Below are 283,767 nucleotides of genomic sequence, written 5' to 3'. Positions count from 1 at the left end.
GGACGTCGGGCAGCGGGGAGCAAGCTGTGCATTTATTTTTTCCAGGCCGATGATACCTTTCCTGGCAGGTAGATGCAGCTGCAATGTGGGATGGGTGAGAGGGGTTTTGAAGAGCAGGATGAGCCCATGCCCTGCGAGACCCGAGGGGATCACTGCCTGTGAACCTAGGGCGAAGCTGGAGGTAGAGGAGTGATGCTTTCAGGTTACGCACAAGGATGATGCTGTGTGTGCAGGTTAAATGGATCCCTGTGCTGGCAGCTGAGACTTTTTGCAGGCAAACACCGAGAATGGCACCTTTCTGGTCCCTCAGTGATTCCCAGGGCTTGGTTTTGCTGGCTTTGGCTGTGAAACACAAATTGTACGGCTATCAAAAATGCCCAGCAGTGCATGCATCACCTCTGCTCTGGCATCCCCTGGGGGAAACTTTGCACTTCCAAGGGCAAAATTTGCACTGCCAACTTGATCGATACGTGAGGCAGCCAGGCCAGAAAAATAATATCGGTAGCAGAGAAAAGCAATAAAAATGAGCATGCCTCTGGGAAATGTAGAGAGAGACATTAGCATCCTTCCAAGTTAAACAGCATCCTCGCTGGGTTTGCAGCTGACAGGTTTGCTCTGCTCATAAGACAGACGGCGTTAAGTGCAAGGCATGATTCTGGGTGCAGAAACATCTATTCAGCACAAACATCTTATTCTCCTGCTGTGAGGGGATGCAGAGGATTGTCATCGACTTAATGTCTTGTGGGGCCTGTTTTTCCTAAACTCAGAGGTTCATGAACACAATCTTTGGATGTTCTCCTCCTCCGGGGATCGTAAGTCTTCCCTGAATGTCCAGGCTGGGTTTTTTTGGCTCAGTCCGCACTTACAGACACCGCTGGGATCCATCTGCGGTGCTGGGTGCCAGCTGCCCCCGTTGCTCCCCATCCCGCCGTGATGTGCAGCCAGGAGCGGGGAATTCCCGTCCCTTGCCCCTGCTTCTGGGGTCTGGAATAACCCTCAGCCCAAGATAAATTTAGGGCATCTCAGAGGCCGGGATGAGGAGAGGGATGCTGCCCCATGGCCCTGCCCTGGCCGAGGGCTTGAAGTCTGTGCTGGTTTAACTGCTGGCAGTTTACTTTGTCAGTAAGGTGTTAAGTCCATCCTTTTTGCCGTAGTCAGAGGGCGGTTTGTTCGTATTCATAAAGGCAGAGATAACAGGATTGACTTAAGCAGGTCTTTGACACAGAGCCAACTGAGCACTTAAGTGGGGTTGCTTGAGGGAGGAAGGATGCCCAGCCGTGCTCTGGGCTGCGAGACAGCACAGGCACACATGGGGCTTGGGATTTCTGAATCACTGCTACCTAAAGGCCAAATGAATTTCCCAGATGCACAGGATAAGCTGAAATCCATCCGAGTTTCTTTGTGCTTTATCATATCGGTATCCTTCTCCAAACTCCTCTGTTCCCTCAGCTCCTTCTATAATGGATCTATCGATATATAACCTTCTATAACGGAGGTAACAGGGAGATTTGTCAAGGCAGAAGCGAAAGCTGAGCCTCTCACCCCCCTGGTTTCAAAACCCCCTTTAGTGAGTATGGGGATGAAAGCCACAAGCACCAACCCTCCTCTCAGCAAAGGAGAGATCCTCCCTGTGCAAGACAGCCAGCGAAAAGCCGGGTTGTGCAACTGCTGCTCAGGCATTCGAGGAAAAAAGAATAATATTTAACAGTTCTGGCAAGAACATGCCTAAGCCGGCAAGTGCAGCTCTCCTTGCTCTGGGCCAGGGGAATGAGCTGGGCAGAGCCAGAGGGAAATTCTTTGCATTTTTAGGATTGGGAAGGTGGAATTAAGGTAAAATACTCCTGGATGAGGGCCAGGCTATCTGGACTAGCAAGCTTTCTCTTGCTTTTAAACACCACACTGGAATTGAATTCAGGAATACTTTTGGAGTGGAGTTGGTATCAGCAAAAGCATTGTATTGGAAGTCCAGGGAAAGAAGAAAAAAAAAAAAAGACCCAATTTTGTCTCTGAATGTGCCAGACCTCCAGCTAGCAGAGGTCAGGGCAGTGTTGCTGGGGACTTCGCTCGCTTGCGCGCTGGCCCAGCAACTGGTGTGATGTGGTAGGAAAGATGCCGCTCACCAGGCAGGCCTCGGTATGAGCATAAGGCAGGAAAATCCATCAGTTTGCATTGCCTGAGGCTGCACAGGACGGTTCCTGGCTCCTCCAGTGTGCCCTGGAGCCCTGATGTGCCCCAGACCCAACCCGTGGAGGGGACAGGGATGCAGCCACGGGTCTCGGTCCCTCCAGGTGACAACGTCCAGCTGGTCTCTGCCATAGCAGTGATTTGGTTTATGTTGTGGCTCACATTTGGAGATAAAGTGGAAAAACGTAGGTTCCTAAACAGCACCAGCTTTCAGGACTCAGGGCTGCTCTTCCCTCCTCCTCCTCCCGCCAGCGGTCCCAGACACGCCGTGCGGCACTGCCAGAACTTAAAGCGTGGGAACAACTGTAAGCTGTGCCACTGCCGAGGGAAAACTGGGCACAAAGCAGGCACAGCCACCAGGACCCGCATCAGTTTCTCTTGGAGCTCAGCAAACCCCGAGCTGTGGCCCCACAGCACCAGCCCTGCTTCCCCTGACCCGGGCTGGAGCTTCGGTCCTGGGCTCATCCTTCATCCCGTGCGTGCGGCTGAGCCCCCGGCAAGGAGGAATTATACCCGAGCTTCAAGGAACAAACCAGAAACAAGCCAACAAGGAAGAGCCAATGCAACTGTCAAAGGATGAGCGATTAAAGTGCTATCGCTTCTCGTAGTGTTTATCCATCGGAAACAGCAACTTCACGGCCGAGTTAAGCTCTATCTGTACCGAGACTTTGCATGATGCAATATTTGATGGGTTATTTGATCTGCGGCTCCCGGACGAGCGCTGATTAAAGAAGGGCCCAGCATGGGGCACCCGCTACATACAGTAGCTCCATCTGCTTTGTACAGCAGCGTTGTGCTTTTCCCCTTTCCCTCAGAGAATGGCATTTTTCCCCCCTGGAGGCACTGTTTGATTGCCACAGATTGGAAGCCTTTAAAAGGGACTATCTGTGTGAGTCACAGTTAAAGCCATAAAAGAAAAACCAATAAAACGATCTGAAAAGTGCTGTTTAATGGATTGAGGCAAACTTACTGGAAACAGGATACAGACCGTTTCATCTTTAAATCGTTAGTTCAAATCCAGCTGCATTTGGGAGCAAATGGCATTTATCCCTCATCAATAGCTGTCAGAGAAAAGAAAATTGAGAGGAATTTTACCACCTGAAAGGAGTTGCTGGTTTCTCTATGCTCCCAGCAGCTCCCTGAGCACGTCTGAAAGCCTTACGGGCATCAAGTACTCTTGAAACTCAGTCCTTACAAAGCAGAGCTTTTCCCACCATGAAAATACTTGTCACTGTCCTGAACATAGGTATCCGCTCACATGGCTGCCTTCGCTTAATTTTCTCAGCAAATAAAACATGCATGAGCCGTACCGCGTTCACCCCTCTCGATAGCGATGCTTCTCCGTCACCTCGGTGAAGCGGGAGGCAGAACAAGCACTCATCCGTATCGGCTCCGCGGGCAGCGCCGGCAGCGAGCGTTGGCTCATCGGTATCGGTGGAAACCGTGTCCTGACAGGCTTGTAAAAGTTTTATGATAAGCGCTTTGCAAGGGCTATGAGACATGAAGTAATGGGCTGTGATTAATTCTTTCATCCTGACAGTATCGCTCAGCTCAGGCACCGTCACTCCGTATCTCGTGAGGCTGGGATGATGGCAGAGCCCGGCTGGTTATCTCCCCAGCCGTGCAGGATTTGTACCATCTCTCCGGGAGACGGGACAGTGAGGCAGACCTGATTTTAGGGCTTTCAGGATTAAAAGGGGATGTTCTCCCACACAGTGGTTTCCATCCTTTTTATACCAACGTCTCGCTGCTGGTGCTGTCTCCCAGCCCTGGTGTCCCCGGCCAGCTAAGCCCTCACCGAGTCCGGTGGCACCGAATCAGCGGTGGCTCTCGTTAGCTGCCAGCCACCGTGTCACGCTGCCCCGCTGCAATGACGGCAGAGGGGATGCTGCAGCCGCAGAAGGGTTTGGGGGGCAGAGGGATGAGCAGGGGTGAGTGTTGATTACCAGTGCTCATTGCAGAGGTGGCTTTTCCTGGACTGAATTTTGGGCTGGCATCGTGTTAAATCCCTTTAGCTGTTTGGGTTTGGTTTTTTTCCCTCATTTGGCAAGCAACACAAATTTGGGGACTGTCCCATGGGATTGTTCCCTTTGATATGACCCTGCAGCAGCACTGACTTTTCCACAGGGTGTTCGTCTGCATATGGTGATGGCAGCTGGGCCAGAGCTCCTGTATGTAAAGAAAAAATATGTTTTCAGTTTGATTCAGCCTTTTTGTATTACTATGTTAATGTTAACAAGTCAAATTCAACCTGCTTTCCCGCTCTTTAGGGATAAAAGCTGTCTTTCTGCACAGAGCCCTGAGAACAAAGCGGTTAGGCTGGCCTAAGGCCAGTCTTTGTTAGAGGTGAGTTAATCTATAGATGAGTCTCCTCATATAGCTACACCTCCAGGGGCAAAGTGCTGGTGCAAATCATCCTTGCTCCTCGCCTGGCTGCTTCACCCAGCTGTGGGTCAGAGGAGTTGTGCGATGTGCCAGCAGCCTGTTTGGGCTCGAGCTTGTGCACCAGCCTGATGCTATTCCAGATGTTTCCACAGCTGCACACGTGGTGGGCACATGGCTTGTGCTTCGCCACTGCCGCAAAACAGGTGTGTGACACCAGAGGACACCCGAGCTCTGAACCAGGCGGTACTCCCTGCCGTCCTGCCTCGTGTCTATCAAAATGTTTAACTGTAGCTTTTCTCAATTTATCGGACATTGGCAGCGCTGCACTTAAAACCCGTTTGCCCTGGACAACGGGACGGCGCGTTTTGGATGGTTTCAACTGCAAGACCGACCTCTGAAACCCAAAACCAGCGGGCAGCATTCGGGAAAGCGTTTTCTCGTTAAAACATTCCTACAGTTCAAGCTTTACCTTTCTTCTTTAGCAGCGGCGGCGTGTTGTCGTGGAGCGAGCGGTGACAAAACCCAGCTGTTCCCAGCTATAAACATCTGCCTGGGCCAGCTGTGCAGGCGTTGGTGCACGTGGGCTCCGCCAGATGCTCACGTGGCGCCGCTGCCCAGCTGTGCGCCCGCCCGCTCCAGCTGTGCGCTCCAGCTGTGCGCTCCAGCTGTTTCCCGCCGCGCCCGCAGGGGTTAACGGCCCCGCCCCTCCCTCCGTTGTCAATCTTCAGCCCCGACCCAACCGCGTCCCGCGACACATCGAGGCCCGCGACCAATCAGGGCGTGGTTGTGATTTCCATGGCAGCCGCAGCCGCGCGGCTGAGGGGAGGTGGTGGCGCCGCCGCCGCCGCAGCCGGTCCCGGTCCCGGTCCCGGTCCCGGTCCCGGTCCCGGTCCCGACCCACTGCGATGGTGCCTGAGGGGAGCCGCGGCGGAGGAGGGGCAGCGGTGCTGCTGCTGCGCGGCTCTAGCCCGGCCCTGGCAGCGGCCGCCGCGGCGCGGGGGCGGCGGCAGCAGCAGCGGCGGCAGCGCAGGTGAGGAGCCGCTGCCCGCCGCGCACCTGAGGCGGGAGGCTGCGGCGGGGCGGAGCGGGCCCCGGGCGCCGCCGTTTTCCCCTCCCCGCCCGCGCAGCCCCGCCGGCAGCCGCCGCGCTCCGCCCTGCCCCGCCCGGCGCTGGGGCGGCTCCGGTGCTGCCAGAGCCGTTGCCTTTGTCGGCCGGGCTGGGGGGCGGCCGCGGCCTGAGGCGGCGGTCGGTGGTGGTCGGGAGCGGGGCGGCCGCGCCGGTCCCCGCGCCCCTCAGGCACCGCTGCCGGCAGGGGGAGCCGGGCCGGGCCGGGCCGGGCAGTAGCGTGGCTGGCCGGGGCAGTCGGCTGTGCGGGCATCGGCGGGCGGGAGCGGCTGAGGATGCGCGGCGGGGCCGGCTCGCTGCTTCCCGCCGGTGCCGTGGCGGGGTGCGAGGCGGATCCGAGCCGGGTAAATGGGAAAGTTTTCCGTACGGGCGGGCTGACTTGCTTAAGGAGCTCCCAGCGCTTCTGCCGTCTTTTGTTCAAGCAGCTGAGATGCGTCGGGGGAGGCTGGCGGCGGGTCCTACGCCGCTGTAAATACCCGCGGTAGAGTAGGGGAGGCACGCGGAAATAGTTTTCTAGCGCTGCGTTTCTATCTGCAACCACAACGTGTAATAGTCAGAGTATGTGTAAGCATTTTAGCAGTAGTTTTATAGCAGTAGACCTAATAGGTCTCCTAGCTGGAAGTGGTGTTGCTGGTGGTATTGCTGGAAGAAGCCGTTTGCATATGTTATCGTGAACGCGTTGTGCAAATTTGTGTAGGTCTGTATCTTTTTAGTATTACTAAGCAGTTTGATTCTTTGAAGTACTTTATTGTGTAATGGAGTGCTGAAATCCCTCTTAGGAGGCACAGTACGCATAAAAGCGCACAGAACAGTAGCTCATCTGCTATTAGTGTGCTACTGACTTTTTTCCCCTCTCTTTTTCTTTGTTTTTTTTTTTAAACAAAAATTTAAAAAACTAGAAGCCTACGTGCGTTGCCAATAAAATTGCTTTTGTTGAATTGTTCTCCAGCAGTAACTGTAGTACTTAAATGCTGTGTACTCTTGCATAACTGGGAACACGTTGGTAACTCTTTTTTGACCATTAAATATGCAAATCCAAATAATTTGCTGTATGTATTACACATGTAGGTAAAGCAGAATGTATAGAGTTCTTTGCTTTCATTTGAAGCAGAACATTTTAATTAGCTGTACTTTAATTTTAGAAGCCTTAAATGTTGAAAAATGTGAAAGTATTGAATTTTGAGTGCGTCGGTAACCTTATTAGCTGTTTTGGATCTCATATGTTTTTTTCTCTTGTTAAGAAAGCTTGTAAGTGTTGGTAGATCCAGAGGAAGGACAAATGCTCCTGACTTTTCTTTTTACACACACACACACACACACATGTATTTGTGTGTGTTTCTATGTATCATCTGTCTAGTGGAGGATTATGAAACAAGCTGGCATTTTTGGGGGGGGGGGTTAACTGGTAAAAGGAAAGGGTACAGCTCGCTTCATCTTTTACTTTTTGATTATATGAAGGAAATGCATAAATATGAGCACAACTTTTTTTACTCCTTGTAATGCGATTGTGCTAGAAATTGTGGAATTACTACATAGTTGTATGCAGATTTCCCCAATATGGAAACTTCAGATTCAGCAGTGGTCTATGGTTGTGAAGGTTAATTTGGCCTTTACAATTTTTCAGAGCTTTAGATTAAAAAAAAAAAACCCAACCAAAAAGTGTAGGTTCAAGGGAATGCAAATGTGTGAACAACATTCCTATAGTTCCTACCGTGGTGTTGTCCCAAAACAGAGTTCTTTACTATAAGGGAATGTTGTTCACACATCTGCATTCCCTTATAGTAATTCTGTCCAACTTTGTCCTATCATTCTACTTGTCAAACTGCTCTGCATGAAGGCAGGCCTCACTAGGTCTAGTTGGCTGTCTTTCATCCCAGGTCCTTTCTGCCAGGTGACTTACTGCTTATTTCTTTGTGGAGGTGAATAAAAATTGCTCATTCTATTTTAACCATCCTTTCTTACTGTATAACTAATGGGGGGAGAAATCTAGAGAAAACAGCCGCAGGGCTTGAAAGGCATGATGACTTAAAAAGCCAAAGACGGATTTAGTACTTAAGGCTTCTTGATTTTTATTTCTAGTTTTGCTGAGTATTTTGCTTGGGGTTTGCTTGCTTGTGCTGTACTTTGACATTCCTCTATCAGATTCTGTTACGTGACTGGTAGTAATACATGATATCTGGTCTTTGGGGAAATCGTTAAGGTGATTGTGCAAATGCCGCTTTGAAGGCATAAAAATACTTCCTGAATACTTAAATGATTTTTGGAGCAATCTTCTAAATAAGCCTGTGACGGTTAGGATAGCTTCTGAAGTGGTATACTGTGAATATTTCAGTCATGTTCCTTGGTGTTGTGCTATACCATTATCATGTAACTGTTGGCTTTCCTGTGCAATCTTCCTTGTGGTGAACAAACACGAATGACCAGAAACAAACCAGTTCATTGAAGGAAAGGTTTTATGGAACTCCTTTCTTTAACTTTCATTTAGGAATGCTGAAAGACTAATGTTGCGTGCAAGGGCTTCCTACTTGGACTATTTGCTGAGCTTAATATACAACTTCCTCTAAGAAATATATTGTCTCCAGTTTTCTAAATGTATATTGTTTTGAAGATGATTCTTGAGAATTCTCAGTATCTGCTGCCTTTCCAGTATTTATTTTTACAGAGGAAAAGTGAAGGTGCAAGAAGAGGCAAGGAAGATACTGACATGGTTGACATCTGCTTCTTTAAGTCCTAGCAGCATTTTCATTGCTCCTTCTACAGTCAAGAGCAGAGACTGACAATGGATAACAACAGTTTAGTGTTTTTTCCCATTCAACTTAGCTACCTTGCCACTCTAAATGAACTCCTCTGCAGATGTATACCACAAGCTTTGGGTGTAGTAGTCAGACTGTGGTTGTGCATCTGAAGGTATCTCTGAACTGTGAGAATCTTCTGTTTCTGGAGTCTGTATTTTGGAGTCTACTGTATAAAGCCTTTTGTGGGGGCTCATAGCCCCAGAGACTAAGGGGTTGAGTAGACCCCCTAAGTAGGGAAAGAAAATCATAGGAACATGGTAGGAGGACATGAGGATAAACTGTAAAAAGAGTGTGAGCGGAACGACAACTTTGCAATAGTATGAAGTCTAGCGTGCTTCCCCTCACCTCTATCTTGTGCTTGCCTTCTGGCACAGGTGGGAGGGCACAGCGTTTTGAGAAGGATGCCTATGAAGCCTGATGATCTGTTGACACAGAGCTTGAGTGTGATCTTTCCACCCAGTGAAGTTCTCCAGAAGCATTGAGGTCAAACACTGTGATGAACACTCGGGCAGATGCAGGAACAAGATATACTCCACAAAAATTGAAGCAGTACTACTGTACTTGTTCTTCCTAGAAGGAGATCCAGTTATCGGAATCTGAGCCAGAAGCTCAAGAGATGGAAGCAGAGGACAAGCTAATCACTGAAAAATGCTTTATTTATATGTGGGGTTGTTTGGCTTTGGGGGCTTTTTTTTGGTTGGGTTTTTTGTTTGTTTTTTTGGTCTTTGGTTTTTTTTTTTTGAGATGGGTAATGCCAGTGGTGGTGTCCTGTCAGTTTAGCCTTGAAAAAGCTGCCTGATTGAACATGAGGTGGTCATCACTCTTTCCAGCCTCCAAAGTGAAAGTCTGAGCTCTAGAGCTTACAAGGATTGCTTATTACTGGGTGGTAATGGATCATCTTTGTTCCCCTGGCAGGGAATGCTTTAAACAACAACAAAACCCAAACTGTTCTAACATAAAATACGAATTAATGACTTGCCTCTTGACTAAGCTAAAAATCTTCAACATTTTTTGGATGAACTTCAGGAAAAAGGTCTTGACCTGCTGCTTGTAGGGGGAGGGAAGGAGGGAGAGGGAATTAGTGTGCGCAGAAGACAGAAACAAAGCAGTCATTTTTGCTTTGCTAACATCATCTTGTGGCTGACTCGTAGGCCTGACTTTTGTCGGAATAAAATTCAGTTGCACATGCTTCTGCTTAGCTGCACTTTCTCATACTGAAACTTGTAGATCCTAACTTTTTTTTTTTTTTTGAGTTACACTTGAATTTTTCTAGGAATTTGTTTTACTCTGTCATTTGGAGCTATTGCTGCTAAAGGCCTTCTCTGCTATTGTAGTCATCTTCAACTTCCTCAACTTATGACTGTTGTGTGTGTAAGGTGGTTTTGTTTTGTTTTGGGTGGTTGTTTTCTTAGGGGGTTTTTTGCTTATTTATTTTGGGGTATTTTTATTAAGAGTTGTCTGTGCTTTTAGGTGCAGTAGTACTTTGCTCTTCTCAGGTCATAGTGCATAAAAATGCCACAATTTTTCAAAGCTCTACTTAAATGCTGACAAGGGATTGCTGATTGCCTTGTTGTGATTTTTAAATGCTGTCAATTTAATTACTGTTAACAACAAGAACATTAATGACTTGCAATAATTCCTCAGGTTGACAGATGTGATCCAGAGCGCTTATTCATGTAGAGGAGGGAGAAGGTGGGGTTTATTTGCAAGCTGCTAGAAGGGCAGTGACTTCCATACGTCATGCTTGTCCCAAATTGCTTTATATGTAACTTCAGGCACAGAAGGGAGTTTGCTGGCTTGTAGATTACATCAGTTTGCTGAGAGGTGTGGTTTCTGACTGCTCCCCTGTTGGCTTCCTGACATACAAAGTCCTGGTCTTGCCACAGTTTCTGGCAGTTGCACGCTCTAGGTATTGCTTCCAGGCAAAAAAACAGCTAGTAAAGGAGAGCTTAATAGCTTAATACTAGCTCTTTATGGTCTTGCAGCCTTTGGCATCTTTGAACTTACCAAAAAAAGTTACTGCATCAAATGAAAGTATTTGTGTTTGATTGGTGTTGTGTTTTTGTTGTCACATGGATGGGTTTTTGGTTTTGTAGGTGAGTGGTCAATACTCACAGCAGTTTATGAAACCTACTCGCAGACTGCAACGTTTATTTGCATTCACAGCTGGAATTGTACTGAGAGTGAGTCATCATTCTGCTTTACCCAACCTGTGAATTGAGGATTTCAGCCTTCAGCCAACAGGCTTTCCTCCGATACTGCTTGTTCTTCAGCTTGGTTATGAAAACTGGTGCTGTTTTTTGTTGTTGTTTTGGGGTTTTATTTAAGTGATATTCTAATATAAATGATCAGAGTAAAACAGTTGAAGCACTTGCTCTTGATATGTTTTTTTCTAGCAATCAGCTACCGAACTTTCTGCATTTGGGGCATGTTAGTGTCTTTAAGGAGTAGTTTTTAATTCGGAAATGAAGATTTTTTTTGTGGAGGGTTTGTTTTCTTTTTTTTTTTTTTTTGAGGAAATGAGTTCTGTGGAATTGACTCAAACTGAGTAATATTAGGGATTGCATGAAGTGTAAATATTTGCAGGTTTTGTGTGCTCTGTGGCGAAATACTGTTTCTGTTGTGTTAACTCTTCTCTCAAATGAGTACTGACTTTTAACTAAGTCTTTACTGTATCTAAAGCATTTAAAGAGATTCTCTGTACTATTTGCTAGTTTTAAGCAGAACAGTTTCCCCTTTCCTAATTGAAAGTTAGGTCTGCATGCTGAATCTGTTCAGGAGAGAGACTTTCTGATTTTTGGTGCTATGGAAGTATCAACTGCATCAGGTTTTTTTTCTCTCTTCCTTCTTAAGCACTGTTCAGATGACCTCCACTTAAATTTCTGGGATTTTTTTTGTTTCTTTTAATGTCTAAGGTACAGTTAAAGACAGCTCTTCAGCAGAGAGAGGTATGTAAGTAGAATGAAACTTGTTAGAGAGGATGAATTTCTTGTAAGAGTGGTGTTCTGGCAAGAGAGTGTGGGAGAGCTCTTTGGCCATTTCATATGAAAAGAAGTGAATTAATCCTCAGGTTATATTTCTAGTTTAATTTTGGTAACAAAGACTAAAAGCTGAACTTTGAGTGTAGTATTGTGACAACTGTTGATTGGAATAAGCTTTGTTAGTGTGAAGGGGCAAGACATTTCTCCCACAGCTCAGCCACTGGCTCTTAGATGCACTGCAAGAGAAAAATACTGCTGTGATAGATGCCTGCATAAGGAATTCCCTTCCTCCCTTCTATTGCTCCTGCACTGCTATGGTGCTAAGTGAGAATTGTCCTCTGCCTGTCTGCTGCTGTCTGGTTACACAGCCTCATAAAAAAACCAGGGATTGCAAAGTGCAAGGCACTTGAACACTAAGAGTTGCGGCAGAATCTGCACGGCAGCCTGCCTGCAAGGCCAGCGGTCTGCTGAGGGACAGGTCTGGAGAGTCTTGCTCGGATGGTGACTTGAGAATTTCCGAGTTAATGACTGGATTTGCGTGAAAGAAAAGGTTAAGTGGATAATGTTCTGGAGAGGGTAGAGAGTAGGCATAAGCATGTTCTTCATTCAGGGATGTGCTGTCCTTTGCTGACAGAGATGGAAGAGCTTTGAGGAAGCCAGTCATTTAAGATGTTGGAGGTACCTCAGCACTTGGAGCTCCTCACAATTAAAAGCATCTGTGATTCATACTGTTCACTGAGTTATTTCAGCCCTGAAAAGCAAGCTCTTATTTAAAATTTCAGTTAGAGTACTAATTTCATTTGAATTTTGAGAGGAAGAGTCAGTTTTCAGCCCACCTTATCTGAAAATCCAAAGCTGTTGAACTACAGAATACAGATAGAACAACTGTCTATGCATTAACTGTCACGAACGGAAGAGATAAAGATACAGTGTACAGGTTGGCATGAACAGATCAAGTCATCTGGGCAGCAGAGGAGCAGATTTATCTAAGCCAGTGTTGGATATAACCCACTGGTATTCACTGTAAGACATGGCATATTCTTAGTCTTCTAAGTGTCTATGTTGGAATTCAGCAGACAGATTTTAAAATCTTTTTGTTTCTACCTAAAAGTTCTGTTCAGACTCACATGCATGTCCAGGAATCATCTAATATAGTCTTTTTCTTTTCATCTGTAAAAATTAAAATTACTTTTAAATAATACAATTTTAAGAATCCTAAATGAAAAAAAATTAATGAAAACCCTTGTTTTTCTTTTGTGTATCTTGGGGTTTCAGACTTAATCTCCTCTCATTAGAGCCTGGGGAAATAACTTCTAAAATTTAGGAAAGGGGGATATATAAAACATTTAGTAATAGATGTGTTAGCTGTGCAAATCCTTAATTCTAATACATGTCTAACTTGTTTTCAATTACTGAGTTATACTATCATTGTAGAAAATAGTACCATGCGTATTTGAAAAAAAAAAAGGGGGGGGGGGGAGAGAAAAGTTGTGGCTTTTGGTGTGGTAAAATTCACTTTACTGAAAAATATTGAAAAATTGTTCTGTCACAGAATAATCATCACTGCTTAAATTGTAGATTAAAAAGCGGAATGAAACCCATGTTATTGATACCTCACAAAATAGATGACTGGTTGTCCTTCATTTGCTTCTTTTCCTTTTTTTGTAATAGTTGTAAGGGTTTAAAATAGACTGATTAATTTAAATGTGATATTATAGAACCAGAAGGAAGATTATACTATGACAGAAGTTAATATTTTTTACAGTATATTCTTCCATTCCATGCTATAAATATGAAATTACTGTAATCATAAACTTCATTAATGTGGGTTGCCATGATGCTTTGTAAAGCATAGTTGTCTTACTGTTATTGTCAGTTGACTTTTGATTTGCAACATGGGTTCTTGCCTTAAACCTTTCTGTGTAGTAACCATATATTCAAATTCTTAGCTCTGAAGTGTTACGTTTTATCTTGGAGGGAGAAGACTCTTGCTGTCATACCAGCAAAAATAGAGTTATCTAGATGAAGCAGAAGAGACTAAAAGAAAGAGCAAGCTTACCAGCACTGCTTAAAAGGAATCCAGACTTTCTTATTTGAAGGTAGAATGCAGCATATCCTTTATTCTGGCAGTGCGTTATTACATGACTTAAAATTATGCAAGGCTTTAACTCCCCCCCCAGGCCTGTGGGGTGCTGATTGAGAACAGGATCTATTTTTCTTTCTTCCTAATTACTCAATTTTTCAGTGTTTCAGCTAACATTTCTCTGGAGCTCAAAACACTGCATAAAATGTGGGGGGAGGGTTGGTGGGGTTTTTGTGTTTTTTAATTAACACAATAATAAATGATTATGGTTACGTTGGGTTTGGATGGTTGGTTTTGTTTTTTTTTTTTTTTTTTTGAGAGAAATATCTCTAAGGGCCAAATTTTAGGTAAAGAAAACAATAGAGAAGGAAGTTAGGATGAAATAATTAGTTTTCTTTTGTATATCCTGCTTTGTATTATCTGGATACTGGGATGGATCAAAATTTTTAAGTCAGCATGGGTTGATTCTTTTTTTGTTGTTGTTCTTATTTAAATCAAGACTGATCTTAGTTTTGATCTTAGTCAACTTTAATCCTGGATTGTGTTTGTAGTTTTTAATGACTATATACTTTTTTTAATCAAAGCTTCCCTTGAAGTAAAAATTGAAGTTTCCCTTACTTGCTGCAACCTATTTTTCTTCATTGCTTAAAGACCTTGATCAAAACTTGGACACTGTCAGTGTTGATCTGTAACTGTGAAACATCTTTTACTATCATCTTGCATCCTGTGAAGGAAATAGAGCATTTCAAGCAAAACAGGAGATAATGTAGCTATGTGAAAATGTGACAATGAGCAGGATACTGCTACCGTCTATTCAGCAAGCCGGTTATTCTAATACTTAAATTCTTCTGTGATTTATAACATGATTTGTGTGGGGTGTCTTGTTCATTTGTTTTATCTAGGTGACTCTGGCTCAGAGAGGTGATTGTGATTTTTTTGTTTGTTTGTTTTTTGGTCTTTTTTGCTGTAAAACCTCAAGTAAAGAAGAGTGGTTTCTTAATAACTACTTTTTTAATGTGTAGAGTCCCATATAAATGATGTCTTTGCTTGACTGTAAAGTTTAACAGTAGCTATCCAGTGGTAGAATTCTTTCAAATGTGTTAAAATGTACCAGAGAACTTCTATGTAAATAGTAATTGTAGTCATGAATCTTGTTATGTTTTGTGTTGCCTCTATGGGTAAACAAAAAGGCTTTTTATTATGAGATAATCATGTTTAGACTTTGCATTTACTGGTCTTAATGCAACACCAGGAGATAATAGTTTTATTGAATGCTGTCAGGTATTTCTGTTGTTGATTTATCATAGTAGTTCTTAAAGTTCTAAATTTTTTTAATTTTTTTTTTCCCCCTCGCCAGACCTTAATTTATTTTGGATTAGGTTTCCCATGGCATGTGAACTAGAAGATAATTTGAAATAGAAGGTCTCTTTATTTTGAAGTGACAGTCTTTATCAAAATGGTTGGAAAACTCAAACAGAACTTGCTATTGGCATGTCTGGTGATCAGTTCAGTGACAGTGTTTTATTTGGGCCAACACGCTATGGAGTGTCACCATCGAATAGAAGAACGCAGCCAGCCTGTGAGGATGGAAAATGTGAGAAGCACAGTAAGAACTGCTTCCAGTGTAAATGCAAACAAAACCTTTGCTTACAACAAAGACATGCCTTTAATATTTATTGGAGGAGTACCTCGAAGTGGCACTACCTTAATGCGTGCCATGCTTGATGCCCATCCGGATATTCGATGTGGAGAAGAGACAAGGGTAATCCCGCGAATTCTGGCAGTTAAGCAGATGTGGGCTAGATCAAGCAAAGAGAAGATCCGACTGGATGAAGCTGGAGTCACAGATGAGGTTCTGGACTCAGCCATGCAAGCGTTTTTATTGGAAATCATTGTGAAGCATGGGGAGCCTGCTCCATATTTGTGTAACAAAGATCCTTTTGCTTTAAAATCCTTAACTTATCTTGCTAGAATTTTCCCCAATGCCAAATTTCTTCTAATGGTACGTGATGGTCGTGCATCTGTGCATTCCATGATATCTAGAAAAGTCACAATAGCTGGATTTGACCTTAACAGCTACAGGGACTGCTTGACCAAGTGGAATCGTGCTATAGAAACTATGTATAACCAGTGTATGGAGGTTGGTTTTGAAAGGTGTATGCTGGTACATTACGAACAACTCGTATTGCATCCTGAAAGATGGATGAGAACTCTCTTAAAGTTTCTTCGCATCCCATGGAACCAAGCGGTGCTGCACCATGAAGAAATGATTGGAAAAGCAGGGGGTGTTTCTCTTTCAAAGTGAGTATGAGCGTTCCTCCTTTACTTTGTATTGTTCTAAGAGGTAAAATAGTACATTTTGCATGTAAAAGACCAGTCATAACTTGGTTTCAGTTTTTAAGTAGCTAATGATGTCTCAGGAAGCTGATTTATGATGCATATTACCTGGAAAATAAGAATCATTGTTAACTAATTATTTGCAATCAGAGATTGCTCCTGCTAAACAATTGTCCTGCTAACATATGTGTATGGAGCATATGAATGAACTTTTAATTAATTATCAGTCTAACTTGAATTTGGATGTCTACTATCAGCCTTACTTCTAATATAGCTTTGCTTTTCTCTGTGCCCCAAAATAAAGCTGGACTGTTTTATCTAGACTGGTGTTATTCATCCTAGCAAGATCACCCGTTTGATTTCAGGAACTTAAGTATTGTTGTAAATGCAAGAGTTACATTTGCCAAGAACATACTCTTCCAGGAAACTTGAGAAACTGTTCCAATAAAATAGAAAGCAGAACTGGCGTGCTTTTCTGTTGGCATGTGCTCCTAAAAGGACAAGCATTTTGAATAAAATTAACCTTCTTGTAAGCAAATCTCTCAGTATTCTGTTGTGCCATCTGTGCACCTGATTAGCTACTTTCAGAAACCAAAATCCAGCTCTGCTTAGAAAACCTAGATAGGTATTGTGAATAGAAAAAAAAGAAAAAAAAAAAGTTAGTTAATTCTCCAGTTAAACTACTCTGTTTGGTTTCTTTGCCGCTATTTACAGCTGAACAACTGAAATATGGAAGCTGGCTAGTCTTTACATTGAGGGGGAAAGGTGTGAATGTTTGAATCTCTCTTCTTATTTTTGCTATGGCAGATATGTCTACCAGATTGTCTTGTTTAAGTTTCTAAAATATTGATCAAAAAGCCCTATTCCAGCAGCAAGGCATGCCCAGTTAAATTCCTTGGCTTCTGTTTTGTGAATATTCATCACTGGCCAAGTGCTTCTGAGTAACAGAGGCACCTTGCACAGCAAGCAGCGCGGGCTGCGTAGAACCATGTCAAACTGTTGAATACAGAGTGATTCCATTTTTTTAAAACTACAGTTTTGAGAAATAAAAATTGAGAGATTTTGTTTATTTAATGCTTAGGGAAGTGACTCTGTGGATTTTCTAATGTATTGTAGGGGAATGCGATTTAAAGCAAATCATAGAATTATTAGTCAGCAGCTACAAAGAACTTAAAACTCAGATAATGGTTATACATTTACAATCTGGAGGTTTCGCATCACCATTCCCACTGAAGAAACGCAGCCACCATCACTGTGTTTGCAGAGCTATCAGGAAGGCATCTCAACCCTTTTTTTCTGCGGTATTGTTCGTTAGCAGAATGAAGCCTTCTGATAATGTTAACCTGAAGCAGTGTACTGTCATACGTCTCTGCAAGCTGTATCTGCATGTGAACTTCTCTTCAGTTACCTGTATCGTGTTACTGCTTCTCAGTGACAGCTGAGGGGGGGAGTAAGCTTACTTTTACTGATATAAATAGGTGGTTGTCAAGTTCTGTTAAGTGTCCTGTAAAAATAACTATGCATAATGCCATTTCTAGTAAAATACTACTACCTTACAGGTTCCAGATTAGCTTTTTTAAAAATTAATGGACCTCTATACTATAAAACTTGGTAGCCTTACTGAATTCATACAGTTTCAAGTAATATTTCTTGATAAATCTGGTGGAATGGGATGTGAGGAGTTGAAAATACTTGTTCATGTCTCTAAAAATGAAGAAAATGGATTGTTGAAAGTAAAAAGTGGCTTCATGTTTATTTTTGAATCAAACTTTCAGATTTAAGACAAACGAGTGTGAAAGTGTTCATGTCACCCTCAATTCAATCCATTCACAGAATTTATGCTTTTATTACCTCTCATGAGATGATATGTGAAAGTAATTTATTATTTCAGAAGACTCTGGCAATAGTGGAAAAAGAACGAGTTATTAGTGTTTTGTCTGTGGTGTTTTTTATCTAATCAAATACCCTTGAAATAGGTGGTGACATTTGTTTTTCAGTTGCAAGAGACCTTTATAATTTGATAATGATTTCAGTGACTCAGTCTTTCAAGGGCTGCAGAAAAAACAGTGAATATCAAATTCTCTTAGATGTCTGTTTTATGTATTTATATCATACTAATTGAAATTGTGCAGGTGAATTTGATTTCCTTGTACCAGTTAAAACCTGCTTTTGGCATCCCCGGCTCCTCACTGCCCTCTCGTGTGCAGCAGAGTGCTGTGGACAGGGACAGCTGCCTGTTAGGGGGTTCTTGCCCAGACCACGGGGTAACTGCCCAGAAAAATTACTCTTTAAAAGATGCTCAGTTTACTGAGAACTTCAGAGTCTGCCACAGCTTATCAAATTCTGACAGCTGAACAAAATATACTTTGCATTAGACTTACTTTTCCTTCTACCAAGTGCATTTAGCTTGTTCTCAGCTGCAGCGAAATTCCTTATGGCCTTGGGTGTGCGTGGCTGTTACATTCTGAGTCAGGTTCTAACCAATGTTGTTGTCTTATGACTTAGAATTTCTCTTTGGGCTTACTGAAGAGTGCTATTTACTTTGCAGCGTGAATACTGTCGTCTTTCAGCTGTAACAACAGAGTGGAGCAGTGGAGCTCCATATTCTGATTAGTAGGTTTCTCCCACCTGACTTTCCAAAGGATGGTGCTGAAGATCACTTCAGAGATAATCTAAGGAAATTCAAAATGCTGCTGTCTTGCAACTCTGTCTTCTCGCAGAGCTTTAATTTACCACATGCCTGGTACCAAGTGCTTCAGGCTGTTTCATAATAGTATATTAAAATCAAAACACTTAAATTATATTACAGTTTTTACTGGCAGGAGGAGATCACAGGTACCAAATAATTTGTATTGAAATGTGACATGCATTTAAAAGTTACCAACCCATGGGCCTAGCCTCTGTAGCATAGTAGGGAGAGTATGAAGATCAAGATAAAATTATTTCCCCATTTGTCTGCAAGGTATTAGGTAGGGTATAAAACCTCTGAAGTCAAAGAATGAACTACTGTTATAAATCTGCAAAGGCTGTGATACTGTGTAAAGACTTAAGTAAATGCACAGAGAAACCTGTCTCAGTCATCTTCCACTCACCATTAAGACTTTCAGATCTTTCAGACAGTCTGAGCATCCACTTCAGAGGCATGATGCCTGCTCAGGTCAGGTCCAACATCAGATGCTTGGATGTGTTTTAACTGTTGAAGGGTTTTTGAAAAGAAATCTGACAAGAGTTTGTTGTCTTGAAATATTTTAAAACACTTTAAGAAAGAGATCGTGGTATCACTAAAAGATCTTTATAATGATGTTACTACCTGGTGACAGAAAGCAAATGTTTATATTTTTAACTCATCTGAAATAAAAATTAACTATGTCAAATGAAATCTGTATCAGATGAATGAAGCTCTAGGTCAGTGTAAGGTGTTTTATTTTCAGTTGTATATGGAATTAAATTGTGAGTGCAGGCTGTTTTTCTTCCAGAGATGAGCTAGCCACCCAGTGGCTGGCAGAATTCTTCAGGCAGCGAGCTGATTCCCTTTTTCTCTTATTCCAGACTCAGAAACTCTTATGCAATAGTCTGTTACTAGCAAGATTAGATACTAGACAGTCTGTATTTAAGATTCTGACTTTGTCTGTTCCCCTGGCTGCTTGATTTGAGGAAACTGTTGACTGCTTTACTCTCTTCTCCTGCGTTTGCTTAGTAATCCCTGCTTTTTCTGTGGCTCATGCAGGCCTAGCCTCACTGTTGTTCTATTTTACTTAGTATTTTTGCCCCATATTTTGGTTTTTATCCAGCTGCAAGGAGAAACACTGCAAAGGTTTTAAGGATGTGCACCGCAGCATTTGGAGTAGCGGGAAACTTTCTGTGGTTTGAAGTAATTGCCAACGTGGCTGTTCAAGGAATGTATTATGGCTGGACTACATGCTGTAACTAGTATTGTTAATATAGCTCTGGCATTTGCCTCCTAACTGCAAACAGCTGTGGTCACCACTGATGCAAAGAAATGTCAACCCTTTTATAGCAATTTTTATTAGGCTTATTATGAAAATAGCTGTCTAGGCAAAAGTACTTCAGAATATACTATTTTTAATACATACCTTTCATTTGGTTCTAGTACAGATGTAGGAGTATTTGGGGTTAGTCCTGTGTTCCGTGCTACCAGCTGCTTTCAGAGCTGAAACTGTTCCTGTGGTTTTGCAGTGGAGCCTGGAAGCACTGACCAGGCAGCATTTGCCATATGTGTACATAATCAAATTTGCCAAGACTTGGTATGTTTCCTTGTTTTGCTCTGTCTGGTTTTTTGGGTGTTTCTTTCCTCCTGTCCCCAATCTGTCTTCCCCCATACTCTTCAGATGTTCTTTGGTCTGAAGAATCTTTCCCACGAATTGTATTTTACTTTTCTTTCCACCTTAACTGAAAGGACAGAAAAGCATTGAAACTGAAGACCAAATGTGGTAGAGTACATTTTTGAATTGGTGCCTAGGAGCAGCTAAATGTAGTCCCCTGCTTATCTCTTGCCAGCCATTGATCACCAGGAAATGTTTCATGTTGAGCTTGTGACCAGACTAAAATGACAGTGGGGCAAAACATACACACTTTAAATGTGCTTTTACAACAGAATGAGATATCCATATGTGTACTAATTTAGGTCCTAATTGATATATAGGACCCATTGTTTTGGGGTTCCAATAAGCTATTAGCCAAGCCCATTACCTGGTTCTCACAGTATCACCCTTATTTTAAATGGGCAAATCAATCTGCAGTTTTGGTGAAAGGATTTTGGGCTTGGCTGGCTCTGTCTGAGAGGGAGAGGACTGTAAATCTTATACTTTTCAAACACCTAGTGATAAATTTTTATTGAGGGTCCCAGCCAGCATGGTTCTGTGGACTCCTGACTGTTGTGGTGCTTTGTCCTCTGCCTTGCCACTTTGAACTTCTGAAACTCAACTCTTAACAGCTATTTTCTTGCTAATTTGATGTGAAGTCAGATGCTCATCTTCTAAGAGAAGGATCAAAAAAGCAATGCCCAGACTTTTTAGTTTGCTATACAGACTTGTGATGTCAGGCCAATAGCCTTCAGGAAGGCTGAAATTTGGTTGCAACTCTCTGGTCCCAAAATCCCATTCTGAGTTCTGCCTTCAGTTTGAGCTACTGAATATGGTTGAAGAGAGTAAGGCTGAAGATTCTGGGGGTTGTCTTACAGTTTGTTGTTTGTCAGGTGCTTACTCATCAGCTTCCGCAGCAATCTGTGAAGGCCCTGCTTGCCAAGACAGTTTCCCCATGGGTGACCATTTCCCTGTCTGGTTTGGTCTTTGTTGATTGTGTTTGAAGTTACTGACCTTCCAGCATTGTATGACTAACTTCCTTCCTCTCTCCTGGAAGAATTTTAGCTATGATGACAAGTAAAAAAGAGTAATAAGGTAAAGACTGGTGTTTAGATCAAATTGAGTTAATGACTGGCAGACATGCATGCATAGTTTGTAATTTAAGGCTTTCGTTGCACAGTACAGTGTGCATCTGAATGGGATGCCTCTTGCTATTGATTTAATGTTTGCTGTGCAACAATTTTTCAGCCTCTTCTTTGACTCACGAGGTTAATTAGATAACTGGAATCACACTCGTTCCTCTTGTAAGTTGACTGATGTCAGTCTTGAGAGCAATTTTGTTTTAGTTCAGGCTTTTGGACTCGGAAACTATTGGGAGTATATCAGGAAATTTCCATTTATTTTTCTCAGAAGATGTTTTCTCATATTCTGCCTGCTATATAACTGAAGAATTAGCTGCTTGAGAATTAATTTGAATCTCAGTGTTCTCATTCTTTATCTTGTGTAGCTGAGGTACTGGTGTTATACTTTGTACTGTTACTTTCAAGTATAACAATTTCGTTTTCTGGGTGGTAGAGCTTTTTGAGATCAAAATGCTCTATGATGTAAATAAGGCCTGGGAAGGATGATAGCTGCAAGTGGATGTGACAGCTGTATGCTTAGCATCAGGTTTGAGGCAGGCAGGTATAGCCAGCCAGCAGGAACTACTGATATAGTGGCATACCTTATGGTATTACTTGCAATGCAGATGCAAATATTCCTTTAGGCAACTTGTATATACAGACCTGATTTTTAATCTGTCTTAAAAGAAGGATAAACCTTGACATGCAAAATGCATGTGCAGTCTTTCTGAGTTCAGAAAAAAGTTTTAAATTACTCTGAGTAAAAACTCAGAGTTTTAAATTATTCAGCCTGTTCTGAGTCCTGCTGGCGTGTTTCGGAAATAAACACATAAAGAAGTTGTATGTCTTCTAATGTAAAAGAAGCAAGGAATGTGGGAAAACAAAGTGATACCAGGTTTCTTCCCTTGGAAAAAAACAACAACAAAACCACACAATAAAACTAGAGTGCAAGAATGAAAATTACTTTAGGACTGTTGATTAAATGAGCAACAAATCAACTATTTTCTAAATACAGTACATATGACAGTGCTATGATTATGCACTTGCCTTTAAGAACTGTGTAATGACCAAACACTCAATCAGTAAAAGGAATGGTTATGAAAAATATTATTGCAGTCTATAGCTTTGTCATTTCCATAGGTATCTCTTTTATTTAAAAAAAAAAAAAAAAAGTTTAGTCACAGTATGGGGGGGGATAAATGGCACATGGATTTTAATTTAGAATACAGCCTTCAGGAGCATTTAAGACAAGCAGCAAATGCGGGAATATGCCAGTGGGAAAACAGCTTTACATGTAGGTGTGTGCATACTTTTCAGTTAACAGCTCTTTGGCTTTCACTGCTGTCTTTATGTAAAGAACTTGCTTCAGTTCATTCTGTGTGAAAGCCTAAACCAGAAAGCATGCATGAATGTTGTGCTAGTTATTCTCATTTTAGCCTTATGGAGTAAAACTTCACTTCCCGTCAGCTCTGTAGAAACATGAAATTTTGAGAGGGAAAGAAAAAGGAGGGGAAAAAAAAACCCCCCAAACAAAATAAGCTAAAGGTCTTAATGCTAGTGAAGCAAGTATTGTTTGGAATGCAAAATATAACCTTTCTTTCTCCCTCCACAGGGTTGAAAGATCTACTGACCAAGTAATCAAGCCAGTCAATGTGGAAGCACTGTCAAAGTGGGTTGGGAAGATACCTGCTGATGTTTTGCAAGATATGCCTGTGATTGCACCCATGCTAGCAAAACTGGGCTATGATCCGTATGCCAATCCACCAAATTATGGAAAGCCAGATCAAAAAGTTGTGGAAAACACAAGGAGGGTAAGGCATTTTTGTGTGTTTAATTATTGGCCAAGTGGATGTAAGCTATGAGCAGGAAAGTCTTATGTTTTGGTTTTTTTAAGTCCGTTTCTAATACCTTTTGATACTTAGCAATATGGGGGTTTTGCTGTGGGGGGAAGAAGGAAGGATTCTGTGGGACCTTGAGCACTGAAAGTCTGGCTCCTGCTGTTTGTCTTCAATTTGGTTCGTCTTCCTTTACCCCAACCCCAGGCTTGAGCTGTGTTCTGTGGTATGTGTAGCTGAACCTCTTTAGAATTGTCCAGATAGTTGGGGAACTGGTTAGTAGTGGAAAAAGCTAGCATTCTTGCCTGGGCATCAGACTTGATTGATGAGCTCAGCTTTTTGTATGTGAGGGTTGGCAGAAGCTCTGCCACAATATTACACCCCAAATACTTGGTAGAATTTGAAGTGACCCATGAAAAATGGCCCAAGATGATCAAAATGTCAGATTTTCCAATTCTTTGCTGTCCTTTGTAGAACAAACAAAAGATGGAGGAAGGTCTGGTGCTGATTAACCTAAACTTAAGGATTTTAGTCTGAATTTAATGTTGTTGGAATTTGGGTAGTTAGGCTATACAGCTGTTTATCCCTGGAGGTATCCATTGAAAAGCTCATCACCATTGTTTGAAATAATTAACTCTTCTATTCTTTTGAGAATGTATACTTTATTAAAAGAAGGTGACTTTTGCTGCTGCAGCAATCATTGGAAAAATTGAATTGAACAATTTAAAACAAACTGTCTTCCACTAGCCTTCTGGTATTAAAAAAAACCTGTTTGGTATGCTGATGGGCTAGATACTAATGAAAAAAAGAATCGCTTTTTGTGAAGTCTCTAAACATTTTTGCATTATTTCTTTTCAGAAGTCCTCCCTGGGAAACTTTCATTAAACAGTTGATCAACACATTAAAGGATGGCAGGTTGACTATTTTAATAGTTGTTAGCTCAGCGTTGAGAAGGTAACCCACCTTTTCTGGTAGGGGTAGTGGTTAGCATTTTATAGGTTTCCTGGTAATTACTGTTTTAAAAGGCTCGCAAACTAACTTTTCTGCACTCCATTCAACCCCTTTAAAAAAAGAAAAAAAAAAAAGTGTTCAATACTACTTCACGGACCCTTGAAAACAAAATCCTCGTGCGCCTACCCATACATAGTATAAAACAGTGACTCAGATCCAAATTTGTATTGTAGTGCAATAATTTAAGGTTGGTTATCTCTTACTGATACAATTTAAATAAGTTTTTACAGTATGGTGACCTTTCTGAGGCCTCTACCTGTGCATGGCAAGCTCAAGCTGAGCTGTAAAAATTGTATGTATTTCAGTCGCTTACTGTTGGGTGGCTTCTTGAAATCTATTTCAGTTGAAAATGCAAGACAAATTCAGGTAATAAAAAAAGTCACAAGCATACCTTTAAAAAAACTAAAGCCGAATTTAAAAGGTGCAAGTGTATTGAGGCTTTTTCACAACTTTCCTTTGAAGCATAATTAGTTTTTTTACTACTGTTAAAAACAGCTGTGAAAAACTGGAGGTTACTGTATAATAGCTGATCCAAATATTGGAAGCATATGGAACACTTGTTAATATTTTGACTGCTATTTTAATTTAATAGTTTTACTTGCAGCCCAAGATGGCGTTTTAATTTTGTTATTTATTGTAGTACTCAGTATATCTTTTCCTAGTTATTTGTTCTTTAGCAAAATTACTTTGGAATGTATGGTTTGTATAGATAAAATGAGGGAGATGTCCTGAATTAAGACTAAAATCCAGAAAAGCAAAAGGAATAAAAACGGCTAATCTTCAAAACTTACAATATTCCTTTTGAAAATGGAGAAACATGAGGCTTTCAAAATGTCGTGTACCCCAAGGAGCTATTTAAAACGATGGCTCAAATCAGTGTTTGAGTTTGCATTTGAGCGGCTTGAATTCCTCCCCAGTCACTTTGCTTTGTTTCCTCCCAGCTGGTTCCCAGCAAATCCCTGCTCAGACCACTGGGTCCTCTGTCTTTCTCTGTGACTATGGAAACATTGATGTTCTGACTTCCTAGGGTTTCAAGATTTAAGGTTTTCCAACTCCTAGACCAGTTTGCTGCTTAGGGTACCTAATTCTCAGGGCAGCAAGCTCATCACCCTCTCTAGAAGTGCCAGTCTTCCTAGCCATTGTGCATCTTCCACAGTTAATTGCCAAAATGCTGGCCACTGAGCTTGGCCTTAAACCAAGTAAGTTTTGAAATAACTAATATTCTGGTTGGTGATCAGTGGGAGCTGACTCACTTCTGAAAAATGCTTTGATTTGTTTTCCCCACAGCTTTATTTTGTTTTTATTTGGGGATGGGGGCCAGATATTTCAGAACACTTTAAGGTGTTTGGGGAAAGTAGGGGGCAGGGGAGGAGAGAGAGAGAAGGAACTGTGATGTGTTAGTTTTGCCCATCAGGGATAGCATATGCTGCCCTGCGGGTTTCCCCTTCTCTGCTGTGAACCTATGCTAATTTATATCTTGATGCTGCTGCAGCTTAGAGAAGAGGGCATTTACTAAAATAAATAAATTTCTTGATCTAGATTTTTCCAGCCTTTAGGAACTGGCACTTGGCAAGTTGAGTGTGTTACTGCATGCTCTTAGCTGGTGAATTTGTAAATTACTGTAGCACTACTTTTGTTCTTGCTCTCTTTAAAATTTCATCATCTGGGATAATCTTTCACAGAGTTTTGTACTGGGTATATTGTTGGAGATGAAGCTGTCCAAATAAAATCTTTCTAAAGTTACTCTTCAGTACATAATAAGAATATATATAAATCTTGCACATAACCATTTATTGCTTCACTTTGTGTTTGGAAGATGTTCTATTATATTTGTAGTGTCTGAGAACTTTAAACTGAACACAGAACTTGAATTTTATTTATTGAAAACAGATGGAAGTTTAGACTTCTAAAGCTGAACTGTACTATGTTGGTATAGTAACCCCTTAGGATGACTAACTTGAAATAATGTTGAATTACGTGACACTTGCTACTCTTGCTACTTGTGGTTTCTTAGTCCATTTAAAATGGTGTGACCTAGCACTTCAGATTATTACCTGATCAGAAAGTAACTCCCAAAACACACAAAGTATGTTTAGAGAGGAGACATTGCTTTATTCTGCGCAGGGTGCAAGGTGGAAGGTTTCCACAAATGGACCACACCTACTGAGGTTTTGAGTCTATACTTATACACTACAGTTAAAACATCACGCCTATCTAATGCATATATTCTGCCTAACTATTGCATATTCATTAAGTTGAGCAAGCATGACGTGTTGTTTTCTTGCAATCATCCCAGAGTCTTCTACACCTGCGCGGGGGGTGGGGGTGGGGTGTCTCTGGTGGTCTTTGGTGGTCCTTTGGGGAAGAATATACCCCTTCTCCTTTTGTCCTCCTATGGGCATGTGTCATCTGAGGACACCAGGGTCTTTGCTTCTCTTGCCAACCCCTCATTTCTCAATGCGAAGGAGGATGTATGTCCTTAATTAGCAAGTCCGTGACTCTGAAATGTCCGTTATCCGGTGCCTTGACTGTTACCCAAAGCATCCTCTATTGTAAGCAGAATCTTAAACTAGATAAGCTTTACCTTGAGTATACATAAACAGTCCTTGAATAGCAAACATACCACACTTCCCACGTTTTAGGTTTGTTTGCTTTAAGCTGTCACCGCCTTCTTATTTGTTAATCAGTCTTTTGAAGGCGTGAGACAACAAGATGAAGGAAGTTGCCCCTGTCTGGCAAACAGCAATAGTAAGGGGGAAGGACTGATTTTTTGGTGTGGTTTTGAGGGGGGGAGTTTTTCAGTTTTGTGGGGATTATGTAATGCTGGCTTAAATTGATTGTGGAAGTTGCAACAACAGGGTAGAAGTCCAATACCACTGAAATTACTGGCAGGGGAGATTCTGGCTCCACCTAAAGATGGAACAACACTGTGTCATCTAGTTCATTGCTATCAGATATGTTAAAAAACAAACAAATTAGTTCTTGTTGTTACAGAGAGTTCTTGTTTTGTATGATTAAAAGCGGTTTTATACTGAATATACAAAATAATAAAATCATAAAGATAACTGGAATGAAAATATGAAAATTGGTCAGGATGCAAAACATACTCGTGGCTGCAAAGCCTCTTGAATGCAGACAGGTCAATATTTTATGACTAGAAGTCTGTGTATTGCCCAGTTTTAGACAATAGGTTAAAAAGATTTCAAACTTTAAACTGCACAATGTCTTTGTTCTAAAATGTGCTTAAATGCTGCTTGTAGAACTGCATTTATACTACACTGCACTGAGCAAAATCTATCACTTGGAAAAGACTACAAATTAGGCTTACCAGTGAAAATACTGTTCAGCAATTTCAAAGCTGCTGCTGTTAGTCCCAAAGGGAAGAACCAACAGTGTAAGGGTGCCTAAAACAAGGGCTAGTACTGGAAAAAATGGAATGGCTAGTGTGGTGCAAAATACTAGCTTCCCCTAAGCTTTCTAAGCAGTTAAATCTTATTCTTGTTTTATTTTTTCCTCTTTTCTCCTTTTCTGTCCCCCTGCTGGTGACTCACATATGTATAGGTTTATTCAGTCTGGAAACAAAATGATTCTCACAAGCTAAAGTAGTGCTTGAATTAGAATTCTATGTGCTTGTAGGTAATGCAAGGAAAACAATGCTCTCTGCTAAATTTGGATTTTTCACTTTAATGTTACCTGCCTAGGACACCAAAATGGTTAGGCTGGTTTTCTGTGCTCCTGTAGCACAGCACAAAAATAGTAAGATGCAACCAGTGTTTGTACTTTGTCATCTTAGTTCTGGTTATGTTTTAAGAAGTAACAGAGCATGAAGCTAACTTCATCTCTTCTTAACGTTGGTCTCCAAGTGCTATGTGGTGTTATGAAGTAAGACATCTCTGACAGTGTGCTCTGGTGGAGTACAGATCTAACATGACTATAACAGATTTTTCTGATGTTTTCAATAACAGAGCCATTAACTTTTTGTTTATCTGTTTTATGTTAGGCCTGACAATACTATCTTTTATGATACTTTATCTTGTCTCAGTTAAGGGAATGCAGAGCAGAGAGAACAGGTCTGAATAGTGTTGCACTGTTGAGCAGATCTCTGCATGTGACCTCCTCAAGAGGCAACCTTTAGTTATTCAGTGACTGTGGAATTGTGCTATTTTGTGTTTTTCTTCTAAGTCTGTGGCTGGTCTGTTCATGTTATTATAATGATCGCAAGAGTCCCTTCCTTTTAGATACAGAACTGACTACTCCTCCCCCCCCCCCCCGCCGAGTTTTAACAATTCTACATCCTGAACATAAAGGAAAATAACATCATGTAACTAAAAGGAGTTTTCATCTGCAAATGATGCAGCAAATGCAAATAATTAAGCTGTCTGAACTGGTAGCCCAGTGGTGATTTACAAAAGTAGAATCACTCTATGTTAGAAGAGTGTCTGGTGTGTCCCTACCAATACTGTGAGTTTGTGTAAAAGTGTATGTCAGCAGTTTAACAGAATATACCGAAAGTGGAGAACAGCTCATAACTGCAAGACTCTGACTTATGCCCAGTAGAAACTGGCTTATTGTTATGTTATGATTGGCTAAGTGGCTTCCTCTCACATCTGTAACATATTACATCAGATTTTCTTTGGCACGTACTTCCCACTAAATGAATTTGTATGCTTGGAATACATATTCCAGTCGTTTCTTTCAACTTCTTCATAAAGTTACGTTCCTTGCCCTGGAGAGATCGACACACGGAAGTGTACAGAACTCTATAGAAAAAGCTATGGTTTTCATCATGACTGTTTAAATATGTGTGGTTTCTTCTAATCACATCCGAAAGCTGTTATCTATCTCTGTTTTATGTTCTGTTGATGGTATTTTCTGCAGTAACATCTAGAGGAAAAAACAGAGTTCTATTAACTCCTGTTTCATGCCTGTTTTAAATTGTGAGGAAATGTCTGCTGCTGCTAAAAGTCGAGACGTCCATGACAATCATGATCTCAAGACTTTGTATTTGAGGTTTTAAAGACAGAAACGATCTATGATAAAGGATGCAAAGTATATTTAGACTAATGCATGAGAATAATTATGTGTGCTGTCAAAGATGTGTAATTGTGGAGCTATGCTGTAATGACAGGCTGTTCAAGGCTGTGAATTTCTACTTATACTGGTTAAGCAAAAAGGCATTTGGCTTTGTGGGCATTTTCTCTGATATTTAAAACAAAAATTGGGGGTTTTATTTCATCTGTCGTGTGACCACCAACAGCACAGACTTTCTCAGTGTCCTTTAATGCCCTCTTTAGTGGGTGTTTTTCTTCCAGCATGTGGATTCCTAACTGCATTTTTTTTTTTCTCCAGAGGTGCTGATACCTTTTTTTTTTTTTTTTTTTTTTCTTTTAAAAACCATCTATGCATATACACGATTAGTAAGGCATACAGAGTTATTCACAAACAAAATAGAAAATCGGGTATGGTTGCAAGCTGTGTTTTGGCAGACATTCATAGGCCTGTCTAAAGTCTTGCTCTCTGTGTTGTTCCTACTGGGTAAATATTTACATCTCAGACGTCCCCTTTCTTGGCAGTTTCAACGAAGAGGTGAAGAATTGCATAAGCCTTGTAAGCTGCCTTAAAAGTTAAGGGAAGTCTGAAAGAGCAAGATGATGGTACCTGCATGTACTCTGCAGTAAAGGATTGTTTCTAGAAAGGGGCTCTGTTCTGGTTTCGCCAGTGTTCCTTTTTTCTTTTTTTTTTTTTTTTTATTTGACAATTAAACATCGATAGCCTTGTACTCTGCAACTTTGATGTTTTGAAAAATCTACCAATCCCAAGTATACTTGCAGGCTAACTTTTAGACAAAAAGACCCATTATCTCTGTGTACTGGAACTGACCAAATACAATGTGACTCTTTCTAAACCAGGCTTGAAAGTGGGTGAACAGGAGTGCTTTAATCTTCTATAAAGATGAATTATAGGTTATGCTTCTGAGTTACACTTCTGTTAAGTTTTCCTTGTGTTTTTATAAGGGTTTTTCATTTATAAGGGTTTTCTCAGACAACTGGATGTGAAACTTGTCTTCTGAGCTCTTTTTGCAAATAATATGCATTCAGTTTGGCTATAAGAATGTGTTTGGGGTTTTTTTTTTAATGGAACAGCTTGAATAGTGCCAACACTGAACAACCAACTGACACAGACTTCAGATTCCCCCTCCCCTTGGAAATCCGTTTGGACTTGCAAAATAATTCCCTTAGAAATGGTAAATACCATTTCTGCTCAATTTTACTGAATTCTTGCTTAGACTGGAAATCATTCAAATGTCCAGCTTCTGCCTCTCTGCTGCCACTCTCTGAATAATGTGTTTTAGACTTAGAAATTGGTCAGAAAAGAATTTTGAATCTGAAACCTCTTAATTTTTTTGGCTGCAGATGGAGTCATTGTTTTTAGAATTTCTGGATTGCAGTTAATCCCTGGGTTTTGATTCAAAAGGGACCACTTACTGGTTTTGGAACTACTTTAAACCAGTTTCTATGCAGTCTCAATCTTGACAAAACCAGCATTCTAGATAACATCAGTTCTGAACCAAAATTAGACACACTTCTGTGTTAAACCTAATCTTGGGCCTATCATTGGTTCGATTTGCCTTTGTAAATTGTGGTGTGTAAATTGTGTTATTTCATATGCATATAATATCAAATGCCCCTGAAACATTTTTTTATTTTTCCAGGCTATGACATTAGTGTCATTGTTTTTTCTTAATATTGCTGATGGATGAATACCCTTGACTATCCACTATTAGATGCTTACTAGGAGTAAATGCTGTTCCTACAAAGGACATTACAATGGTAAAGTTTTTAGAGCAGACATACATATACAGATAGATAATATAAAAATTAGACCAAGTCATAACTGCCGGAGAAGGAAAGAAGACGACTTCCAGAGAGACAAATGTGGTTTTGGTCACTCTGGTTCTGAATCAGTCACAACGTGCAATCATCATCAGTGTTAACTGTTTTTAAGAATTCCCAGATAATGACTGTAGTGGTTTGTCAGAAAAGTTGAAGAAGCCTGTCTGTTTCTTCCAACATCAGCACTAGTCTAATAAAAGATACTGTTTTTTCTTGTGAACCCTGTCTAGGTTGTTCTGTAGTGTTTTTTTGATGTTCTCTAGAACATAGCCTGCATTTTAATGGCTTGGTTAAAAGCTGAAAATATTAAATACGCTCCTTCATTTATAAATATTTATAGTATATCCAGGCTCCAGTAAGCCACACATTGAATTTTTGACCAGTGTGGCTTTCATTAAGGTTTCCATGGGAATGACAGTACCCCCTGGCTGAATATAAATGAGAGCTCTGCCTGTGATTTTGAATCAGCCTTTCTACTTTATCTAAAACATGGAATATCGGAAGGAACAGAATTCTGCAATGTATATGTGTAGTAATTCCTACTCTCATGTTGGGAGTTAGTGAAGCTTTGTTGTTTGGGTATGTTTAACCTAGCGATAGAGTGATAAGAACTGCCAGCTCCCAAGTCCACTCCACATGAGTCATATGGTTTAATGCTGCAGGCCTGTTGTGGGGTGAGGCGTCTTACGTGCAGGAAATTTTGAGCTGACTCAGCTGCAGTCCTAGGCCACTGCATTTTATTGACAAAATGAGTACATCTTTATATGCTCATCATCTATTCATAGGGAAGCAGAGAAAAAGGATATTGTTAATAAGCATCCCTTGACTTCCTGAATCTTCTTCCTTTGACACAATTTGCAAACCAGGGAGTGCATCTCTGAGCGAGGCTTTAGAGTAGCCCACTTTACATTTTATGGCTTTATGGACTTCTAAGTAGGTTTGCGGCTTTTGATTTTTATATGATTACAGCTACACAAGACTACAAAGAACTCATGACATTATGGTGTTCGGTCTTTTTGGTTCAGTAGAAAGGATGGTAAAACTCTTCAAGTATAATTCTTTTTGCAAAAAACAAACCAAACCCCAGAATACTTCCCCTCCCCGCCCTTTGGAATGTATTCCAGTTTAATCTCAGAAGCAAACAGCTTTTAAGAAGTATCCTCTAGAAAGAAGACAATACGTTGCCAATTTATTTCCTAATTGGTCAGATAGTGCAAACACTTGTTTGGTGTGGCTGTTGGTATGTTTGAGGATATTTATTGCTCGCTTTTTCTCCAAACGGCGTTCTTTCAGAATTAATATTATGCTCTGAAAGATTGGAAATTGTGGAAAAGACAAACTCACGAAGTCAGGCTGGTAATGAGGCTACAGTTGTTGTAGAAATTCATAATCATAAGAGTTGTGGACTGTAACTTTGTGACAGCCCTACTAATAAGTGGAGCTCTTCTGTACTCATATATGAAGCTATTAAATCTATGTGTCTGTTGGTATAGAATAGACTATTCCAGTTGGAAGGGACCTACAATGATGATCTAGTCCAAATAGGAAAGGATTATCCCACTGATTTTTTTTTTTAATTTTTTTTTTTTTTACATTTCTGTAGATGAAAAGCAAATTAATGAATAAATGGTGTGAAAATAATAAAGGAAAACTTAAGCCTTATCCAACCCTGTGTTCTCCCTCCAGGAGCTGGGGATTTTAGATGTGTGGTTACAGCCTGTGGGGCAAGGAGTTAGGTGTCTGATCTCACACATTATGTTTGCTAAGTGACTCAGGGTCTAACACAGAGTACTTGGGGAAAATTGCTAGTAATGTATCTGTACCTATTATAATGGTATCTGTGTATCTTTGAGGATTAAAGCAAATGTGTAAACTTTTCTGTTACCTGAAAATTATACCAGCTAGATATGTAGAATAAAGGGATAGATAATGTGTAAAATAGAGGAGACGCTGACCCTCCTTGAGTGTTGACCACTTTAACAGTATTGAAACCTAAGTTGTTAGCATTTTCAGACCTTGATTGTAGTTGCATTGTCTTGATGAACTATATCAAAACTAACAGAACTTTCCTTTGGCAGCATAGCAAGATGGGATCAGTTGTTCAGTGTGACACTTGTGTAAATGATATCTATTTTGTGTCACAGTATTCATTATGTACATCAGAAAATGTTATGTGACATTTGTCGAGTTTCTTAACTGTAAAATATAAATGTTTTGAGAACTGAATGTTGTTTGTTGCCTGGCTGGTATATCTGTTCTGACACAGTCCCTGAGATCATGACAGGTAGCTCTTTTGAAAAACTTCAAATGGAGGATCTTTTAATTGTGAATTATAATTAAGCCTAAAGGGAACTTAATTTATTGAAGGTGCTAAAATGTGAAGCAACAGATTTGTTATATATAAACTTCAAAAATACATATTGTAGCAACCCACTCCTGGCGTATTTAATCATCCTGCTAAAAATCTTTTTCTAAAAGTATAGTGAATGGATTACACAGGACTTAATTAATTAATTTGAGCAAGCTTGAAATGTAATATGAGTTACATAGTCTGACCATTTTAGTGCAAACAAGGTCAGAGTGTTAAGTGCAGAGGAAGCCTGGGACTGAGCATACAGCTGTAGAACTACTTCAGATGACCAAGCCTTGTGAATGAAACTTGCTATTACAAATAGATTGTGCTCACTTTAGGTAGATCTGTTTTAGTGTTACTGGATGCTAATAACCCAAAAGAATCCCCCCCTGCCTTAGCATTTCAAACAGTAGTGAATGCTAGCTTTGAGTAGTATATGATTTTTGTTTTTCCAGGTCTATAAAGGTGAATTTCAGCTTCCTGACTTTCTTAAAGAAGTGCCACAGGTAAGGTATTGGATTAGTTTCCTTTTTGTGGGTGTAACGGCAAGTTAGTATGCAACCTGTCTTTATAAATCACTTCTTCCTAAGTTTGATTTTCTGTTTGATTGTAAGAAAATAGGTCACTTGAAATTACAAGACAATAGCTTGTCCATGGGATTGAACCTCCAGTGCTCTTGCACTCAGCATGTGTAATGCCAGTGTTAATATGGTGCTTGTAAACCTGAGCTGACTGAATATTGCTGTGAAACTCAAGGAGAGTTTGACACTCTTTTGTGTAGACCAAACCGCAAAGTTTGTTATTTGTAGAGAAGCTTTATCTTTTGTTGCCTTGCATGGAAAGGTGTAAAGCAAGTATAGTACAGAGAGCAGAGATAAGTAATGAGAGATTTTTAAAAAGAAATACTACTGTATCAGACAAAACAAAAACAGTTCAGCCATGGATAGTGATGGTGTGTTGATTTAATAATCAAGTGAGCTACTGAACTTAAGATTTTACTGAGAATTCATAATCTGGTACCCTTCAAATGCTCTTAATTGTCATCAGCTACCTAAGGGACCTAACCTTTGCAATAGCAGCTGAAAAAGCAAAATCCTTATCATGGAGCTCTCTTAAACTGCAGGATCTCGTGATACCTTCCCCCCAGCTATGTGAATGTGTGGGAGGCATGCTTCCAACCTCATGCCCTTTCCTCATGTAGACATGATGGAACGTTTGGGCTGTAACCACTAGCCCATTCATGGACATAGGAATTCAGTTTGGAAGATGGCATCCCTTGCTGCTGGGTAGCTATTCTGTGTCTCCTGAAGCCAAGAGAAGACAAGATGGACTTGTTCCATGGAGCTGCCTGTTGGAGTGCTCAGTTTCAGTAGCTTGAAGGGCTTCTCTCTGTGTGGGTTTTTTTTTTTTCCTCTTCAATGTGTAGTGAAACTAATTCTCCCTTCTATAGCCTTGCAGATTTAAGGTCTGCTAATCCAGCCATGAAAAATCAGAGCAGACAGTCTAGGCAAGGAGCAAATAATTTGATTCATCTTCATCAGAGAAATAACAAAAATATTTGTATTTTATTGCTTAAATGAAATATTTTATATGAAGTAAGTAGAACATGTAGCAGTCGAGTTTGTTTTCTGGAGTAAGAGCTGCTCAACTAGGTTTATAAAAATATCAATTTTTATAGGCTGTATAACTCATGGCAAATGTCTAAATGCCATCTAAAGTGCTCTCTACACTGTACTTTGATAGAAAAAAACAGGAAGTAGCTCATCACTGTTACTGTCTCAGGATGTGTTCAAGTAAAGCTAAGTAGAAAAATACTTGGTGGTTGGTTTTGGGGGGGGGTTCTTTCTTTTTTTTTTTTTTTTTTTTTTTCCCCTAATTCCTCCTGCATATACAGGAGTATAGCATTGCAGAACTGTGAGAGAAAGCATTTGTAGGGGCACTCTGCCTCTGGAATTGTATATCTCTGCTTGCATTACTTTTATATTTCTATTCAATTTCCCATCCTTAATGATACATACAGTACAGAAGTTTATTTAGCATGTAGGTGTAAATAGCCTATCAAAAGCAAAATAATTTGCAATGTCTTTACTTTTAAAAGAAAAAAACACTAATGGGCACAAGCTTTCTTGACTTTGGATCCCCAATATTAGGAAAGGACTCTTGGATTATGACTTTTGTTAGATGTAGAGACTGAAGAATACACAGGAGAATCTACCACATGCAAACAAAGCATTTTGACTTACTCCGTTCATTCAAACAAAAATTAATAGATTAAAAGGAAAATTGGTTTCTTTTGTTCCAGCCAAAGAAGACAGTAGAAAGGAAGTCTCGTGGCAAGATAAAATGAACATGGATCAGTAAAGTTGAATAGCTATAGTGTCTGTTTCATGTTTTCAGAATGTAACTTTTTGCTGTGGACACCAAATATTTCTGATAAATCTTTGTGTGATCTCTAATGTGGGCTTCGCTCTCTTACTGGATGTTTGCCTGCTCTCACCCTTTGAACAGTTAGTGCTCATGCTTTGCAAGTTGTGCTCAGCTAATAGAAAACGATTAAGAGCCTGGCACCACGCAGCTAAATGTGCTGTTGCTCACAGCATTGTTCACTCCCAACTGCTGGCCAAAATGTCTATGCAGCTTAACGGCAAGACAACTATTTAAATGTGTGCTGCTTGAAAGTTACCGTCGGCAAATTGTATTGAGAAAGTGTGCTGTAGTTATTTCTAATGCTTTCAAATGCAATTATTGTGATTATTTCAAGATTATCTACAACGTTACAGATAAAGTTAGAGCATATATGGCTGCAAGCATAGGGTGTGTCAGAACAGAAGGAGATTAAATATTGCTGATAAGGATTTCTGGAAAATGCAGGGAAATGAGCTATCTTTAAAATTCAGCACACTGTGTATAGATAGCATGTTAGCAAAATCAGTGATCCTTGATCTGCCTAAAGTATCTGTTAGTTAAATTATGCTGTTTGTATTTTCGAATTGTCTTATGATACATCAAAAGAACTTGGTCCACTGTTACTAGTAAATGTCCTCTTTCAATCCATATGATAGGGAGGTTTCAAAATGGGACTCTGCTAAATTTCAGCAGGTGGATTTATACAGTTAGGTTGGTATGATTACAGCATTTGCCAAACTGAGCAGATTTATCCAAAGTAAAGAAAGATCATCTAAAAAGCAAAAATAAGCTGTGTGAAATAGAGAATGTTGCTTAAACTGTAAAAACTGATGCTGGAGTTGACGCTGATAGTGTTCTCCTTTAGTATTATACTAAAGAGAAAATTAACATAATCTAACTAAACAGCTAGATGGTTTTGAGTACAAACATTGGTGCTGATAATTATTTTTTTTCCTCTAATGTAAAATAGCTAATTTCATTTTAATTATTTACTTCACAGACTGAACCTATGGAATAGAAGATACAATGGATATTTCTTGCACAGAAGGTAATAAGAGCATGCAGTCCTGCTCATTTGCTGCTCTTGATTTAGTTAAGGTGATTTTTTTAAACTTATGTAACTCCATGTAAGATTCTGGGTAAGAAAAATACGAAGATATGGATCTTGATTCAGAATCTGTAAAAATCACATTGAGGTAAGTCCTAGTGGCAAGAGCTACAAAAGCATACATAGTTCATGCGCTTTAAGAACCACAACGCAGTTCTACATGGCTCATCACAATTTGCAGTATTTGCTATGCTATAGGATTGTCAGCACTATTTTAGAGCTTGAAACTGAAACAAGTGCATAAAACTATACCACTACTCATCCAGGCATTCTTTAGCAGAGTTTCCTGTTCATTTTAGTATCTGTGTGTCTCTCAGTACTTATGGCATCCTTGCACAACAGATTCGGGTCCCCATTTTAACAAAATAGTAAAATTTTAAAGATGACTCATAATCATCTTTGTCTTTCGTTTTTAAATCAATTGCCCTTTCTAGATGAGGAAACTGCTAAAGATGATTTGTATAATTTGCTTTTAATATGTCCCATAGTCAGTATTTTCAATAAACTGCATTTTAGTTGTTGAATTAACAATGGCAAGATTGTGCAGGGAACTCAGTAAATTCCAGACCACTTAACAAATGAATGGTGCAAGATTTACTGTATTAATCCAGGATTTTTACTTGTCAACCGTGTTATCAAATGTTCTAGCTTGACAACAAAAGGTGTCAAAATGCATCCAGTTTAAATATAGGCAAAAGCAACATGCCACACAAATATACCCAGCGTTGGTATTTATTATGTGGCCATAAACGTAGCACTCTCTATAGCCCTAAATATAGCCAAAAGCATCATACCAATTAGAAATAACAGATATAAAAGTTTTCCAAAGATTAATTGCAGGCCTTCATTCTGAAATCAGTAGAGAAACCATAATCTTTTCATGTAGTCAATGTTAAAATGACTAAAACATCTACTTCCTTTTGCCACTTACCTCTTTGTAGTTTTAAATACATATCTAAAGCTGCTGTCCAGTTTCTGAGAAACCAAATTGTTAACTTCCCAGCAGTAACTACCACTGGTACATTGTAATGAAAGAGACACTTTCAGCATGTAAATGCAGTCCACTTTCACAAGTATTTTGAATTAAGTGGAAATTCAGATATATTTTTTTACATCTGAATATGCTTCAAGAAGTAACTCTGATGATAAACGATGGAAAAGGCAGCCACATTCCTTACAGGAAAGTTTTTAGTGGCTGTGGTTAGTCTTGACAGTGACTTTTCACCTACTGAGATAACATTATGCATTATTTGCAATTACAGAATGTTGTCAAGGATAAAAACAGAGTATTACATTAAAAGCTCAAATATTTTTTTTTCTTTTTCTTTAGAAAAAAGACTGCTGCCTTTTCAGTGGAAATGATCTTATAAGGACTGTCGCAGTGAGATCAGTGAGGTGTACTGCTCATGGCCTGCTTTTTTCAGAATTTTCTCCCCCATTTCTTTCATACTGTTTTTGTTCAAAATTTTGCTGTTGTGAGTGCATGTAAACCTGTTTAAAAAAAAAAAATCACTGATGTTAATGTAGAACCGTATTACATTCGCACAACTATTTTTTTTTAAGGTTTTAAAAAATGCAAAGCAATGCCTGTCTCTGAAATTGTTATTCTGTCTTACTTACAAAACTCCATCTTCAAAGATTTTTTGCTTTTCCTGTAGCAGTTTGGTTTCAAATGTATGAAGCTTTCAAAAGAGTGGTCTGTGCTTGTCCTAAAAGATTTTTGGTGGAACAGTTGTTTGTTTTTATTCACATGTGGAAATTGTTAAATATCTTTTATTTAAAAAAAAGTTGATAAATTACATGTACAATTATAATTCAATGATCTTTTGTATTTTATTTTTCAAAATAAATGCTTTAAATGTGATATTTTTTTTTTTTAATTTAAATTAATGTGTTTGCCTCAGAGTTAAGATTTAAACAATTCAGGATACTGATGTATTACTCAGAAGACATGATCTAATGCCCTGGGCTTGGGTCTCTTAAGGTTTGCAATTGAATGCATTTTGTTTGCTTTTAATAGCTGGGCGATGAGGAAAAAGTAGAGTATCCTACTGACTGAGACCTATAAAAGAGTAATGTGAGATTTGTTTACTGCAGGAAAAAGTAGGTAATTTTAAAAAGTAGGTAATTTTTAGCCTGTTGAATTTGGTCCTCAAAAGCAATTGTGTTCAGACAGGTGCTGCTGGGGTGAAACTGCTTCTGAAAACTTTGCTGTGAAATTTGTATCCTAAAGCTTTGAGCATCTGTCAGTCAACGTAGAACATGATTATTCAAGTAAGGGTTTTTTGGGATGGTTTTTGTGTCTCATTTTCTACTTACCTCAGTGGTTCTTGGCATACTGAAGGCAGCCTCAGCCTTCTCCACCGATTTTAAGAGTAGAGTTCTTGCTAAAATGCTTGTTTCCACAACTTCTGCCTCTTAAGATTTGAAACAGTTTTGGTTTTCCTGTTCCTCTTGTTGTTGCACCTCCATTTTGAGATCGCTAACACGTATTTGTAAAACCAACAGCACATGAACGACGTTTAAGTACCTTCAGCAAATAAGTTAATTTTACAGTTTGGTACAGATTCACCCAGTTTACAGTTGTTTTTGCAAAAGTAAACCCGGAGCACCCCCTAGTGCCAACACCGGGAACTGCTGCCCCTCGCTTTCTCCCTGGAAACTGCTGGCCGCTCTGCCTCTGACACCGGCGGTTCATCACGCCGGAGCCGCCGCTGCCTGGGGCGGCAGGGACCGGCCGGCTGCCCCGGCCCCGGCCGGCTGCGGCGGCTGCCCGCCCCCGGTGGAGGAGGGAGAGCGAGGCGCCGGCACAAGCGTTTCACTAACGGAAGGGTAATTAATTGATGAGTTATGAAGCATTTCCCCTCACAGATGAGCAGAAATGAGGAAAAAAACCCCAAACCAAGACCCAGCCGCGGCTGTGTGAGCGGGGGGGGGGGGGGAAGGCTCCCGCCGCCCCCCGTGTGGGGACAGTCCCGGTCCCCGGCCCCGCCCGCGCGGGACCCGGATGGGCCCTACGTGACGCGGGGGCGCGGCGGCCGCTCTCGCTCCCCCCTCCGGAGCCGCCGCCGCCGCGGGCGGGTGGGCCCGCTCCTCTCCCGGGCGGCGGGGCAGCGGGTGCCGGGGGCGGACGGAGAAGAGGCGGCCGCGCCGCCGTGACGACCCTTGTCCCTCCTTCGGCAGATGTGGCGGCGGGCGGGCGGCGCGGCGCGGCGCCGGGCTGGGCGCGGAAGAGGCGGCGGCAGGTGGTTCCCCCGCGGTCCGGCAGGGGGCATGAGCGCGGCCGGGGGCGCGGCGGCGGCGGAACCGTTAACCGACCACCGGCAGCGCGGGGGGCGCCTGTGAGGTGAGGGGCGGGAAGACACCCCCGCGGCGCCGGGCTGAGGCGCTGCCCTGGCCCGGCCCTGGCCCTGGGAACGGGAGGGTGTCGGTGTAGCGCTGGGAGAACGGCAGTTTGCAGTGATCGCTGAGGCAACGGGGAGCTGCTGCCCTGCCTGGGGCCGCCGCCTCACCGCCGGGTCGGGTCGCGTCGCGGCAGGACCTCGGCCTGGGCTGGTCACACCACAGAAAGTCACCTCCCGCGTCTGCAGGCGCTTTCTGGTGAGCTGCGTTGACGTTTAGGCTGTTGAGAAGGACCTAGTAAGGCGCTAAGCCACAGTTGTAAGTCCTTAATTAATACTTAATTTGCTGGACACCTGGCTTACCCACACGTCTGGCTCAGTATCTGAGCTGGCTTGGGTCTGTGCTGCCCCATCCACAACGGTATGATGCCTCTGCACCTGAAGGTGTTGGAACTGGAAGGCTGCTTCAAACTCATAAAAGCTTGTCTGTGCTGTGAAGCTCTGTGTAAGGCAGCAGTTGCTGCAACCAGTGAGTACAGCCTGAGTAAGTAGCCTTTATCTGCTGGTCATTTGGCAGCCTCCGGTTAGGCCTCCCTGCTGTCCTGTTCCTACCCAAGAAGGTCACTGGTGATGAAGCGTCCCATCATATCTTCCTATACAGTGTGTCTTTGTTCTCTGATGCGAAAGTTAAGTTACAGTATCCCTTCATCGTACTCTGTGTTATCTTTTTGCTAATGACTAGAGATGTTGAGTGTGTCCAGAGTTCTACAGTCAAATGTATAATGCAGTTTACAGCAGCTCAGGGATCCCTGCCCTTTTTCAGGATGTTTCTTTGCTATTCTGACGCAGATTAATTAGAATTAACTGGATGTCGTGTCTTTTCCCGCTTTGTTCACACAACCGTTGATCATACGAGTCTCTTAAGAATGCTATGGAGAGACTACTAAGTCATGTCTCATTCCGTGTCCTCACAAGGGACCCAGTGTCTCTGGAAAAAGGGGGAGCCTTCCTAACACTCTGGTTGGTATCTCCCCAAAACAAGCACGGTCCAATGAGTTAGCTTTGAATAACAGTTTGTGTAGGTCTCCTGTGATGGATTCATACATCAGTACCTTGATGAAAAAGACTTTGACTGTGTAATCATTATGTCGCTTTTTTTATAGGTGTGTAACTTTGCCAACACCAGTGTAACCTCAGAAGGTATTGAAGGGAAAGTTTAAACCGGTACGGAAAAGTTGAGGGAACAGCAGAGCCTCGAAAAGCTTTTTTGAATGTTAGCATCAAGTAAAACTTGATGCAGCTCTAGGGTTGCTATCATTCCCTAGGGAATGAAGCAAAACTTGCCGGTCCGGTTCATTTAGTAAGCTTTCTCTGGTGTGTGTACTGAGACAGTATCTGAGCTGTCGATAACAAAGCTCTGGGAAGTAATCTCTGTCATTTAAATGATAGGTAGCTTGTAAACTGGAAGGAGGTATTTCTGGTAGAGTTGGATGGTGCTGACGTATAGTTCAGTTAAATATTTGATTTAGTAATAATTTTGTTTATTGATGATGTTTTCTCATTAATTATCTGTTGATCTGGACCTAGGCGTATTTGAAAGTGAAATGAATGCATTTACTTAGTTCAATAAACAAAACAAACCCTGCAACTTCAATGAGAGATTTAACAAAGAAATATTTTTGTGCATAGTTAATTATTGTGCATGCTCTAAGTGGCAAGAAGAGAATGTTCAGTTGGATGCATATTGCTCGTGAAATGAAGAGAACTGAAATGCAGAGAACCAGAATGCAGAAGATCGTATGTCAGAAAACTGGCCAGTGATTAGCTTGTTTTTCTTTTAGGAAGACTCCCTGTTCCAGTCAGCATACTGCTGTTTCACTACTCCGTGTCTGTGGATGAACAGGAGGTGAAGCAAACCTAGAGAGGAACTTCACTTACCTTTTAATGAACGTCAGAAAACAGGTTAAACTTGTCAGTGATCAATCGCTTAATTTTACTGCCACTAATCTCATTCTTGAAATCCTGGACTAATTATGGGCTGAGATCTCATATGCTAAACCTCACTCTTTAGGAGATTGTTTTGTGTGAATGTTCCAATGGCAAAGAAGGTTATTACTCATGAGCGTAACATAATTAATGTATGCTCTCTCATGTTTTTTTCCTAAACCTTGGAGTCATGTTGAAGAAGGATTATGGAAGAGGAAGAAGAATTCCTTTTTCTCAAACCTCTAGTTCTGTTGGGAAAGAGGACCTTTTTGGTACAGTGCCAAATGAATGAACTTACCCCCAAAAAATTCTGTGGTCCATGATTCCAATATACTTAATGGAGCTGAATTTTGTTTATTCAGAGTACACTCCATTTATGTGAAATCTATGGGACATTCTTCAAAAATGTAGACAGTTAAAGATCACATTTTTGGTCAGTCTTGAGTTCTTTTGAATAGTCTTAAGAGAACTGGAAATACAGCAGTTAAAGCACTGGTGTCAGGTAACAGCATTGTAAATAATACATTCATAGTAAGTACAGGCTCACACTCAATTTTGACTATGCATCTTACAAATTAAGCTTCTGCAAGCTGTTTCTTGATGATAATTTGTTTACTTCCTTAAAGGAGTTGCTACCAAAATAATCTTTCATTCATATTGTATATGTTCTTTATCTGTGAGGCATAGTTGACTTGTTTTGATAGTTGATGATATCAAAATAAATGTTGTTTCAGGACAAATATTAAAGTTGTTAATAGGGTGTGGACATTGAGAAGCCCTTCCATCCTTATTTATCTGCCTATGCATTGTACTGTGGCGGAAAAACGGTTGTGAAGTGAAAGTCCGTCTTTTCAACTGTAGATATCTTGAGCTGAGACAAACCTCTTAACAAGTTGCAGTTTAAAAAGAAATTTTTGAAACTTCACGGTACCTACTTATCTAGGTTTATTAGGGTGTTAAACAGGTTCTGGAATTCACCTCCAAATTTTGGTGAAAGAAGGCTATGTACACTCCCACAGAATGTGGAGGGTTTGATCTGATTAGCTCTCTAAAGAGTATCTGTTTTGACCAGGAGCATCCCAGTTCTGTCTGGGTTAATTTTGAACTTGCAGCGTTTCCTTTAAGAGCCAAGATCTACAGACAGCCTGATGATGTGCATAATGATTGTACTAGCAGAATTAGTAATGCAGACTAATTAATCATGGATATTAAAATTTTATGTAATTTCTGCTTGTTGATTTTGATTGGAAGCAACCTTTATGAAAGATTTATTTAGTCAATAAATAAAAGTACCAGATGTGTTTGTGCAAATATTCCTTCTCTTTTTATATTTTACAGTGATTTGAGAGAAGGAGCTTGCAGGGTTAGAGAGCTAGGTAAAGCCTCTAGTAGTATAATGTCTTTGTTAGGATGTCGTGATGCCACTGGAGACACCACAGCAATCCTGTAAACAGAGGTAGCTTTTACATAATGCAGTGTAAAGAGAACAGCAGGGTTTGTAGTCTATCCTGTTCTTCTCTTTCAATTATTATTTTTATAATGCAGCTTATTGTTAGTCTGTCCCATCCTCTGGTTGAAGATGGACTGTGAAAGCATCATAGTTGGTGTTGCTATGCATTTTTTTCTGTGCAGGAAAGGAAATTGATAATCAGCAGTAAACGCACAGTATAATATACGGAGTTAAATACATGAGTATCAGATTTGTCTGTTTTCTCTGGTTAGAAAACTCGGTTTTCTCATTGCACAGGAAATGCTAGAACTGAACAGATCGCCTTTACAGTGCCTGTCATTGTGCATAGCAGGATCTGATCCGCTTTTGCAGCTGAAGGTGATAGACTGGGAGCTTGGTTGGGAGCAGGAGTCCGGGTGTTGCACAGCACACACAGCCAATGAGAACATGCATTTCAGGACGTGCTTCTGCAGATGGCCTATTGCGATGGACGGGGTGGAACAGCGGCCACCCAAATTCACCCAGCAAATGACATTTTGCTGCAAAAGCGTGGCGGAGCCAATCACATACTGCACCACACAGCCAATGGACGCCGGTCTCTTACCCAGCCACTGGCAGGGGGCTCTGTGACTGTAGGACCTTGGTACAGCTCTGCAAACTGCATTCCTGCAGAGGCAGCCCTGTCAGAGTTTGTTTCTCAGCGCAGTAGTCATCCTTGCTGTGATTCATTGCCCAGTAATAGCAATGCCATTGTAAATTATCAGTGTAAAGCTGGGGAGTGACGTGCCCTGCCTGCCACGTGATCTGCAGCTGGTAGGGAGAGTGCCTAAGTAATTTGGGTCTTGTTTCCCATTTAGCACTGCCACGGCTGCCTACCCAGCAGACCTGCTTACAAGAGCCAGAGGGATGGTGGTAGTTACGGGGCAGAACAAAGTGAGTGGAAACCCGGATGATGCCATGTCGAGCTCAGATGCAGAGGATGATTTCCAAGAGCCAGCCACTCCTACTGCAACCCAGGCAGGACAAGCACTACCTCTGCTGCCTCAGCAGGTAAGAGCTCTCTGGTACTGCTCGTCTTGATAAGGTCCGGTTATTGCAGCATGTACTGCTTAGGTGCCAAAGAATTCAGGCTTTCTTTGTTGGAGTAGTTATGGATATCCAGTTCAGTTTCCATTAGTAGCTAAATGATTGAATAAAACCAAGTCTCTTGAATTTTACTTCAATAGCTTGGCAGCATTACTCAGAATTGCCATCCATGTTTGCACTTGACAAATGCAACTAAGTGTTTATTCTAGTACCGAGGCATCTTAAGGTGTGATACTAAGATTTTACGCCTGCTGTAAACCTAACGTAAATACAGAATCACTGGTTTTTTCAGTGTATAGTATAGTATAGTAGTGTAAAGGAACCAGTAGAGTAGCAACTGAGTGCAAATCCCAAGGTTGGCCTGAGATTTCCTACCTTTTTGTGGGTGTCTGTGTGTGGGTATCTGTGTGGAGGGGTTTTTGTTTTGTTTTTTCTTTCCCCGGAAGAGCCAAGAGCAGGCTTTCGTGCTTTTAATGAATATCTGGTATTAAAGCTGAGTGATTACTGCTGTTTCAGATTTCCAACTAAAATGAAAACATTCACTGATTATACCCAGAAGCCAGCCAAAGTATTCAAGTTGTTAACCCTTGAACCTCACTGTTTTGTGGCAACATGTCAGGAAAGAAGCATTTGTCAGACCAGGTTATGTCACTGTGGCAAAGACTGTATCATATCTTCTACAAGTTGTAACCCTTTTGGCCTGAACATGTCTGCCAAAGGACTAGAGGCTCATTTCTGATGATGTGATGGATTTTGCAGTTTCCAGAAGTTGTTCCACTAAACGTAGGAGGCATGTATTTTACAACAAGACTGTCAACACTGAGACGTTATGAGGACACAATGTTGGCGGCTATGTTCAGTGGAAGACACTATATTCCAACAGATGCTGAAGGCAGATACTTTATTGACAGAGATGGAACCTACTTTGGGTACGTACAGTGTCCTCAATAGTATACTTTAAAAGTTGTTACTGAAGAAAATTATTTTTAAAGAAAAATAAGTTTTAACTTTTTTTTTTCCTTCTAGTTAAATCACATTTGTGTAAATGTGACTTGCTGGCATCCATGCCTCAAAACATCTCAAGAGAAGGGTATATTGCAATTACAAAACTACTTGTTTTATTCTTAAGGGCTTAAGTTTTAAATTGGGAAAAGAAAAACAAGTAATGTTTTGAATTCGGGCATTGTCTTGTCTAGAGTATCTCCTTTCAAGGCATCAGGGTGTTTTGATGTTTTAAAAAAGTATGTGTTTGGCATTGCTTTTCATAGGAAGCTTTTTTGTACGCCACTTTTTAAATTGGTATTACAATATTTATGATAAAGAGGGAATGGAAGGAACGCATCCAGGTTTCTTAAACAGTTGAAAGTATGATGTTTTAATTGTTTAACAGGATATAATGTAACTGGTAAAAAAGCACAAGCCTCAAGGAATTTTTTTTTTTTAATTATTTTTGCTGGTAGTGCCATATTCATTCACCTTCAGGATTCCTTCTTATGTGTTCAGCTTTTGTTTTATTTTTAATTAAATTAACCATGATCTTACTAATATTCTGTTTGAATTGGTGTGAGATTGCTCGAAAAGGGAAGCAGTATTCCTGGGTTAATATTCATGGGTTCAGGTCTTTGCCCAAAGCACACTTTGCAATTTAACTTGTATTTCTTGTTTCTCCTTTGTAGACATTTCCTTAATCTCTTCAACAGAGAAGGATTGAATTACTTTCAAAGCACATTTGGATTGTACCATAATCTGGGACAGAAATAGATTAAGCCACTATATTTATTGGAAAATAATTGTTTCTTTACATTTGGCAATTTGGAAGTGCCTGCTGCTTTGTTGGAAAATCAATTTGTTTGTGATGTTATCAGTCTGAAATCAAATCAAAATATAGCTGGAACAGAGAGCCAAGTTAGCACATGCTGTATTTGTTGACATTCTAATGAAGATTGCAGTAATGCTTGTTTTATTTGATATGGTCAATAATAGTTTTGTTGGTTAATGCTTTTGAAATTATTTCTTTTCCTGCTAAAATTCTTGTAGCTTAGCAGTGTTTCAGAACTACAAGGAAATGTTCTCTCTCTCTCTCTATTATTACATATACTACAAGTGTATATGGCCCTGATCGTGTGAAGAGAACACCTCGTTTGCAAATGTACCATCCATTCAGCTAGAACCCTGGTTCTGTGCAAGATAAAATGTCCATGCATATGACTCTCCAGGAAAATGGAAAAGATTATTTTGTCACAGACCTAAATTTGAAATACACTGACTACGATCTCTTTCCCATGAAATACTGTGTCCTCTTCTATTTTAAGTGGTTACTCCACCTTCAACTTTTTGTTTAAAATATGGGGGGGTTTTGAGTGACTTTTGACATTAACAAGCAAAATGTGAAATGATGACTTGGAAACTTGAACATGGCAAATGCTTTTAAAAACATATGTTGGAAATATGACTCACTTATTTCAGTTACTGTCTAAGCATAAGGATTTCTATCTTAGTATAATAAACAATGAATATCCAGCATTTCCTCTCCTTTCCCACCTGCAACAGTTTTGGCAGAAACATGTTACTTAATACTATTTTTGCCCTTTTTTTAGAGACATACTTAACTTTCTACGATCTGGTGACCTGCCACCAAGAGAACGAGTGAGGTCAGTTTACAAGGAAGCTCAGTATTATTCCATAGGACCATTGCTAGACAATCTAGAGGATATCCAGCCTCTTAAAGGAGAAAAAGTTAGACAAGCTTTCCTGGGCCTAATGCCATATTACAAAGGTAAATAAACAAAGTAGTATTGACTGTTTCTTCTAGTGTGATTCAAGTAGTATACCTGGTGCTTTCAGGTCTGCTTTCAGCTTTCAAACTAATTCCATTGTATTTGAGAAGTTTATTAGGTACTTTTCATGCTCTTTAGATCTTTGAGATCTCCACGTCAGATTTGTTCCTGCTGCATCCAAGGATGCGGATTTTTATGCTGCCTTAAAAGGGAGCAAGATCTAGGCCATAACATGCAAGGCTTATTAAACGAGAAGGTTTCTCGCCTCTGCATTGGTTCTGTTAGGACCTACAACTGAATAAACTTGGGCGTATAGTAAAGACACTAAGTTCAGAAGATAACTGAAATTGATTTGATTACTATATATCTAGCTACATGCAGCTTCCCATTGCTGCTAATGTTATGTTAGGAATAACTTGTGAAACACTGCAGTAATACATTTCACATGAAATAATTGCATTTGTTTTCTTCTACTAGGTGCTTCGTTGTCATTTTCAACATTTTTTTTTTTTTTAGATCATTTGGAACGGATAATTGAAATAGCAAAGCTTAGAGCTATGCAAAGAAAAGCAAGATTTGCAAAATTGAAGGTCTGTGTCTTCAAAGAAGAGATGCCCATCACTCCCTATGAATGCCCACATTTCAATTCTTTACGTTTTGAAAGGAGTGAAAGTGAGACAAAGCTATTTGAACATCATTGCGAAGTAGATGTATCTTTTGGCCCCTGGGAGGCTGTGGCTGATGTATATGATCTTCTGCACTGTATTGTGACAGACCTGTCTGATAGAGGGATAACTGTGGATCATCAGTGTATTGGTGTGTGTGATAAACACCTGATAAATCACTATTACTGCAAGCGTCCTATCTATGAATTCAAGATTACTTGGTGGTGAGTTATTTTGTCCAGAACGGTGCGGGGGATAAAAGGACTTCTAGATGACAATTGCTTTTAATATTTTTGCAACGTGTCTCTGGAAATGCATTGCTGCTAACATATATTGGAATCAGTCTGCTGAAATGTTGGCTAACGCTTAGCTACTCAGCGAAAGGGAACCTGTTGCAGAGGTTGAAAAACCTCTGAAATCTTGAAAAACCAGCCTGAAACAAGACTGTTGGCTCAGGTACCTTAACGAGGCACAAAACAAAATCACCTCATGGAAATTATGGAGAGGAGCGTCTAACATCTTTTAAAAGGTGCCACCTACTATGTGGCTTTAGTATCATAGTCTGCAAAACGGATATTGCAGATCTCACCTGCATTATTATAAAGCCGGGGTGCTGATAATGCTGACATAACGTGGTTGACTTTTACCCACTTAGAAATGTTTTAGTCACTACTTAAACTTGCCACTTTATAAAATTGAGTAACACCCAGCACAGAGATTCTGGAAATGTACTTTTGATGTAATAGATCATTAAAAAAAAAAAAAAAAAGGAGTATTCCCTATATATTATTAATTCTTGTCACAATTAAGCTATATTTCTTTTTTAATTAAGAATCTGCATTGTGAATTATAATACTATATTTCAATTATTTCCATTGTTATAAAAAGGAATAGCAGATTTGGAATATATTCCTTATGCTTTTAGGAATAATAACTGTTCATGGAAGACTTGTGCCTGTTTTTAGCCTTAGAAATTCTAAATGTTTACAGTACCTACAAAAAAAGAAGCTCTATAGAATCAGGTCATTTACAAAGGCTTTTGGTAAATGAGAAAACCCTATATGTATGTTCCTATTAGCAGAAGTAAGAGGAATATTTAATGTATATTATTTTATTACTGACTGTTTTTACATTCTGTAATATTAAACTTTGTTCTAGAGTTAGAGTGAAATGATGATACTAGACAAGTGCTTCCTTAACCTCACCTTCTTCAATTAAGTCTCATTTTTAAGATTCTTGTTGACCCTTCCTGGTGTAATATCAGGAAAAAAAAATTAAACCTTCATATTAAAATATTTCTCCAATTATAAACCAGTATATCTGGGTAGTAAATTTCTTTGCACACTGAAAGAGGCAGCCATTGCAGAATCGTATTCTTCTCAGAAGGTAATTGTTGCGCTTCTGACATTAGTAACCACATCCCGAACTTGAATTAATCTATGTCCAAAACGGAAAGATAGATTTAAACATCTAAATATATTACTGTTTTGTGAGGTACAGAAAACTCAAGTATTTTTCTAAAAGACCCTGCCTGAAGCGGCCTCAAAATAATCTTAAGGAGAGAGGGAAAGTAAATGTTTGTGTATTGCATTCCACTAATTAGTTAAGCCGAGAGTATTGCTTAATTAAACTTTTGACCAAAACACTTGAGAAATGTGTTAATTACAATGATCAAAATTCTTATTTACCTGAGGTAATCTTTAGAATAATTCTAAGAAATTTATGATCAAATTGTCTTGCAAAAAAGAGACAAATTGTTTGCATTGTCACACTTTTATATATTTAATTTAGGAATTTTTAGTAAATTGTCTCTCTGAGGTGGGGGCCTATAGCTCTAATGATCTGTTTTCAAATGTTTACTTGCAGAGGATTATTGTCAAGTGCTGAGTTTCAAGTCCAGAGCTTAAATTTTGAAATGGAGGGAAGGAGGAAATTATGTGCATTTGGATCTTATTTTGAGTTTGTTTAAATTGTTTTCCTAAACATTGGCCTTTGTGTTACAAGTTATTGTACTTGTGTTTGACAACCCAAAATTAAAAGTCAAACTGAGACTAGTAAAGTTTCCCTAAAATGAGAGGAAGCTTGCATGGTTTCTTTGCTACTCTGCTGGCTTCCCCCCCCCCCCCCCCAGGGAATCTTAAAACTGCAAACCACAATTTCTAATGTAATGGCGTAAGATCTTAAAGCTGAGGCTGACAAAGTTTTGGCTGCTTGTACACTTCAGACATTTAAGTTCAGGATTTTCAGCATCAGTTTATTTAGCAACTACAGTGAGAATTGCAGTTTTACTGTGTTATTTGGTGGGTTTTGCCACTTCCCATATATGTGTTTACATGGGACATAACTCTGGTTTGAATTTCAGCACTACTTGTGGAAATGGACACAGTCTGATTTAATGGTATGTTTTTTGGTTTGGCTTTAAGAATTTTTCCACTGTTATTCTAGAGAAGCTATGATGACAAAATTCGTGTTTTGATCATGTTTGCCATTTCTTAATATGCACACACTGATATTTTATAACTTTTTCCTGTTTATTGCTTAAATAAGTAAGGAAGACTACCTAACCAAAAAGATAAAATCTTGGTCTGTATCAGTTGCATCTTAATTGAAGCTTTCATCCTTCAGATCCTCCAGAAGACATCAAACATTAAGTGCAATATTGAAAAAGAAAACACGGATTTGAGCCAACATGCTTTCATTAAACACGTACATTCTGTCTTGTGATTTGTGCAAGTTAACAATATTGTTATTGACTACACTTGTTCTAAACAGTCTTTGTTTACAATGATTTAGATGATATTGCCTAATATGTATTCATTTTTTGACAGAAACAGAAGAGTTGTGCAGGCGGATGTCAGGGGAGTATAATCTAATAACTGGTTTATATAACATTATTGACTTAATCTTTTCTTGGCGTATAGCGTAATTTTTGAAATTCTGCATTTGCAACAAAAATGTGAGTAGCTGATCTACTAAATCCATGTTTAAGATGATTGATGTTTTTGTATATCATGAATGCTTTATAATTGTCTAATTAAACTAAATGCCTATGTAATATGCTTTTTTTTATTTAGGACTTTTCTTTTTATCTGGCTAGGGCAGAGGTTTGCTAGAATATATTTACCTATTTCTCTGTGCTTCTCCTACTTAGTTTTTTTGCCACTTTATCATCTACATAACTACTTTTCCACCCCCACACTCCCAAATACCCTGTGTTTCCAAGCTGACACCGTAGACAAATTGGCTGTGCAGTGAGCGGTCTCATGTCATCAATATAATGTTGCTATGAATATCATGTTTACAGATCATTAAAAGGACAATGCATGTCAGTCCATTTAGCTCACTCAATTTGAAGGAAAGACATTTTTTTATTTCGTGTTCTGAGACAGGATACATGCCATTTTTTGGTTTTTTTTCCCCTAAATAAGAAGTCTCAAATATTTTCAAAGCACAGGTTGCATATCTGGATTGCAGTGATTACTCTGTTTTTTATGAATACTGGGGGTAATGGTGGGACAGTTGAGGGATAATTATTTAAAATTAGAATTTTTAGCTACTTTTTTTAGGTTGCTGTGTGTCTGAACAAAAACATAACAAGACTCATCTTTTTAACATCCCTTCTATAGGTGCATTGTCTAGTGGTTTTTAACAGGGAGCAAAGGCAGGTCTTACTATCAGGTTTCACATTACGTGACTTGGCCAATTTCACAACACATTAAATGTTTCTGCATCTGTTTTACACTTGTAAAATAGGAAGGATACCTACTCTTCTTTATAAAATACTCAAAAATTACATGAAAAGATACTTATGTGCAGCATCCACTTAATGACTGTTGATTTCAAGAGTTTAAAACAAAACATTAACATAACTTTTCAACTTGGTGCAGGCTTCTTAACTTGAATACTACAGTACTCTACGTGGTAATCTGAAATACTCATTGCTGAACTTCCATCCTCCTTGGAGGAAAGTGAAGGTGCTGGCATCTTTGATCTGGGAAGCCTTTGAGCCTTTGGCAGATTCTCTTTCATCCTCATGATGCATGTTTTCTTCTGAGACTGCTGGATTTTTTTTTTTTTTTTAAAGCTGATTTTTAACCAAAACCTATAATGAGGGATCACTTTCTGCATTTATGAGGGTGTGGGTTCTTTGGTTTGTTTTGGGGGTTTCCAGGTCTTAGTTATCCAAATAGCAAAAGGAGTAAGTTATTGCAGCAGAAAGTTCTGCCTACCCCCCTTTTGATGGAATTTTTTTAAGTTTTAGGAAGTCTGCCTGGGAGACACTTCATGATGTAATATATGCAAATACCTGAATTTGTTAATGTGGATATTTTTGAGGTTTTGTTCTTGTTGTTAAGTCATGTAATACTCTTTCCTGAAACTAGCATGAGAGTTAAGGGTTGAGTTAAACATTGGTTTTCTGATAAGCATGCTTATGCCTTAGATATCGCCTGCCCCCATTTTGTAAAATCACTCATCTTAGAGGTGTTCAGTGTATGAAAAAGTAAAGGCTATTATAGTTACAGGAAAATCAAGAATCTTCCTTGATTCTCAACAATGAGTCCATTAAGAGAATCAGTACTTGCTAATCCAACTGCAGTCTCCATTCTTTTGCTCCGCTTAGATGCCTATGGCTTCAACAGTGAAACAAAGTAGTCACAGGGTTGGGTCTGGCTAACACAAGTCCTTGAAGGCAAAAGTCAAAGACTACTGTCATATGAGAGATGTACTGATTTGCATAAGCACATCATCTGGCCTTCACTGAAGTGATTGTTAAAATTCCAGCAAACTCTGAAGGATGTTGATATTTTAAACTGTTCTAAACGATAGCGTTGTTAAACCCTAATCTGTTTTGAGCCAGATGGTTTCAATGTATGTATTGTGAAAGCAGAGAGGTTGGCCATTTCTTTTATTTATGGTTCTCTGTATATCTGTGTTTTCCTAGTGAAATCTGAAGCTGAGTGAGGTTGCTGATCACTGCCCCCCAGAACTGAATACAGCGTGTTTCAAATGTATCCTGTGCATTGAGCATGTGCTTTTTTTTGCAAATATGAAAGTGGGAGGGAATTAGTTCTGCGGTGTATTTCCCCAGGGACAGTCCTCGCTAGCTCTGAAGGAAGACTTTGGTGAGAACTTGATCCACACTCCCCCACATCTCCATTTGTTAGATGAAGTGTAAGAGGCATAAGGAGATGAGGTGTCTAGCCTGAAAAGTCACAGTGAGATGATGACTCTGACTGGATTCCGCCTTGGTCCTTTCCCCTTTTCTCTAACCTTTAAGATGTATAACTCTATGTGCAGGAAAAGTTTTACTTCTCTCTGCTGCACCCTCAAATTTGTTGGCAAGGTGGATACTTAGTCTGGTTTAGACTTAAGGGATTATTTTAATATTACAATATGGTGACTGACAGTTGCTAAAGAATCAGTGAAAATCTTAGTACTGGCAAAAATACCTGAATAAATGAATCAAAAAACCTTATTTGTAGCATAATCACTTTAATTTCACTCTTCTGCTTTATTTTTCTCTAGAGACTGTTAAGAAGTGTAAACTCTTACTTCTTTTAAGGGCTTATATCTGTTTCATAGTAATTTGTATTCAGGCTAAGTACCTGTATTTTGGGGTTTGAGGCCTTGTTTATTGCTTGCTATGAGCTGAAGGATAAGTGCATGATCTCTCATCTGTTTTGCTTTTTTTCTTAAAAAATAGTTACTGATAGAATTAAAGGTCATGATTTTCTAGCTTCATCTGGCATTTGCAACCCCTGGGAACCTTGCCTCCCAACTTCATTTTCACTGCTCATTCTTGTTTATAGATGACCTGGGACAGGTGGCATGATGAGGAAGATGATGGAAGTGCCAACAGGGAAAGTCTCATGTCAGAACTGATTGTTTGCATTGCAGAGTGTTCTTTCCATTTTATTTCAACTCTTTTGCTGTATGAGGCAGAGGAACATTCATCACCATTCATGTGAGGTCAGGCAGAGGATCCAGTCTGTCTGGAAGCCCAGCTAACCTCACCTGTGTTCATCCATTTTCTGTGTAAGTTCATTGTATTGTAATGTATCAAGTTAAGTGGGTGGGAAAATCCAGTGGCTGTGAATTGCACTGGGAAATACAGTGGTGACAGGTGAGGTGGCGTGGGGTCAGACTACTTGAATTTCAGCATTATTGTTAAGAGAGGTCTGAGGACCTTTATGCCACAGGTCCTTATGCATTGGACCTTTCTTTTTGCATGGCAAAGCAAAGTCATCAAGTTTGGGACGCAGCTGCCTGACAGGTAAGAGAAGACTTCAGAGCAAAGAATGTAGAAAGATGGTCTCTTAACTCATCACAAATGTCTGGGACATGATACTTATTTCACTGTCTTCATTTAATAACTGCTTTACTCTGGACGATTTATAGACCCCACGGGCTTTAAGTAAAAATTGGTATTACTGAACCCTGGAGTTGTATTGATCTCTTTAGTTATTTGTAGGTAAACAATTGTAAACGTTTTCAGGTTGTTCAGGCACAGCAGAGAGGACCCGGGATAGTACTGAGTTTTGTGCTATGGAAACATAATTTAACAAAGAAAAAAAACCTCCAGTCTTTCATTATCTTCCTGCAAATAAGCTAGATTTCAGAGGGTAATTACGTTCTGCTGCTGTCTTCTGTGTATAGTCCTCTAACTGGAAATTGCTTTCCGGAACAGCAGTTCTTACTCGTTTTACTTACACAAGCTTAGTATAAGTTTACCTACACTTTCACTGTGACTTTTATAAATGGATTTTGTTTTGCTGAATTATGAATTGTATGTGTCTATGCATTGTAACCCGTAATGCCTTTGAAAATCCAGCCTGGATGGTAACAATCAGGGTTTGGAATTATCTCCAAATGTGTTTTATTTTAAGTAAGTTGATGTGTGATGTTTAATACTGTGGGTACTGTAGTGTGTTATTTCTTACTACGTTTTGCTTTTCACTTCAGGTAATGTATAGTCTGTTTTTTATTTAAAATACATAAAAGACAAATGTGGATATGAAGTTTGTGTTGTGCAATAAAAGTATATTACACTGAAATTGTTGGAATCTGGCTAATCTGGTCTGCAGCCGCTGCAGTCCCCCTCCTCACATTCCCTGTGATTTGAGTTTGCTTTGCGTGACTGCAAAGGAAGATTAAGACACCAGTCTCCATCCCAGGCTTTGTTTAACAGCACCAGTTCTAACTTGTTCATCATCACTTCCTTAACAGATGGCACTTCTGCAGTGTCTGCAGTCTCCTCGGGGAGACCAACTGGTATCGGATCATTTCAGTTCTACTTCCTTCCCTCCCTACCTACCCGTTCATGTGAAACAGCCCAGAGGAGGTCTGTAGCCATCCCTGCTTGTGCAATGCTCAAAATGAAGTTAAGTTTCTGGATTTGCTTAGCTGGCTATGTTCAGAAGTATTTCCCCCTTGTTTCTGAAGTAACTGAAAGACCCTTTTCCTTGCTGTCCATTTGTCTCGCTGAAGGGATCCCTGTTTTCACAACTGGATGTCTGTGTTGAGCTCTGGGAGGAAAAAAAAAAAAAAGACACCGAAACCACCACGTGACAGCACTGTGTAAATGAGAAGGGAAAGAGAAGTAAGTTTTAAATAGCAGTAGCTATTTCTGCTGCTGTGAGGATGAACGCACGCTCCTGAGCGCTCATGTGAGCTGCCTGATCTGGACGGTGCCTGGGTCTGAGGTAAAGAACAGAGCCACTGCTGGGATGGGTGTAGTGTGTCTGAAGGGAGAGAAAGGGTGCTGGTGTGCTGGAAGGGGCAAAAAATGAGAATCTTCACAGAAAGACACGTAGATACCGGAAAAGACTGGATCTCTTCCTAATTTCCAGCTTCCATGTACCGCAGAGAGCGTGAAACGGCCCTGACGGTGCCCTGCGCGGCCACGCCTGGGGCAGCCCCTTTGCTGCGGCCGCTGCCGGCACAGCTCCCGGCACTCGTCCCTTCCTCTGCCCGCCTTCTGTCTCGCACGGCCTGCCCGGCCTTCCGCCCTTGGGGCCAGCGTGAGCACCCCCCGCAGCACCGAGCAGCCCTCGCCCGTCCTGTCGGGCCTCCGCTTGGCAAATCGGCCCCTCGCTTCCTTCCGGGGAAGGGCCCCGCCCCCCGGAAGTGACGGCACGCCCTTCCGCCGCCGCCGAGGAGGGGAGGAAGCGCCCGGCCGCCGTGAGGGGAGCGGTGCTGAGGGAGGAGCGGAGAGCGGAGCGCGGAGCAGCGCGGAGCGGCGGCTCGTCCCCGCCGCCCGGGGATAAACCGGTGAGCCGCAGCTCTCAACCGCTTCGCTTTCTCGCTGAGGGGCCGCGGGCCTGCCGGGACCCTGTGGGCGGCTCCTCCTCTCGGGGGGCTGCCCGGTGCTTGTGCCGCTGGGCCCGGCTGCGGGAAGGGCTTCCCCCTCGCCCGGCAGCCGCGCAGTGACAGTTTGGTGGCCGTTAGCGTTCCCCCTCCCCGTCGTCTCCGCCGCCGGTCGTTGTAATTCCTTCTAAGTCTCGGTGATCGGGCGTCGGAACCCGCTGAGGGGGGGGTTCGTACGCGGCCCCGGCAGCCCCTCTCCTCACGGGTGGCGGCTGTGCCAGGGGTTCCCCGGGCTCCAGGAGGCGGACTGTAACCGGGCTTAACACACCGAGATACAGAGAAACTTAGTAAACCAGTTCTCTCCTTGCGCAATTCCTAAAACTAAGTTGTTTGTATATTTATTATTATTTTTTAATTCCGTGGGCAAGTTTCAATAGTTAATCGGGGTGAAGGTGTCACTAACTTTGCAAATCCGGCCCCTCAGCCTGTTTTCCTGCTAAGTTCCCTGTGGATCGAGGGGGTTTTGACTCTTTTCTTGTAAGTGTTACCAGTGCTTGGCTTCTTATTGTAAGACTGAGGATCAAAGTCCTTTAAAGTCAAGCCAAATGAAGTTTGGAGTATATTTAAGATGCTGAGCAGCGCATTTGGGGTGATTTTGTGGGTGTTTGTCACTGTATGAGCAGCTTATGTAGCGTTCAGGTCGTTCCCTTGAAGTAGGGAGTGGCTGTGTTTTCAGAGAGGGTGTGAGATACTGAAAGATGAATGACGCACTTGAAGTAACAAAAAGTTTCACTGAGGGGGTGGTTTGACACTATGTTAAATCCTGCTGGCCTGGGCTGCTTTGGTCTGTGGCAGGGGCACCATCGCTTGTGCTGTGGGGTGTTGGATTAACTGAGGGGGTTGTCACAGGCAAAATTCAAATTAGTTTTTTTGGGGGCTGAGTGGGGCCCTGATCTGGCCTAGTGCTGGGAATTAGTGGCAGTGCGCAGTTTTGGAAAAAGGGTGGCATTATGGAGCTTGTGATTTAAATCCATTATTGACGCCACTTGCCATACCTTGTTTGGTCTCATAGTCATGCAACTGTTTCCGAAGTGGTGCTTTGTATTGGCAGTTCCTCATGGCAGTACTCTGGGATGTGTACTGAGCAGCTCTTGGTTTTCCAGTTACCTGAGCCTCCTTTGAGACTAATGACCCATCAGCGTAGAAGGATGTAGTGTTTTCCAGGAACAGTATTTTACTTGGGAATTGGATGTGTTGACCTTCTGGACATGGTTACACAAGTGTTTTGCGGGGGGGAGGATTAGGAAGAGAATTGTAACTGAATGGAATGCTTTGCTGACAAGAAAAAAAAAAAAAACAACACACAACAGAAGGGAAGAATAGGGTATAAAGGCAATTATACCAATTCATGAGATCGCTTGACACGACGATCTATGATTATAAGCTTAAAGATAGTCCATGATTCTGGCGTTTAATTTTATTTTGCAGTCTAGTCTCAGCTCCTTCCTTCCCCTCCTAATGTTTGCTATATAATCCCCAATCATGCTTTTTTTATTTTTCCCCTGATGATGGACTGCTTGTGACCTAAAACTAGACCTAAAAATCGTGCTTCTGAAGTTATATTAAAACACTGTCAGTAACAAGTCAGGTACAAAGTGGATAAGATGTTTTAAATTTTTTTCAGAGGTCCCAGCAAACTCAGTTTTAATCTGTATCCAGGTGAGCATGGCTGACGTTGGCAAAATCACAGAGCGTGTAGAAGCCAATCACTGCTGTTTCTGAGGAGATTTTAGAAGTTTTAGCTAATCCTCTTTTTCATATTCTTACTTGAATTCCCAGTCAAACAGTACAAAGCAGTTTTTAGATGTTTCTTGTGATTTCATTTAAAAGTGCAATTATGAGTCACATGTAGATGGTGAGACATAGTCTGTTAAGTCATGAATACATGCTACTCCTAGCTGAGTGGTCATTGCTACGGGCAGTAGTTAAGAATTTGATGCAGACAAACAAAACTGTAGCTTAAGGTCTGTACTGATGTTGGAGGGGGAAAATGCATCTTCAAGTTGAAGTAAATAGTGAGCTCTGTGGGTAGAGTGTTGAAGCTTCATGGCCATTAGGTTTCAGAGATTTTAAGTAGTGGCTGCAATTTGCCCTGCCAAATTACAGTACCAAACAGTGCGGTTATTTTCAGGTGGCTAATCAGACTGTGTGTCTGTCATCACAGTTAATGACTGTTTCTTTTCTCAGGATCATTAGTTAGCAACCTGCACTGATTATACTAGGAAACAACTGCTATAGCTGCGATTTCTTAATTGCAAGAAAGATGCACATTAAAACCATGAAGACGCATATGATCTATTCTGCAAAGATAGCAACCATGTTTCTTTCCTAATTTGTGTCTAATGGCTTTCCTATTCTCTGTTCATGTGTCTCTTAGATCATATTGCCCCACCCTTTCCTTTAGAGGAAATTAACTCATGCTTAATTACCTTTCTGCTAATTACATGCCTGAATGTTTAGGGTTACACATGAATCATGACTATTTCAACACTTACGTGGCTTTCAAGAATTTTGTGGCATTTGGGTCAGTGGTTGCTCTTTGGAATACATTCATGTTATTTTAAGGACGTTTTTCCATAGGCAAAATTTGTGGTTCTTAGAGATCTTAACCCAATCCCATTCTTCCACCCCCTCAGTTTTGATGCACTTTCTAGTCTACCTTGTAAATTTATTTTCAGTAACTGAAGTTGCATGCAGTTTTGGGTGGGACTTGCTACTCTCTTGATCTGATGTGGAGTATGGTGTACCATTCAGGCACTAGTAAAATGTAAAACAGCAACTGTTACTGTAAGAATTGTGTGTTTGGAGACTTCCCCAGTTGTTCTTCTTTTCCTGCTCTAAAATTCCATACCTGGGGATGGCCATAAATGACCAGACAGTTGCAGTGAGTGATACTGTATGAGACATTGTGAACAGTCTTTGGAGCGCTTTGATATTTTTTAATGAGAAGAATTAATGCAAGTTTTTCATTAAGTGCTATGAAGACTTAAACTTGAAGAGCCAAATCACGTTCGCTTCAGTCCGGTGAAAAGACTGGCGTAGGTTGTTGCTAAGTGTTGTGCCAAGACTTCGACTTCCAGAGTTAGCATGCAGAGTTATTTAGAAACTGTTTTTCATAGCTTGTAATAATTATAAATTGACTTGCAATTACCTCTTACTAAAGGTGTCTATAGATTGATTAAATGAGACCGCTTTCCACTCAGCTTTGATAAGTAAGCTTTTTCACCCAGCTCTTCTATAAAAGGTGACCTAAACAGTCCAGGACTAATAAATATTTTATGAAAAAGTCAGTATCTTGTCATTGTGGCAGTGATGCAATCTGCATTGATAATAAAGGTGTCTGCCTACTCGGTCCCTGGGAAGTAAGGTAGGTACATGTTGGAAAGGAACAAGAAAAACAAGCTGGTGCTATCTGAACTCATGATAAATCTATACTACTTCTAAACCTTATTTCACCCACAGTGCTTTTCCTGAAGCCAAAGCTGTGTCTGCAGTCTTTGGAAACCCTAATGTGTTTTGAAAATTATCTTAGGTTTATTGCTGAAAAGAACTTGTTACGTAAGTGTAGTCTCTTTCATGTGTGTGTTAAATCAGACCGTAGTGACAGATCCTATTTTGATGAAAGGAGCACGTTTTTCATATTGCATAAAAGCTAAGAATACACTTGCTCTTTGGTGTGACTATGATACCTACTTTAATAAGTTTACTATTAATTTTTCTAGCTATTTTGTAATCTGGTCTCTGTGAAAATTAGAATATAGTCTTTTGCTGTTGTTGAGAGGTTTGAGTCCGATATGAAAGGTACAATGTCCTGAAGCAATGATTGCTGCTACTTCAGTCCCCATTACATGATACTGACAAAAATGGCCTAAGGATTTACGGACTTAAAATTGGAAGAGAGTGTGCCGTTTGGAAACTTAGAGCTAGTTTTGTGCTTTATGTAACTGGCCTGCATATCAAGATACCACGTGTGATCATCAGGTGTTGGCAAACTTTTGAGCTCTCTTCTTATCCCATAGTTTTATTTGTGAAATAGCACCGATTATGAGGGTTTTATCCTTAGTCCCATGGGAATGTAATGGAAGATCATCAGACAAAAAAAAAAGTAAAATAGTATCTGATTGCCTAATTCTGTGTCAGTGCAATCTGGTTAGTTCTGCACTGATGTTGGTGAACTTCACTGTCTTTTTATATGAGCAGTCAAGATGCCAGAGATTGGACGTCCAGCCTGATGTACTCAGGACTAGACCCATACAGAAATGTAGGCATCTAATGTGGGATGTAAACAAGTTGTTGCTGCCTGAGCTTTGGTGACTGTTGTAGGTTGTGTTCTGGTGTCTGTAGCTGTTTCCCAGTGGTGTGTAGGGAATTAAGATTATAGATTGCACTCTGCAAATGTTGTCTGAAGACAAGTGCTTTGATGGAATCTCTTCGTAGATTTAGATGTATCCTTATTGCTTCCCATGAGAAACTTGGGCTCCTGAGACCTGAAACTGAAAATCCTTGAAAACTGGAATGTAGGTTTTATTAAGCACCCACATTCAAGGAATACTGTCACGCTTCAGGTCAATGGAAAACATTTCTTAAAAAACCCTTTCCTCTTTCCTCCAGTCTCCCCCACTGCCCCCACTGACCTTAACACTTTGGTTCTTTTTCTTTGATAATACTTGTAACAAAATGCATGTTTCCTGTGTCTTAACTCTTTCTGTGTTTCCTTTAGTTAATCTTCAAAGGCAGATTGAAGTATGTGACTGGGTGAAAGTGGTGTGGCTGTCAGCCAGCAGTATTTTGCAGAAAAGTTGGGTTTTCTGGTTTTGGCTCAGATGTCTGCTTCCCTGACTGTGGTAACCGAAACCCTGTACTGTTTGCGCATACGTTTTCAGTTGCAGCTTTGACAGAGTCACAGAGGAACTGTTGGGCAGACAGCTGGTTTATTCTTCTTAAAAAAAATTATGTGAATTTCCATTTTCTGAAGTAAGAGCTATGGCTTATTGAATATTCTTCTTGGATGACAAACTTGACAGGAAAAATCTAGGGGTGAGAGGAAGGGACGAGAAACCTGTGAGTTGGTATTGCACTTTTAAAAAATTATTTGCTCTAAGTAAATGGGTGCTCAAAATACTAGTGAATAAGAAGAAAAATTTTAGATAAGTTTAGGTACAACAAGAAAAATGTGTTGATAGGAAGATGTATTGGAGAGCTTCAGAATGAATTGCACTAAAGCAAGTAAAAAGCTAATTTTGAATTAAGCCACAGAGGTTGGGGTTTTTTTCACATGCTAGGCATCATAACAGAACTAAATATTCTAAGATGCTTATGAAAAAGCTACAGAAGGAGATCTGATCTGTCATTAGAGACCTTTGAAGTGCAATCTTTCAAATATATCTAACATAATATGTATTGTATGCCTCATCTACCAACAGTACACAAGTATTCATCTGCTCTTGATGTCACTACAGTTTAGAAAAATAAAGCTTGACATCTAGAACAGCATGGAAACATGTAGCCACGGGCAGCTGATGCTGTAGCTTGGAGTTAGTATGCTGTCAGGCTGGGTGGGTACCGGCCTGGGAATGCATGTGGCAGTAAGACAAGGAGCTCTTTGGTGTCCATACAGTCTAGTCCTCTGTTAGCTGTGGTACAAATACGCTGATTGCCAGCAACAGGACAGGTTTCCATGTTGTAATTGTCCAGAATAAATCCACTTTTGCAGCCATGGTGTAACAGGACATGTTAGCAGTGATCGTCTGAGGAACCACACACACGGTGTGTTAGGTGGAGTTTAAAGATCATGATCATAGAAAGGGGTTGGGTGGTTTCCGTTTTTCCATTTCAGAGGAAAATGGGAGGGAAGAAGCTTTTACTTGTAAATGTAACAAAGGGAAAGGGATTTTATAAATTAATAACTAAGTCCAAGAGCCTGTTCTTTTTCTAAACTTTTCAAAGGGGTGCTGCTAATTAACATAGATATTAACCTTTGATGAGGTCTAGTACTGGTACAGAAATGCTTAAAAGAAGATTCTGTATCATGGTGTTTGTGAGGAAATGTGTAAGGAAGTGTCATTTCTGCTTTCCCTGACAATATTTACAGCAGAACTATTTGAAGCACTTATTGAGCAAAGCAATGTATGAATATACTTTAAATTACACGTGTTTGCTCCTGGGAGGGAGACGTGGTGCTTCTTGAAGTTGTTGAGAAGTGTTTTAATTGGGATACAGGAGATGTAAAAAGGATGTTTGGTGCAGTGCACCTCTCCAAATTGTACTAGTTAATTTTATTTATGATCTTCTGGTACTTTATTGTCCTTCTTGATTAGTTTTTTTTTTGTTGTTGTTTTTTTAATGTGAACATATGTTACCTTCCTTACTATTTTTTCCTGACTTCTCAGTGGTCAGGCAGTATGAAAGCTGTTTAGAGTTGCCTACCTCTCCAACTCCAGGAAAACAGCAAATTTGTTCTTTCTTTTGGATTATGTTACTCAGAAGTAAGCTTTGAACAGGTCATGCATTCAGGGCATGAATAAAAATAAGAGGTCTGACCATGCAAAATAAGTGGTGTGACTGTGCAAATGCACTGACTTTATCATTGAATAAAGAATGATGCACCTTTAGCTGGAGTGGGGGGGAGACAAGGGAATAGAGAAAGAAAAAAAAGCATTTTGGATACTCAAAAGTTCCAAGAAAACATTTTTAGGAATGGAAGATCATAAAATACACAGCGATTTAGTTGCTGAAAGTGGACTTGAGATGGATTTTTCATATTCAGTCTATTAAAACTTGAGTTGTTCTGTTCATTAAAATGTAAATGCAGACCTGCAGAAATTGGCTGTGAAACTTTTTTTGTAATGGCTGTATGTGTTTAAAGGGAGTAGAAAGCCTCTGCTTGAAGTGCAGCATGTGATTTCTTCATATTGATTCAAGGTGACCTCTTTTGTCCCTGGATCTGAAACTGTTGTAACTGCAATTGAAAATACTTGGAAGGGGAGAAAGCAGAACAACTTGTTTCCTAGTGGCTTGGCTTTGCAGCTGTTTACAAATCTCTCCCAAAAGAATGCAAGAAAAAAAAAAAAAAAGAATCTTCCTACAAAGAGACCTGTTTTGCTTACTCCAGGGGAAGCTGCTGGACTTTGACACTAAACAGAATTTTATTTTTAGTTCTAATGTACACAAAGAGCTAGCAGGATGCCAAAGGTAATTGTGGCGCTAGTTAAAGCTCTGTGGATACAGAAAGCTAATTTTTGTGTGTCTGTATAGAGATAGTGAAAGTGCACAACTGGCATAGAAACCGCGTATACTGTTAGCTTTCAGAAAGCAAGATGTTGATGTGGGATAGAAGCAAGGTCATGTATTTCATTCTACTCCTTTAGTTTTCAAAAAATACGAGTGTCTGAAGCATGGTGCTTTTGAATAAGAACAACAGACACCTGAATTAATGAAATTGGCCTACAGACTGCAATTGCAAAACTGTTGTAACTTATTCCATTGTAGTGGGTGATAGGATCAGGAATGATCCTTGGGTGATGGAGATCAGTGTAAAATTTCTCTGAAGTTTGTGTTATGAAAATGTTTTTATCTGTTGTGTCTTATAGCTCCCTGTGGTTTACAATAGAAAACATTTAGACTGATCAGCTTTACAATTAATGGCAATATTGAAAATTTTATGCATGGTGGTCTTTTCTAGTACAGGCACCTGCAATAGAGTCTCTAGTCAAAATGCTGCTGCAGCTTCTGTTTTTAGGAAGTGGTCTTTAAACTGGATCAGGAGCAACTGAAGAGTTTCAAGCTTTTGCTTCCCCATTCTTTTCAAAATTGGTCATAAAGGGCATGTGTGATGCTCTGAGAATGGGCTGTGTTTCCAAATACTGCCAACATGCAATTTCCGTCCCAGGCTGTGCAGTTGACAAACATTTGATGTTTAATTTTTGGTCTGCTAGATAGATTGTTAGTCAGCAGATCTGTGTAGCATTACAGTCATCACAAAGACCTTACTTTGAGGAATCAGAAAATGAGGATAGTACAGAAACCAAAAGATTTTTATGAAGGCAATGTACTTATTTTCCTCTGTTAATTTGTCCATATAGGAATGAAGCGCTCTCAAATATTTAAAATCTCATTGTTTTTTTCATTTTGCTTTGCAGAAGCGTATTAATGTCTTTTTAACTGTCAGACATTCTGTAGGAAAGAAAAGAGAGTATTCAGCTGCTGTCTATCTATATAAATGAGAAAATGTGTCTTTATAAATTATGCCATTAAGACACTGATTCCCTTAATATACAGGTCTCTACAATGAAACTATTTTTAGATTATTTTTAGGAGCTCATTACTTCTTTCAAAGATAGAAAAGAAGTTAGTGGAAGGAGCCTTAATACTTACATAGGTAAGATGGAATATTTAATTTGTTCCCCCCTCAGAGAAAATCATATGTGTTTCCTGTTACTTTACTTAAAATAACTTTAGATTAATGGGAAATGTTAAATATTATCAGTCTTTTAAAATGGCTGATCTTATGTAATTCAGCTTGGAACAAATTAGCTGTTACTTCCTATAGTAGAAAACTATTTTTGGTAATGACAGTTGTGCGTATCACATCTGGTTCGCTGGATGACCCAAAGAAGAGTTTTCTGAGACTGTTGAGGGCAAGACCTGCCAGGGGTGAGTAACATTTGCTGGGCAGAAACATGAACAACCAGAGATCCAGATTCCTCAAACACATGAACTTAGGGGTCATCATGAATCTCGGGCAAAAACAAGATTTACTCTGACAGTTACTGACATTCTTCAGTTTAAGAAAATCTCTTTTCATCTTGCTTTCCATACATTGCATCTCAATGTGTGTTCTGTTTTCCTTGTGTGATCTTAAGTAATGTGCTGGAGGGGAGGGCAGGGCAGGGTCTTCAGACTACGGGGCAGCATTGGTTTAAAAATCTTCTGGTTTTCCTGTTAGAGGAAGGAAGTCGTAGGGACACCTTTGGTTACGAATGTGAGAGCAAGAAACCGAATTGCTGAGGTGCTTGCTCAGCTTACGCGGAGCACACTCTGCTGAGGATCGCAGGAAGAAAAAGGGGCTGGATTTGGTGACCAAGACCTGCTTTCCAGTGCCTTGCTGTGGTATTCCTAGTGTCTCTGTATGTCAATATTGGAATCCAAATGTCTGTGTTTTAATATGCAGACCTTAAACTTGCTAATGCAGGGGATCCTGTGCTGCTTTTCTCCTAAAATGAATCCAGCATTTAGAATTAGAACAAAGTAGTTGAAATGCCCTTGGGAGCAAGCTGGCATGCGGGATGGTTTCTGTCAAGCAAGAAAAGGGGAGGGCTGGATCACTGGAAGGCAGGCTCTGCACAGTGGTGGTGTAGGCACGAGAATAAATCTTCTTGTTGTAGTCACTTTATATAAATTCTACAGAGCTGTGCTGCATGCAGAAGCCCAACTTAACTCTGAAGTAACCTGAGTACTGAAGGAAATGGAGATGCACCTCATCCGAGTTAATGTAACCTGCTGGGTTAGCTGTGATACTTGACTGTGCTGTGAAGACATATTCTTTGAGGCCAAAGATAACATTAGCTGAAGTCTCACCAGTGTGATTCTTTGCAGAGACAGTCTTAGCCTGAATACAAACCTATTTACATTTCGTCTCCTACTCAGTTTGCTTCCTTCGTTGGTGATTGTAACTTTCCATATTTCTTTTTTCCTCTGTTGCTTTGTGCCTCTGCAACTGTTAGAACAATGTGCTGGTGAGATCAGAGACTTGTGCCTTTTTCCACATGCGTATGTAGCTGTTTGACTGGTACTGCTGGCTTGCTTTCCAGGCCAGCTGTCTGGTACTGTTTGCAGGTCAAAGCTATGCAAACATATGCTGATGCTGCAGTTGGCTTTTGGGGCTATGGTTATATAACTGTGCCCTTCCTCCTGTGGCCTTTATTTTGTTGCTATGGAACTATTAAATAATTAAAACAGGTGACTTCTTTCTAAAAGGCAAGCCTTCAAAAGAAATTATTTCTAGCAGGCTGTTACCATATTTCTGTCTTTAACCCTTTTCTCTTTAAACAGGAAGAAAATGAACCTGAAATCCGAACGCAGAGGAATTCACGTTGATCAGTCAGAGCTACTGTGCAAGAAGGGATGTGGTTACTATGGCAATCCTGCTTGGCAGGGATTTTGCTCCAAGTGCTGGAGAGAGGAATACCATAAGGCCAGGCAGAAACAGATTCAAGAGGATTGGGAGCTGGCAGAGCGGTAAAGAGCCCTCTTTATTCCTTCCTCTTTTATAGTAGGGTGACTTCACTAAATACTATTCCTGTCTCCTATTTTCTAGTCCTATTTGTTCAGGCTCAGTTTCATCATAAGTTCTCAAATTTGACCTTTCCAGCAAGAAAGGGAAGGAAAATCTTCCTTTTGATGCAAAGATGAATATTTATGACATTCTAATTTAAGAGGTTTCAAAAGAAAGTCTGTGAAGTAATAAATGTAAACATCCCCCCAACCTCTCAACAAATACTTTGACCTAATTTGCATACTGAAATCTGTAATTCTAACTAGCAGTTGGAAGGGTGAAAGTGACAATTTTGATTAAAATACCTCTGCCTCTGGAGACCACAGTTATTGTCTTGAATATAGCCAGCACAACGGCTTTACATTTCAGCTACTGATTAAAAAATTGGGTTTAGTCTTGTCTGTGGTCATTCTTTTAAACTGCAGGGTTGAGCCCGAAAACATCAAAGCTTTAGCTTTAACAATGTAGGTAATTTTTCTAAGCACGTACTTTTCTGCAAAACAGTCTAGCTTTCCTAGTGTGATAAATGCTCGACCCTGAAAATGGGTCTTGGAGGAAATCTATGCTTGAGTGAGAAAATAAGAGCAGCTACAACTGCTTTTTGTTGGATTTGGGTAGAAAGCAAAAGCATTATCTGCTGCCTGAGAAACTGCAAAGCATCCTCTTTTGTACTACAGCTGTCCTTTGTTCACTTCCAGGTATGAGTTACATGACATCCACTCAGAATTAACTGTTTCAGGGTTATGTGAATTCTTAAGATGGAGGAGTATCTAGCTGAGTATTAAGAGTTGATTGGCAGTTGCCTTGAGCTGGCCAAGATGTTTGTTCATGTTGACACTGATTCTCTACATATGCGTACCTTAATGTATTAGTGGAATATGCCCGAACTCTAGGAAAAAGTACAAATGCCTGAGAGACATGTCTGCACTCAAGTTTGGAACCCTTCAGTGAACTTGAGTTACCTAGTGATACGTTAACCAAGGTCACCACGGGCGGGGGGGGGTGGGGGGGTGGAATGGGGAAGTAAAGTCATTAAGTGCACTGTTTACATCAGCCTGCCTGAAGAAGGTGACATCTGTGGAAGCTCTCTGAACTTGAGTTGGGTCCAAATTGATGGTTATAGTTTGGAAGCCCTAAGTTTTCTGGTATCTAACTACCCTAGACACTCTTTATCTTAGACCTTGAAGTTGTTTGTTTGTTTATAATGTTCTCTTTACTGTCTGGCACTGGAGCAGATTAACTGCAAGTCAAGAAGTGCTTGAAACTTTTTCTAGCCTAATCAGAAGGTGCCAGGTAAGCTGTTGGGTACAGTACAGAGGACATGTCATTTTTAAACTCTGCCATAAATTTGGCTTAAACAGTTAATAAAAACTTAAGTGTTATTAGAGCAGATAGTTATGCTGTCAGTCTTATAACATCTATGTACAATAAAGTGGGGCATTTAAGGAATTCTTTAATAAGTAGCTGTTCAGTAGGGAGATGCTAAAGGAACAGATAAGCTGTGATTGTTTGCTGTAGTGAACAGACAGGCTTGTCAGCACAGATAAAACACAATTCTTACCTCAAGAGATTACAAATGCAAGACTATTTATGGTCCATCCTGAGCTGGATGGATGTTTAAAGAAAATTGCTCAACCTTTTAGCATCTTGAAGGGCAATATAATTTAACCTATTTTAATCTTCCTGCATAGGAAGAAAAGTAGCCGTTGAAGGATTAGCATGTTTGCCCTCCCCTACTTTGTACATGTAGATTGAAAGATGGGCTTGGTCTTTGCAAAGCACCCATCAGTGTTTGCAGTGAAGTGGTTTGCCTCATTCCTTCAAGTAAGCATAAGTGTTACCAAGACATAGAAAACAAATTACGACAATAATGATCTATTTCCCAGAATATTTTTGAGATTGTGACAGGGTATTTCACTTGCTCAGCTGTGAGCCATAGTTTTTATCTTTAGTAACATGGTAAAGGATTGCCTGTGGTAATAGGTTGTGAAATTCGGAACACGATGCAGGGAGGAAGGCAACTGAATCGATTATTGGAAGTCCTCCTACAGTCTTTTCCCTCACCTCTACCTTTGTAGAATTCAGGGCTGTGACATGAGGGGAAAGTGACTGTGATTATATTTCAGTCTCCTCTCTTTTGACCTTACTATTTAATCCTCCCTTGCCATCTTCAGCTTTCCTTCACTTTCATTCACCATTGCAGCATGGAAAGAGTGGATATAATGGAATGAAGGGAGATGTGGTAGGAAGTAAGAAAGGAAGATGAGCATAGAGGAGAATTAGCATCATGTCAAATGAGTAATTTATTGCACAGGAAATTAGCTTATTTGTGCTGGTTTTAAGCACTTAAATTAGACATACATTTTTCTAATTCCAGGCTTCAGCGTGAGGAGGAAGAAGCATATGCCAGTAGTCAGAGTACCCAAGGGGCACAGTCACTCACCTTTTCAAAATTTGAAGAAAAGAAAACCAATGAGAAAACGCGAAAGGTCACTACTGTGAAGAAGTTCTTCACTGCTTCTTCCAGAACAGGAGCTAAGAAGGGTAACTTTCTCCTTTGCTTTTAATGGTTCTATACAACATGTTAAGTTAAAAAGTATTTTTGATAATTGTATTGTACTAAAAGGCAGAGTAGTGCTCTGTGCCTTGACCTTAAAAAGTTGGAATAATGATGCTTCTGGAGAGCGATTGCTATATGTGAAGTCTTACTGAAAACACAGAAAAACGTGAGCTTTTGGGTGACGCCGAACAATCTTTTAAATAGAACAGTGCTGTGTTTGTGTTAGCTATACAGGAATTCTTCCACTAAAGTGTAGTATAAATGTATTCCTGGTGGTGGTCTACCACTGCACTGCTGAGTGGAAGTATCTTGTTCATATGATGCACATTCTTGCTAGATTCATGAGTCAACCATAGTATGATTCTGTAGTTTAGGACTTGAAAGGGAACTCTTCCTGAAGAAAGCAGGAGAAAAGGTACTGGCTGTCAGTCACCTCAAACAAACTGATATGTCTAAGTGTGATAGAAATGCTGATATAAAATATCAGATGATGCTGTCATAATGGATCACTTCAGCAGCTTTAACAGAAAAAATGGAATGTGTAAGCAGGGTGCCTTTAAATGAAAATAAATGTGAAAGGAAACTTGTAGTGTTTATGTGTGTGTGGGTTGTGAATATCAAGTTTGTGGTTGGCTGAATGTTTATTCTACAGCATGTGTTACAAGTAAGAATGATTAATGGCACTGATGTCTTTGCATAGCAATAGCTTACATGGGCAAAACCTGGAAAATGCTAGACTGTGGAGGAGGCATTCCAGAAGAAAAAGCAACGTTAATATATCTTAGCCTTATTGACAATGCATTTCCTTAATAAGAAGTTCTAAATATGTCTGGATTTCGCCTTAGAATTTGTTTTGGTCTATGGGCAGTAGCTGGCTAAATGAGGCATTCAGCTATGTATTAAGAACTTTTTTTACTTTCATTCTTCTCACTTTCCATATCTTCTTTTTTTATCCCATTCACCGTCTCTCCTGACATGCTCCCATTCTTGGTGTCTTGCTTGCTTTTGCATTTATTTCAGTGGCTCAAGAGAAAATCGTTAAGCCAGGACAGCTTGGGAGGGAGCGAAATGCTGATAACATTCTCAGGGATTTGAAGGAGATTTTTACTCCCTCCTGGGAACTGGCTTCCCCTACTGAAGGTAATGCAGTACAGCTTGAGCAAGCTGTCTGCTTGATTTTTAGTAAGCTTATTTCTTAGCTGGGCTTGGCAAAATACAAACTAGGGTTGTGCCAGTTATAACTTGTGCTGTTGAATACGAAGATGACAAAAAAAGCAAGTCTAGCATCTTGACGTGAACTTGAATCTTTAAATCAATTCTTTGCTTTTTGGTAAGGAGAGTATAGGAATAAGAGCTCAATGAAGCTTCAGCTTACCTTAGTGTGACATCTGAAGGATTACACAGTTTCAAAAAAATAAGAATTTTGTAAGAAGTAGCTAGATCTTGTGCTGCTTCATATTTTTATCAAAAAATAATTCCGGGTTGCCATTATAAATCTGATTGTAAGTTGAAACTATTTCAGTTTAATAGTTTGCACTCCAAGAACTTTTGCATTCTCAAAACATCTCCAGATGTTTGTTACATTAATCAAGAAGACAATTTCATATCAAGAGAAGACGTACTGGTTTCATTTAAACCAAAAGGACGCCAGAACCCTTGAAGCAAACACCTTTAGGATCTTGTCCTATGCTATTTGTTTGCAATTCTGACGTGTTCTGCTGACTAAAGAAATTTGAAGATGTACCAGTCTTTATTTTGCAAATTATATGAAGATGATGAATGGGTGTGTGTAGTAGAGCTAATGACAACACTATTTTTATATTCTTGGACTCAGATCCATGACCATGGCACAACCATAGTGAATCACTGGAGTGCTAATGTTCTGCTGTAACAACTAGCATTTTTGTAGAATGCCTTGAGAAAGATTTTAATATTAATAGTGTTTGTTCTTTGTAAAGGTGATCCTTTCTTAACTCTTCCCATACTCTTTCTTTTCATTTTGGTGTATCTCCTCTACTAGGTTCTCTTTAACTTGTTCAAATGGAATTTCTTTTCAGCAATCAGCTTCTTTTTAGTTAGACTTAAATCTTTTAAAGTACATGACAAAGCTGAAAATACTTTATTGCTGAAAGTATGTTTGTTCCTGCAGTCCTAAGTAATCAGTGTATGTTGTACAGGTTCATTTTCCTGAAATCAGGATTTCAACACAGAGATTAATGAAGCTGCAACATTTCTGAGTGACTACATGTAGTTCTTGGTGTGACTCATTAAAAAGACAGTTCATTCTAACATTCAATTTTTTTTAATGCCTACATTAACAGTAATGTGCCTCAATTGTCTACATCTCTCTAGTAAATAATAATAATAAAAAAATCTATTCTAGATCCGTGACTAAAAAAATCATATTCATATTCCTTAAGGTCAAATGGTGGAATAAAGTTCATGATTTTTCTGATACAGTGAACTCGGTGTTGAAATAAGTAAATAAATCTTTGGCTGTTCTTTGAAATGAAGTCAGTAATTAATTGTGGAAAAAATACCCTATAATTCTATCCTTTCAAAAGTGGACCTGCTTGCTTTGTTTATTATTGCAAAGCTATGCTCTGTTCTTACTGGTTATGTAATATTAAATGTGACAAATTTGGATCAACATATAGTAATGATTGCTGTTCAGCTTGAGTACTGTACAGGCATTCTACTTTGAATCTTAGGTATAAAGAAGATTGGAGGAAATGCCCTCTGGAAAAAAGTGTTCTTGTGTAACTAGAAAGGAGATTGATTTGCACTCCGTATCTTGATTGCTGCAGCTGCAATTTAAATATTTGCAAAGCCTTTTCCATTCTTATCACTTAAATACAATAGATGTTCTAATGGTATCTGGCCAAATTATTATCCAGAGAAGGTTATGCTGAAGTGTAGAGTCTTGTGCTTTGGTCAAATGATCACTGTTGTTAGTCACTGGATCATACCGCTTTGAATTTACTATAGTGCTGTATCTCTTTAAAAGCAAGTAACGACAAACAAAAAACCCCCAACAATAAGCTATTCCAGTATAAAACATACCAATTTAAATATACTAATCCCATTTATTTCCTTATATTTTGGAGTTCTGCATGTATGCTTATTGAAACAAGGATTTTTTTGTTGTGCGTGTTAGTATTTTCAGGTTGAAAGATGTGTTTGTATCATGTTGACCATGAATATTTTCATGTTTTCTGTCTCTTTGCTGCTTGCTTTTCATCATGTTCATTTACATCATCTCTATTCAATCCTTCATTTTGAACAGTGTTGGCTGGCAAGTTGAAAGGTGGGTGAACTAAACTTGGGTAGTGAAGGTATTGGATCAGTACAATTAACTTGCAACGTATACCCCGGAAAATCAGATGTGTTTGTGTGGAAAAATCCTGTGGTTGCAGCTACATAAACTTGCATCCAGTGCTGTGTGCAGTCTGTGTTCCTACCTCCTTCTTGAGTGCCAAGCAAATTCTTTCTTGAACAGGCGAGGTGCTCCTGCTGTTGCTGAAACACAAATGGCCAAGTTCTCATTTACACTGCAGGTGTGATTCTGTGGCATCTGCTGCCTAGCCAAAGAAGGGCTGCTGCATTTTCACCAACCTCATGCTCCCATTCCTTGTCTTGTGCTGCTGCTGCTGCTCCTATGACCTGGCAGGAAGCCAGCTTGGGGAGCTGGTCAAGCTGAAAAATAACCCCAAAGAAACACTGATTTCTGACTAGGGCTGCCCCGAACTACTACTCCCTGAGCTAGTTCATGAGCCAGTTGAAAGCAAAGGAGCAGGAATGTAAAGGTGAGGGAGAACGGAAAAGGGAGCACTCCATTATCTTAAAGTGCTGCAGAATCCCATCTGGAAGCCTTGATCTAATATGGAGATATCTTACCTGGGAATGAAAATGTAAGAAATCCGAAAGCAAACCCGTGTTATAGTAATTTGCTAATATAAAAAGGCCATTAGTGTAAATCGGTATGTGGCTATAAATGTTTCACTTCAGTGGAATACTCAGTTTCTTAGAGTTCTGTTTAGTAATATCCAGCATTTCACTGGTAAAGCTTGAGAAAGAAATGCTCATTCATCTGCACAGTTGAAAAAACCAACCTGAAATTTTAAGACACATTAAACGCTTCCTGAAGTCATCCATCAGTGTAAAAAAGCTAATCTGATGTGCCTAAATTTTCCCGGCAGAGATCCAAGAAGCCAAGGCTCCCAGCCCTTCTATAAACAGGCAGGCTAGCATCGAGACAGATCGAGTATCCAAGGAATTCATAGAATTTCTCAAGACGTATCACAAGCCTGGACAAGATATCTATAAGCAATGTAAACTATTTTTGGACACAATGAATCATAAAAGGGTAAGTTTTGCATGCCTTTTACGTAAATAAAATGGGGAAATTGGGGAGAGATGGAGAAAATGCTGCACTTTCAGCAGTTTGGTTTTTGTATATTGTATACAGGAGTCTTTAGCTGATATGCTTAGTTAAATGAAGATCTAGTGGCAGTCTTAAATTCTCAATGCCTTGCTTTTTGATATGATATGTGACCAAAGAAACCCTCCTGGTATCTTGGGTATCTTGAGAGAACTTTCCTTTGCAACCCAAATAAATGAGTTCTGAATAAATGCCACATAAGTTAGTCTGTTGAACAATTTTCTAGACAAATATGACTTGTGGAAATTAAAATATATTACATAATGAGTTTTTAGATCTCTTAAGTCTAAAAAGTTATAAAGATAATACAGTATCAACCGACATGTCTCCTTTTCTTTGGGGAAGGGAAACTTGACTATGCTTTTTTTTTTTTTTTTTTAATGTGGAATAAGGGTTACATCTTCATTCTCCATAAAAAAAAAAAGAATGTTCTTGAAATATTAATGTATCTCTAGTGCCACCTATGGTTGAAATGAGTCAGTATTTAGCACAATTTTTTTTTTTTTCCTTCCCCTAACTTTCCTATTTAGTATGTAGTTACTCAAATTATATTTTCACATTGGACTGGAAGTTAAAGGGAGTTCTGATGGAATCTTACATGCCCTCCACTTTGAAAACACCTTGAAGTTTGGTTTGGTTTTTTTTTTTCTCTTTTAGAACTGATTCATTCTGAGCCTAGAGTTCATGAAAATAGTGTGTTGTTATTACTGGTTATAAACACTGAAGGTACTCTCATTTCCTAGTTCCTTGATAGTTTGTGCTAGTCAAAAAGAAGTCTTTCTCAAAACATACAATTTGCTGCTATGTGTAAACCAGGCCTACAATGCAGCACTGCCATTAGAGCTGAGACTTCGTGTTCAAGGTAACTGTCTAGTTTTTGGCCTTAGAGAATTCAGAAACTAAGTTCTCTCTCCATTTTTTTTTTCTTAACGTATGGTTTTATGCTGCCATTTAATGGTGAAAAGTGGCTTGATAGGTAAAGTTAATTTTAACTCTGCAAACCTCTGTTACATTCTTCAGTAGCTCAGTTAGTTAATGCCCAAAAGACAATGTTGTTTCACAAATAACATTGTGAATATATTTCATAGTAACTTTATCATTAGAAGTGTTTACTGTATATTCTTTCAAATTATGATTTATGTTCTTGGTTTTTTGATATACTGTATATCCTTTCTTAAAAAGTTAAGAGACAAAATTGGGAACAAGCATTCTGCTTAATAGTCTACGTTATTTTGTCAACCGTTACTCAGGGATGTGTCTAGGGAAAACGGCATTGCACCTGTCCAATTCCATTGCTAATATACATCTGTTCAGCAAATAAACGTAAGTCTTTCACATGTTAAAGAGCCAGTATGTCTCGGTTTCTCATATTTTAAAATATAATTTAGCCAACATAAACACCTCTGATATATTTGCATTCTCAGACTGTTACTGCATCTGGACACTTTCCTTAAAAAAAAACAAAACATGAGAGGCGTTGCTGCCATTTCTTCCACACATGCACACTTAGAACAGTTTTCTGTTATAGGACTTAAGCATTGAGGAGCAATCTGAATGTGCCCAGGACTTCTATCAAAATGTAGCAGAGAAATTACAGACACGTTGGAAAGGTATCATGTTCCTCTTCCTCGTATCTTACTGCTGAAAAAGTAATGATTTTGAGGATAAAGCCTCTTGCATTTTCAAGTAAAAACGAAACATTCCTAACCAGCTTTCAGAAATGCTGTTAACAAATTCCAGTACCTTAGTTAGAACTATTCCCAGCAGCACCAGTTCTATAAAGCTTTGCTGTGTAAATTATTTGTTTTTACAGGTTTTTCTTAAACTCTCAATTAAATGTGGTTCAGTTGGTTTCATTTCTTGTTTTAAATTCAATACTATTTGTTTAAAACTGAAGTTGAATGCGTAGTCTCTACCCAATTAACCAGCTGCGAGCCTTACATTACACTGTAATGCACAAGCAGCCAGTGAGAGGGGAGTATTTCTGTTGTGGACTGCTTTTATGTGCCTGGTATGTAAGTGGCACAGTTTAAACGTACCCAGGGATTTTTTTAGACATAAACAGAAACAGACGACTTGGAAGACCTCACTGGATTTATTCTCAAAGACTGTATTTTCGAGAAATATTCTTGTAAGCTACAAGCAGCTGAACCTAATTTGGGTGTTGAATGTGCTAAATGAACATGCTTCATTGTGAGCCTATGCATACTTACTTTGGCATGTCACTATGGTGTTGTCACCATTATATTTTTAATTCTGCTGTAGAGAGTGAAAGTACTCCAAATATACCCATTGTTTATTAACTCAGGTTGGATCAAGTCAGTAGTACTGATTTGGCGATATTAGGACCAAACTATATTAAATCTTCAAAGGAGCCACAGAATACTTTATTCACTGTATTGGGCGTGGGATTTGTACCTTTCAGTGCCCCCTGAAAAAGTTGAGAAAGCAATGGATCAGATTGAAAAATATATTATGACTCGACAGTATAAATATGTCTTTTGCCCTGAAACAACTGATGATGAGAAGAAAGATCTTGCTGTCCAAAAGAGAATCAGGTAAGTCTTTAAAAGAAAAATGGCTGAGTAATCCACAGTCCTGTAAATGAGCTCTTAATCAAGCATGTTAAAAATCTTCTGCTATGCACACAAAAATGGCAAGCTTTTTAACCAGAAAGGGTTAAAAGCACTTTATTTAAGAAACAGAAGGAATGAATAGAATGACTAATGAAAGCTACTACACTAGGAGGACTAATTGGTTTGGTTTTGTTAAATTATAGCAAAAAAAGAAAGTATTTTTATGGAAATAAATTACTTCAGTGGAATAAACTAGCTTATGACTGGACTAGTGTCTCATTTACACAAAGCACTCCTTGTGTCTTGAATTCAAGAAGCAGCTGGTTTCAAACACCTGAATGTTACAGGCACAGAACAGTTTAACATTTTTTTTTCTTGTCATAGGGCTTTGCACTGGGTAACTCCACAAATGCTGTGTGTTCCCGTCAATGAAGAAATTCCAGAAGTCTCCGATATGGTTGTAAAAGCAATTACAGGTTTGTGAATTATGAAGTTTATACTTACAGCTTTAAATTTCCTATCTCTTGCTCATAGAGATTATTTTCTGCTATCATCAGAAGGGGGTCCAGGCTTTTAGATTTGCAGTAGTCTTTGTGGTATTGGACTAGGATATCATCTGGGAAGCGGGAACAATTTTTCTATCACAGAAGTGTTTAGGCTTACCTGATCTATTTGAAATACTTGGGCTGAACCAAGAGAAGGTTGAATAAACAGATAGTTTTATGGAATAGCAAGCACCACAGAAAAATGATGCAGTATTAGTATTGTCCAATAAGTGTCCTACTCATTGAGGTGTCTGGTTAATATGGTTTTAATGATCTGAGAACTTTTTTATCTTACAGATATTATTGAAATGGATTCAAAGCGTGTCCCTCGTGATAAATTAGCATGCATCACCAAGTGCAGCAAGCATATATTTAATGCTATTAAAATCACAAAAAACGAACCAGCTTCTGCTGATGACTTTCTTCCAACACTTATATACATTGTTTTGAAGGGAAACCCACCCCGTCTGCAGTCTAACATCCAGTATATAACACGCTTCTGTAATCCAAGCAGGTTAATGACAGGAGAAGACGGCTACTATTTTACCAATCTGGTAAGTGCAGGAATAGCGTTGACATTTTATACAACAAGATTGTCTTTTATTTGGATGTAGGAATTTCCAGTAAAGGCAAACACAGCATAACACAGAAGGAAAATTAAAACTGATCTTCAGAGAGTGGTTGAGGTTACTTAGAGTACAGCCTGCTCTCTTGCTTTATATCTCCTCTCTCTTCCTTTGCTTTCCAAAGCAGACAGTGCTTTGCTTTCTTTATAATATTAAACCCTTTATTTGAACGGTCTGATGCTAAGACTTGGGTATATTTTTATTTTGTAAGGAGTTAATTACTTTCTATTCCTAAAAGCCTGAGTTTGGACTGTGCAGATGTTATGGATGCAAAGTTCCCTATTTAAGCCCATGAGAGTTTATCTCTTCTTGAACGGCCTGCAGAACTAGGCCATTAATGTGTGGAGGTAAACAGGCTTTTTAAAGCTTCTGCAGGAGGTATTTATTGGTGTGCTTGTTCATGTTAGAAGGAATTACGATTATGAACTTGGCTTCTCTGCATTTCATCGTAAAGCAATTCTCAAGGGAAAATATGTAGTTGAATTAGCTACTTGGAATGTTAAAAATTCCTTTCAGTAGGAGGAGAGCATCCACAAGGTAAGATGGGCATTTGACATTCCTTCCTTCAGAAAATGAATAGACAGCATAGCAGATCTCTGCTGATCAGATTATTAAATATCAATATAGTGCTCTTGTCTAGTTGTCATGTTCTTTCTGTTCCTCACCTCCAAAATGCAGTGACCCTGAGGTTTGCAACGGACGTTATCCAGTGAGTCGGTACTGTTCTGCTGAAGTGGTGTCTTCCTGTATTGTTCTCAGAGTTTCTGACTTCCTCAAACTTTGGGGAGAGGAAAGAGGCATATGAACTGTCTGATGTAGTTAGCTTCTGGAAAAGATCTTTAGGAGCAATCTGAGGCATTAAATAAAATAATCAGTTACTGGTCTAACGGCAGGATAAAAAATAGAATGCATACATTCCAATCTGTAGCTTGCAGTGATACTCACTCTCTGTTTTCTTTGTAGTGCTGTGCTGTGGCCTTCATTGAAAAATTGGATGCTCAGTCTTTAAATCTAAGCCAAGAAGATTTTGATCGTTTTATGACTGGTCAGACGTCCCCGAAGAAGCAAGAATCTGACAGTTTTTCACCTGATGTGTGCCTGGGTGTTAAGCAAATGTATAAAAACTTAGACCTCCTGTCTCAGTTGAATGAGAAACAGGAAAGAATTGTCAATGAAGCCAAGAAGCTTGAGAAAGACCTGATAGACTGGACTGATGGAATAACAAAGGAAGTCCAAGATATTGTTGAGAAATATCCATTAGAAATAAAACCAAAAAGTCAAGCCTTAGCAGCTATTGACTCTGAAAATGTGGAGAATGACAAGCTGCCCCCACCACTGCAGCCTCAGGTTTATGCAGGATAATTATCAGTGTTAACTCTGAAAAGCAGCGTTATTCTCACCTAGTACTATCAGCTACTTGGGAAGGGAAGTACATTTAAGGCTAAAAATCAGATGAGCTTAAATCAGTACATTTTTAAAGGTACATTTTTTTTGTTAAGTGTAATGAATTGTATTTATTTTAGTCAAGTAGATTTCTATTAGGCTTTTATGGGTTTTTGAACTGAATTTAAATTTTCTACACAAACCGGTGTAATTTTTAAGCAACACTAGTCCATTGACATTTTTCCTGAAAGCTTCCTTATAGGCATGCACTTACTTGTTTTTAATAATTAGTTTAACTTGAATTCGAGTCCCAGCAGAAACTCAAAAGGTACCAATGTTAGTCTGAATTTATTCTGTAGCTGTAAAGATGAAATATATATTGTAAAATATGTAAAATTGTAAATAGATTTAAAATCTAATGTCTCAACTGTGCATGACATCTTGCGTATGAGTGAAAATGATGTAGAAGTGTTCATTTTAGCACCTTTCAGTTAAATCACATTGCAGTATAAAGGCAAGTACACTGTTAATGTTTCAATAAGCTAGATGGTATAACTGATGAATTACAGTCAGAGAGGATATTGTTGTAATGATTTGAAAACTTGACACTCAATCTGCTCTGTAAAAAAAAAAAAGTGCTATTTAAAATATGACATTTCTTCATGTAAATGTTCTCTCTGCTTTGTCAGTACACCTGATAGCCTTCAGTGGTGCACGTAAGTGCTGATATTACTACTTTTGAAGAGAATGTTGAGCCAGGCTTCAGAAATAGGAAGCAATATTTGTATTAAAAATTGCATAATGTGGAACAAAAAGGGGGAGGGGAAGAGATAGTGCAAGAGTTGCACCAAAAGTGGCTTTCTTTTCTGGCATTGCCTAGTAATTTCCATCAGTGGGCTAGGTCTTGATTGCTTTTTTGACAATCCTGGTAGATAAATAAGTTCATATAATTAGAGGCTGCTTTTTAGAAGAAGCATGAGCCATTGCTCCAAGCAGAAAAGTGCGCTTTATTTTCACAAAACATCAGTCTTCTGATCTTTAGTGACCCTCTTTAGCAAAGGGACTTACCTTGCTAAAGCACTGAACATCAAGGTAAATACGGCTTGATGTCACTAAAAGTTTAGATCGGTGTATTTCGAGTTAAGAATAATAGCACACTCCACAAAAAGTAACCTCTTGAAATATAACTTTTTTATGCCAGTGAAACATTTTCTATATAATTTTAAATATCTTCCAGTAAATCCAGTCTGCCATGACTTGTTTGTGTACCTGAGATATCTAACATAAAGCTAGGTAGCTTGAACTACTTTTAAGCAATGTTAAATTCTTACCATCAAGGAGGAAAGTACCTACCTCTTTATTATGTTCCACTGCTTTAAAAACACTGCTATTTTAAATTTGCTCTGCAATAATTTCAGACCACAACTGTGATTTGTCCCTTTTTGTCAAATGCATTTAGCCTTATGAACTATGCATTCCTAGTGTTTCAGAGATAACCAGTTACCCAAAACTCTACTGCAGAGGTGAAGCAATGAGCTAATTGGATGATCACGAGAAATTAGATTATTTAATGTAACCATGTGTCTCTGAGCCCAAATTGCTTAGGATCTGACCAGTGCTTGCAGTAAATAATACTGTAAAGTCTTTCTTTTCTTTTTAAACACTAGGTGCTAATTCTGATATCCAGGTACACAGGTTTTCCGAGGGGGGGGGGTGGTGGGGCTAAGCAAACTTTGAACTATTGTGTAAATTGCCATGTTTAAATAAAAGTGTGTACATTATGGCCTTGTTAATGAGTTCCTAAAGATCTTGTCACTGGGTTTTCTTATGTTGTTAATGATTAATGTGAATATAATTGTGACTGCTTCTGTGTTTTTGCAGACACAATTCTTAGCCATTCAAGTGCAAGTCTAGGTAACAATGTCCTTTTCTTTGCAGAAAGATCATTGTAGTGATTAAGTACTTAAGAACGACTTGCTGGTGCATTTGTACTAAAGTATCTCTTATTCATATGCCATCTTGTTATCAAGCCACTAAAGTGGGAGTGTTTTCAGCAAACAAATCCTCCGAATCCCAGGTAAGATGGATTTCCATACCCCATCTCAAAGATAGCAAGCAGGAGTGGTTTGCTCCTAGCCATAGTGTAGCCTGGGTAGTAACAACGCTGGGAACAGCTCTCACAGGAACTTGCATTCTAGTGTTTGAGTAACTAGACTGCTTGAAGACCTTGTCAATATTTTATTAGGCAAATGACCCGTCTGTAGGTAAAACAGACAAATAGTTTTGTCTTTCTTAAAAGTAAGGTAGTTCAGTTGCCCTGGTAGTAACTGCAGAGTATCTTTCCGGTGTTTAAAAATTCAGACTGGGCAAGCTGTCATGCACAGGGTGCTGTGAGGTGCTGCTCGCTGAGCTGGGAAGATGCTATGTCAGTTCTGGGCTCAGCATGAGCTGATGAACCCTCTAGTAAGCAGTACCGGATCGGCTTGGTACTGGGCATTGCTGTCGTATAGAGGTGCTCCGGTCCCACAGGCAAGGTTGGGATAAGATACAGTGAGAGACCTCAGTGATGCAAAAAGTTATGAAATGGTATCTATGAACAAGTTTCTTGTGAACCAGAGAGTTTAATTGAAATACTACCTTAAAGTGAATTGGAATACAGGCTGCTGTGCTTTGGTGACAGTCACAGTATCAGAAATTATTTGGTTTTTTTCAACAGCACACTACAAGTTCAGTATTACTGAAAACAAAGACTGTGGAGCTCATTACTAGGAATCGGAACTTACGTTGTAAACTACTTTGCATGTGAAACCCCTATTTATTTTGCTGTAGTAAAAAAGATACTTTACAGGAAGTACTGGTTAATTGAACTGTACACTGTCTTTTAGTTTCATATAACTGAATTACAAAATTAAATTGATTCTTCTACCCAGTTATCATTAATGTTTACAAATTCTCTGGTGTATATTCTCTTGTGGCTAGGTAACTCATGCTTACGGTAGGGAGGCATAGATAGATGCTGATGCATACAGCTAGTGCTGTTTAACAGCAATTTGAAAAAAAGGGTTAAGAGGTTTGGGGGGAGAAGCGGCAGTGTTCCATCTGATAAAGAACTGAACCTTGGAGGTTCAAATGCTATACTGGCTTCAACACAAGACAAAACGGTTTGATACTTCATCTGGGTATCCAGCAGGAGATGAACGTGTCCTTTTCCTTTATCTACAGCCACCATCCTTTTGTCAGAGATGTGTACACCACTAGTGTATATGATTTCTTTTTTTAATTGTCTGAGAGGCTTGCCAAATGTGCATTGGCAATCCTACCTCCTGCCTTCCAAAAGCCTCAGTCAAGAAGAGTCATTAACTAAGGCGAGTAATTCAGTACTGGCCTTAGACCTCTTTGAAGACAGGGTGATTTCTGATCTTTGTGATCTTCAGGAAAATACTGTGGTTTTACCTTTCCAAAGTACCACAACTATTGCAAATACGCTTTGCTTCCAGCTTGTCAAACTGCTGCTGCTGCAGTCAGGGGTAGTTTAGCAGGGTGGAGACCCTGGCTATAAATTGCAGGGTGTTGCAGTTGTCCTTGCTTGGAACAGCAGGGTTACAATGGAGTAACTGGCTAAAACAGCTCGGTAATGCTGGAGGGCTCGGAGTGCTGTTACCTTCTGCTGGATCACAGCCCATTGCCTGGTGTTGCTTCACTGGATGCCACAGAGAAGAGCCTGCTTCTGTCTTTTTTACACCCTCAGGTACTTATGTCCCGGCTGGGAAGGTCCCCCTGAGCCTTCTCTGTTGCGGGCTAAGTCATCCCCGCTCTGGGCTGCAGGCACCCATCCCTCCGTCACCTCCATTGCCCTTTGCTAGAGTCACCCCAGTGCGTTATTCCCCCCCAGGTGCAAGACTTTACCTTCTCCTCTCTTGGACTTCATTATAATTAAAATGTTATTCTTCTGCTTCCTTCCGTTAAATCAACTGCTTTAAGGATTTCATCTTGAACGCTTCTAGGTATCGGCCACTTTTTTTTTTTGTTTGTTTTGGCTAGTTTTCAGTGGGAAAGGGAGGGGAGAGGGGCTAGGAGACGTCGGCAGCACTTTTTTAAGGAGAGCAGGAGCAAGTGCCGGGGCTGCACTAACCTCCCTCCTCCGCCGCGCTCCGGACCGAGAAGACAACGGGGGGAGGCGAGGCGGGGCGGCGCTACGAGGTGAGCCCCGAGCAGCTTCCCAGACCCGCAGCTGCCGCCAACGAGCCCCGTCCCGGTGCGGCGGCCAGCGCGACCGGCCGCCGGTACCGGTGGTGGGGGCTCCGGGGCCGGCAGGGCCCCGCCCGCCGCCCGGCTCCTCCCGCGCGTTGCCGGCGTCGTAGCAATCTTGTCCACCCCGCGCCACCGTCCGCTCGGCCGGCCGGGGTGAGAGGTCGCAGCTGCGTCCCCGGAAGCAGCGGGAGGCGGTGGCGGAGGAGGCGGGTGTCCGGGCAGCGGCGCCGGCAGCGGCCTCCCCCCCCTCCCGCCCCGTCCGGCCCCCTCCCCGTGGCCTCCGTCAGGGCAGGAGGATGGTGCAGAGCCCGCCCGCACGGCAGCCCCGCCGCCTCTGAGCCCCGCCGCTGCCTCCGGGCCTCCACCCGCCCGGCCCGGGGGCCTCTTCCCCCGCCGTGGGGCGCCGGTAAGACGGGGACGGGGGGTGGCTCTGGCTGACGGGGATGCCGGCCGTCGCCAGCCCGGTGGGCCCGGGCGCGGTGGTTGTGTGGGGTCGCCTTCGCCTTCCTCCGCCCCGGGGAGGGAGGGAGGGAGGGAGGGAGGGAGGGGGGGGGGGGGGTCCCGCCGATGGTCGGCGGGGCCACCTCCGGGCCTCGACGCCGAGACCCCGCTGGCGGGTCGGTGGGCAGGAGCGGGGCCTCGGGTTGCTCCGGTGACAGTTGTGTAAGGGTGGAAGCGCCGTCCGGAGCCTCGGCCCCGCTGCCGGGGGCAGAGCGGGTGAGGCGGGCGCTGCCCCCCGCTGCCGCCGGCCTCCGCAGAGCTTCGCTTCCAGATCCGCATGGCGAGGTGACAGGCGGGGGTCATTTGGCTTGGCCGATGTATCGTAGCGTTAGTTTTAGTTAATTTTTTTTTTTTAAAAGAAGGTTGTTAGCTTGAACTTTGCATGGGTGGCATCGTATCAGGAAAAAATAGTACAAAAGAGTGATTCCGGTAGCACTGAAAATATTTCCGTTTCAAAATAGCTTCTGAACAGCGGTTCCTTCGTTGTTTTTTTGCCGTTTGCTGCATATCCATATTTTATCCGCTTTTTTTTTTTAATTTAACTTGTCTAAAGATGTCATGATGTTTTTAACAATAACGTTTCTGGTGCATGTTCTGGTAGAACATGGCTGCTAGATGTCTAACGTTAAATTTAATCCGTATATCACGATCACAGATATGGCCACCCTGGGAAACATTTCTGCCTGACAAGGGAAAGAACAGACTACAGCACGGCTTGCCTTTTTTTTCTTTCCCCTTTCCCTTTGTTTGCTTTTTAAGGGCTTGTCTTCTCTGGGGAAATTTATTTGCATGATTAGCTCTGGTGGTGTAATTATACGGGTAAATTTGCCCTGTTAGATAAACCTTGAGTCTAGATAAGAATTCATTAAGGATTACTCTCCACATCCTCCTCGAGCTCCTGAGAAGTTTTGCAATTGGAAGCGTGTCGTGGAATGAAAACCTGTCGCGGCTGGGCCTATCTTTTCTGGTAAATCATTATTGCGTTTTTTATAAACGGTTGAGTTACGGGAAACGCACACTAACCTCTCTGCTTCTAGGCTGGACGTAGAAAATGGTTCTAGGTTCATCTAGGGAGCCACTGCCACTTCCATGTACCTGCTCTTCCTCTGGTCTCTGGGAGTAAGCCGATGGCTGCAATCCAATTTCTGGTCAGCAGGTGTCCGCAGGACAGGGGATAACTTTTGTAGGCAGACTGAGCAGAGATAATGCTGAATTGTGCCTGCGGGACTGAATGCTCTTTGACCCGCGATTTAGTCCCGTCAAAGAGGATTAAGACCTTGGTAGCTTTGTTACCTCCCGTGATTTGAGGAGTGGCTCAAGGCCGGTGGAATGTGATTCTTCTTTCCCACTTGAAAGACAAGAACTTGAAACGCCGCCTGGTAATACAAAATAGACGCTGGGCTCTGTCGGTGGAGAGGAGCATCCGAGGGCACGAACAAACAGACCTCGGTGTCCTTTGTGCGAGGCGGATGCGCCCGGCAAGGGCCAGGAGACTGGCACGTCCATCACCCCTGGATGGATGGCGGACCACAGGAGTGCAGCTCCCTCCTTAAACACTCCCTGGCAAGTGTTCCCTGCGGGTCTTTTAGCTGTGACTGTCTTTTTTTTTTTTTTTTGTTAAGTAGCATAACATTTTTTTGTAGAAATGAAGCTGTTTTATCAAATGAGCCCTAAACGAAGTATTGATGAAACTTGTCAGTGTCAGAATTTTGTTGCTTTTCCCAAATCTCCCCTTGCCAAAAGCATGTCTGTGTTGGGAGTTTCTTTTTTTTTTTTTTGAGAAGACTGTTCTGACCTGTGAATAAAGCTGGTTCCCAGGACTCGGAACTCCCGGGTTTTGTTTTGGAAGAAAACTTGCGTATGTCCTGGCATGTCGGGTTTTGTTAATTATCTATCTGTAAAATGGAGACTGTACTTACCTACGTGAGATCGGGCTAAGCAAATTAAAGTCCTGTTTCTTCTGACCAGTGGGGGTGAAGTATATAGACACGGTAATATTACTGCCGTATCCTTGATATTTCAGCTATTGCTTAAGTCCCTTATTTCAGTCGGGTTTGCTGCTGTTTCTATTTTCTCTTTCACTAGCGGCCACTGGCTCTTTTCCTGCTTCACTGACACAGCCAGCGTTACCTTCTTTCTACATCCAGAACTCTTATTTTGCCATTCCCACTAAAGCTGCCATTTCCTCAACTTGTCAGTCATTTTCTGCTTGTGATTCAAGCTGTGTATCTGTCTCCTTACAGTTCTCATTACAAGCAACAGTTCTCATTACAAACAGTTTGAAGAGCCTTTCTCTGGCATTTTTCAGTACTTACACTGCTGCATTCTGTACCGCACTCCTTAATGGGTAGCCTTAATGCAGTCAACTATTAACCTTCTTAAATTGGTCACTAAACCAGTTTCTGATTATTCAACTGTTAGTGAGGCTTTTCATACTTCTTGAATAAAGCCCTTCTGTGAACTGCATTTGTTTGGCTGTTGTCAGTGCGGTCTACACAGAATTTGATTTCTCATGGAACTTCGACAGATCCTGTAAAACTGAATCATTTTACTTTTGCCTTCCTCTCCCAGGTTCTCATGCTAAGCAGCAGTAACCAGAATAGCATTTTTTAATACAACTTCAAAGTCCTTGAGTCTAATATTGTGTGTTTTATTGTAGTCCGTATGATTTAGATTATGAGAAGTCATGTTGTAAGTCATGACTTTGACTTGTAAAAGGCTTTAAAAACGCGCAAGCCAGAACTCTTGTGTATGAAAGTGTACAGGCTCACTTGGCAAATGGGGCTGCCTTTTTAAACTTTGGGAGCAAAATGTCTATTTTAAACCAGAGGTTAGGTTTACTTTTATTTTACAGCTGGGTATATTTTAAATTGTGTTTTTCACTTTTAACAAAAGTCAGAATTTGGGGTTCTTTGAACCAGTGAAAAAAGGTTTTCCTCACATTGTTTGTATTTTCCTGGCTTATAACTTTTCTACTCTTTTCTGGTTCTTCATGTTTTTAAAACTCTTAGCATTTCACAACAGTATTTGGAACTTGCTTGCATTTGTCTGTTTCTGCATAAATTTTTCTTTAAGTGGTAAATTAAAATCAACTTTGCTGTCCCAGGAGTATCAGCTGACACACTGTTCAGGTGCTTGTGTTAAAGCCACCACAGACATTTTGAACTACAACTACGTATTTGTTGGGAAGGGCTGTTAAATATCTGGAAACATTGCATACACAGATTGAGTAATATCTGATCCGCATATTTTCCTCTTTTATTTTTTAACTCATCTACTTTTTAGTGTATGTCTTCAGTCTTTAACAAGAGTTCCAGTCAGGAACTTGGCTGTTTGAAATTTAGTAAGAATTCGATCCTTAAAATTTACTATAAGTCTGATCAAATTACTTACCTTCCTTGGCCTTGTTTTATGGGTAGAAGTGAAATGTTTGCTGTTTATGTAGCTCTTGGGGATGTTGAAATGTTTAATTATGCTTTGAAAAGTGTTTTGAGAGGTGAAAAGAAACATTTCATGCAAGTATGAAGCATTTTGCTTCGTTCTGTTCTTGCAAGTCCCCAGGCTGTCAGGCTTTCATTAATAATCTGCTTCCTGGCTGACTCCGTTACCAGAATAACGTGAGGAAAGAATCTCCTTTTCAACAGGTGATGTTCTCGCTCTCGTTCTGTGCTGTGCATACAGTGTCTTCTGTCAGTGCTCTTTGCGTGTGCAAAGGGCCAGGCCATTTTCCTGCCACACTTTCTGCTTCCAGGCTCTAGGAAAACATGTTTTTTTAATCAGTAAACATATTTATAGGATAAAATAACTCAGAAGAATGTGATGAGCCACTGACTGGTTTGAGCCGATTCACTGTTATCTCCCACTTGGGTGCTTTGTCTTGGGGGAGTAGATGTGTTTGTGCACATCTGGCTGCTGATCTTTTGGTTATACGTGGTTGCAGTGGATTGAAGGATCCCAGGTGATGTTTTCATCAACTTTCTTCCTCTGCAAGTCTCGATTACTGCTATTCCTCTACTTTGTGAAGAAGACTGATGGCATTTACTATGAATCTGTTTACTTTGTTTTATTTTGTTAACACTGAAGGACAGGAGAAGGGGAAGAAGATCAGTTGGACAGAAAAAATGCTCTGCTCTGGAGGATTCCCCTCCCTTCATTCCTCCAGGAGTCAGCCCTGCCTGCCCCTCTGCTCCTGACAGAGGTTTTCAGGCTGTTATAATTTCATCCTGCAGGGTCTTGATATGCTTCCTAAAAAGATGAACTGAAACAGCTGCAGATACTGGCACCTCTTTTTTTCCACAGATACCAGTATGGTAAAGTAAGTCTTCCTATAAAATTAGTAGGAAACCCCTCTTTTGCTCCCAACTGCATGTTTTATGATAAAAATATTATGTTGTGAAATTCTAACGAAGATTTAAAGAAAAAAATCTTGATTAGCCTTCCCCAATTCCTGAAAGAAACTGACGGTAAAAGCTCTTTCTAGTTTATGTAGTAGAAATTAATAGTTCGTTTCAGGGCATAAAAGGGCAACTGTCTGGTGAGTTTAGAAGCTTCTGTTTAATTTCAGTTTTTATCCTGATTTCTTTCCTTTAAAAAAAGGAGGGGGAGATGATAATTGCTGCTGCTCTGAGAACCAGCAGGGGCTTTATTTTCAGTTGTAAGATCAGCTGAGGTTACTTTTGCTAGTTCTGTTCGATAGGCTGGTGATACTAGATTAGAGGTATAGACATTCTTATTAATTGATTTTTATAAAGCTTTTACAGACCATCTTGAATATGTTGAACTTTAATAGGCAGCTTCACAGTTAACACAACTGTGATCTATTTTGCTTTACTACTCTAGTGTTTTAGGTGTTAGGCATCAAGTTCAGTTTGAAGAGAAGAAAACCAAATTAAAGATATTTTTGGTACCTGCTACTGTTTACTGTTCTTAAATGAGAGGCACTTTCGTCTGAGATCAACACCATTTCTTTGTTTGCATGTTATTTATGGATGGCTTGCTAGGAAAATCACAGTTTGGTTGATTTGTGTTTATGAGTGTTTTTCTGGCACGCAACATTATTTTCATTCAAGGCGGTTAACCCTGATGTGACCCATTTTGTATCCCCCATTGTACTACTAGTGATGGGGCATGTTTGAAAACATAATTGATTTATAAATAAACTGAACTGCACAGTTAAGATTAAATGCTGTTTTGCGCAATAAGGTGTTCAGGCTTAGAAAACATGTGAGGTCTTAATGGAGTGTTGTTTGGGTTAGCGCTAGCCTGCTGCCCTTCTCTTCCACCCAGAGTTTTCTTCCTTGAGGTATTTCAGTGGTAGTTTTTTATTATTTAAACCCCTCCAAATGTTTTTCTCCTCTAGACTGACTATCTTACATGCACAACAAGAAGGGAAAATATTTGTGAGAAAATTACAGGATTTTAGGCTTCCTAGTGGAAAGATGGTAGTTGACATTATGGCAAGATACACGTAAAAATTGTCAGACATTTACTTTGATGCTTTCAAATTCACGTTTTGGGTTTTTTTTTCCTTTTGGCTACTGCAATTTTACTTTTAATACCTGCTTTAGTACAGCACGGGGGGTTTTGGTTTTTTTTTTATTTTTAGGAATTCAGTTCCTTTGATATTAAGCCTCGAAATGGGAATTTCATCCTTCTGCTATGACTCATTTCATTGACTTTTTGGTCTTTGCAATATACTTCAAGATTTTCCTTATTTGTAATTTGTTCTTGAAAAACTGATAGGTCTATTTCAGATGTTACCTTTTCTATACTCTTTCATATACAAATAAGCAGGAGTTTAAAATGTTACACCTTTGAGGTTGCTGTATATGGTCTTGACCCGTACTGGAGGAAGACTCCTTAAACTGTAGAATAAGTGACTCTTTTCTCGCTTTTTAGACCGCTACCCAATTCTGTGTTTGCCTGGGACTCTGACATATTAACTGTTGTGTATTTCCATCCTTTACCATTTTTATCTTTTTAACTGTATAACATAATTTCCAGTGTTTGTGGGGCCTGATTTAAGAGCACAATATCTCTCCAGTGCTTGCTGAGTGTTTCCCGATGAGTACTGTCAGCTGTAACTCTGCCTGAACGTGGCATTTGGTCTTGATGTATACACCTCAATACCGAGCAATTACTTTGGAGTTGGTGGCCAATGTTCCAGGCTGGCAGTTTTCATTCTTCCCGTTGCGCTTGAGCTACTTGTTAGGCTGACTGGAGATTTTTATTGCGTGAGTATTAAAAGGCTTACCCGGAGTGGAGAGAGGCAGGCAGCAGTTATTAGAGCTGCTTTCTAAATTATTTATGTAGCTAAAAAGTGAAATCTGATCCTGCTTTCCTGACCTGCCAGGAGGTAATAGCATTCGGTTTCTTCTTTTAACTGTGTGAAAAAGAAATAAATTATATTCTTTAGGTTATTCATTTACACAGAGGAAGTTGGTAGTTAGAACTAGAGCTGGTAGAAGAATAGCATTTGTGTTGTGTTTCTAATGGGTTCTAACAGAAAGGAGGAGTTTAAGTGTTGGTCCATTAAGTGAACCCCTAAAAACTAGTGGGAATGTACATTTTGATTTACATGCACTAATCTGTTTCACAAGTTCTTTTATAATTAGTGTTATTTAAGCACTTTATTTCATAAAAAATCAGTAGTCCTTCAGGCAGCAGTGTGGAAACGTTGTGAGTTCTGGTTTGCACTAACCGTGTCCAATTGCTATTTTCATGTCAGCTCTAGCACTGAAATCCACAGTTGCTCCCTTTTCTCTCACAAATGCTCAAAAGGCATATTATGCTTCGGAAATTGCAGCTTATAGCATTTTCTAATTGCTTTCAAAGCCACTGAGTTATGGGAGCGTATTAAGCAACCAGCACTTAAAAGCTGGTGCTCTCTTACATAAAAATATTAGCCCAAATATTTTTATATGTATGCTTTTCAACGCATCCAGTTTTATGGCTGATTTTAGACTCTGTGGTAAACAAGCATGCTAATGGAGCTGTTGGAAGCCCCTTTAAAAAGGAATCACAGTACTGTATAAGCTGTGGGTGACATTCAGCTTTGATTAAACGTTGTAATAAAGCCTGCATCTGTGTTGTTATTTTCAAAAGGAAATTCAGAAGGGAACACTGAATACAACTCTGCTTTTGGTTTATCTTTTGATCTTTTTCCATCTCAACATGTGTCTCCAATGTTTCTAGATAGAGTGTTTGAGATTTTTAACTAGGGCTCATTTAAGAAATTTGCTGCCAGTGACAAGATAGGAAGCAGAATGTACAGAAGTGCGGATCATACCCAGGATGATCCTTACCAACACCAGCTCTCCCTTTCCCTTTCACTCCTGCGGCCTTCTGACACCTTCACTGGCCTGCTTGGCCATAACACAGCTGGTCTTGGACGTACTCTTTTTTTTTTTTTTTTTCAGGTGAACGATCAGAATAATGTTCAACATAAACCTGTTGGAGAACCTGAAGGTTTACATCAGCAGTCGACCTCCGCTTGTGGTCTTTATGATCAGTGTAAGCGCTATGGCAATAGCTTTTCTGACACTGGGTTATTTCTTCAAAATCAAGGAGATCAAGTCACCAGAAATGACAGAGGTAGGTACAAAAAGTTCCTGAGCTAAACAGTGGGAATACTAATTTGAAAAACATGCCCAAAGCTAATGAGTTTTTTTTTCCCCCCCAAGAACCCTCTCATGGGAATGTGCAGAGTCTTACAGGAGATTGTCTTCATTTATACTTGCCTCTAATTTCATTAGGAAAGAGGCTATTGGTATGAATGTTTGAATAGTCTTGTTTTATTTCGAGGATGAGGCCGAATCATCTGACATGCATCTTCCCTACTATGGCTAGAAGCCTTTCTTTTTCTTACTCTGTTGCACCAGCTAGCTTGTTTGTGAAACTTCTTATCTAGTAGTACTATTCCGTAATGAGCTAGAAACCGCTTACACCCTGAGCGTGGTGAGAACGGACCAAGTTAGTATATTCTTTTTGTAGTTTAAAGGAGGATATTCTGCTGCTGCACTGAGCAGCGGCCGGGTGGTGGCTGGGATTGAACACATCTAACTTGTGTAAACAACTTGTCCCATTGTTGAGATAGCCATGGTGGTATTTGTGCTTGCTTTGTGAGCCATGTAATTTTTGTTAAATGGCTTGGAACTGTGGGTGGAATGGTACATATCAAGGTCTGCACTGCCCTAGAGAAGTGGCAGCCAACAGTTAACTTGCTAATCTGTTTGAAATCTTCACATTTGTTTTAAGGACTGGAATACTTTCCTCCTGAGGTTTAATGATTTGGACTTCTGTATATCTGAGAATGAAACCTTAAAGCATCTCATCAATGATACCACAACTCCAGAAAGTACGGTGACTAGTGGACAGGCGAGATCTTCTACACAGTCTCCACAGGCTCTTGAGGACTCTGGTCCAATAAACATCTCTGTTACAATCACGTTGACACTGGACCCACTCAGACCATTTGGGGGATATTCTCGCAATGTCACACATCTGAGTTCCACAATTTTTGGACACCAAATTGGACTCTCAGGTATGCAAGACTTGACCTTTATAAATTTGAATGATAACTATATAATCAAATAAAAATTCACCAGCTTATTGTTGGTGAGATAAATCTTTTGCTTAGAACGTATATGTTTCCAGATTTGTTGTGAGTATATTCCTGTATAGAGCCTTTCACTTGTTTGCTAGAAAAACTTTTCCCTGCACTCAGAATGGAAAAGAACCTGCAGGTTTGCCAAGATTAGGCTTTGCAGTTTTAAATGATTAACCTAATGACAATGGAAGGTAATTTTTAAGCCAACAAAATTCCAAGCAGCAAAAACTTCTACAGTAACTATCTTCAGTTCTATCTTGATACATCTTTAAGTCCTTAACTCACATTTGAGAGGCGTTAATGTACATACATTAGAGATCAAGTAGCAAGCTGTCTAAAACAACCGGAGTTTATCTAAAATGCATGCATGAATAAGCTTTAATGCTGCAAACAGCAACAAACAAGATGGTTACAGTTTCTGTGGTGTGAAGAGACTGATCTGCTATGAGGCTGCCCTGACAGTAAGTTTTGGCAGGAGATTGTAGAAAATTAGTAGAAATTGATAATAGAACCTCATTGAATTTTAGCTTTTAGGCAGGGTTGCATTTTATAATAATGCCTGAAGGTGTCTTGAACCTCAGAGACCTGTGAAGAGACATTTGCCATAGCTGTAAATCTGTATTACTGTATTTTATGTTGTTGTTATTGTGTTACTGCTTTAGGAGCTATCAAATGCAAGTTCCATTTCCAGTAGCCTGGATTTATTTTCAGTATGAATACATCCACATGGAGTTAATGTACCCTACTTAATCTGCAGTTCAATATCTGCTGGCACCTTTTTGTCTACACGAGTATCTCCAATTTGAAAAGAAAAATCAGATGTGGAACAAAGTCTTTGGGAGGAGAAAGGTTAAAGATCTGTGATTTTACTTTCTAATAAAGTTCTCTGAACATGCATGAATTCACTTATAAATAGTGAGTTTTTCATTTCTGAAAGGAGCCTAATGACCCCACTTCTTCTGGGGGCAGGAGGGATTAGAAAGACCAGCAGCTGGGGTTTTTGTAGTTTGGTTTGTTTTGTTTTTTAACTTTCTTTTTGTTCTCTTTGTTGATAGTAAAGATCCTGGATGACTTCAAAGGTACAGTTTCAGGGTTATGGTTGCTGCCTTAGTGGTTTGCGTGTTGTCCTTATCTTAGTGATTGTTGCTCAGATACTTTTGTGAACGAAAACCAGCTTTCCTTCTCTCTTTCTCAAAGGCAGAGAATCCCATGAGGAGATAAATATTACATTCACCCTGCCGGCTGCCTGGAATTCAGATGACTGCGTTCTTCATGGCCACTGTGAGCAGGTTGTGTTCACAACCTGCATGACTGTGACAGCAGCCAGCAATGTATTTCCTGTCACAGTGTACGTGCATTTTAAATGCTCCTTCATAGACTGGTTACTGGGTGATTAATTCCTCAGCTGGTTCTCTGAGGTTGTTACTTCCTGATGAACGTTATTGTTGACTGTGGAAATTACCTAACTACCTGCCTTCCTTCCCCCACAGTAAAAACCCTGTCTTGAGACTTGCTGTCTTTTAGCAACACTAGGTTTTTCGGAGGATGTTTTGAACTATAGGCCCTACCTGCCTTTCAATGTGCCACCTGTGATTTAAATTTGTTCCTGTGTGTTTGCTAGGAACAAAAGAATCTGTGAATATATAAGAAAGACACCCTATAATTTAGTTTCACTACCTTGTGTGAGAGCTAAGGCTTGACACTAAGGTTCTTATCCTTTTCCCTGTTGAGAGATCCGCGTAAGCCGAGTGCTGCTTTGCTGCCATCCCCCAGCAGGTACAGACCTTTCATCAAAATAGTTTCCCTTTGTCTTCTCTAGACTCTCTGACACTATTCAGTATATCCTGCAGAACCACCAGATAGATTCACATGACTCTGTGAAGCTTTATGAAAACCAATGTTTTTCTAATTAAGCTGTGGGATGTTGACTTACTGCAACAACACGCAGTTAAATTCTAATCTTAGTATAGGAATCAGATGTTTTTTTAGACACCTTTTTGGTTAAGCTTTGTTTTTTGTTGTTGTTTTGGAAGGTCCAAAATAAAACCATGCTTTATGCTGCTGTTGAGAAGACTGGGCTTGACTCAGTTCTGAAAGTTAGCCTTCGTAAACATGGAGAATGGCAATTGGGGTGCTAATTATTTCTGTTTTTCTGCAGTCAGCCACCGCATTGTGTTCCTGAAACATACAGCAATGCTACACTTTGGTACAAGATCTTTACCACAGCAAGGGACTCTAATACAAAATATGCACAAGATTATAACCCTTTCTGGTGTTACAAAGGAGCAATCGGAAAAGTGTATCATGCTTTAAATCCCAAGCTAACTGTTATAGTTCCAGATGTAAGTGCCGTGGTGTTTTTGTATGTTATGTTGAATAAATGTTTAGGTCTGGTTTAATTGAATATGGTTCTGTTCATGTCCTAAAATAGTCCTGTTCAGTGCTGGTTTATCGTGCAGTGCCAGGGCTGAGACAGAGTTGGGTGTGCTTTACCGCTGGCGGGTGTGATGGTCTTCATGTAATCTCCATATGCCTCACAGCTTTTAATAACGAACATCTATATTTTGAAGCCATTTGACAAAAGACACTGCCAGTATACGGGAAGAGATCTCTAGTACAGATTTTTAACATGAGGACCATTTCAGCTCTTTATGTGCCACAATTAGGAATCACTTTAATTACTATGCCAGCTGCGTAAAGGGGAGAAAGTTGATTTATGAAGTAATTTCTGTCCTTATCTGATAATTACTGCTTTAATATAAAATGCCAACTATTGGTGCATTGTCAGTAAATGGTTTTAATTCTCTGTGCAGGATGATCGCTCTCTAATAAACCTGCATCTCATGCATACCAGTTACTTTCTTTTTGTGATGGTGATTACAATGTTCTGCTATGCAGTTATTAAAGGCAGACCAAGCAAACTAAGGCAAAGCAATACAGAATTCTGCTCTGAAAAGGTGAGTCTGTGTAATAACAAAATATTGACTGTGATAAGAAAACAGAAAACCTCCTTGTCGACATAGTGCAGACTGGTTTTTCTTATCTCTGGAGATGTAGATTTAATTCCCTTTCAAAGAGACATGGGTGTTTCATTGTGGACAGTACAGACAGGTGCTACAAAATACATATATGTGCTTTGTAGATCCTCAGATTTCTCTCCTACAGAAGTGGATTATTGCAGTTCGGTAAGTACTGTAACGCAACTCTTATGCCATAATTCTGGTGTTACTTGCGCCATTTTGTATGAAGCATTGAATAGATGGCACTGAGTAGTTTTATTTCTCTTTTATCACAACAGACTGAAAATTTTGAATAAAACATGATAGGTGATTCTTATGGTTGTTAATCAGAATTTAATTAAAACAATGACAAAGCTATTGAAACAGTCACTGTTCAATACTGCACTGGAGACCTGCACTTTGCTTGAAGGATTAAATATGAATATATTAAATTGTGAAGTAGGAAGCTAATGTTGGCACCTTTTGATCTTAATATTTTGTAGTATAAACTGTTTTGGGGGTTTGGTTTTGTGTTTTTTAGGGGGGTGGTTTTTGTTTTTTAATTGATAATGTTAAGCACAAAACACCTTCAGACTTACTTTGATTTTTCTTTCCAAGTTAGACTTTTCAAGGTTCTTTGAAAAGGCAAGGACAGATATGCCAGCTGCGTGGAGATAAGTAATATCACTGTTATGGGATTAAGCATTTGACTTTTAATTAAATGTTTTCTTTTTCTTTTGTTTAGGTTGCTTTGTCAGAAGCATAATCCATCCTCTCCTTTGACTGAGAATGACTGAGAACCGTAATCATTGCCTGCTGAACCCAGAATGGGTCTTAACACTCTGTGAATACATTATCTTGCAATGTTGGTTTATTCCAACCAAAGACATTTCAAGTGCCTGTAATTGATTTGTACATATTTATAAAAGTATATTCAGAATAGGTCAGATGATGCACTTGTTCCGCATTGTAGTGCGGCCGGAAATTTTCAGTCTTTACCTGTGGACATAGCCGAATGTTTGTGTAGATATGTTTAGTGATATGGCTACATATAGTCAGAGCAAGATATTTTTGTCTAGCTGCATCTGGGCAGGTTAAGATGCCTTTGCAAGTGTCTCAAACAAACGAACAGATCTTTTGTTTTTTGCCCAATGATATGTACAGTGTGTTTGAAACAGTATGCACCTTTGATATAATACTGCATTTCCAAAGCCACCAATCTACTACATGAATTAAATATGTATTTGTGTGGCCTAATACTTTCTTCCATTTGCTCCTTGCTTGCAAGAAAAGATATCAACATTTTACATTTTTTTTTTTTTTTAAAAAAGAAATACATATTCACATTTTAATAGTGCTGTATTTAGGACAAACTTGTGCTTTTATTCATAGTAAAAAAAATAAGAAGTGAAGTCCCATTTAAAAATGTTTCTTACTGAAAAGTGCTAAGTTTGTTGATTTGTTTTTGTTGTTTTTTTTTTTAATTTTGTTTTTAAATTTTTTTTTCATTTGGCTTGCTGAATGCCAGAGAACCAGTCAGCATAGAGACTATCTGGAAAGCTTTCTACTTGGCCTCCCATCTGCAGCCCTCAAACCAGGATTGTGTGTGTCTGCTGCAGAGCAGCTTTCTGTAAACTTTTTTTTCTAGAAAGTGAAACTTAATAAAAAGATGTATTGTATTAACAGTCTGTTGGGGCTCTGCACAGCCTTGGGCAAGTGCAAATAATGAAAGGAAAAGAAATCCCATAGTCTGTAATAGAGCTTCACTTTGGGACTCTCCATCCATCTCTGAAGGGCAGCTGAAAATGACACTTTTATTAGCTTTGTCCCATTTCCATTTAATGCTGTCCACTCAGGGGAAAATGACAAGGAGAGGACTATGGCTGTTGCGATTAAGGTCAAAGAAACCACACAGTAAAACACATACTGTTCTCTCTGTCCATTCCTAAATCAGAGGTTTTATTCTGTGCATTTCTCCCTTTCCCATTCTGGCTTTTGCTGTTTCTTTCTGGCTTCTTACCGAGTAGCCTCCTTAATTTTCAGGAGTCGGGGTTTTCCTGCAGACTTTTCCACCACTGCTTTTAAAATCTCACTGGTTGCCTTAATTGACCTTTCATCTTGTCTTTCAGCTTTCTCGTCAGGTAGTATAACTGTAGGTCTGCATACCTACACATAAGCTTTTTCCCCTCCTCCTTTTGCTCTAAACTACACAAAGGAAGAAACCCAAGTCAAAATCTCACAGTCTCAATTATGCTGGCATGAGATTCTTGGTTCATTACTTATAGACACTATTGAGTGGTACCCTACTGGTCTGTATGTATGGGACTTCAGTAAGTTCACGAGTCTTCAGAGCATTTGAAGCAAAATAGCCACACTTTTCTTCAGAACATGTTTCCTTTATAGAATTTCACTTACTTAAGTGGTGTTAACTAACATGCGTTTTTCTCCGGGAGTGTTAAGGCAAAGCTTTAGAGATGGCCTAGTTTGAAGTCTAGGGATAAAATGAAGCTTCCAGTTTTCTCCTGATGCTGCTATGGGCTAATACTGCTTCATTGAAATGAATCAGTGAAGTCAAAACAGGTAGACGGCTTCTCATGAAAACTGTCGGAGCTGTTCCTAATTCACACATACCCAGCCTTCTGCATTAATACTGACTTCTAGAGTTGCCTACGAGGGTGGCTTGATCTGGGGACCAAAGGCAGGAATAGGAAATGGATTGGGATGGTGTTGCAAATTCTGGAAATACCTAGAAAGCACCCACCATAATGCGACTCCTCAAAAAAAAGCAAAGCCAAGTCCTTTCTGTTTCAGCAAATTAAAAATTAAAACTCCAGATGTTCTAACTGGAACTTGATCTGTTGTGGAAAACAGTGTTTTGGGTTTGGTGTTTTTTTTTTCTTTTTTAAATATGGTTTTGCTATTTGGTAATTAGAGGAGCCTGCTTTGCAATTTATCACCCACTGTATTGAAGTACCCAGAAATGCTAAGATTATACAACCCACAAATGCATAAGGGGAATGTTAAAGAGTTGTATTTTTTGGCCTTAGTTTATCCCTTTGCACCCCTGTATTGCAGCAGAGAGGTAAGGGTGTCCATCAGGTTGAAATGCTGTAATACTGAGGAATATTGGATTGTTCCTAGGCGCAATGTACAAAAGTTAAATGCAGCCAAACAGAAGAGTAAAAACTTAATATTAAAGTTCAGATCATATTGATCTTTCCTTTTTTGTTTTCTTTTTCTTTTTAACTATGACTTGAATCAGTTTTGATTCTATTTGTACGTGTTTTCTTGTTCTTAGAAAGCTGCCATTTTCTTTTGCATTTTTCTTTGGCATTACATAGAAAATCTGAGCCTTGGTTTTCAACCCTCTGCAGGTGATTGTAGGGTTAAGATGGCTTTTTTGTTTTGTTTTGTTCTTACATTTCACTTGTCTTGTTGCATGATGGTTAATAGCTGATTTGGAAATGACATTTCTCTCCTAGATTAATTTTGTGTTGGTAAGATGTGCATATTGCTTTGCAGAATAAAAACAATGAAGTTTATTCTGTTGTCTTTATTTCTACTGCCCAGGTGCTGTTGAGGTTTCATAAAGCACCTATGTTATATGGACTGTTGGAAGAAATTAGTAGTGAAAGTCTGCAATAGATTGGAATTTCAAACCCTTTGTGTACCTAAGGTGCAGTGAGCATCTTATGTAGACTTTTTCCTTTATGTATTATGGTGTAGGGAATGTAGCTGGTGCCCATCGTGAGAAATGCAGAATTTGTGACCTAGACCCATCTCTTTTGTTGCTGTTTCTTGATGATGATCGTGCCTTCCACTTCCTCCTTGCTGCAAGTGCTGTGTAACTTACTCAGCTGAACCAAGACCAGATGCTGAGTGTTTCAAAGTGTCTGCAGGTGGCTGGACATGGTTGGAGGACCTATATAGATGGCTGTTGAAATTAAGATAATGTAACTTGTTAAATTCTAACTCCAGTTACTATGCAGCTGGAACAAGTTGCACCTGCATGTTTTCAGAGCTTGAGAGTAGGAAAAACATATTTAGTTTTGCTCTTGGAAGCTGCTTAAAAGCTAGGCACTGTGTGTTTGACAAGTGCAAGAAGGGCGGCTTTGTCTTGCTTCTCTGAAGATCAGAGTTCAAAGCATCCAAATGGTGCCTGTTCTAATCTGGTGGCAAATGAGAGCATTGTTTCATAATTTTTACTGGGGAGAGGGAATACGAGAATTAGTAGAAAAAAGTGGTTTTAATAGAATATTTTTTACAAATCCCATTGGTATGGCTCTAGGAAACCTGGCTAGTTCTGAAGTGTCTGCTCTGAACGAGCGTTAATGCCCTGCGTTAGCATGGTCTCAACTTTGAGTGAGTCTGTCACTGCTTTATTTAGCAAAGCAGTCGTCTTTGGCCTCCACTGCATTCTGTCCCTCAGCCAGCAAAGAGGAAGAGAAAGGCAGCTGGACACGTAGTCACTTGTCTTCTGTTAAACAAACTCTCTTTCATAACTCAAGCAGCCACTATTTGGCAAATGCACAGCTTTGTTCAATGAGTTTTATAGAAGTGCAACTTCCTTGAAGAAAATCCTGTTTTTATAGCTCTTACTGCATAGAGTTAAACTTGAGTAAACTTATAGGAGGATCTGTGGTGAGTTCCCACTAGGGAAAAAGTACCTGGCAAACCAATGTGCGATGGAATTAATTTTGTGCTAAAGTAAAGGTGAGCAACCTGCTGCCTGGAATATTTCCCGAGCCTCTTACTTAGGTCAAGCCTTGCTGTAATTTAGTGCCATAGCCTTAAGTCAGGTTCCTTCAAGGCTCCATCCTGGCTTTTGATAGTATGAGCAGCTTAAAACTAGGTGTTCTAAGCAGGTGGTACAATGGGGGGGGGGAAGGCTGTTTTGCTGATATTTCCAGGTGCTGGAAGGTTGGAAGGGTGGGGTAAACAAGGGATTCATTTGATGACACTGTAATCAGGCTGTTTGCTCATAACGATGATGTTTGTTAACAAACGAAAATAAGGGCAATGAAAAATTATGTAAAGCTTGCTCATCTGGAAAAAATGCACGCACTGTGTTTGCAATCAGATTACATCTAACGTTAGCAGGCTGCTACAGATTGGGATGAGAAGTACCATCTGCCATCAGTGATGGCATTTCTTTAATCGGTTGCTTTGTGCCAAATATTTTGGTATTATGTGAAAGTATTGCTGAAAATTAGGAGCAGCATCTGTCTTCTCACAGCAGCGCCTTCTTTCTGCAAGCAAATTGCTTTAGCCTTCTTTTTAAAATAGAGAGTTTCAAAGAAACGTTCTCAAAAGTTGATATGAATGAGTACACTGGCAGCTGCTGAAATTTGGATTGTAAATTCTCCTTTTCTCTTCCCTCCAGCACTAATCAAAACTTTGCTAGTGATGAATTGCCTGGCAGAGTGAGAAAATAAATCTGTAGCTAAAGGTAGAAACCCATGTTTCTGTTAAACTCTTCCAACTTGTTTGCTGTTAAGCAGCTAACTCAGTGACTTTCAAACTTTTGATTTCCAAGCCCCACAACTGTCCTTCTGGAAGATCCCTGAGAAGCTGCACACACAAAGGTTCTTTTGTGGCATCCGTTGACTGGGTATCCTTTCTGGTAGCTTTTGCCAACTTTTCAGATGTAGCCTTGGGACTGACCTTGAGGTGTCTGTTAACCCCAGGTTGAAAACAACTCAGCTAAATAAAAAGCAGCAATGCTGAGAAGCGGGGTGCAAGCTTGCTGGATTTGGATCTTCCTTCCACTGATGCTGAGCAGTGTCCCTGTCCCTCAGTGTGCTGCACCGGCTCTCAGGAGATCAGGGTTCCTTGCTGTGCCTCCCTGGGTGACTTGGACAGCTTGCTTTGTGTTTGTAGGTCTCCGTTTCTCCTTTATAAAGGGCTTTTACAGGTCTGCTAAGTGCTGTGACATTTACGGATGAAGTAACTTATCCTCAGCTAGAAAATGCATCTGATTGAGCATGCTGCTGTGGGGAGGGGGAGGCTGTGTCCTAACCTGCAAGGCTTCCTAGCAGAACCAATATTCCCTATTTACTTTTTGAAGGTGTTTCTTTACAGGATGTTAAACAGGTGGGACCTAAGCATAGATTTCCTTTTGCTATCTCTATTTTTAGCTCCTTGCAACATGATTCTTGCACCTTGATGAAATAAGTAACATAAGATTTAATCTGTAGCTACAAAAAAAAGTAGGGCAATCCATAGACCAGCTTTTTCATAGACCTTATTAGTGTTTGTGAATAAAACATTTCACAATACACTACATTATCATTTATCCTTTGAAAAGATCCCTTCTGTTAATGGCCTCTTATCTTCTAGCAAGAGGGGGCTTTACAGCAAGGAGGATGGCAATATCCTCTCTATGGTCTTGGTATAAATCATTGCCATGAAGTTGTTTTGTCTGTGGGAAAGTGTGAGAGCCCAGGAGCAACTCAGGTAAGGCAAGTGACTGAAAAATGTGGGTAAACCCATTAAATCCTTGTACCCATTTCACCCCAGAGTCCTGTATGAACAAAATTGTCATCTTCTAGCAGGCACAAAAAGATAAGAAACATAATTTTGTGGCCCATAGATGGGGCTGTGGCTGTGAGCATCTCTTCCCAGCAGCACTCACTGTGGCTCAACACCCCAGGCAGGATTTTCACCCTAGACTTTTGTTTCCCCCTGGACCTTACCCTCTCCTTCCTTTGGCAAGAGTGTTTGCTGAGCAGCTGGGGCCGGGTTACTGCCTGCTCCGTTGTGGAGGGTCCCAGGTGGGTGGATTTACCATTTTGCAGGGTAACAAGGACAAGCAACCTCACACATGCCACCCAGGGAGAGCTGGTTGGGTTTTGCTGGGGCATTTAACTAGAGCCAGGTAGGCTGGGAGTCCTGGCTGAGCACAGCTGGAGAAGGTTGTGAGATGGAGCTTGGCCGTTACCCACAGGAGATGCCAATCACCCCTGATTGCTCCTCAGCTGGGCGGTGGGAGGCTATGGTTGAGCTGGGACAGTCACCACGCAGCACTCCCTGCTGCTCCCTGGCTGCCGGTGGGGTGACTTCTCTCCCCAGGGGACCCTGGTGAGGTATTTCAGGCAGTAAATGGATGGTTTGGGTGCGATGGTTCAGCGTGATACAAGTAACTGCTTGGAAGTGAGCAGGCTGCACTGGAGCTACTGGATTCCTCTGAGCCTGGTGAGTCCTTGCCTGCCTGCAGGGAGGGTTGGGGGGGGGGGGGGGCCTGTAGGGGTTTCTGGCGGTGCCTTTGCTGTTGTGGGGCAAAGCTGGGTTTCAGAGTGAGCTCAAAGGATTTTAGGTGACTGGTCAGTGTGCTACAGGGCTCAGAGCGATGGGGGTGGCTGAATGTGCCCTTAACCTTTGAGTCTTGCTCTCCTGAAAACCTGGTTGTGATTGTTAAGGCTTAGGGAGGGAGTAAACAGCTTGAAAATGAAAATTTGGAGGGAAATGCTCAGATCCAAGCTAGCAGAGGTGACCTGAGAGACCCTAGAAACAAGGAGAAACCAAAAGCCGATCTGGCTCAGGAAAATAAGTCCGAAACTCCTGCAAGCAAATAATTCGTAGTACTGAGACAAACTGAAACCTGCCAGCTGGGGAAGGGGGTCTGCACCCTACGGGGGCTTTGCAGGGTGACCTGGAGGCCAAACCCAAGGCTGCAGCTCTGCCAGGCTGGGGTTCCCAGGCGAGAAAAGTTGGGGAGATGCTGGTTTTGGGTGGCTCGGCTCCCTCCGGGGAGCACCACTAGATGGTGGCAAGAGCTCAGCCTGAAATCCGCCGGGCTGAGCCGGGGACGGGTCCGCTCCCTTTGCGGAGCTGCCTTCCCCCCAGGGTGGGCAGAGCAGGTATCTGTGAGGGGCTGGGAGCGGGGGTTTGTCCTGCGAGGGGGTTCGGGAGGTGGGACACGCCACCCCCTTTCTGCTTCTGATCCTGCGGGGAAAGGGTAGGAAGGGGAAAAATCGGTTCTGGGAAAGTTTACGTGAGAAAGCAGCGGCAGAGAGAGGGTGTAAGGGGTCCCGAGTCCTGTTCAGGGCATGCAGGCTGGTAGGGGCTGTCTGTCTGTCTGTCCGTCCGTCCGTGCTGCTGCCCTACCTGCTCGGAGCAGGCTCAGCCATAGCCCTTTGGGGATTGGGGTCAGCAGCCGGTGCTCCCGGCTCTGCCCGGTGCTCCAAGGGCTCTTTCCTTGGGGAAACGCTCCGTCGTGGGGACCCTGCAGCCCTTCTGGGGTGTCTGCGACCCCAAAGGGAGGTGGGAGCATCCTTCCTTGGGACTGCTGGGGAGTGGGGGTCTGTATCTGTCGGGTGTCTCCTGAATGAGCGTAAGGAGCAGTAGTGCAAAAGTAGGCTGCTTCCCTCATTCCCCTGATAAATATTGCCTTGCCAGATGTCGTGGACCCCCTAAAATAGGGCGGATTCATTTAGGAAGGGAAGAAAAATTATTTGAACAGCAGCAGATTTCCAGCCCTTTCCCCTGATGTTTCCAAGTGGTCTCTTAGTTCAGGTGCTCATTTGGACTTGGTCAGTGCCCAGGTTTTGTGCAGCGAACTCGGGTGTAGGAGTGGAGACGGGGCTTTTTCAGCGAGGTTGACTTTATCTATAGCTTCTAGTCAAGGCCATGCCCCTTGGCATCTCCTCTTGCACCGGACCCAGCTGAGGTGCCAATGGGGAAAGGGAGAACTGGGAGATCTCCCCATGGGAGAGGTGTTCCCAGCCAGCGCACAGAGACCTGCTGGGTTTACGGGGGCTCTGGGTGCCAGCCAGGAGCGTGCCCGTGCTGCTCCCCTCCTGCAGTCCTGCTCTCCACCACGTCCCCCGGCTGCCACGAAGGACAGCAGAAGACCATACTGTGCCAAAACACATCCTACCCGACAAAATGCCTTGTGTCTCTGTCTCCATCTCTACTTTCAATAAACAACGCACCCAGCCTTAGCACTCGCTTAGCAGTAGGCACGTAGTATCCCCTGAGTAGCATCAGAGGCCATGGATGCACTCTTTTAATTAGAAATAAATCTTTCATGCAACAGAGGCCCTGTAGCATTCCCAGGGCTGCTTTGTAGGGCTTCTAGACTGGCTCAAAGCTGGTCCTACAAACGGGTGCTTGTTTCGGGTGACTGTTGGAGAGAAGTAGCTCCTCAATACATTTGGCGCGGCAGAGACAGCCCGATACCTTGGCTCGGTTCTGTTCCCACAGGTCCTTCCACATCTGGAGTGGCTTGAGGAAAGTCTGGGGAATTAGTTCATTTTTCCTGGGTCTTGCTCCCAGGCAGGGAAAGGGAACAGCAGGAAATTTGTAAGGAATAAATTGGGCTTGTTTATCTCCCCTGTTGAAGCCCAGCCGGGTGAGCAGAAGGCTTACCGAGCAAAGGTCAAAGCAATTAGACAAGCCTGTTCCTGCTATCGATTAAAGGAGGTATTGCGGAGGATTTGCCTTTCTCCTTTGTGACAGCCATAAACTTCAGCCCCCCAGGTCTAATGTTGGTGCTGGCTAACAAGCACAGGGTTCATTTTAATTCAGAATTAATATCAACAGCGATATCAGGAGGAGAGAGGTGGCATTGCCAGGAAGATGGCTCAAGCCCCTGCTGGCAGCAAGATGTTTGTATCTCTTGACCAGGACCCAGCTCCTGTGCCTAACTTTGCCCTGAAGGCAATGGGAATTAGGCACCTAATTGTTCTTTAGAGGATTTGAGCTTTCCCCCATCTCCTATTTTAAATAAAGCCACAGTCCCCGTGTTTCCAGCCGTGGTGGATGAGCTCTTCTCCTTTCTCCCCTTGCTTTGGGTCTTGCTTAAATGAAGATGCTGCGTGCATGGTTCCTGCTGGCTGTTAGCAAGCGAGGCAAACTCCTGGCAAACTGTGCTGCACTCGGTGCTCCGGGAGCACAGCCCGCTTGTAATTATTTATGATACTCCATCGTGCATGAATAAAATGGTTTGTAGGAATACAGGAAGCCTTCATCGTAGGAGACCTCCCAGCAGCGCCTGCCCCGGGCACGCCGCTCGCACGAGGATGCTCTGCCATCGCCGGAGCACCGTGACCTGCCTGGTGTCAACGCAGCCCTTCTGCAGGGGTTACTGTCTCCCCGGCATTTTGTGTGCAGAAGGGATGTAGACCGATACAAAGCAGTTTTTCAGCAGAAAAGCTCTTTCTGCCAAGCCGTTGCCTGGGCATGACTGTACATGCGTAAACCAAACAAGTGACTGTAGCACGGGGGGAAGCCCGTACCCTGGCACACAAGGTGGCCGTCATCTTCTCAAAGCCCAGGCACAGCTGGAGGCCGGCATGGACCCTAGAATCAATTAGAGCAGCTTGAAAGCTCCTGTGTTTGAGCTGAGTGGCTGGAGGAAGGAGTCCCCCAGAGTCCAGGGCTTGTTGGAGCCCAGCGTTGCCTGGACTTGCCTGCTTTTGCTCAGCTGGGGTAGCTGAATACGCAAACAATGGCCCCCTGGAACGGTCACCCTGACAAAGTCAAAATACTTAGAGAAGCACTTCCCTGTCGTTGAGAACTGGGATCTGAGCAGATCTGCTGAAAACTGGAGGGCCAAGTGTGAGCATGCACCGAATAATACAACCTTGGGTCGATACGCCAGCTACTGCAGCATCAAGATCTCCCCTCGAGTCATTCGTGGCATCACAGCAGCAGACAGAGCTAAATTTGAGCTAAAGTTCGTAGCTGCCCAATAATGAAGTCCAGGCTACTGTTCCAAGGTGGGATGGGATGGAGAGGAGGTGGTGATGCTCCCCGGGAGAAGGAGCACGCGGTGCAGGGAGGGTGCTCGCAGCCCTGCTGCCAAGGACGAGGGGCTTCTCCCATTACCTGCCATCTGCTGCTGACATCTCCGCTAAACTGTCACAAGCCTTAAGTCCCTTGAGGCCGTCTGGTGCTGTGCTGATCTGGCTGCCGTGTGAATATCTTAACCATCAGATTAGAGCTAAGTGGTCTTTACCCAGGTGTAGGGAGCATTAGCCTTTGGGGGCTGACGGGGATGGGAACAGGTCTGGCGAAGGTTTGCTTACTGGCATGAGCTGCTGCATATGAACAGGTTTGGTGTTTAAGATGATGGGCAACAGAAGCTTGCTGAAACCAACACTTCTGGTAGTGTCAAATCCTTCCACGTTTGGTTTATAACCTACTTTGAGCAGTAGGTGCACGATGTGCATTGACCTGCAGGTCTGAAACCTCAGTGACTTGAGAGCTGCTGCTTCCCCTGTGTGCTGGTGAGACTTGGACGCGCTCGTGCCTCCAGGTTTTTGTTTGCTGCCACGCTTAGGACAAGATGGTAGTGTGTTTTCCACTGAGAGCATCTCTCAGAGGATCTTCAATAGCAAAGAGCATCTCTCTTTGTCTACAGGCACGGCCTGTAGGAGCGATAGCACAACGTGTCTATTTTTGGCCAAATTTCCTGAGAGCAGCTTGCAGATGTTCATGTCGTTGGAAACATGATGTCTACAGGAGCTGCTGTATCTGTATGGGACAGCCCAGGAGAGCCATCAGCTGCCTGCTGGAGAGGTCTCTCCAGTGGGGTCTGTCTCTTCTGGGCCTTCTTAATAATGCTGGTAACGCTGCTGCCTTCTCCTCCCAGCCTTATTTCATGTGACACACAGCTTTGCCCATAAGTGTGCCATTGATTGCAAAACTGGATGGTACCTTGCTGCCAAGAGATTTTGGGAAACATCCATCCACAGGGAGACAGTGCTCTGGGCATTGTTCTGCTCGTTTCCCCACATGTAGCTCCTTCCAGCCACGAGCCTCTGGGATTTCTGCTGTTGCAGAAATCTGCCAGTAAGACTGCAACCTTCAGCATGCCTGTGAGTGAGCCCATTCCTGGCAATGGGAAACCCTTCACTGAACTGACTGTCCATCCATCTCATTGCCCAAGCTTCTCCGTGCCGAGTATTGGTAGAGGTTGCTTTTCCTTCTGGCAAATGAGAGTGTTTGGGTTTGTTTGTTTGTTTGTTTTAACCTTCTGGGAGAAGATGCCAAGGATGTGTTAGAGGAGTTTAGTTTAATTTCTTGGGTTTCCAGAGGTTCTGAAACTGGAGGGTGAATCACTAATCCATCCCATGTGGGAAGGCAGGGATCTGCATTGTGCCGGCACTGATGGTTGTAAACGGGAGGGGGGGCATTTTCGAGGCTGACGTAAAGAGAAAGCAAAGTAATTGATGTATTTGCTACCAAAGAACCCCCTCAGCAGAGCCAGAAAGATCATTTAAGCCAGAAATCTCTTTGATGTCTCTGGATTGGTTTGGGGTCTGTATTTGGGGCTTTTTGCCTTGCTTATCCGGGGGGGTTGTTAACAGCGGGGAGGGCTGCTGGTGCGTGGGGTCATCTCCTGTGTGTGGATGGATGGAGAGATGGGGTGGGAAATGCTACGTGTCAGATGGCAGTGGGCAGGTTCACTGGTTTCTTTCTGGGGTTTGGGGGTGTTTTGGGGGGCTGTCATGGCTTTGACAAATGCTGATATGGAGCACCCAAGTCAGGATACCCTGCTGGGATGTAGGACCTGACCAAGATAATTTCTAAGTCGCAGGCAGCTACACACACTCCGTGGATGGAAGTAGCTCCCTTGGGCTCTCCCTCATCCACCACTACCATTCACTGCAACTGCGTCAAAAAACCAGTAACACCTCTCACCTTGTATGAACCTTGCCTGTCTTGATGCCTTGGTGCTGAAGGACTGGGGTTTGTGTGTATTTCTATTAAAATTCATGATGCACAATAAAAATTGTGGTGAGACTAACTGCTGTTCATGAAGAACTGAAGACTGCTGTTTCTGGTCGGGAAATGCTTTACAGAGCTAGGGGTGCGTTAAGAGAAAGCAGGCTTGAATAAGAAGCATAGCTGTACCTCTGCAGTTTAGGTTTTTAAATTAAAAAAACCAAAAAACTCTTCTAGCAAAGACACGAGCTCGGGTGAATCTGAGAGAGGCCCTGACCTTGGTTTCTAAGACCGCCTCATGCTCCCGCTCCAGTCTGCCTCTTGCTTCATGTCCTCATCTGCAAAACAGGGATAAAATCTCTGTCCTGACGGTTGAGAAGATAGAAAGAGCCCTGGATTGGGACAGGACGGATACTCCCAGCAGGGAAGAGCATCGGTGTGAGGCTGCTGTAGTCGCAGGTGGCAGTCTCGCACCTCTGTATCGATGTTTGTTAAATGAGAGGTTGTGTTTTGGAAGGATTTTGTGGGGGTGGCAAGGTCTGTAAGCCTCCCTGGGATGGCCAGGAAGAAAAGCAGGGCTCAGTGCTTCCCGCTGTGCTCTGGGTTAATGCTGCTGGTACTCGCTGCTCTGCACTGCTGCTTGAATCCAAAATCAGAGGGAGAGCTGCAGCATTTAACTTTGATTTGATTTCTCTTTCTTCTTGTGCTTTTTAAGACTTTCAGGCCCATAACTTTCCCTCCTGCCCCCGGGATCCACCCCACAACGTCCATCTACTCATGACTTATCTACAGCTGCCAGAGAGCTGACTGCTCCCATCCTCAGCAGCAGAAATGCAGCCGGTTATGTTGACAGCCGTCTTGATAGCAAGAGCAAGGACTAGAAGGTGCCTGAGAATGGAGGTCTCCCTGTGCTTTCATGAGTTTTTCCTGCTATTTATGGCCAGGGCATTCCCACACGACAGCACAGGGAAACCTGGTGTGTCTGTTGCCCATCCATGGGTTGGCCTTCCAATGCCAGATGTGCCGCTGGGGTAACGTGTCCAAGCATAAGTTTCCTTCTGAAGGTGCCATATGGAAATGCAGACTCCATCTCCTGCAAATAGCCTTCAGAGTGATCCAAAGAGACACATGCTTGGCTTTCCCCCAGGGATTTGCTTACGGGTGAGCTTACTCTAGCATTTGGGAGCCTGTATAACCTTACAAACCTGGGTCTAAAATGTCTGAAAATGTGAACACACATTGGCAAAATTATTATTTCAGGGGTCTGAGCCATGGTCACAACCAACTGAAGTTACTTTGAAGAGCTTTGGCTCTTCTTTCCCGATAGCGGTGTGGGCTATCCCAGGTCATCAACTGATTTGCCCCCACTTAAAAGAAGGGTGAGATTTGGAACATTTAGTGCAAGATGTGAGACAGTTGGGTCTTGGAATGTCTCATCCCTTCCTCTAAATAGCAATACTCCCCTGGCTCTCCAAGATTTAACACCCTCATCTTCTTACTGCTGAAAATAAGCTCTTTGCTCAAGAAGCGAGGGCTTTTATCTAGATTAGGGCTGAGAAGACTAAGCAGAGAAGAGGCCTTTGAATTTGGTCAGGACTGCTACCATCTGGCACTTGGACGAGCTTTGTATATTCTTTGCTGAATCTTTTTGTGGCTTTGGGTTAATTCGTGCTCGTTATGCTGGAAAAAAAATAAAGTAAATCTTGGAGTGTCTGAACTGGTTGTCCCAAGGCAAGAACTTCTCAGCATCCCAGCTGCTCTCAACCCTCTGATGGCAGCTGGTAATAGCAGAGGCTCTGGGTTGTTGAAGAGCTGTGAAGTGATCGCTGTTATCGTCGTGCTGATGATAGAGAGCCCTAAAAGTGCTGCTCTGGGCATGGCAGCGTGTTGCCTCTGCAGAGGAGCTGCAGAGCTCCTGTGCTGGATAAGGGTTTGGAGGATGGCCTCTGTGTTGAGTCTCTGCAAAGGCATGATGAAGGTCTGATCCATCGGCGGTTGATTTCTGTGATAGTTTTTCATGTTGATTTTGCTAAGTGATGGTGGCTATTGCTTTTAATTGCTCTGAGATTAAGGCCAGTGACTGCATTTAAAAATGTTGTTCTTCTAATCCTACGGCACTTTCATGTCTGCTTTCCTCTTGCATGCAGTATTGCTGAGATGCTGTGTGAAGCCATGAAAGCAGCCCTACAGTAAACGGAAAGTAGATCCACGCTTCTCAACAGTGTTTCTAAATTTTCCCCAGACTTTAGGTCTAAACTTTGGTTTCTGGCTCATCTGCACAGCTTGTCTTTTCTTTCTAAAGTGCCCTAAACTTTTGATGCTCCCATCTGCAAAGGGCAGAGGGCTGTTCACCTGCACCCTCTTCCTCTAGCCCCATTTTTCTTTTTCCTTAAGAAAGCTGCAGTTTCTTTCCTTCTATTTACCTTCATCAAACGCTTTGTGCTGTTATTTTCTTGTTGTACCTCTGCTTGTCATGATGAGAAAAATAATCCTGTTTGTGCTGTTGAAAAAAATTAAATAAATAAAATAGAGAGAAGCAGATTTTGGATTTCACAGGTCTGGGTATCACCTGCAGCATGAAGGCTGTAAATTGCGCTGCCCCGGCTGTTTCCCTTCCATTCCTGCCCTTCTGCATTCCCCCACAGTTGTTTTGTATTTAACATCTTCCTTTTATGAACACATTTTCCATCTGGGCTGGATTATTTAGGCATCCCAAGGAATGTTTTAAGCTGCATCTCCCCTCCCCCTCTTCCCGGGAAATAAATATTTTATGCAAAAGACTTCTCCGGCCGCTCGTATAGTGCTGGTTAATTAATTGATTCACAGTGAATGGGGCTGTTGGATATGGACAAACCTAGGAGCTGGAGCTGAGGGAGCACCCAGGTCTGGGCTTCTGCCAGGTTGGAAAAGAGAAAATCCTCAGTTCTGTCAACACTTCTGACCCTTTGGGGGTGACCAGAGGAAGAAGGGGAGCGTTCGCCAGCGAGGTTAAAATCTGAGCCGTACCCACTGCTGCGCTAATGGGGGGTCTTGGGCAACTTGGCTGGGAATTAAGGCTGCTTACCTGGAGATGTGCTCGGGGAGCAGACGGAGAGGGCGTGGGGATTTTAATGCCTGAATAAATCCTTTTGATATAATCTAAAATCAGGCTTGGTTTTGCAAAGCCCTTGGCCGCTCTGTTCCCCTTCTATGGTGGGAGGGGATGGGGGGCTGTGACCCCACCAGCACTCTGGATTGCTCGGCAAAATTCTCTGTTCCACACAGCCGTGTTTCCTGCCAGGGGAGCGCCGAGCAAGTATATCGTGCTGGATCAATCAGCCTGACTCAAATTACCATTTTTTGCTGAAATGACCCCAAAACGTTTGATTACTTCAATGAAACAAAACTGAATCTTGCTGCTGGTGCGTTGCGTGATGCAAGTTATTTTTTTATTGCCTATTTTATCCCATGGATGAGGCTTCCCAGCAAGGTCTACCCCTGCGCTGCCAGGCAGGTACCTTGTTAGTTCAGCTTGGAAAGAGGCATCGTGCCGGGTGCGTCCCTGGAGCCCAGCCGGGCCAGCGACCCTCCCTGAGAGAAAGGACGAAGGCAGTAGGAAATGCATTATTAAAGAGAAACAGTGTAACGTTGATGCTACCTGCCTTGCTTCCAGTCACTTTGTCACAGTAAATCAATAAGAAAACTAGTGTTTCCAAAATCAGAAAGTTTTCCTTGCCCAAGTGAATGAGAGCTTTGATTTATAATTATTATTTTTGAAATATCAACTTTTTACTCCAGGTTGGAAAGAAACCTGTGGTTTAAGCCTCTCTGTGGCCAGGAAGTCTCGGATTTAGGTCAGTTTTACCCCGCGCTTGAGAGATTTGAACTGCAAACACAAAAGACTTTACTCGTTCCTTCTCAAAAGAAGGGGCTTTTCAGTTTTATGAATAGAGAAGGTGCCCGAGCTGGATCATAGCATCGCTTTGGACTTCGGGAAGGTCCAGGTCTTGGTGCAGTCCATGCTGGGGGTCTTATTCCTGCTTGGCGAAACATGCCATGCCACTCTTTCCTCTAAATAGAATGTAATTCTTTTCAGCTTTAACAAAGTTAAAATGAGGAGGCTAAAACTTAATTTTGCAATTAAACTAAGACTAGGCTGTTGTGCTGCACATGGTGGAGTTTGCTTCTCATAACTGAGAGTTTAAGCCTAAATTTTCTGCTCTTTTGAATGCCCTGAAAACAGCTCTTTCATCCTAGATAAAGCCCATGATGACAGCACAGCTCACCAAGGACACATGCAGTCAATGAACGTACGTAATCCAAAAGGGAGATGAAATTATGAGGATTTATTTGTTGCCCTCCCCCTCCCATCTGCATTTATTTTCCTTTCAGGCTCCATTGAGCAGCAGGTAACAGAGGCTAGAAATTATCATTTATTTATTATTTTAATCCTGGAGAGCTGCACATTTCTAGCCTGCTTGAAGCGCAACCCTCAGGTGCCGAGGCTGATGGCAAACCCAGGCTGTAAACTTGCTTTTCCCTGACGCTTATCGGCAAACATGCCCAATCCCTGCACCAGGCAAAACGAAAAGACTCTGAACAAGAGGGTTTAAGCAGCTTTGCACAAATAGGATTTGCACCAGTTTGTTTCTGATAAACAACCCCTGAGTTCAGCTCCTCCTACGCAGCCTGAATAGCTTGAGTGGATAGAGGTTGTTTTGTTCGTCCTCTAAACAAAAGGCACCGTGAGCTTGGCTGGCAGTTTATTGTGCACATTTGTAAAGGTAACCGGGCTGGCATCGCTCTTCCCCTGCGTCTGGCGCTGAGATTTGACGAGGCTGAGGCTGCCAAATAGCAGCAACTTGATCTCGAGTGGTGAACTCTGGGTCCTGGAGCAGCAGATGATGGAGGCAGGGAGCAGGAGGGTCGGGACGGGACGGAGGAGCCCGGGGGCACGCACGGCTGGGGATGTTGGTGCTCGTGATACGTGAAACCTTTCACCTTTCGAAGCCACCGATTCAAATCGGGAATGGGCTGGAAAGGCAGTGCCCGTGGTGTGAAATGGGCCGGTAAGCTTGGCTTGTGTCCTCATGGCCCCACAACGTCCCCAGAAGCCACCTCAGCCTGGCACTCGCAGCAGCATGGCCATCGCCCCAGGCCAGCTCTGCCAAACGGGCGTTAATCCCGAGCAGAAATTACAGAGTAACCAACCAGAGTGCTTAATCCAGTGACACTGGCACGTGCAAAACGGACTCGATAAACTCCAGTAATGACCGATGACCCCTCTTCCCAAGGGCAAACGCGCTCAGAGTTGGGCTGTGGCAGGGACGGATGGGGTCAGCTCCTCCAAAACATTTGTCTTCACGTCACGGCTGGATGCTGGGAAACATTTGGAAACCATCAGGAGCGTGAGTCAAACTGACTCGTGGCTCTTGGCTCCGACCGGGCGCTGCGCTCGCTTCTCCCTCGCCGCAGAAATGGTGCGGAGCAGCCGGCTCCGGCGGGAGGGCTGGCTGCGATCCTGGCAAAGCGCTCCCCAAGCGTGGGGCTGGTCCTGGGTGGGCTTTTCCCCCTCCCAGGGATTCACCCGTCCCGCCGGGCAGCAACCAGCCCTTCGCTCCCTCCATCGCCGCCGACCTCGGCACCACGCTCGGCTGGTGATGGATTAACCCCTCTAGCACTGCTGGGTGTTCACATCCCGTTACGGATCGGGTACCGCAGCCCGGGAGGGGATGCGACTGCGGCACGAAGCTATCTTCAGACAAAATTCACGAACGCGATCCCAGAGTTTTGACTCCCAAATCCATATTTGAACTGGCTGTTTCCCTAACAGCACAAAAGGATAATTCTCCATAAAAATGCTCATTGATCTTTTTTACTGCTAAAGCATCTCGAGGCAATAATTTTCCCTGCAGACCAAAGCGCAGAAAATTGTCCAAGCTTTTTAATCCTGCTGGAGGGAAAGCAAAGGGTAGTTTTCAAGATGACTCCAGAAAAATATTTGGCAGCTTTAACCTCTTGCTAAACAACTTTTGGACAGTGTGTAAACAGTCTTGGTTTTATAAACACAGCGTCCAGATTGTTGAGTGGAAAAAGGGCTGAAGCCATCACGTGAAAAGAAGATGTATTGCTTCCGGCAGCTTAAGTATTTTTATATTCGCTCAGGGTTAAGGGTTTGAGTTTGGACATATTTTGCATGGGAAATCTGTGAGGAGAGAGAGGTGGCACTGAAGGGGGAAAGCACCTGAATTTGGAAAAATAAGAGGTTATAGAAGCGTCTCTTGACAGCGATCCCCATGCACATTTGATACCTAAGCGTGGGGGGGAGGCGGGTTGTCCCTGCTCCCCTCTGCTCTAGAGGGATCTGTTTTGATGCAGAAGGGTCCATCCTCCCCGCACCTGTGGGTGTAATGCAGGCAAGCACCTCTACAGGCCATCCCTTTTTATTAAGGAAACGCTTCTGGCATCTGACAAATATTTTTCTACTCTTCTGATTGGGCTAAATGATTAAACACTCATCAGTGGCAACCCCCCTGCAACCTAAACCAACAAAAACCCCAACAACCTCCCCCATGCATTCTCTGGGAGATTAATATAGGCTTTGCTGGATTTTTTTTTTTTTTTTTTTTAATGTTAAAACCCCGTGAGCGAGCACTGGAGGGACCTTTTCTTGTGCCTCCCGAGGGCGGTGGAGGAGAGGCAGTGGCTGTTGGTGGGATAAAGGGGTGACAGCACATTTTGGTGGCCCCCCAGCGAGCCCAGCTTTGCGAGGGGAATGGGGCATCTGGAAGGGAAATGGTTTGGCCAAGGGCGTTGCATGAAAAATCCCAATTTCCTTCTGTCACAGCCAAATTGCTTGGAAGGGGTCTAGGGTTTGATTTGAATGCTAATTCTTTTCTTCTAAAAATGCTTGTGTAGGTACAGTTATTCTAGTGCAATAAAAGTGATAAGGTGTAGCAAATTAATAACTAAGAAGAAAGCTTTCCACATTGTGGTTTGGGGATTTTGGCAGCTCTGTGCTCTTGCTTGTAGTAACTTTTTTCACCCTAGTACCCAGGCTTGATGAACACATCTCTCCTTTCCTCGTCTCTGGCCCTTCTCTAACCATCTCCCCTGGGCTGTGCTGAAAACAGATGCCGGAGCTCAGGGCAGATTTCAAGCAGCAAGGATGAGCAGGAGGAAGGTGCTTCCCTCTACACTGCACCGATATTTCTCTGGCTACTCAAGTTGTGTTCTCCCTTGCTTTGGGGGATGAAGACAGGGATTTTTTTTTTTTTTTAAATCCTTTTCACTTGCGTTTTCTAGCTTAGGCCAACTGTGGAGAATTAATTCAAAGGTGAATATGGGAAGACTTCATCCATTGCCTGGAGGAAACATAAGTGCTTCTATGTGAGATTCTTTCATTTCTCCTTAAAAACATCTCTCACTACATGTAATGTTTCTCATCATTATATTGCCCCATTTATCCTGGAGTTTAGTTCATCTGCAATTACATCTCGCAGCATTTCACAAGGCCCTTCAACTCTGTCTCACTGCTGTGCCTTGTCAAAGCCGAATTGAATCAAGCGTAGGACATGGATAGCCTTTTGTTCCTTTAAAATCATATTTTTCAATTTGGCGTTCTCTGTTGAGACTGACTGCTCTCCTCTTGCTGGATTTGGTGGCGTCTTACAGTAAGGCAGGTTGGGTTGTTTTTTTTTTTTAAGTAAGAGACAAAAATCACATTAGCTCTGGGATTCCTTCAAATGCCACCTTGAAGTAATGTTTTTTATAGTCAGCTTAGTCCTTTCCACATAGTGAGTAGTGCTAACCTGAATCTGATGCTGACATTTAAAATTAATCCTAATCATTCCATCCCTATCAAGAAAAATCAGCAAGTCCTACGCTGCCCTCCAAAGCACAAGAGTTTGATGAGAAGCAGAGCTTGGTCCCAACTCAATCTCTGGTTTAAGCTCCTTGAACAACTGGGGAAGGGACAGATGTCGATGAGGTGGTGGGTGCTCCAAGTGCAACTGTCCTTGAATTTGGGGGTGTTTCTTCTCTGTTTCTTAGAGAAACAGTAACTGTGGGGTTTAGACCAAGAGCTGACCTGCCAAGAAACCCCCCCAAGACCTGTCAGGTGAGGAAGAACTCATAAACTCCAAGGTTTCATGTGGTTGGGTGTCTCAGGCGGAGTATGAGAGCTCTCGAATACAGAAGCGATGATGGGGACGTCTTGCAAAACACCTATTTACGGAGGTCTACAAGTGTTTTGAGCTATAACCCTCTTTTGAATATCCCACATTGGACCCTACTTGTCCAGAGTGGATTTTACACTTTAGGATGGGAGTCCTGGGCAAAACCTGGGATCAGAAACAGGTTTTCTACCTCAGGAAAACTGTAAAATTAATCTCCCCCATCTAAGCCTGTGAGTACACAGATAGTGAGGTTAGCTGCAGCACTTTAAAAAGCACATTGCAAAGGACAACACAAGTGGGCTAGCAAGACAGAAGCGTAACTAGATTGTGATCTTCCAGTAAAACCAGTCAGTCCTTCCTGGAAGAGGGAAGTTAGTTTTATCTGTGACTAATCTGAAACCAAATGTATACGTGTGCATGTGTGCCAAGCGGTTTGGTGGTGGGTACCCACACCTGGGATCGCAGGGAACTGAGGGCGAATGTCTCCGTTTCCAGGTATTTGATGTTGGATCTCCTGCACGCCAGCTTATTCCATCAGGTTATTGACTCGCATGGTCTGGATGTTCCCTGGCTTCTGCATAATGCATTGAAAAGCTTTAGTTTCCTTTTGATGTAGAAGTGAGAACATTCTTAAATCCGAGTTTTGTGGGAGAGGAGAAACTGTTTTCTTTCACGGTCTCACGATCTGAAGTTATTTCCTTTTAAAGCAGTGCACTTCTCTAACACACCCTTAATATTAGATATCATAAATAGTATAAATGGTGTTAAAAAAAAAAAAAGAAAAAAAAGCAAACTCCCTTAGATAAACATCTACTAATTTGCAGTTTGCACACATCTGCACTAAGGAAAAAACGCATATTGGCTGTGGATCTGCTAATGAGTTTAGCAGAATATTTCATCGGTCAGAGAGCTGCAGAGCGAGCTCCAGCCTGCAGAGAGCTGCAGGACAGACCTGGTTCCCAGCACACAAGTGCTGGGGTCAGGTTTTTCAGCACTGGGTGGGCTTGGTTTGTAGGCAGGTGTTTTGAGCGTGTCTGGAAAATTGTGTGTGTGCGTGAAAGCTGAGCGTTGCCACGAGGTTGGAGCTGTAGCTGCATGAAACCCTTTTGAGGGTGTAGAAGTGAATAATGCTCCGGGATGGAGCATTACCGAGGGATCTGCATGTCTTGTACCATCGAGCCACCAGTGCTGAGCCTGGAGGCTACTCTCGTGGGGCCCTGAGCGGTGACGGTGCCTTTGCATCCACTCACAGGGATGATGTAAATCCGACACCTCTGACTTGGTAGCGCTTGGTGTTTGCTTTGCATTGGTGTAACAAGTACACACCACACTCTTGGTTTTTTTTTTTTTGCTGGCTTTGTCCTGTGTGCTATAAATAAGCCTGATCAGGAGCAGTCGATGAACTCTCTGCCCTGCTGACAGCAGTGTCATAAGTGCAAAGGTTGGGTTTTATTTATTTACTCGGGGCCATGGTTGCTGCACAAAACCACCTCCTCGGCCAGGATGTGTCTCTGCCCGGCTGGGCTCCCTGCGGGCTGAGCTCCCCTCTCCTCCGGGGCAGCGGGTGGTGAAGGGAGGGGGGTTTGTAGCTTTAGTCCATGTGGGAGCATGTGGCCCATTCCATTGGAATCCCCAGGGGATAGGTATGGTGGTCTCCCACGAACGTGAAATGGTCCACTGGATGGACCTGAAGAGGTGGAGAGATGTCTGCGTGTTCCTGGCGCGGTCAGCCTGTGCTGACAAAGCTGCCCCATCTCATGGGGCTTGGCACAAACAGCCTTTTTTAAAGTGGGGAAAGATCAGCGATGGCCTGGATTTGGCTCTCCATGTGCCTGTAGAAACAAGACGTTTAGCCTGATACCGTCTTTGAAGATCAATCCTGAACTATTGAATGTAGTACATTTGCTCCAGTGGCTTCTCTCTTCAGACCAGGCTGTACATCCCAATTTTTACATGGATGAGCAGTTCCCACCGGTGCTTCTTGGTGTGAGCAAGGATGCTGCAAACGAGCCTTGTGTTGCTCCTGCAGCCACTGGCTCTCAGGTTCGCTCAGCCCACCCGGAGCGAGCATCCTCCTCCCAGCCCAGCTGGGATGGTCACGTCCAAATTGTTTTTCCTGCAGGACAACCATCTACATTGCAAACCACTACCAGAGTCGGTATGGACCAGCACAAAGACTGTAATGGGCACAGGACCCACGCTGCCCGCTCCCAGCAGAGGTGAGGCTTCACGTGACCTTTGGGGTCTCGGCCATCGACTGGATGGGCCAAGATAACTGGACAGGCTGCAGGCAACTGGTCTCCTGGGCTGGTGGCATAAGAACTTGGCTCTTGGCATAAGTGAGGTGTGCGCTTTTCCCTTCATGCTGGATGAGATGCTCCATTTGTACGGCGATAACTCTTTGGAGGAGGCCCCCTGGCCTCAAATTCTGCAGGAGTGAGGGGAGCAGGGGATCCCAGCCCTGGCAGGCATCTCTCTTTCTGCTTCTTTTCCATTATTTAATATTTTTGTTGGAGAGGTGACCTGACTCGATCTTGCTGGCTTCTTGCTGTACAACAGACTTACAGATGTATGTAAAGAACAGGCTCCGAGATGAAACTTGGGGACAAGCAGAGGATTTCAGGGCTGGAAGCACCTTGTCTGCCAGCTCCTGTTAGGCAGCCCGGTTGTGTGTATCGGCAGGATTGCGCGTGCAGTTGCTGCTCAGGAAAGTACTGCTTTCGAAAGTGATGCTCAGTCGATTCAGGTGGGAAAACCACCTTATGCAGAATGAATGCGTGAGGTGACCGGTCCTGTTCCCACGGACTTTAGGGCACAGTATCAGGCTGCAGGTCTCAAATGATGCTGCTTCAGTTGGATTTTCAGACACAGGCCCCGTGCACCGTCTTGCAGGGTCACAACAGCACTTGATTGTTTAATGTCGTTACGTGTTATCACCCTGCTAATAGCGTGGACTGATCCTTTTAAAGGGAGGAGGCTGTACCTAGAATGGAGTCTGCAGGGGAAAATGCTGCTGGGGAGGGGGATCGAGCATCGCTTCCTGCTGCCTCCTGTTGACTTTGGCAAATCGGCTGCCTCTCCCTGACTTCTCTGGGGAGATTTACTGCCAGGTGAGGCCTCTGGTTAACACAGACTTGTGGTTTCTGCAAACCATGTGGCTCTGTGTTTCCTCATGTGAGTTTACTTGACATGACTGAACCAGTGAAATGTAGTGTTTAGCTCGTGACAGCAGTCGTGAGCTGTCTTCTTGGGGGAAGACACCGGTGTTTGGTCCTGTTTTGGGTCATGTGTAGCATGGCTCTGCAAACCAGAGGCAAACCCTACTGAAGTCAGTGGGGCTCTGTGCTATTCTTGTGGTCCCTGTACTGTTACATCAGTTGGCCTTTGGAGTTTTAGAAACAGTTACACGGGCCTCCAGCCATTTGGCTGTCGAGGAGAGCTGCCTTTTATTCATCGACAGAACATGGTATATGAGTGTTCATGGATATGCAGTTGCACAGGATGCAGAAGAGGCAAAAAAAATTCTCATGTGTTGCTTTGGGATTATTTCTGACAGTTGCAAAATGCCCCCATACTGTGTGTTCCTGCTGCAGGAGGTGATGCTTTCCCAGCCTAAGCACTGCACGGTGCAGCAGCTGCGGTGGGTCTTCTGCCCTGGCCAAGCAGAGGCGTGGGGGTGGATGGAGAGTTTGCTGCACGTCTGTGTTGGAAAACAGCCCCTTGCATTGGGAGAGGGTCCGAGGCTACTGCTGGGGCCCCGTCAGTCCAAAGTTTATTCCTCCCAGGCGTTTCTCGAGCAATCTATCTCCTGCAGCAGGTGAGCGGTCCCTGGCTGGAAGAGTTGTTCATCCCGATCTTTATCCAAGAGGTTTAATCTGTGCCCTAAGCCCTGCCAGCGGAGTGCCTGGAAGATAAGGAGTGATGGAATATTGGATGGGGAGCTCCTGGCAGGAGCGGTGTGCCCAAGGGACGGTTACGAGGGCTGGCTGAGGGGGGCAGGGGGGGCTTTGCCTGGGGCAGGGGATGGCAGGGCACGAGTGGTGACATCCAGATGGGGGTACCGGAGCGGCTGCTGGCAGCGCTGAAGGCGAGGGAGGAGGCCAGAAGGTGCAGGAGCACCTTGGTTGCGGCACGGCAGCCACCATCCGAGCTGGGAGTCCCGCAGGCTCACCCTACCCGCAGCGGTCCCTGCTGTTTTAGCCCGCAGAGGGGCTCAGCGGAGAACCCGAGGGGGCTGCCTGCGGGCCCTCCCCGGCTCGGAGCACAGCCCTGCGGGACACGGCCACGGCCAAGTGCCTGTAGGTCCCTTGGGGTGAGAATACAGCGGGAAACCCCTCCGTCCTCCCCCCGGGGAACCACCAGCGGGGATGCTCCACGCTGCCTCCCGCCCCTGCTGCAGCTCCCCTCAATGCAACCCCCCCCCCCGCCCTGGTGCAATCCCCAGCCCCGCGGGACTAAAGAAGGCGGCGGAGGAAGGAAGAACCCCGTCCGGCTCCAGCTTCCTCCGCAAGCCCTGCCTCGGTGTACGGTGCCCGCCCCCGGCCCTCCCCCGGCTCTCCCCGGTGCACGCACCCCACAACCGGGCGAGCCGCACCGAGCCGAGCCGCCTCCCCGGGGAGCCCTCTCCACGCAACAGTTGCTCCCCTCGCCCCCCCCCCCCCCCCGCCCCCCAAAGTCGTGGCCCCCCCCCACTCCCCGGGAGAAGCCCCCCTCGGCGGTGGGAGGAGGAGGCGAGGGCTGCTCGGGGCGGGGGGGGGGGGGTTCGGGGGCTGCGCGGAACCGCCGCCGCTTTGCAGCGCTGAGCACTGCCGCTTTCATCGCTCCGCTGTCGCCGCCCGGGGCCGGGAGAAGGAGCTCCTCGGATCCCGGCTTTTCGCCTCCCCGCAACGATGGAACGGGGCGGCGGCGGGGCCGCGGAGAGGTTCTTCTCCGCCGGGCGCTGCCGTCCTTTTCTCCGCCTGCGGGAACCGAGCAGCCCCGCCGCCGGGCACCGGCCCCCCTGCTAGGCTCCCGGAGCAGCCGAGCTCCATCCCGCACCCCCTGAACCCCTTGGGCGCTCCCTGAACCCCTCGTGCATCCCCCCCCCACCCCTGTGTGTATCCCCCTGTGCACCCCTAAACCCCTTGTGCATCCCTCTGTGCATCCCCCCGATCCCTTTTGCATCCCCCCCCCACCCCGTGTGTATCCCCCGTGCACCCCTATACCCCTTGTGCGTCCCTCTGTGCATCCCCCCAATCCCTTGCGCATCCCCTCCGTCCCCTTGTGCGCCCCTCAGCCCCCTTTGTGTCCCCCCCCGTGGCTTCCAACCTCAAGACCCCCCCCCCTTGCATGCAGCCCCAGGGCTGCAGAAGCCGGAGCGACACACCATGGGCACCAAACAGACCAAGGGTTGCCAGCCGGGCAGCACCGGGGAGAGCCCCCCGGCCCACCACCGCAAGAAAGTACCCCCCAGGGAAAGGGGGGATTTCCTCGCCTCCCTCGTGGTGAAGTCCGGCGAGAAGTTTGGGAAGGGTGGTGGCACCAGCTTGCCCCCTTACCACCGGCGGATCTGCATGATCCAGGACATGCTGGTGCTGGTGAAGCAGGGGAAGCAGGAGGAGGCCACCGAGCTGCTGAGGCACCTGCGGCAGGTGAGGATGGGCAGGTTTCTCTTGGGGGGGGGGGGGGCTGCCTGCTTGAGGTGGGGGAAAAGGCAGTCTGGGAGCAAAATGCACGCCGGTTTGGAAAGCGCAAAGAAGGGGCATGCACGGTTTTTGCGGGGTCTAACTTTTCGTGGCGTAATTTTGGGGAAGTGGCTGAGGAGCTGGAGGGTGGGTGGTCATGGTGCTGGAGATGGGAAAATAACCCCGGGGAGGTGCTTTGCATTGTCTGCAGCGAGGAACCCTGCCGGGTGTATTTTTCTCCTTCCCTTCGTTGCTTGTGCTGATAGCTCTGGGGTTTGCAGTATGCACAGCCCACTCAAGGAGGTTCCCACTCAACTTTGAAAAAGTTTGGTGTTTAAAGCAGATCTGTAAAAGCGCTGAGGCAATTTGAGCCAGCAGCTTTTGAGAATCAGCTCTTTTCTTCCTGGCTCAGAAATACCAAGAGTTGGCAGCTTTGCTTTTTATCCTGTTCTTTTTGACACACAATCACTTGGTGGAGTGTTGCTGGTGTTGACTGGGGCTTGTAGAAACGAGCGTGCAAGACGCTGTGAGGGAGCGGGGAATTAATTGTATGGAGCCCGAGACCTTTCCCCTTGAAAGTCTGTTTGAGCTGGGCATTAGCTGAGAAGCAACGCTACGGAAAGTTGCTGTGAGCAAACAGAAAGGCAGCTGCGGAGCACTGCTCTGTATCCAGCAAATTAGCATTTAACCTTTTCTACTGATAGACGGTGATAAAAAGACCGAAGTGCTGGGCATTTGCAAGGCTCTGGGGTACCCAGGCCTTTGAAAACCAGCAAGTTTTCCATGCAGACTGAAAACAGACGCATCTTCAAGCTCAGTTTTTCTCCCAAGGAGCCTGCAAGGCACCCAGCTGTTTGGCGTAACCAGTTCTACCACCTGGGGAAAAGTTGCTCAGATCTTTACTGGGCATTGGGAGCTGCTTTCTTGCCCTGTAGATGTGCTCAGTGTCAGTATGTCCACGTGAAAACACAGCTGGTCCAGAGTCTGACAGTTTTCTGCTTGGTTTTTGTGTTTGGGGTTTGCTTTTTTGCACTTTTTTCCCTGCGATTTTCTGGTCCTGTTAACCTTTTAGCAAGTGGATGTGTTGTTCGGGGACATGCCCCGACCCCTTCAAGCCCACCCAGAGGCACACTTCCATTTACCCCATCAGCCAGGGTCCCTCTGCCCAGCCGGTTTACGTGACTTAGGACTATCTTTGGAGCAGTCCAGCTGAGAAATCTGAACAGTTTCATATGTGTTTGCGTTCATTTATAGAAAGCTCTCACGACTTACTCTCAACCTTGAGATAAGGTGCTTTTTCTGAGATGAACTCCCTCCCTGGGAGTTGGGGGTGCAACTCTTTGGGACAGTGACCTGTCCGTGTGGGATCTGTGCGGCCGCGTGGGTCGAGCACGTGGCCAGGAAAACCCTGTGGGGCAGAAGAGGCCGTGAGTTAGGCAGCAGAACCGTGCCCAAATGTTGCACCCTCTCAGCCACGCCAAAACTTTATCGTTGCACCAGCAGCCCATTGGAGCTGGCGGAAAGGCAGGTGCTAATTTTAGAAGGTGTTTATATTAAACACCCCCCAAATAAATAAATCTTGGTGCCAGTGAAATACCGTGAGTCGCTCCCAAGTTCTCTCTGGCTTCAGATACCGTTTTCTCTCAGCGATGCTCTGGACCGTCCTCTCCCTCCCTGCAGGTTGGCCGTGCAGAGCGTGAGGGAGCTGGGACGCGTCACAGCGGCTGCCCTAATGACAAATCTGACCGTGGGGGCATCCCATCATCTGACTAGGGGGGGGAAAAAGCTAGAAATGAATTTTAAAATGCTGGGGGAAGCGAGGAACTTGTTACAGTCAGATAAATCTTTGTTAGTGAGTGTTTCTGAAGAGCTCGCTCTGATAAAATATATCTTAGAGTGTCAAAATAGGGAACGCTTTGTCCTAGATCTTATAATAGACTCGAAGCACGTTTTTAATGAGACAGTATTATTCCTTGCCTTCGGGTAGCGAGTGTGGGATGCCCCACTGAACAAATCCCGATTGCTGTGGTTTTCCACAGGCTGGCTTTTGGGAGGTGGCGGTTTAGGGGTGCATTGGTGGCTGCAAGGGATGCTCAGTTTGCTCCCAAGGAGCTGGGGCTGCGAGGCAGTGGGAGTCTTTGAGAGCTGAGCTCCTGCCGCGTCCCAGCCTGAAAGTGAGGATTTGGGGGGAAGGATGAGCTTCCCCCTGCAGAGAGGGATGGACGGGTGAGCTCGGTGAGACACAGACCTTTTCCTACGAGCCATTTATACGGCGTCCACCGCAGAGGGGCGGTGGTGTTGGTTGGTCCGTGTAGTTGCTAATGTAACATGCGATGCTGCTGTTGCTGCAAAACCGGGGTTTTCGAGCAAACCTAGTGACCTGGTACCCAGCTCTCAGTTGCATTTAGACTTTTTATTATTTGAAAATCCCAGCCATTTACGTCACTGGGAGCCTTTCCACTGACTTCACCAAGCTCTGAAGCCAGCCCAGCATGCTAGCGAGGGGGTAGGTGACAGCATCCCTGTGTTTGGAGGTGCTCCATCCTTTTTTTTTTGAGCAGGATCAGTGTGTTGCCAGATCTGAGGCTGAGCAGCTTTTCAGCTTTTCTTGACATAATATCGTGCAAGACGAGGTTCGGGGGTGCTTCTCTTCCCGCCTGCCAGGGCTCCCACAAAAGCTGTGTTTGATAATCAGCCAAAGGGCAGGGCAGCAAAACCATATTTTAAACGTTGTGCTGGAGCACGGGCAGGTCCTGCCCTTCCAGCCCCACCACTGGCACCAGTATCCAGCGCGGCCTTTTGCATTTCACCAAATTTATGTGTCCTGCTCCCCTTGCCTGAAATGGGAGCGATGCTGTTTTCTTTACAGGCTCTCGTAAGGATTAATTAGTGTTTCCAAGAATGCTTGGAGGTTGCGAACAACTATAAAAGCGCTAAGATACGAAGCGCTTAAAAAAGATAAAAAATGCAAACAGCAGACAGACTTCTTTGCTTCGAGACTGCTCCTCAGAGAGGTCAGAAGCGGTCTCCGGTGCGGAGGCAATTCGATCCCACCACCTGCCCTCAAAATAACACTTCTGTTATTACTGCGTGCAGGAGCTGGCAGCGGCCATTCGAAAGGGTATGTGCTCCTTTGGCACAGCCAGCCTAATTTAACGACAGGTTCTTTAGCTAGAGATACCGGTTGCTCTTTTCTTCTGCTCTCGTAACGCTGTCAACTGCCTGGAGCCCAAACCCCACGCTGCAAAATTAAAATCCCCTCTCAAAAAAAGTGCTGTCCGCTGCCCTCTTTGGATGAGGTGTGCTCACCCTCCTCACCAATGCTGCACGTAGGATGCTTTTGGCAGTTAAATGCATTGGAGGATAAGTGGAAATACAGTGAAATACTTAACATTTTATTGAGGCCGGAGTCTGGGGTTGCAAGAAGCTTGCTAGTCACCTGGATGGAGCCGGTTGCCTTTTGTGGATATTCTTGCCCTGAATAACTTTAAATCCAGTTTCTCTGCTATAAAGCTACTTCCTAGATTTACCTGTCAGCATCTTCTCTGCTTTGCTGCAAGGAGCTGCTGCAGGGCCTCACCCTAAGAGAGCGTGAAAACTGAATTAATTAAGGGTGTCCAGAACTTGGGGAAACCTGGGACCCCGCTCTCAGACCCTGTACCCCATCCGTGCCGGTGATCACAGGTGGGAGAATTGCAGCTCCTCTGTGCCAATGAATTGCTGTGCCCGATACCACCAGCTGCGGAATAGGATACACTTTAATATTATATAGTGTACCTTTTTTTTACTTTTTTTTTTTTTGATGCACCCTTGAGTTTCAGTGGTTAAAGCAGCCAAGCGCTGTCAGTATATTAAATTCTGGGAGTGTCTCTCCTGCTGGGGAGAGGATTTGTAAAACAAAGCATGTTTTCCTCCTCTCTGCTGCCAAACGGATCGTTTTCCCAAGTGAAATGGTGAAGCGCTTCCCAGCACATTACGTTTCACTCAAAGAATTTGCCATTGGTTATGGCTCGACGTGGAGTTTTTGCTGGGCTGTTGCTGCTGCTCCGGCAGAGCTGTGCTGGTGGGAGAGGGCAGGAGGAGGAGGCATCCGCCAGCTCTGGGCATCACCTGCACGGGACAGGAGGTGTACAACAATTCTGGGAATTAAACCCCCCAAAAAAGGGAAAAAGAGGGCAAAATATTGTAATAAAACCTCCGGGCATGAAGATGGCTAGGAGCCAAATGGCAAGGTCCAAGGTGCGGCAAAGCTGCATGACTCGTAAGGCGGCTTCTCTGCTCTCGCCAGCCTCGCCTGGGCGGTGGCAGGGTGTGAAGGGCAGGGGAAGAGGGGTCAGGGCCCCAAATGGGCAAAGACATCACGATAACTCCAAATCGCAAGAAGGGACTGGGGGCAAACGTGCTCTGATGCCCACCGAGCCGTGCAGACCCTGCGCCTGCGGTGCAGGCAGCTGCCTCTTTGCCGTGGACAGCCTGCGATCCCCATGGTCTTATCCCCCAAAGGTATCCCTGCCGTGGGTGCAGGGGTCCCCCCCACCCCGTCCGAGGCCGACCCGTGGGTTTTGCCGCCAGCGGTTGGGGGGAGCAAGGCACGACGTGTCCCGACGTCCACCCTGCTGGGTCAGCGATTAAATGTCTGCTACTTCTGAGCAGCTGCCTGGTGCCATGGGGACTGCATGGCGCAGGGATGCTTTATTAATTAAATGATGAATATCTTCATCGTAAAAGGGGGCTTGGCCAGGGGGAATAGTAAAAAAATAAATTTAAATATGGCTAATGTAGAGACAGTTCACTTTGTGCTCCTGTGGCCTTCTTCCTGCTACACCAGAGCAAAGGACTGCGTGATAAAATTAAAAAGCAATTCTTAGGGGCAGTCCTTCTGCTTAATTAACGTTGGCAAGTGCTTTAAATGGCAGCCGACTTACCTCCATTGTCCCTGTGATTTATATCACACCGAGCCCTTCCTCCCCGTCCCTAGTTTCTCGCCCCAGCGCTTGGGATTTTGCACTTTCTGGGGAGGCAGGAGCTGTTGGGGAGTTTGGTGCCAGGCTGTGGAGGCGGAGAGCGACGGCCGACGGTTGGGGCAGACTGGGAGGGAGCAATGAGACATCAAAAGGCCGGCAGCCTTCCTTAAAGGCTAGGCACTGCTTCTGGAGCTCTCAAAGAGAGAAATGGGGATGTTTCCAAACCTTCTGGGAAGTCGGCTCCAGCATCTCATGGGAGCTTGGAGATGCTGGGATGGGGAGGAAAAGGTTTACCTGAGTTCAGACCCTCTGGGCAGCGCTACACCCGGGCGGGCTTGCAAAGCAGTCACCCGTGAAGATGCAATTTGGCCCCTTGGTGTAACTTTGTGCGCTCAGTAAAAGCTCCTGAAGCATTTCATGGCCCAGTATCAGCCTGGTCTGTGTGTTATACTTCGTGTGTTACATAGTGTGCACCTTCATGGTACCCGCTGTGGGTCAGGAGTGCTTTCAGGCTTATTTATTCCCCCAACCTACGCTTAAGAGACAGATGCTGTTGCGTAGTACATCCCCATAGAGGTGGGTTTGCGATGATTGCAGTGTCTCTGGCAGCTCATCAGGACGAAGGGGATGTTTTTCGGTGCTGCCTTGTCTCAGATTCAAACTTTCTCCCCAAAGGATGCTGGCCCCCGGCTTTGCACCAGCCTCGAAGCATGCGCTTCGGCCCTGCCGATGCCAAAACTGCTTAAACGTTCCTCCTCAGCCGTGTGGTTGGACGTGCTTACGGACATTTAGAGCAGACCTTGGGGAGTGCTGTGGTCTGGCTGATACGATGCAGCTTAGCCGCAGCCTGCGGGTGCCTCGTAGCTGGATTGTGCCACTCAGCGCTTGCTCTTGGCCCTGTGCACACCAGCCGTGGGGCATCATCTCCGTGAAGACCATCCCGTGGCCTCCGGGGATGCTGGAGGACCTCGGCAGCGTTGTTTCTACCACGCGAGCCAACGCCTGGTCCTTCCTCCTGAGCACCAAGACCAGCCGACGCATCAGAGGTGACCGAGGCTGGGGTTTCTCAGCTCCTTGCAGCCTGCGAGCTGCCGGCAGGAGGGCAGGGATGAAGAGGTTTGCGGCATCGGGCTTGGGTTTTTGCGAGCGAGAGGCCCCGGGGACGGGGAGCGGGGGCCGAGGCCGGGTGCTTGTTCTGCCGGCGGCTCCGGGCACCGCACGGTGGAAGTTGGGTAACTCAGCTTGCGAGCTCGGTGGGGCGGCTTTGGGATTAGCACTCGTTTCCTCTGGTTTGGGTTGCTGATGAAACCACCAGCGGTCCCCACAATTATTTTTAACCCTTAGGCTGCTGGAGGCGTTGACAGCAAATGACCGTGCCTGGCGGTGGTGGGGTGTTTTCTGCCCCCAATGGGGTCTCTGGTCTCCTCGCCATGCTCCCTAAGCCTGCCCTGCTGCAAGCTGCTCTCTTGTAGCATCCTTTCTCTACTTGCTTCCCATCCCGGCTCCTTCTGCTCTTTTTCCTTCCCCCGTGGGATTCGCAGGTGGATGCGTCTCGGTGTCTGCTTGGCATCCGAGCCAGCCTGGTTTTAATTAACTCCATGGAAGGTGGCTGGCACTGCTCCTCCTAAGGAAAATGTGTCTTTGGGGGATGCTGAGATGCAGGGAGGGAGGGGAAGGTCAGGCAATGCCGGGGATGGCAGAGGCAATACGTGCTTGGCAGCGTGGGCTCAATCCCTGGAGCCCCCCTGTGCCGCAGTGATGCTCACCCTGCCGCTGGCACGAAGCAGAGCGGGTTTTCTCTTCTAGCAGGGATGTCCCCCCTGGGATTGGGGAATCACACGCCTAGGAAATCAGTGTTGCTAGCGGATGCATTAATGCAACACACGTCACGCACCCGGGCAGGCCCTGCTTGCTGCAGGGATAGAGCCTGAGCAGGGGCGAGATCCGTGTTCATATATCCGCTTGCGTCTGAGGAGCATGTCCTGGATGAGCTCCCTCCATGGCCAGCTTGCCGAGGGTCCCCTGCTGACCTTTCTGGAATTGCTGCTGGCTCAGAGGGCTGCGTGCCCGGGGAGGTGGTGGCTCCCACGCATGCCATAGCTCAGGATCTGGGAGGTGATGAAGCATGGGACTGCCTCGTCTGGAAGGGTCAGAGATGAAACTGCTGGGTCAGACCTCGGTTTCCTTCCTCTGGACCTGCAGAGCTGGGCTGGGTTAGGCTGGGCTGGGTTAGGCTGGGCTGGGGCGGTGAGCAGGCAGCTGCTCCTAAACAGAAGAGGAGGTCCTGCCTGTGCCCTCACTGGAGCCAGAAATCTCCAATCTGGGAGAGGTTAATGGTTGCAGTTGGCAAGCCAGCCTCTATTCAGCACTTTATCTGTTTATATAATAGCAGGAATGTGTCTTCCCCCCCCCAGGCTGCTGCTGCTGCTTTCATATCTGATGCGAAATACAGGCAGCTTGGGGCTCCAGCCCTCAGACAGGCTGGCATGTACCTTTTTTTTCTTCTTTTTTTTTCCTTTTTATCTTGCTTCAAACTGTAAAACCCCTGTGTCTGAGGACGTCGTCGTCTCCCTCTTGTCAGCGCGTGGGTGTGACGACTGTGCGGGGAGAGACCTCCCTGCAGATCCCGGCGCTGGGACCTGCACTGTGATGGTGTGCCTGGGCGTGCAGGGTGTCTCGGGGGGCAGGGATACAGGGGGATGCACTTGAAATTCAGTATGTTGTAGCTTCTTGATAGTTTTAGATCAATAATAACATTCCATGTGTTGGGGGGGTTGGTGACCATGGTTCTCCTCCTAGGTAAGGGAGAGGGTTATATATTAATATTAATTTCAATGTTGTACAAAGAGATACAGGATTTTTTTAGCATTTAACTTGGATTTTTTTAGCACTTCACTTCTTCTGCAGGTCCCAGCCGAAAGCCTAATGTGATTTAATGCATAATTGCCTTTCTCTCTTTTGTGTATCTCAGCCTCTTTCTCCTCCCAATTTTGGAGAAAAGACCAGTGAATGGTAAATTTAATCTTGCCTCTAAAAGCAAAAGCAAATTGTTCTTTCCATTCCTCCCCAAGCGGAAGGTTTTAGCTCCAATTTCTCCTGGCTCTGACCTTGCTGCTTTGCGAGCAGAAGCTGCTTTGAGCCTTCCAGCTTCCTCAGATCTTTTCAAGACTCTTTACCTTTCAGACTTCATGTCTTTCAAAGTCGGCGATACTTTCTTTGTGCAAGGGTTTGAGCACACGGCATCGCCAGCTCGAGGGAGAGCCTCAGACACGTGCCGGAGCCGACGGGAGGGAGCTGCCTCCTTCCTCGTGCCTTTGGGTATCTCAATGGATATCTCATTCCTTAAGGCCTCTTTATATTATAATATAATCTTCCTAGAGGCCTGGCACTCTTGCCATTGCAGAGCAGGACTCAGGTTTGATACTGGCGGAGGAATTTCTTTACGAGATGCTTCTGGGTTTGCGTGGGTTCCAACAACCCGCGCATCCTTGTTGGCCCACGGAGGGTTTCCCTGAGCTCTGCTATCCACAGGTAGCGGATCAGGCTGCCGTCTGCTGCTTTCAGTTCTTTAATGTCCCCTTTGCCTTTCAGGTTGGTTTCTGGGAAATAGCAGCAGCATTTCCAGGGCTGCTTTGCTGCAGCCCTTCTCCTGCTTCCCACTGGCGCTGCTCTGCCTGCCCGTCCCTGTGAGGTTTTGCAATGTTTGCGGGTGTGCTCACGGGGGGCAGGGGATTGCATTCTCGTGTTGCACAAGAGATTATTTCTGAGGCACTGTGCCTAAACTTCTAGCAGTAATTGAGTCGAAAAGAACATTAATTAATTAAAGGAGAGCCCAGCCAACCAGCCTGCACTCCAAGCAGGCCCCTCAAGCGCAGGGGATGGATATGAGTCTTTCTTTGAAGGATGGGGAGGTGCGTGCTGGGTTTCTCAGCTCCTTGCTTTACGTTTAGCTACAGAAAATGAGAAAATGAATGCTAGCTGGGAGAGCAAAAGTATGCCAGGTTAGAAAAGGTGAGCCACTGCCATGGGCTGTAGGGTGCAGAGCAGCTCGGCCAAGCTGGGGGAACGGGGCAAGCGCTGGCCCCTGCCTTCACCCAGCTGGGGGGATGCCGTGGCACCCACTGGGGATGGGACCTCCAGCCACGCAGGAGGTGAAGCACCATTTTCTAAACCTCAGCATGCAAAACATGCCAAGGTGAGTGAGCGCCGTCTGTTGCTTCCTCCCCCTCTGAGGCACGATGAGCTCGGAAAATGTGATACTAAAACCCAACAATAACAACAACGGTTCTCGTATCTTCATCTCTCGCAGGCAGCAACCTTCTTTGTCCAAAGGCAGAGATGCCCCATCTTTGTGTGACCAAAGGGGACGGGGCTTTAAGCAAATCTGTGCCTGGGAGCCGCTGGTCCCGTGGCCAGGTACCACGCTGGGAAACGCTCCCAGAGCTGACACTGTCCCTGGGGATGCTTAGGGCCCGCTCAGGGGGATGGCTAGGAGCTGGCAAGCAATTAATTACTATCTCGTTCTGCAGAGCTGTTCCTTCACCCCCATCCTCCCCAAGGCCAGGGTGGATCTTTTTGGCACAACAATTAAATCCCAGCAGGGGAAAGCAAAACCTGCTGAGGAAGGAGAGCAGACCTGTCCTCAGCCTTTTGCAGTCTATGGTGGGAAATGGTTATTTTAGCCGGAGATGTGCTGAGGGTTCTTGCTAGGACACCTCTGTCCCCGTTCCCACCCTGCCTGCAGAGCCAGTCCCTCAGAGCACGGTGCTGTGGTGGGGACCGGTACCATCCCTCTGACCGTGATTTGGGGCACCCCCACCTCCAGTGGGAATTGGAAAGCAGGAGGTTGGGGGAGTCCCGTGAGATGGCAAGTGTGGGGGCGAGAGCCTCAGGTTGGACCTGAGGGGTTCAAACCCCAAAAGGTAAAAGAGCACACTGGGGCAGAGCCCCAACTCTTGTGCACGAGGGATGCATCGTACCCGCTGCAGTGTCTACCACGGGTTTTGCTTGTGTTGAATAAGCCCCAGGCCCTGGTCCAGCCCGAGCTCATCAAAATCAGGGTGGTAAAACACAAATCTGTGCCGAAGCAGGACTCAGACCTGTCCAAACAGCCCATCCTTGATGGTCCCTTCTCTGAAGGTCCCTGTTGACCCATGGTGGCACGCAGACAGAGCTAGCAAAGCTTTGCTTCATTCTGGCGTTCCTTCATATATTTCCATATATACCATCTATTTGGATACAGCTCTCCCCACTCCAGGATTGGAAGAAGGAGGAATCTGGGGGAAATCTCGTTCCTGATGGCTGCTGTGGGCTTCCTGGGCGAAGGCAGAAAGCGTGAAGCAATTTGGGATGCGAGTGTGAATGACCTATATCCATGGCGGTGACCGCAGCCAAAATCAGCAAGGAGGGAATCTTGATTTAAGCAGTCTGTTTTTTGTGGGTAGGGTTGTTTTTTTTTTTTTGGTCATTCTGTAAGAAAGAGGATGTTTTCCGGTTTGGTTGTAAAAAGCTGCTTCTGGTTGGTGTAATCGGATACTTCCTTTTCTGAGCAAGGAGCCTGGTGGATCTGGGGGCGTTTATTTAGGCAGCTGTTCGGCTGGGTGATTAATTTTGTATGTTTTTGTTCTGGTGGGAAATGGTGAATTTTGGGTTTACATGACTGATTTATTTTTTTGTATTTCTGACTCAAGTTACATAGATGAAAACAAGAGTTTAAAATGCAGAAAGCTAGTATTTTAATGTTATTTGATCAGTTCATAAACTCAAAATATGCTGGATATGTAGGGCAGACAAAGTAACCGTCTCAAAACACATTCCACATTTAAAACTAGTTGATTCATAAACTGGAGTGTTAATTGTACATAATGAATTACACTTCTGGTCACCATAATTAGCGATCTTGGCCTCTCAGGTTGCAGATTGGAAAACATGCATTTCTCTGTTGTACTCCTGATTTGTTCATTGACTTGTTGAACTGGACTAGGTGAATTAACTGAAATGAAGATGTTTCCTTTGTCCTTGTGAGAGAGCCAGACTTCCCCAAAAGCTGTGTTTGTACTTCAGTCTTTTCTGGCTGTGTTTTCATCAGTGACTTTCCTTAAAGCTTTGGCAGCTGGCAAGTCCTGCTTGCCTAGGCTAACCTAAGTTGTTTAATATTAAAGCACGACCATAGGTTGGCATCATCTTAAATTGCTTCTTTGAAATGATTGTTTTAAAGTAAATGTATTTAATGTTTAAAGCTATTTTAAATAGCAGTATTAATTGAATTTTAATATCACTGAATTGAATCTTTGTGCAACCCATTCCTTAATTCTTCCTTAGCAAGGTTGGGCATTCACTAATCTCTTTGCTGAGCCAAACACCTTTACCATTGGGTTTCTTGGAAGAGATTGAGTGATCTGGAGGATCCCACCCCTGTAGCTGCCGTACCTCGCTTACCCCCAATTTGGAGGCACCTGCCAAGATGGATCCTCAGTGGAGCATCCAAATTCTCTGGTGCCAGACAGGGAAGTTACTATGAAAGTCTTCAAGAAAGATTTTACTTTCCAAGCTTCTTCCCTCTGACTCAAGTGCCAAATACCAGATCCCAACCCAGAACAGCCTCCGCTCTACCTGAAGATTAAAAATCTTATGCTGGAAATAAAACCACACAAGCATGGGATAAAACATGGGAAAGACTTAATTTCTTTCCTTAACCCCCAAAACCTACTGACCTTCCTTCAATGATATATTCCTGTAAGATAGGGGCAAGGTTCCCAGTTCCCTGTGGTGTAAATCGCAGAGCTGACTGAGTCTTGGGGTGGGAAGGTGGGAGGCTTTTGAAGCACCCTGCGAAAAGTGGAGTTAATTTGCCCCAGCTGATGGTCTCATCCATTACCTTCCCAATCAGCCTCTCATTTTTCTGAAGGTGTTTTGAGAGGAAACCCTCATGTCGGCGATTCCCTTCCTTGGGCTGCCTGGCAGCCTCTCATACTGCAGACAAAATCAATATATTATTATGTGTGCCGTTACCAACCTGTCAGGCTGTATAATGGGAATTACAGACTGCCTGCCCGCCGAGCTGGGCGGAGGGCTGCAATTTATACAGCCGGTCTGAACAGCGGGCTGCGCTTGATAGCTTTGGAGGAGAATTAAGAGCATTCAGCGTGGCCCTGTTTATTGCAGGTATGGAGCTGTGCCTGCTGCCCTCGCCTCCTGTTCTCACCGTCGCTGAGCGTGAGGCTGTGCTTTTCATCCTCTCTTCAGATTAAAAGTGTAGCTCTTATCCATATACCTAAGTGCCCTTAAAAACACCAGTGTGGGTGATGCAAACAGGGTCCTTCCGCGTCTCTGCGGCATTACTTGCGGCGGAGCTGCGATGTCCGTGTTACAACGGGCTTGGGAAAGACCCCGACCCAAGCGAGCACTTGATGGACTTAGGTGAAAGCCCTATTTTTGCCCAAAACAAGAGACGGCGGTGTGTCGAATGCGCCGTGGCCGGTGTTATTCATAGCAGGGTGGTGTAGCCCCAGCCGATGCTGCCGAGGACTCTGCGTTTGGTAAGTTCCTTCACGTCTCAGTTTCCCCATGTGTAAAGTAGGAGCGTACTCCGGAGCCGCATCCGTCGGGGTGTGTGGGGACTCACATTAGGGAAGGCTTCTCTTCCCTGGGACTCACTAGTGCAAGCATGCTTTAAGTATTCAACTGAGTTATTTCATTGATTTGGCTTAAGCAGCGGAAAAAGGTGTCTTTGAACTGTGCGTGCACAACATCTGCTTTCTGACATCTCCTTTTTGAGTATAAAAATCCAGTCCTTTCCACGGGTAAATGCCAGAAGAGGCATTTCTTCTCTCTTGCCTTGTTGCTTTAGGACGAGGGTGTCAGCAGCTCCGAGAGCTGCTAGGACTCCGGGTTGTCCCAGCTTTTAGGATGCGTGCATCTCTATAAACCTCCTGGGTGCATCATAAGCAACATGGGAGTGTGTGTGTGCAGCACCCGGCACAGCAGGTCCCTGCTCCCACATGGGGACTGGCTGCCGTAACTGTACCATGAGTTGACTTTCCAGTACATGGCACTGGTCATTAAGTGGATAGGCTGAACTGCAAAAAAGAAACGGCATGGGTGCTCTTTCTGACCTTCTGCATGCATGGCTTGGGGCTGGTTGGTCTTCCCTCTGTTTTTCTTCCCACCTTGTTGCTGTACGGAGAAGGAGGGGGGAGAATTTGGCATGGTGCAGGTGACAGGGTCAGCCCGTCTTCACGAGCGTGAGGTTTCCTCTGGTGAACCTCTCCATCCCTGTTCAAACAGATGTAAAGCACTTCTCTGATGAGATTAACTCCCTGAAACGTGGTAAGAAATATCCGCTTGGGGTGCTTTCATCTCTTGCCCATCAGCTGCTATTCTCCACCAACACAAAGAATATAAATAAGCTAAACTCCTCTCCTGCAAGCCATTTTTAAAAAGTTCTCTTTTAGTGTTGCTGCAGCGTGTAAATCAACAGTATTTTCTAGAAGGACTCGTGTTTGCTTATGTGCCCTCCCTTCAGAGGAGACAGTGCCGGAGCAAAAGTATGGAAGCCTGAATTAATCCCAAAGGCAGGAATAAAGTGCTGTTCCCACAGGTTTAGGTCATTTCACAGTGCCACCTCCGTTGATTGCAGAAGGACAAGAATGACGTCTTGCTCCTGAGCATCACATGCAAAATCCTGGTGGGACCCAACACTGACCAAACTCTATCTCTGGACTCTTTGTCTCTGACTGACCTGTCCACGAGACGGTGGGATGCCGCACGGCTGATTGGCAGCTCGGGCACTCCAGGCTGTGCTGCTAATTAAATGGAATGAGTTGCACAAAGCAAAAGAAAGAATTGGGAGAAGGAAAAGCTGGTTTTGCAGTTGGGTTCTGGAGTAGGACCTGGGGGTTATAAGCTTCTGCCGTGTGTGTGTGTTTGTGTGCTTGTGTGCAATGCACCCGTGGAGGCATGCTATTTTGGCCTGACCCAGCTTTTACTGTCATGGCAGCTAAATGGGGAACAGAGACGGCGATATGGAGGGAGCAGGCAGCACCAGCAGGTTGCAGCAGGACGTGGTGTGTGGGGAGAAACGCAGCTTCACTGCCCGACGCTGGCAGGCTGTGCTCAGCCCTGAGCGGAGGTCGGGAGAAAGCCCTCAGCAAGCCAAAAGAGGCTGGTTTGTGGGTGAGATCAGCTTGGCCAAAAGGGTCTGCAAGGGCTGAGCTCTAATAGAAGAAGAGCAAAGGTGTATCGCCCTTGGGAAGCGGGCAGACGGGGTCTCACGCCTCCACTCTTGCAGCAGCTGGGCACCTCGCGGTCTTTGCCTTCATCACCCCTCTAAAACCCGTGTAATGGGGGAAAGCATCTGTCCTACTCGCCTTGCAGAGGGAATGGAGGGGCATAAAGGCTGAGCAGCCCGCTGGTAAAGGGGAAGGGGAGCGTCCGCTGGAGCAGGGAAGTCCCAAGAACAGGGATGGCAGTGTCCGGAGGTGGCAGAGCCACGACAAGGGCACAGGGCGGCTGCTCTTTATCTCTTTCTGAACGTGCATGTTGGGAAAGATAAGGGGAAAAAAAAGAAAGCGATCACGCAAATTGAGTCTGCTTGTCAGCCCGGAAGCAGGTTTTTCCAACCTTTTCTACTTGTCAGTGGTGAATTTTGGATGAGCCTGTGGCATCTTCAGAGAGAAACAAGGTTTTCTCTTCTTGTTTAATGTCTTGCAGAAGGAGGCTTTCCTTCAAGCATGATTCCCTGGCGTTTCTTGCGGGGGAAGAAGGTCCCAAGACACATTTGGTGTTATTCTGTGTTAAATGCCACCCCAGCCCAATGCGAACACCGTGGTTTACCCACATCACGTGTGTGTGAGGCTGTGGGTGTCTGGTTCAACATGGGCCAGTTGCTTCTACACTTGGAAACCAGCCCAATGACTGTATTAGTCACGTCTGAGGGCTGTCATGATATTGAAATCAGCTGTCTTATGGCCAACTGAGGAATTTCAGCCCAGGGTTGTGGATGTCTCGGTGGGACCGTAGCAGGGAAGGGAAAGCTCAGCTTGCTGGCGGATGGGGCTGCGCAATGAGCTCATCCTGGCTTTGCTCTTGCTCAGCTCGTCGTCTTGCATCAGGTTTCAGCGATTATTCAGCCCTGTGGTTGTATCTGGAAAACGATATTAAGAAGTTGGTCCTGCATCCTGAAGGCTTCTAGGGTTCTTCTTTCTCTGCTGTTAACTTCAGGAGAAACTGGTGGTCAAAAATATTAATGTTGGCTATTTTGAAGTTGGAAAATAAATGTTCCTGGCTTGTAATGCCAGAGCTGTGGTGGGAGTTTCAAGCCAAAGACTTCGTTGTAGCACCTGTGGAAATATTCTTTGCCCATAACATTTCAAGGGGTCTAGGTTAGTTTTCCCAGGAAGGCTCAGCCACCCGCGGAGAAGGACGAGGGTTTAGCAGGGTACTCTGTTACCGCTGGCATTTCAGACCTCTGCTTCTGGCTGGGGACGCTTCCTGGGGTGGTGTCACATTGTAAGGAAAAAGGGAAATAGCCCAGGGCATGGAGACAGAGGCTTTTCTTGCTGGGTGCTTTGCTGATGTTTGTCCTAGGTTTCTGTAAGGGCAGGTTTTGGCTGTTCCTACAGACTACGTGAGTGGAACTCATAGGCAAGTTTCCCAGGTGCAAAAACTGCTCTAGAAATTGGCTACTTGTAGTGAACAAGAGAAAACGCAGCGTGAGCCATGGGGACACCTGCTGCGGAGGCTGGTGTGTGTTGGACCCCAGTGGAGTCAGCGGCAGTATTAGGGGTCGACAGCCACGTTTGGGGAGTGAAATTCAAAAGGATGCCAGGAATTGCTGGAGGAGGAGGGATCTGCAGTAGAATAAATAGACGAAAAGCCAACAGCATGTACTGATAACAACCTAAAGCCATTAGGGCTGGGATGGAGGGGCTGATCTGACTTGCTAGCCATGTGCTGATTGGAGACATCAGCCCATGCTTGTGCTGGATCACCGTGGTGGAGGATGTGGTTTCTCCAGTGTGGTGCCTGAAGATGCCAGCATGCAGCTGACAGCCTGGGCCTTGCGGGGCCGGAGGTGACAAGAGCCGGTCCATCGGAAGACCTGTGCCTTCGTGCTGGATGTGCAGGCTACAGGTCTTGGGCAACTGATCAGCCATTTGGAGCTGGAATGGCTGCTGTAGTTCAGGAGGTGCAGCTGAAGGTTTATCTAGGGCCCAGTTGAAAAGAAAGCCTGGAAAGATGTGCTTGAAATAACACTTCTTCTTGGTGCCCATCCACTTCAAGGAGACCTCGACACTCGAGTCCAGTTCAGTGTGGTTTTGGGGGCTTTGCCAGGTTGGGACAAGGTAGTGAGAAGGCTGGGTAGCCAACGTGTTAACTGAAAAACTGCTTTGCTTCTCTGTGGATGAAGACTGCAGAGTGTTAAGATGAAGGACCTGAGGGTTGCCCTGACCAGCTGACATGTTGGATGCTACGAGCCTTCGTCCCAGAACCATCCCGTGGAGGTTTATATCAGCGTCTTCATTGGAAGCACAGGCTTTTCTACCTGAAAGAAAACCAGTGCCAAAAATCCCAGAGTGAAGCACCAGCTATCCTTTCATCCTTTCGTCCCTCACCATTGCTCTCCAAGAAGGAAACCCCTGGAGCCTGTTGGGCACCTCCATCCATCAGTGGAAACTCCTGCTTTGGCTGGTTCCAGACTGGATATCTAATGGTTGAGTCAGCAGTGCCTGTTCTGTGCAAAGAGTGACTCTTTGCTGGTGCAAAGGCTCTACTTTCCTAATGAAGGAACCCGTTTGTGTGGAGCTGGGTGTTTGGGAGATGCAGATCGGCCTCAGGTGGAGGAGGTCCTCACTCAGTGGAGTGCCGTGAGCCACAGCTCACTGCTGGCACGATTTTTTTTCTTGCATCTTGGCCTCTCTGACCATGCTAAACTTGTAAGAACCAACTGTGCAAGTCTGGGCTTTTATCCTCAGTGCCAGGGCTTGGAGCTCCGCCGTGCTTCTGTGGGTGTGAAAACATGAAATTGGAGCTGACGCAGGAATCGCGATCTCCAGTGTAAACCTATTCTAGAGCTGCCTCCTGCCTTGTTACTGGGACTGACTGGTGGTCCTTTTGGTCCTCATCTTGGACCCCAACAGTGGAGGTTGGGTAGAAGCCACTGGTGGAGGGAAACTCCTAATCAGGTTAGGAGCTACGAGAAGCAAAAGCCTGTACTGAAATTGGCATTGCATCAGCTGGAAGTGCAGGAGCTCTGGCGTGACTCAGCAGTGGAAGCAGCAGGTTTTCCACGAAGCCGTCTCCTGCAAAGTGAGCTTAAGGCGTGGTTATTGTCACGCACAAGTGTCGGCTAATAGTGTGCTATCATCTGCTGGGCATTGCAGCACCACAAATCCATCATGTGCTGAATTTCTTTTGCAGAAGCTTCCTGGGAAAAGGTATATTTTCTGTCTAGGTCATCCTGAGTTAATTTGGCGCACGCTGCCGGCATCTTCGCTGGAAAATGAAATATCAACAAGAGCGGTTTAATGGCCCTGACTGTCAAACAAAGCAGAAATATTCTCATTTTTAATCGGGGGGGACAGGACTTTGACACCTCTTATGGCTGAACAAGAGGTACTGCTGCCTTTGCGAGCAGGAGGGAGGTCCTGGGCGGGCAGGAGGGGTTGCGCTTGCTTCTCCCTGCCACCTCCCAGCCTGCCTGGCTTGGGGGTGCTGCTGTGGGTTTGGGGGTGTAGAGAGCACCTCTTCTCCCTTGTAGAGGACCCAGAGCCTACAAATGGAGCAAGAGGCATGGAGCACAGTAGAAAGGCTGTTTATTTTCTGTGTCTATTCAGCACCCCCAATGAAACCTGGGATGAATATCTCTTCTTGGCCAAGTGCAGGGGCTCTCTGGCCACGCATGGGTTAATCTGTCCCATCCCAGACAGCCCCTGGGGCTCAGAGGAGAGAGGCCAGCAGCCACCACCCTCAAGCCTTTCTGCAGTGATGTGTGGTGAAATGAAGAGGAGGATCTTAACAGCACTTACTGGAAATGTTTGCTGGCGAGTTAGTGTGCTGGCTCTTGCAGGGCAGAGCGCTTCTCGGACCAGCCCAGCCTGCAAATTGCCTGCATCTCCTGGGATCTCGTTGCCTGGTTTTGCGCAAAATGCTCTTCCACTGGTCACTTAAGTTGCATTTCGCTCTGGCGAGCTGATGTTCATGGTGTGTCCTGGCCATCACTTCTCGAATCGTACCCTGTGCTGCTGTGAAGGGACTGGGATGGAGAGGGCAATGGAGGAAAGAAGTTTTCCTTAGCGAAAACCTGTATTAAGTGCTCTGCTAATCAAAACCCTTTGGCTTCAGTGGGACTTAAACATGTGCTTATAGTTAATCAGGTATTTAAGTGGTTTTCTGATTTGGCAAGCATGAGAGAAGATATCCCAAAGGAGAAGGAGGAGAGCAGAACCGTAGCCTCCCAACTAAAGGTGTTTGCAAATGTGGACGTTAAAGGCAGAAGGCAGAGTGTGAGTCTGGGGCTGTGGGTTTAACTTGCTGTGACTCAGTTTCTTCGGTATGTTCAGGGGAAGACTCTCTGCATACCCCACATGGGGTTTGAGGCATCAAAGATGACAAGAAGGACAGTGGTTAAGTGAAAGAGGGGATGACCTGAGATCGGTATGTATCAGTAAATGCATCTGAGCCTGCAGTGGAGGACAGAGGAAAGATCCTACCGGTGGCTGATGAGCTCCAGGGGCAAGCACCTCCCGGAGAGGAGGGCTCTGCCAGATGCCCAGGGTGAGACCAGAGGGGCTTGAGGAGGTATTTTAAGGGAAATCATCTTCCCTTGCACCTTGAAAAGCTGCTAAGCGTGAGGCACTCGACGGCTGTTCGGTAGGGCTGCCCAGGAGAGGCTAATGCAGTGCCTCGCTTGCGGCTGCTTGGGGGTGTAAGAAATACTTTCCATTCCCTCACTGATTTCACCCTGGAGGGACTAAGCAGTGTGGTTATCAGGATTAATTCAATAAGCTCACACTGCTGCAGGGCTGGGGACCAGCCTTTTCAAAATCTGGGGGGAGCTGCCTGCATCTTCATGCACCTTTGTACAACTGAGATGCTCCATTTTCCATCGGATTTGCCTCCATCTTGCTGCTGGGAAAGCTGAAGAAAAGAGAAATTCAGTTTCTTGCCCAAGCCCATGCAGCAATTCAGCAACTAACGTGGAGAGCCCTGACTCCTGCCACTGATAATGGACGGGGTTGGGAGGACCTCCCCAAACCCAGAATAACTCCATCATTTGTGAGACTTAGGGAGTCTTTAAATTTGGAAAGTCACTTAATAACCTGCCTGAAAGCAGAAGGAACAGATGGGGACGGAGCGGGTAGCAGCTCTCCACAGCTTCTGCTCTACCTCTCTATTTGGAGTCAGCTCTGACACCTTTGCAGTATCTTTTTATGCAGATGTGGAGCTCAGCAGTGATCGGAGCATCACGGGCAAAGCAGTGCTAGTGGGAAACTCTTGCCACATCTGGATGTTGGTGCCAGGCATCCTTTGGGGCTTCAGCTGAAGCAAGTGCTGCACAGGTGTGACGTGCCTCACTGGATGCAGCCTTAGCTCTCGTGCTACATATCAGCTTGGCTTCACGTGCTTTTAGGCATAGCTCCTGCAAAAAAGGCATTTCACAGGCTTGATTAGGAGTTAATCGATGTGGGTGATACCCCTACTTTTCCCTAAGCTGGAGCTGTGTGGATGTGGCCGGTTTCAGACCGTGGCTGGTTTCAGAGCGTGTCTGTTATCATCCCGTAATTAGGGGGATAGCTCACCGGCTCAGCGTGGTGGGTATCTGTGCAAAAGCGTGTGTGGTGGGTGTTTAATGAAACTGCTTCTGAACCGCCTGCTGTCAGTGTCTGGAGAGAAACGAGCCAAAAGCTCCAAGTCTAATTCATGAAATGGGATTGCTGAGGAGTTTGTCCCTTCCCTGCGCTGCTCGGGCAATCCCTGCCCCTTGTGTGGCTTTTGGGAACACATGGATGATAACGAACCATGAGTGTGCATCTCCGTCCAGCAATGGAAGCCTTTTTTTTATCATAATCACAAGGACACGATGGCACACAATATATCCTTTTTTCTTTTTTTGGGTGAGGTTAGGACAGTGCCAACCCTCTGTGTTAAATAGCATCCTCCCTGATTTCTTCTCCCTGTTGCAACCGCTTCACGCACACATTTAACTGATTTTCTTCCTAGGTATTTCTGCTGTGGCTGCTCAGCCCTGGTGCTGGCTGCATCCCACCGTGGGAGAACAAGCCCTGCCGAGCTCCTTAGGTGGCCTGGGCTGGTCTTGAATATGTCTCCATATAAATACACATCATTACAGTTACCGTGATTATTATGCGAAGCGTAGATTATTCTAGCATACAAGTGTGTTATGTATTGATTTGCCATTGCTTTGAATCCCATTACACGAATCTGCTTTATTAATGGACTTTGTCCATGCTTGAGATTAACTGTGATGCTGGATTTGCAAATGAAAGAATTGAAATTCATGTTGTCCATATTAATTACTTGTGCGATGCTGGCCTTCTTGGCAAGCCGTTAGAAGCTGTGGAAACCTTTATTTTTATTCCATTCCTGTTGTTCTGTCTTAAGGAAGAAAATGAGTTTGGTGCTGTGGGATTTGTTTGTTTTGCTCCTTTGCTGGAAGCCTCTTTTAACTGTTGAGAAGGTACCAAGCGCAGAAAGAGGCTTTACGCTTGGTGTGGAATAGGCTGTTGTTAACTCAGAATAAGTCTTAATGCAAAAAAGGGGCAGGGAGGTTTTATTTCAATGTTGAGTTCAACCCTATTTTCTCATCTCTTGCTTTGAGCTAAAATCTGCCTGTATCTTGTTCCCTCTAAGGTTTTACAGTGCAAAATCTGTAATACATGTCTTCCTGCAGTGATACGTAGCCAGATTTTTGTGTTAAGTGCAGCAAGGTAGCTGTAAAGAGTAACTCTGCTCTACTGGCTGGTAGAAAACCAATGATAGACCCAGATTTTGGATGTCCATGTGCCTGCAAACCAAGACTGAGATGAGAAGACCTGTTGTGGATCAGGGAATCAAGATTTCTCCTTCAGCCGCTTTCAGGTGGTCGATGCTTAGGTCTGGCCAATGTGGAGACGCCAGTGCAGTTCATTTGGCGCACATTTGGGTGGGGGGAAGAGAAGAAGACAGAACTTTGTTTTTGGGAGGAATGAGGTAGGGCATGAAGTCTCGGGGCAGCGGCAGGACCAACATGGGGTGCTTGGGGAAGGGCAGCAGCGCTGTGGGCGTTGTGGGACATGCACGTGCTCCTGTTTCTCCTCCTGCGGGATGCACCCATGGGTGCCTATGTAGAGGATGGGGTGCTCAGGCTAAGGCAGGAGAGGAGCATACCCATTGCCTTGCCTACCGGCGCATGCTTTTGGCTATGGCAAAGCATTTCGCCTTCTGATTCAGCCATGTGTTTGCTTTCCAGAGGTACCAATGGCAGCCCAAGAGGGTGGCAGTGCACTGGAGGCATATTTGGTGCGCTTTGGGCAGTGCCGGTGGTGTGCATTGCAGTGTCTGGCTTTTCCCTTGCCACTATCTATCCGAACCCATTTCTGTCCCTGCACTCGTCCCATCCAGGCTCCTGCAGTGGTATAAATGGCACAAAAAAAGGCTTGACATGTTTTTATTGGAGTCAGCTGCATTTTGTTCATTTAAATGATCTTTTTGTAACATTCACATCATTCCATGGCGGCTGGTTTAAAGAGTTAATTGAATATTTCTCTCTCACAAAGATGTCTTAAATTACTTCCCTTGAATAACCTACTCTGGAAAAGAGCTGTGTTGAGGAATCATTGATGCTTATTTTTACTAACACCTGTATCAATAAGATCTTAGGTTTTATTCTAGCACCTATCTGCTTTGAAGGATCCCAAAGCAATTGTCAAAGCATTTGTATAGTTTTCCACCGCTGAAATTTAGTCCCTTTGAAGTAGAGCTTAGCATTCATTGAGCGGTCCCTCCATAGCTAATGCAATAATAATCAACCCAGGGCTTGGAAGTGAAACCAGGTTTTAGATAGCAGTTATTGGATTGCAAGCTCTTATTGTATGTGCAGTAACGGATTGATTTCTTTTGGGTGCTGGGAGGGGTCTGGGATGCTTCCCGGTGATATGGTAACATCATTATTAACACTGCAAGTTCAGCGTGATGTGCCTGGGAATTTCAGTACTTGGGGATGATGTGGGAGTGTTTCCCGGTGGCTTTCACGGCTGTCTGCATGCTTGCTGCTTGGCAGAGCTGTACATCAAAACAAACCCCCCATATCGGATAGGGGTGGGTAATCCCCATCTCAGCATTTTTGGCAGCACTGCTAACACAGACCTGATTGATCCCCTGAAATTATCAAGTTTCTTTTTCCATCATTGGATTGCAACAGCTCTCCTGGCTGAGGAAAGGAGGGGACATCTTCAGAAAGCAGCATTTTGAATGGGTAGGAAAGCAAATGTGACTTTTCAACCATGATTCACAATTCCTTCTGTACTTGGCTGTATTGGGATCGCTTGCTCCTGGGAACAGCTGATTACGCTGTACTCAGAGGGCTTTTCACCCGGCAGGCAGGATTGCACCGTTGTACATCAGAAGGAGACCCGTGCTGACCTCTCCTGAAATCTCTCACGGTGGCAGCTGCTGGAAACAGGAGATGGGGCTCAAGTGGGCCAAGATAATAAATTCTGCTTTCACACTAACTGGAGGCTGGTTCAACAGAATTAATGCCAGAGCCAGGCAGCTCCTGCCGTGTTGTGTTAATCTGTGAAGTGAGGGCGACTTGGAGAAGGTGGCTGGATTAGAGCAGGGAAGAGTCAGAGGTGAGGACTCCCATTCTCTCATTTTTTCCGTTAAAAGAGGGTGGTTCCCAGTGCAGGCCCAGGTGAGGCTGGCTTTCCTGCAGGCTTATCTTGATTGTCTATCACATCAGCCAAACCTCAGCTCCAGGAAAATCCAGCTTCTCCCAGTGTCCTCCTTGAGGTCCATGCTAGGCAACCCTGATGGCAGCTGTGGACCATCTAGCCCAGCGGCAGACCATCCGTCCTCCTGTCCATCCATCTGCTGCCACAGCCAAGTCCTGGTCCTTTCCTTACTGAGGTCTCTTCCTTCCCCCGACACCGATTCCCCAAAACTTACAGGGCATCAATTACCTTTGCGACTTTTGCCCCTTTCCCATAGTTTAATGAGACTGGCTGACACACAGAGTTACCTGGAGAAGGACGGAGAGGTGGAAGGATGGACAGACAGCACAGTTGCTCAAACCTTGTTGCCTGGTTGATCCGTTATTAAGGTTGGGCCATCTGAGTCAAGATTTTTGGACTCTTTTCTTAGCATATCCTTTAGGAGAGAGATTTGCAAGGATGTGTAAAGCAAGGGTGTTTGTCTTGTTACTGTTAATGACATGCAGTACATGCAGCTGGGGGATAAGGAGCAGATTGCACGAGGTGCTTGTAGTCTCGGTGTTGCTCCAAGAACTCTCATCAATTGTAGCATGTGCACGGAGACTCGTCTGTAATTTCAAACAGGGGAAGGTGTGTGATTGCAAATGCTGCTCTTGTGTTCGGAATCATTCACTTACTGTATGTCCAGACACCGGGGCGGTGTCTAACAGGCAGTGGAAATTATGAAGACAAGTGATTCCTCCTCATCTGACAGTGTCATCTTCTATTTGGAAATCTCTTCCCCTTTCCTCCCTTTCCTGCAAGGATCTCAGTTCTGCCTTTTTTTGTTTTGTTGTTGTTACTGTAAATAGTTTTTATAAAGACGTGTGTGTGTATTTAGTGCATGTGAACACAACATGGTACAATATCTGCATGCACAAATAAAAGTCTTCAGTGCCCACAAGGCTTCTACTCTCACCTTCCAAGGACAAGAGTTGTTTGAGCTCCCGCTTACCTCCAACAAAACAGTGGGGCCTAAAGCAAAACTTAAAAATGTAACTAGTATTGGTGGGTGACCAGCTGCAAAACAGATGGGGCTGTTCTTTTGCTGGAAGAGTGGGTACAAAAGCCATGCAGAGCTCTACGCTGCTTGTGCTGGAAAACAAAGGTAAGAAGAGTACGAGTGGGATTTTCCTGCTCCAGTTGCCTAAACATTAAATGTCTAGGATAAGCTAATTAGAGGGGCTTTTCTTGGCAGATAACTGAGAGACAGCCACATCCAGGGACTGACTCAGCCCAGCTGCCTTAGAATAGGATGAATCACCATCTTCATATGAATTGACAGTAGACTGAACTTAGGTGACAAGTCTGGATCCTTACCTGACAGGAGATGAGATGCACCCTGTCCTGTAAGTCTGTTTTCCGACAGAGATCTCAGAGACTTTTGCAAGGGAAAATAAGTGGGTTTTTGCATGTGGGGTGGCAGGGAGAAGCGGTGCAGTTAGGAGCTGGCAGCCGGCAGCAAGTGCGGTCAAGGCTGGGACTGGTGCGTAGCCTTCATCCTGGGGATCAGCCACTGACCCGTGCCGGGGCAGGAGTCCTTGTGCAACCCCTACTGCCTTTAATAGTGAAAGGTACTAGTCAGAGAGCAAAAGGGATGATAAATTGAATTTCTGCTTCTGACCTGTGGTTTGGACACTCCAGTCGGCATCTGGGTTGCTCCAGCAAGCTCGTTTAGCAGACACACAAAGATGGAAGATGCTTGATTAAATTTGTCATATTTCCTTTTAATGCTTCACCGCAGAGTTGTTAATGGGAGTTCCAGCAGCAAGAGCAGAGTTAATAGGGTGGGTGTCTTGCAGGGTTGATGCATTAGCCTTTTTCCTTGGATTTTAGCCATGTAATGTGGTGAGCTCTGGGTGGCTAGCAGGAGGCAAGGAGCCCATGAGAGTGGCCCTTTGGTGTTTGCACTCAGCTGTTGGCAAACTGGAGGGACTGATGTGTTTGCTCACAGCCTTCTCTATGTCTTGCCCTTAGACCTGCGCCTTTTTCTGCCCCCATCTTTCCTTTGCAGGAGGAAGACCTTGGGGGAATCGCTGTCCTTGGGAGAGTTTTTGGTGCAGAGCAAAAGAGGCTTTTGCACCTTAGGGCTGAGACTGGCTGGGGTGTATTGCTGGGAGGTTGCTGCTGTCACCCATCCATCTGGGGAGCAGGAGGAAGAAGTGACAAGTCCCACCAGAAGCCATCTGGTGCAGGCTCTGCGTGGCCAGCAGGATTCTGGCTTGGGGCTGGAGCCCCAGATTGATGCACCAGGTTAAATGGGAAACCAGGATGCAGGCAGCTCCTGCTGGTTTCGAAGGGATGAGTGAATAATATTTTGTGAGCTTAAGACAAATGCTTGTGTTAAAGGCAGTGATGGATCTAAATTGCTTGAATTGTTCAAAGCAAATCCTGGAGTCACCTTCCCCAAATAATGTTTCTAAGCTTTTTCTATACAGGGATCCCACTGGCTCTGTAAATCAAGATGGGGTGGGTAGCTGAGGCTATCTATTCTCATTAAACATCCACAGGCAGTTTCCTAAAGAAGTCTGTTAGCTGTGGTCTGGCCAAACTCCAATTGGGGTAATTGCATTTGCCTCAGTTTAAAATAAATGCAGCGCATTCTTCTGCAAATCTCTTATTCGCAGTTGTTTATTATCTGGATGGCGGCATCATATCTCTGCCCATTAATCTGTCTCTTCGAGTTTCTATAATTCCAGCCTCCTGGAGGGGGTTCAAGCTGCCACCATTTATTATTTGAGTCAATCTGCTAGGGAAATGTTTACTTCTTCCCTGAAACACTGACTCTCTTCTCTAACTGCACCCTCACTTGAGGCTTGAATGAACAATTGTTGGTTCCAAACGAAAATTAACTCTGTTAAACAGAAAATATCCCACATATTTAAATTCCATTTTTGCACCATTTGGGTGGATTAGACATAGAAATTTGCAGTAGCAATTGCTGGTTTGTTTGGAGGTTCCCAAGGTGCCTTCTGCAATGCCCCTTCCAGACATACTGGTCCCACCACCGGCTGCCCGGTCACAGCCAAGCCATGTGTAGCTGCTAAATGCTGCCTGCCCTCTTCGAAGGTGCAAACTTGGGCATCTTTGCATTGCCGAGGTCTGTTTTTTCCCAAAACCTGTTGGAATGTCATTACCTTTCAGATGCTTTACTCCTCTCTCAACCCTTGAAATTGGTTCCTGTGTTAAAAAGCTGTTTGGGGAAGAGGAGAAGGAGATGGATGGACAGTGTGATTATTTCTGCTGTGTTTCCTTAGGATACCCAGTTAAGATTTAAGTTGTTTATAGCATGTGTAAAACACCTTATTGCAACGTATAAATGCATGGTTTATAAGGGGTGTACGTGGATGACTGGAGCTGTTGGGCTGCAATAAATGCACCAGGCAGATAATCTTTCCAGCAATGCACTTCCACATTGCTTGGTCTTATCTCATAGGAAAGTAAAGCAGCACCAAAGTTACTAGCTGTGAAGCAAATGCCGGAGGGCTTATCACGTGCAAAACAGGTGGAGGCTGATTCTAGACGCTGTGGCCAGCCATGGCTGATTGCAGCTGGCAAATCCATAAATACCAAGTTTTACGGGGGCTTACTAACCTCCTAAGTCAACCAGACATCGGAGATCTTGTGATGGAGTCGAACATCCTAAGGATCAAAGGCAAGAAATATTTGGTTTGCTTGTTTTCAAGGGGGTACTTCACAAGACATGGGGATTGAGCAGCTAAATATGTCCTCTATCAAGAAAAACAACCCCGTAGCCTTTGAGCAACCCACACTGTGCTTGCTGTTGAGTCACATCTCACATGGCTGTCTCTCTGAGCTGACCTTACTCACTGCATTGCTAATGCTCACCTCATGAAATCATCTTTCCCAGATAAGTTGCTGCAGATGATTGATTGCGCACAATCTTAATCCTTCTCTTCCTTCATGCCCAACCCTTGTTTATAATACCAACCTCTCCGCTTGGAAATTCATTATGTGGCCCTGGCTATTAGTGGAGATAAGAAACAGTTTTGGAAGAGGTACTGGCCAAAATAGCAGCTATCAGGTTATTTATGAGCAGCCGTGATTGCAGGAGCTCGGGGTGATATTTTACACAGTAACCTCATTTGGGCAGCCGGTAACTGTATTCATTCCGTGTTAATGAAAGCAGCAACAGCATAACCTGCTTTATTGTAGGACTTCTCACGTGGACCTGCTGAATTTTCCTGTAATTGCAATTCAATTTGCAGTGATAAATAGTTTAATAAGCAAAAATGTGTTTGGCTTCCGTTGTTTATGGTTCCTTGTGGCTTAGGGGAGTATTACATGATGCTGTGTCTCATGGAAACACAACTTGGAGCTTCAAAAGCTGGTTGCTCAACTGTTAGCTGTTGTCGTGCTGCAATTTTTGACAGTCAGCAGAAGGGGAATAACAAGTTGTTTTACCTGGCACAAAGGAAAGATAAGCTGAGGGTACAGCTCCCAAATGCCTTGCATTTATTTTTCCTTTTTCACTGGGAAAACAGCATTGCTTGGGTAGTGTTGGCCTGGGGAAGTCAATGGTGGGCTCTTAGTTGGGGCTGGGTTTTGGGTGGAAGGGCTGTTTCTGTGGGTGTTGCTTGCAAAAGGGACCCAGGTTGAAGAGACCATCTAGCACAGCATCAGCTCTGTGAGGCAGCAGGACTGACCATGCCTGGGCTCTCACCTGGCTCAGTGTTTTTGCAAAATAATTGGGTTCTCCTATGCCTTTCATGGCTGTGGCTGGAAAGTTTCCATTGCTGGCCGCCGTGGAGGGAGGTATTGCATTTTTCTGCTGGACCTCTTTGATTTAAATTTCTAATTCCTTCACGGGTTTTTTTGTTTGGTTTTTTTTGTGCGAAGCTTTCCTTCCAGTGGGTGAGCCATCCCCAAGGACTGACAAGTGGTTTGGCTTTCTCTTGGCCTCCTCAAGATGGAAAAAATCAGATAAATTGCAGGAAGGTCATGGGTGATGGCAGGGAGGATGCACAGCAAAATGAATTGAGCAAGATTCTTGCTTTTCTGTTCAGCCCCAAAGTGGTCTCCTCTGCCTACTCCTTAGACTTGCCTGGCAAAGCAAGACTTTAGCTGATGTGCTCAGTAAAGGGCACAGTTTGGCAAGATGAACGCAGGGGCAGCAGCACAAGTTGCAGGGAGCTGCCTAACGTCAGGCTCGGCAGCTTCTTCCCCGGTGCTTTGTGATCCACTCACAGCCTTTGGGTTGCTTTCAGTCAATTCTGTGTTCCTGACTTTCTCTGCTTGTTTCATGTCGTGAATCCCAAATCCTGCTCAAGTTGGGCATTAGCACCGGCTGCCTCATGGGGGTAGATGTGCTGTTGAATGTGCTGCTCTGAAATGTCCTCTCAGCCTCCTCCTGCCAGTGCCCATGGGGATGTCAGAACTCGAGGTGGCTCGGGGATGCAGAGGTGTTCCCCTTTTCCTGCTGCACATGCACAAACCTTCCCAAACCATCTCAGCAGGGTGCAGGGTTCTGGGTGCACACTAGAAAAACACCCCTTCAGCCTACACCAAGAAAGCCATGGTCCTGCCTGGCTCATAAATACCATAATTTTAAACCCTTATACCCTACCTATTGAAAGTTGCACTTGCTATCCAGGTAAGGATCCCATGGGAAAAGGGAACGTGCTGAAAAAAAACCCCAAGTGACTCGAGCCAGATGCTGGGCGTTTTCTCCAAAGCTAGTGATTTGTGATTTGCTGCTGACAGCATGAACTGGTGTTAAGTTATTAAATTGCAGATGAGCTCATCACTTGGCCTCCAACAAGTTTCAGCCTTGAGTGGCTTTAAAATATTACATGTGGTGGAAAAGAGACAATGCTGGTGTGGCAGAGAGATTTAGGGAGCAGCTGAGAAAGACATCTGTGCATAAAAAATGTGTACCAGGAGGGAGGAGGGAATACTTCATGTGAAAAATGTAAGCTCTCCCAGGAGAGAGGAGGAGAAATTCTCTGATTTATTGGTTCTACATTTTAATTTTAGCTTAAGACAAAATTGTCAGAGTTTTGAGATGCTTAAAGAGAAGTGGCAAGATGCTAAGCCTGGTTTGATCCTCAAAGATCCCAGTGTGTCAAGAGCTGCGTGTGTGGGATTACCTCCACTGTGCCCCCCAACTGGCTCCTTCGGTAGTGCGTGGTGTTTGCCAGCAATGCCATATGACCGTGGGCCAAATCCAGCTCTTACTTGATGTTTGCTTAATCCTAATGTTGAGCTTTACCAGACAGGGAATGTAACATCGACACTGCTGTTAGGAGAGGTGTTTCCCTGAAAGAGCGAGAGTTTCCTTTGGGGAACTCCCTGCCCTACATTATATGTGCAATTTCTTTTTCTCCCTTTTTTTCCTTTTGCAAAGGAGCCCGAGCTCCTGAACCCACCTGGTTCTGCGCCATCACCTGTGGATCCATGCGCTGCAGAAATACATGAGGAGGAAGATGGTCTTGAACAAAGGAATTAGTTTTTCCAGCCTAATTAAACCCAACCATGCCGGAGCAGACTTGGTGGGCTGGCCTGGCCATCACAGTGCTGCTCCTGGAGAGCACAGCACATGCCCTCATCTTAGCTCTAGATCTCAACGCTGAGATTAATTCTTTTTTTTTAAGTGCCAACTGGGCAGAAGCTGTGGGATAGTTCATAAATCAGTTCAGCCTCTGTATTTTTCAAACTAGGGATGTTTGCAATCAGTGGGCGCATTGGCCAGTTGGGTTTTGTGGCCAGTTGGGTTTGTTGTTTTGGGGCTTTTTAGGTGCTCCTGGCAAGGGAGAATAGCCCTACATGTGTGGGTTTTTTTAACTGCCTTGGCTCTTTTTTACCAAATGGTGTGTTTGCAGTCAAAGCCGGTGTTAACGCGCTCAGTGCTGCGGTGGTGCCCCTAAAAATAACGAGGAAACCAGTACGCTGAAGACTTGACACCTCGTTTGTGGCGTGAGCTGTAATTGCATGCAATGCGAGATCCCTCTGGCTGCTACAGCCAGTGTCTGAAGGCAGAATAGATTTTTTTTTTTTTTTTTTTTTTTAAAGTGAAGATGATCATTTTCAGCCTGTCTGAAATCACAGAGCATCAGCACCTACAACCAATGTGCCTTCCCATGTGGTTCATTGGGGCCGGAGCATCTCTGAGCTCAGGACAGGCTCCAATTTATTGCAAGAGTGTTATTGGCTTGGATTTGCTGTATTAAAACACTGGGGGCAGGAGAAAGGGAACTTTGTCATGTAAATTATTAACAAATTGCGTGTGTGGCTGTCAATAATGAGCTGCAAACTGCTACCCTGGAGCTCAGGGGCATTGGCCGGAGGAAGGCTGTCTTGGGGTGCTTTTAACACACAGCTAAACCGATCATTGTCAGGACTTGGGGACAGTCCCCACCCTCAGCCACACGTTTCTGTCCCCATCTGTGTCCTGGGTCTGACAGGGATCATGGATTTCTGATAGTTGAAGCTCCTGAATTGTATTTCTATTTTTCTGCCTGGTCCTTATCCATGTGTACGTGTACAAAGGGAGATTACTCAGATCTGTGGTTATCTTCTTTTTCCTTTCTCTTTTTTTTTTTTTTGTTTTGTAGTTTTTAGACCATATAAAGCTACTTTCTTACTGCCATGTTGTTGTTTTGATTTCCTACAACAGCAGCTATATCCAACCCTACTGCACTTCTACTTGTTTGGGTAAAAGCTGCGTTTATACCACGAGGGCTGTTAGCTGCGGTGCTTTGGCTGTAGCACATATTTGAGATGGACTCCTTCCTCACATCTGCAGGGCTTAACATCTCACTGAGCTGCTCTGCTCAGCTCTGTAAGGGAGATAATGCCTCTGTGTGATGCCTTCCTTTTAAATGCATCCTTTCAAAATGTAAGTACTTGTGGTCGTGAGTGATAAGTGCAATTTGTGTTTGTGAGATGCTCTAATGTCCTCACATGGCAAGTTCTGCAGAAGTGCAAAATGTTCAATAAATAACAAGTTATTAGTCGAAACTATAAATAAAAAGAGAGTCAGGAAGGCTGCTTTTTGCAGGATGATTGTGAAGAAGATTCTCCCAGCCCTGTGCTGTGTCTCGGACATTTTTCAGTTTTTTTTTATTGAGTTACTTAGACTGAGACTCCCACGTGGCCAAATGGCACCTTCCTATTACTGGCACCTTTTAAATAACTTTTATGTTTTGGTTTCCCCAGCTCCACATGACAGCACCCCCTGCCCTCAGGGTCCCCTCCTGTATTTCATCCCTGTAGCCGGTTGGTTTTCCCTAAGAAGACAAGCAGAGCACCAAATGCTTTCCCCTTTCTGCATGTTTCTTGCATTGCTCATTCCTTCTTCACCTGAAACTTCCATCTCATTTTTGCAGCTCAGCTCTTTTCAGCCTGAATTTCTTTGTAGAACTGGACCAGTTTGGTTTGATGGCACCATAATTAATCCCTGGGAGCGCTGCCATTTCTGGGCAGCAGGCCTTTTCACCCCCAGACACACATGTGTTTTCAAACATCATGAAACTCCTCATGCCAGATGCCACCAGCTATGTGGGAGGAGGACTTGGCATTTGATGCAGTTGTGGACAAGTCTTTGTCTGCAGCGTGGCTGTTCTTGGGGGTCAGAAGTAATTTTCCTCACTGCTAGTGGAGATACAGATACGAGCTTTTCATCATTGCCTGATTTTTCGCGGGTAGTTGAAATGATTCCTCATTTGTGCTGTGTTTTGGTTCAAGAAGCAGGAGTAGACACTCGGAGCTGGACCAGTTCCACCAGCTTACAAACCCAGCTCCCATTGCCAGTGAGGGCTTGAAGGACCAGAGGTTGTGGCTTCCTACACAAGTGTTTGCACTGGAACAATGCTGGTGGTCAGTTCTTCCTTGCCAAGTTACATCTCCACTATTCAGTGGTGGCTATCAAACAACTGCTTCCACGTTGTTTTGGTAGCATGAGGGCTCTCTCTTGCCAAAATACATGGCAGAGTGGCAGGCAGGTCTCGGTGTGGGTCTGTCCCTGCCCACCGAGTCTTGTAGAGGTCATCTGGAAAGTAAATGCCTTGGGGTAGGTGTGGTGGTGTCTCTGCTGTGGGAAGGTGGATGCGTTACCCAAAGGAGAGATGAATTTTCCTGAAATGCAGACCCATGGGTCTTCATTTTGCTAAATCCCATCCATACCAAATAGAGGAGGCTGCTTCTGGGCTTCACTCTTTAAAAGTGAAAGCAAGCCTTTGAAGAGAAATACACATCTTATTCCTTTCAAAAATAAAAGGCAAAAGGGAAATGGCTTGCTTAAGCTCACCCAGTAAGGCAGGCCTGGAAGATAAGCCAGGTCTCCTGGAGCTCCGGTGTTGGACGGGACCTGTGAGGCACATCTCCTTGATGGACTGGCTCTGGCCATCCTATGGGGTGGCAGTGGACCTCGCTGCAATGTGGATTCATCTGAGAGGAGTGCTGTCCTATCCCCTGATCAGCTGCTGCTGAGGAGCAAAACTTAGTGGAGATAAAGTATTTGAAGTAAAAGGAGTACACTATATATAACCCTTCCCCTCCTCGCCCCTGTGCACTAACATATTTCATACAATGATGAGTTCTCTGCCAAAATTCCTCAAATTATTATGTCTAAGGATTGTAAATCATAGAAAATAGTCTTGGAGGGGACCTCAGGAGGTCTGATCCATCCCTAGGGCAGGATCAGCTTGATCTGAACTGTTCCTGACACATCATTGTCCAGTCTCCAGCGACAAACCCTCCGCCCCTTCCCCAGGCAATCTAGTCCAGCACTTCACTCTACCCCAAACCCCCCAATTTATCCTCCTGTTTCCATTGCTGCAATTTTAGGTTCATTCTTTCCTCCCTATGCACAGCAGACCCGGAGCACCTCTATGCTATATTTATTCTCCAATTCCAGTTTCATGCTGATCAAGCTGTCATGTTCTCTGGAGTCATCTTTGATTTTACGTTGTTGCAAGCATACTGTTTGCTTGGTGGATTTATGGCTTGTGAGTGGCATGAGGGTGTTTATCCTGCAGACCTAACGCCTCTTTGCAAAGCAGATAAAGCATAGGAGTGCAGCTTGCACCAGGGTGACATGCTTATGTGCCCCCTGCTTGCGTTGGGTGCTGGTGGGGATCACTTTCTTCTTGGCTTCTTCATGGGGAGCACCAATGTGGGCTAATTTTAAGATCCGTGCTAGCACTGGCTTTTGTAGCACATCTAATATTGCTCCTTTACACTGTTTTCTGCAGGACTTAGGAATGGAGTCGACCTCTCTGGATGACGTCCTCTACCGATATGCCAGCTTTCGAAACCTGGTGGATCCAATCACTCATGACTTGATCATCAGCCTTGCTAGATACATCCACTGCCCCAAACCGGTAGGTACCATGGTCTCATCACACCTCCATAACTGTGCTGGCTAGGAAACCACCCTGCTGGGAGTGTAGAGCTTCTCCCTGAGTGCCAGGGAAAAAGCCTCCCGGTTACTGCTGTGCTTGTGTGTCTTTGGACAAAGAGGACCTGCTCAGAGATCGTGGTTTGATTCCACAGTATCGGGCTTTCCAGCTGACCAAGGCTGCCATTCACCTAATGTTAGTACTTTGAGTGTTAGCACTTTGTTTTGCAAATTATTTCTGCTTTCTGCCACTTTGTGTTTCTGTGTTAAAGACCTTACCCCATCAGGAACACTTTCGGCCTCGCAAGGATAACAGACCGTTCCTCGCCCTTGTGCGATATTTATCCTGACCCCAAATGACGAGAGAGTCCTTGGCTGTGCCTTCAAGGCTAGGTTTCCAAAAAAGCTCAGCCTCCATGGGCTGCAGTTTGGGCTCTGACATGAGCAGGTTTCTCTGTGAATGTAGCCCCAGGCAGATGTGAGCTTTTAAAACTCTTGGCCCCATTTGCTCACCGGTGGCTATAGCAGCATAAGGGCTTTCGAAAATCCCAGGCTGGCTCCATCCTTTCCATGGTAAATGTGACTTTGCATGGTGGCCACTGGTTGTTTGGATAATTAAGGTTTCTTTCCCTAGACTTTCTTTTAAATAAGCAATACTGTCGGTATCTGATTCGCAGAGCAGCGTAGGCTTAGAAAGGTGTGAAATGTCTGAGCTCTCAAAACACGCTGGATAAGGAGGAAGAGGGGGAAGAGAGAAGACCAAAAGCTCCCAGGCAGTGATCGCAGGAGATGTAGGTGGCATCAGATGTCTGGGGATTTTTGATCTCTTAGTCTTCCTGTGCTACAGTTCCCTACCTGTAGTTTTGGGAGGATGGCACGGCTCTGCTAAATTGATGCGATATGTCCTGGCACTACAGTCACGGTGACATGTCGTGCACCAAAGATGAATCAGTTGCAAATATCTGAGATACGCACCTTTCAGAGGAAATACCTTTCTTCTGCAAAGCACCGTGCAGGCTGTAGGGCAAGCGGGAGCTGTAGTCGGTGATGCTCCCTCAACTCCTCTTGAAAGTCCCAGGAATGGGCTTCCTCCTAAAGAGACATTTCTGTCCGTGTTTCATCTTGTCTGGTACAGGTCAGAGTGTGGTGGGGGAGCTCAAGGCTCATCTATCATGGTTGTGTTTTCTTCTCACCTGCACGTTGCTTGTCAGGAATTAAAGTTACATTTAAAACAAATGGTGTGAATTGTAGGAAGATGTTGAGTGATGTTTTCCAGTAAGCCCAAGGGAGGGTTTGCATGTCTTCATTGTAACAGCTTCCCTGGGAGTGTGGGAGCTGCGTGGCTTCCCTGAACTTGCTGTCTGGAACCAATAAGCTACCAAAAAGTTCACTTCAAGCAAAAAGGGAGCCCTTCCACCCCTTCCACCCCCATAACCTGCATTTGGCTCTGGTCACGCTTGCAGATGTGTTGGAGCTCTGTTTGAGGGCCACCAGCAACCACCTCCCAACACACTCCTTCCTTGTCCTCCAAACCCTTCCCATGCCTTTTTGTCCTTGGCAAAGAGCTTCCTAGAGCAGCGCCATGGCGTCAATCATCCAGGTTCACTGCAGCATGTAAGACTTTGTACACTGATGTAACCTGGAGCGGGGAGGAGAGGTGCAAATGCCCCAAGCGGGGTGCGTACCTGACGTTTGTGGGTCCATCCCCGTGATGCAGGGGGGTGCAGTCCTTTCTGCAGCCCTCTTGGAGGGCAGCACTACCAATGTCCCAGCAACATCTCAGGGAGGGGACATTTGAGCAAGACCCAGCCACTGTTGGGGATCACATGGTGAACCCCAGATATATTTTAGATGTTCCTGGAGGGGATGTGTGTATGTCCCAGCAGGTCCCAGCGAGCTCATCAGGCCTCTGAATTTCTGCCAAGAGTACACTTGTTGCACTCTGTATCCTTGGATTTTGTTGGAGGGAGGGTTGTTTGTTTGTTTTTCCCTCCTGGAGACAACAAACTCAGAGCTGGCTCATCTGTTCTCGTCTCTGCTGCTGAACTGCAAGGCGTTTACCCATCTCATGCCTCCTTTTATTTGCATGTGGCATTTTTAAGCTCTTCTTGGGAAGGGACCGTCCATAAGTGTGATGTACCCGGCTCGATGGGCCGGGGTCCCAGCTGGGACCTGGAGGCATCACTCTCCTGTACTTAGTGCTAATAATGGGTCTTTAATTTCCTGTAAGAGTGTGTGAAGGGACAGAGTCGTTCACTGCTGTTTCGTGTGGATGTTTACTTAATAATAGCCTCCGCTGCTATTTAAAAATGAGGGAAATTGCTTTTTTTAAATATTTAAACGATTCTTTAATTTTGCTGGGGAAAAGTTGTGGTGATGCTCGGGGTGTGTCTGCCTGGGCTACGGTGTGAAACTGGCTCTGGAAGTGCTTCATAAAACTCTCTACACTCAATAAACTGTGTTGGGAAGGGCGGAGCGAGTGCAGCAGCATGCAGACATGGCTTGGGGACATCAAGGATCCAAATCTCCATCCCTAGACTGAGGAAGGATGTCCCATGTCCTACAGTGTGAGCTCAAGATACAGACACATCTCTGTGCTGCATAGCTAAACCTCTACAAGGATACCAATATATCCCTTTCCCTTTTCTTATGGAGAATAAGATCCTTTCCTCTCTCCTCCTCCATGGGGCAATGAGATGGGAAACTGGAGAAACCTATTTTGACGGGCGTGTGTCCAGGCAGAGAGGCCCCGTTCCCCCGCTGAGGTTACCCTTTTCCAAAGCGTCGTGACTAAGCTGGTTTCTCCTCCACGTTTTGCCCTGGGAGACTAATGGTGAGCTGCAGCCAAGTGTGTGCTCTGCAGTCCTCATAAAAATAACCCGAGGCCGCTCATGCAACGGCGAACTGCTCTGCTGCCGAATACCTGCTTTCGCATGTCTCCCTGCATGTTTCTTTTGGCACTAAATGCCTTGAAGAAGTTAGTGCCAGTGTAAGCATAGAGATGCAAACTCCTAATACTGAATCATGAGCTTCTAGCAAACCGTGATGGTAAAACATGCAATAGCAAACACAAATCCAGCCCGTGCAGCACTGAGGTTCTTCTTCTGCATGAGATGCTGCTCATTGGACGCACTTGGTCGTCTCCCCCTCCTTTGCACAGCTCGGGGTTTGCACCACGCAGTTGCTTTGGTCCCGGAGCAAGGGATGGCTTCTCCGGGCCAGCGGTCCCTTACAAGTCTGCTGTGGGAAACGCTGGCAGGTGGCAAGTGTTTGCGTGAGAGCAGCGACAGCTGTATTAATACAGCAAAGAAAATATCACCGTATTCTGCCGGGCAGCGAGGCGCTCCGTCAGGGATCCACAGGGGCTCGCAGACAGTTGCTAAGCCCTGGAGCATCCCTGGGAGATTGATGGGTGTTGCCTCGGAGAGGAAAGCAGGGATTGTGCAGGTGACAGACAGCAAGTCCAGCAACAGCAGGACCGTGCTGCAGCTCCTGGTCCATGACTTAGCCTTGCTTGGGCTTTGGGTGCTACCGGCTGTGCTTTAAACCCTCTTTGTTCTGGCAGCTCAGGATGCTGGGTGAAAAGTAATTTCATCCCAGTGTTTGGTGGTGTTTTTCTGAGACACTGATTTCCTTTATGTCCCCAAAAACCTGCATGCCTTAGTCACCTGGGTTATTTTCCAGCATCCAGTCCTCTTTCTCCCCAGACCTCTTTCCCTCCCTGCAGTTTCTTTGACAGAGACTTGGCAGCGGCATACAAGAGCAGGAGAAAGCTCAGGGCCAGGAGCGTTGAAGAAGTTTTGGCTTTTGCTCTGCCTGCTGAAGGTACGCCGTTGCATCCCGTGGCACGAATATACATGAATATGTAGGTTGAGGCAGCTGTGAACTTGCCCACATCTGTACAGAGGTGGCACAGATGGGGCTGAAGAATGGGACTGACCTGGACCCTGGTCCCTGTTAACCTGCTCTATTAAATATGTGTCTGCTCAGGGTTATGGGGTCTTGCTTTCCTCCTCCCTCCTGGAGAGAGCACTTCCCTGGCTTTCTGTACATTGCTTTTTTCACTCAGCCTCTATTTATACCACCCTTAGCTTAAAGGTGACCCCTTGGTCTCTCCTCTGAGCTAAAATAAAAGTTGAATTGTTTTTCCAAGTTCTGGGTAAACATGTCCTGGTCTGTATGGCCAGAAAAAAAGTTGGCCTGGGCTCTCCAACGTGGCTGCAGCTCAGCACAGTTCAGTGGATGCTTATTCCAGCAAGTAAATTCAAACCAGCAGCAAGGCAAAAAATTTAACTTGTGCTGGAGGAGCCTGGAGTGCTTTGAATGAGCCCGAGTGCGGAAATTGTTTGGGTGAGCTTTTGTGTGGACATCAGGGTATGTCGTGCAAAGGCTGGATCATGTCTCTCCCGACGCTGCTGAGGTCCCAGCCTTCCCTGAGGCGCTTGTGTTCGGGTGACTTTTGCTAAAGCAGCCAAGTGAAAACTCTTTTCCAGATCACTTGGAAGTCAGGGTTTGGATTTGGTCCCATCCTTACTTACAAACATATAACGCAGTTCAACCAAACCCGGGTGTCTTGAGTACCCCTTCCTTGAGGGGCCGGGACGTGCCTGCAGCACAACCACGCGGCGTCTCCAGAAACGCCGATGGAGCCATGCGAGAGCAACCGCCCAGCTCTGGCTGTGGCTTGCCGGGTTGCTATCTGGTGGGGAAGCTTTCAGATCGAATAAATGCTGCCATTGCATGTGAACGTTGTGTTGAGTGGTGGCCGTAGATGTTGCACTTGGTATTTATTGCTTTGTGCGGCTATTGTAAACCTTTGCTCTTCAGGAAACTCTCATATTGTGCAGCAAGTTTTCCAACGTCACTTCAAGGGGGTGTTTGCATAGGATCAAAGACATTTGAACAAGTGTTTTCTTCCCCATGGCAATGACCTTGGGACAGTCTTTTATCCTTGTGCCTCTCTCCAACCCCAGCCCTGTGGAAAGGTGCCAGGCGGGCTCCTCACAAAACAGCTCAGCTATAGGCACAGCCTGAAGCCATCCCTTTCCAAAACACAGTGCCAGGGTAAGGAGGCAGCTGGTGGTGCTGGTGCTCTCGGACCCCGTGATGTCTGTCTGTCTGTCTGTCCAGGGTTGCCCCATGAACGGGGAAAGGGGACAAAACACTTCAGCAAAGCCGCGTGGCGTGGGACGGAGCTGCCCCGATGCCCCGTATCTTTCCTCCAGCCGCTCAGGTTTCCAGTGGGAGTTGTTCCAGGCAAAGGAGCTGAAAACACAAACGCATAAGGAGCAAAGGGCCCCCGTAAAAAATTCACAGCTCTTTTTGCCAGCAGGAATATCTGGCCATAAACTATTGGAAAATTAAACCGGTTTCTTTTTCCACAGACCAAAGCCACATGTATGGATGACTGATGACCGTGATAGGGAGTGAGTCAGGCTTTCCTCTGGTTTGAGGACTTGTTGAACATGGGATAAGCACTGAGCGGAGCCGGGGGAGAGGCGAGAGTGAAGCCTTGAGCAAAGGCTGCTTTTTTCCCTTGCGACCTTGGGGTGTTTGATTGCACCAGCTCTTACTGTCCTGGGGATGTACCGTGGAAGCTCCTCCAACCCCTGATGGCTGCCTAGAGTAAATCCAAAGTGAGATTTTGGCTTTGCTGATCCCCATCCTGCTGCTTTCTGTGGAGGAAGGCTTTTCTGCCAGTCAGTGGCTGGGTGGAAGCTGTGTACAACAGATAACGTGGTCCTCAGTTTCCCCACCAAAATTCGTAGTGTTTCAAGCTATATGGTGACAGCAATGTGCTAGGGAGGGCATTTAAAAACTCTTCTAAGCAATTGGTGTAGTTGGAGAGGTGACATGCTGGGACTGGAAGCAAAATGGATTTTGCCTGTGTAGCTCTGGATAGAGTGAAAATCTATTTTCTTGTTCGCTCCTGTGTCATTTGAGAAATATATGCTTAGCCGCATCCCTGGCTCGGATGTCTTTTCCTGCGTGAGCTCTAAATTGATCAGGTTTGCAGTATGGGTTTGATTACATGAATTGTCACCCGTGAAAACAAGAAAGTATGGAAAGAAAAAGTGGTTATTGTGACCTGGATGACATAATCTATTTCGAACCCTTCTTCAGCCCCGTGGTATAAGGATTGAACTTACAGATGATGTTGGGTTTTTTATGCCCTGCATTTTTAAAATGTGTTATTTCTGATGGAGCTGCATTGAAGCTAAAATGAGCATTTTTCCTCGTATTTACTATCCTGTGTGCTGTGACATGTGGCTAAAACGGTATTAATAAACTCAGTTTATACAGGACGAATATAGTCAGGATACCGTGACCACCAACTCGATGCCTTTATCCCCAAACCAAGCACATAATCCAGCTCCTCCACCATGCGTGTTATTATTTGATCTTGAATTCAAATTATCATTCCAAGTTTCTGACATCACACTCATTTTTACAGCAGTACAAGCTGAAATTATAAGTATGAAGTGATGACACATTGAGGGACACTCAGGCACAGTCTGTTGGGTGAGCTTGTCAGCCTCAACGAGTTTCTTACCTTTTCCTTTTGCTATTAGATGCACAAGGCAAATGCATCTCACACAGCTTCTTGCAAAGCTCTCAGATTCCACATGCAAAGTGCTATGAGAGCACTAAGTATTATTTGTTCTTTGCTGTAAGAAACATCATAAAAGGAAGCTGATTTATGAATGAAAACCCTCTAAAACCCCAAATAACTGATATAAAAGCAAAGGGGATGATGGGGATTCAACTAAGTCAATTGTATTCTGTGTTAATGGCGCTTTTTTTTTTTTTTTTTTTTTTTTGCTGGTCTTGCTCCAAGTGTGAGGATCACTCTTTATGGGTATTTAAGACATCTGCAATACGTTAAACTGTCTTGCAGTATGAAACAGGCTGCGAAGCTCAGACCCTACTAATGAAAACTGTGGTTCTTTCCTAACTTAATGTGTCATGCCCTCTGCTCATCTTTTCTTCGCAAAAAGAGAGATGTTCTCTAAAGCCCCTATGTGTGAGCTAAAGCTGAGCAGAGTGCCTTGGAAACAGGGGAAAGCTGCACTTTGCAGGTTTTTTTAATATTAAGGCTAAAAGGGAATAACAGTGAAGTCTAGATGGGCTATGATGGTACCACTACTGGCAAGTTATTGGTTTCGTATGTGAAATGGGAGTGCAGAGGGAGAGGGGACGAGCCCTGCCTCAGCCTCCTTGTCCAAAGCCCGAGTGATGCAAGGAAGCTCCTGCACCGTCCTCGTCCCTCCCTGCCTGATGAATTTGTTCCCCGACACTCAGCCCGTTTACACGTGGGGATGTCGAGCAATTAATCAGAGCCTGATCCGTGGCACTGTTCTCCTGGCATCTATTTTTCTTTTTAAAAAAATACACCTCACCAGCATCAGCGGGGAAGGGGCAGGATGCAACCCTTTATTTAAGCACGCTTCATGGTGTAGGAACCCAGGGAGAGTGTTCCTGTCCTTTATAAAAAACATGTTAAAATGTCAGGTAGATTAACTATATTTCAAGCAATAACGCCTTATAAAAGATGCTGAATCTGTATTCCCCCACAGCACCAGTGTCACGGCTGTAGGATGAACTGGCCTGTGTTTGTGCAAGACACTGTCATTTTTTGTTAGGGGCATGTGTGTGTAGGGTTTGTCTGCCCTTAGCCCCTGGGCTGCTTTTGTTTTCCCCTCTCCGAGGCAGTGTGTGATGGGGTAACCCCGCTTTCTGGCTAGCTAGTGGATGCCTGGGCTAATTTATGAAAATTATGGCCTATTTATGAGAATTAGGTATCTCTTTACAGACTTTTATACCAGTTATGTCTCTGTAGGAGAAATTCAGCTGGTGATGGGAGTTGAGCCTGTTCGATGCAGAAGAGGCAGGTGTGTGGGAGCAGCCTGGGGAAGCCCACCCGGCCCACCCTGTTATCAGTGCCATAAAAAATTCCCTTGGATTAAAAAGTACTGAGGAGTTTATGGGATTGGGCTAAGGCATGGCAATGTGTGCAACTTTTACTGCAGTGTGAAGAGACAAAGAAGTCTTTCTCACATTCCCAGCTACCTAACTGATACCATGTGGGGGTCAACGAATAGAGAATCTGTGATTTGAAAGTCTCTGAAATGCTGCAATGCAATTTGGGATGAAAGAGGCTGTATAAACACAAATGGTTATTGGATGAGCTGACTGAGGCTTTTCAAAAAAGAAAAAAAAAAAAAAAAGTCCAGCATGGCCAGGGTGACTTTTATCTTTTTATCTCTTTTGAGTTGCTCAAACCCAAAATCTCCACACCGGCTGACAGAATTGCCCCCTCGCTCAGTTCCCAGAATAATAAGACGACCTTTCCTAACCACTGCATAACCATCTGCAAACCCTCCAAAATGCTGCAGGGTGGATTTTGTCAGCTTGGAGACGGATTTTTGCAATGCCTCCAAAATGTCAGGTGCCACACGAGCTGGCGAGTGCTGTGCGAAGCGCTGTGTGCACACAGCTTCCCCTTTTCTGCCAAGCAGTTGAGAGCATCTTGGGTGACACCAGTTGTCAGTGATGGGCATCGTCACGCAGGCCTGAGCTGGAGCAGAAGATTAAAAAAAGAACCAGTAGCAGGAAAAGATATTTCACGGTGGCCCCATCTTTTCTCAAAAGGCAGCAGTTGCCAAGCAGCCAAAGTAATCTTCAGAGCTGAATCCAAAGCAGAAGAGAAGGGAGAAGGGGGCAGGTCAGCACAAGTATTTTAATGCCAAAAAGAGAAGGAAAAGGTCTGTGGCTGTATTTTGGAAGGATCTACCAGTTCCTAACAGTGGGTTAGTTGTTTCTTCCCCACCTCCTTGTTTCTCTTCCCCATTTCTTCTCTAGAGAAAAAACCCCATAGGAGATGACAGAGACCCCCACTGCCTCTGCTCTTGACTCTCCATTGATGCTCCGTGGCTGGACAGAGAAGAGGCTCCTCTCACCTTGCTTCTTGGTGGTCTCACCTTCACGGTGGGCAAGAAAAAGAGCCATAAGAGATGCTCTGCTGTTGGCCATGATGAGCAAGGCTCACTTCTAGTGTCGATGAAGTCTCTTGGAGAAGGGTCTAATATTTGTCTTGTGGCAGCACCTGGGGCTCAGCAGCTCTGCCTTGACATAAAAGAAAAAATACATTTTTACATGAGGTGCTTGGGGGTTTCAGGTTGTCTTCTGGAAAATATTCTTTCCTCATTTCACACTTGCCCGTCTGTGCCATCTCATGTGGTGAAGCCAGATCTTACCTGCCTCTTCCGTAGACCCTCAAGTCAGTATAAGAAATAGTTGTCAGCTGTGTGCTCTGCTCCTCTGCCTGCAGACTGATACCAGCTTTCCAAGAAGGTTGTCAGGGGCAGCAGTTTTTGGTCTCTGGATGAAAGTGCTTTGAAATTTCAGAAAAGTCAGTCTGTTAATACACAAGAAGGATTTGCTTCTCAGCCCTGTCGATGTGATAGAGCATAATGAGACTGAGAGCGCATGAATGTGGAGAGCATCTGAATTGAGTCCCTGGTCTCCTAATGCATCGCTTTCCTCCAAAAAATGTCACCTAAGCAGCACATCGAAGAGCCACTCGCATGCAATCCACGCCACAAAACCAATTTGGGTCAAGCAGACTTTCTCCATTGCTCCCAGAAAATCACAGGATGGGGAATATAGCTGGGAAAAACTGTGATGAAAAAGGATGAACAACTGAAGAAAGCATTTGCTGAGCTGCTTTCACTAGAGCTGGCAAGCTTGTGGACTATTTTGTGAACAATACAATATGCTGCTTAATAATTCAAACAAGTGCTTGCAGTCCTAATGAGTCCTGCTGGTGTGCATGGCTTTTTACCACTGTCCAGGTTTTACCACTTCTTATGCTGTCCGGGCTTGGTGTCACATCGATCTAGCTGCTGGCAGAAGAGTTTCTCTGTGCCTGGATGCTGTTGGTGCCACGTGGATGCAGACAACCCAGCTGAGCTTCCCACGGGGTTAAAGCAGAGTCTGTGGGTGAGGCTGTAGTTGCCCTGATTAACTTTGAATCTTTTCTAAGGACCCTTCTGGCACAGCTCTGGCAGCCAAGAGTTGTGTGTCATTGCACAGAAATACTGGTGCAAAGGCAAGTTCCCATCCCCATCCCGAGGTGAGCACCTGGGACTGTCCGCCCTGCCACACACTTCGCCTCCAGCCTCTCCAATAACGCCAAGTAAGTGTCCCCGAGGGAAATGACGGATGAAGAAACAGGTACCTCATTAAACAGTAACAACATATTTTATTGATGTTTTCTGATGGTAATTGACGTTTGAGTTCAGCTCATTTAGCTTTTAATCAGAACATAATTTACCGCAAAGGAAGAAAGCATATTGATTCCCTGCCTCCTGGCAGGAGCATTATTTGTTTACCTCAAGCAGAGTGCGTGTTGGGGACCTCTCCTATGGTATAGCTGGAGGGGAGAGCTGGGTGACTTGGGCACTTGGGTGGATATTTTAATATCTGTTTCCAGTCTAACTCAGAGGTGAGTGAATACTAAGCAAGCAAACAGTCTGTTGGCAATGCGGATTTGCAGAAATGAATGGTTTAATAAGGAGAGTTTGAGGGTTTTAATAAGGAGGGGTTTCCTCTCTATTGATAGACCGCTGCTGATGGCCACGGATTATGGTCACATCTGACTTGGTTCAGGCAGAAAAACCCCGCTCACCGTTTGTCAAGGTGGGTGAAAGAAGCTCTAATAGATATTATGACCTGATCTTAGCTATTCTGGGGCTGCAAGCAACTGGTACACCTATTTTTAAAGCCTGACCACTGAAGGCTGTCAGTGCCCAGGACACATTTTGGCTAGCCCTGTTGCATCCCTGCTGCTCTCCAGCAAAGTAAGGGCATTTGCCCAGCATTTGGGGGAAGAGATGGAGATGATGACATGTCTGGAGTCTCTGGAAGGGCAGAGAAGTGAGCCCTGCCGAGGAGTGTGTGGAGCTTAGCTAGCGAGGGCTCAGCGGCATTGCGTGATGTCGGTACGGGGTCCTACGCGATGGTGCAATCGCCTGCCCCAAATCCTGCCTTTGCCCCATGCCGTTGACTCAAAGTAAAATCCATTGGTTTGCATGTACTCCAACTTCTTTGCTGGGTAGCGTGGTCAGCCTTTGCAGGGGTGTTCAGAGGTGCTGAGTACCCGTGCTGTTTCAGGGTGAGCTGAAAGCCCTTGAGGATAAAACACCGTTACTGCCAAGCAGCTCTCCGTGCCCCTGTATGAAGAAGGGAAAGAGCATTATCAGCATTTCACAGTAGGGAAAAGCGATGCCTGGAGTTGGGAAGGGCTGTGCACAGCACTGCATTCAACAGGGCTGAACCAGAACGCCTCTGGGTCTCGGGAGCCCTCGCATTTCCAGCGCTGATCCCGGAATTTGAAGGGTTACTCGTGTTTAGCCCATCTGCAGCATCACAGCTGTCTTGACGTATGCTTCAGGCTATTTCTTGGAGCAAGGAGAAGTTCTGCCCTTTGCTACTGATCTCCAAGCTCTTGCCTTTGCAGCCCCCAGCACGGAGTCGCTTCTCCAGGGCAGCTCTGCGGCCCCTCAGGGGTTTGGCTGTGCCAGGTCTCGGAGATGCTTTCACCCAGCCATACAGAGGAGATATACTGACGAGCAGCATTGCAGATTTGGGGTGGGTCAGGACCCCGTGGGGTGCTGATGAGGCGAGAGGAGCCTCTCTCTCTGGTTCACCCCATGTGTACGATGTGTCCTTCCCCAGGGAATCGCCAGATAATTGCTCCTTCCAAAGGGGATGCAGCTGCACTCTCTCTGGTGGGCAAAAAAGTAATAAAGAAATGCAAAAAGCTGAGGTCTTGCAGGTAGGGAAGTGGCCAGCGGGATTTTCAGCGATTGCTCTTCATAGATGGCCAGGGCTGTAATTTCTGGCCAAAGTCCAGCAAGCGATTATCTCACAGTTTGGGGTATTTGGGGATTTGAGTAAGAGCTTTATCCCACCCTTTCCATCTTCAAAGAGTTTTGCAATCATTAGGTAATTTGCTAATCCTCCTGATTTCTCTGTCACTTTCCCTTTTCTCCTTTCCATCCAGCTTTCCAGGAAATCCCCGGTACAGCTCTTGCGTCTGCGTTCGTAGTTTCGCATCTGTTTGGAGCACTTGATGAAGTGACCCCACTCCCTCAAGCCTCGCTGCATCCCGGAGCTGTTGCTGGGAGAGCTTGGCTGGAGGGCAGGCACTGCTATTAGCTGCTGCTTCGTTACTGTGATCTTATCTTTTTTTTTCTCTATTAAAAAAAAAAAAAGAAAATTCCCAGTTCTCTTGTGCCTATGAGGGCCCCATAACGGTTAATGAGTTGAAGGCGAGGGTTGCTCTGAGGGTTGTGCCCTTGCACTGGGATTCACGTTTCTGTGCCTGCCCGCAGCGGGGAGCAATGGGGACTGATGCGAGGGGATGGCTGCCGCCTCTTCCCAGGCTCTCGTGCACATCACGAGACTCCCAGGGGTTGTGGCGAGGGGCTGAGAGCCCCCATGGAATGACATAAATATTTGCAGTGGTATCCCGGGGACACTCCTGCTCTCCTCCAACAGCAATAACAGACTGGACTGGGGTTTGCTTCCCGTGGGATCTGGTGCGGTGCAGCTGAGACACAGGCTCCGTAGGAGATGGCTTGGGCTGGGAAAATCTCTACGTGCTGTCCTACATCTGGGACATAAATAACCGAATAATCTACTTCTGGTTTAACCCCCGGGTGAGAGGGGTATGAAGAACGGCAAGCGGTTCCTGCATTTAGCAGCAAAGGCAGGTGCTGGGCTCCGACCTGCGGTTCCCAACCATTGAGAAATGCTGGCTTCTGCAGAGAGAGCGGCTAGGGCAGGGTCTGGCTGAAAAGCCGCGTTTGCTCAAGGCAGGATGGTGGGAGGTATCACGGACACCGTGCAAAGCTCTGTGCACCCATCACTCTGCAGCATGCGTCTCCATCCTGTGTGCATTGCCCCTGAGCAGGGTCTGAGAGCCTAAAAAGCAAATCGAGGAGCCCCCCTGGAGATGCCGTGCTTGCTGCAGCCTGAGGCCACGCGGGTAAGTAGAGACATCAGGTCTGTAGGTGAGGGATGATGCTGTTTGCCGAAACGTGGGGGGAGCTTTGCCTGCAAACCGCTCTTGGCCAGTGGCAGTGAGTGATGGGGAGCGGCTGAGCCCCACTGGAGACGAGCTGCCCAGGGGCTCTGCATCCCCCAAGGCTCTGAAATCAATCCTCCCTGTCTGTGTGTGTAGGAGGAAGGCGAGTGCCATCATCCACTGAATACATTGACTTCAGCAGATGTTTAGAGGCTGACACCTCCGACCCCTCTTCCCATTTGCAGTCCAGTCAGTGCAGCACCTTGGGTGTTTTTCTGTCTTTGCTGTTTTACACCAGCTAGAATGATTAACTCACGAGTCGGTTGTTTGCTGACATATTTCCAGGGTAATGAATGGCTCTTCTGGATTTTTAGCTGCTTCCTTTGTTTTATGATAACTCCTTGTGTCTATCAGAAGGCTACAGATGCGTTTGTCATTAAAAGGATTGTCCAGTGACCCTTCCAGGATTGAACACTGTCATCTAAATGGCTTTCCCATTACTGACTTTGTTTATAGCACTGAAGTGGGTCCAATTTATTTGGCTGAGGATCTTACTGTGCATGTCAGGAGCATGTGCTGGAGTGGTGATGCTCAAAAGCCTCCTCCACAGTCACAATTTTGCTTTGCACATCTCAACTGAGGATGGAGTCAGTGGCACTAGGCATCACAGCGTGGGGCAATGCAGCTAATGGGTGCAAAGCAGCATGCAGATCCCCTGCCATTCCCCACATCGTTCTGACTGCTGCTTATTTATCCTCTGCTGCGGAAGCTAAGCTGGGTACCCTCCAGTAGCTCTCTCAAAAGATTTTTATATTCTTTTTTGCAATTTCCCTTTATCTTACATGTTCCCCTCAGGGCCATCTATCACCTTGAATTTTATTGCCTTCTTTAATTGCTTCTCTGAAGTCCAAGTGTAATATTACTCCAGGATCTTTTTGAATAACTTCCCGAGTTGCTGCGATTCCATTCGTCTTGTACTTCTGGCTCTCTCGATAAGCTCTATTGTACATTGCTTTTCATTTCAGTGTGTGAACACTGAATCTAATGCATCGCACTTTGGCCTTTCGTCAAAGCGGATGGTGAGCACTGCTCATAGCAGGACCTGAGCTGCAAAATTGGTTTCCATTTCTTTGCTTTGTTTCTACAAATTTCCTCTTTCAATGTTCTGCTGCTGCTGCAGCTTCACCAGTTCCTAATTTGGGCTAGTTCAAAGCAGGGTTTAATTGCTGGGGTCCTTGGTACTCTGTGATTGTCCTAGGTGAGCACTCAGTACTGTGTCAGGATGCCCAGTATGCCCAGCGTAGATGTCCTCAGCCATGGGTTTCCCAGGTTTGGCAGTGGCTTTGTGGTGTCAGGCCAGTCCAGAGCTGGACTGGTCTGGCTGGTTTTTTGTAAGAGTTGAACAGGAGCAAATCCTTTACTGAGAGCAAAAGAATTAAGCTTGCTGGTGCTCAGTCCCTTGCTGGTCATCTTAGGGAGGTCAACATCAACTCCCACCTCTGCAACCAGCATGTGATGGCAAGATGTGGAGATCTCATGCCTTTGTGGTTTGGGCCATGTTGGGGAAAGGGTTTGCACCACTGATAGATCTGCCTGGAAGCAGAGGATTTGGGGTTTTTTGAACCATGAAGTTAATGCATGCGCCACGCTTGATGGCCGAGTATTTGGTTAATTTGATCAAAGCCAGTTGCTCCTTTTGGACCAAGGAGTTAATGGGACCTTCTGGAGACCGGCTGCAATCAGCACAGCGAGAAGCAATGGGTCAGGCGGTTACCCTCAGCTTGAGAGCCCGGTTATCCCTGCGGGCACCTCCTGCCCAGAAGTCCCCAGGTTGAGGCCACTTACGGTTTGCACCAGTTGCCGACTTTCTCCCTCATTGAGTTTTATGCTGCTGTCAACCAGGACTCCACAAAATGTTAATTTTGCCGTGCTTGCTGCCAGAGCTGATGCTGTCTGCCCTGGCATGGTGTACATGCCATCTGCTAAGGGACACCTTCAGCTGCTGCTCCTGCCAGTGTGTCAGGCTTCTCCAATAAGGTGGTGAAGACCAGAAGTGCTGCTTAGGCTACACGCTCTCAGCCTGGAGCTTGCAGCTAATCATGGCCGCAACCTTCAATTAGTCTTACGCAAAAGTATTTTCAGTTTGGGGGCATGTTGTGCAGTAGCTGGCGCTGTCATTCCTGTTTCTCCATACCTGGCCAGATTGCTGCAGGCCTGGGCATGGGGTTTGAAATTGTACTGGATGGTTTGGTTGCTGGGTTTGGGTTTTGCCAGGTAACGGGATGAGTTTTCTGACCAGGAATGCTGATGAGAAGTGGTTCCTCTTCTCAGTTCTTGCAAGATCTCAGAAATGTTCCTTCCTTTACAAAAGGGTTGCTGCTGGATGAGAAGCTTTACTTTCTGATAAGCTTTTATCAAAGTATAGTTTATTGCTTAATACAAGACTGGTCCTTCTCCTCCTCAAAAAAAAAGCCATCTTTGCATATTATGCTTTTACCTCTGCCTGTCTTTAAGAGGGAATTTTTGATGGTAAAGCCTATCTCCTAGCAAACCAGAAGGAAGGGAGTAAGGTTTCCAGTACGAACAACATTCCTTATCCAAACAGCATCTGGAGCTGTTTGGTTGGTTTGCATTGTTTCTGTGCAACTTGTATGTCTATGCATTTCTATTTCTGTGTATCTTTTAACATACTCTCAGTAGAATTTCCCACAAACCACTTCCTAATACTTGAGATAGTTTTATACAGAAATACCCCTACATTAGGTGATTTGAAATAAGATATAGTACCTTATTTGATGCTAGGCTTTGACCGTCTGTAAGCCCTGTTGAGTTCCTGTGGACCCACAGCGGTCATTGTAAAATACGACATTGCAGAACAGAAATGAGAGATTCGTCCAAGGTGGAGACGCTCCTCTCCTGGCAGAGAGCCTCCAAGAAAGGGAACTGGCTGTACATGGTAATTTGACAGCTCTGCAAGGGCCTTGCTGGCTGTTCCCAGGTCCGTGACCCGAATCCTGCACCCCATGGACCCAGCTCCACCACCAAGTGCCCTTCTGCAGTGGGAGATCAGGAGCTGGTTTGTTTTTGCTGTCTTTTCAAACCTCCTGCTGCTATGCGGATGGCTGGAGAGGGGACGTAAGCAGAGCTTGGGAAGGACTCTGCAGTCAGCTCACTGCTGGAGCCGTGCTGAGAGAGGGATCACCAAGCCCAAATCTGAATTTCCCATGCCAAAAAAACGCATTTTTCCTGTAAGAAGCCAAATGCCTCTTCTCATATATGAGACCTTCATTCTCTTCCAGGACCAGCTGGTCTTTTCTTGGCCATTTCATAATGTGAATTAATTCTGGGGCACATCCTTCCCTTACAAAAGCCATCGGAGTGTCTCTGCTGCCAGTGAGTGCCCTAACCTTGAGCAGGGGAAGCACGGGTGGTGTTTGGCCCCATGGCTGCATACCTGGGGAAACTCAGGAAAGATCAAGTGGATTAGCTCAGTTGCAGTGAACCCAGCTGGGAACAACCTCATTCTTATTAAAATGGCCTTTATTAAATTTGTTCTGTTTCTCCTCTAATTTGAATTAAAATGGCCTTGATTTATTTTCAAAAGAATTTCGGCACGGGGATATTGGGTGGTCAAATGGACCCATTTAAACCCATATTGTCACTTTATTTGGATTTTGTTTTCCTCTGTGTGGACAAGATGTATCGCTTAGATCCACCGTGCCCATATCTGCTTGCCTGGGCATCATCCACCTCATCAACCATTCCCCACACGCAGGGGTGTCTTCCCAGAGGAGCCTGAAACGATGGAGAGGGAATTGCAATATCCTTATGGTGATATTTTAAGGACACCTCCCTGGAGAGCTCTTCCCTACAGCACAACGGGGATTTTTTCCACGTGCATTTTCATGCCTTCCCCAAGGAACTCAATAACCGGCCAGCCATGCAGCAAGAGGAGTTTGTTGCTGGCGTGGATTCTCCCTTGTACACCTGGATGGGGTTGTAGGTAGGAGCAACCACCGAGTCTCCTGTGGTGGGATGATCACACACCAACCTGAGCGCTCGCTGCCGGCTGGGTGTTGGCATGTTTTGACCTTCGGTGAGAGGGGAACGGGGGAGTTAAAGCCTTTCCTAATTCCTCGGCTCCTGGTCTTGCAGGAGGAGGACGGTTTGCTGGAGAAAACTCCATAAGGGCTTCAAAAGGAAAGTCTGGCAATGGCTTGCTGGGGCTGCGGCTGGCTGCAGCGCAGATGTCTGCATGCAACAATAGGCTGCGATTTAGCCCCATGCTTTGAAAGCAAGGAGGGGAGGGGAAAAAAAAAGAAGAAAGGAAAGAAAAAAAGGAAAACCAGAAAGCCATTAGATGACTTCAGCTCTGCGTGACTACATCAAAAGGGAAGGCGTCGTAAATTCGGTTTCTATTAAACCCCGGGGCCCCGGCACCGGGGAGCAGGATGCCGTTCTGGTGCCAGAGGCTGGGGAAAGCCATTTTGGGGCTGCAGGAGCAGCTGCAGGTTTTGGGTGGGCAGACCTTTTTGCCGGCTGCTGCGTTGACCTGGGTTGTGGGGGGGTTCTGCTGCTCTGCACTGGTGGATGGCGGACATGGCTTTCACTTACTAGTTGCTCAAGATGTGTCCTTGTGCCTTCTCTTGCCACTTTCCTAGCAGGTATTTGGAGATCCCTGTGGCCCATCGGCTTTGGCACATGTTAGGGATCTCCCGGCATGTGAAAGCTTTGCACATGGGGCCATTTCATGGTGCTGAGATAGCATTTCCTCTTCATTTTGTTGTCATCTTTTCCAAACCCCAAAGTCTATCCCTACATCAGCGTGGGTTAGTGAGGCTTTGCTCTCCTGGGCTTCTTGCTAATTTGTAATAAGTGATCTGATGCATGTCAAAGCCATTGAGGATGATCTGTGCTAGGGCTTTCTAGAGCATCTCTCGCTATTTTATGTCTTTAACTGTGTAATAACTCTGTTTACCATTGTGAACATAGTGGGTTTTTCCTCACAACTGGTTGTTTTTGCTTGATGGTCCAAACTGTTATCCTATTGTGCTAGCTGATGACCCAAGACAAATAAAACAAGGAGGAGGATTTGGAAGGAAATCTATCATTCTCTGTATTTTCTGGGTATGAAATAGGTCACGTTTTAAGGGTCACCATCCACTGAACTGTATGGAAAGGAAACATCTTGGCTCAGGGGTCTCCACACCAAAGATTTCATATGTGGGGAATGGTGCTCCCAGGATGAGTGCAGTTTCTCTGGTCTGTGGCTGCAATGGTTCGTGCATGGACAGAGCTTTTTATGCATCAGAGTGGCAACTGCAAATCCTGCAGCATCTGGAGAGATTTTGCAAGTTTGAAAAGTTTTTTAGAAGAAACAGAAAAGGGAAAAAAAATACTAATTTTTAATTAAGTCAAAATCATGATGTGGGAGGGCCAATATGGGACTTCTTGCGTGTTAAGATTTGCAGGACAGCACCTTTTTTTTGCCCAGAGATTGATTGCGAGTGACAGAAGTGTGGGACTGTGTAATAACACGAGAAAAAACCTGTCGCTTCCTCCGACATGAGACAATGGCTAATTGTTCTAATTTGGGTCAATCCCCTGCTGTGCTGCAGCAGGAATTCTTTACCAGGGCTCTTTAATCATTAATGTTGGCCTATTTTACACAATGTTTGGCCCTGGTGCAACCCCCCCAGGGCTCTGCACACCACCAGGGATTCTGCTGCTGGAGGAGGAGCGGGTGATTCATTTCTTAATGAAAACAAATTAATTTGCAATAACATCTTTATCACAAGGCTTTCATATGCTTTGTGTCCTCCTCTGAGCTCTCTGGCTGCTTCTTTTGGAGTAGCCCTGAAATTTGGTTTGTGAATACAAATCTTACCTCCTTGCATCGCCCAGGAGTCGTTGCCGCACGGTGATGCAAGGAGGGCAGGCAGTGACACCGTGGTTATTTATCCCCAGTGAAAACACGGTCCTGTTCATCCCATGTTTGCTTTCCCATGGTGTCATCCCTCTGCTTCCAATTACCCCCCCTCCCTCCACCGGCAGAGCGGCGAGGAGCGCGTCCAAGGATCGCTCATTTGTGGTTAAAGGTGGTGCACAGATGCTGGGTGATACCTCACGGGCAGGATCTGTCGTGGGGTGCTGAGAGAGGCCGAACGGTTTCTCTCCTATGCCGCAGGTTGACACCATCAGTGAGAATTAAAACAGGTCCCCCTGCAGAAACCAGGGCAGGTTCAGCAAGACACAACGGGAGTGAGCCTGGCTCCTAGCCTTTACCTGCTCTCATTTATCCCTGGGGTTTAACTGATTCCCATTGCAAGCGCTGTTGCTCCATCTCCTTCATCCAGAGCTCTCCTTTTGGGGCTGGAGCCAGGGTCGGGAGCCTGGTGGTCTCCAGCGTGTGCCTGGGGCACCCCCTCTGCCGCAGGGACAGACGGGGCTCAGCTTGTGCCGCTCCCCCTCGTTTTCCAGTTGAACGAGATCCCCTTGGCATGGGGCTGGTTGCGGCTTGCAGATGGGGCATGTGCCATGAATCCCTCTCTCAGCTGAAATCTGTTAAGGGATTAATATCTCATGAATCTCTGGGCTCCTGCTGGCAGCGAGCAGCCCTCTCCTCCAGAGGGCTGGGGGCAGGCGAAGACGGAGGAGGAACGACGGGGAAAGGGGCCCTTTGCAGGGAAGAGCCTCTACTCTCAGCTTTCCTCCTCATCCCTCCTCCGTCCCGTGCTCAGCGTCGTGTCTGATGGCCGGGAAGTGCGCTGGGTCTCTGCCAGCTTGGAGAGGACACGGTGGAGTAAGAAGCCAAGACTTTGCCCAAAAACTGCTTCTCTGAGCTGCTGCTTGCACCACCTGGGCTTGCTCTTTGTGGGCTCCGTGAGTCTTGCTGAGAGCCAGGGTGCTGCATAAATGTGCTCTGTGAGGGACATCTTCTCCTCAAAGCTTTCCAGCTGAGCAGCCAAGATGAGTGAAAAGGAAAGAGGGTGCTGTACAGCTTGCTTGATCCTTGCAGAGAGGCTTTGCCTCCCATTTGGGTGTTCCTCAAAGCAGTTTTGCGTGCGTGGCACAGGTTTCTCTCCCTGTTGATGTAGGAGCTGTACAGGCGTGCACAAGACCACGGCACAGAGAGCTTTTGCAAACTCACAGATGTTTCCAGATGTGTAGCTGATGGATCTGAAGGGAGCTCAGGTGGGGGCTCGTCACCAGCATCTTACCAGCATTTGTCAGCTGGCCTGTGAGTGTAGGGCTAAGAGAAAGGGCATATGCCAGCTCTGTGAAACGGGCTTTTCCCTGACAGCATCGTCAGCTGGGAAAGCTGAACTCTGTGTGGTCTGTCCCATCTCCCCAACCCTGAGATGCTCTGCAGTTTTCCTCCTAGAGCTTGGAAACCAGAATAACAAATGCACGTTCCCACGCACGTGCACCATGAACGCCTGATGCTAGAAGGGGCCAGGTTTTCCATGGTATCACTGGCGATGCTTTTGCTAGAGATTCATCCCTGTGTGTTTTTTCAGGAATGATTGTTGGTGCAGTTTGGTTCTGGTGGTGAGACAATATGCTTAGTGAAAATGGCAGCTCTCGTTGTATATGTCTTGTGCTTGATTATTGTCCTTTCTACGGAAAGGGCACAATAGTGTTTGCCAAAACCCAGTGCTGTGGGTTTCAGTTTCTGCAGGTTGAGGTAAGTCTGCCTTGCCACTCATGCACCCTCTGACCGCAAAAAAATCCCAGCCTTATATTGACCTTACATAAGTGATGTGATATAGACTGATGTAGGTGGGGCAGGAAGACCTTTTGGCCATTGCTTTTGGTTTTGTGAGAAGTGATGATTAATCACTGGAATCAGCAACGGAGGACGGCAGCAGCACCTGCCTGCCCGATGGAGTTTGTGTCTTCTCTTGCATCATGCCCGAGGATGCTGATGGTACAGAGCAGAGAGGAGTGTGCTGGATGGAGAGCAGGCACGTTATCCTGCATCAGAGTCGGCGTCATGGTGTAATGCTGGCACGGCATCAGGAAGCCTACGGCTGCCGATGGGGATAGTGCTCGGCATCATCACTCCTGCCGGTGTAATACACTATCCCCCGGCCCTCCTGGCAGCCCCGCATGCAATGCTCTCCCTGTTTGCTGGGCAGCGAGGTTAAAACTTTGTCAACATGAGCAAGCTGGGCTGATTTTTAAGCTGACTCAGTTTTCTAATAAGCTCTTGGGCTCAGTCCCACCAGGGTGTGCGTCAGCTTCAATTATTTCCTGATAGACTTGGATCATAAACAGCGAAAAAGCCTTTGTTTAGACCGTAAGACGAGCGTCCAGCTCTGCCTTTGGCACCGCATCAGCTAAATCCCTTCTTCTGCGCACGTGTTTTGCGCGACCCAGGACAGCTCTCGTACGCCGGGGCTCAGGCCTGGGGCTGCTCTGGAGCCTCCCGCAAAGCTCTCGGGAGGAATTGCAGAGGTTTTAGGAAGGTACCTAAAAAAGGTGGGTTCCTGAAGCAGAGAGGTTTGCGTCTCACCCATGGGCAGATGGGAATGAGATGTGCAGAAGCAAGGATCCTGACCCCAAAATAGCCTGTCTTATGAAGGCTCTGAAATGGGCTGTTTATTTATCCCAGTGCTAAACTGGGGTATTTATCTACAGACCACTACAGACCAGTGTGGAAAAGACCATAGTTTTGTGGCTGGCTTATACCCTCGCACGGTACCGAGACCAGAAGGAGATGCATGAGTTGCTGTGTGCAGAAGTCACGTTCTCTAAATCACGTTTTAAAACCCCAAAATAGAAGTAGCCCAGTACCGGCAGGGCTTCTGAGTCGAGCTTGCTTGCGAAGAAAAAAGGGCTGAAGGAGTGGCCTGGTGGGTTGACCATGTGAAGGATGAGCTGGCTGTGGCCACCGATGTAGAGAGATAAGGATTAAAATATGCTTTGCCCTGCTCTGGCATCTTTCATTGGAGCCCTTGATGTGCTGTATTGGTGTTGATGGACGAATTGCTGGGTTGTGTTGAGGAGGTTTCTTTGGGCTGAATTTCTCCGAAAGTGGCTTGATGTGAAGTTCAGGTCTGAGCTTCCACCAACCATCTGGACACACCGCTCAGGACGTCTGGCAGCTGCGCACCAAGGGCCAGTGGGAGCACGCTGCTTGGGGAAAAAATCTCTTACTGGAGAGAGAAGGTGGTCGTGCCACATTTGTCCCAGCAAAAACTTGTTTCCTTTACTTTCTCAGCTTTTTTGCCACATGCCTCTTGTGAATCGTTTCACTTCCCTGGCAGTTTAGTTGTTGGGATAATACTGGAGACAATTTCAATTGTCTCTTTCAGGATTATATTGGAGGCAATTTGCAGCGCTGAATTGCAACACGGTGGCTGCTTACTCCACAGCATTTTAGCACGTTGTTTACTTTTTAACAAGAGTTTTTCCACATGATGCATTGAGGGCTCAGAGATGGAAACCCCCGCACAGTGCTGAGGGTGGTCGCTTATTTCAGGGGCTATTGCAATGCTTTGCAAGGGTAACAGCTGAAAAAAATAGATTAAATGAAAGCTGATAGCACCAGGCAGCTTGCTGTCGATGTTACACAAAGGTAAAAAAAATACGATAGGTGTCAAAATTCATGGTGTTTTCTTCTCGCATTAGGGATGCCGGTTACACAGCGAGGAAGGTGTTGCTGGCAGAGAGCAAATGGAGAGCAGTTAGAGGAAGCAGTGTATGCTGTTGCCTTCCCAAAATGTTTTGAGGCTTTGATTAAAGAATTGCTGCACTGTGTTTCCAGAGCTTCCAGTGGAAAACATGAAATAAAACCTTCTCTTTTATTATTTTTTCGTGCTAATTTGACAGGCTGAGCTTCCTAGGGTTCATCCATCCCCAAGCCTAGAGCAGTAGATATTTCTTGCCGCAGGGTTGCCAGCGGGAGGGGAGATTTTGGCATGCCTGAGGTTTAGCATAGACTGGCGTCCCATTGAAATTTGTGGAATTAAAACCCTTCTTTCAAGTCAGGCGTGGTGATAAATGAGGTGTTGAAAAGTATGGGTTTAAATATGCTGTTAAACCCATATTTCCTTCTCCACAAACTGGGAAACAGGAGGTACGGCCGTCAAACGCTTGCGGCGCTCAGATGTGAAACGCCTCTTGACTTGCGCTGTTTCCAGCTTGTGCTGACATGGTGTTCTCCATACACCGTGCCCTGCCACTATCTGTGGATCTTGAGTTTTTCTACCTGAGCTGCCAAAATCACCTGTCACTGCGTGCCCGATGGAGGGGGCGAGTGCTGGTGCCGTCGCTTTGCTGCCGGTTAGCACAGCTGGAGCTGGGCGAGCATCGCCCCTGAATTGAATCAGCTTTTGATTAATGGTAGTCACCGCGTAGGCACCTTGATATGTCTGGGAATAAACTACCCCAATTTCTGTCAAGGCTTTGTGTCTTGCAGACTGGATTGAACAGAGAAGCTAAAGACCCACAAGTCCTACCCTGGTATTTCTGCTCCAGCAATCTGCAGATATGCCCTTTCTGTCCTGGTTTTGTGGGGATTTTTTACCCTGCCAAAATCTGCTGTAATTGTTTCCCTGCACACCCAGAGGTGATTTGTCAAAATCTCTATTGCTCCTTAGTTGATTCAATATTTATAATGTCTTTATAAGGCCGGTCCCGCTCTGCTGACTTGGAGGTGAGGTGGGAGAATACATTGCATAAATTAGGCTGCACGAAACGTGCGGCTCGCAGCTTCGTCGGGGCACTCGGGCTCAAAGGGAGGACGTGAAGGCAGCAGTAATTGGGTGTCCAGGCAGAGAAGATGCAGCATCTTCCTCAGCATCCCTTCCCAGCTCGTCCCTGCACACAGCAAAATCCTGAGCAATCAGTGTGAATGAAGAGCAGTGGTGAGCTGAGCCCAGGCTGATTGCTTATTTTAGGGTTTCCTATTCGGTTTCTGTGTCTTCTCTAAGATGCTTCATGATGCAGCAATTTCATAAAACCAGGCAGATGCCACAAATTGTCACATCTTGATTTTTTTTTAATCATTGTTATTCTTTAGGTCAGGTTAATCTCTGCTTGTGACCTATCAGAGAGCAAGCTAGGCAGGGCAAGACGGGTGGTTTACATTATTGGGTGTCATATCATGCCTTTAGTTTATAAAGATCTTGAAATGAAACAGGACTGAACAGTCCAGATAACTGGTATTCGTATTTTATTTTTAGGAACCAAATTTCTAGAACAAATTCTTAGAAACTTTCAGAGTTAAAGGTTGTCCAAGCCACTATCCTTTTGGGTGGGAATTTTTAACAGAATTGAGAAGACTCTGCCAAAATCCCTGTTTTCCTCGAAGCTGCTTTTTTTCCTAATAAATAGATGTTTTGAGAGTTTCTGATGAGTGCTGTTCCCAAGATCTCCATCAGCTCACAAAGCCTCTTAGTGTTTGCTCTTCTGTAAAGCAGTTTTGACGGTAATAGATGGGTTGTTAGGTTTATTTAATCAATCTCTGTAAAACTTTAGTGCTGAAAGCTATTATGTAGTGTCAAATGATAACGGTGCTGCTGCTGCACGAATTGCAAAGAGACGACCCTGCCATGTGGATCCCCTGAACGCCAGCACAGCAGCCAAGAAGGGACCTCGTCATCCTTAACCAGGCAGGACTTGTGCACCCCTGCGTTCGTTCTCCAGCAGCAATGTCCACGGGTGTGCAAGACGGGGTGGCCTTTGGTGAAATGCCCCAGCCTTGCAGCACCTTAGCAATCGGTGGGGTTTCTTTTTCCCCCTTCCTATACAATTTTTAGCGTAGTCCCTTATGGCTTGCCGGCACCTAGCAGGGAGCCGCTCTGGGGTCGGAGCATCCTGTGGCTGTGATGGCAACGCTGCAGACGCCTGACCTGGCATCCCTCCCTTGTCTTTGCAGGAGGGGGACTCCCTCGGGGCCATGGAGAAGCTTTGCCGGCAGCTCACCTACCACCTCAGCCCCCATTCGCAGTGGAGACGCCAGGGCATCATGAAGAGGAAGCCGCAGTCCTGGTGAGTCGGCTTTTGAAAGCCCCCGTCACCCCGGTGGGTCACTGTCCCCTCCCTGGTTCTTGCACCCTCGGGGCCACCCGCAGGCTCAGGAGAGCGGGAGGGGGTTTTTCCACAATGCTTTTGGCTGTGGTGTGCAAACGGGGGTGCCGGTGGGAGCTGCCTGTTGCACACGTGCAGCAACAGGAGGAACAAATCCACCGCGATGAAGGAAAGTGCTGAAAACCATTAGTCAGGGCTGCGAGGGAACCGAGAGGTCAAAACCTTCTTAGCTTGCCACAAGCTCCAAAATCTTCAGTTGTCTCCGATCTCACCAGCATTTCCCCCATACGTGGTTGTGTTATCAGGTTGCTTCATGCTCACCCAGAGGTGTTTCCCTCCTTTTCCATTTTCCTTTCCCCATTGCATCCCGGTTGCAGAGGAGAGCAGCACGGTAGTGCCCGGGGAGGGGGAACAGGCTGGAAAACCTGAACCATCCATCCTCCAAACATCCCCATGCTGGGCACTGGAGAGCAGGAGACAAACTGCTCCAAGACATCCTAATTAGCTGGTAATTAATGTACAGGCATGTGTCACCATGCACACCGTGGCTTGCAGCGTGTTTGCATGAAGGGAACTGTTTGATTAAAAATAGGGAGTGAATGATCCCGGTCCTCTCCTTGCCTGGGTCCTCAGCAAAGCATCCCGGCTGCCGACATCCTGGATCCACGGAGCTGAAAACCCTGTGGATGAGGCTGATGGGAACGGAAAGGGCTCCTTGTTTTCTATGATGTTATGCATTATATATTTATTATTTTTGTTTAAGGAAGTGAGAAGTACAAAAGAAGCTGCAATCTGGCAGAGTCAGGATTTGTATCCAGGTGCTGGCTCATGGCCCCAAGAGAGTTTTGGTTCCTGTCATAGTAGATGCTATTTGTAGCCATTTGTAGCCATAGTAGAGACTAATCCAGTGAAAAAACTTAGTCTAAAAAGAGAAGAAGAGAGGAAGAAAACAGACCCAGGAGGAAAACAGACACAAGGGAATAAAGAATTGCATGGCCAAATAGGATTAGGACTACGTCTCCCGGAGATCTGTCTCAGCATCCTTGCACCCTGTTGTCTTTAGAGACCCAAATGTGGAGAAACACCTCCATTTCATTAGCAGTGGTAACCGTACTTCTGTGTGTTGAGCATTTTTAAGGTTGTATTGATGACTATAATTTGATCTTTTCTGTAAAGCGGCAGAAATAGAGGGAGCACGTTGGGTCTGCTTGCTGCAAAGCTGTACTCCGCGGGCTGGGCTCAGCACACAGGACCGGGTAATGACCTGGGAGCTCAGTTACCCTCGTGGTTTTTTTTCTTAATTAGAATAGGAAATGCACACCCCTTGTCATCCCATCAGGGCATTATTAAAGTTACGCTGATGTGGCAGTGAGGAGCTCTTTACAGCCCAGAAGACAAGAAATTCTTGAAAATGAAAAAATTTAAAGCAGTGCTTTGTGCCACTCTGTCTTTAATTACCAATCCCTGTCCTTAATTATCAGCTTGGAGCGGTTGTGCGAGTGCGTCCGCATGCCAGAGATTTGCGAGGCTTTATCTTACAAGCCTGCTGTAACGCTTGCCTTTCCTTGGAAGAGCCGGGAAATAGCTGAGGTTTTTCATGGTTTTAATAGCAGGGGTGAGGTTTCGGCTGTAAACGAGCCCTGACCGCACGGCAATGACCCTGGGGCTGCGAACACATGGCGCTGGCTGCTGGCTCTGCCCCGGTGAGGGTTTGTAGGATGGGATTTGCCTGGGTTTCTGGTTTAGATGCTCATTTAGGAGGCGGCTGTGAGTTGAAGCCAACCCTTTGCTAGAAGTTAAAGTCAACTCTTTGCTAAGGTCTAAATGCCATAATATAGAGAACATGTGTCTTGTCTTCCCTGTGCTCGAACACCCACTGCTTTATTTATGCGCCAGCAGTTACCCCGTTAGGGATGCTTCTGATTTTGCCTGCCTGTTAGTTGATGGGTAATTCCTTCCACAACCAACAACCAGCGGGTGTTTCCCCAGAGCCCCTTGCTCTGGTTTGGGGTTTGCAAGTGCCCTCCGATGCCTCCAAAGGAGTAATGGGGTCTTGTTCCCAGGTGTTGGCGTTGGCTCGACCCAGCCCTGCTGTCAGATGTTGCAGGAACTTTCAAATATTACGTTTCCACACTTTTTTGTGTGTCTGTTGGCCATCCACAACCCATCAGTGCTCTGGCTCTAATGACCAGGGAGCTACAGAGCCCCTCTTTGCATCGGTCTCTTCGCAAGGAAAAGAGCTTCAGCTTGGTGTGGTGATAGAAGAGGGACTTTGGTTGGTGGAGTAGGAGAGAACAGGCCCATTTTATCAGAAATAAAAATGAAGCCTGTGGGAATACTTTCCCAGCTCTTTCTGTAGCTGGTTTTATCGTGCTGCATCTTGTCCCGTTCCTTTGCTTGGCTGGTTGCTATTCGTTTAGAAACTAAACAGAGCCGATAAATCAAGCAATTCCTGAGTTTTCTTCGAAGTTCCCATTCCTCCCATTCCTCTCCCTCCTTGTGTGCCGGTTTTTGGGGAGGCTGACTGTGCCCCCGTGGAGAAGGTGTTTGGTAAGTAGCTATGGACAATCCTTGTAATTAGGATATGGTTTATTTTGATTTATCGGAGGCTACCCTTGTAAAATCCCCGTTTGCGCAGGCACAGAAGCAGTGCAACCCAGTGCCTGGGAAGTCTGGGACTCGTGGTGTGGGATCCCACCAGTCTGTGGATTAAATGCACCTGTTAGAGCCCGGGGCTCACTTGATATCTCTCCTGGATGTTCAGAGATAACTCCTCAGTGGCCCCCTGCACCATGCAGCCAGCGGCTGGTCTGGGGCAGAGCTCAGGTGTTAAGAGCTGTCTTTCTAAAAGGAAAGGCTCTGTCCTTGTTTTTGGGGGTTTCTGGCTTAAATTCATGACTGTGACAACAAGCCTTTGGTTATAGCACGGACAAAGGGGGCTTTGGCAATATTTTCAGTCATGGGTTATTAAGGGAAAAGCATTGGAAAATGCACTGTGATGTGCGTGCTGCTGTGTTGCAGTAGTGATTTAAGAGAGTATGAATTATTCACGAAAAGTGCAGCGATCAGCCCACGAGCCTGTCTGCACTGTGGGTGGCCCTGAAAGCAGGTTTGCAGGTGCCTTGCAAGCCTTCGCCCCCTCTGCCAAGGCTCCTCCTTGGGGGGTTGAAAATTAAAGCCAAAAGCTTGGGCAGCACAGATGAAGCCTCGCTCACAGCAGGGGGGTTGATTGTTCAAAGCCTGTTTTATCCTGCCTGTCGTGGTGATATCAGTCATGTATGGGGCTCAAGTCTCCTCTTATCCCCTTTTTATAGACTCCAAAATCCCTCAAGCTTCCCTGGAATTACTCGTGATTTGCAACGAGGTCGGTAAGGTCCGAGGAAAGCCCACGGCGGTGCCCACAGCATGGCATACGATGGCTCCTCTTGACGGGAGGTTATAGGCAGAAAGAGGTGCCTGCTCTGGGGGCTTCGGGGCCCTAAAACTGGGGTGTCCTCCTGAGAGCTATATGTGAGTCTGGCCGCCTCGAGGAAACGACGAGGTGTGAGAAATTGCCTTCCTTAGAGGTCTGCAGAGGAAAACGTGTCTCCTGCTGGGATGAGATGCACGCGTGAACCCCGCTCGCCAGGACGAGCCCCGAGGCTGCTCTTCCTGCCACTCCCGGCCCCGGCTTGGGAAAACAAGACAGGGGCTGCTGCAGAGGAGATGATGGTTTTTCCTTTCCTTCCTCTCCTTCTCCCTGCAGTACCGACCTTGTAACGTCCACAGGCTGCACCATGCGAATGACGCTTTCTTAAGCCATTTCTTCTTTTTCTTCGCTCGCTTTCTTTCTTTGCTCTTTCTTTTCATTTTCTTTCTTTCTTGTTGGAGAGGAAGTCTTCTGACTCTCCTGCAAGACAACTTTGGGGTCAGAAAGGGACAATTTGGAGCCATCCCCTGTCCTGTGTTGCAACCTGCCTGGAGGATCCATCCGCAGGAAGCATGTAACCTTTGGATGTGGAAATCTGGTCTTTTGTCTCCTGCACGGTGATTCTTGACCTTGTAATGAGTATTTTGGCTTTGTCCCTGGTTCCCTGCTGATAATTAGGGATTGCAGCACAACGGCAGGGGCGGTGGAACCTGTCACGGAGAACTCCCAGTCCAGAGCTGTGGAGTTACTTGAAAATACTTTGTTAATTAGAAATCTGTATCTTTGGGATGCATTGTGCTCCTGGGTCCCATCTGCCAGAGACATGCTCGTTAGAGCACTGGCTCGTAACAAGCAGAAACACACGCATCGTAATCTGTGCCGTGGCTTCATTAAGAGGCATCATTTCTCCAGGCTCACAGCTGCGCCCGTCTCCCGATGCTCCGCAGTCCCCTGTGCCCTGCAGCTGGGTTAGACATGTTGGAAGGGGTTGGGAAGGAATCGGAATTTAATTATCCCTACGATTGGGAGTGGTGGGGAGTGCATTTGTAGGAGATGGATGCATTAGTGCAACGTTGATGCCTCCCTTTGATTAAAAGGTTTCCCCAGTTGTGGGATCAAGGGGGTTTCGGACACTAGTGGGATGTTTCTCTCTTCTTGCTCAGGGCTAGTGAAGGGGTGGTGGCCTCTGCGTGTCACTGTATTGCCACCTCCTCGGATGCCCACAGTCAAATTTTTAGTGGGATAGCATCCATTCTTCACTGTTGGCATTTGCATTGGGTAGTGGGGGATGTAGCCACAAACAGTGGCGTGGATCAGCCGCTCCTGGACCAGCCCGTCCTGGGACCCCCTGGTACCTCTGCCGAGGTCTCGCCGGCACGGTAAGCGAGAGCCCCGCACATGGGCGCAGCTCGACCGAGCGCTGAGCAAAGCCAAATAGCTGTAATTGGTCTCACCAGAAATGCGGCAAAATAATTACAAGGGAAAATTGCTTTTCTTTATTCCGCAACTGCTGTATTCGTTACAGGTGATAATGGGAAGCAGAACAGCCAGAGGAGGAGGATGGGAACAAATGATAGAGAGAACTGGAGCTGATTTTTTTGGTCGGTCGTGCTACGGTCAGACAGCCTGCCGCGTAGGCAGAGAGGGAGGCTAGCGCTTTCCTTTTCCATCTCACCCCAGGCATCACGTTCAGCCTATGTGTGCACAGAAAGAGCTAAATCGAGGGAGAAGCTCTCAGCATTGGCTGCCCCATGCTGCCTGGCACCGGAGCACCCAAACCTGTGCCAAATGACCTTATTTTTTTTGCATATTATAAATCTGTCTGTCTCTCACTTACTGTCTCCCTCTCCGTGCCTCCCTCTGAATTGCATATATTTATATTAAACATCCAGGATGAAAATCAGCATTTTGCCTGATAGGGTAGCCAATAGCAGGAGGATGAAACCAGCCTGCTAAAGTAATTTGTACATCTCTGGCTTTGCCTAGGGACACGATTACAGTCCAGCATTTAACTAGCAAGTGTTGAATTAGATCCTGGAATCTCCCTGCTCCTCCTGCTGCCAAGCGCTTGCCTTCAGCATCACAAAAGCAAAACTGGTAATCAAAGCTCCGCGCGTCCGTAATTGCTTTGGAGCACGGGCTTGTGTGCTTCGTGGGGAGGGAGGAGGTGTTTCCCAAGGGAAACGGCCTCCGTGGCTTTGCTGTGTCTTTCCCATGCCCGGCGAGTCGTGGCTGGTGCGTTATCTTTGGTTGCAGCCCGTGTTGCTGCTGTGCACAGGAGCGATAGCGATGAGCCAGGGATGCACCAGGGAGGGGATGTGGGCAGCATCTGAAGGAATATTGATTATTCATATCGTAACTCCAAATCTAGCCCTGTTTTACATCAGGTAAAACCCTTTTTCACACACAGTTCCTGTTGATGCCACTGGAGTGCGAGGCATGGAAGAATTTAGGGTGAAGCAGCTCAGTTTGAGAGCACTGGAATTAAATGGAGTCAATCTGGACCTAAATCCGTGGATTTTTTAACTCTGTTGTTGCTCTGCGATAAGCAGAGAAACCCCCAAAAAGAAGCCCGTGCCTGCCCTGAGTCTGGTACAGAGCTTACGGGGGGGTCCACACCAGGGTGAGCCAACGTGGCACGTTCTTCACTTTCTAAAACCATTTGATGTCTCAGAGCTCCTGGTACTTGCTCATGCAAATCCTCCCTGCAGTGCTGGGACATGTGAAGAGCAAGGATCTGATTTTTTTTTTTTTCTCAGTTCACATGGGTTTTTCAGGTGATTTTGCTTAGCTCCAGCCAACTCTCTTTCCTTTGCCACTTGTCCTTTTTGCTGGTGGTGGGGCCAGCCTGGATGCCGGGTTCGGACACAATGCAGATGTGGGCAGCAGCTGGGAGCATTTAGCACAGCACAAAGGTGAGGGGAATGTCAGCCCTGGTATGAGATCTGCTCCACGGCCAAACCAGGAATGCGCCCAATGAGGATTCGCAGGAAAAGGGGCTGTTTGCTGTTTTTCTGTGCAGGGAGTGCTGCAGAGCGGCTGGCTGACTTTCCCACAGCTGTGCATGAGCAAATGCTGGCTCATTCCTATGGCTGATGGAGAATCTTAATTATTTCCCAAGTTTTTATGTACATAAAGGATGAATCGTGCCTATAGTTGGTCTAAACAAGGTCTTAAAAAAGGACAACATTCTTTGCTGGCTCTGGTAGCACCAGGAATATAATTTATCTGTATTTTTTTTTCTAAATCCAAGAGTTGCCCTTCTTTGAGATGTACATGCTGGTATGGAAACCAGCTCTGCCCGCATGTTGCCTGCTGCATGTGGGTACTGTGCATGCAGGGCATAGTATCATAGGATTTTTCACATTTAGCTTGTCAACACAGATCACTTGAACACTATGGGCCAAATTCTGTAGTGATAATGCAAACACAACTTCTGTAGGTACCCAGCTAGGGTAGGGAGCTTTCGGTTATGGGCTGTGAAACAGATACATACCTTTATCCAGCTGAATTTCTTGGTGAAATGGAGATGTCGTTACCTGCCTGTTAACACCATCCATCCTCCCGATAAAAGAAGTGGGCACGGTCGCTCTGCGCTGCCTAACCTGCGGCTCCAAAGCGGGTCGGAACTAGACCTGTCGCTGCCTCGCTGCAATGGGATGTCACATCGTTCAGTGGGATGTCACGTCGTTCAATGGGATGCCACATTGTTCACTTTTCTTCTTGCAGTTTCTTGCATCTCTGCTGCTATGATTTTTCCCTACTGCATTTCCCCTCTCCCTTAGCAGCAGCCACCTCGTTTACAGGCTTTCTGAGCTGTCTCTCTTCTTCATTCCAGTCCAAAAGCCCCTTTATTGCTTCGTTGCACTAGATCTTGTTCAACTAAATTCCAGTTTAAACAGAGTATTCTTTCATCTCTGCTCAACAAGCAGCGCTAGTCAGTGCTAAATCACATTCCTGCTTCGTTATGCATTATTCTAACATGGCAGTCTGCAGAACAATGACATTGCTCCTAAGGCACTCGAGGAGCATTCTTGTTTGTATTAATTTATTGTGTTTTACCACAATAGCCATTGGGTTCTTAAGATAACTGGTAGGAAGGTACAAGGTCAGTGAAGAGAAAGCAGAGCTGCAGTGTTTGAAGAAGGTGGCATGTGCGTGCTGGGAGCCACTGAGGTCTTTGCATTTGGAAAAGTCAGATCTCTTCTCAGGAGCCTGCATATGGATTTAGGACCCGAATATTAGGTACTTATTTTCTTCATTCTCTTAAAGTCTAAGCCTAATTTTCTATTTGGTTGTTTTCTTAACACACCTAAGGGACTGAACCAAGCACCCATGGGGATGCCCCGCTCGTGCATAACCTCAATATGTCATTGCCAGTGTGAAGGGTGAGCCCCTGATTCCTCAGCAAAGGGGGTCTGGCAGCCTCACACATTTTGGCTTGTGGCTCACCACTTGGGCAGTGTTGATTTTTCTCTGACTTGAACAGTTTTGCAACTCCAAAGCCACCATTTTTCTCTTGGGACAGGTTAGGAAAGTTGTCTCGAATGGGTTGTAATTCTCTGAGATGGGGATATATTTAATCATAAAAGCATCCGACAGTAGCTGTCATTTGCTGTCTCTCTGTGAGGTTTGGTATGAATAGGGTGAAAGCAGCAAACAGGTATTTTTTTCTGTTGCCATACATTTCTGCAGCGAAATTACTGCCTGTGGCCCTGCCTCAATGGGAACTGCACCGAGGGTGTAAAAGCCCCTGCATAATAGGTACTCCTCCATGTAATATGTGCAAATTACAGGGCTATGCATGATAAAGTAAGACAGAATGTCACGTTTGTTTTCTTTGATTTTCCCAGCCTAAGCAGGGCTGAAAATGCAGCAACCCTTTCCTCTCGCTTTCTGCATCCCACCAGCAGCGCCTGGGTAGGAACCGAGTGCAAGTTAGCCCTGCGAGACCTTGTTTTGCAGCAGCTGCTGATGAAGCAACAAGTCAGAGAAGATATTTGGTAGCCCGAGGTAGAAGGCAAACCCTGGTTTAAAGGGCTGATACCTCCAGCCCCTGGTATCTGCAGGGTTTGGCCCAGCGGCCACAGTGTGCCATATCCATCATATGCCAGCTGCATCGGCGTGGCATAGAATACTCCTACCGAAGGCAAAAATCCTGCTTGATTCATCCTCCTCCAGCTCCTGCCTTGTCCCTAGCACTCAGGCCCACGGTGCATTTGGGACTGGGGACATTTGGGGTTTAAGCTTGGGTTTGCGCATCCACAGGCTGGATCTGTTGGGCTGGGAAAATAGATACTGCCAAAGCAGTCATGCCAGGGAGGAGGATGGGGCCATGTCTGCTGCTTTATGGAGGCAAGAATCGGCTTCAGAAGGGAAAATGCAGAGCATAGGTTTTCTCCCAATATGTCTTCCCTGCAGAAGGGTGCTGTGTGCCTGGGACGAGGCTACCTTGCTCCCTGTCTGCATGGAAAGCTAAACCCCCTTTTCTTCAGAGTGGAAGAGTGTGACAAGTTGCTTTTTCCTGAGCAAGACCCTGGTCAGTTATAAAAGCAACGTGTTGCTTTTTAACCCTGAAAAGGGAAGCACAAACACCTCTCCTGGACTCCTCGTTCCTCACTTGCAAGCATCTCCCATTGCCTTTGCATCCTGCTGTGGTGGGATGCGGGAGTCCACCTCACCCGTGCCACCCTGGGCTTTTGCCCAGTGCTTTGCAAAAGGCATTACTGGAGCATCAAGCATGATGCTATGGAAACCTGCTAAAATATTCAACAGGAGCAGGGATAAGGAAAGTTTGGTAGGCATGCCCGAGATGGCTTGCTGATGGGGTTTGAGTGGAGCCCCACAAGGCTCTGGCATGGTCCCTTGCTCCTGGAGGTAGCTGAAAATGTGCTTTTCTCCTATCTTTTCAGGATCAGCATAGCAATAATTTGGAGGTATTTCACCTCTGTGGGAGGCAGAGCTCCCGGCTCCCGTTTGTAGAACCCGAACACCAAGGGCCCATCCTGGCTCTTCCCAAACCAGTTTACCCCCTCCAACCACAGCATCGCTGCTTGCTTGGTTTTCCATGGTATTGCTTTGTTTTCCATGGTATTAAAGGAGGTGTGGAAACACACCAGTAAATTGCATTTCACTGAGGAAGAATGCTTTGGGGTCCTCCTTTACACCTGGGAGTCAGCCTGGACTCCCCTGTGCTCTCTTAAGACCCTCTAATGTAAAATTGGTAGAAATCACCTTGAAAATACCCAGCTGGAAGTGCAAACAAATAGTTTGGGACAGCTTTTGGAAGTCAGGAGGCTCCATCAGGCTGCAGTAGTTTTTAACCGATGTTTACTTGTGGATTGGATGTTCTCCATTGCGCTAGGCAGCCAGGTACAGAGACCTGTTAAAACAGAAGAGAAAGGTGTTTTGATATAGTGATGGAGTTATGGAGGTTAAGCAGCCTTATTTTGTTGGTAGGAATGATCTTTTAACATCCCACTCCTAATTTCATCAGGGGCACAAAACATTTCTGTCCTGGAGGAATGCTGGGTGCTGATTTTTCATACTTGCTTGCTGTGCCTGCTTGCATTTCTTTACAAAGCCCTTGTGAAGCAAAAAAAAGGGAGTTTTCACGAGGGGGAAGCCCGGTGCATGAATAATGTGCCCTTCCTTTTGAAAACAGAAAGAGAATGAATGTTTGTGGATGAAAATCCTCTGCTGCTGCCAGGAGCTTGTGGGCGAGCGATAGGAGAAGTTGTAGCTCCTGCAACAAACAGTCTCTTCAGAGCATCCAACACAAATCCGCTGTCGGTGGGAGGAGGCTGGAGCAAGAATTATGCAGTCTCTTCTCTTCATTAAAATCCCATCTATGTGTGTTTGTGTGTGCGTGCACAGCAGGCGTGCTGGTAGCTGCTGCAGAAGAGCAGAGAATTTGTGAGCTGGAGACCTTTGGGACACATGAGTGGGTGATCTCTTCTGTCTGTGTCAATGAGACTTTATTTTGCCCTATGTTACGTGGCTGTCCCGGAGATCAAAAAGGACAGAGCAGCAAAGTGCTTTCTGGCACGTGGTGCAAATGCTACAAAAACCAGACTGAGATATTGCCTGGTGCTGTGATTTTGGGGTGTGTTGCAAATCACTTCGCCTTTGCGCTGGAAAGCAGGCAATTTCCAAACCTCTCTGCTCTGCCCTGCATGGCCTGAGACTTTGTGCATGTGTTTGGGATGGAGAAAAGCAAAACTCTGGTTCTTGGTGGTTCTTCAGGCTGCCTGGGGTTGGGAACTGAGGCCATCGGGCTTCATCAGTGGGATGCTTGGCCCTGGCTTACTGGTAGGGTCCTGCATCTCACAGGAGGACATGGGTGCTCCTGGCCATGGTGGATCTTCTGACCCTTGCTGGGTCATATCACGATGACCGAGGTCTGCAGCCTCATGGCACCTACGTGGTCACTGAGTCTATAAATCCTTGTGCTGACATCCATCTCAGGAGTTAAATACCTGCTGCGGTGGTTGCGATTTGGTGATGGCTCAAAAAGATTCATCACCCCCCAGGGTGGGAGAGGCTGTGACCCTCCGCAGCGGCAGGCTGCCGGTGTTTGCCCTTGTCCTTGCCCAGGCATGTTGTTGCAAAGCTTCCAGCCACCTCCGGCTGTCCGTGCGTTGGCTGCGGCTGTAACACAGAGTTCTGTTTGTCTCCGAGATGATTGCAGTCTGGATGCAGGCGGAAAGCAATTCATTTCCCAGGGTAGGCACTAAATACCAACTGCTGTCTGCCTGTGCGTGGCAATTGTTAATAAGAGCTCTACTGGGGCGGAGCGGAGCTTTTCCCTGTGTGTATCCTGCGGCATTAGAAATATCGTGGTTATTTACTATGTTATTTCTGTTAATTGCCCTAAGAGCACAAAAGAGGCCATCTCCAAGCTTATCGTACCTTACTTTTGCGATTGTCTGTATCAAGAAGGTTGGAAATTAGAATTTAATCTCTGCACGTTACTGTGGTTCAGCATTCAAATCCCAGCCTGGCCGAGGCAGACCTGACTTTCCTCTGGAAATACTAAATGACTACTGAAAGTGTCTTGCAAGATATCTGATGTCTGGTTGTCCCTTGTCACCGGGCTACGTGTTGGCCATGCAGGAGGGAGTCCCCGGGCAGCAGGTCCCGCAGAACCATTTGATGCAAAGGGGTGTCCCTGCCTGAGCACTGCTAACTGGGAACGGTGAGGGTTAACCACGGGGATTGAGTAATCCTCCCATAATAGAAGGATGACTTAATGTGATGGGAAGACCTGGAGTGACACAGAAGAAATCAGAAGGGAGTTAAGATTTTGGGAGAGAGAGTGGAAAACAAGAGGAGGATGAGCAAGACAAAAAAAACCCTCTCCCTTGGCTGCTGTCAGAGATGCGCTGAGTGATTTTGCAGCTCGAGGCCGTGTCGGGTCTGCCCCAGCGCTGCGACGGGGCTGCTAGGCGGCTGTGGTCAGCCGTGCCGCCTGCCGCGACCATCAGCTGGCTTGTGGTGCATTTGGCACTCTGCTTATCTCATTTTGACTTTTTGCTTGGTCTTTCTTCTGAGGCATTGGTCTCGGACTGACAAAGCACTTTGCTCAGCCTTATTACTGAATTGCCCCAGTAATGAGAGCAATAGTGGGATGAGATGGGGTGTTAACCCCTCTATCAGACAGATGGGGCTGGCTCAGCCCCTGTGGAACAAATCCCAGGTATGCCCACAGGCAACACCGGCATCATGCGGTGCTGAGGATGCCTGGCACGCGGGCATCACCTACAGCAGCTCCTTTGGGAGATATTCACCTTCAGTTTGGTCTGGTACCCGCAGCACTCAGCCAACGTACATAAAACCAGAGTATTGTCTATACTTTGGCAGAAATGTTTGGAAAGTGTTGCAACACTGAAGAGCATGGGAGGGGGGCTGTCTTCCAGCAGCGCTGTGATCGGCTGTTTGATATGGCTCTTAGCCATGCACAGCATGGTAAACAAGCAGGTTTGTTGTGGTTCAAGGCATATGCCCTGGCGAAACAAGAAGGAAAAAAAAGAAACCTTCTGAGGTACCAGGAGACAATAAGGAGTTGGGAGAAATAGTTGGACATCAGTGTTTTTACAGCATGTATTCCAGGAGCGCACTTTTCATCACTTCTGTCTCGTCCATGGCCATGGGGCATTTCCTACATCTGCCAATCTGGGACTCTTTGGACTTTTAAAAGTTACTCAAGATATGACTTTATATCTCTTTTATAGCTGGGATTGAAGCAACCATGATTTAAACTGTCAGTTGTTCTGTTCTCAGTGCTCCTCTGCATGATGCTTCTTCTGGGCTCCTGCCTCTTGAATTTATTCCCTTTGGCACATGCATGACTGGAAGCACAGTGCCTTCTGTATTTTTGCTCTCTGATGGTCCCTGGTCTCTTTTGCTCTCTGATGGCTTCAAAACTGCCCGGTCAGGGGCTCTTTTGTTTGTGGAAAGTCCATTTTCCAAGATAGCTGAACCGGAGCAACCTTTTGGGGCTGTTTCTTTGCATGCACTGAGGTAGCTGGCCGGAATTTTTTGCTCCACGCTGGCACCCCAACAGATGGATTTGAGCGAGTGGGGTGGGCAGCTTAAGCCTGGGGTTAAATCGAGCTAAGCCGCTTCCCAAAAAAGAGGGAGATGCTGGCGAGCGGCGGTGGCTGTGCCCTGGCTCTACGTGGCGCTGGGCAGCTGCCCCATCCCCACCGGCGCCAGCCTGGCTGTCGGGAGCCAGCTTTTCCCTGGGAAATCACGACCCTTCGAGGACACCCCGCCAAGATGCAGCTGTCTACACCCAGGCATGCGTCACAGCACTCGCTCCCCCTTGCTATGTAGAAAATCTGATGAATCTCTTCTCAAAAAAATGCTGGTTAACGTAAGACATCCCGTCTGGCGGGTCTGGCGTTTTGTGACCATGCGAAAACCTTAGTGAAGTGTTTTGTCCTTCTTGTGGGAACGGTGTGTGATGTTGGAGGGGAGAGGATGAATAAACCAGCAACCAGCCACTGCAGGTCAGCAGCGCAGGCTAAGCCGGGTGGGAAGAGGTGAAGGATTTCATCCAGTTGGACAAAGATAGATGTCTGCTGAATGAGAGAGGAATTAAAAAAAAAGCTAAGTCATTTTGAAGTCAATAATGTACAGCACTAAGCAGCTTTTGCTTTAAATAATGCTCTTTTAAGGCTAGTAGGGTATAAATACCAGGGCGTTAGGTTGTCCCTGGTGTGCACTTTATCCCTGAATCAGCGTGTGTGTGTCAGACAGGGAGGGATGAACCTGACAGTGCAGCAAGGATGCTCTGAGCTGGCTCCCGGCTTCCCCCAGCTAAGCAGTCAAATGAGCTTGCCATCGTTACAGCAAAGCTTCAACATCAGCAAGTAGCGGGCTGGAAACAAACAGAAGGAATTGCTTTTGCACCCAGCTCTCCCTGTCGAATGGTGTTGAAGGGCCCAAAAGCACAGAGAGTTCAGAAAGGAATTAAGAGACAGCTTCATCAGTGGCCGTTAAACACCATCATTTAGGCTCAACCTCTGGCTCAAGAAGTCTCTAAAGCATGGGACGCTGGGAGGATTTGCCAGGGAGGAGTAATTGAACAAAGCTCTAGATCCTTTACCTAAACATTAACTAACATCCAGACACAGGATCTGGACTTGGTAGACCTTGATGTGACCCAGAATGGTTATTCTTTTGCATTGATGCTTACCACTACCCTAGCATTAGCGCAGTGCGGAGGTGAGATTTTTCCAGGGTCTGCAGCATCCTGCCATTCACTTAGAACTGCAGAGGCTCGCTCCAGGCTGTAGTTCACCAAATGCCCTTCTGCCTTCAGTTTTCTACCCACTTCTTCTGTCTCCAGCGGGGCAGACCTATTTCTGCTTGCTTGTGTGCTTTGGAGAGCCCTCAACAGCTAAAAGTGCGGTCCTTGGAGGAAATCTGTGCCGAGACTGGCCTGAGACAGGATCCGGCCTGGGAGAAAAAGCCATTTAGATGTCTTGCAGAGGGGAGAAGTGCTCCGATGCCGATCGAGCCTGGGGTGTCCCCCTGCCAGGGTCCCTTGACATGTCAGTGCACATCAAGCTACTCTAGCTGGCAGGGTGGCCTGTCTTTCCCAAGAGGCTTGAAAGGAGAGGGCTGCGATGTTTGTTGTTGAATTTAAAGAGTCAGAGACACTGGAATGACCTTTGGCGCAATGAAAACAGGACTAAACGGCAAGCAAATTAAATGCCTGTTGTGGAGGGAAAGGTGAAGCACTGCAAATCTGGGTGAGCAAATATTTATGAGGGCTGTGATTAAGACATAATTCTGCAACACACTGTTCATAGCAGTTAAAGAAGCTGCTATCCTGTTTGCTTGTTGCTGATGTTCGGGGGAAATTTGATTTCTCCTGCGCCTGTCAGAGCGAGAGCTGTCAGGTCTGCTCCCCCGTTTGCTGGGAAGCGTGGGCATTTTGCACACCCCAAAACACGCCAAACGGGGAGCATAAGCAGGTGGTGAAGTCAGCTATTTTCTTCTTCATTTCCACTGAGAGTTATCTGGCCACCAGATCGGCAAGTTTGGGATGGAAATGAGTTATTTTTGCTGACTATTGCAGCAGCATCTGGAAGGTGGGACTGTTGCTGGGCACTGCCCGAAGTCTTCCCAGCCAGGGCTGCTCGCCATGGGGCCCTATTTGTGCAATGGAGATGAAAGTACTGCTTAAATTTCCCAGATGCTCAGCGAGTTGAAATCATCTGGCTGAAATCAGATGATACATCAAGCTGTTTGTTGCAGGCCAGCAGGTTACTCATGAGCTGGCACGGCTCCGGAGAGCGTGGTGCTGCGACCTTACTGCCTGGGGGGGTTTGCTGGGAAAAGGCACAGCCGCCCGTACCTGCGTGCATGAGCGAGGGATGCTGTGCCCCTTCGCACACCAGACCAGTGCATTCAAACACTGGAACAGGCTTCGTGGAGAGGTGGTCCATGCCTCAAGCCTGTCAGTGTTGAAGAGGCATTTGGACAGTGCCCTTAATAACAAGGTTTAACTTTTGGTCAGCCCTGAAGTGGTCAGGCAGTTGGACCAGATGATCGTTGTAGGTCCCTTTCCCTTCCCTTCCCTTCCCTTCCCTTCCCTTCCCTTCCCTTCCCTTCCCTTCCCTTCCCTTCCCTTCCCTTCCCTTCCCTTCCCTTCCCTTCCCTTCCCTTCCCTTCCCTTCCCTTCCCTTCCCTTCCCTTCCCTTCCCTTCCCTTCCCTTCCCTTCCCTTCCCTTCCCTTCCCTTCCCTTCCCTTCCCTTCCCTTCCCTTCCCTTCCCTTCCCTTCCCTTCCCTTCCCTTCCCTTCCCTTCCCTTCCCTTCCCTTCCCTTCCCTTCCCTTCCCTTCCCTTCCCTTCCCTTCCCTTCCCTTCCCTTCCCGTGCATCCGAGCGCCTGCACCAAGAGCATTTATAGCATGTTCGTGCTTTGCAGCATCAAGTGCTGATAAACCCAGAGAGGTAAGAGGGCAGCCACGAGGTCTGATGTACGGGGTTGGTTTGCTGCTGACCTGGCACGGCTTCCTAAGCAGCGTGGGGCCGAGAGGGCCATGGGCAACCACAACCACGTTTCCTCTAAAATCTCCTGCTTGTTAGCAGCAAGCATCACTCTGCTGAAGCAAGGGAGCGAGGGGAAGCTGGGCATTCGCTCGTTGCTTTGGCTGTGATGATAGTTGGACCTATGAGATTTAGGGCAGATGACTCGGTGATTAAACAGGCCAAGCCCCAACACTGCATGTCCAGAAAAGCCTTTTTGGCAGCTGATGAAGAGGCACTGAGGGTCCTTCTGCTTGCAAAGGGCTCATAATCATAGGAAGGGAGCACGGTGTCCTCGCTTTATCGGAAAGTACTGCGGTTGCCCTGGGACTCTTTCAAGACCTCGTGACACGGATGTGCAAACAGATTATTAGGGGCTGAGCCTGGGTGTGAATTTGCAAGCTTTCAGCAAACCTGAGGAACACAAAATGAAGGCAAGTGTGATGATGCAGCACTTGGAGCGCAAGAGCCAGAGACATTGGCTGCAAAGGAAGAGAGGTTTTGTACCACGCAAGGTGGGATGAGCATCCGTCTAATCTGAAAATATCAGCTCAAGGTTTGGGGTTGCTCATCACTAGTGGGGGGAGCAGTCAGGTTTGGCCATTTGGGAGAACGTGGCTCAGCAGCAAAGCCTGGTTCTGGTGGCTCAGACGCGTGGGGCTGGAGTTGGTGTAATTTGAATTGGAAAAGGGGAATTTGCCTCGGCCACCAAGAGCTCACTGCTGGAGGCAGTGCCCCTTTGCTTACCAACAGCAAGTACTTCTGCAGAGGAATTTCTCCTGCCTGAAATAACTCCTGGCAGGGATGTTCTGAAAGAAGGTATCAGCCAGCGTTGATTTTTGGCTGGGATGCAGGTTTATCTGTATTACGCCAGCTGTTATGCATCACTCAGGACGGTCAGTCGTGCCCTGCAGTGGAGCTTGATGCCCTTGGGTTGGTATCTCCTGGTTCCAGGTGCTTTGCTGGGCAGCATTAGGGATCTCTCATTTACAGCGTTAGAGGGCGCAGGAAATGCAAATGTGTGGTTATCATCCCTGCGACCATTCAGCAGATTCAAATGAGACACAGCACAAGTAAGGCTTCCCAGTTATGATCGAGGTTTCTGTCCTGTCTTGGTTCTGGTCTCTATTTCTGCGACACATCCAACCTACTAAACTTTTGGGTACGTAACCGGCTGCCTCCCTGGCTTCGCCCACGTCATCCGGCATCAGAGCACCCTGGCTTGGTCGGTCTGTCTCCCCCCTCTGTGTAGTTGAAGGGTAATTGCCAGCAGGCTGGGACGGATGGCATCTCGTGGCTGTCGTTTCGCTGGTGGAGAGGTTATCCCTTACAGCTACGTAATTGCAGCGAGGCTGCGGCTTCTTCCCGTGTGCCGGCCGAGCTGCCATGCCAGCCCCGTCACACCTTGCACAGTTGGAAGGAGTTGGCGTTAGCAAAGACCTACTTTTTAAGCTGTTGAAGCTAGACTGTAAATAATGCATGCATATTGAAATGCCACCTGGGTAAGTGTTACAGGGCAAGCTGTCGTGTTGGAAGGGGCTTACGGTTTTCCATTGACTCACTCTGTAAAGCGAGCCCTTACCCTGTTTGTTGCCCTCCACAAGTTGTCTGGGTTGCTCCAGAATTTAAAACAATTAACCCAAACCGCAGAGTACCATTTTTTTCCCCCACTGATGAATATTGACCCTGACAAATGCTTGACTTGCCTTTGCTGTTCCCTCACTGAGCAAATGAACTGACAGCCAGAAATACTAGAAAATATCCTAAAGTAGAAAAAAATCTGAGGCTGGGATGAGGTGATTTACAGCAGCGGGACATCCCTTCCTACCTACTTGCTTTTCTGAGCTTGCTCGCTCCTGCTGCAGCCTTAAAAGCTTCAGGTGGTCACAGGCACTATCTGTGATTTAAAACCTCGATTTCAAGCCTCCTCCTCCTACCTCTCCCCTCCTGCAACTGGACTAAGGAATAACCTAGTAGTTTTCCTCCCCTTGGAGGGAACATCCATCTTGCTGGCACCGCTCACTCCCACCCCCTTGCACTTAAGTGCCTGTGGTCCCCTAAATATGTTTTCTAGTCTTGTGCCTGATTAGAAAAGGCCTTTGACTGTGAAAAAAGTGATTTTTTTGATTTTTTTTTTTTTTTAATAATTACTCCTCCACTTCCTCTGCTTCTGGGGAGAGTGGAAATTAGATTTGTTTTTGACACATGGCGGTGATTATTTAAATCTATCCTCACAACTTGGGCTGCAGAGCGGGGAATCAACTAGTAGAAATTGTTATTAAATGAGGGAATCAGCTGGTGAAATAATTAATCCCCACACACGTGTGCTTCCTCCCCGCCTTGGAAGTCCTCCAAACACCCCGTGATTATTTGTCTTGTCTAAAACAGCCGCTGCCTTACTCCTTTTTTAGCTGGTGAGGGGCAATTTGGTCCCTTGCCTGGGGCTGGGCTGCTGCTCCTGCACCGGGCTGGTCTCCTGCCACCGTGCAAGAAAAGCATCGCTCCCCCAAGCAGCGGTGCCCATCTAATTACCAGCCAGCCTCGGTGTGGCTGTCACCCCTGGCTATATTTCCCAATTAGGAGAATCAAGCTTTATGATGAAGCTTTGATAGAAGCTTTTAAAAAATTTTTTTTTCAAGCCCTTTCACATCGTGCATCGTTAGCGGTGGTAAATGAAGGTGTTTAGCGAGCTCATCCATCACTTCGACTCGCTGTCGGGGAGAGTTTCCACCTCCCACGCCCACTGCTGCTCTCTTTGAACGAAAATAATGCTTTAAAATAGCGGTGCAAAGGAGGACGGTGACAGGAGCACTGGAAGCACTGCTGCTCCTTTCTGCCGTGGGGAGAAGGGCTGGACCGAGGTTTTCAGCACGAAGGTTTTGGATGGTGACAGCTGGGCATCAAGCGTTTCAAAGGGGCACCGAGGTGTATTTGGGCTGGATCGGGGTTGTTTCTTTTTTCTTGTGCATTGCCGTGGGGCTGGCAGGAGCGGGAGAGCCCACGTAGGGAGGGTTGGACCGGAGAAGGCTGTGCGCCCTGCACGAGGAGATGCGAGCAGCAGGGCACAGGTTGCGGCAGGGCTGCGATGAAGCGTGCAAGCGCGCCGGCAGCCGGCACAACTGGAGCTTTCCTGGTACGGGCTCGGGCGTCTCAAGCCCAGTCTACTTGCAATCCTGGTTTCTCTGATTGCTCATAACCAGGCATTTCTATCTGTCCCCCGGGAGCCCGGCCCTGAGGTCCCCACTCACCCCATGGGTGACCCAGACACAGACTTGACTCATCGCCTTCCAGTTTGACATTTCATCATTAGACGTGGTGTAATCCCTTGGCTCATGGGTGATGGGGTGGAGAAAAAAGCCCCCTTTGGCCACTGGCCGAGCATCCTGCCAGCACTCAGGAAAGTGCAGAAGGATCTTTTGCATCTCAAAAGGGGCTGGTTGGCACCTCCAAGAAAAGGGAGACCAAATTGCAGAGTGCAGACCCTGCCCACGTTCAATTCTCAGCTTTGGCTTTTGCATATCTCGCCAACACGTGACAGCCTGTGTTTTGACACATCCCAGTCCCTAAGAAACGGGGCATTTAGCCCCAAGACTCATTTCTTTTGTCTAGCAACGTGTAGCCCAGGGTGGCAATATGCTCTTCCAGGTGTTGTCCAGGGTTAGCACCAGACTGGGGAGTTGGGATTTTTGGGGGGAGGAAGCCATCCTCGTGTGCTGGCCTCCCTGTGCGCTCAGTCTCTCGTGAAGGTCACTTCTCACCTTGCTGTTGGAGATGAGGATTATTCCTCGGCAGCATCTTGGCTAAGAGAAATGCCCATCTGGAGTGAGTCCTCTCCTGCATTCCCCGGTTTAATCAGCTATTGGGTTATGCGGGCCACTGAGTGCTAAAATGTGGCTCATTATCCCGAAGACACTGAGTTGGAGACTTGGAAAAAAAATGTATATATGTGTGTTCACAAAATACGTGCAAATTACTTACCTTGGGAAGATTTGTTGTTGGGCTGATCTCTCCAGCATCGCTCGTTCCCCTCTAATAGCCAGCTCGGAGCGCAGTGACACAAAACCTCATCACTGATGGGTACAGAAAACAGAAAAATGGGCAAAATGTTTGCATTCTGAAAGCTGAATGGGAAAGGGTGAATGGTTTGTGGGTTTATTGATACAGCTGATAACAGGGCCTGTCTTTTAGCAGAAAAGCAAGTAGGTTACACAGCCAGTCAGGGAAAACTGAGGGAAGGTTTTTGTGGTTTTCCTGCTTGTCCAGCAGAATTTGCAGTGCCGTAGGGACTCGGGGAGCTGGGCAGCACTCATGTTTTGCTGTAAAGAGCAGCATATCAAATGACTTTTCTGTTATGCCCAGCTGAAAAGGCGGTCTTGGCAGCCAGCTTCACCTCCGATAATAGCTCAGTTTTCATCTTTTTAGGGGAGATGAATGCTGAAATCCCCAACATTAGCAGGGAACTAATCTGCCAAAAGCAATGAAGTGCTGGGGGAAGAGGGGGTTTTCTTTGGGCAGTTAAAGACACTTGTCATTGCCTGTTTTCTTTTGGTTGGCTTTGCAGCCCCAGAAATGGTAGCGGCTGCTTTCTGCTGACCCTGGGCTCATGGAAGGGGCCTATTAAAATGAAGTAGCTTTGTGAGCGGGCAGCAAAGCTGCATGAAAAACCGTGCCCAGCAGGAAAAAGAACCTATGGGATGCAAATAAAGTCGGTTCAACCGCCTGCTCCAGTGAGCAACTTTTTGCTGTACTTATAAAGAGAGGATGACAGGGATACTATTAAATCTTCTCATTGGAACAGAATATGAAAAAGCTACAAAAAACATCCCTTTTTCTTTTGAAGACACAAGCATGGAATTAGTAGTGGATCAGGTTGTATCCTGTTATTCCTCATTTGATGAAAGCTGAGGTTACAATGGTCACTCTGTTCTGCTGTGCTGAGTAGGACCCATTATTTTCTGTGCACGTTAATGTAAAGCAGATTGCATCTCCCGGCACAGGGAGGGCTCAGGGAAGCAGTCACACACCGGTCAAGTCTCATTAGCTTAACACAGCCTAATCCTCAGGGGTCTCATCCCTCCATGAGTATCGTATGCCCCCGCAGGGAAGCAGGACGGTGACAGTACAAGGGCCTTCTTGGCCAAAGTAACGCTTGTTTATTGAAAGTCATGCAGAACGGAATTTTTTTGGCTTGATAGATGTGCAAATTACAGTTAAAAACTGATAGCAAGGCCAAACATCAGTGAAAGGCTTTCCCCTTGGCTGTCTCAATTTCTCTGTCTTCTCTTCACTTGGCAGCTGGTTACTCTTGCAGCTGAGACCTTCTCGCTGTGTAGCTCCTGCTGACATAAATGCCTGGGTGCCCCATGGTCTGTCAGTAGGGTGCTTTGCAATAAGAGCTGGGGGGGGGTCCTGACCCCCCCCAGCCATGGTTGGAGGACACCAGCCCATAGCTATGGGATGGCTGCAGGGTTGTCCGTCCTCTGCCCTGGGTGGGGGAAGCGGTACGTGTGTCGTCCCCCCAAAAACCAGCTGTCTGAAATATGTCTGCAGTCAGGCTGAAACAGAAGTAGGTGGTTTCCCTTTGATCCACCTACAAGAGCATCAGGACCTGGATTGGGATTCAGATCCTCTCTTTGGACACTGGAGGTGTTGGGACGGCGGTGGGAATGGCAGGGGGTTTGGCTTGAAATGGAAGATGTGCCAAGGATTGGGGAGGCGAGGGGAAAACAGGGAGGGTGATACCAGCTCCCGGCCATGGAGAAAACATCTTCCCAAGTCAGCACAAGGGACAAGCAGGGACCCTGGGAGCCAGGCTGGCGGCTGCATCTCGTGCTCTGGCTCTCATCAGAGTAGCACAGGCAATAGGGGACCTCTGCCTGCCTAAACTCTTCCAAATGTGATCTGTGCTCCAATAAAATAAACAGTTTAGGGAAAGCGAAGCCCCAGGCACACACTTTGGCAGCTGATCGCTCCCTAATTGCAGGAAGAACAGTTGGGAGAGGGTTGTTTTTTTTTTTCTTCTTTGGGCTGGTTTCTGATGAGAAAACTGGGCTGGAGGATCAGAGTTGAAGCTTTTCTCCCCTCACCCCCCCCCAGCAAAAATCCTGTTTTCTTCCCCTTTGTATTAATGGAATTCAACCTATTTCAAGGAACAGGAAACACAAACAGCCTCTACCGAGTGTGAACCTCAAACCTTCAGCAAAAGCCTGTTCGGTTTGATACATGCCGATCTCTGCAAACTTTTCCCGGGCTTCTTGTTGTTTGGCAGCACCGGTTCGAGGGCTGTGGGAGGATTTTGGTGGGCAGAAGTAAACCGGAGCCGATGCCTCTCAAGCCGTCCTGCCTGACTGCCTGTGTTTCCCCCACCCCAAAGCTCCCCTGGGCCCCAGAAAGGGCTGGAGATAATTAACAACAGCCCCTTTCATCTGTGAATAGACAAGATGCGTCAAAACTCATTTCTTTTTCTCTAAAATTTGTGGCGATGGGGGACAGAGAGGGAGCAGCCACGCTCTCCCACCCCACATTGGGGGTCACATCCAGCCTGCTTGCGGGGTCATTCCTTGCAGCAATAAGACAAAGCGGTATCGGAACCAAAAGGAGAGGCTGAAATGAAGGATTTCAAGCAACCATCCATCCCGGTTTTGCAGAAGGGGCTGGAGCGCCCGCCATCGCTGCCTTGCCGTGCTCCATCCATCCCCATGGGTCTCCCATCCCTCACCATCACAGCCCCGTCCTGTTGCCCCCCTCTTTCCTTTTTCCTCCTCTTCCTTTTAACTCACCGGTTTGGAACTGTTTTAAATGTATTGGCAGCAAATTGTATGTTTTTATGAGCAATTTACTAGTGATTTCTCTTCCTATGGCCTCTTTCCTTTGGACACTGAGGACTACAACCCAATTCAAAGGTCCTTTTTTCTAGTCAAACCAGAGCACATCAGCCTCCTTTCTCTCCAGTGGGGTGTTGCTCACATAAATCCAACGGTTACTTGAGTATTTTTAATATACTCAATCATAAAAGTCCCTTTCCAAGAGTCTTTTCAGCCTTTTTTTTCCCTGTGTTAGAATTTAAAGAAAATGTTGTTTATTTTATTGCAAACTATTGTTTGTTTTAATGCAAACTTGAACAATTTCTTATTCTGGTGCAATTCTCTTCCAGGAGGTCATTTACAGAAGCAACAATTCCAACATGTTGTTTTCTTTTAAATTCTTGACTGTTTTTCTGTTGGCACTTGTGCAAATTGCCTTTTCTGCAAATGCATGTTATTAATGGGGCGTCAGCTGGAGTTTCTTATTACGCTGGAGTAGAGTTCATTGGAAATATTCCAGCACAGTTTCTCTATAGAAAAATGCAAGTTTCTTGAGAGCAAAACGCATCATAGGAAGGAGTATATATAATACATTTCATTTTGGGGAGGTAGAAAAACGGAGTACTCCAACAGCAGGATATTTACGTTTTTTCACAATAAGTTAAATAGAGTTATAATTATAGCAAAGCATTTTGATGGATCCCAAATGCTTATTTTTAGAATTTTGTTTAGCAGGAAATTAAAAACAAGTTGGGAAAAATCCCTGTTCGTGTAACACTTAAATGGTGGTTCTCATACAGAGCAAAAGACCATCGCTTCACTAAAGATTTGTATCCAGCCTCCTCGGCTCTGGACCATGATGAGGAGCTGGCTGTGCAGCACACAAATGAGAACAGCTCTTCTGCTTAATTATCCCTACTGGAGATATTTATCAAGTTGCTTCTTCGGATAACAGTATTTCATTTTCCAAGAAGCTTGTTGCTTTTAAAGGTTTAATTGGGTCCTTTTACTAAATACCACAGAGATGCTGTGAAATTATGATGCAGCAGTAATTTTGCAGCTGTAGACTCGTGAAAGCTGCAGGGAAAGAGCAGTTTGCTGATGGTGCTTGGCCATAGGAAGATGTGGGTGCTATTTTGGTCCATCCCAGACGTTTTGTTTGGTTTAACCTTACCACGGGACCTTCTCTAGGGGTTACTATGGTAGGGCTCCATCATGGCTATAGGTCACCAAATATCCACCAAGTGCAGCCTGGGAGTGAGTCCCAGCAATTGGACCCAGCTGGAGTTTCCTTGAGTTCCCAGGTAATGGATCTGTGACTTCCACTTGGCCAATGTTAGTGGGTCAAATTTATGTGGTTTGGACTGAAAACCAAAAACATTGCACATTTTTTTTTTCCCCTTTTAAATTCATTTTAATAACTTGTTCAATGTGCCTGGTTCCTTCTTGTATAGTGATATTTTTCTCTTCACCTTCCAAAATCAATGCAGTCTTTGCACATCCCCAGCACATGTGCCCATGAAAGACAGTGCAGAAGCCAGTCCCTGCCTGCAGTTTTTGCCTGAGCTGCCTGACCTTCCTTCCCCTTGGTTTCCCTTCTCCTCTGTGCTAGCACAAGATTGTGGCACATCAGCCTTAGAAAGGGACTAAATATTGCATTGCCAAAATGCTTAATGCAAAGAAAATTTCTGTCCTTTATTTCTCTTCCTCAGAAAGATGCTCTAGGGTGGAATTAGAGGCATTTTGGAAGATATCAAAGTAATTCACCCAGCCCCAAACAGAGGCTCTTCTCTCTTTCTTCTGTTCTCCATTCTCTTCTGCGCTCTGTTTCTCCCCAAAGAGATGCTGCACCCAAAACATCAGATTCCTTCCTCCACACACACATTCTTTTGAACATTAGGATGCTTAGGTGTGTTTAGAGCTGGATCTGGGTCTTCAGAGTCTACAAAGCCACCGCCAGCTCTCACATAACTCAGCCCATGTAACGTATGCAGCAGAAGAGCCGAGGGCTGTGCCACGAGTAGGACATCTGATGGCACGGTGACATCTCATCCCTTCAGCGCACCAGGGATGAATGAGACAGCGTCCCATCCACTGCAAGGTGGGAACCCATCTGCAAGGTGCAGTTTGTGGGCTGCGTCCCTCCTGATCTGGGTTTGGGGTGATGGGCTGGCGTTTAGGCACCAAGGGCTGGGTGACACTGCTCTCTAGTGGATGGCTCTTCATCAAATGGGTCATCAAATGGTGGAAAGGGTCAGCACGGATTCAGAGATAAAAATGACTTTTTGTTATTTGTATCACAAGCTTTTAGAATTTAATACGTGTCTGTGGAGGCATTACACAGGCGTGGAGTAATAGTAAAGAAATATACATCAAAGGTGCCTGACCTTATCTCACCATAATGGGAAGGATTTATTGATCAAGATCTTTCTGATGCCAATGGTCCCTCCACTACCATGCCGTGGCCGAAGCCATGAGACCGGTGTCAGTTCTCCTGGCGCAGGAGATGCTCTTGGGTGCACAGAAATGACTCTTCCCTTCAAATACCCCATGCACTGACCAAGCTTTATGCCTGGAATAGAGGAGGAACAGGCCTGTGTAGCTTGGTGTGGAGCCAAAGACAATTCAGTGGGATTTGGAAAGGAAAGACGTGTAAACAAAGAGCTATTCCTGGAGCAGCCTGTGCACTTGGGCACGCAGAGGAGGTAGGCTGCAAGCGTCATACATGCAGCAACCAGCAGCATGCAACGCTGGGGATCCTGCTGCAAGAGGAAAATTCAGAGAAAATTTTAGCATTCCCTGCAGGTATGCTCTTAACAGGATGCTTAAAAAAATGCCATGCTGGATCCAAGAAATAGCCCAGTGTTTGGTCTTGCGATGGCAATAGGAGATTCTGTTTAGGGATGTTAGGGGATGTGATTCCCACAGAGCATTCCTAGCAGCCACAATTATTTTATAAATGGGCATAATAAAGTTAATTTTGATGTCACACATCAGAGCCAAAATTAGGAGCAAAGCCACCAGATGATGAGCGCCAGGCTGAGCGATCTGCCCTTCCTAACCCCCCAAAATCAGATGGCACTCACTGGACGAGCGGTCTGGAATTTTGGTAGCAGGGGAAGGAAGTTAACAACGGGGATGTCTAGACTTTATGACGTGAAAACTGCAAACCTTAGCAAAACTGGGAAGGATCTTGGAACGAGAAGAGACCAAAATAACTAATCCGTACTGGTACCTTCCCTCTTAACAGTAAAGACTTAGGAATTTTTTTATGTGTTTATTGGTAAGCTCTAAAGGGGCTTTAAAGTTACATATTTTTATATTTATATATTTTTAAATCCTCTTTACCCTGACTCTCTCTAAGGAGAGGAGTGAAATCTTTCCAAGCTATTCATTTGTAAAGGTGGTGATAAACAGAGACTTTAAACTATGCTGTTAGTAAATCTCTAAACCTTTCTGTGGCAGTAAACAACGAGCTAAACCAGCTAATGAATAATCACAACAGCACACACACATGCTGAAGTGTTGACGAGTAAAACTTAAGAATGAAGTAAAAGGTGAGCATGAGCTGTGGAGGTCCAAGCTAGGAATCGCGTGTCTCTGAATTTTGGAGAATTTAGAAACTCCAGTTCTGATCTGGGCTCTGTCTACATTTTTTTTTTATTTCATCTTTCATGTTTTGATGAGTGTTGGGCTTTTGTAAAACAAAAGAAAGAAAAAAAGGGAAAGTTTTCAACAAGGCAGCATCACAAACCTGTTAAAAGGACTTTTTTTGAACTCGACTTGGGAAATACAGTCCTTTCCTTGCCACTGGCATAAGTAGAAGCATTTTTGCTCTGGGACTGTGATGCCTCTCCCTAGTTTAAATAAGGAGCAGCTGCAAAACACACATACACAGGCACATGCATGTATATTTTTATATCTCCCAGCCTCCTGACATAGCCTTTGGACCAGCCTTTGAGGGTCCCACGACCATTGCTGTTCAGCAACAGGCTGCTCACATAGGATCAAACCATCGATCCTTGTCCAGGCTCCTGGCGATAAAGGGAAGGGGTCTTGTATTGGTGAATTACAGAATTTCTACAATTACACTCTAGGACATAGACCCAGCCATTTTTTAAACTATTTTTTTTTTTAAAAGCCTAACATGACTTTGATGTTATCAGCCATAGCAGTGCCGTGTCTGCTTTGGACCTCCCACAAAGCCCTTGATCTCAGTGACATCCCATGGCTGGAGCTAGGAGGTTAATTTGAGCTCTGTGTACACACTCATTCCCTTTTATCCGCTGGGAGTTTAGTCTTTCAGCATCAGTGGGTGTCCCTCAGCTCATGCATTAAGAGACATGAAGTCTATTCTCACCATGTTTTATTCATCCTTATCATTATATGTACATTATATATATAATATGTAATACAGTATTATATACACCTCAGTCACATTCCTCATTTAAGCTAAACAGTTATATTTTCTTGGCTCTGTTCCTCCTCTGAGGCTGGGGGAGCTTAACCTTTTTGTCAACATTATTACTAACAGAGTACATGCATTTGTTTGTCTTCCTTTCCTCCATTTCCAAAATATCTATTCCAGTGTTTGACTGTCATCATTTGAAGCAGGAGTAGGGACTTTGAAAAAGCTATTTAATACTTATCTTTGATACCACCAGTATTTCAGGACAAGTCTTTTACCTCAAGACTTTACTTTTTTTCTGATGACTCATTATGTTCAATAATTTTTTGCTGACATTTTTGTAAATAGTTTTCTCACTAGTGATATCATATAAATTTCTTACTGTAATTCATCACTCTGTGGGGGTCCCTCTTCTTCATTTTTCTCAAGCTGCTCCTTTGCCCTCCAAGCAAGCAGCTCAATAGCCCAATTATACTTTATTATACGACACATGAGTGTCTCATGTCCTGATTTGTGCAGTGCTTTAGAGAAATGTCATAAATTTAATCCAAGAGGAAATCCCTTTCTTTTAATTGTCTTTGATCTAAACATCAATATTCTTGTTCATGGGAACATTTTCTGATCTGATTCAATACTGCATGCAAAATAGCTTTCGGTTCAGCATGAGTGTGTATAAGTCAGCATCCTGCCAAAGTGTTATCAGGAGTTTAGTGCATGGTTGTATACCCAATCCTATCGTTACATTGGTCAAAACCCCATATACTCTTTCCAGCTGGGAAAAAAAATCTGTCTCTTCCCCAGTGGAATATCCTTATAAGATGTGAGGATGAAACCAAGTGGGGGTAACTGATCCTCCACTAAAGCTCGTAGGGATTTGTTTAATGGTAAGATCTTCCTCCAGAGATTTGGGGCCATTCTGTGGCAAACTTTATGGCAGGGATAAAAGTTTTTACAGCTGTTTCTTAACATAATATCCTCCTCATTTCCATGAGGTGGTTCAAAATACCCACAGAACTATATTTATTAAATCAGGTTTGGGATTTGTTTGTTTGTTTCCCGAGGGACAGATTGAGCGTAGGCTGCTGCAGAACAGCAAGCCATCCCCCAGCACGAGCACAGGGCTGCTCTGAGCCGGTGATTCGGGAGATTTCCTCTGCCTTTGATACAGACTGCAGATCGTCAGGGTGAAAAGGCTATTTGTACCAGATAATCAATCCGTTTCAGTAGGTATCAGCTAAATCCCTCTCAAGGGGAAAAGGATAGAGCCCTAGTGAGAAATTCTCTTTTACTTGCTGGCAGAAATTGTATGCATGCTCCAAGGAAAAAACCAAATGTGAAGCAATATTGAAAGCAGCTCAAAACAAAACAAGAGCTGCCCTGAAGTTATCCGCATTCCCTCTTTGTTATCATCTTGGTTTTGCTAAATTAAAGCCATACTAGAAGTCTCACAAGAAGTTACATGAAGGCAGGCGGGCAGCATAGCTCCTTGCAGGGGATATCCATGCTGGATAAAACAAGGATCAACCCCGGATGCTTATTTTAGCCATGCTATTAAATGGTTATCACTTATCCACAGGGACACTATGTGCTTTAATTGACAGCAAGATCCCGCTATAACCAGCTTTGGTGCTCAAAGACTGAAAGACAAGAGTAATTTTGGTTTTTTGAGGTGGGAAGAGCTTGTTACCGAGGCATCGCCCTGGCCCCAGCCTCCCTACACCTCGCTCGCTGGGGCTGCTTCCAAAAAATGATGTGGTGGTACATATGGGAGAGAAGTAGCTGCCAACATATGAACATCAATTTATTTTTTTTAATAATAAATATACTATTTCATTGGTTTCTTTCCCAGTGTTGCCAAAAAATTACCAGTAGAGAGAACCGCGTCACATTAACAGCTGCCTTTCTGCCCACATACAGGTTAAATGAGACCTTGTAAGGGGATAAGTATAGATCTTGTTAAATTACTGTGGAGGTGTGTGTTTGAGGTTTCAGCTAATCCAGCAAACCACGAACTGCCACTAATAGAAGTGCCACCACAGCAGTGAAATGGGTCCCCAAGGCACAGGAGAGTTTAGTGAGCGTACAGATCTGTTGAGCACCAGGACGTTATTGACCTACCCACTGGAGCTTGGCACCAGATCATTTACTAATAGTTTTTGCACTGTATGATCTGTCTTGCCATAAGAAAACCCAAACCTCTTACATTAAACAAGGAAAAACATCGGCAGTTTTGTAACTTTTTTTAAAAGCCCTCTTGTTCTCCTGCTACCAAGGTATGCTCAAGGACTGATCCCCCACCTAGGTAAGTTATTTCTACCAGAGCTGTTTGCTCCTAGAAATTTTGAGCTATTTTCTTATGTTAAATGAGCTTTAAGACTAACCTAACACTGTTGAAGTGAGGGCCCAACTCTTTGGATGAACGACGCTTAGGTTCACCCTGGCAATTTTGATTTAAAACACATCCCTGTGGAAGAGCAGCTCAGAATCTTGCCTAAGCCAAAGGGGATTTGCATCAATTCATTGACATAACTTTTCTCTGGCTGGTTTTTGTCTGGGTAGCTATTTGCCTGCACCTGCATGAAAAACAAAGACTAAGTTAGTAATTGCCCTGGCTTAGACTGAGCAGCCTGGGCTACTGGAGTGAGGCTTTGCCCCCTTGCAAAGCCAGGCTTAGTGCCGATGGCAGGGGAAGGGGATGAGGGACCAAGCCCAAGCTCTGACCCTTCCTCCAGCCCCTTTGCACGGCCCAGCTCACAGCATGGAATAAATCCAATAACCAGTAGCGTTATCCATCACACCCCTCTCCACTTTGCAGTGCAAGTTTGGTAACACATTTAATTTTAAGGTGACGTAGAGGGGTGTAGCAGATGCGGCCCAGCTTCACCACGTCTTGCGCCTGAGAGGAGCCCAGATGGGAAAGTGCTAATTGCACCATTACACCAAGGCACCAAAATTAAAAAAAAAGATTAAAATTATAGACATTGTCTGGCCAGCCTTTTGCTAAGCAGCCTGCGTGAATAATCTTTCCCAGGGCAAACCAGCAACTGAAACGTGCAGATAATAGTAAATAGTAACAGCAGCTGTCATTAGCCTTTCCTCTCACCCCAACCCGGCCATTGGCTAATGTGTGTAATAAGTCACTTAATGACCCAAGAGTTGTTTTAAAAAAAGGTTTCCAGTCAGATTGGTGTGCTTTTGAATGGGCCTAAATCACAGGTTCAGAGCCTGCCGTGGGTGATCATAGGCTGGGACTCCTGTTTATTTTTAAAGCCCTAGCCCACTTAGCACCCAGTAAAAACCCTTAGCAAAGGGCTCATCCATCAGACTGGTTTGCTTTCTTCTCTTCAGACCACAAGTCTCTTGCTAGGATGTCTGAAGCAAGTGCAGAGAGTTGGAGTACCCAGCTGTGCTTATCATTCCCACTGGATTGCCTTCATCCGTGTAGGAATGCTGTCTTGTAACCCAAAAAATCCCACTCGGCTGCGTAAGACCCTGCAAGAGCACAGGTCTGTGCTGGGGCTTCAGTTTGTATCAGCTAAAGCTGTTCCTGGAAAGCCGGAGGACTGACCCTCTTGGATTTCATCTGAGCTGGAGAAGTGAAAGCACATATTAAATAAATAATACAGCCATAAAACCCTAGCGTGCTGCTGCTCCCTGATTTCTCTGCTCCTGGTGCCGTACGCAGAAGGAAATGGCTTTCCCTCTGCCGCTGGCTGTTTTGGTTTTGCTCTTGTAGATCTTGCCCCTCCTGCGATCACCCATCTCCTCGGAGTCCTACCTAACTGTGCTGGATATGTCCCTTTTCTCCAGTTTTCTGTTCTTGAGACTCCATTATGGATTTTTTTTTTCTTTCCCCCACCAACGGACAAGGCGTTTCTCATGATCTGCCACAGCCTCACTAGTAGGGCTGCATGTCAAATTAAGAGACGGGTGCTATTTCTTGCAGAACATCCCAGATATTTGTTGTTCTCCCCATCTCCCATGGCTCCCTATCGAGAGCCACTGGGTTTGCTGTGCAGCGATGAGCTCCCGGAGCCCGTCCCAACTTGTGGCACAAGCATGGTCACAGCAGATAGCGCTTGCTGAGCTGTCCCAGCTCGCTCGCCCGATGCCGTACCCCAGTGCTTGCTTTATGCCAGGGCTGCAGTTAGGATGATGCATCAAAATTACCCTCAGATCTCCCAGGTACTTAGAATTAGAAGGTTAATAAGAAGTCAATCACTCTGGTGAAGAAATTGGCCAACTGCTGCACAAACTCATGTTTTTGAGGCTGATTAATTTATGCAGCTGCCATTTGGGCTAGTGCCATTCAAGCATTTTTGGGGAAGATTTGCTGTCGTCTTAGATCCTGCAATGCCATTCCTGGTCTGTCCCCTCCCGCCTGGCTCGAGTCTGCTCCAGCCCATGGCAATGCCCCCCCAGCGGCAGCGACCGCAGCCAAAACAAGCTCCTCTCTTCAAACATAAAATCCCTGAATAACACACACAGAGCAGCCAAGCATTTTCTGGGGCATGAAGCAGGGGGTTGGTGGAATTGATTTCCTTAAGGAGACCTTAACACTGCATGGCCTAGTTTAGGTGAAATTCAGTCATTTTGCTTGTAGCACAACAGGCAGGTGCCTTTCTGTTAGAGCAGGAGGGTTGCACTGAGCCACATGAGCCCCTAAAGGGCTCAGGGTACCACGAATATTAAAAAAAAAAAAAAAAAAAAAAAAAAAAAAAAATCTCATTCTTTCCTATGGGGTGTTCCCTGAAAAAAAAATAGTTCACGTGAAATGGCTGCGATCCGAGAGCCAGGTGACGATCAAAGCCTTTTGCACAGTTGTTGCATCCAGCTCCAAGTTCGGTACCTGCTCGAGCCGAGGAGGGTCTGTGAAATTAGCTCCCTTTCTGCCATGGTGCAATATCAGAAAGCCACAGTTTAAGTGCATATTGAAACTGGGAGGAAAGCTTGTTTTCCTAGTGTTTAGCCAAGCCTCTAGATGGAAGTTGACTTTAATCCCAGTGCTTATCTGCATCCATTTCTTCCTTGTAATAATATCTTCAAAGGAAGAGCAAGAACAAAGTACTGCTAAACGGACCGTGGAGCATAATCCAGCATCACCAAGGGAACTCTCTAAAAAAGATCTTTCACCCCTCCCAGCCTCCCCATCACAACATGGTCAAGATTTGTGAGCTGTTTCTGCTCTAAAAATAGCACCCAGGAGTTTGCCTGCTCTCCCCCAGCTCAGCTGGGTCACAGCCAGGTCTCCATAGCCAACCTGCGGCCATGGGCACCCAGTACATGGGTTTTGTGCTGTTCAAGAAAGCAGAAGAGTAGCTCTGGATTTGGAGACTCTCTTGTTAACTGGCACACAACTTATCGGCATGGACCTTTGGAGTAAAGCTCTCATGTTTTTTTCCCCTTGTTTGAAATAACAGTCTCTGGGCAGTCAGCTCTCACGGGCAGCTTGGAAAAACAAACCCAGAGGAGACATCAGAGCATCTTGGCCCCAAGTCCTCCAGAGCATTACATGATCTGGCCAACAGCTTAACCCCAAGTGCAAATGCAGTTGCTTTCTCAACCGGTGCACGTGCGTGTATCTGATGGCAGGCAGGACATCAGGGCAGCCCTGCCACAGCTTGTTCTGTATTTGCTGCTAAAACCAACGCTAGTCCTGTTAAGCTAGCTGCTTTGCTGACTGCATCAGCTGCATTGCCCCACCAAGCAAAGTAGCCTCCTGCGATGATTTGGAAATCACTGCCTGTTGACTCAAAGGCAGGCAGCTAATACTCTGCAGGGCTGTGAAAGACAGACAAGTAAGGCACTGCAAATAGCTCCGTACCCTTGGCAGAGCAGACATACATGGCAGATCACCATCCATACCTTCACAATACCTTATACAGCCCCCATGCTCCCAAATCTTACTGCTTTCTTGATGACTACAGATAGTCAAACTAGAGCACTTTGCTCACGCCCATGCATACATGCATTGCAAGTGCCATCCTTCATGGGGGGGACAGACACCTTATGGCGTGCCCCCTTTTGCTGCTGGGCTGAGCCAGGCTTTCTGCTCTCCCTGGCCCTCTCCTAACACCTCAGGACACATTACCTTGGAGCAAACTCTTTAACTGTAGGTCATAGCAATTTCAGCCTTCCTGTGATTATTTAGGAAAGTTATTCTGGTGATGACGATTTTGGGAAGTACACACACATACACATTTGGGGGGGGGGGTATTTCCATAGGAACTGCAGGAATTTCACTCCTCCTTGGCTTGCAGGTCTCCAGTACATCAAGTGGCCATGGCAAACTCCTCATACCCCAGTGGTAAACGCGGGTATTGATCAGTCAACAATAAAATGCTTTGGTACTTACAAATAACCTTCATTTCCTTCCACCCTGCCTCTATTCTAAGTTATTCCCCCAGAGTCTAGCAGGGAGCTCACAACACCTTGCAAGGTTGTCTGTCTATGTGCATTATTTACAAATTAAAGCTTAGCACAATTTACAACTCTGTAGCTCTGTTACTTTTGGAACTCCTCAGGGGAAAAGCCCAACGCTTACCAGCTGCCTGCACCCACCCTCCCAGATCACAAACAGCTCATGGCTTGGGACGCACGTTGTGGAACCAGCTGTACAACATCTTACCGTGCTGCGCAAGACGAATTTCAAACAAGGTGCGGTGGCACCGGAGCAGACGCGCTTGAGCAGCTGCCCAGCAGAGATGGTGGGCTGGCTCTGCGGTGGCCATTGCTCGGCAGCTAAGCAAAGCAGCGTTAGTGCTGGTTTGCATTTTCAGCTATAAAAACCAGCAGGTGCTGGGCAGAACCGTTCTCTGGCTCAGGCTGTAATGAAAGGCAAAAGCATTTCCGCAGCTGGCTGGTTTGGCGTGAGGCTAAAACGCCTGCGCCACCGCAGCAGATGAGACATGTGCGCTCACCAAGTTGACATGAGCAATTAGCATGCATGAGGCTCCTTCCACCTCCTAATTCACTCAGAATAACAACTCATTAGCAAAAAGTCCTCAGCAGTGCTAGTCTGCCGACAGGTCCTCATTGTAGCTACGTTCTTTGATTTGCTTTAGAAGATAAAGTGACCTGTGAAACTCCAGTCTAGCTCATGCTAATGAGTCTCTGTAGGGTCATTGTGAGAATTAATTTATTTATCTAAGGATTTCTCCGTAGTGCTCGTCTCCTCGGCAGCTAGACTGAAGAGACATAATAGGTCTAACACGCTGGAAATACTAGATCAAATCACCCAACCCTGCAGGTGTCTGTCCTACATTTGCTGTCTCGGGCTAAAGTCGTTCTGGCTTGGGATCTCAGTTTCCCACCTGTACAGCCAAGAGGACGAACACATGCCCTCTCGCTCAGAGAGCTTTGTAACCAGCAGTGTGAGAAGCGTTACAGCAGCACTAGCAATTCCTGTCCAACTAATCAAGGGCTTCCTCACTCTTTTTGCACCTTTAAGAGCACCAGGCTAGCCTCTTTATTCCAGGGTTTTGCAGTGGCTGTAGAAAAGAACTCTGCACTCTTTCTGAATTAAGGTTTTTTTTAATCTGGTACTCCTTGTTTCTGGCCCTCTTCTATCAATAAACAGCCTTGAAATGTCTCTGTGCCCCCACAACTGCACAGACACACTCCTGGTCTCTGCAGAGGAGATGGTTAGCCCCAGTTGAACATCCAACCTAAATAACTCATGTTCTTGCTCTCTCCAAGAGAGCCAGGGAGCCCAAAGCGATGCCACGGAGCAGAGACGTCCCCCCACATTAATGTCCCTCTCCTTCTCTTCCCCCGCAGCTTGAAAGCTGTCCTGATGGGGAAGCCTCAGGACAACACGGTGGACTTGTCGGGCATCCCGCTGACGCTGAAAGACTTGGACCGCGTCACGTCCTACCTCCAGCACAGCTCGGAGCACATCGACACGGTGGAGCTGTGCTTCACAGAGCTGACGGACGACATGCTGCTGCAGCTGCTGCCAGCGCTCTGCGTGCTGCCCCACCTCACCACCCTCTCCCTCAACGGCAACCGGCTCACCAAAGCCATTCTACGGGACCTCACCGAAACCCTGAAGGACCCCAAGAAGTTCCCCAGCGTCACCTGGATCGACCTTGGCAACAACGTGGACATCTTCTCCTTGCCGCAACCCTTCTTGGTCAGCCTAAAGAGACGATGCCCAAAGCAAGGCAACTTGCCAACTATTCTGGAGTTTGGCGAGGGTCAGGTAAGCGATCTGGAGAGCCAAGACGGCCTGGCTGAGAGCCAGGAGGACCTGCGAGCTGGTCCAGGCAAGACTGACAACATAGGTTTGCAGCAGACGGACAGAACAGTTGAGGCTGGGGAGCTCCCCAACTCGGAGCAAGGTGCTGCGACGCCGCAGACATGATGTCCGGCTCCGTGGCTCTTGGGTGGGCGCGTTGAGCAAGGATGACTTAAAACCGAGACCTCAGCGTTGGAGGTCCTGGTGGAGGGTCGATTCACGCGGTGGGTTGCTTTGGGAGTCCAGACTGCTGCCTTCCTCCCGTATGATGAATGTCAACTTTTTTCTTTTCCAAGACCAGATAAAGGTGAACACGTTGAATACTTGTATTTTATAAAAGCTGGCCAGGTATTTTTGAACATTAGTGACGTGCTATGCTTTTTAACCTCTCAAAAACGCGTCTCTAAGGTGGTGTAACACGAGGCCCTTCCTTAGAAGAGCACAAAAGGGGAGAAGAAAGGTGCCCAGACTTTGCAGGGAAGGGCTCGCTTTTCTTAGTGCTGGATCCCAGCCAGAGCCCCACTGCTCTCCCACATGTGATGGACAGACAGCAGTCACCCCAAAGAGGACTGCCGCCGAGATAAACCTTAAATCCTTTCCAATCCTGACTTCAGGAGATGCTGATGAATAGCATAACTGCTGAGATAAAACAAAGTCTGATCACACACTAACCAGGGGTGTTTCTCTTAATATAGCGAGCCAGCCCAGAGGGAGAGCTTTGCTTTCCTGGTGCGGAGCTAAATCCCAGCCTGCAGCGTGCCTGGTTGGCTTTCTCACCCTCCCGCCTTACCGAAATCAGGCTGGCACTTGTGCCTGCCCAGTATTTATTCAGACGTGAAATCCAGTTTCCCACCAGCCGTGCTGCTGTAATAACTCCAGAGCTTTTAATGTGGTACCTGGAGCTTGCACCAGCAACACTGGGAGTATTTGATCCATTCTGGGGAGCGATCCGCAAAATCTGGAGCCGGGCCTCAGCTCAGGTTCATTGCTGCTGTTGACAAAACAGACCACAATACTGAAGGTTTATAAAAGAAAAAATAATCCTGGGGTTCATCCCTGTATCACTGCCACTGAGGGCTGGGCAGACACAGCCAGCTGGAGATTTAAAGCCTCCGAAAGGCTGTTGGGTCACTTGGCTGTGTCCATCCCTCCCAGACCAGAAGTGCTTTGTTTCTAAAATGTCATTTTGTTTTTTTCTAAAAGAGACAGGGGGTTGATTTTATTTTATTTTGGATGGAAAATGGATCACCCCAGAGCAGCAGCACTGGAATGGGCACTTAGGCTTTTGAACCAGAATTTCATTTGATCCTAAACCTGGGGGAGGGCAGGAAAGTGTGAAAAACTTCCTCTCCTTTACATTCAAAGGACCAAACATGACTCCCTTTGCTAAGAGGGAGCCCTTTTCTATCTGTTCAAAGCCCATCCCTGAGCAGCTTTACAGCATCGTTTTCCTGGCTCACAGCAGTGACTCTCTGGCTTTGCTGCTTCTGGGTGCAAACGCCGTCAGACTTTTTGGTCGTCTCTTTGGCTATGTTCATTTAACATCACTGCACCGGGAAGCTTTTTCCAGAGGGGCTTCATGCTGTCGGTTGTTGTTTCTCCTCCGTACGCAAGTAGATAACTTAGAAGAAGCTCTGCTACTCGTTTTAATACATTTGGCAACGTTCAGTATGATTTGCATGTATCCAAGCGTTGTTTTTCCTTTTTTTTAATGCTAACTCTTTCCAACAGGCATGAAAAAAACTTGCAGTGAATAAACTGTTCTGTTTGAAATAAAGGAGCTATCTGTAATCAAAGTGAATGACAATGTTTAATAAAGACCCAGTGTTGAATTTTTCCTCTGTTCAGGTTGAAATGCCCAGCTGGCAGGCCAGAGCACCCCAGCAAAAAACCAGTGCTAAGCACTGCAGCTCTGGGTTCTCCAGGGTGCTTAAGAAAAGGGTCGCTGTAGCTGGCTGGAGAAATAAATAGCCCAGTTTATGGGCTGGATTCTGCAGGGTGGGCACAAGGTGGATGCAGAAGCATCGTAAAAGCATCTGTTAAATTTTAAATGTTGCCAGTGTGCAAAACCAACGTGGGAGAAAGGAATACTGAGAATGGCATACTGCTCCACAGGGTATTTATCTCCAGTGTTACAGTCTCAGTGCACTAAAGGAAACGGCTTTTTATTTGCAGCAAGGACTCTATATATGATCTTTGTTCCAGCACCCAAACCATGGCAGGGGACAGGACATGGGGGCCAGCGTGCTGGTGGGAGCAGGTTTGTCCTAACGCCCAGGAGACCTCTCCCGCCGCACTTGGGGACTGTTTCTACCCTTATTACAACTTTAATAAGGTGCCTTTAGTAGAGGTATAAATTAAGCAAGATGTGATACACGGGGTTGGCTGGGTCTCAGCTGCATCCCTAACCATCAGCCCATCCTTGGGGGAGGTTGCACTTCTCCCGCTCCCCAGTAGCCACACACGGGGGTCTCCTTGCCTGGAGCGGGCTGTGGGATGGAGCTTATGGCACGTATGTTTTGTTCATATGGAAAGGCTGACAGGCAGCATGTAGAGCCTTTGCCTACACCCAGGGCAGGCAGTGAGACACAGGCAGCAAATCCACCGTCACTACTTCATCCGCCACGTGCATAGGTCGCCCTGCTGTGCCAGTAGTAGATCCTGCATGGAGATTTGTTAACTCAATGTATGGAGATTTCATCGAGAACAAGATTTCTCCTTGCAAAAAAGAAACGCCAGCAATTTCTTCTGTAAGAGGTCAGGCTCTGGTTTGCTCAGTACCTCAGTACTCAACACTGGGCTCCCCTCCTTACACACAGCTCAGGCCCCTCTGTCTGTTTAAATTATTTCAATCGCAAGCTCCTTGCTGCAAGCTTTTTATTTTCTGCTAAGTATTTGCACAGGAACCAGCCATCCTGGGCCTCAGTATCTGTCTGGACCCCCCAGTTTGGCCATGCAAATTCATCAACCAGAGGCACTTTGCATTTAGAGCGCTGCATCATTTATTGATGCTTTGCACGCTCAATTCCCTCACCGACACAAACCACCCAGGAGGTCGCTCCTGCCACATTTCCCCTCCAGCTCAGCTTCTACCTGCTATGAAACACATCAATCAAGCAGGAGACATTTTGCATTTATCAGGCTTTTTCTGCAAGGGGTTACCGGCAGCCCACCAGCTCAACTTTGAGCTGCAGAGGGCTAAATGCAAGGCTCTGTCCCCAGAGCTGCCACAGATGTGCTGCAAATCAGGAATACCTTGTCCCAGCCGTCCCCCTCCGCTGTGAAATGCTGTCGTTGGGTCCCTCGTGTGATCATCCAGGGCCACGCTGCAAATGATGAGCCTCTGGAGAAAGACCCTACATCCCTCAGCCCTTCGCCCTGTGCGGACATTGCACCGCTTGAGCTAGCTCTGCTCCACTGGTACAGACAGGCTGGTGCCAGTATCTCTGTGCCCAACGAGGATTTAGCCCTACCGAGAAAGGGAAATGACTAGAAAGGGCCTTTTATCAACATATTCGTGCATGCTGAAGCATGCACCAAATTACTGACTTTCATAGGAGAAAAAAACCCCCACAGCTCCAGTAGAGACAGTTACTCAGTTATAAAAACAAGAGGGCTTTACCTAATCAGTCTCTTCCTTGCAGTGTGGATTCGGTCAATTAGCCATTTACTGCACTTCAGGATGATGATGATGATCCTGTGGGCTCAGTAAAGAGTATTTTTTTTTTAAGAATGTAGCATGAGATTGCTTCCCTTCCCAGCTCATCAGCATCAAAACAAGCTTGGAGCTCACTCCATATATAATCAATGTTCCCTGTGCTACACTGGCCTGCTTCTTCTGGTCAGAAGCTTTTAAATGGCCCTAGAAGAAGGATTTAAGTACTGAAAATCACTGCTGTTAGAATATTAAAGTTGACTGAGGTCATTTCTTGTCATAGGGGGGAGGAAGTGGCCACCATAAAATAAAAAAGTCCATAAAACATCCAAGCCCTGTTTGGTTAGTTATCTCCACCAGCGCTACACAGCTCTGCCTGTGCATGAAGGAAACGAGTCTGTGGGAGAAGATTTATGCCTTCAGCAACAAAAATGTAATTGGAAATAATTCTGTACAGATTGAAGAGCCCACACTGAGGGGAATCGAAACAGTAGGTGAGGAATGAGAGAGGCATGAAAGGGCTGATGCCACACGCTCTGGAGGGCTCGTTCCAGCTGGGTTATCTCGGAAGAGTTTGCACAAGCCCTGTTTGGGTTTTGAAGGTGATTAGTCATTTAAAATGAGGGTTACATTCCTGGGGGGGGCTAGGAGCAGGCAAGAGGGCTGGTGATGGTCACCCCCAAGCATGGACTGCACTGGAAAGCAAGGAAGCCACAGAAAGCACTGCTGGGGACATCAAGAAGCTCAAAAATACTTTGGCCAAAAGCATTGCTTGCTGCTCACCAGTCCTTTGGAGAGGAGCAGAAGACTGCAAATGCCTACCCAAAAGTGCCGCAGAGGAAAGGCCAAAAAGTGACCTAAAGGACTAAAGGGATACCAGGGAAGGCAGCAGCGGCTGAGCCGGGGAGTGGGCTGCCCCAGGCAATAAAACCACACCGGGTTATCGCACTGCAGCTCACTTTGCATTCAGGCACAAATGTTTCAGTGCTTTCCTATGGTCCAGCACACCTCGTTTCAGCAGCGGGAGAGGAGGGGGCTCCTGAGCTCGTGCAGGGACCACTCATGACCTCAGAAATGCAAAGACTCCCATTTTCCATTAACTAGGAGCACATCACCGGTAGCTGCTATTGCCAAGGAAACCAATTGACCTTATCAGCAGTATTCATATATTAATCCTTACGAGGAAGGGAAAAAACAACTAACCTAACCTCTCCTGCGTAATGTTCCTCGGTGAGCAACAAATGTAATCTTCTTCCAACCTCTTTGGAACACAGGTATCATCCTGGAAACATCACGCAGTGATCCCACTCTTCCTTCGCTCCAGGGGCAGTTAAGTTTTTACCTGCCAGGGTGCTGTATTCCACTAGCAAACTATACACAGCAAGAGGAGATGATCTTTCCAGCTCTATTAAATGTCTTTAGCATTAAATTCTGAAGGACAAATGGGCAACCAGATCCATCCCTCACAGACCTCCAACAGCCTCCAGCAGTGCAAGTCTCACCATTTATTTCATACCAGCACGCCCCATCTTCACAAAATATTCTCAAATGCTCAACAGCTGTAAGCAAAAGAGCTGATGACCCTGCAATAACAGAACCTGCTGGGCTTTGGAGATTCAGTCTTTCCTTTCCATGCCTTGGGGGAATAGAGGTCTTCTACACTGATGAAGTGGATCTCGATGGGGATCACTCCTCTCCCTTGCAACACCCCACAACCAGCGATTGCACGCTTTCAAGACACGGGTTTGCACACAGCCAGGCAGCACATCATGAATTCTACTTATCACCCAAAGCTAGCCAAAGAATAAGAAATACAACAGGTTTGGGTTCTACAGTGTATTTACATGTGCGTGGTCAAGGACAGCTTGTCCACGAGGAAGGCAAAGTGAGGAGCAAACACCATCTCCCCGCACCCATTACAGCCACGCTCTCCGCTTTGAGCCCAGTGCAATAATAGCCGGGGCAATGCCACGCTGAGCTACAACCTCCACAAACTTTATCATAAATGCAAATATCTGCAGCTAGCGACTGCTTGCGGGCAGGAATGTTCATAGCCAGGAGACAGGCAGAAGAGACAGGGAAATATTAGTGCAGGGCTGGCTGCGAGGCTGCCCGCTTACTTCACCCCACTGCAATCCACACTCTGCTTGTACCAGAAAAGCTCCTCCAAATCCACGCAGGTGCAACCCTTTCCTCACCAGGACCAAGCCCTGGGGGGGATCGAGGCTCCTCTCCCTGATGCACACAGCCCAACGCATCCTTTGCTCTCGCATTCTCACTCACATCCATCACACCCACCTTTAGAACAAATCATCTTTTTTTTTTTTCCTTCCTCATCTTTATTCAGAGGTAAAACTGAATATCAGGTACAGAGGAGGGTGTCTGGGCAGGGCAGGCAAATGTCTGCACTTGCTAAAGGATTGGGCTTTCCCCGATGCAGCCTCCTCTCCACCTCAGCAAAACCCAACTTGCGTTGTATTTATTTTCATTTCCTTCTAAGCTTTAAGAGAGAAATATATATTTGCAGGGCTGCAGCGCATGGCAGATTTCCCGTGTGCTCCCCAGGAACACACAGCACTGCAGGGTAGAACTGAAATAGTAATTAAAGTGGAGGGGGTGGTGGGTGCAGGCTGGGTTTTTTTCTTGCATCTGTATTTTGCAGCCTCTGGGTTGTAAAGAAGCAGGTTCGTAGGAAATGGCTGGTTGTGGGGAACGGGTGAATGAAAACTAATCACAACTGCTGCAAAAGACGGTGGGTTTTCAATGTGAAAAACATGTTTTTCAAACAAGAAAAAGCTGACCTAGTTGAAAAGCCAGAGAGCAGCAGGTCAGCTGACTTCTATTGTCGTTACGAATATTTATTGGAAAATGTGGTGCTCGGGGAGCATGAAGAGTGCTTTTCAGGGACCGAGAAGGATTTCTACACTTGTCATGGTAGATGTCTAGTGAGTGCCCTCCTGAGCAGATGCTGCTGTTCCTGGGTGCAGATGCAACCAAACCCTTGAAGGCAGGAGCGTGCCAACCTGCCCAGAGTGGAGCTATATCAAAATCTCGATGGAAATCCCAATATCCAAAATTTAGGAATGCTGGGGTGTCATTTTCCTGAGCAGACAGGTCCAGAGGAGAGCCACCAGCCCTACGTATGCCCCGGGGTCTCTCCTTCCAAAATCATGAGTCACACACAAAATCAGACCTTCTCCACCTCAAACACAACAGCTGGGGAGTGATTTTGAAGGCTGTGAGCCAGGCTATAGCAAAACCTACATGAATAGTCTGGTTATTATGAGGAAAATCAACTCTTGTGAGAATGCTTCAGCTGCAGCTGGTTAAATAGAGAAGAAACCAGCAGGAGCTAAGGAAGATGTTTGCAGGATGCAGTTTTCCCAGGGAGAAAGTGACTCTGATGGGGTTGCAACGAAGGACACAAAAAGGGAGAAGGTTGAGACCTGGGCAAATCTCACCCACAACATCTGGGATTAAAAAACCATCTGCATAAAAAACCAGGAGGCTAAAACTTTCAGCTGCCCCCATGCTACCTGAAGCCTGATATTTTTCCCCTTTACTAACAGAAGAAAAAGTCCTGGCTAGGGGAATCTTTTGCATTATTTATTGGCAGCTCATGCTGGTGTGTTTAATGCTGGCCCTAGAGATAGCAAATAGTCTGCTTGAGCCCAGCTGATAGGGGAAAATGCATATAGCAGCATCTGGAAAAGTAACTAAGTATTATCCCTCAAGGGCTACCTGTTTTACATACAAAACACTGAGCAAGCACAGTTAGAAACCAGAGGGGCTTTATCTCTTGCTGATGAAGGAGATCTGAACCCAAATTACATTGCAGTTCAGATGTGTGCAATTCTTGTTGGAATCATTTTCCTTGGTGGAGTGATAAGGCCAATGCCAAAATACTTCAGGGCCCAGGAAAAAAAGTGCCAGATGCCAACTACTGAGCACTGGGGGTACCAGCCTCCTGCAAGCAGGGATAGATGGAGCAGGCCACCTTCCCCTTCCAGCCCATCAATTATCTCCTACATTTCAGTGAGCAAATATTCCACCCAGTTGTGAAATTTCCCTTTTACTATCACCACAATAATAATAATAAAAAAAAAATCTGATGTATCCTATTGTTTTGGTGCTTATGGCAATGCCTTGGCCAGGATGAGTGCTCTCTTGCAGCAGATGCTCTACAAATATGACAGCCCCTGCCCATGACCACGGGGAGCGCGGCATCCTTCCACCATGCACTCAAAGCTAACGACCAGCAAAAGTGACTCTCAACTTACTTCTTTAAATAAGATGGATTTGAAGACCAGTTTTCCTAAACTGTCAGGATTAATATTGGCTTTGGAAACATCTCACAGATTTTGCTATGCAATCCATGTATCCTGCACTAGTAAGAGTGTCGAGGGAAAGCCTGCAAGGCTCGCTTAGTGGCTCTCAGCCTCCGAGTATTAAGTTGGCAGATCAGCCTTCAGAGGTCACAGCTAAATTGAGTAGATTTCATTGATTGCACCATTAATTACCTGCCCAGCAGAAAGCTCCTGCACAATGGATGACCGGTTAATTTACAACAGATTGCTCATAGGAAGCTGTATTACTGAGAAAGGCAGTAGCAATTGGCCAGGCGGTAGCAAGTACTGCTCTTCTGCTACCTGGTGAGATGGTCAAGCTTACAACCAAACTTACTGACCTCCTTTTTCAGACGTTGCAATAACCAGTGTCTCCAAGCAACATCATCAAAAAATGGTAAAAAAGAGCTGTACATCCAAAATACGTGACTTATATTGAGCTGAAGGCTTGCTGGGAATAAAACGTGGATGTTAGTTTATTTCTTTGAGCAGCCATAATCACTAAGCTGGCGGGGAAAGAAAGTATTTGATCTACTTTGCTTGTGCTTTACCATTAACAAATGTTAGCGCAGAATTTGTTCACAAGGATGAACTGCAAGAGCTTTGCTAACTGGAAAGGACGGGGGGAACCCTGGATCCCAAGCTGGCACTGCGGGACAACTATTTAGGAACACAGTGCCAGCTTTGTACATGAGAACGGCATAAGCCCACAGCTCAGTTACCTATGATTGATGGGGAGTTGGAGCTGCTTTGTTTATAGTCCCTTCTGGGAGTTTTGGGCTTGCATTTTCTATCTTTTCTTCTGTAAATATGCAGAGAAGACCGCTGTTTTTACCTTTGGATTAGTTTATGGTTTTACATAAAATTGAAGACCTGATTTAGTAGAGTCAGAAAAGATGCAACCTGTTCACCACCACCTTTAATAATTTGTGCAGATTTCTAAATTCATTCCCTGAGTTTTCTGCCTCGTAATAGCTTATTGATTCCACGGCTTCTGTGCCATCTTTCATTCTTCTTTGCTATTTTATTAATTTAGTCTGAGAAGAAAAACCTGTGGAGCCTATATAGCATCCTTCAAGAAGGGTTCACTTAGCTGCACCTAGCAGGTTGGGCTGAGCAATCAGTTCCAGCCCAGCTCTTCAGTAAGCCTGTCCCATGCTGCATCTCTCAGCAAGTTGTTAGTGGAAGCAGAAATAGCATTTGAGGTTTACAAAAGAGAAGCATAGGGCCACTGCCTCGTGCTGTGCCAAGAAGGGGAGAAAGATCAATATATAACTCACTGAAGATTTGGCCCGTGCGTTTATCACTGGTTTTTTCTAGGCATGTGCTATGAGGCTGCTCTATTTCTGGCTCTCCCAATGGCCTGCTGTGTTACCTGTCAGCTGTGTCCTTCCCCAGGGGAAACCAGAGCTCCTCTTGGTTTGTGCAAGCCTTTGCGGAGGTGCTCTGCGATTAGGATTTTGCATCACAAGCAGCAGCCGAAGGCCTCCGCCAACAGTAGGACTGCAAGCAACAGCAAGAGACATGCTAAACACAACATGAAAATCGTAGCTACATGATTAGACCTCAAAGCACCTTATTACACGCATGCCTGTCCTACAGGTGTAAACTCCTGGAATAGATATACAGAGACTCAGATATATATGGAAAACTACAAGATAAAGGAAGGGACGTTGGCTATAACAAATATGGAAAATCCAGCTGCATCACAATGGGAATGAGCCTCCCCTTTCCTCTTTTGCAGCTGCCTCTTGTCTTGCTACTACCTCCAAGACAGACCTGCAATTCCAGCTTGTCTTATATAAATGAAATATAAGGCAGTAAAGAATCACTCTCTGAGCACCATGCACATCTAGCTCTGGTACCTGCTAACCTGGCTCTTACCAAACTCCTGTTGAATCCTCCACATAGAGATGCAGGCAGAAAATCTCAGAGGTAGATTTTCAAACACACAAAATAAAAGGCATCTGCTTCAGACTGTGTGCCTTTGCACGTCACTTTCCAATGGGAGAACTTCACCATTACTTTTTATTTCATCTCCTTCACTGTACACACCTGCTTGTTAAATTATGAATTTAAAGGCTAAGTATTTTTCCAACCGCTCTGGGGGAAGCTGTGCTTTCTTGCAAGCTCAGAGCTCCCCTCCACCACACGCAATGGAAATGGCACGGAGCTGCAGGCTAAAATGCAAAACTTAGCCTTTCTTTGTGCCCTTCACGTGCCTCTGTTTGCCACGAAAGCCTGCCAACTATGTTCAGGTTCTTTGCAAGAGATGGAAAGGAAAAGATAATCAGGCAAATTATAAAGGGGAGATTTTCAAAAGAACAAAACACCTACTTCTCCCTTCCGAGCAGCTGAAGAAGAGAGGCTTTGCAAATGTGCTTAAAGCCAACTGGGTGTTACGCATTTTCCCAACAACTGGCGAAAGTTACTGTAAAAATCACTGCATTGTTCAGCCGGGGGGGGGGAGGGGGGGGGAAGCAGCAGAACAGCTTAAAGCATTGCAACACTTGGGACATATGAGCTGTGTTTCACTACTGCTCATTTCTAATCTGAGCTCACATCAGCAGTATGTCAGGCCTGTTCAGTACATCAGCGGCACGGGAAGATGTTTGCAGTGCGCTAAATGAACCAAGTTCCCAGCATTGCTGGGAGAAAACCCGGCTTCCCACCTTAGAAGTAGTTAAAATCAGTCTTCTGCACGTCTCTCACTGCTGAAACTGCCCTCATTCTAGCTCATTAACCTGAGTGGATATTGCTTCTTTAAGCGATAATACTAATTAGGAAGTGGTAGAAGGCAAGAGCTATTTTCCCCACACCTACACAACACACAGTACACATACACATGCACAATGGAACTGCAGCTTTAATTTAGGTGGTGCTTTTCATATAAACTACATCTTGCAGACTGATCTTAGCAGCTCAGGTTTGCATGTCAGCAAAATTACCCATCTGATGGGCAAAGTCTGCTCCAAATCCACATGTGCCAAGCAAGCCACATTTAAAAGTTAGTCCCACACAAATTCAGCACAGCTTACATGAAAGGGATTAAACCAGCATTCTCTGATGATAACTGCCAAGCAAAAGCCAAGCAATTGGTAATACCCGATAGGAAATAAGCTCTGAACCAGTGCATTTCTGAAGCAATACCGTGTACTCACAACAAAACATCACCTGTGCTGTACAACACTTACATATTTAAGTGTCTAGAGGTCTCTATTATCTTGTCCTTATTTTAATCTGTCTTCCTCCAAATCATGTTTCTTCTCCCTTTCCCTCCCAGCCCACCAAAACTTCTTCCAAAGTAACAGACACTAACAGCCTCCCTCCGTGCACCAGGGTCAGTATTTTCCCATGACCACCAATTATTTCCTTCTCCCTCCTTAATTCCTAGGAAAATCTGAAGGGTGTGATTAGACACCAGCTTCTCTGGGAAATCATAATCTTTCCTACCTGCTTTAATTTCCTCTTCTAATGGATGTAGGTACCACCTCTTCTTCCTCTTGCAACTGTGACCTTCTGCCTGCTAGTCTACAACTTCAAATACTTCTTGCTTAATCATCAATCAGAAATGCAGCTTTCCCTCCTCACCTACCTCCAAAACCACCCCCCACTGCCCAGAAGTTTGCCATTTCGTCTTTGGAGCTTGCCACTCTGCAAGCAGCAGGAGAAATTAGATAAGCATAGTCTTATTTGTATAAAGTACTGGATTCTGTTAAGGAAAGAAAGAAAGATAGATGTAAAAAAAAAAACCAAACAAAAAAACACTACAACAAAAAAACCTCCAACAATCCTTGCTGTTTGCCTGAGCCATCGGGGAGCATTAAATGGGGTTGGATGTTTAAAATGAAATGGAGGTAAACAGCCTCACCTGGGGCCCCCAACGAGCACCAGCTATTTAATCAGTAAGGGTCAGCAACTGTCCTGACCTCAAGCCAAGCCCTGCATCAGTCTGCAAGCAGCCTCGAGGCTTTTAATAAGATTATTCAAGCTCTAACATTGTTCAACACAGATTGAGCCACCCCTTCTTGCAGCAACCTGCAGACCTTGCTTTTTAACAGGTGATCAGATTATCAAGGGGCTGTAGGGGGGGTGGGGGAAATTGCCAGACTGATTGGATGCAATTTTAATCCCTCAGATCAGGAATAAGACCTGCCTGTGAAGGATGAACTTATGGGCTGGTGAAAAAGTCTCCACTGCATCTGACAGTTTAAATCTTATGTTGTAGTTACAGTTCTGCACAAATATCCTCTCTGAACTGACCAAAAATCCGCACCCACAGCGACTGGGCTCCTGAACATGTTCTCCAGAGATGCTAAGGAGGGAAAAATTTCCCCAAGTACAGTATAACTTTACTGCCACTTTCTATTTACTTTTTATCCATTTCCTCTAACTTCCACAATCTCCAATTTCCTCCATGTACTTCACGTCTTTTGCAGCATCCCATCTGAAAACCCAACCACCTTAACCTGCTGCTCCCTTCATGAGAGGAGTTCCCCTGGAAGCAGAGCTGCCTTCTCCACCTCCCTCTGTACCAGAAACTCTCTCGAAGACACAAGCTAACAAGTCTTCACACAGCCACTAGAGAAATCGACCCCCAAAATGGGCTGAACTTCACCAACAGCTATCCAGAGCTGGGACAGCCATCAGACCAGAGCTGTCCCTTGATCCATGCAACCAGCTCCAGGTATCACAGCAGTTCTTCAAACAATTTTGGTGTCATTGCTGCTGCCTCCATCCTGCTCTCCTCCCTGAAACTCTTCTTTTTCCTCAGCTTTAGCCTCTGAGCTGCTGATACGCTGCCAAGTGACACAGCATTGCTGTCATCTCCAAAGACCTTTTTGAAGCTTAAAAGCGGTAGCTTTGAAATACCTTCTCCTTGATGTGGTCTCCCGTTTTGGACTACCAAACAGCCTGGCGCCAACACAAAAGCTTTGTATTGCCTCCTACAAACACAGAGCATCTTCCTCCCCCAGTACAGAAGCGTACGGGCTGGTTTAGAGATTACTGGATACGTATTAAATCAAATTCAAAGTGCACACACCTTGGTACAGCCTCTTCCCATTACCTTCTGAAATCACCATGCATTTCAAAGCACCCAGTTTGCACCTTGCTTTGAAACAATTCTCATCATCTTCACAGCAGGTACCCTATGTATTTCACATCCCGAGGAGCACTCGGCACAAAGATTTTATTATTTACTGCTACGGTTGAAGGTAATAAATATGTGATTTGACACAGTTAAGTAAAATTTCTTTATCCAACAACTGACCAAATTGGCCTTCCCTTTTCTCACCCACCCCAGCAAGGCTCTGATCTCCAGTTTCTTCATCTGTAATGAGGAGGTAATACAGCTTCACAGGAACGCTGGCAGACCATTTCAACATTATCTGATGGAAGCACAAGAGATGTAAAGCATTATATTGGGCATTTCATCTGCTCTTGCTGTGGGCCACGTTAAACAACTGGACATGTTCATAGATCACGTGAAGACCGGTATTGCATTTCCTGTCAGATAAGGGCTGTGATAACCAAATCTCTATAGGAAGTATTTGATACCACTAGTATCTTTACCCAGGTATTTATTAGTAAGTCTAAGCTGTTCAGGAAAATTTGTATCTGGGTGATAAGCTTAGACTTAGCTAGGAAGTTCATCTCTGAATGTGCTATCAAACCTCAAACCTATTCCACCATTCAGTTAATAATGGCACCCAATACAAACTCGCAGCCAACACAAACAAATCAAATGCAGTTAGCACACGTACAGAATATGAGAAAAACAAAGACAACCAAACTGAAGAAACTATCCTCCTACAGCATCTGGCAAAGCACAAGCAAGGAAGTAATTCAAAAATCCAGAAAATAAATTAGAATTATTAAAAAACCCAAGGAGAGCACACCAGAAAGCCATAGGTAGCTTTAGAAATATGGATCATTATTTCATTTGAGAGTTCATGTTGCAGCTGTGCTATGGAATTATTTTAACACAAATCATTACAAATAAAAACCCTGTTAAGAAAAAAATCTAAGTATTGACTTGCAAAAACTAAGAGGAGTCTAACAACAACAAAAAAAGCACGTACAGTAAAGGTCTTAATTATTGGAGAAGAAACTTTTAACATTTCAAGTTGATTAAAACAGCAGGGATTTCAAATTCAGTCTCCACCATGTAAATGATTTTCTCATTTGTATTTCATTCAGGTTTTACAGTTCCACACACAGGTGCTGGGCTGTGAGGTGTTTATTGGCTCCAGCTGAGCTGAAGCTCAACACCCACCACCAAGACGACACATCAGGGCTTTGCTGGGCAAGTCACAGGCTTTAGCAAGCAGCCAGGCTTGCAAGTCCAGAGGCTGCGTGCATTTGAGCAAAAGGTAATGAAGGGCAAATAATTCTTCATGTAGTATTTTTATTTTGTACTAAAGAAAACTAATTTTTAACTCCTTTGGCTCCTCATCACACTGTTTATTCATGCACTCTTGTGTCACTGCTGTCTGCTTAGACCAGAACGCTTTGGGGCTGGGACTGTTACTGCAAGGGCAATGGGTTTGCATACTGTCAAAGAAAATGGAGGCTCAGCCTTCACTGGTCCTACAGTAAGAAACATTATTAACAGCCAATTAGAGAGTGGTATTTTCACTGTGCGGGGGATTCTCTGCATGTTAATGAAAGTTGCAAATCTTATTAGACAACCAAGAAGGAACCAGCAGTAAAACCATGTTTCCCCAAACGAGCATCTTCCAAGGTTGCAAATCTCCTTCTCTACAGTAAATGCTCTGAACTTGATCACTGCACCATCTTGTGGGCTTGAGCATCAGGAGGTAAAACAGGGCAGATGTTATTCTCCCTCCTCCTGAATTAGAGCACAGGAGCACAAAATGCTGTTTTTTAAATATGTCCTTCTTGCATGCTCTATAGCAAATTCCACCTGTTAAATTCTTACAATTTTGAGCAGTATTAGGATCGGTTTGTAACATTTGGGATAAAATTGAGATACTAAATTACATGAACCGACAGAATAAGGTGCATGTTTGTCCTACCAGACCACTAAATGATGTGTTGACCTTGCCCTTTACAGGAACATGTGAAATGTGATCAACCTTTGGCAGCACAAAGTCAATCAGGTGCTGCAAACATTGCTGAGCTTGAGCCCTGGGTGAGCATGAGAAAGGCCAAACAGCCCCCAGCTATGTAGAGCCTTCACTCTTTGCTCAGAGCAATTCAGTGTCAATGCCTGTAGCATCTGAGAAATTATAACAAAATATTTGCTAATGTGGCAATTGGAAGGAAACATACCCATAAGTTTTCCTTGCACAACACTAGTATCATCTTAGTTGTTCCTTGCTAGAAAACAGCAAGTCCTCCAACAGTGCCTTATTCTTTTTCACTTATTGAAATGAGGGAGAGAAAAGTTAAAAAATTAACTGCTCTTCCATCTGCCTTCAAGAGAAAAGGAGTGCAATTTCAAAATTTAGGACCTATTTCATTCTGAAAAGCTAAGATACACAGTATATCCCTTCCTCCCTTCTCATTAAGTGGATACAGCCAGCTGAAACAGCAGCTACCAAGCCAAGAACACATCTTTAGATTTTAGTTAGTAGCTGGGATATATTATAGTAATTTATGGTTTTACATGAGTGATTATTTTAATGCTGATGTAGATACGACTGCTTTATAATACTAATCAAGAAGTAATGATGATAACCAGCATTTATATGAAATGTGAAGCTTGTGATTTACAAAAAGGAAACGGGAGTACTTGCAAGGCAGCCATTTCCCCACATTAATGTCTCTCCTCACAACGACATGAACCACACCAAACTTGCTTTCCTGTCCTCATCATTTTCATGCAACATTGGAAAGAAGGGATGAGACCAATGCACCTTGCCTGGCAACATGCAAGGAAACCATTTACACAACATCCATTCTAATTCATTCTACCTCAAACATGATGTGCGATCAGCTGCCTGCAGTTTGTGCCTCTAAACACAGTCACATGACAAATTCCCTGTACAGAGATGACAGGTCAGTCCCATCCCATCTTTAGTGCCCTGTATAAAAAGGAGCCTGAGGATTAGAGCCTAGTTACTGCTAAATACATACTCGCATCACAGAAGTGATTTTTGCAGTTGGCACCCTCTATGCCATCTCAGTACAGAAGGAAAAAGACACAAACAAGACGACTATTACCCGGAGCAGCCACTCTCCATCACATCAGCAGTCACAGCACATATTTTGTGGATAATACGTAATCACTGTGTTTTCTCTCACAAATGAATTACTACATGACATTGCCATCTCTCTTATTGCTAAAAGCTGGCACTCAGCTATTTCATCTATTTTAGATTTATCTGTGGTTGTTGGCTGTTGTTGAGTGCCAGGGACTCCTGCCAACTGTTCTCTTAAGCCTTTAGAAAATCCAAAATAATCGTATTTTAAAATCAGGATTTTTTTTCTGTTGCTTGTTCCCCAACACTGTAAAGTTGATGTGCTCCAAATGTAATCAAAACAGAATTGATTTTATTTCCCCTCCCCCCCAAGCACTGTAAGATAAATAGTAAGATTACATATGCTCCCATATAAGATCATAGTAATATGTTTAGGACACCTATTTTGTTCAAAAGGCACCATTTTCTAATGGGAGTAACACTTTTCCATTCATCCACCTTAGCAAAAACCAGCCTGTTAGAGGATCTCTGCTGAGGAAGTTTGGTTTTGATGAAAACAATCAACAAGAAATACTAAAATGAAACTCATGAACAGTTAACTGTAATAGATACCAACATGTAACAATAAACGCAGATGAACTGTTTCCTGTTTACGTAAGTATTCCCAGATCAACTCTTCTCTATGTTAATGAGATAATTCTGATACATACTTAGAACAATTACAAAAACAAGTTGCAGCAAACCTATCTTGAGCAAATTAAACAGCACATTAAACAGTCAAGCAAAAATTTGCTGTTGTTTGTTTACTGAGGGCATGTGGCTACACTTACCTCCATTATCATTAATGGCATACATTCTCATTTAAAAAAAAGCAGATTCCTTGCGCTCTTTCTGAAACTTTTAAAACCATTTTTATTTCCAATTCATATCATATCACCTCAGAAATGTCTTCCGTCAACATTCTAATACACAAGCTCTTAAAATCAGGAAAAAGTATTTTGTTTCATTAAACACTTGGAACAGAATCTAAGTCTACTTTAAAATTTTAATTAACATTGGAGCAACCTGTTCTTCACACTGCTCAAATACATTCAGATAAAAAGAAATGAATTAGTTCCAAACAAGTTTTGCATACTCCATTACCCAGGTTGAATGTTTATATTAAACCCTGCATGTATCACAGTAATGTTCCTAGGAGAAATCCAGATTAATTTACCTGCATGTTACACTCTATTGCTTTTTGACATTTCTCTGAAAAACATTAAACCTGTTCTTCCGTGATTAAAGTACGTAACTCTGACTTTTCAATGAAAGAAACCGCTGTGAAATCCCACATTTCATACAATTTATGCCCCAAGTGCAGACGCATGTGCTAGTTTCACAGCCACAGACAGCACGCCTCACCAATGCTGTCAGAGGGACAGAGACACTGCCCGTGATGCCAGATGGGCAGCAACAAGTCATAGCATCTTCTTTCTTTCAAGTAATCAGTCAAGAGACAAAACAGTCAAGAAAACAGATTCAGGTCTTTACATAAACTACACAGGGAAGTGCAGTCACAGCTGGGGCAGTTCCTGAAGTCTCGCCTGTGACCCCAAACAGGAGTAACATTTAAGTTCTGCTGTCACTTTTTCCCCTTGTCCCATCATGAAAATAAGCAAGCTCACACTGTGACTGGTTTTATGGACTACGAACCCCTGGGTAAAGCTGTATCCTGCTTTTTATTTTATGGCAACCAAGAACTGTTCACCTACATTACTGCAGTAAAAATATTACTCATCACAAACTACAATTTTTGACTGTTTTGTTGGCTGTTCTGAATGGCTTTTTCCTAGCCACACCCCGTCTGGCAAAATTTCCAATTGGGTGAGTTTCATTGCTTTCAGAAGCAATACCAAGCTATCTTCTACTTGGAGCTGTACAGTTTTAACATTATTTTGATTCTTGTTGGCACAGAATGAGCATGCACAAGGAATTAGTTTATTAATAAAGTTTACCTTTTTCAAAAAGCATACTCTAAAATCTTTCACTTGGTGACACCAAGTGGGCAAAATGATCAGCAACATCTGCATTGTTAAGTCTGTCTTGGTAGACATGCTCAATCGGTCTAGGTTTGATGAGACTCTTACATTCCACACTCTGCTATAAATATAAAAAGAGCATTGAAATGTTACAGCCTGCCAGTTATACTGACATAGTTAATCTAATTGGGAATTTCAGCCTCAGATGCTGTTTTTCTCATTTAAGCACCTCCATTTTAAGTCCCCAAGATTCCCCCAAAACCCTTTAACTTCCATTTATCAACTTCCATTGTAGACCAACCTCAGAATAAGGTATTATCACAAAGGCAGCATTTTTTACTCTTAGTAGTGACACTGAAGAACACTGACAAGTTGCAGACTATGAGTCTCTCTTCCCTTTCTCCACGTTTAATTTTAGATTCGCACATTTGGACCCTTATTTAGAAGAGATGCAGAACACTAGCTAGAATGCTATTGCTGCAGGAACAGATTCTGCTACCTCTGCAGCAGACTAAGAAAGGTTGAGGCCAAAATAGTGAAGAAATAGCAAGCCTGGAACAAACTGCAGAAAAAGTTGCATTTGCTCTTCTTGCTGTTAGGGGTATTTCAGGCCTAATCTCTCCGGTAATTACAGTAGCAGCATTAGTATCAGTTGTTTAAACTGTTTAAAGCAAGTAAATTACCAAACACCAGACAGAATGCTTACCAAACTAAAACCCCTTTACATTATCTGCAGTAGTTATACTGCAGTGTATATACATCTACTTTATAATATTATAGCAAATCACTGGAATGCTCAGCAGGTTTATTAACAATGTGCTGCAGAATGGAAAGTCATTCCTTAATGCAGTGAAGTGACAAAACCACACCCAGTTGGGTTTTTTGGAGAGAATTTTAATATATGTGTAATCAAAACAGTGTAACTGTTACCATTTCTTAACATCTTAGGGCAGAAAAATAGGTAGTTTACAAACACTAGTTCCCAAGCTCACGCGCATGTTTTGTTGGATTCCTTCTTCCTCAGACAAGATGTCTTCTGCATAAACACCTGTAATACAACAGCATAGATAAGTTAACCATTCAACACTAAGTGTTAACACATTGTTGATGTAAGGGATATCATCAGAAAAACCTTTGCTCACCACCAGTCAATCTGCCGGTAATTCCAGCAATTTTTGGTTAGTTTCATCATATGATATCTTTAGGTAAACTGATACATTTCTAGCAGAAGCAAGACCTTTATCCCTTTGCTATACAGTGCCATCAGCAAAACTGTAGTGCAGGAGACAGCTGCTCTTATACATTTACTGTCCACATTTTAGTCTACTGAAGTATTTTTTTGCCTAGAACTTCATTAATTACACTTTTAGAGCTAAGAAGATACAGAAATAGCAACATAGCCAATGAGAATGTTCTCAATTAGGTAATGTTTCTGAGACTATAGCCAAAAAACATTATGTTAAAACTAACAGCACACCAAATATTAAACTCACCCAGGAAGAATCTCATGCTCTTGCTATCTCACTGCCTTCCACAGGACTTGTGGAGAGCTGTAATATCAATTGGTAGACATTAGTAACAATTAGCACATGGCAGCAGAGACCCGCAAGCTATACCTAAACACAGAGCTACCAGGAAATAAATACCAGGCTTTAAATTTTGAAGAGAGGAGAGAAACAAAGCAGATGGATTCAAGCTATTAAGTATGAACTGACAAAATATGCTTCTCGAGTTTCTGGCAGCCTATAAAACTCATTCATTCTCAACTTAGATTGCCACCTGGTATGAAGCTCTGCATGGTCCAGTGAAATTCATCACTTACCTTCACATTAGGGCCATCTTCAAACAGCAACCTGCTCCCTGTCCCAGTTGCGTCACATTAATCTGGAAAGACCAGCTCTGCAGAGGAAGTGAAACAGATGGATGTGAAGCTATGTTAGATATTACAAGAGCACTTTTCACAGAGAGCAAGTATAAAAAGTTGCCCGATTAGTTCTAGAAGACAAATTTCTAGAACTCAAACTCTGCATGCATGTAGCTGTATTTCAGACAAATAAGAAGGTTATCGTCAGTTCTCGCATCTGACGGCACTTCCTATTCAGGGTTATCATCATCAACAGCCAATAACCTTTGTATTTGATTACTTAAAACACAGCAATTGTTTCATCCTGAACCAACAGTTGTGCATTTTCCCCTTTGTTTATAAAAGACGTTAGCTCTGTTAACTGAATGGTACATAAAATTAGTTTTAATTAGTTTTTATTTAACTTGCTTTATGATGTAATTGTTACAGGTTATTTTTGACTAACAGTCCTGTATTTAACTGCTTTATATCATTAGCATGTAAGTAAAGGCCTGGAACTTTCTTAACAACTTTGCGCACCTTAGTACAAAAACTTTAACTTCCTCTTCACTTCAAGACATCCTTCTGCTGTGGGAATAAAAGCAAAAGAAGCATTACTATAATACTCTTCAGCAGTAATTTTAGAAAATCATAAAGTAGCTTTATCGGGGGGGGGGGAACCCAACCAAAAACCCCACCAAAACCAGAACCTCACCACCAACAGTCTGCTTGTAATTCCACCAGTTTGTGTTGATATTATGAATCACCAAAATATTTGTATCACTCGGCTTTTAATAGTAAACAATCCTCTCTAAACTGTTTTTAGCCAGGAAACTTAGAAATCTCCCTTATGCAGCTTGCCAAACTGCATTTACCCTAAGGGCAATTTTTAAATTGAAATTCCAAACACCACCAATTCTAAGGTTGCAACATTCATGGCACAGAAAGGGTCTGGCACACTGAACCACCACCAAAAAAAAAAAAAAAAAAAGAGACACGTTTATCCAAAAATAGCGCCATAAAATAAAAATCCATAGAAGGCATATGGATGATATGGATGCCAAGCACTAACCACACAAGCGTTACCTCCCCGGCCCTTACAGAGCTCTGAGCTTGGCAGGACTCTGCCCCGGCAGTATGTGACTGCTACGAGCAACAAGGGACTAGCCTGAAAGCAGCCAGGAAGCTCATGAGGAGGAAGTAACCGAACGTGAATAGGCTTTACCCTCCCAAGCCTTTCACTACAAGCTCCACGAGCTCACCAAAGGCAGCACCACCCCGACTGCACCTCAGGCAGCGAACAGCAGCAATACCTGCCGTTACCTCACACATAAAGCAAGCTCTCAGGCCTCCCAACCCAACCGAGCCCCTTTTAACTTACCGGGGAGCCGTTTCAGCAGCCCCAGCGTAGTTCCAGCCCCGCTCCTTGGGTCCCGGCGGCCGGGATCGCCCGGTACCGGTGCCCGGCTCCATGGCCGGCCTGCGGGGACAAGGGCAGTCAGGCGACACCTGCTCCAAGGCCGCACCCCCCCGCCCGCGGAACTCCGGCCTCACGTCACCAACAGCGCTCCCCCCGCCGCTGCCTCCAATGGTCGGGTCCGGCCCGAGCGGCCCTGGGGACGTGGAGGCGCGGCGGACGCCACCACTGCCGGGCAGGGAGGAGTAGGGGGGCGGAGGCCCTCATCTCAGCTCCGCGGCGGAAAGGCCCCCTCTAAAAGAGAAAGGCGGCTCACTCCGCAAGCCGGGCCTCCGCGTCCTCCCTGCCCGCCTTCCACGACGCCCAACCGGCCCCGGCCCCGCGGACCCCACCTCACCCGCCACCAGGCACGCAGGACGAAAAGGAACGAAAACCTCCGGCGACCGCTTATAAAGGTTTGGGACGTACCACCCCGCGGCGGGGGGAGCGGACCGTGCCACTGCTCCAGCAAGGCGGGGGTGGGGGGGAGGCGTCCATTTCCTGCAGCGCTGTGCGGGAGGGAGGCGGACGTCGCGGCTTCCCTCAGCCCCGGTAGGCCGGTATAACCCTAATTTTAGGCACCCCTCTACTCCGTGGAAAGCAAGAAAGGGGGTTCATTAAGACTGGGCTGGGACAGGCTACACCCCGAAGCAGGGACCCTCATCTTGCCCCCAGGAAGGCACAAGGCCCACCTGGGACAGCCAAGGGAGCATCTGCAGGCCCTTCACCAAGAAGTGCAGCACTGTCCTTTGTTAGGAATGTTCCAGCAAAACTGGATAGGTCAGGGTGATTTCAGACCACTTTTATTTGGAACAGAACAGCTGTTTAAATAAAACTTCCATTATTTTCACATTATAATGTCATCTTGAACTGAAAATGAGGGGAGTTTTGCTTTCCTGCTCCCTGTTTGGTAAACACATGGGCCGTAAAAAAACAAACCAAACAAAAAAAAACCCAAACCAAACCTAACTTTCAAGTGTCACCATCAACACCACACATTCAGAGTCTGCCTAAGGACAGCTGCAGGCACAGAGCCCATAACCCCCAGGACAATTTCTTTTGCACAATGTAACAGTGGCCTGAATCATTTACCCAAAAAAATACCTTTTTAAAATAGCAAAAACTTTCTAGGAGGAGTAGTGTGGTCCTATAATGGGTCACCTAAAATTCAGAACCATTTTTTCCTCCACAGCATAGATTCTTCAGCAAAAGCCAAAGCCAAACTTCCTGCCATTTTCAATGTAACTTCATTGTAGTAAAAATACATAGGTTGCACGTCTCAGTATCAGAACATCACCTTCTGCATCAAATTCCTTGAAGGTGATAATATCTGGGAGTTCAGTGAAAGATCAAGAACACATTTGCTAAGAGCAAAACAGATGACCACAAAGAGAAGGGGCCTTACAACAAAATTCACTCTGCAATCTCTCTCTAGGTGAAGTAGATTTAAGTTAACCATGGTAAGGAAAAAGCATTCACTAAAGATTCAGTGCTCATTTTTAATTATCAAAACCCAGCAGTTCATGTTCAGGTAACTAAGTTAGACCAAAGCTAGAATTCCTGATACCAGCAAACACTTTTCAAGGCTTCTCTGTACACCATCAAAGCAAAACCAGGCAAACACTCAATTACGAACAAACCTCTCTATATGGCCCTTCAACAGTAAACCTCTATTTTTCTTGCAGCTAAGCTACCATGGTCTCATTAACACACATAAGCCTCCCCCCAAACCATAAACATGACAGACCCAGCTAACATGGAGGCATTTCTAAGGCGTGTTTATGACTGCCTGGAAGACAGAAGCAGTGTTAATGGCTCCTCTTCCTCGAACACAAGCCTTTGCCTAAATTGCTTTTCTTGATTTCACACACCCATTAGTTTAGATCTTTTGTATCAGTTGAAGAGATTCTCTATTCCCATTCTGCCCTTCATACCAGTTAGTCTGTCCTTCACCAGGCTCAAGTTATGAGTATTTACACGGAAACACAGTGGTTATCAGCAACATCAACAGTAGAGCACAACTAGTTGCTGAGCTTAAAAACTTGTAAGGGTTCACAACAATGCAGAAGCCTGTCTTAGGCCAGGTGCATGATTCATATCTACCACCTCCTTTCAGGAAAAGGAAAGGTCATAATGGATTCAAAGCAGTAATACAACACAAAGGTTTACTGGCAAAAAGACACTGGTTAAATAAATTTTATCAGGATCTTGAGAAGTGGGTATGGTATGGGTATGATTCTATTTGAAAGCTTTGAAAGGGATATTAATGAAAGCACATGTTAAAATGAATTATTACAGTGATCAGACATTGCAGTCATTTACTCTCAACAGTACTTTTATGAGACAGTTATATATTCAATAATTAAATATAAAATCAAGGATGAGTGTCACAAAACAAGGAAATAATAAGGCTTGAAGCCCAGTCAGTCCCCAGATTACCTTTCCAGTCACTGTACCTTTCATTTTTACCTTTAATTTTACATGCTGCTGTTCTTACACATTATAAAGTAATAAGAAAAGTTAATTGCAGATTCCTTGCTTTTGTGAAGCCTCAAACCTACTTCAACTTAGTACAAAAATGGGGGGGGGGGGGGGGAGATAAAACATTTGTTTGTTAAAAAGCAGAAAGGGGAAGAGATATTCATAGACATTTTGGACTGACAACCTAGGAAATACGGACAATACAAACAGATTTTCAGACTATCAAAATGTAGCAGACAATGTTTTTGCTACCTGTTCTGTTTACCAGAATGTGATGTGCTAGCATTATTCCTTATTTAGAATTATTGGCAATCAAAATAAATGCCATAGGCAACAAGAAAAAATTGCAGTTGCACACTGATCAAACCTTTTTCCTACCTAGAGAGGGTATGCGGGTAAAAAAGCTGAACGTAACAAGTCAACCATGTGCACATCCACATGTACTATACAATACGAACATTCAAAAATACTGACATGAGACAGTGATCCTATAGTTTTCCTTTTCTCTTTCAGTTACATATATATATATAGTTAAAACAGCACATAGGAAAACACCACTATAGCTTTCACCATGGCCAACAGGATGATTCTCACAAATATAAAAATGTATGCTTTTGAATCGTTAGATTTCTTCAAAACATAATACAGAGGAAATGAAAGGAATATAATTTCTCATCATGTAACAAAAAAAAAAAAAAATTAAACCCTTGGGAATTTACAGAATTCTCAAACATCCAACTTTGCAGTCCTGAACATCTCAATCCCTACTACAGCAGAACATAGTATCACCAAAATAAATGAACCAAACTCCTTGAGAGCAGTGATGCTACTTGGATACTATGTGAAATTTCACTGTACTAAAACATTTAACTTGGATTTACATTCAGTATTTTGGAGGAAGGGAACATGATAGTCCCTTCATGCTTTATCCTTGCTGGCTGCCTACCCAGGAAGCATTATTGTTATTACTTCAAGAGGAAAGGAAAGGTGCTGGTAAGAGCCAGAAGGGCAAGGCAATGATGTTGATTATGAAATGCCCTGTTCTTTGGATGAACTGTGTAAAGTATTTTGTTAAAAGGCTCCATGTTAAAAATATTAAGAACAAAAAGGTTTTGTTAAAAATACAGAGCATTTCTGCCTCTTAAGTTCAAAGCTTGGGGAAAAATGTTTTGCTAGAATTAACTACAGGTTTGCTGTAATAAACATATATGACGATGCCCTACGTAACAGAGGGCCAACCACAGACTCCAGACAAACGTGATTGCTTTAGGTTTCAAGTGGTATACGCATCTCCTTTTGTATAAAAGGAACAGAGACACTTCTGGATCCTTCACTGCAGAGTCTTTGCCAGTGTCCAGCTTTTGGGCAAAGGAAATCTTGCCACACTGCAGAGTCACAATCTTGAGGATCAGAATGTAAAAACAATCATGATTCAGTGTCTGATCCGGAACTGCTTTCTCGGCTGATTTCAATTTGTAGAGATGGTAAATTATCCAATCGACTCTTTTTTTGCCGAGACTGTTCTTTTTCCTTAATGAGAGCACCCCAAACCCGCTGGAGCTCTGAATCATCTTCCTCTGGAGATGCCACAGAGTTTTCAGGTTTATCTGAAGTCTTTTCTTGTGTCTTCGGAGCAGACCCTAATCGGGTCCATAAATTACCTAATCAGATGAAAAACAAACATTTAAAAAAAAAAAGAGACAAGACTAAGAGGAATTCTTGAGGAAGTCTGAGGAACCTAGTCTTAAATTCTCTGCATCTCTTTTAAAGTCCTCATACTCCTCCCACCTTAATGTTTGGCATGGAACTTACTACGCTTTGAAGCAGTAGTTGAAATTAAAATATGGGAATTTCACTGTTTCCCATTTGCAGAGAATGCCACACACAAGTCTGAAGTGCCACTGCATTCATTACACTTGTTTTAGTGCCCTGTTTTGACCATAGTTTTAGAGTAGCCCTCTACTTTTAAGGCATACCTATATAATGTTCATAAAAATACTCAGCTCAACCTACCTACATGTATTTAGATTTCAAAGCTCTGAACAAACATTTGCTAATTCATCTTCAATTTCACTCAACTGAACATCCTTCACAATTTTCTGCTGAAATTTCTCTTATACTCTAAAATCAAAGGAATTGCAGTATTACGTTTTCTCCGCAAAACTAACCTGATTTTTTCTCTCTGGTATCAGAGTAGAGGCCTTTTACATCTTGTTTGGGGATTCCTAACCGGCTGTGTACATCTGATATAGGTTCTCGACGAGGAGCAGAGGTACTACTTGGAGGTTTAATTTCTGGAGAATGTGGTCTTTTTCCCAGTCTTTGCCGCACATCTAGGGATATTTTCAGTGATTAAAATGACAAAAATCATGTTGCATTTACTCTAGTTTTGCCAGCTAATTTTATGCTTGTTCACAATTTGTACAACTTGACACTAGACAGATTCTGTTTTTATCTTTTCTGTAGTCTTTTCATTTAAGTCTTTCAAACTCAGATTTCAGTCCTGGCAATGTCTGCAATACAATTTATCCAGATTTCACTTTTCTTTTTTTGGCAATAAATTTGGCATTTAATGTTTTCAGGTTGAGCTCTGTCCAGAAGATCGAAAAAGTGTGTTATTCCATGGCTTGCTGCGTTTCTGTTTTAGCAGCACAGTGAGTATGTATCCAGCACGAGGTATGATCATACAAAAATTGGTAGCCTTGAACAATTCTTTTCACATAACAGATACCTTGCCTTACAATTCTAATACTGCTTGATATTTTGCAGAATAAAATGAAAACCAGAATATAAGGATCCTAAATATATTGATACTTAACCTATGATGCAAGTCTTACATTCTGAAGTTTGTCTGGTTTAGGTAGATATTCCTAGTCTTACAGAAGGTCGAAACAAAAACATAAAGGCAAAGGAAGTTATAGGATTTATGTGCCAACTTGTCAGAGCCCCAAAATGTGCAGGAATGATAAAATATACTAACATAACTTCTGCATTACATTGATAGAAAAGGCTATCTTTCACTTATCAGTCAGACAATCTTCTGGATACGTATGTCAGAAGTAGCTGAAATTACATATACCCGAGTAAAAAAGCAACAGTCAATTAAGCCCAAAAATAAACCCTGCCAATTGAAAAATACATCCATCTTCATGTAATACATGTTCTTTCACGTAAAGTAGCTAGTGTTTCACATTTCATTTTGTACATGAGCTCCTCCACATGCTCTGTTTCTCAAGAGTCGTGCAGAATCTCTGCCTCAAGGAGTGAGCAAATCAAAAAGGACAAACTGGGGGGAAATAGAAACAGGCAAGTAAATTGGATAAAAATAAACGTCACCCTTTCACTCAAATGTACTTCATTTTTCCCCAAAGCAATCCCCAACTTGATCTCTTAGTGAGGAAAAATTAACTGTATGGATGCAGAAACTGCTGCTGAACAGAATTCCCTCAGGTTTGTTAGCTGCAGTGGAGCACAGATGCGAAATGAATATATCCATTTTAATAAGCCAGTTGCAATTCCGCACAATATAGGAGTTTAAAATTACCTGATTTTACAGTGCTGTTTGGCTGACGTGGCCCAGTATTATTCTGACGTTTTTCTTCTAACAGTAGTCTTACATCTGCGACTTTCTCTGAAGATCCTTTACTGCCAATCCGATTTTTGATGTTACTGGTTGCTATGCTATCTGCTCGCATGGAATTCCTTCAAAAAAATAATAATAGATTTAACGTCCCTAAAATAAAATGAAATCTAGTATAGTTCTTAAGTTGTCTTGTATGTAAAATTACACAATAGAAAACAGTAATATCAGGATTTCTCTACTGAGAAAGAGGTAAAAACATTACTTAGAAGAGCATGTGTTCCAGTCAGAATCCTAAGTTTAGCAATAATCACATGAATACCTCAGTATCCATTTCAAGGCAGGTATTGAGTTTGTCTCCTTAAGGCTGTGCCTCTGGGTCAAAATTAAGAGCAGATAAGCAACCTTAAAACTGCTGGAAGACTTGACATTATAATGAAGTATAATCACACTGCTGAAGGGACATGTGTTAAAGTTATTTTAATAATCTGTAACATATGTGATTTTGGTTAATATGTCCATAACGAACGTAAATTCCTTTTTGTCATTAACACTTAAGGGTTGTTCTTCTTTCTGAGAAAAGAGGGAGGGGTAAAGGGAAAAGAGAAAGACAAGTTATTTCTCTCTGGCCTAGCTATGAAATGCAAGAAGTTAATTCTGCTTGCTTGCATACATTTCTAACGATTCCACTTTCAGCTTTATTATTATCAATAAGCAGGGTTACAGAAATCTGCAAAGGAAGCTATATTGTAAAAACATTAATTGTAACTAAAATCCTGTATCAGTGTTTTCTGTATTTTGTCTTTCTTTTTAAAATATCCACTACAAAATTATGTTAAGAATTGAAAAAGTAGCTTCAACAGTTTGTCTTTAAGCTTTGACAGCTCTGTCACTAATTAAAATTTAGAATGTCTTTTCACTGATACTTTTAAAGAGTAAGAAACTTTTACCTAATATTTTTCAGTTGTGATTCCACCTCATCTGCATACATTGTCATTTTCATGCTCTTTTTGGGAGAGGGTGTTGATATCATTTTCAGTTCAAGATCATAGTCCATTTCATCAGAATCAGATGCACTAGCACTCGATCGTCTTGCTGCACTGCGGTCTCGGGACTGTTTGAAAGCTTGCAGTTCATCACGGTACTCTACCACAACTCTGTCATCTTCATCCATATCCTGATCTTCTTCTTCCTCTTCTTCCTCCTCAATAGGCTCCTCAGGAACATTTACTAAGCCTGTAGCAAAACAACTGATTCTGATAAACTGAAGTTTATAATTCATATAAGGTACCTTAAAACCAAAGCAAAAAGAAAAAGAAAATCACTGTAGTGATCCACTTACAAATGAATCTTTGTAGTTCTCTAAGGCTAAAGAGAGAGAATATTTTGCAAAATATTTTAAGTGGAATCTGTATTACAGAATATCCTAAGTGGAAGAAAATCGCCACAGGAGAAAAAAGTCCATGGTGTTCACTATCTCAGAAGCCTGCTCAAGCAGAAAGCTGGATTGAATATATAAAGTACAACTGCCTGTTGTAGTAGGTGCAGTTCATACTTCCTGAACTAAGCATAACAATTCCTATGATCTTGCAGGGCTTAATGTGACAACTGCTGGCTCCGCAATAATCCTTTCAAGTCCTGTAAGCAGTAATGCCAAAAAGAACACATGTATCATTAGTATAAATTTATCACATATACTTATTTAAATATAAATCAACAACTTAAATTTAGTCATCAGCAGTGTGTAAGCGTCTTTTCAGAAAGCGGTACATTATCAACATGCAAAATCTTCCATGAGATTTGATACATCCATGGCTGTATTTTTAACAGGCCACTCATAGGAAACACTGACACTGTATTTGTCTCATGTCAAAGATTTTTACTCTGATTATTTTTCTAATGCACACCCCCTACCTTAGGGAGTAGATGAAAATATTCAAGCCTTATTAATTTTCTAATCTTTATTGTTCTACATCTAGAGCTTGCTTTTTCATAGAACGGAAGAATTGACATAGCAAGTATGACAAATTGCCAGTAAGTTCAAAGAAGTTCACTCTTCTTTTTGCCCTTGACGCTATAGCCCCCATGTCCTAAATTTGTAAAAGAAAAATATCACATAAAAAGCAGCAGCTATTTTGGTAAGCCAATGAGCAGTTGAAGTTTCTGCCTCAATTGTTCCCTACAAACCTTAAAATGTGATTCCATTATAGATACATTTTTTAAAAGTACACTTCACTTTCACGCACTGCAGGGGATTACATGAGGCATTGTTTAAGGTCCTTTCCAGCCCTCCATTCCCCAGTTGTGTTCTTACAGGGTCGACACTGGCATGAATTACCTGAATGACGATGTTTATAAGGAGGAGTCAAGCCAACATCATCCCCAATAAGTGTCCTTTTCTTTATCACATCCCGATGGATTCGACGTGAATGATATCTTCTTTTCCTGAAACACCATAAAAAGAATGACATTCCTGTCACAGAAAAGGCATCATGAATTAGCCATATTCAGTCCTGCATTAAGCACATGCAATTTGCAATTATCACTCACTTTAATAGCAGACGTACATTTATGTCAAAGATCTGTTTGAATGTTTTGAATATAATGTTATGAATATAAATACTCCCCTTGCAAATTCATAGTCACATTGCAAAAACATTATTTACGCATAAGAAGCATCTACATAAACTGAATAGAAAGCAAATCCACAGATTAAAAGAGTTTTAGACTATCTTGTCCAATTACCTCCAGTGTTCCAATTCCTTTATCCAATACTCACCAAGAATTGCTAAGAATCCCCTTCATGCCTCCATAATTCGGATTGCCGTATTTCATGTAATACTGGCTTCGCCTTGCAGCTCCCAGCTCTTTTTTGTCATCTGAAAAAACATAAATTAAAGGAATATTTCCCTCTTAGAATATATCTTACCATACTAGCGTAAAAATAAATAACCATCCAGTCACAGACGTAGAGAGTGGAAGACTGACTGTCCTACAGATCAGCATTACTTCAATCTCCTTCATGAAGGATAGAGTTTTGCTGACACCTCTGAAATTTCTCCTACCACCACAGTTCTATTTGTGTCTAGAAACTTAATTCTAGGGAGACTGAGTTTCTACACATCAGCTTAACAGAGCATTACATCCCACTGTAACTGCTGGAGGCTATACCTTATTCATGACCTTTCTTTTCTTTATGGATGTGTCGCTTCCCACATGGCCCAGAAATTATATGGGTTGTCATTTTACTCACAAATATCATTTAATATCTCAACTGTATTTAGCAATAATTTCCACTAATACCTCGTCAGCATCTCAAATTATTTTCATATTTGTAAAATGTGAAATTTACCTCGGTGGAGAAGGGCATCATAAAACCTATTCTATGGCATTGGGAAGAATGCCCTGAGCCCAAAATAAATTTTTTACGTACAGTAATTTTCAAACAACTTGAACTGGATTTACTTCACACATTAAATGTGGATTTACTGCAAAATCTTAATAACCTAATGATTAGGAAAAAACCTAACAATTTTGCAAATAAAAATTAGGTACTTCAAGTCATTAATTAGTCAACACATAAAACTACAACGAGTGATTAATTCACTATGCTGGTTAAGCTGTTTATTTACCTTTAGTAGCAAATCTCATGAAGAGCTTGTTTCCTTTAGCCAGTTTATTGGCAGGGCGAAGATCATTACGCAGAAGAGAATCCTCTTCTACCTGGGAGAGGGCATCCAACTTTGGGAGGCAAAAAAGGTACTTTGGACTCAAAACCAAAATTACTGTTGAATGAAAATGTATTGCTTATAGAGAAGCAATCAACTGATTATTAAGAAAGTTACTTTTCAAATTATGTTCAAATGAACTCTGCTTTTTTTTCTTGACAAACTAATGTGAATTTTTAAAGTAATTTGCCCTAAAGATTTAATATATTTCCTTCTCTTCCTTCATAACAGTATCTCAGATTATTAAATCCAATAATTTTCAAATGACACTATACTACTGACTAAAATGCAGAAAATAAATAGCACAACTTGGACACTGAAAAACAACTATTTGATTTTTTTTTGCTTGTTTCATATCTACATGGTTTTACTAACAGGTTCTCATGCTCTCACACAATGACTAAAAGGCTTTTTTTTTTCATTTATATCTGCTTTATAGAAACTAAAATTCAGACTTCCATGATGTATGAGTATTCACTGAGCCATTCCTAAAGAAAACACTAATCACACCTATTATATATTCGGCCAGTGAAGATTAAATTACTTACAAAACATCAATGCATATGCTGATTCCCACACATATCTATGGATAGCCTAAATCCTATTTGTCTCTTTAAACACTGCCTTCACTGCTGAAAGGCTGTTGCCTTCCGTTATTGTTCTTTCATTGCCTCCTCTCAGCAGAAAAGAGCAGCCAGTCTAGCTCTTACATGCTGGATGCCCCACCACTCCTCAAAATCTACTTTCACAAAACACTCTTACATGCTATTCTCACCAACAGCGTATCTGCACTTCCTGTCATTTCCCCGTCTAATTTACTTTGATAATTAAATTGTGAATTGCAAATATATATGGTTAAAACTATAAAGTTATGAAGACTTTACACCAGTCAGAGTAAAACTTCCCTCATAGTGTTTTTATTTTCCTTCTGTACTGACCTCAACATCACTTGGATTGTCATCCTCAACCTCGCCTTCTTCTGTCTCATCATCAGAACTTTCCTCCTGTTTTTCTAAGAAGGAAAATAATTGGAAAAAAAATAACCTCCATTTTAGTGTGTCAGTCATATTTGATTATTATTACCTACATTTGCTGAAATCAAACTGAAGGTGTTATCCTTTCTTCTGTACAGCCTAGAGAATAATCAAAACAGTAAACGTCTACAGGAATTTGAAGCACGCATGAGCACAGAATGACATTAACTAGACAGCCTCTGTGCAGATAACTGCCTGCGGCAGCACGCATGGAGTATTAATTCTGTGAAAGCAAATGAAATTGCACTGCATTTCAGGGTATGACGGAGATCAGCAAGGCCAAGACTGTGAAAGGCATATAAAAGCCTATTTCCTTCAGCCTCCCTTTAAAATGCTTCAAGTACCTACAAAGTACCCAATACTAACAATGTAAAACAGGTTATTATTCAAAAGCTTAGAAGTTTCTGAGAGAGAGCAGGAGGAAAAAAAAGAAACCTTAGTGACTTAATTTCAAAGTGAAATAATTAACAGAAGAGTGCACACTTCCAGAACTACTAGAATTGTGAGATGCTTGCATAGATTTTTCAGGGTTCTTTGTAGCTCAGAGTAAGAAAATTGATATTGGAATTTTTTTTTCAAACAGTCCTTAGAAAAAAAAAAAGGAAACAAAAAAGTAGTGAATATGGACAGCTATCAACATATACCAATATCATTTGCAAAGACCTCAAAGTACTTCATAGACATAAGACTAAAAATAACCCCCTCTTTTATATTTCAGAGTTCCTTATCTTAATCTCATCCAACAATAGACTTGAAAACTTAAGAGAGCAGTAGCTGTTCAAAAGATCCTGGAAATATACCCAAGTTCAAAGAAAACAGTAAAGCACCATTAACCAACTGAAACTAAAGAGAGAATTTAGGTAAACAAATGAGCCAAATTCAAACCTGAATAATTAAGTTCCATCAGGGACAGCATTCAAGCACTTTTTTTCCCCCCAAAATAGTAAGCTTCTCACAGTAAAGACTAGTCTCTTGCTTCCCTAAATGCCTAAATAGCCCTCAAATTCCTATCTAAAAAAGGAATGCAACTATGCCAGGTCACTCTAGTGTATCTGTATGCATCTCACACCTCAAGATATAATTGAACAGTTTGTACTTTATCTAATAACCCACTTTTCCAGATGAACAGGAGTAATTTAGATGACGGTTTTTGAGATGTGGTGTAACAATGATGTAACCTGTAATTTGTAACCAACAAGATTAAATACATATATTTATGCTGCATTTAAACAAGACCATCGCTAATCTCCAAAAACTTCGCAACAAGTCTTACTTGAAGCATTATCAACATTTTCCCAAAAATTAAAGTCACACGGATGGTTGAGGAACCATTGCATTGCAGAGAAAAGCAACAAGAAAAGGGGTTGAGTTAGAAGGATCCACAAGTTTGAGAAAGCCCTAAACCCCAAACCTTCTAGAAAGGCTTTTGTTAGCACTGCAAATATCTAATAGAGAGATTGGCTATTTGCATTTTGTTCATGTAGCATGTTTAAGCAAAACCTATAGAAGAGTTAATAAATACAACATCTCTCTCTGTTTTGTACGTCGTACAGTACTTTGAACCACAGCAATTTATCACACCAGCCTAACAGCCAAACAGTCCTAAGGTAGCAAAAGCCTGATTTTTAATTTACACCCGTAAAAGTAAAATAAATTTACAATTAAGGCATTCAGGTACCAGATTTATCACAACATTAAGATGTACTTTTGCTGTTTTGCCCTTTTATAATTCAGCCTTCAGTGTAGTGCTTTCTTGAAAGTATAATGGCAAAATTTAGAGATGATATACAGTGGTGAAGTGATATGTTGTCACATCAGTGTGAACAATAAAGGACGGTGGTGTATCAAGGAAGGAATCAACTGTGTTATTTCAAAAATAGGACATTTTCTTACACCTGCTTTTTCCAAACTTAGAATCCATCCTTCTAGTGCCTTTGTATGCACATCACAGAGACTTATTTCTGTGCAACATGTACCACTATAAATATCCTATCTGAATATGACCCTGCATCTAACATGTTCAGTATCGACCGAATTACTGCTTTTGGTCTAGCTCCAACCCACCTTTTAAGAAGCAGCTTCTTCAAAAGGTTTCCAAGATGAAAGCCTTTTTTAAAGTGGCAGAATACATTTACCTGAAACTATATGATAGAAGCTCCTTCAGTAATTTAGATTAAGCAGTACCCAAGCACAAGTTTAAAGTTTCATTGATTTAACTAGATGATGTCTGTATATGCATATCTCAATCTACCTTTCTTGGTTTTTTCAGCTGTCTTCTCTTCATTGTTTTCTCTGCTTTTTGTTTTCTCCTGATCAGGCAAGGAACTCATATTTATTAGAGCCCGTGTTGCTGTTACTTCATCAAGCCAGACCACATTACCTATGACATATATAAACACATACAAAAACAAAATGCAGTTTGTATAATCAAGCAGTCACATACACTGCCTTACTGGAGGGAAATTACTAACATAAGTTCAGAAATGCTCTTACATAGTGACACGACAAAAAAGTAGTTGGATATACCTCTTGCAGGGAAGGTCATATTCTTTAACATATTTGCTAAGCTGGAAGATGCACAGCTTTCATCACGTTACAAAAAACACACACAACAACTGATCAAAACCAAAATCACTGAAATGCACAACCATACATATTAGACACTGTTTCCTGAGCACAGCAAATTAGGATACTGAATCAGGGTCAGTGTATTTCATTAATGTGTTAGCACTCAAATGCAATTAAGGGGGCACAGGAGAGGAAAAAAGCCTTGATTTTTTTTCCCTTTGGCAATTTAATAGAACCTTGGACTTTATTGTGGAATTCTGTTAATTTTTCCAAAAAGCAGGAAAATAGGGGAAAACAGGAGAGACTGCTCAAGCACTTTGCACAGATTATCGTGTACACAGGTTAACAATATAATTCAGTGTATGCCTTGTACATGGCTTAAGTATCAGCAGATGGTACTAAAATATAATTTATTAGGCCAATTAAAAGCATTTCATAGATGTTGGAATTCAAAGAGCTAAAACTGCTTAGAAACAGGTTTTGAACAAAAGCTTTCTGCACGGATGCATTCAGTGCAAATACAGCAAGAAATGTCATTTACTGCTCTGCCATTAAGCAGAGTGTATTCAGATATCAAGAAAACTATACAGCATCCCAAAATAAGAGATTCTCTCCCAGATTACTTGAACAGACAACATTTACAAGGTGAAGAACACCCAGGTACTAACTTCAATGACTGGCTTATAACTTTTCATATATGTATGCCTACCTGCTCTTCACATCTCCAAATTTTCAAAGTCTTTATCATTTTATGTTCATCAGTTTAAAACACAGAACACTGTCTAAATTCACGTTTGCACTAAGACACCTTGAGACGTAATTCAGTTGGGAACCTTAAAATTTTTTTGCCATGCTGTGATGTAAATCTGTGCTGAAAAGACAATGCTTTTTCTTTGTATTTTCACCAAGTGTAGTTGGCATGCTAACTCAGACACAGCATGAAAATTAATCACTAAAAAAGATGTGTTTTAACCATAACTGAGTAAAGTATTGTTACGACTCTGAAGCCTCTGTTTTTGCACTGCAGGTTCACTCTGGTTTCACGCTATATTTACTCACGTAACAATTAAGAAAAAGGATAATCAGACAGAAAAAGGATAATCAGTCTTCAAAATGCAGCCTCAGATACAGAGTTAAGCTGTGCACTTGCTACATTATGCATCACCACAGGTTCATCTAGCAGCTCCTTACTGCAATTGTCCAGCCAGGGTTCATTGCATTTCAAATTTTCTGTCGGCTTGTGGCAGTATATCAAGCTGTCATACACACTGACTTCAAGGTTACCAAAATTTTGTAGTACACCATATCTTTTGTCTTGCAGTGGAACACAATTCCTTCAGGGTCATTCCAGGGAACCACACTACTAATTCTCAGGTCTTAGCCGTGTTTGTCAATAAAACTGTTCCCAGCAATCCCAATCCAACTGGAAAACCTGCACTGGCTTCTGCTTCTTTGTATATGATTTCATTACAGGACTTCTAGCCACATGACAACCTGAGAGGCTTCCAGTTCCATGATCCAGCACCCAACTACAGCAAACAGCTCTTGTACAGTCTTTAATATCACTGAAGAAAGCATAACTGTCAACAACCTTCTATCTTTCTGGCAATCTCACTGCATGCTTACTCCCCGAAACAGACCTTGCAATGTGAATTTACATTCTTTTTCCAATCTATGTAAATCACATTCAACTGCTACCTTCTTCCACCCACTAATTTCTCCTTGAGAATGCACTAAACAAATAAGGCAACAAGTCTGCTCCTTCATAGCACAAAACCATACCGACCTGTCTAACTGCACACAGCTCAATAATCTTCTCTCAGAATGTCATCTTTGGTGACACTCACAAGCAGGTATACTATTTATGTCAAGACGTAAGCCGCACAAAATTTTAGACCTTTTTTTCCCCAGTTAGAGACCTGCAAGTTATTCTATGCTATCTCTTTCCAATAATAAATACTCAACCAGGTAGTGGGTTTGATTTTCACCATATGCTGTTAATTCTTTCCTTCTAAATCCCTTTTGACTAAAGCACATGACAGGGAAACTGAGACAGACAAAGATCAGTGACTTTGAAAGCCACTAAGACATCTGAAGTACAGCTATGACCAATATTAAAAAAAACAATAAGAATTACAGACAAAAGACTCCATTTACTTACATGATGTATCATCCAACCACTCAATATGAGCAGGAGGATACTCTTTGAAATAGGCAAAGATGTCCTGTGTACTCATCTCATCCACCCCACAAATGTAAATTGTGTCCAGTCTCACTTTAGGAATTGCTATAAAGAGGAAGAAATACAAAACTGGTACTTATTTCTACAGAGCAAGCTTTTATATTAGTAACATACAGGTTTATAAAGCAAACATTTTAAATAAACTAAAGGGAAGCTAATTAAAGCAATGTATGATGTACATCATTCTAAACCACTGTAACTTGAATTATTATTCCACATGCAAAACTTTAATAAACTGAGAATTAAAAAGAGGTAATTTTACAAGCATTGGTAGATGCAGTACTGCATGGCAATCAAACTGCCTTAAAAACTTTTTTTTTTCTTTTTTAAATGCTGCCAAAGTACTACCATTAAGTACTAAAGAGCCAGAATACTAATGAGGCCTGTGACCAGGACATGTGTACAACGCACTTCCACTTGAATCATCTGATGGAGAGCCGTTATAGGCCGTGGCTTAGTGGGTCCAAGCTGCCAGTTGGAAAAAAAGCCTTGAGAACTAACTGAATGCCAAAAGCGCCAATCCGTTGTGCACACATCTTCCAGCTGATCTGCTTATATTCCAACATGCCCAGCCTGCTATCTAAGAGCACATGCGCAATCAGTCCTGCTTCACTGTGCATACAGCACAGAATCTGATCTCACTATGCATGGCACACAGAGTCCTCCGCTCATAAGCAAAAAATGCTCAAGGTCTGGTCGCTTCAAAGAAACTAGAGATTTTTAAAGCAGCACTGATCCAGGAGATGAATCCTGGATATGTAGCACTAGATGATGCTGCCAGACAGTAAATAAGGTACACAAAAAATGTTTCCTTCTTTCCGGGGTCGGTAAAACAAGGAGTGAAATGATAACTGTCAAGTAGTTTAAAAAATAATTAAATTAAAATTAAAAGGTGGAAAAAAACCCAAAGTGATTTATTTTGGTAATGATCTGGGAAAACCTCTGGGGATGCAGGATATTACAGGATAAAGCAAGTAAAGGAACTGCGAGAAAGTAAACCAAGGAATCTTTTCTTCTTGACTGTTGGATAAACTTGTACCTTTCTTCATCATGTCCCGATCCAACGCCACATTCCTTTGGGCAAGATTCACTTCAGCTCGAAAATGAAAGCGTTTTGCTCTTTGTTCCTTTTTCTCAATTGCTTCCTGCAAAATGCAAAACAATGCAGTCAAAATAGGAATCAGAGCAGCATTCCCAATAAGTTGCACTGAAGGACAAGATATTTAAAACAAAATCTACCAGACAGCAACAATCTATATTAATAATTCTATTAATTCTGAAGAGACCTGTAAGTTTCAGAATGTAGAAATAATTCACCAATTATGTGCCACATAATAATTTTAACATAGGTGCAGCAACATAATGGGAATAAAGATGCATGGAAAACAAGGTATCTTGGACAATGCTCAGACTCCATGATGGAACAGTAACATCTTTTCCTTCCTAACAAATGTACAGAGGCTGTGCTCAAAAAAACCTCTCTTAAAACAAGCCTTTCCACCACAGGGAAAATTCACCTTCTAGGATTACAGAGATTTTCCCATATCTGTTTTTTAAATAAATACAAAAATGCAAACTTGTCTCTCTGAGCATGAATTTAACAACACTAGCTGGAGTGCTGACTATAGAGGTCTTAGTTAGACTGGCAATTCAACCTGCTCACAAGCTACTTAAAAGCAACAGCTTATGTGGATCTTGTGCAATTTTTGAAACTGACTGACAAGCTCCTTATTCTACAGAATTTATTAGGAAGCAGTATAGATTCTTGGATCTTACTAACCAAAGTCAAATTTGGAACACAAACTGTGATTAAGCAAAAACTGCCACCAATGATATCCAAATAAACATGGGCTTTTTACTAGGTTTTAAAGATTGCCAAAACACCTTTGGCCACGTTTCTTAAAGTTTTTCAGAGTTGCATCATTAAAAAACATAACAAAAGATGACAGATTTCCCCTAACTAGAGGAACTTCAAATTCTTTACCAAATTACAAACTACATGAGCTAGATACTGAAGCCAAAAAAGCTGATTTTCAGTCTTCATCTGGAACCCTTTTTGTACTCTTTGATAAGCACAATCTTCGGAGCTTCACTAATGCAAAATGGGAATACATGATTTGTCAACACACTGTTGTGGTGGGGATTCGTATTTGTTAGAACGTGTAAAATTGTATCTGTCCTATAAAGCATATGACTAAATGTTTTTTCTCCACTACCAAATGCTAGATATAGGCCTCATTTGTACAATATGAAACAACAGACAATTTGGTATTAAATGTACAGAGATGAGCTGTAGGATTAAGTTTCTGAAGTTCCACAGAATAATGTATCTTTAAGTTATTTAAAAGCAACAGCTGTTCACATTCTTCAATCTATGTCTTAAATAATTAAACAATACGATGCCCTTGGAAGATACAAGGCAATGAAACTAGATTTTCCTGCCAAGCACTTGTTCTTCCTTCTGTCACTCACCTAAGAAGAAACAACTCAGCTGACTTGTCTCAAAGGGCTTTGTTTTGCAACATCGAGTAGCACCACGGTGTCCTGGCTTTGGCTGGGATAGAGTTAATTTTCTTCCTAGTAGCTGGTATAATGTTGTGTTTTAGATTTAGTATGAGAATAATGTTGATAACAAACTGATGTTTTTAGTTGTTGTTACGTAGTGTTTATACTAAGTCAAGGATTCTTCAACTTCTCATGCCCAGCCAGCAAGAAGGCTGGAAGGGCACAAGAAGCTGGGAGGGGACACAGCTGGGACAGCTGACCCAAACTGGCCAAAGGAATATTCCATACCATATGATGTTATGTCCAGTATATAAACTGGGAGGAGTTGGCTGGGAGGGGCAGATCACTGCTCAGGGACTGGCTGAGCATCGGTCAGCAGGTGGTGAGCAACTGCATTGTGCATCACTTGTCTTTCTTGAGTTATATGTCACTCTTTTTGTTATCTTCCTTGTCATTACAATTTTTTTTTTTTAATTTCAATTACTAAACTGCTCTTATCTCCACCAACAAGTTTTACTTGTTTTCCATTCTCCTCCCCATCCCACCAGGGCGGGGGGAGAAGCAAGTGAGCCACTGCATGGTAGTTAGTTGCCTCCTGGGGTTAAACCATGACACAAGGTGATTTCAATAGAAACATTTTCAGGTTTTGGCACACAAATTTTTGTAACTTAAAAATGATAATTCTTACAATTTACATGAGATATCCTGTCCCGATGCAGGCTACAACCAACAAAAGGAGAATTCCCTAGTTGTTGAAAAATGCCAGCTATCTGAACATGAAGCTAAGCTTCTGTGCATATCGGGGAAGAAATAAATAAAACAGTTCCTCCTTTCCAGTAGCAATAATTAGAATATGTTGAAGAACCACAGCACAAAAATTACCTTGGAGGTTACATCTATTCCAGTAATGAAACTTCCAGCTTTGTTTTCATATCGCCTACTAGTGTCCTGAAACAAAGCAAAATGGTGGTGAAATCTCAACGAACACTGAAAACAACATACTTACTATGCTGAAAAAAAATCTGGCCATTTCTATGATAAATGCATCCTCTTTTCCTTGATCCTTACTCCAAACTACATCCCTTGAAAGACACGTACACAAGCAGTAACTCTCACTGATGTCAGTGAAGGTAATAGCATATGAACTGAACCAAAATTCCTTTACTGTAAGGATTCCTTCCTTTGGCAAAATTTAGTTTCTGTGTCTGCTGCTGCTATGGTTTTTACTTACTCTCTCTTAGCAATACAGAGAAAGTCATCAGGCACCGTTCCTACCTAAAATTTCCACAATTTTGGTTTTGGGTATAATTTCCTTGTAAAACATGAAGAGATTTAACAGTTATACCTGACTCCTGAAGTGTCGATTTGCAACCTTTAGTCTCAAAAGTCAGAATACCAAGCCATATCCACAATTAAACAAGCAACTTTTACCCCTATTCCTATCAATATTTCAAATCCAACCTCCAAATACCAGCAAGATGAAGCATTACTGTTTTGATACAACCCTACTGATAAAGAGTAAAAATGGAGAATGATGTGGAAAAAAATATACAAGTTTCATTTCCATCAGTCAGGACTGCTGAATTCACAAGACAGCACTAAACCACACAGACCCTGGACCAATGACCCAATTCTGTCCCTTCCATGGTTTGCATGTGCAAAAATGGCACATCTTCATTCTGGCAACCTCAGGACCATCACGTGGCAAAAGTTTGGAGCTGCAAGAACATGTCTTGTTTTCTCTAGGGATGAATGTGTTGTTTACACTTGTGCTGCAGTAATTATTTTGGCTAAAGCACTTTTTCTAGAAAGTAGGGCAGGCTCAGTTTAGAAATACCAAAGTACAGACAATCTAACTGCCTTTCTTAGCAAGACTGTCAAAGTTTCTTTAAAGCTGCCAAATGTATAGAGTTATTAAAAAAGAAAAGCACAATAAGCACTATTTTTTAAGACCCCCCCCCCCCCACTATCTAAGGTTGACTCATAGAGCACAAGGAAGCACAGTAGGGTGCTGTCTCTTAGGCCATGTATTTGGTAGAAGCTCAAGCATGTTGCTAAATCAGCTAATTAGAGATTAGTTTCTGAAGTAATTCCCACACAAGTTTTGAGAGCAAAAGACTACTTAGGAGGTTAGAAGAACTCTGATGCATTTTTATGTATTAAACCTGATCCTACTAAAACTTGTACAGGAACAATTAACAAAAACGAAAAAGGGGAAAAAAAAATAAAAAGGAAACCCTCAAAACCCACTCATCAGAGCCCACATTCCCAGTGCCTCCAACTCAGCTCTCCCACGGTCACCCCCCTGCTCCCTACTCCAGGTATTCCCTGTGTTCCCTCCTTTTACACTCTCCCACCCACAGCCTTTCTCTACAGTCCGGCACTACACCCCAAATCCTCTTCTCCACCACCTCCTTTATTCCCTTCGTTCCCAAGCACATCCTAGCCGCTTCCTCCCACGACTGTTGCCCACACTCCCCTCACACACCCCTGAGCCCCCTCATGCCCCCACTCCCCGCCACCCTCACCCCATCGCTTCCCCGCACGCACCCCACGTCGCCCCTTTTCCCACGCATGTACCCCCAAATGCCCTTACAGATCCCCGCAGACCCCCCACCCTGCCCCCTCTCAGGAGCTGCTCCCTCATTCGTCCCCCCTGCCCGTGACCTCACCACACGCTCCTCACCGGAATGAGCTCCCGGAGCGAGCGCCTCACAGGGATGGTCTCCAGCTCGCCCTCTTCCACTTCCATAGGCTCAGGCTCCGGGCCGCGAGGCTCCGCCGTTGTCGCCGTTGCCTCCGCCTTCACCGAGATCCGCAGGCCCCGCACGGCCGCCATGGCTCCGCCAGGCCCGCCCTCCGCCCGGCAAACGAGACGGGCACCGCCGCGGCACAGAGCGCCGCCGCCCAGAACCACCACCGAGTCGTCAGGGCGGATAGAGCGCCACCCGAAGCTCGAGCCGGTTGGGGGCCGACAGGCTCGGGCGCACAGCGCGGCCATAGAGACACGGGGAGAGCGCGGCGCCACCAGTCCTCCAGGGCTACGGAGAGCGAGAGGGCTGCACCGCCATTTTCCCCAGGCACCCCCCGAAGCACGCCGCGGGGCTCGGGGCCGCGCCACGGGGGAAAAATACCCGGTGTGCCTAGAAATACAGGACCGGGGGGGGGGGTGGGAGGATGGGTGGTTATAAGGTCCAGACCTTGTTATAGCAGGCTCTGCTCCCTACAATGATTTTTGTAAAAGTGATCTGAATTCTTAAAATGTTGTGGGTTCCCCCCCCGAAAGATCCCTCCGGAATTTTACATGTCTGATAAAATAAAGCAAATGTTCAGCTTAAAGTCCTCTGCAGCGAGCCTGTATCCTGTTGTTCTCAGGCTCAGTTATTCTCTTTGTCAAGAATTGTTTTCCCACCCAAGGCGTTCAGGCTGTTTTGAGAGAGAAGCCCTATCTCCTCTGGGCCTAAATAAACCGTACTGGTTTTATCTGTCCCCATGAGACAAGTTCTTCGTTCCCTTAATTACGCTCATCAGCTCTATCCCCCTCACACACAATGGACCAGGACTGTGTTCTAGCTGAGGGCTTGCTCCTGCCTTGGCATCGTTATTTCCCCATCCGTGGCTTAACACCACAACTGACAGGCTCCACAGCCGCACCTCATCATCATCACTGTGAATTATCACCCCCCCTTTTTGTCACACCCAGCCAATTTCATTAAGAATTCCTAATATTTCTCCAGCTGCAGGACCCTTCCACTCTGCTCAGGCTGCTCTGTTCCTCAGCTCTGCACATTTTTCAAACCAAAACCCTCCAGCCCATCCTCTGCGATGTGTCACCTTCCCTCCAAATTGACGGGACTTCCCAACAAAATCCGGTAGCAAATTTTCACTTTATCATGAAAAAATTTTGCAGCTGGCAACATAAAGGTTCCTCCCCTTACACATAATCCAGCAGGACTAATAGATCTTCTTGCTACCCATCACACACTCCAAGCATATTTATTTTTAACAGTCTCTGTGCAGAGCGCTACACAATTAGCTAATGTCACCTGCATTCACCAAAAGTCCTATATTTGGTGCTGACATCACGTAGCCAGCACCTGGCAGGAACCTCTGACACAGGTGACACTTCCAAGCCAGGTGTGAGTGGTTATGGCAGAGGCCACACACAGATAATATGAACATCAGTAGTAAACAGGACATAGACACCTCTTGCGAGGAGCAGATTCCAAAATAATTGCAAGAGGAAACATCCTTCTGTGGCAGAAACGCTATTTCTTGAGGCCGCAGGGAAAAGAAACCAAAAGATGCACCTTTTCCTCCTTCAGTTTTAATTTTATAAGTAGGACACGGTATTGATGTCTGCCCATCTTGAGCAGATTTACAAAGCCTAACCCTTCAAAGTAATGGTTAGGGCAGGATTGTGTGACACCAGGTTGCCTTGCGCTGCTGTCATTAGCAGACGAAGCCTTCGGTTAACCCAGATGTTTCCTTATTTTGTTTTTAACATCCTTGAATGTCGCCTAGGACAGAACATTGCTATACTACAGCACTCTCCGCTTGGCACAATTTCAAGACCCGCTCATTGAACTCAGCAAGAAACTTTCTACTGATTAATCGGGGCTTTAGATCAGTTGCCAAAGTTTTAGAGCGCCTTAGGAAAAAATAATCTCTAGGCTAACTGGTAGGGACAATAAAATCACAAGAGGAAGACCAGGCTGTGAGAGAGGAAAACCAGGCCTGGGTGCCACTGGGGCTTTTACTGCCAGGTGGGTGAATGGAATATTCTCTCACTATTTTACAACTTCTTTCAGAATCTCATTATTAACAGTGAATTCTTCAGAATTACAAGCTGATTTAGTTTTATTCTTCTGAGACTTTGGCCAAGAGCTTTGTTTTCCTTTCACATTCATCTCGGGCTGCAATCCCTCTGCCTGTGAAAGACCAGCGTAGGAAGCAGGTTTGGACAGAAGGGCTCCACCTTTTTTGTAGCCTTTGTGCAGAAAGGATGGGTCAAGGGTAGTAAACTACTGAGGAGTGCAGGGGTTAAATATGGGAGGAAAAAGGAATTTGGAAAAGGTTACCAGTCGTTATCAGGAGAAGCCCTAAGTAAGAAAAGGCTGTTACAAATAATGAAAGCCAGAGAGTGACTGAACAAGAAATCATTACAGCGTAAAAGTATCAAAAGGAGCATCTTTCAACAGAAGCATTATTCATTTCCCCATCCCTGACCACCAGAGGGAACTCTTGCAACAAGATTCCCAACTGCTTGCAGCAGAGAAAACCAAACCTGATGAAAACCTCCACCACCACAAAACTGTAGTTTTGTGGTTCAGCTGAAAACAGAGTGAGATGGGGTGCAAGGGTGAGGACTGCGAAAGGAGGGGAAAAAAAGCAGTCTGTGGGCCCTCAGTCAAAAGGAGACTTTTTTACAATGGTCTGGCAGGAGTCAGAAAAATGGTGAATTTTGCTATGGCAAGAAAGTCCTGGGTTGTTTGTCTGAAGTCTGTGAACAACTGAACAGAATGGACTTCTTTTCTCGCTGCTGTGATTTAACTCTCCTACTGTCCCAGGCTCTCAGCAGCTTTTCAAATCTGTGAAAAACCTAGGCATGGCAGTGTGCTATTTCTGTAACTGGCTAGCAAACTCCACGCATCACGAGGGAAACTGGGACTCTAGCTTCTCAATAGATTACAACTGGCTCCTACCTACAATCCATCTGGAGAGAGAACAGGATCAGCAGAGGAAGGATGTTCATTTGTTAAACCATCGGATAAGGTGAAATAAAGCACGTGGTGTTTTCTTACAAATTTGGTGAGCCATAGGCTCCCACCTGTAAGACAGAATATTTTCTCATATGGGGATACTGTGAAGGTTAATACATCCCTGGTTACCTGACACAATGCTGAAGTCCCTTCCATGAGACAGTTACAGGGCTCCAAAGTGCCCTGCAAGAAAGTAGAGATGCTGTCAGCCAGGCAGCAACACAGCACCCTCACAGTTAAGGACAGCTGTGGTCTAACATTATGTTTATGCTAGTGCTGCCACACGGGGACCACAGTTAAAAAAGCACATTCCTTTCTGGAAAAAGCTCACAGAATTGAGCAGAGATGGAATAGAATTCAATACACGTTTATCCAGGCTCTATAGACATTACTCTGGAATTTAAGAGATTTTGGAGAACAATCTAAAAATGGTAAATATTGCTCTATTGTTACAGACATCATTCGTAATTTGCGCACACGCATACACATGCATTCCTGTGGCACCAGTGGAACTTAAACTCTTCCCTGTTGGCAGGCCCCCGCAGTAACACAGTCAGGGAACTGCCCTGCTTAAAAATAACCTTTTTCTTTTGCAGGGCTATTTTTAACCCAGAACAGTTCATTGGCCCAATTCAGCCTGTACTCCCATGAAAACAGCTGTACTGGCACAACCATGGGGTGGGAATGTGCAGCTGGCAGGGAAGATGAGGGCAGGAACTGCTGGTACAGCTCTGGAGGAAAAAGCTGAGTGAGCTGCGCCCTAACACGCAAGCAAGCCTGGCTTCACACAAGCTACCTCAGCGAGCTGCAGAAGCTGGGAAGCCATCGGGGGACACTCGGGGGCTACGCTGCAGCCCTCCTAACGAGATGTACCAACCGCAGAGACAAGTCCTGGCCGCCCTCCTGGGGCAAGGGACGGCCTACACCGGCACCCCCGGACCCTACTCCCGCCGGCCCGTGACAGAGAAGCCGATACGAGAGCACCGGCTAAGGCGTGAGGAGGGACCGGCCCTGGAAGCGGTCATTGCTGCTCCCAGATACCCAGAGGAGACCATCCCGGTCGCCGGTACCGACGCAGCGAGGGGAAAGCGCTGCAAAACTCCGCCGCTCCCCTCAGCGCCGCGTTCCCGCCCCCCCCTCGAGCCCGCGCTGCGCACGCACCCGCCCACCCCCTCACAGCGCATGCGCAGCGCGCCAACCAACACCCCACCCGCCCCCCTCTGATCGGGCCGCGCGGGGAGATGACGCCACAGCCTTCCCCGCGTCTCCCGCGTGCGGTCACATCCGGTAGGTGAGGTCAGGGCAGGGGCCGCCATTTTGGGTGGTAGGGCTGGGCGCGGAGCGGGGCACCGCGGGCGGCGGCGGCCCGCGGTGGGGGGGGGAAGCGAGTGCGGCCTGCGGGCGGGCGGCCCCCATGGCCGGGCAGTTCGACTCCGAGGACCGGGCGAGCTGGTACTGGGGGCGGCTGAGCCGGGCCGAGGCGGTGTCGCTGCTGCAGGGGCAGCGCCACGGGACCTTCCTAGTGCGCGACTCGGGCACCATCCCCGGCGACTTCGTGCTCTCGGTGTCCGAGAGCTCCCGCGTCTCGCACTACATCGTCAACAGCCTGGGGCCGGCGGGAGGCCGGCGGGCCGGCGGCGAGGGCCCTGGGGCCCCGGGTGAGTGACCCCTAGGGCCGGTGGTGGCCCCCCAGCCCCTGCCGCCGCGGGGAGGGCGGCTGGGGCAGCCGAGCCTCGGTGTGCGCCTCCCCACGGGCGGCTCCGCTCCCCCCCCCCCCCCCCCCGGGCGCTGTTGCAAGTCGTGAAGCTCTTTGTAGTGGAATTAAGTCGTGTTTTGTAGCTGGAGCTAGTGAGTGAGCTGAGCCGTCTGCCTGCACCTGCCTTCCAACGACTTAATATCGTAGTTAAGCATCTACTGGAGTTGAGCGCTTATTGCAGCCCTACGGAAAGATCCTACGGCTGTAGCGCTCGCACGTTCTTCTGTTTTCATAAACCAGTTAACTGTAGCTCATAGATTTTGCATGCCATCTCAGCCGGGGGACAGTTCTGCGGAAGTGTCGTCTAAAAGTCTTGAGTTCTGACAAGATAGTTTTGCATTGGAAGGCAGACTGCGAGGCTAAATTTCAAGTCACGAATCAAAGTATTATGTGGGTAGTTTAAGTAGTGGGAACTTTTCAGGAATTGTTACTTTAAATGAGACGTGAAGTTCAATAATTTTTTTTCCTCTGTGTGTTGAAAGGGAAGGTTTGATATTATTCCTCATCACCCTAACATCTAATATGAAAACAATGTGTTTAAGCGTAATGCTTGTAGAGCAGAAAATACTGATTATATCAGAGGGAAAACTGTACCATGAGAAGCAGCGTTTCTGCAAGTACAAGTGTAACTAAATGAACAAGAGCCCCCAGCAATGCAGTGTTCTCAGATGTGTAACAACTTAGATGTGTAATACAAAGGCAGCAGTATCCCTGCTGGGGGCATTACTGAAGTTCGTAGCGGAACTGCTCAAGTTTGGATATTAATGCTTGCAAAACGATGTGGGTGTTTTGCTAGCATCTCAGAAAGGAACCACTACCTAATTTTGAAGTGTAGTAAACCTATGTAGTAAGAGATTTGGTGAACTTATTTGGCAGAAAGTAACGGTATATGAATTGCTACAGAGACAGTCACTTTCTCATGTAGATCTGTGGTTGGAATTAAGAGACCTATATTGGGAAGATGCAACAGTACATGTTACGGAAAGGATTTTTCAGTCTCTGCACAGACGGTAGTTGACTAAGAGGGAGATAATCTAAGAAAAAACAAAACTGTTGCTGGTAGGTTTGCACTGTTATACAGTAATTTCCCCTGCTCAGGGGAACATTTAAAATTGGCAAATTTGGGAAAGTCTGAAGTCATTGTGTTTATCCCAGGAACCTACTACAGTTGCAGGGTGCACTCAAGTCGCAAAAAGCTGCTAAAGGTGGCTGAACTGAGCTGCAAGTGGAAGTCATTACTGCCGTGGGTAGTAAAATGGTTTGCCAAAAGATCCGGTGGATTCCCCATTGTTTCATGTCGGTGAAGACAGAGGTTTATTGCCATAGGTTTGCGGAGGATTGGTGTGAGAACTGTTGAAATGCATGACTGGTGTTACGTAGAGCAGAGTAAGTTACCAGGATGGTTTGTTGTGGAATCCTGCCTAATAGGATTTTAAAGACAGTAGTGATAGAAAACACTGGAGTATTGTGTGCCTGTCACTTCTGGGCAGTTGTCTTCTGGAGAGCAACTTGCCTCTGGAAAAACAGTGTTTTTCATGTTATTGTGGTATCACTGTAGTACATAGCCATCCTAACTTTTTTTATTGTGTTACATTCTTAAGCTCAGTAATGTTTTGTGGCATTCTATGGGGTGGCTTATGTTGTAGATGTTAAAACATTCTGGAGTTTGAGTGTTCTTTTTAAAAAATCACTAAATGCCCCTTAGGTAATTCTCTTCTGTTTTAAATGTTTATCTGTTTTAGAAGAGTACCTGCTATTGTAGCTGTGTAGGCTGTTGGCACAGTAGGCTTAATATATGTTCAGAAGTATAATTATGTTTTGGTTGGTCTTCCCCCCCCCCCCCCCCCCCGCCCTGGATGTAATGAAGATAGGTGATGCATCACTCCTGCACCACAGATACTCCTATGCTGATATTTTAGTATTTTTAAATAAGTCATACCTCCATGCTGATACTGTTCTGTTTTCACTCTCAAACCAAAGAAGGTGCGGGGGGGGGTGGGTGTGTGTATATCAAATTACACTTAAAGTGTAATTAAGTTTTTCTTTCAGAAAAAAGTAAGCGGGGGGATGTTCTGCAATGGGAGGGAGATGGAAACATTGCTAGAAGATTGAAGATGTTTTCACATTTGGATAGGGAAAACAATGCAGTAAAATGAGGTAAATGTTTGCGAATTGTTGTGCTTATTTATTGTGGTCAAGCTAAAACATTAGGAAGAACAATTTTACTATGTTAATTATATGGTATAGTTTTTTTAGCAATTGATTGTTTGGCAAATGCACACTTCTCATGGGGAAATCTGAATGTGCCAGATCAGGTTCTTGGGTTGATTTTTGTTAGTCTCAGTAAGTGTGTGTGCAGTTCATGACTGCTTTAATGCTGCTGTGTGCAGGGGATACTAGGAACCTAGCTTCAATACAGAATGAATGAGATGAGGAGCTTTGGCTTCCCTAATATAAAAAGTCATAGTGTCACAAAAACATGATACTTTCTTCCATTTCTAAAGTATAAAATAAACTTGCTAATTTTTTGTTAAATTCAACTTTTGCCTGATATGCTGCAGTATCTAACTTCTTGCAGGTGATTTTTCAGCATAAGGAAAAAAGAATTTAACAGAACTTCTCAAAATAGCTATGTCTTCCTGAAATGTTTTCAGGCTGTTAAAAGAAAAGAGGATAAATCACTGAATTATGGGAAAGAAAAATGCTGTTTCCAGTGGAGATGGAGATTAACTAAATCAGAATTAGGGTATCATTTGTGATGAAATATCACAGTCATGGGCTAAAGAAATCCCAAACAAGACAAAGTACTCCATGCAGACATTAGCATGGTAATGGACAATAGGGGAAATATTTAAATACATCATATGTTTGCAATTTGACAGAGGAGTCAGGGGTAAAAATGTATGTTATGCACCAAAACAAAATGCCTAAAATATCTAAAGAAAGATATGCTTTCTATTGAAAGTACAATGTAATAAAGCCAGAAACCTTACAGTGTTTTAAAATTTGTCTCTCTAAAGTAGGAAAGTATGACAGATATAGTGTAGAAGGCGGTGTTTTCACTAAGTATTCATTTTAAGAACGTGCTGCTTAACTTATGCTTCTAAGTCACTTCCGTTGTGATTTTTAAAAATTCAGACTTCCTGGAATCATATTATCTTTACATAATGATATCCATACTCAGCTTTATAGGAAATGGCTTTAGATATGTGTGAGCAGTATGGTTTAACTCTAACACTTGGGCTTTTTTTGAGTAGTTTGTTTGGTTTTGGGTTTTTTTTTATATTAAGGTCTTAAAATGCAAACTATTGGAAGCTTGGAAAGTGTATGCATTTGACATCTACTTTTCTTTCATCCTCTGATTATCTGCAGAAATGACAATATGTAACTTAGGTAAGAATATTCTCCTGGTGTGCTTAGAGCTCTTCTCAGGAGCCAGTGCATGGGGTTTTGCTGTTTTTATAGAATGTTCATGGGTATTTATTTGTTTTGCTCTGGAATGAGTAGGGAGGTACTTAAGGACAAGGAAAAAAGGTGTCCCTGTGAGGGAAACACACAGGCTGGAATGTGATGCCTTCATAGCAGAGTTCCCATATGCTCTAGGAGGAAACTGGCTTACTTCACTGTGATGTCTGTCTTTGAAATGAGAGCCTTGTGTCTCTACCCTGCATGATAACAACAGCCTTTCTTGCCCAAAACATGCTTTTAAGTTGGGGGGGGGGGCACGGCACCCTTACATACTAGATCTAGAAACAAAAATGAAGAAAACCTGTATTTCTGTGAGGTCTTCCCTGCACCGGAAAGGAAAGCTTATCAAAGCTTAGGAATAAAGAGAAAACTGCCTAGTGGCACTAACACAATTGGAGTGAAGAGAGAAATGTAAAACCCTCAAGACATCTGAGAAAGTGAGAAGTTGCTTTGTGGTTATGCCACCTGCCCGTGCTCTCAAGTAGAATATTAGGTATTTTATACCCTACTTTCCCAGTATCTGTACAATATTTAAAACATACATAAGCAATCTTTTCCAGACTGACATGAAGCCAACACAGTGTGAAAGTGTTTTGTCAGGAGGGAATGTGTGTCATAAACAGAGAACTGACAGAGTCCAGATTTGAAACTTTCTTTAATTCTGGGATGGTTTGGATTTTAACTCTTTCCTCACCTTCCTGAGAGCAAAGGTTTTGCTAGCTGTTCTGACAAGCTGAAGTGGATGGAATCAGGTTAAGTCCTAGTGCAGATGGAGCTAGGATGGAATAAGTAAGAAAGAGGATACTCAGCCCTTTGTGCTTCTCATTCAAATGAGTCATCTTACAGAGCTGGGTAGTGCTGCTGGTAGAGGTGCAAGCTGAACAGCTATTCTTCCTTCGGCTGGGGAGAAGGGAAAATAATTTCTAGTACTCCGGCTGTCCAACTTTAATAGGAAGTGACTAAAGTTCCTCCAGTAGCTAGATTTACCTTTACACGCCTTCTCTTCCTGAGAGCCCTCAGAAGATGTAGACAATGTGCTGCTCAAATGTGTGCCGTCAAGAAAACTGTCCCAGAATCATGAAGGAAAACAGCTCTACTTCTCCAAAAAACACTTGCCTTGTTACTGTAACTTTTTCTTGTGGTAGATCTTGCCTTAATTTTTTCATTGGCCTACAGGTATGAGAAGTGTTGCAGTTCAAACAAGAAGCTGAAGAATTCTTCTGAGCCTGAAATCTGTTAATCTTTGAATTTCATTATACCAGGGAATGACAGAACTTCGAAGCCCATAGTGCATAGAATTATTTCCCTGCTACGTAAGTGAGCATCATTCAGCTCATTACCTTGTAGCTGAACAAGAGTATACACAAAAGACTTAAACTGATGGGAATTTTACCACTTGCTTGGTAAGGTGTAGTTGTATTTTATTTCCAACTGTGACTTTAAACTATTTTGTCCTTTTTATGCCTATTTTAGCTGAATTTAGAAGTCTTCTATTTAAATTCTCCAGACAGTGACCAGGTTGCTGCCTTTATATTTTTTGGTAATTAATTTGGATTAAGCTTGTATATTTCTTGTTGCAAAGAGGTTTTCCAGACCTCAGATTTTTGTAGCTGCCTTATGGGTTTTTTTGGGGAAAAAAAAAAAAAAAAACCCAAACCAAAACAAACCATCAGAAGTGCATGTGGTATTCTGGGAGTGTTCTCTTTGTGAAGGTAATGTCTCTTCTTTTTGCTGCTTATCTGTTTGTCCCTTCAAGGATTGCATTGCTCTTTCTGATCCTAGAATGTATTTGGAGGGTCTATGTTCTCTCACTCTTCTTCAGTTGTGCAAAATGTCTTTTTAGAATGTGATTTTCCAGGATACAGTACACTGATTTCAGTCACTCCTTCCCCATACATAAGGTTCCAGTGGACTTTCCTCTTAGAGTCCAACTTTGGTTTTATTCAGGTACATTTGGCAGCTATTTCAGGCTGTTATGCATTAATTCAAGAGGGTGAACCTGTTCAAAAAGACACCCAGAAAAGCCTTGTTCATCCTAGTGATGATTTTGGTGCTGACAAGGCTGATGAACTGCTCATTTCCTACAAGTTTTAAGATTTTTCTGTGTACATTTACTTTGCTGGAGATGGAGATCTCAGGCTCCTGACTGAGTCAGTTTGTAGCAGGTTTTACAGAAGTAAATTAGTGTTTCAGGCTTTAGATTTCTGTCATGTGAAATAAGTTCCATGTCAGTGAACTTACCTGAGATTCAGTCTTCTCCATATCACTTCAAAGATCTTTGCTGCCCTGGTCCTTTTAAAGTTTCTATGATTTTTTCTTTTGACATAAGTGTCTACATAAGCCTTGATCCTTAAAGGTTCACATCTAAAATAGTAGCAGATATATGCTCATGTTTCTGTCACCAGGTTTGTCTGAAACTTGATGTCTATACCACTTGTTACAAAGCATGGTTTCCCACTTCCAATGCTAGCGGAAGCGCAGCATTCCCAGATCATACTATATGCTTACGTAGTGAACTTAAGCTGTTTTGAAGTGGTGTAGGGATGCTGCCTGTCCAGCCAGAAGTCATCTCCTGTGAGACCACAGAGCTAAGAACTGCCACTGAGATGAAATTCTAGAGTTCTTGCTAAGTCTAGAGCTGTAAGTAAGATTGCGTCAACAAAAGTTCAGGGGGTGTTCCATCTTTTCAGCATTATGCTTTGGGAGAACAAGGTGGAATCTTACTTCTCTTTCCATGCTGGGTTCATATTTCTTACTGATATTTACATTAGCTTCCTTATCTCTTGGTGATGACAGTTTGTGTGTTGTTTTTTGTAATTTTTTGAGGGTATTGTTTTTTGTTTTTTGACTTATTGCATTTGTGCTCATTTCTTTTGAAAGTCTTTCAGGGCTGTTAATGCATGCAAATGTGCATTTTCCAATGACTTAGTTCTGCTTCTTTGAATTTCCTGTAACCAGTTTCACTAATGTTTATGTTCCTTCAGGATACTTCAAAACTTATTTATTGGGTGTTTATCTATGTTGATCTTACTGAATCTGCCCTTTTCTCTATTTGAACCCCTTTTTTGCTCTCTTGAAAGAACTTCTTGTAATGTTAGCTTTCCATGCTGACAGTGCTACTTTGAAGGGGGTTTTGGATCAGTGACAGCTTGAAGAATTCTGCTAGCTTTGTACTCGAGAGCTAAGTCTCGGAACTGTTAGATATTCCCTGCAGAGAAACAGACTTGCAAAGTAAGCATCTCTTTCTTGCTAAGAGTTACTCATTAAAGCATAAATCTTTTCCTCTCTGCTACCCTCCCCCAGCCTTCCACAATTCATCCCATAACTGATTACACAGTGTATGGTGCATGGTGGAAATAGAACATCATGCGTACGTTCTTCCCCAGCTGAGCCTGAAGAACATAAAACGGAAAAAAAGCACAGCGCACAGATTGAAAACTGAAATGGATATCTGCGCTTTGATACTTCTAATGACTTGAATATGAACATCATCTGTATTTTAATGTATTTGAGGTTCAGATTTATAGCTTAGGCTCCATCTGACAAATATGGCAAAAACTACAAGACTTGAGATTAAAAGACTGAATTATGAAAACATATGTTGTTGCTTTGCATTGCATAAAATATACATAATTTTCTCTAACGGTACCTTTTATCAAAATGAAAAATAACTTCATTTGCTCGTTCACATAAATTGTTTGCTGCTGTGCTAAGCATTTTTCTGTAGTATCCATGCCTTTAACCCAAGATACATTACAACAAGTAAACAACCATTGTTGCAGTGTTGTCCTTTTGAAATAACTTCGAACTGCAAAAAAGTTTAAAAAAAAAAAAACCAAACCACTTCCTTGAAATTGTACCAAAATTTCATTTGATTCCTAGATTTAGAGTATAAAACAGGAAAAAGGGAATTGTCTGTTACTGAAAATTGTATAGGCTCCTGAGAAACTTGGATGTACTGAACATTTTTATCTGTTGGGTCCATATAACAATCAAGGAAACAAGATATTTTTATCCTATTTTGGGAAGTTTGGTAGTGCCAAACAATTTCTTCTTTCTTTCTTTGACAAAATCTTTAAAAATAAAACTCTGTCCTCATGATCATGATAGTGCTGTCTTTGATTAGACATACACAGAAGAGTGTTGACGATGAATGTTGATCTAAAGATGATCAAGTATCAAATTACTTATCTGTAAATGTATTCATCTTCTCAAATGTTTAATTTACAGTTTTAACTGTTGTATGCTCTCTTTGACATATTGCCTTCTTCTTTCAGGGTTGAATCCCACCAGATTTCGAATAGGTGACCAAGAGTTTGAATCTTTGCCATCTTTACTGGAATTCTACAAAATACACTATTTGGACACTACAACCTTGATAGAACCAGTTTCCCGATCCAGGCAGAATAGTGGTGTTATCCTCAGGCAGGAGGAAGCTGAGTATGTGCGAGCTCTCTTTGACTTTAATGGAAATGATGAAGAAGATCTTCCATTTAAGAAAGGAGACATACTGAGAATCCGGGATAAACCTGAAGAGCAATGGTGGAATGCAGAAGACAGCGAAGGAAAGAGGGGAATGATACCTGTTCCTTACGTCGAGAAGTATAGACCTTCCTCTGCTTCAGTATCTACTCTGATTGGAGGTAACCAGGATAGTTCCCACCCACAACCACTGGGTGGGCCGGAGCCAGGGCCCTATGCCCAGCCCAGCATCAACACTCCGCTCCCTAACCTTCAGAATGGCCCTATTTATGCCCGGGTTATCCAGAAGCGAGTCCCTAATGCCTACGACAAGACAGCCTTGGCTTTGGAGGTACATAATGGGCAAAACTTAGAAAGAAGAGATCTGTTCAAGGGATTTCCCTTTCAATCACATTATAGTTTTGTAGGAATATGAAAGGGAAAAGCATTGTAATACTGGTTTTACATCATGATTAATAAGTTATGGATAAAGGCTTTTATTTTTTTTTTAATAAGTGACTAGAGTCACTTGTAGACTAGAGTTTGATTATTATAGCATGTTTAGGTTACTGAACCAATATCATGTCTTTTGTCAAACATCACTAACATAAGTGTTTCCCCATCCATGTTTTCACTTCTGAAGCCTTTATTTTAGGGGGGAGGGAGAGGGAGCAGTTCATAAGTTGTGTGTCTGAACCTGTGTTCGCTGTTGCTTGCCTAACCCCAATCTTTAAAAGGTGTGCTGGGTTGTTTGGTTTCCCTGCCCTGCCCCCCCTCCCCAGTCTGTCAGCAGTTCAAAAGCAATCAGTGGAAACATTGATAGTCACTTTAAAATTAGAGACCGAGATGATGATGATGATCACACGTAGGGTTTTATTGTAACATCTTGACCTCAGGCAGATTACTTTGGGTTTTACTTTGTGAAGCAGGAACGTACCATTACAATTCATTAAGGAGGTCTTGTATAAAGCAGTGATTGATGGAGTATGATTTGTAATAAAGCAGTGAGTTTACCTAACGTTGATTCACTTCCTGATATGATCAAGTACTTGTACATGCCCTTTTTGATCTTTTTTCCTCTTAAAAAGGAGAGTAGAGTACTCTCTCCACACATCAGATAGTTATCCCCCAAGTTACATTTGAGGAAATTGAGACTAAGGTATTCTCAGTGGCAGACCTTTGCCTTAGGATGATATGTAAATTGGATCCTTTAATCTAGGCTTTCTTTGAGCTAAAGGCTCTGGAATTTCCTGATACCTAATTGACTTCCTGTTTATATAACATTTTAAGTACTTGGGAAAAAACAGTTTCTGTGCTGAGTCAGAGCATCTCCTCTTCACTCTCAAATACTTCGTTTAATCGTGCATAGCATAAAGGGCACTTCAGTACTTCAGTGATGTGGTAACTATAGGTATATGTCTTTATTACAGAATTGGCAAATGCAGCACATTCTACAGATCTGATAATTGATGTGCAATCTGGGAGGTGTGAAATTTCTTCCTGTTGTAGGTAAAAATTTGTCTAGAGAAGCAATGTAAATATACTCTTGAGTTACTATATGTTATATTTCTGAATCAAAAGAGATCCAGGGTACAGAACATAAATTTTTGGGTTGAGAAGCATGTACAGAAGTTTATGCCAACTCACCAGATTTTGGGGTAACGTGAAGATTTTAACCTTCAGACTTTCATACAGTCTAAAATGCTGTCTCTCTCCCTCTTTTTTTCACTCTCTCCACCCAGCCACCTCCTGGAGCTTGGAAATACTCCTGAATGTTGTTCTGGCCTGTTGCAGTTACCAGATGTTAGATTTTCTTTGAGCCACTGGATATTATGTTGTGGCATATTTATCAAAACCTTTTGATTCTCCTTCTGGATTTTGTTTTTAAGCTTTTATTTATTAGTGTGCTACTAGTGTTCTTTTAACTTTACATTGTATTTCACTTAAAGCAGAACCCCACAACACTGCCCACCTCACAGCTTGGTAGCATGAAGTGATAAAGAGAGAGTGAGAAAATACTGATAATCCAGGCTATCATAAGCAACTTTGAGTGAAAGCAAAATCCTTTACATGCTGAAGAACAGTTTGTGAGTGCCATGGCTGATCTTATGTTAGTTCAATCCTCTTTGCTAAAACTCACATGATCTGGCAAGCATGCTGTGCTTTAGAAAATGTAGTTTCACGGAGAATCTCTCACTCTTCTGAGCTAGCTTGCACCGCTAGCGTCTTTTACTAACTTATGATAAAAGACTAGATAGCTGAAGTGTTTGGGAGGGAGGAACTGAGAAGTGTGTAGGCTCAGCTCGTCTGTGTGAGGATTTAAGTAAGATTTATAGTATCCTTCTACCTTTATATTAGAACAATGGCCTTTGCAGACCTTGGAAACTTATTTAAATACTTACTGGTTGACATGTCGAACCTCTTGGTCAGGATGATGTATTCCGGTCTTGCTACAGCTCCACATTTAAGAAATGCAATAATAGTGGTGGTTCTTTATTCTGTGTATAATATTGGGAAATTTTAGTTTTAAAATGCTTCTAGTAGGCCTTCCTAGCTTCTTTTCAGCTTTTATCATTTTGAATCACAATGTTACTGAGTTGCTTTCAGTGTCTGTACAGGAAAAAATAGCAATATGCACTTGACTTTCTCCAAATTTTTCTTCATCCTGTCTATCAAAATACTGTTTGTTGTTGTCTCCTTTTTTCACATTCCCTTTCACTTCATGGTGTTCCTTCTCTGTTTATTTAGAGATCTCTTTCTTAGATAACTTAGTAGAAAGTGTTACGTAAATCTTATCAGTCCATTTTTGCCCAGACCTCTTAATAACTATAAATATAGCAAGTGGGATTCTTTCCAAATGAAAACTCTTATCCTTAAATCTGGCAATATTCATGGGTGGGGGTGGATCCCACTGTTTCTCTTAGGAAAATAGATTCTTAACATCAAACATTTTTGGCCCAAACTGCAAACAGAATATCTGTACTGTTCTTCTATTTTATAACTGACATGGTTTTGAAGAGCTCAAGGAAGGAGGATCAGAGCAAATGATGTCCTAATAAAGGCTTTGCTGTATTATGGAAAAAAGATTCAGCAGAAGATAACTTATTTTGCTTGTAACTGGACCTATTCAAGGAGTTGTCTGTATTAATTAAGAGAGAAGAGAGGAGAAAAAGGGAAGATCTATGTGGTGAATAACTCTGAGATCGATCGATTTATTTTTTTTCTTTGTAACAGTAGCAGAACTCTGCCATCTTGACCTTACCAAAGAGGAGTACTTGGAATAAAACCACAGCATACAGAAGTCTTCACATGAACCTTCATTTTTGCTTTGAAGCGTATGGGATATATTTAGTTTTAAAACTTCTGATGAAGACTGAGACAAATCTGGCTTTATAGCAGGGTACAGTGTTGTTCTTGAGGTGCTGTGCTTGGTGGGATGATGCACAATAGACTAACAATACCGTAAGTCAATGTTAAAAGTGAGGAGAATTCAGAGAGAACATCCACTTCTAGTCTAAATGTTTTAAAATTCCAGCACTTGTAATAATGAGTAATTTTTTTGAAAGGTTCTCTGCATTGTCTTCAGGAGAGTATTTGAACTGTAGATTAATATGCAGAGTTTCAAAGCAGATCTAGAAAGATCTCTAAGTTATTAAGGAACTAATGGAGCCATTTTATTAACCTAGCATTTGTGAAATGACCCATGCTTACTTAAAGTCAGTCCTGCTTTGATAGGTGTAAAGGTAGATATATATAAATGAAATGAGAAGTTACATATAAATGAAATGTGAATGAAAGATTGTATCAGAAAGAGAGAGTGGTTGCTAAATGAAATTACCGTAATGGTAAAAAAGGAATATTTTTTATTCCTCAGAGGTCTTTCCTCTTTCAACAATTATTGAAATGCAGATTTTGAGTGTAGCTTCTTAGAGTAAGGAGAATTCATATATGGGTGTCCCTTTGCTGCAATGACCCTGAAACACCCCTGAAAACCAAACAAACAGCTACAGGATGCTTCTGGGAGCGAGGGAATGTCACAAGCATCCCATATTCTTACTCACTATCATTGCACTGTTGAACCCACCTTTTCAGGTGAGTTTGTCATAAGGTATCCAAGATAAACTAACTATATGAACATGAAGTAGTGTGTGATACTCAATAAGAGCGGAGGCCAGCAGTCTAAGAAAAATATCTTACAGATAGCCAGCTTAAGTGCAACTTCTGCTTTTTCTTTACTAGTGGATTGGAGGTTATATACTTCTCTATTGAAGGCTGATATGTAGATTATATCCAGGTCTGAAGCAATTTAAAGTTATCTAGGATAGTGTTCTTGTAATGGTTGTGATTAGGAAATAAAATTTTCTGCTTCTAGTATTGTCACATTTAATCTTATCCTTGTTAAATTATAGCTGATGTATTGTTTTGGTCAACAGAGTATTTTTATTGGTACAACTCCCCCCCCCCCAGTGATTATTAGCAGTAACAAAATTAGACATACTGCATGATTAAATTCCTAAAGAGCTGAAACTAGCATTCAGTAGTTGAGGAAGGCTTCCTTTTTGCCGGTAGCAAATACATGAGAGGATTTTCTTCAAAGTATGATTCATTAAAATGTCTATACTAATGACTACAAAAGGAAGAAATAAAGCTACAGCAAGTGTCCCAAGCGTGCCTCTCATTACCAGATAAGTAATCATCAGAGGTATGGGAAGCTTAATTAAATGTCCGTGTAGTGCTTTGAATTTATGAACTGTTAAAAGCTGTTCTGGCAAAAGATTGCAAGTGATTAAAACCTGTGAAGTTAATGGAGATTGGTAACATCTTAAATTGTTTTCCTTGTTCTTCATTCACTGCCTGGAAAGTGAGAATAATGAGATTCTGGTTTGGATTAATTTGGAACACAGTGATAAGCATCTGTGTAAACTAGTAACTGTATATTCAGTGAATTTCTGGATGGAATGCAGTAAGGCTTGTGGCCATGCCTTTGGAGTTTATTTACAGTATTAGCAAAAGAAAATAGAGTATATCTGTCCCAAAAGCATTCTCTGTCTGTGACCCAGGAAGAATTCGGAAAACCGTTGTATGTTACTTGTAAATGAGATTATTGATAAAATTCTACACAGAGGGGTAGAAATGGGTAGACAGCTTTTCAATGTCGCATTTATTAACTCTCCAGTGACTGTCTTTACAATGTAAATTGTGCTTTCTTAGGTTGTGTAAGTGCTACTTAACTAAAGTACCCTTCAAGATTCAACAGAGTTGGGGACTGGTTAGACCAAGACTTGTGGCCCCAACTTGAACTACCTGACTGCACAGCCTTGGGAAAGTGACTGCTGTGCATTTTCCACCTTTGTCAAAGGCAGACAATACCTTTAGAATTGGTTATGTGAACATTAGGTTGGAGATTAGAATATGAGATATATTACTGTGCTTTTATTTAGTGTAGTACATTACAACTGGATACTTTTAAACTAGAGCATATTGTTTCATCGGTCCATAGTCACCATTCTTTTATTTTTCTAGCCAAACAATTTAGATATAAGAGGGAGAGGGCACCAACTGTCTTTACTATATCCATGGAATTTATTTATGTGAGAAGTCCATGGTGGGCAAGACTGAAATATCATCTGGCCTTGCCTTTGGTAGTGGCTAGTTGTGGATGCTCAGAGTAAGAACAGAGCAGCCTTACAGCACTACTTCTTATTCCCCCACCTATTCTTTCAGTGTTTTATAATCCAGGGGGGAAGGAGAGGAGAGAGAGAGATCCCCCATGTACCCAGAACTTTCTCAATACTACCTGAAAAGCACTTAGTGGAATTTCAAAATTAAGGAGCTGTTTAGCTTGCAGATCAGTGTTCACTTTGTACACCTGCAAGACTTACCTCCCTTAATGAGGTTGTTGATGGAGTACAAGCATAGTGTAAGAGTCTATCAATTCAGCGAGATGCATTTATTGTGATAGTAGCTGATGTCAAGTCCCAAGGGTACTCTGAAAGATTGGATTGCAGGCTCTTCAATTTAGGTAGTTCTCACCTAATCTAGGTATGCTTCTTTCTCTTTATACTTTCTTCAGGACTGAATAACATTGGGTGGTAGACTGGTGTATCAAAATGGTCAAGACTAAAACTACTTTTTATAGAAGTGTATCTGGTACACTTGGGTGATGTGACACCAAAGGGGAGAGGTAGCAGCTCATCCTATGTGTTTTTATGAATTGTAACACTTCCTTATTTCTTATCCTGCAGGTCGGTGAGCTGGTAAAGGTCACAAAGATTAACGTGAGTGGTCAGTGGGAAGGAGAATGTAATGGCAGACGTGGTCACTTTCCATTCACACATGTCCACCTGCTGGATCAACAGAATCCTGATGAGGACTTCAGCTGAGTGTGGCTCAACAGTTGCGCTTACAGATGGGAACAATCTCAACTTGTTTTTATTGCAGATGCCATCAAGACTATGTTCTGACAGATGTTGAAAGCGGTATTGCTTGTATAAGCATTCTGATAACCTGCAAACCCCTGGGACTGAACACCACCATTCCTTAATTAAGGGTCATGTAATTCAGGGTACGACAGTAGATAACTTGTGTGTCAAGTGGCAGAACTAGTACATGATTATAGGTTGTAATGCCTGCTTATGTCCATGTGCACAGCAGACTGGACCTTGCCAGCGGTAGCAGTTGGAGAAAGCAGTCATGTAGATGTTATGATAACATTTATAGCTCTCTCCGGTCCTATTGCTTATGTTGCTTCTTCCTCAGGCAATGAACATCAACCTTAGACAATTCAATACATAGATAGAAATTTCACAAATTTATCCTGGAGCTTTCTCCATTTTTTTTTTTTTTCCATCCTGAATTCTCTGTCCTAGAAAGGCTATATAGTACTTTGCATGGTCAGTTAACTATGCACAGTACAGATTTATGTAGAGCCCATTGGGGACAGCCTTTTGATTTACAGATGCTTACCATTTTAATGGTAAATGACAGATCAAATCAACCTCGGAATTCTAGAAGCTTGTGGACACTAGATTGATTTCTTCAGTACTGTTGATGCTTCAAATATAGCAGCTGATTTTAAATTAAGATTTCTATTAACACACCAGTATCTCTTTTTATCCACAAATATAAGGCTTATGGAAGTGTAAACATCCATATCAGTGCTGAAAAATACGTGCGTAGCACTTTAATGCATAGCTTTAAAGCAGTGTTTGATTCACTAAATATACTAAAATATTGACACTGCTTTCCAATAAAATTAAATTATATAGGGCCAGTTTAATTTTTCTAGAATTCTTCAATGCTTCTATTGTACAATACTCTTACAGTACAAATCAGCGTCAAACATGGTGAACTGACAAACCAAATATTACTTTTATTTTAAAGTTACTCTGGGGACTCTTCTGGTTTAATTCCCATCTGTAAAATATTTGATAGTGAATTCATGAGGATTTTAATTTTAATAAACTAATGGAAAATACTTGTGTGCTTCTGGATTGATTCTCAAAAGGCATAATAGAGTAAATAAGGCTTCCTAGCTCTTAATGAAAATCAGTGCATTGAATAGGTGGTATTATGCACTGCTTGGTTTTGGTTGTTTTTTTTTTTTTTTTAGTCTGTTCTTCTAATTATCTGGTTTTCTCTAACATAAATCAGAATGGATACAGTAAGTTTTGTAAACTGAAATTAAACACTGAAATAACTATCCCTTGCCTGTACCCTGGATTGTTTTCCAAGCACAGCACTCTAGTGACCAAACTTAAGCAAACAAATTTTGTAACTTTGACTACAGTGTAATCCATACAGAACAGTTTTTCTAAATAGTATCAAACTGAAAATGTTATTTTGGTTGATACAAACCATGTGACCAGAATGGCTCATTGGTTGTAAATGCTGCGAGGCCTAGTTGCCACTGCAAAGGCTATTGCTGCAAGGCACCGACCTGTACAACAGAATACTGGTAACACTTTACCTCAGAACTGTGTAACATGCTGGAAATTACAATATTTCTGTTATATTTAAGTACTAGTTGTTTTACTTCAAAACTAATCCATCAGCAAGTCTGACTAATTTTCAGGTAATGGGCACTCATTAATTCTGTAAACTAACGCCAATGTACATTAATCATGCTTTTCCATCACCAATTGCATAAGCACTACTGAAGATTATTAGAAAACTGACAGTTGTGACAGTGGTGTAAGAATGGTAACAAAGGAATTGCAGTACTATTCTAGCTTGGATTGCTATTCTGGTTAGGGTGATACGCCAGTGATTGTGGGATCTCTTCTAGCTTAGTACAAAATTTACTTTGAGGAAAAAAATTGAGAAACTAGGTTCTGTAACACATTGGTTTCTTTAAGGCTAATTTGTATTTTTCCTCTGACCTTGATATTTACTATGGCTGATTTTTTTTTTTTTTTTCAATAGCTGCAATCTAAATAACAGACTTAATACTGAGTTTATCAGTTGCCCATATATGCTTGTATTTTTCTTCAGGTATTGCAAAAGAAACATAATGAACTGTGTGTTCTTAGAGTAACACAGTTTGTTCTGAAGTATTTTTTCCAATTGCAGTTAATGAAAGCCCGTATGTTTGTACCTTTCCAATCAGCAATTATTTTAAGATACCAAAAGAACATTTTATTATGCAAATCTTGCCTTTTTAATATGAAAGACATAAATTAAATTAACTAGCAAATACCCTGCAAACTTTGTAGATGTGTTTTTGTTAAGACTGTATAAATTGCAAATATTTGTACACTTTGAAAGAGCAAAAAAAAAAGAAACTAGAGGAGTCTTAATAGCTGCTGTTGCACTAGAATCCTAAGTTCTCGTCAAGCAGTTTTTCTTAGTCAACTGATACATTAATGCAACTGTTTTCCACTATTCAGTTCTAAGCCGAAATGTGATTTTGTTTCATAGGTGATAGAAATGAGTATGTTTGCATTTGGACGAAATAGACATTTCAACTTACCAAGCTCTTAAAGGAAAATAGGTAGAACATATGTTCATGAACATGTAGATTAAATCCTTTTGTGGCCTTTGTTTATCCTCTTCTATTTGTTCCCTCCCTTCTCCCTGATGCGTGCAAAAAAATCATTGCTAAGAATGTTGGTCACAATCTTTTGTCTCTACTTGGCTGTGTTTTTGGTCTCTTGTGCATAGGCAGGTGTTAGAACTAGAATAATCATTTCTAGAAATACACCGTGAAAGCAGAATGCTCAATTACACTGTGTTCTTCTGGTGCATTTACACATTATATCACACTAAAAAGTACAACTGGCTGCTATGGTTTTTTAATATATATTTCATTTTGGTAAACCCCAGCCTTTTTACTAATATTTGACCTGGTTAAATCTCGTTAATCTGTTTGAATTGTATTTGTTAATAATGCAAATATTTCTAATCATCTTAAGAGTAAAACACTTCATTTTTGTTAATGGTTTTGGGGAAGGATTCTAACCAAACCAGTTTGAAGAAAAATATGAACATGTGCCATTGTATTATAACACTATCCACTTTCTTGACAGTTAAAGTCTTTTTTTATTTTTTTTGTAGCATGTAATGTATATGTTCATAGTACGTGAAGTAAATAAAAGTATAGCCAAAACTTTGACTTGGTGTCGTTCTCAATCAGCTGTCATTGTGATACTTGCATTTAATAATCTAAAAATAGAGCTGTGTGTATGCCCATTTTTTATTTGCCATACTCATATGAAAACAATTAAACATAACACCTCCAGAAGTAAGTCAAACCAAGGTAGCTAAAATAAGCAGTAAAATGTGGCTTTTTTGAAACAAGGTGACTCTCTGTAATCGAATGAGTTGCCTGAGTTGGGGGGGTGGGAGAATAAGTATATTCTCATTGCAAAAGAGGATTCATGAGGAATGTTAAGATGAGACTTTGTAGCTATTAGTCTCACTTCTACTTACACAGCTGTATGAGGAAATAGTTGGGGGATTCTTTGGATGGTGTGCGTCTGTTTGGAAAGATGAAAAGCTGTTTATTCATTCTTAGAACTGTCAGTAAAAACATACATTAAGTATACAAATTAATACCAGCAAGAATCTCATACAGGAGCCTACTGATGGTTCAGAAGGACTTTGTAAGTGTGGTAGTGGGGGAGCACTATTTCAGTGAAAGGCTAATGTGCGGTGTACTGTCAAGGGATGAAGCACAGAAAATGAGGACCACAACACATATATCCAATGTGGGAGAACATTTGTAACATGAATCTGCACTAGACCTACTTTTGCCACTGTAATCCTTAAAAACTGCAAGGGGACAGTGGCCTCTAGGCCCCCAAGGATAAGAATTTTGATGGCAGTACTGTATCTAAAGCCAGACAGTTTAATTTGGGGTGTATGCCAAAGAACAGTTCTAGCTCCACACCAGTGAGTTTCTTAGCTCAGCAGGGTGTGCCATAGTTAATCATGGACCAAAACCTTGAGGCATTCCAAATCCCTCAAAGCATTTGGCCTTCTGGAGGCGCTCCCTAGTTCCACAGGCTCTTGCGGCATGGAAAAGGCCATGTTGTATGTTCCCAGTTAAAACACTACTTACTTCACTGTCCATTGTTTCTAAAAGTATACAAGGACCGGTCTTGATAATGTAAATACTGCCATAATCATGTTCCTTGCTGGTAAGGGCAAGGACAACATTTGTTTTCTTAGTCACTCCGTTATGGCGATGGCTCCTCATGTTTTAGTTGACACGTATTCAGTTGGCTGGCTGCTACAGATAATTTTCTTGGTCAGTGCTGTTCTGTGGAGTCTTCAAGTGTGATGTTACTTGTTAAATGAGTGACTTTGCATTTAAGTGTACTGAGATGCCAGCCAAGTTTTCCTGTTACGTCCCCACACAATAAAGATTATTCTATCAGCTTCAGACAGAAAAAGTTAAATTTTCATAGGCAGAAGTACTGCCCCCAGCTTTGCTCCAGTGTTCGTACAACTTGGCTGCAGCAGAGCTGCAATCCAAGAGTGCCTTTTAATTAGATTACCTGAGATAATTTAAGAGCTCACTGCAGCCAAAAGGAAGAGGTTCTGTATGCCTTTCCCCACTGCCCTGACAGCCATGCCCTCCTGCTACTTAACCTCAGACTGGTATTTGCAGAACTTCTCTGTGACCTGATGTAACACAGGAATCGTGCAGAAACCTATTGCCCCTCCTTTCCTTTCCCCCTCCTTCCAACAATGGTTTTCAGCCGCAGTAGTGGTTGAATCAACTCATGCAAAAGTTGAGGGTGCAAGGGACAAGCAAGGATTGCGTCAGCAAATTATGCTTTGAGTATTTCACTGCATTAGACTGTTTACTTCTCATGCTTTGCCAAATCCCTGACCAATTTCCAAATATTTGCATGCCATCTGTAACAAGTGCATGCAAAAATATTTTAAGTATTTAGACAACACGCTATAATTCAGCAAGGATATCAAGCATGCACCTCACTTCTGGCAAATAAGTATGCTTAAAGTGGCCTGGTTTGTTTATATTGTTGAGCTCTCTACAACTTGAGTACCCACTGAACATGAGGATCATGGAAAAGTTCCTAAATTGATGCAAATCTAATTTATTGTGCACAGCTCTCATATGAAACTAAGCCTCAGTTGCTGAAAAATAGACTTTTTTGGTCAAGATTTATGAAGTGCAGAGGTGATTTGCAAGTCTCACAACGAGTTTTAGTATATTTATGCAAATATATGGTGACTCTGCATACAGCTGGGATCTTTTGGGTGCCTACCAGAACTGCCTTGGTAATGGTACCAATGTATTTACACCAATTCAGAGGTAAAGGTATATAATGATTCCCAATTTCAACAAAACCAGCATTTTCTGATCATATTTTGACTAAATTGAATATAGCAATTTTTTTCTGGACTTGACACCTGATTTTCACCTTAGTCTGGACACACTAATGTCTTTGTTTTTTCTTTTATGGAATTCTGATTAGATAATCCTGAGATTTGAAAAAGAGTTGGGGCCCAAAATGTCCCTTGGAAACAGACCATTGATTTTCTGGGTAGGCAAACAGTGATACAAAAATCATTCTGTTATATTTTTAGATTTATCTGTAAGAAAACCATAAGGTTATGTTAATTTTACATACCCTAAAGCTCTTGTTCACCAACTGAAATAATGTGTTAAAATGAATCAGGAAACAATGAACTATTCAAAAAACTGTGCTTTAAATGGTGCTTTAGGTGTGTGCCCTCAGTCACACATCAGGAGTCCATTTCAGTGGGGACAATGCAATAGAGTAAATAGAAGGATACCTGACACTGTGTCCAAGAGGTGCCAGGGCCTGCTCAATCTCTGCTGTGTGTCAAGAACTGTGAAGGTTTTTGTGCACTTCTACACCTCAGGAAGGCTGAATCTTCAGCCTGCTCATCCTAGGAGATGCTGGAAAGAGAGAGATACAAGACTTCATTCACAGCTACCGTGAGTACATCTTTCAAGATTAAATTTATGCCAGCCAAGCATAATCCCTTTTAGTTTTCTCAAGCCATTCTGATTTCGGAAATTGAGGTGTTATCTCAATTATTTAAGTGTATGCTTCATTTTTTCTGAAGTACTCTGTGAGGAACTTGTGAAACGTTCAATTTTAAGTTTAGTTCTTCTAGGCTCTTAAAGCTGTGAAATTATCATGTCCTGCGTCAGACATAGCATTGGAGGTGATACTTCGCTTGAGTAAACACCCTGGAGAGATTGCAGAAACCTGCCAGATCAGACCTTCTGCCTTTCACTCATTTCTAGATTCACCATTATGTACCTACGGAGCGTGCCCGGTGATTTGTACAAAAACACACAGAGACCCACTCAAATAGTATCGTCAGCGTTTGAGGGCAGCAGAAACGCGTTCCCTGAGAGAAAGAGACGCGTCGAGGGAAACGCCGTTCTCCCCGAGCACCTCCAGCCCGCGGCGCGGGGCCTGGCTGGCGGCCCGCCCTCACGCGAGGCACGGCCCCCTGCCAGCAGCCCCGGCGGCGACCCGCCGCCCGGCC

General features: G+C 44.1%; 8 protein-coding genes, 3 long non-coding RNA genes and 2 other non-coding genes across 54 annotated transcripts in view; 8 read left to right on the top strand and 5 right to left on the bottom strand.

Annotated features, from left to right (window-relative positions):
- Positions 1-38,803, top strand: part of TPST1 (tyrosylprotein sulfotransferase 1) — a 44,954-nt gene extending 6,151 nt beyond the window's left edge. The window contains exons 1-8 of one of the 9 annotated variants that reach the window (XM_052803571.1): positions 5,958-6,038; positions 13,448-13,569; positions 14,911-15,854; positions 22,946-23,144; positions 33,881-33,931; positions 35,728-35,803; positions 36,832-36,879; positions 38,270-38,803. In XM_052803571.1, the coding sequence (XP_052659531.1) occupies positions 15,010-15,854; positions 22,946-23,144; positions 33,881-33,931; positions 35,728-35,772 (1,140 nt within the window). In that variant the 5' untranslated portion in view covers positions 5,958-6,038; positions 13,448-13,569; positions 14,911-15,009 and the 3' untranslated portion in view covers positions 35,773-35,803; positions 36,832-36,879; positions 38,270-38,803. Of the gene's footprint in view, positions 1-5,417; positions 5,600-5,948; positions 6,039-6,368; positions 6,392-10,248; positions 10,399-12,997; positions 13,570-14,910; positions 15,855-22,945; positions 23,145-33,880; positions 33,932-35,727; positions 35,804-36,831; positions 36,880-38,269 lie in introns of those variants that run through there. The other 8 variants (XM_052803574.1, XM_052803573.1, XM_052803577.1 and 5 more) reach the window with 8 other exon arrangements.
- Positions 3,112-5,215, bottom strand: LOC128148987 (uncharacterized). Its single transcript, XR_008237494.1, has 2 exons — positions 5,039-5,215; positions 3,112-4,353 (listed from the first exon to the last, which is right to left on the bottom strand). It is a non-coding gene; the product is annotated as an uncharacterized LOC128148987 (long non-coding RNA).
- An 879-nt stretch (positions 38,804-39,682) lies between the features above and the next one.
- Positions 39,683-55,299, top strand: KCTD7 (potassium channel tetramerization domain containing 7). Of its 7 annotated transcripts, XM_052803272.1 has the most exons (6): positions 40,210-40,285; positions 42,122-42,242; positions 44,574-44,766; positions 45,562-45,731; positions 47,400-47,578; positions 48,096-55,299. In XM_052803272.1, the coding sequence occupies exons 3-6, from the start codon at positions 44,623-44,625 to the stop codon at positions 48,470-48,472; spliced, it is 870 nt and encodes a 289-aa protein (XP_052659232.1). In that variant the 5' UTR covers positions 40,210-40,285; positions 42,122-42,242; positions 44,574-44,622; the 3' UTR covers positions 48,473-55,299. The 7 variants fall into 7 exon arrangements, 5 of the variants coding, with proteins under 5 accessions (XP_052659233.1, XP_052659235.1, XP_052659232.1 ...); XM_052803273.1 differs by lacking the exons at positions 40,210-40,285; positions 42,122-42,242 and adding an exon at positions 39,683-39,771; XM_052803275.1 differs by lacking the exon at positions 42,122-42,242 and having other exon boundaries at positions 40,035-40,285.
- A 1,093-nt stretch (positions 55,300-56,392) lies between these two features.
- On the top strand, positions 56,393-79,442 carry RABGEF1 (RAB guanine nucleotide exchange factor 1). Of its 4 annotated transcripts, XM_052803262.1 has the most exons (11): positions 56,393-56,515; positions 66,662-66,847; positions 69,262-69,428; positions 70,465-70,584; positions 72,731-72,751; positions 73,644-73,810; positions 75,414-75,495; positions 76,311-76,443; positions 76,846-76,937; positions 77,304-77,560; positions 78,596-79,442. In XM_052803262.1, exons 2-11 carry the CDS (start codon positions 66,669-66,671, stop codon positions 78,992-78,994), a joined length of 1,617 nt encoding a protein of 538 aa, XP_052659222.1. In that variant the 5' UTR covers positions 56,393-56,515; positions 66,662-66,668; the 3' UTR covers positions 78,995-79,442. The 4 variants fall into 4 exon arrangements, with proteins under 4 accessions (XP_052659222.1, XP_052659223.1, XP_052659224.1 ...); XM_052803263.1 differs by lacking the exon at positions 72,731-72,751; XM_052803264.1 differs by lacking the exons at positions 70,465-70,584; positions 72,731-72,751 and having other exon boundaries at positions 56,394-56,515.
- A 1,571-nt stretch (positions 79,443-81,013) lies between these two features.
- TMEM248 (transmembrane protein 248) lies at positions 81,014-98,916 on the top strand. 3 transcript variants are annotated; one of them, XM_052803269.1, is made up of 7 exons: positions 81,014-81,092; positions 91,186-91,360; positions 92,024-92,309; positions 93,573-93,723; positions 94,534-94,717; positions 95,189-95,332; positions 96,120-98,916. In XM_052803269.1, the coding sequence occupies exons 2-7, from the start codon at positions 91,202-91,204 to the stop codon at positions 96,138-96,140; spliced, it is 945 nt and encodes a 314-aa protein (XP_052659229.1). In that variant the 5' UTR covers positions 81,014-81,092; positions 91,186-91,201; the 3' UTR covers positions 96,141-98,916. The 3 variants fall into 3 exon arrangements, with proteins under 3 accessions (XP_052659229.1, XP_052659228.1, XP_052659230.1); XM_052803268.1 differs by lacking the exon at positions 81,014-81,092 and adding an exon at positions 83,492-83,672; XM_052803270.1 differs by lacking the exon at positions 81,014-81,092 and adding an exon at positions 87,566-88,082.
- Positions 98,917-120,921: 22,005 nt separating this feature from the next.
- LRRC75A (leucine rich repeat containing 75A) lies at positions 120,922-217,530 on the top strand. The gene is made up of 4 exons (XM_052803266.1): positions 120,922-121,832; positions 155,016-155,144; positions 180,142-180,254; positions 215,235-217,530. The coding sequence occupies exons 1-4, from the start codon at positions 121,569-121,571 to the stop codon at positions 215,818-215,820; spliced, it is 1,092 nt and encodes a 363-aa protein (XP_052659226.1). The 5' UTR covers positions 120,922-121,568; the 3' UTR covers positions 215,821-217,530.
- Positions 217,531-227,506: 9,976 nt separating this feature from the next.
- LOC128148887 (uncharacterized) lies at positions 227,507-237,214 on the bottom strand. 2 transcript variants are annotated; one of them, XR_008237447.1, is made up of 5 exons: positions 237,109-237,208; positions 236,268-236,315; positions 235,707-235,783; positions 233,861-234,932; positions 227,507-229,085 (listed from the first exon to the last, which is right to left on the bottom strand). It is a non-coding gene; the product is annotated as an uncharacterized LOC128148887 (long non-coding RNA). The 2 variants fall into 2 exon arrangements; XR_008237446.1 differs by lacking the exon at positions 227,507-229,085 and having other exon boundaries at positions 232,749-234,932; positions 237,109-237,214.
- On the bottom strand, positions 235,005-235,078 carry LOC128149743 (small nucleolar RNA SNORD65). Its single transcript, XR_008237809.1, has one exon. It is a non-coding gene; the product is annotated as a small nucleolar RNA SNORD65 (small nucleolar RNA).
- Positions 235,928-236,002, bottom strand: LOC128149736 (small nucleolar RNA SNORD49). Its single transcript, XR_008237800.1, has one exon. It is a non-coding gene; the product is annotated as a small nucleolar RNA SNORD49 (small nucleolar RNA).
- A 750-nt stretch (positions 237,215-237,964) lies between the features above and the next one.
- On the bottom strand, positions 237,965-258,337 carry NCBP3 (nuclear cap binding subunit 3). Its single transcript, XM_052803261.1, has 13 exons — positions 258,008-258,337; positions 256,204-256,269; positions 253,856-253,961; positions 252,736-252,861; positions 250,258-250,386; positions 247,911-247,984; positions 246,877-246,985; positions 246,024-246,123; positions 245,583-245,689; positions 244,195-244,480; positions 243,209-243,366; positions 241,833-241,997; positions 237,965-241,325 (listed from the first exon to the last, which is right to left on the bottom strand). The coding sequence occupies exons 1-13, from the start codon at positions 258,320-258,322 to the stop codon at positions 241,090-241,092; spliced, it is 1,977 nt and encodes a 658-aa protein (XP_052659221.1). The 5' UTR covers positions 258,323-258,337; the 3' UTR covers positions 237,965-241,089.
- A 3,613-nt stretch (positions 258,338-261,950) lies between these two features.
- On the top strand, positions 261,951-262,307 carry LOC128149163 (uncharacterized). The gene has a single exon (XM_052804027.1). The coding sequence runs from the start codon at positions 261,951-261,953 to the stop codon at positions 262,305-262,307; it is 357 nt and encodes a 118-aa protein (XP_052659987.1).
- Positions 262,283-280,381, top strand: CRK (CRK proto-oncogene, adaptor protein). Of its 22 annotated transcripts, none has more exons than XR_008237433.1 (5): positions 262,389-262,741; positions 270,585-271,120; positions 274,006-274,168; positions 274,678-274,860; positions 277,014-280,381. XR_008237433.1 is itself a non-coding variant. In XM_052803249.1 (4 exons), the coding sequence occupies exons 1-3, from the start codon at positions 262,498-262,500 to the stop codon at positions 274,162-274,164; spliced, it is 939 nt and encodes a 312-aa protein (XP_052659209.1). In that variant the 5' UTR covers positions 262,389-262,497; the 3' UTR covers positions 274,165-274,168; positions 277,014-280,381. The 22 variants fall into 22 exon arrangements, 9 of the variants coding, with proteins under 9 accessions (XP_052659209.1, XP_052659215.1, XP_052659214.1 ...); XR_008237432.1 differs by having other exon boundaries at positions 274,643-274,860; XR_008237431.1 differs by having other exon boundaries at positions 274,006-274,230.
- On the top strand, positions 267,717-270,583 carry LOC128148879 (uncharacterized). Its single transcript, XR_008237442.1, has 2 exons — positions 267,717-269,538; positions 269,694-270,583. It is a non-coding gene; the product is annotated as an uncharacterized LOC128148879 (long non-coding RNA).
- Positions 280,382-283,767: the final 3,386 nt, after the last annotated feature.

This window comes from Harpia harpyja, chromosome 12 (assembly GCF_026419915.1).
Source record: "Harpia harpyja isolate bHarHar1 chromosome 12, bHarHar1 primary haplotype, whole genome shotgun sequence".
Taxonomy (NCBI): domain Eukaryota; kingdom Metazoa; phylum Chordata; class Aves; order Accipitriformes; family Accipitridae; genus Harpia; species Harpia harpyja.
The sequence above is the reverse complement of the archived record's forward strand: the minus strand, read 5'-3'. Positions and strand labels throughout refer to the sequence as shown.

What these genes read in the sequence shown, in the direction of transcription:
- KCTD7 (XM_052803273.1), top strand. Translation starts at nt 44,623, where the DNA reads ATGGTGGTAGTTACGGGGCAGAACAAAGTGAGTGGAAACCCGGATGAT. An exon ending in AGAGATGGAACCTACTTTGG is followed by an intron (nt 45,732 to 47,399) that starts GTACGTACAGTG and finishes CCCTTTTTTTAG; the next exon opens with AGACATACTTAACTTTCTAC. An exon ending in CCTAATGCCATATTACAAAG is followed by an intron (nt 47,579 to 48,095) that starts GTAAATAAACAA and finishes TTTTTTTTTTAG; the next exon opens with ATCATTTGGAACGGATAATT.
- RABGEF1 (XM_052803262.1), top strand. Translation starts at nt 66,669, where the DNA reads ATGAACCTGAAATCCGAACGCAGAGGAATTCACGTTGATCAGTCAGAG. An exon ending in GTTGGCTGGCAAGTTGAAAG is followed by an intron (nt 72,752 to 73,643) that starts GTGGGTGAACTA and finishes TTTTCCCGGCAG; the next exon opens with AGATCCAAGAAGCCAAGGCT. An exon ending in GCTGTCCAAAAGAGAATCAG is followed by an intron (nt 76,444 to 76,845) that starts GTAAGTCTTTAA and finishes TTCTTGTCATAG; the next exon opens with GGCTTTGCACTGGGTAACTC.
- TMEM248 (XM_052803269.1), top strand. Translation starts at nt 91,202, where the DNA reads ATGTTCAACATAAACCTGTTGGAGAACCTGAAGGTTTACATCAGCAGT. An exon ending in AGTCACCAGAAATGACAGAG is followed by an intron (nt 91,361 to 92,023) that starts GTAGGTACAAAA and finishes ATTTGTTTTAAG; the next exon opens with GACTGGAATACTTTCCTCCT. An exon ending in CAGAATTCTGCTCTGAAAAG is followed by an intron (nt 95,333 to 96,119) that starts GTGAGTCTGTGT and finishes TCTTTTGTTTAG; the next exon opens with GTTGCTTTGTCAGAAGCATA.
- LRRC75A (XM_052803266.1), top strand. Translation starts at nt 121,569, where the DNA reads ATGGGCACCAAACAGACCAAGGGTTGCCAGCCGGGCAGCACCGGGGAG. An exon ending in TGCTGAGGCACCTGCGGCAG is followed by an intron (nt 121,833 to 155,015) that starts GTGAGGATGGGC and finishes TGTTTTCTGCAG; the next exon opens with GACTTAGGAATGGAGTCGAC. An exon ending in ACATCCACTGCCCCAAACCG is followed by an intron (nt 155,145 to 180,141) that starts GTAGGTACCATG and finishes TTGTCTTTGCAG; the next exon opens with GAGGGGGACTCCCTCGGGGC.
- NCBP3 (XM_052803261.1), bottom strand. Translation starts at nt 258,322, where the DNA reads ATGGCCGCGCTGTGCGCCCGAGCCTGTCGGCCCCCAACCGGCTCGAGC. An exon ending in CGCTCCGGGAGCTCATTCCG is followed by an intron (nt 256,270 to 258,007) that starts GTGAGGAGCGTG and finishes GCTTTGTTTCAG; the next exon opens with GACACTAGTAGGCGATATGA. An exon ending in AAACAGCACTGTAAAATCAG is followed by an intron (nt 241,998 to 243,208) that starts GTAATTTTAAAC and finishes AAATATCCCTAG; the next exon opens with ATGTGCGGCAAAGACTGGGA.
- LOC128149163 (XM_052804027.1), top strand. Translation starts at nt 261,951, where the DNA reads ATGTACCAACCGCAGAGACAAGTCCTGGCCGCCCTCCTGGGGCAAGGG.
- CRK (XM_052803249.1), top strand. Translation starts at nt 262,498, where the DNA reads ATGGCCGGGCAGTTCGACTCCGAGGACCGGGCGAGCTGGTACTGGGGG. An exon ending in CGAGGGCCCTGGGGCCCCGG is followed by an intron (nt 262,742 to 270,584) that starts GTGAGTGACCCC and finishes TTCTTCTTTCAG; the next exon opens with GGTTGAATCCCACCAGATTT. An exon ending in AGACAGCCTTGGCTTTGGAG is followed by an intron (nt 271,121 to 274,005) that starts GTACATAATGGG and finishes TTGTAACAGTAG; the next exon opens with CAGAACTCTGCCATCTTGAC.